The sequence below is a fragment of the Mustela nivalis genome, assembly GCF_964662115.1.
Source record: "Mustela nivalis genome assembly, chromosome: 6".
Classification (NCBI taxonomy): Eukaryota; Metazoa; Chordata; class Mammalia; order Carnivora; family Mustelidae; genus Mustela; species Mustela nivalis.
The window spans coordinates 39,308,500-39,583,803 of record NC_139025.1 but is presented as its reverse complement, the minus strand read 5'-3'; the positions used below and the strand labels follow the sequence as shown (position 1 = coordinate 39,583,803).

General features: G+C 36.9%; 2 protein-coding genes across 4 annotated transcripts; one reads left to right on the top strand and one right to left on the bottom strand.

Moving 5' to 3' along the window:
* Nucleotides 1-44,175: 44,175 nt before the first annotated feature.
* LOC309866889 (homeobox protein SIX4) lies at nucleotides 44,176-57,265 on the bottom strand. Of its 2 annotated transcripts, XM_082734939.1 has the most exons (4): nucleotides 57,159-57,265; nucleotides 56,109-56,950; nucleotides 52,694-53,382; nucleotides 44,176-48,563 (listed from the first exon to the last, which is right to left on the bottom strand). In XM_082734939.1, the coding sequence occupies exons 1-4, from the start codon at nucleotides 57,159-57,161 to the stop codon at nucleotides 47,767-47,769; spliced, it is 2,331 nt and encodes a 776-aa protein (XP_082591065.1). In that variant the 5' UTR covers nucleotides 57,162-57,265; the 3' UTR covers nucleotides 44,176-47,766. The 2 variants fall into 2 exon arrangements, with proteins under 2 accessions (XP_082591065.1, XP_082591064.1); XM_082734938.1 differs by having other exon boundaries at nucleotides 56,109-57,252.
* Nucleotides 56,069-270,262, top strand: MNAT1 (MNAT1 component of CDK activating kinase). Of its 2 annotated transcripts, none has more exons than XM_082734953.1 (8): nucleotides 56,069-56,177; nucleotides 121,910-122,062; nucleotides 124,301-124,374; nucleotides 137,032-137,135; nucleotides 144,062-144,202; nucleotides 149,466-149,591; nucleotides 195,381-195,502; nucleotides 269,802-270,262. In XM_082734953.1, the coding sequence occupies exons 2-8, from the start codon at nucleotides 121,938-121,940 to the stop codon at nucleotides 269,920-269,922; spliced, it is 813 nt and encodes a 270-aa protein (XP_082591079.1). In that variant the 5' UTR covers nucleotides 56,069-56,177; nucleotides 121,910-121,937; the 3' UTR covers nucleotides 269,923-270,262. The 2 variants fall into 2 exon arrangements, with proteins under 2 accessions (XP_082591079.1, XP_082591078.1); XM_082734952.1 differs by lacking the exon at nucleotides 56,069-56,177 and adding an exon at nucleotides 64,831-65,053.
* Nucleotides 270,263-275,304: the final 5,042 nt, after the last annotated feature.

Sequence of the window (275,304 nt, the reverse complement as noted above, 5' to 3'; positions counted from 1 at the left end):
AGTATTAGTTTTGCTTTGTTTCTAGTTGGAGTCTCAAAAAAATCCTTAATTTTGGATTAGCAAAAATTTAGAAGAACAATCCACAAACTAGCAACTGAAGCTATAGCTGAGTAGAATGATTTCACAGTCACGAATGACATCAAGTAAATAATTTATTTCTAATCACTTTCCTACATTAGGGTCTCCTGCTAATAAGCGAGTGGACTTTGTAATACTTCAGCTCATCCAAAGCACTTGAGGCTTTAATGGCCCAAATGGTTTATTAAGTTCAATCAATCTAGTCGATAGAAAGTCAAGATAAAGATGTAAACACTATATAGTCTTAGGGAATGCATATGTATTTGGGATGGTGGTAATGTTGCTTTTTCTGTTTGTTTGGGGGTTTTTTTTTTGTTTTGTTTTGTTTTGTTTTTTTTTTTTTTTAAAGATTTTATTTATTTATTTGACAGACAGAGATCACAAGTAGGCAGAGAGGCAGGCAGAGAGAGAGGAGGAAGCAGCAGGCTCCCTGCCGAGCAGAGAGCCTGACGCGGGGCTCGATCCCAGGACCCTGGGATCATGACCTGAGCCGAAGGCAGAGGCTTTAACCCACTGAGCCACCCAGGCGCCCCTGTTTGGGGGTTTTTTGACTAAACTTTAAAGCTTCTGAAAGCACTCCAGGAAAATTTAAGAGCTGATTATGTCACCCAGTAAGCCTGAAAAACAAGAAGTGAAATATTTCCATAGGCAGGTTCATCACTGACAGGTCAATAGCTCATTAAAGGCTTATAAAAGGAATACTAATAATTTACATTTTTTATGGGATTCCTCGCTCAAGAAACTTTAACATTTTACAAGCCTGATCTCACTCATTTTCTCAGAACTTTAGGAGATGTTATCCTTATTGCAAAGAGTAATTATCCCTATTATAAAAATATGGCAAAGAGGTTGTATAATTTGCCTGCGGAATTATAATTCAGAGGCAGTGTGAGGATAAGAGCTATGTATCTTGGTTCCTTCCCAATTTGCTTTCCCAAAAAGCAAATTTCCAGAAAGAACTCAATGACTAAAGTGGTTTAGATTTAATGAGTTCTTGGAAATTTTTATTTTCCTTAAGATAAACTCTAAAATTCAGATTCCAGACTTGTGAGAAATTTCATAAATGTCTTTAAGTTATCAAGAAAAAGAAAATATTACATGAAGTGGCCTCAGTCCATATAGACCTGGTAGTTCTTTCACCCTGTCTGGAAATAAGCAATAGTCTTAGTTGGTACAAATGTCATGTGGGAGGAGACATACAGTTTACAGAACCATGAGGTAATTACTACAGCTTAACTGTCCCACAGAGAAACTATTAAGTGTTTATAAACAGGGTTACAATAGAATGCGTATTCTATGACGAGATTGGCCTGTACTTTCAATGCTTATCATTTTTTTCTTTGGCTTATTTAAGAGAATATTAGAAATTCCAGAAAATTAAGGATTTAATTCATCTTAAGGGCAGTGTTTCACAAACTTAGTGGGCAAGCAAATTACCTGACGCACTTGTAAAAATTCAGCTTACAGGACCCTACCCCCAGAGTTTTTGATTCCTTAGGTTTTAAGTGAAACCTTGGAATCTGCATTTTAACAAGCACCCTGGGTGATTTTAATGCAACTGATTTATGGGCTTTTCTTCGAGGATAAACATTCAGTCTACCTGAGGTAGGAGTTTTTGGTTTTTTTTTTAAAGGAAGGTTTTATCAGCATGAATAAAGTTTAAACTTCAAATTTTGACCTAGCCAGAATTTACTCTTCTCTGTACAATTTCAAAAAAGGATCTTTAGATTAGGTTTTTGCTGGTGGGAAGGATTTCTGGGTCTCTGGAGAGTTTCGTTGGCATTAAAACGTTTCTGGGTGCCTGGGTGGCTCATTTGGTTAAGCGTCTGCCTTCAGCTCAGGTCATAATCTCAGGATCCTAGGGTTGAGTCCCACCTTGGGTTCCCTGCTCCTTGGGGAGTCTGCTTTTCCCTCTCCCTATGCCTGCTGCTGCCCCTCCCTATGCTCCCTCTCTCTATCTCTCTCTGTCAAATAAGTAAATAAAATCTTTAATACAGAGTGTTTAAAAATAAAAAATAAAATCTAGCTAGTAATTAGATAGAAATTTCTGTTTTGGCTAGTAATTTCTAGCAAGTGATTAGATAGAAATTGTCCTCTTTAAGAGACTGCTTCTGCTGAATGTGTTAGCAGAGAAGTGGCACCAGACCAGAAGAATAAGACAAGGAGGAAAAACTTTGAGGAAAATCTAAGCACCAGTCACAAAAATAAAGCAAATCTCATCAGCCAAAGAACAGTGCCTAGGAGTGTGACAGGAAACAAGGAGCCACTATTGCCTCCTGAATGCCATCTGAAAAACCAAAAGGCTTTTTTAAAACATTTCTCAGTGTGCATGACCCCTTAGAATAGTGTAACCCAAATGGGCCCCAATCCCTTAAGATCTGCAAGAAATGAAGATGCTCTAGAGAGTTGGCACAGTATGATACAAGGAATGGAAAATACAATTTAGGAGGAAATGAAAAATAGTTGTCTATACTTCAGATAGTGGCCATTTGTTGCTTATGAAAGTATGGAAGACTTTTATAATAAATAACACAACCATATAAATTATGGCTTCTTGCTTGTAAGAGGAAGATTCAATACTGGAAAATGTTCACAATAGCAATTTATTATTTTTCTCCTTTGAAGATCATTTGGAAATGAGCTCATAGAAACACAGACACCAGACTCCTCGCCCCTGAAAGGGGCCAAGAGGTCATTAGTTGAACCTGACACTCGAGGAAGCAGAATCCCTCAAAAAATGTTTTTGATGGGACAACCCCAGCGCTGCTTAAACACTTGAGTAATGGAGAACTCACTGCCTTACCTCTCTTTCAGACGTTTCGAGCATTGTCAAAACAAGAAAGATAGGAATGGTGGTAGCAAAGTCCCTTGGAATGCATGGTCCTGTACAAAGTAGATAAAATGTGAGAGAAACATGAAGGGGATCTTCTAATTATTTATTGGCCAAGTAGAAAGAATAAACTGTACTAGCTAAACTGCTTTCTCCAGTTTCCATTTTAGGCATTTATGCTGTTTGCCCACTGCCTAGTAGGCTGCTGGAGTTCACTATAGGAAAAGTAAATATTGTCATTTCAAATAAAGAACTGTTTATTATATAACAGAACAGAAGCTGCCTTCTATTTTTGAGACTCTGCTAAGTTAATTGGGGACAGTAGCCAAAGCAGCTGCCCAGGAGATGGTGTTTTCCAACAGCTACAGTCCTTCAAGCTAAACTGGGTTCACGTGCGTCTACAAAGTGGCAATCACATTGTTCTTGTCGTTGAATGTTCTTTGGCTCCTGGTGGGAATGAGTAAATGGGGGCACCATTTGTACTATTTTACCAGCTCTTTTGATGCCTGCAGGGAGAGCAAACTATTAGGCAAGACAGATCAAAGCTGAACCTGACGGCCTGCTACCAGGAATGGGAGTTAGCCCAAGACTCCTCTTAAGAAACAGGGAAAGGGGGCGCCTGGGTGGTTCAGTGGGTTAGGCCGCTGCCTTCGGTTCAGGTCATGATCTCAGGGTCCTGGGATCGAGTCCCGCATCGGGCTCTCTGCTCAGCGGGGAGCCTGCTTCCTCCTCTCTTTCTGCCTGCCTCTCTGCCTACTTGAGATCTCTCTCTGTCGAATAAATAAATAAAATCTTAAAAAAAAAAAAAAAAAAGAAAGATTGACTTAATGCCTATTTCCATCTAACTCAGTAGTTACAAAATGTTGGTAGATTTGGGTCTGAGCTCAATTTTTTTTATAACTTCTCCACATCCACTTTGATGATTTGTCTGCTGCCCACATTTTGAGAAACATTGGTTTAAGAGCATGATAGGGAAAAGAAATGTGGGTTGAGTGTGATTTAAGATAAACACAAAGTTTTGGTTAATGAAAGAATGTTTTTCAGGAAAAATAGTTTGCAACATTTTTAATGCTTTCTGTTTTTCCAGGGGCTTCTTACATCTGATGCTCACTTGTGAGGTGGACAAGGAAGCACAATATTGCTAACTCTGTTTTACAAATAAAGCAACTCAGATAATGAGTGTATAAGTGATTGGATATGTGATAGAATGGAGGCTAGATGCCTGAGTTTTCCCATTTTTTTTTTACCCACATTGTAGTCTCATTTCTAACAGGTCAAAACATGTAGATATTCCTTAAACGTTTTAATGGATATAAGACATGTCAGGAACTTAAAAAATTTATCTAATTGGGGGCGCCTGGGTGGCTCAGTGGGTTAAAGCCTCTGCCTTTGGTTCAGGTCATATCCCAGGGTCCTGGGATCGAGCCCCACGTCGGGGAGTCTGCTTCCCTTCCTCTCTCTCTGCCTGCCTCTCCGCCTACTTGTGATCTCTCTCTGTCAAATAAATAAAGAAAATCTTTTTTTAAAAAAATTATTTAATTGTTCTCTTATGAACGGACATGTCTTTTTTTCCTCCTACCTTTTTCTTTCATAAGTGACTATCTTCACACATATATCTTTGAGTATTTGTGTGAATATTTCATTAGGGTAAATGGCTAAAAGTGAAATTGCTTAGTTAAAGAGTGTGAGTTTTATTTTATTTATGTATTATTATTTAAAGATTTTATTTATTTATTTATCAGAGAGAGAGCACAAGCAGGGGGAACAGCAGGCAGAGGGAAAAGCAGGCTCCTGGCTGAGCAAGGAGAATGATGTGGAACTTGATTCCAGGACTCCAGGATCAAGACCTGAGCCAAAGGCAGGTACTTAACCAACTGAGCCACTCAGGCATCCCAAAGGTATGAATTTTAAAATTTAGGTGTATATTGCTAAATTGTCTTTCAAAATGTATACCATTTGCACTCCCTTTGACAAGATACAGTAGACTAGGGGCACCTGGGTGGCTCAGTGGGTTAAAGCCTCTGCTTTCAGCTCAGGTCATGATCCCAAGGTCCTGGGATGGAGCCCCGCATCGGGCTCTCTGCTCAGCAGGGAGCCTGCTTCCTCCTCTCTCTGACTGCCTCTCTGCCTGTTTGTAATCTCTGTCTGTCAAATAAATAAGTAAAATCTTTAAAAAAAAAAAGATACAGTAGACTATTTTTCTTTAGATGTCTATCAATACTATTTAATCTTTGCCAATCTGATTGGGAAAATGTGACTAATTTTTAAATTTTCTTCTTGTTATTAAATTATAGCATATTTTAGATTATGTCTACTGTATATATAATTAGATAAGAAAGTATAGAAATCTGAATTATATGGCTCAATAACTTTTTCCATAGGTATACATCGGAGTAACCATTATGCAGATCAAAATACAAAACTTTCCCTTTACCTCAGAAAGTTATTTTTCACCGCTTCACCTACCTATCCCAGGGATAATGACTCTCTGACTTCCATAGACACCAGTTCATTTTCCCTGCCTGTTCTTGAATTGAATATAAATGAAATCAGTTTTATGATGTCTTTCTCTGCTCAGTGTATCTGTGGGATTTATTGTTGTTGTATGTAGCAGTAGTTCATTCTTTTTTGTTATTGTTTTATTTTTGTAATTAAAATTTATGTATTCGAGAGAGGTGTGCATGAACAGTTGAGGGGGGTAGAGAGTGGGAGGTAGAGGGACAAGCAAACACCCTGTTGAGCTCTGAGCCTGGCTTAGAGCTCCATCTCATGACCGGGAGATCATGACCTGAGCTGAAACCAAGAGTCAGACACTCAACTGACTGAGCCACCTAGCCACCCTTTTGTTATTGTTTCATATTCCACTATATGGATATACTGTAGATTAGTGATCCATTCTCCTGTTGATGGACATTTGAGTTGCTTCTAGTTTTTTACTGCAATAAATGAAGCTGCTATGAACATTTTTGAACATGTCCTTCATTAGATATATCTATTCATTTTTCTTAATCATATACCTACAGTAGAATTGCTGAGTCATAGAGTGTAGCTTTAATAGATACTGCTTAATAGTTTTCTAAAGTTACACTCCCACCAGCAATTGTATGAGAATTCTACCTTCCCCATATCTTTCTCAATTTTCAGTGTTTTTATGCTTTTATATCTTAGGATTCCTGATGAATATATAATAGTAACTTGTGTTTTTAATTTGCATTCTTCTGATGAATAATGATGTTGACCATGTTTTCATATGCTTATTGGCTACTTGGATATTCCCTTTTGTGTGGTGTTTGTTCATATCTCTGCCCCCCCTTTTTTGGTCTTTTTTGATTTGTATGAATTCTGTATACATTCTGGATATAACTTTTTTGTCACACAGATGGATAGCTAGCTAGCTAAAGTATTATTTTAGTTTGTGACTTGCTCCTTTATTCTCACACTGATAATTCTAACAAACAAAAGTGCTTAATTTCAATTAAATCCAATTACGTTTTTATTCTTCTTTGTTTATCGTCTTTTGTATCTCATGTAAGAATTTTTGGGTTACCTGCCTGGCTCAGTTAAGAGAGTCTGAAATTCTTGGTCTCATGGTCATGAGTTTGAGCCCCATGTGGAGGATAGAGTTTACTTTAAAAAAAAAATCTTGGGGGGTTGCTGGGTGGCTTAGTTCTTTAACCTTCTGCCTTTGGTTCAGGTCATGATCCTAGAGTCCTGGGATCAAGCCCCACATTGGGCTTCCTGCTCAGTGGGAGCCTGCTTTTCCCTCTCCCTGTCCCTCTGCCCTCCCCCTGCTCATGCTCTCACTCACTCTCATTCTGTCTCTCAAATATATTAAAAAAATCTTTAAAAAAAACTTTTGGCTACCCCAAGGTCAGAAGGATGTTCTTCTATGTTTTCTTGTACAAGTTTGAATATTTTAATTTGACACTTTGGTACTTTTAATTTTGACACTTTTATATTTGTGAGCTGTCTTTAATTTTTGTCTATGGTCTAAGGAAAGAATTAAGTTTGTGAAGTTTTTTTAATCCCCATATGCATATATAATAGTTCTAGCATCACATGTTAAAACAAACAAGCAAACAAATAAAGAAATAATTTTCTTCTGCAGAATTACGTTAGCACCTTAGAGAGAAAATATTTTACTAGTAAATATGTTAGACGTGGTTTTTAAATTTTTTTTTATAGATAGCTTTTGTCAGATTAATAAAATTCACTTCTATTCTTAATTTGCTGAGAAGTTTTGCCGTGAGTGGGTGTTTATTTTATCAATGCATTTTTTTTTATCTATTGAGATAATTATATGGTTTTGTCTTTTCTTCTGTTAAGTGGCGAATTACATTAATTATTTTATTTTATTTTTAAAGATTTTATTTACTTATTTGACAGAGAGATAGAGAACACAAATAGGCAGAGCAGCAGGCAGAGGGAGCAGGAGAAGCAGGTTCTACACCAAGCAAAGAGCCTGATGTGTGGCTCGATCCCAGGACCCTGGGATCATGACCTGAGCCAAAGGCAGCCACTTAACCTACTGAGCCACACAGGTGCCCCCATTAATTATTTTATAATGTTAAACCAATCTTGCATTCCTGGGATGAACATATTTGCTTATTGCATTTTTGTTAAGTCCTGTCTTCACTTTGCTGATGTTTTTATTTAGAATTTTTGCATCCATATGCAGAAAGGATTTTGGTTTTGGCATCAGATTTATGTTAAACTCATAAAGCAAGTAGATAGATTTTCCTTTTTGTCTAAACTCTGCAAGAGTTTGAGAGAGATTATCATTATTTCCTCTTTAATACCAGGCACATTTTATCTTGAAAGGCACCTGGGCCTGGATTATCTTTATGAAATTTTATTTTTATAATTTTTTTAAAAGATTATATTTATTTATTTATTTATTTATTTGACAGAGAGCACAAGCAGGGGGAGCAACAGGCAGAGGGAGAGGGAGAAGCAGACTTGCCACTGAGCAGGATGCCCGATGTGGGCTTGGTCCAAGACCCCGGGATCATGATCTGAGCCAAAGGCAGATGCTTAATGGACTGAACCACTCAGGTGTCCCACCATTTACTTCTTTTTGTATCTGTTTTGTTAAGTTGTAGTTTTCAAAGAATTGTCTACATTGTCAAATTTATTGGCATTAAGTTGTTCACTGTATTCTCTCAGTATCTGTAGAATGTATACTACATCACATTTTGAAACTCCTGATATTGGTCATTTGTATTTTCTCTCTCTCTTACTGATTTTTTTTAAGATTTTATTTTTTCATTTTATTTTATTTTTTTTACAAAGAATTCTTTTTTTCTTAAGATTGTCTTTATTTGACAGAGAGAAACACAGTGAGAGAGGGAACCCAAGCAGAGGGCATGGGACTGAGCCACCCAGGTGCCCCTAAAGACTTTATTTTTAAGTCATCTGTACACCCAGGATCAGGAGTTGCATTTTCCACTGACTGAGCCAGCCAGCTGCCCCAATTTTTGCTTCATATATGTTAGAGCTTTGTTACTATGTCTATACAAATAGGATTACTGGTTTTTATGAAATATTCTTTTTTATCTCTAATAACAATTGCCTTAAAATACATTTGTCTCATAAATACAGTCATACCAGCTTTCTTTGATTAGTATTTTCAAGCTATTTTTTTCCCAACCTTAGATTTTCAGATTTTCTGTGTCTTTATGTTTAAATGTGTTTCTAATGAACAGCGTATAATTTAGTTTTTTTCTGGAAACTGACATCTACTTACTTTTAATGAGGTTATTGATACAATGGGGTTTAAGTCTCCCATCTTCTATTTGTTTTCCATTGGTTTTATTGTCTTTATCCTTCTTTCCTGTTTCCTTTTATATTGTCTCTATTTTTTAAAGATTTTATTTATTTACTTAAGAGAGAGAGAGTAAGGAGAGAGAGAGAGAGAAGGAGAAGGGGTAGGGGTAGAGGGAGAGAGAGAAGCAGACTCCCCGCTGAGCAGGGAGCCCATTGTGGGGCTCAATCCCAGGATCCTGGGATTATGACTCTAGCCAAAGGCAGCTGCTTCACTGAGAGAGCTACCCAGGCGCCCCATATTTCTGTTGTTTTAAACCATCCAGTTTGTGGTGATTTATTATAGCCCCCCCAGGAAATGAATACAAAGCTTTTCAAGAAAATTAAAGAGTTTATTAAGATAAATATTGTCATATTCTTAATACATCTATTCCTAAATTATTGGATTCTATATTTATTTATATTAAACATTTTTTACATTATTTATAAAATTTTTCAATTTTATGTTTTAAAATATTTATATATTTTTATATAAAAATGTTTTTAAGATGTTATTTACTTATTTAAGAGAGATAGCACAAGTGTGCAGAGGGGCAGAGGAGAGCAGGCTCCCTGAGCAGAGAGCCTGACAAGGGGCTCCATCCCAAGACCCTGGGATCATGACCTGAGCCAAAAGTGGATGCTTAACTGAGCACCCAGGTGCCATAAAAATATTTTTAAGTAATCCCTACACCCAACTCAAACTCACAACCCTGACATCAAGAGTCACATGCTCCTTATTGGTGGGAGTGCAAACTAGAGCAGTCACTTTGGAGAACAGTTTGGAAGTTCCTCAAAAAGTTAAAAATAGAACTACCCTATGATCCAGCAATTGCACTACTGGGTATTTACCCAAAGGATACAAAAATACAGATTCAAAGAAATCCATGTCCCCTGATGTTCATAGCAGCATTATCAACAATAGCCAAACGATGAGAAGAGCCCAAATGTCCATTGACTGATGAATGGATAAGGAAGACATGGTATGTGTGTATGTATTTATGTGTGTGTACACACACACACACACACACAATGGAGTATTATACAGCCATCAGAAAAGAAGGAGATCTTGTCATTTGCGATAGTGTAGATAAAGCTAGAGAGTATTATGCTAAGTGAAATAAATCAGTCAGAGAAAGACAAATCCCATATGATCTCACTCTATGTGGAATTTAAGAAAAAAAAAGCATGAACACATGGAAAGGGGGAAAAAGAAAAAAAAAAGAGAGAGGGAAACAAGCCATAAGTGGCCTTTTTTTTTCTTTTTTAACGATTTTATCATTTATTTATTTGCCAGAAAGTGAGAGAGCACAAGCAGGGGGAGCAGCAGAGGGAGGGGGGGAGCAGCAGAGGGAGAGGGAGAAGCAGGCTCCCCCTGAGCACAGAGCCCAAGACTGGTTTCCGTCCTAGGACCTAGGACTAGGACTTGAGCTGAAGGCAGACACTTAACCGACTGAGCCACTCAGGTGCCCTTGTAGATTGCTTTTTAAAACTTTCTTTATAATAGTTTTTAAAATGTGCTACCAGATTTACTTCATAACCTTTTATTGTTACAGAAGTAGTGCATACTCATGTAGGAAAATTAGAAAATAAACAAAAGCAAGTATAAGAATTTGTTATATTTCTACTATCCAGAGATCACTAGTGTTAACATAAGTAGATTTCTTTGTGTTGACCAGCTCAAATTCCTGTGTAAAACCTCCTAGGTCATGATGTAATGGTTTTTAATACATTACTAGATTCATTTCATTAACAATTTATTTACAATGCATTTATTCTCATTGGTGAAATTACTTGATTGTCATGGTTCTTTTTGTAGGTCATGGACATGTTTGAAAATCTGATGAAAGCCTTGTACCTGGGGCGCCTGGGTGGCTCAGGCTGAAACCTCTGCCTTCAGCTCAGGTCATGATCTCAGGGTCCTGTGATAGAGCTCCACATCCGGCTCTCTGCTCAGCGGGGAGCCTGCTTCCTCCTCTCTCTGCCTGCCTCTCTGCCTCATTGTGGTCTCTCTGTCTCTCTCTCTCTGTTAAATAAATAAATAAAATATTAAAAAAAAAAAAAAAGCCTTGTACCTTTCTTCAGAACAATATATATGTGTATGCTTGTGTGTTTGTGTGACATCTACACCCAATTTTCCATTTGGCTTCAGGGATTTATGGACCTTCTTGAAGTTCTCTCATGAATATTCCAGTGTCTAGAGACTCCAGGTTAAGAACTGTGGTCTGATTTTCTTTTTCAGTGCCCGCTTTGCCAGGTTCTGGTGTAAGAATTGTGCTCAAATTGGAAGCTCTTCTTTCTTTCTTTCTTTCTTTCTTTCTTTCTTTCTTTCTTTCTTTCTTTCTTTTCTTTCTTCTTTTCTTTTTCTCCTTTGCCTTTCTTTTCTTTCATTTACTACTTTTAATTTTTTTTTACTTTTTAAAATATTTTTATTTATGTAGTTATTTGAGAGAGATCAGAGAGGGAGAGAAAGCACGGAAGGAAAGAAAGGAGAAGCAGATTCCACACAAAGCGAAGAGTCCAACGAGGTAGATCCCAGTACTTGGAGATCATGACCTGAGCTGAACGCAGAAGTTTAACCGACTGGGCCACCCTTTTCTCTCATTTCCTGGAAGATCTGAAAGGAGTTGTGTGTCTAAAGTCCTCTGGGTCTTTGACAATCTTTTATTATTTAATTGTTATTACACTAGGCAGGCTCTTTCTTTTTAAATCGATTTTAGTCATTTGTTTTCCTAGAAAATGTCTATTTTACCTAGAATATTAACTTTTATTTCTTCTGCCTATATATGAGAAAAATTTCCTTTTGGAATAAGTCATTAAATCAATGTACTTTATTATCTTTTTAAATCAATGCACTTTGTAATGAGACTTTTAACTAATTAATTAATTTAAAAGATTTATTTATTTACTTTAGAGGTGGAAGGAGGGACAGAGGGAAAGGGAGAGAGAAACTCAAGCAGACTTTGTGCTGAGCACGGAGCCCGAGGCAGGGTTTGGCTGTGGCTCAGTCGCAGGACACTGAGATCAAGACCTTAGCCAGAACCAAGAGCTGGATGCTTTAACCAACTGTGCCATCCAGTGCCCCTATGCTGAGACTTTTTAAAAGTAATCTCACTGTCTCCTAAATGAGTTTGAAGTCTATAGATCATAGAAAAACAGTTGACTAAGTAAACTTGGTTATAATGCAGCACTTTTGATTTAGGTGAAGACTTAGGCTGAAATGGGGTTGCCTGGGTGGCTCAGTTGTTAGGTGTCTGCCTTCGGATCCCAAGGGTCCTGGGATCAAGCCCCACATCGGGCTCCCTGCTCAGCGAGAAGCCTGCTTCTCCCTTTCTTACTCCCCCTGCTTGTGTTTCCTCCCTCGCTGAGTCTCTCTCAATAAATAATAAAATTAAATATTTAAATAAATAAATAAATAAAATCCTTAAAAACAAATAAAATAATTAATAAATAAATCTTATAAATAAATAAATAGATCTATAAATAAATAAATAAATAAGTCTTTAAAATAAATTGATTAATTAAATTTTTAAAAAAAGACTTAGGCTGAAATGGACCCCTAGGTGGCTCAGTCAGTTAAGTGTCTGCCTTCAGCTCAGGTCATGATCCCAGGGTCCTGGATGGAGCCCAGAGCCCTGCATTCAGCATCCTGCTTAGTGGGGGTCTGCTTCTCCCTTTGCCCATCCTCCACCTCTCATGTACATGTGAGCAAGAGCTCTCCCTCTCTCGAAAAAAAATAAAGCCTTTAAAATAAAAAGACTTAGGGCGCCTGGGTGGCTCAGTGGGTTAAGCCGCTGCCTTCGGCTCAGGTCATGATCTCAGAGTCCTGGGATCGAGTCCCGCATCAGGCTCTCTGCTCGGCAGAGAGCCTGCTTCCCTCTCTCTCTCTGCCTGCCTCTCCATCTACTTGTGATTTCTCTCTGTCAAATAAATAAATAAAATCTAAAAAAAATAAATAAATAAAATAAAAAGACTTAGGCTGAAATAAAGCAATACTTGACTTTTTATCTATCTATCTTATCCGTCCATTCATCTATTGTGGTTTCTTGGGCCTGTGTAGCCTGAATGGACCTGAATGTCTGGATGACCAATAGAGAATGTTTAATGACTGTCTTTCCTGGGCAGTTTGAGGCAACAGGACCCAGAGTTCCCATGGCATTTCAACTGTGAAAGAATAATTTCTGTTGAAATGGATGAGGGCAGACTCATTATCCTCAGGAATTTCTGCTCAACTAGTGCCCAACTTCTTTCTCTCTGATGGACTCCAAATCCTGAGTGAAATGGGGGAGAAACTGAGACTTCTAACTGGTCTTTAGCTAAGGATCTTCCTCTTTTCCAACATAATGGAGGAAGATACGAAATAGCATTAAAGATTGGTTTTATTTTATTCATAGTCATAATGGTGTATGAAGTCTCCCATATTCATAAGGGTAGAAAATGTACATTTCTTTTACCTTTGAAACTAGAAAAGTTGTCTTTGATCCAAGTCACAAATATCTCTCTTAATGTCTTAAAATGTCTCTGTCTTGAAAAACCAGCTATTGCTTTATCATCTTATTTATTTAACATTCCTATTGTTACTCTGGGTTTTCTCCCTTATTAGTGTTTACTCTCATCTTTATTAATTCTGCCTAATTTCTCTGGACTTGTTTTCTTTTTCTTTTTCTGGCTTCTTAAGTTGGAATCTTGGCCACCTGTTATCAGTCTTTCTTATGTAATAATTATATAATTATTGTCATGGATTTTCCTCTGAAATTTTATCTTATAGGTTTTCCTACGTAGAATTCTTTGTGTTTATGTATTAAAAAACCAAAAGCAAATCAAAACAAAATACCTCAACCTTCAGATTGAGCAGTGTGTAAATTGACAAATCTAAGTCTCTCTTGCTCTTTTCCTTACAGCCTACAACCATTCGTTCTCTGCCTTGGAGTTAACCACTTTGGAACATTTCTGGGTTTCATCCTTCTTATGTATCTACCTAGAAGTCTAAAGAATGTGCTTTGTCGCTATTATTTGGCTTATCAACTGTCAGGAGTACTCTTGACTCCTTTCAATGAAATGGTCAGAGTGCAAGGGTGCCTTGGTGGCTCAGTCTGCTAAGCATCTGACTCTTGATCTTGGTTGGGGTCTTGACGTCAGGGTCGTGAATTCCAGCCCCACCCTGGTCCACATGGCCTTGCTTGGGCTCTGGATCCTACTTAAAAAAGAGAGGAGGGGCACCTGGGTCACTCAGTTGGGTGCCTAACTCTTGGTTTCTGCTCAGGTCGAGCTCTCAGGGATTAAGACAATCTCGTGGGAATGAGCCCCGCATAAGGCTGTGTGCTGCGTGGGGAGCCTGTTTAGGATTCTCTCCCTGTCTCTACCTCTCCCCCACTCATGCCCATGCTCTCTTTCTCTCTCTCTCAAAATTAATAAATAAAGGGGTGCCTGGGTGGCTCAGTTGGTTAAGCAACCAACTCTTGATACCGGCTGTGTTCAGCATGTAGTCTGGTTTTTCTTCTCTCACTCCTTCTCTCCCATTCATGCTCTCTCTCTTTCTCTCATTCTCGTTCTCTCTAAGACAGATAGATAGATTAATTAATTAATTAAAATCTTTTAAAAAACCCAAATAAATACATAAATCTGAAATGCCAAAAAAAGATAGAGAGAGAAACACAAAGTGTAGACCACTTAACACCCCTCAGTTCCCCACCCTTTCATACAACTTTGATCATTTTATAAATTACTATAGAACTTACAAAAATATAACTAAACCTCTTTTTTCTTTATCTATCAACTACTTAGTAAAACGAAATCAACTAAGATTAAGAAAAGTTTTTAATTTACCTTCACTTATTCCTTCTCAAATGCTCTTCTTTTCTTTACACAGATCTACATTTCTGACTTAAATCCTTTCCTTCCCACTGAAGAACTTCCTTTAACATTTTTTATAAAACACGTCTCCCGGTAGGTAGCAAATTCTCTCAAGTTTTGTTTGTCTGAGAATATATATTTTTTTAAGTTTTATTTATTTAAGTAATCTCTACATCAGTGTGGGGCCTAAACTCACCACCTGGAGATCAAGAGTCATACACTCTTTTGACTGAGCCAGCCAGGTGCTCCTGTCTGAGTATTTGTTTCTCTTTCACTTGAAGGATAGTTTCTCAGGATACAGATTTCTAGCTTGGTGGGTTTTTTTCTCCTAACACTTGAAATATTTCATTTCACCCTCTTGTCTGCATGGCTTCTGAAGAAGAATCAGATGTAATTCTTTTTTTTTTTTTTTTTTTAAGATTTTATTTATTTATTTGACAGACTGAGATCATAAGTAGGCAGAGAGGCAGGCAGAGACAGAGAGAGGGAGAAGCAGGCTCCCTGCTGAGCCGAGACCCTGATGCTGGGCTTGATTCCAGGACCCTGCGATCATGACCAGAGCTGGAGGCAGAGGCTTTAACCCACTGAGCCATTCAGGTGCCCCTCAGACATAATTCTTATCTTTGCTCCCTATAGGTATTTTTCCCACTCTAGCCTCTTTCAAACTTTTTTCTTAATCTTTGATTTTTCTACAGTTTGAATACTATATTCCTATGTGTAATTTTGGGAGCATTTATCCAGCTTATTGTTCTTTGAGCTTCCTGGATCTGTGGTTTTGTATGTTACATTAATTTCAGGAAATTCTCCTTCTGGTATTCCCATTATGCCTATGCTATACCCTTTGTTGGCCCATGGATCTTGAGTATTCTTTTTCTTTTTTTCAGTCTTTTTTTGTCTTTTCCTTCAGTTTTGGAGGTTTTTATTGACATATTCTCAGGCTGCTTTCCTCAGCCACATCCAGTCTACTAATTGCCCCTCAAAACCCATCAGAAATCATCAAACTTTTCATTTCTGTTACAGTACTTTTTTTTTTTAAAGATTTTATTTATTTATCAGAGAGAGAGAGGGGGAGAGAGCGAGCACAGGCAGACAGAATGGCAGGCAGAGGCAGAGGAAGAAGCAGGCTCCCTGCTAAGCAAGGAGCCCGATGTGGGACTCGATCCCAGGATGCTGGGATCATGACCTGAGCCGAAGGCAGCTGCTTAACCAACTGAGCCACCCAGGCGTCCCCTGTTACAGTATTTTTAATAAATAGTTATCTTTTTTTTTTTTTTAAAGATTTATTTATTTAACAGAGAGAAATCACAAGTAGACAGAGAGGCAGCCAGAGAGAGAGAGAGAGGGAAGCAGGCTCCCTGCTGAGCAGAGAGCCCGATGCGGGACTCGATCCCAGGACCCTGAGATCATGACCTGAGCCGAAGGCAGTAGCTTAATCCACTGAGCCACCCAGGCGCCCTAAATAGTTATCTTTTTTATTGTTTTTTTTTTTTAATTTCCATCTCTCTTCTTATCTATCTATCCTTTCATGCTCTCTGTTTTACCCATTACAGTTCTTAGCATATTAATCATAGCTATTTAAAATACTCAGCTTCATGTGATGTGATGAACACCAGGTGTTATATACAACTGAAGAATTATTGAACACTACCTCTGAAACTTATGATGTACTACTATATGTTGGCTAATTGAATTTAAATTACAAAATAAATAAAATAGTCAGCTTGATAACTCCAACATCCCTACCATGTCTGAGAAAAGTCTTCATTTCATTTTCATGATTGATAGTATGGCTGTGTATAGAATTCTATATTCAAAATATTTTTTCTCTAGCCATTTGAAAACATTACTCCATTGCTTGCTTGTTTGCTTTTCGGTGTTTTTTGTTGTTGTTGTTTATTTTTTTCCCCCCATGGATAATATCTTTGTTATATTGTCTGGTTTTCCCTGGAATCTACTATCTCCATGTTCCAGGACTGCTTTAACCACCTCTTGGTGTCTCAGCTAAGAATGCCGGTTTCAATTCCATCTAGAAATCCATCTCAGGTACTTTTGGCTGCTAGATTGCTTTGGGTACAACCAACACTCTCTGTGGTTCAGTGCGGCTGTCCTTCAATGTGCCACTTGGACTGTCACATCTGGCGGGTGCTGGTCTGTAGTCTGTCTTGAAAGAAAGTGGCCCTGGCCTGGCCGCCATAACACAACCACTCCTCAACCCAGAATGTCGGGCAACCCCCATGACTGCTCCATGAGACCCCAACTCTCATGGTGGTAGGCTCCCTGAAATCATTATTGTTTTCTAACAACCTGTTTCCTCAACCATGCCCCATACACTTTTCATGTGTCTCTTTATTCATGATGTTGTGAAATTTTAGAATGTGTTCAAGCATGAATCTTTTTTTCTTTTTTTACCTATTGTGTACCTAATAAGCCCTTTCACTCTGAGGTTTTATGTCTCATATCAACCCTGGGGGATATTCTTCTATTATTTTTACAATTTTTCGTTTGTTCTCTATCCCGGAACCCCTATTAGATATTGTTTCTCTTGGTTACACTATCTCTCTTCACCATTTTTTCCCTTGTGTGATCTGTGTTTGGTCTTTTCGCTCTATGTTTCTTGACTTTTTCTTGCATTCCTTAGATTTATTTTTTACTTTGGTGCTTGTATTTTGAATCTCCATGAACTCTTCATTGTTTTCCAATTGCTTCTTTTTCATAGTAGTCTCTTCTGGTTTAAATGACTACAGTATTCGTGAGAGTATTTTACTGAGTGAAATAAGTCAGAGAAAGACAAATACTGTATGATTTCACTCATATGTGGAATTTGAGAAAGAGAACAAATGAACAAAATAAAAAAAGAGACCAAAAAAAACAAAAACCAAACCAAAACAAAAAAAAACCCCAAAACCCCTAGACTCTTGAATACAGAGAACATACCTGTGGTTACCAGAGAGAAGGTGGCCAGGTGAAATAGGTGAAGAGGATTAAGAGTACATTTATTGTGGTGAGCACTGAGAAACGTATAGAATTGTTAAATCATTACATTGTATACCTGAAACTAGTATAACACTACATGTTAATTGTAGTTGATAAAAATGAATGAATGAATGAATGAGTGAACAAAATATCTTCTTTTTTGGGACACTGATTGGAATTTCTTGTAGCTTATTATGTTTTATGAATTATCTATACTTCCACCATCTGGGTCAGGTCTTTTGTTGTTTGTTTTGGTTAGTCTCACTTGAGCTACAGAATTTTCTAACCATCCATGATTTTTTACTTAACTTATCGTGAATCAAGAACAAGTTTGATTGATACAGGTGGCTTGGGATGGGTTTTTCCTGTGTCCTGCCCCTGAATTAGAGCTAGGTTTTGTTTTTGTGAGTAGGAATGTGAATGATGATTCACTTTAGGGTGCTGAGGACATGTGATCAGGCTGGCCCTCTCCCCAAAGGCCAAAGAAAAGCAAGTCCTTTCTGGTGCTCCAACCACTACTCCGAGTTGCTAGTGCACAAATAACCTTACATACACTAACTTTCTTCAGAGACCTTGTTTCCAACATGGCGTAGGGACAGAAGCCACTGGCACATAGAAAGATAAGAGAAGGGGCACCTGGGAGGCTCAGTGGGTTAAGCCTCTGCCTTCAGCTCAGGTCATGATCTCAGGGTCCTGGGATGGAGCCCTGTATCCGGGTCTCTGCTCAGCGGGGAGTCTGATTCCCCCTCTCTCTCTACCTGCCTCTCTGCCTACCTGTGATCGCTTTCTCTCTCTGTCAAATAATAAATAAAATCTTTAAAAAAGAAAGAAAGAAAGAAGAATGGGACCAAAGACCCAGGGCAGCAGGATTCCATGCTCTGGCTCCGTCAGTCCTGGTATCTTTAGAGGTGGAGATGAGGCCACCAGGACTCATAACACTATGGATTGAGTAGAGAAGTTGCATTCCTCAGAGGAGACTCAAATGCTTTTATCTGAAGATTAGGACAAAAGCAATAACTGCCCACTGTAATAGATAAGTGTGATTCACTTGCCCATTTTATGAGTGCATGTGGTGAATAAATTTGGAGGTTAGGAATGAGGAACAGCATGATGCAGTAAATGAACCTAATATAATCAACACCATCGCTGATCATGGTGCTGGTCACTGAGGGGAAAGCTAGAGATTATGGTTAAGTATTTCCATCCACTTAATGGCCCAGACCAGTTGGGAGTGGAAAGGAAGAGACACTGGAGAGGAAGAGGCTCTGTAAATCATTAACATCACAGCAAAGATGCTGCAGGCTTCACTTGAGACCATCTTCCAGTTTCTGATACACAGATACACTGAACGATACACTGAAAATGAGCCTAGAGTAATCACGGGAGGTGAATGTGGCTGTGAAAAAGACATTTGGAATCTTACAGTTCCAAATGCCTTGTTCAGTCCATTTGAATTCTCCCTTCATTTGTATAGTTCCTATGCTTTTCAAAGGCTATTCTCAGGGCTGACAGGGAAGAGGTTCTGCCAAAATGGAAGGTTTTAAATGGATCAAGATTTTCAGCATATTCTGAATGTGGGTAGATTTGATGCAGATAAATCTCAGCTATATCATAATGTTGATGGTATTGTTCATTTCCTTTCTTCTTAGCAGAGAAACTGTCATTCCCAAACAGAGACAGGCATTTAGCCCTCACAAATGGTAAACAAAATAGAGAGTCATCAGCTTATCTCATTTCCCATCTGCCCTTCAGCTGTGATGTTTAATTATCATTTCCTCCTTTCCACTGACATCCTAACCCAGCCAGGGAGGTCTCATAGCCCTTTCCAGGGGATGTTGTTACTTCCTCATTCTTACATAAGAGCCGGAATTCCATTTGGAAAGAGAAATTACACTGGGCATAATCAATAACCTCAAAGAATTAAGAGAAAAAAATTACCTGTTATTTGACTTTAATATGTATTTGATGGCCATGATTTGTGCTCTTGTGTTAATTGTAGGATCCTAGAATTAGATGAACTATTATTAACATGTAAAATTGATTTAAATGCAAAGGGAATCAATATATAAGCTAAATGTTTAAATATCATGATGCTAAGTAGAGACTGAGTCTTCCTAATTCAATAATTCTTTGTTTTCTGCATTTTTTTTTTAAAGTAGGCTCCACACCCAGAGTGGGGCCCCATGCAAGGCTTGAACTTACAACTCTAAGATCAAGACCTAAGCTGAGATCGAAAGTGTGATGCTTAACTGATTGAGCCACCTAGGCGCCCCACCTGCATTTTGGAACACTGAACCTTTGGAAGAGAGATGAAAATTACTGACTGTTGTAAAGGACAATGTAAATAACTTGCTGTGGTCTTAGAAATGAAGGTGGTGGTGCAGGTGTTATAGCTGGGGCACAGGGTGTGAAGCACCTGGATCCCAGGACCAGGATCCCAAATAGACTGGGTTTGTCACTCGTTCCTGACAAAAGGCAGAGAAATGAGTGGTGGTGAAATGAGAAGGGGATTTATTTCAGTGAAGCCAACACCGGGGAAGACAATGGACTAGCATCTCAAAGACTGTCTCCAAAGTGCTGCACATACTTCCAGTTTTATATAAGGAAAATGTGGGGCAAAGGTGGGTGAGTACCTGCAGGTACACAGTGAAGGTCCAATTGATAGTTGTCTTGGAGTCAATCACAGACAGGGTCTTACTGGCTCAGCGCAGTTCGTAGGGCTCCAGCGGGTAGTTTCTGTTACGGACAAGAGGTGCTTTGCCCTCAGGATCTTTTGCCTGAACCAAGACACAAGCTGGAAAGAAGAGCCCAGCTAGAAAGTCCAAGGTCAAAATGGAGGCAGACCAGTCCCATTTCAGTGGGAGGAATAAGGACTAAGTATAAAAAAGAAAAAATGTTAGCATTAAATTTGGCAAAAGAGGGGCGCCTCGGTGGCTCAGTGGATTAAGCCGCTGCCTTCGGCTCAGGTCATGATCTCAGGGTCCTGGGATCGAGTCCCGCATCGGGCTCTCTGCTCAGCAGGGAGCTTGCTTCCCTCTCTCTCTCTCTCTGGCTGCCTCTCTGTCTACTTGTGATTTCTCTCTGTCAAATAAATAAATCTTTAAAAAAAAAAAATTTGGCAAAAGATTATAGTAATTACAACTGCTGATATTTTTAGGAACTTACTGGAAACTCAACACTGTTATTTTTCTTTCTTTCTTTCTTTTTTTTTTTTTTAAGATTTTATTTATTTGAGAGAGAGAGAGAGAGAGGGAGGGAGAGAGCATGAATGCAGGAGAGGGGTAGAGGGAGAGGGAGAGGGAGAATCAGACTTCCCGGTGAGCATAGAGCTGGATGTGCCTGAGCTGAAGTCAGACACAACCGACTGAGCCACCCAAGTGCCCCACTGTTATTTTTCTTCTTCTCATTTAATTTTTGCAATGACCTTACACAACATGTGCCAAGAAGATCTGGAAAGATGTGCCTCCACCAAGTCACAGATTGGGTTCATTAAAAATAATAAAAGAAGACAATTTAGGTAACACAAACAAACTTTATTTAACCCTTTGTGAAGCTGCAGTCTCCATGAACAAGAGTCTAGAGAACTGCAAAATGGGGTGGCAGGCCACAAGCTTTTATTAGGATAAAGAACAAGAAAGGGAAAGATGAAAAACAAACAAGAAACAAGGCTGCAAGTATACAGCCCTGAGCTGGTATGGTGCTCGAGGATTGGCTGTGGGGATACACTTCGTTTTGGTCAAGTGGAGCATTTACAAGGACACAAGAGTTATCCAAGTTTTTGTTTCCCCATGTGATGGACCAGAGTGACTCCATCTTGGGCCTAGAAATTTATTACAATAGGGTTGAAGATCAGGTTGGTTGAAGGCAGATTCAAATCCCTTAACCTGCATGCTTGTCTTAGCAATTGTAATTCTAGATATTTTAAACAAAGGGAATTTTTTTATTTTCTTAAAGATTTTATTTATTTATTTGACAGACAGAGATCACAAGTAGGCAGAGAGAAGGAAGCAGGCTCCCTGCAGAGCAGAGAGTCAGATGCAGGGCTCAATCGTAGGACCCTGAGATCATGACCTGAACTGAAGGCAGAGGTTTTAACCCACTGAGCCACCCAGGTGCCCCTAAACAAAGGGAATCTTGATGAAGCTTTAAAGTGTGGAAAATCCAAAAGAATGATGTATTCAGAAAGATATGGGAAATTTACCAATGACTTGCTCTTTTGAAACTCTCTTGTTAAATTTGATACCCCCCATAACCCTGAATTTTGTTTGTTGAAACCAATTCTACAATTAAAATAGTGACATTCACAAAATTTGTTAACATGTTCTAATCTTTACACTCTTGAAAGTTCTCTGAGAACCATTAGAATGTATCTGCAGTCATAGGCCATAGAAATATTTATGGATCTGAGTCGGGAGAACTAAACCTAGCTTAGTATGTGTGCTTGTGTGTGTGTGTGTGTGTGTGTGTGTGTGTGTGTGTAAACACGCACATGTGAAACTGACAGTGTGAGGTTGCCACGTTAAATGGAACTTTGGCCAAATAAATTGCATTTAAACAGTGTCTGTGTTTGAATACAGCCAGACCCTTTGGTGCAGATTCTCTTTGTTCTTTTTTTATTCTAAAGTATCACTTGTAAAGTCAAACATAGTTATGCAAATGTGTGTCAAGTAGGCCCCCTGGGTCCCGGGGGAAAGTGTATAACAGGATCTTTTGTTGCTTGACAAAAGCTACTCCTACCCAGGAGCCTGTGCATTTGTAGAGTTGGATCCTGGAGAGTGAAGATGGAGTTGAAATGAGAATGTTTTCGGAAATTCCCAAAAGCTAACATCTTCTTTTTGTCTTCTTTTATTAGAACATCTCTGTATGGTGGAGATAATCTCCTTCAACAGCCCTCAACTCTAAGTTATCCCAGGCAAGAAAGTCTCATCTGGCAGCTTGGTTCAGCAGCCACACTCAGCCTGGGTGGTCTTGGTACAGTGTGCTGGTGAGGTTGGATGGTCCTCTTGACATTGCCCCTCGACACAGAGGATGTGTCTAGTAGCAAATGACTGAGCACGTGAGGGCAAAACAAAACGATTGGAACCCTAAACCTATAATGTTCTGGGCAGAACACAGCATTGGAAGGAGTGGTTCACCCTTTCCTCATCCAATGATTTCAAAACTAGATTTGTACCCCAAGCTATTGGAGCGTAAATAGCAGCTAAATTTTAACACGCACTCCAACTTTCCCAAACTAATATTCGACTTCAGATATTCATGCTTTGACTACATTGACAATTATATTTGGAGTAAAATTTTCATGTTTAGTGAATGTATGCTTTATTTGGAAGTATCTTAATAGTCTTAACATTTCTTTAAAAGATTTTATTTATTTATTTGAGAGAGAGACAACACACAAGAGGCAGGGAGAGGCAGAAGAAGAGGGAGGAGCAGAGAGCCAGATATGGGGTTCGATCCCAGGACCCCCGGATCATGACCTGGGCTAAAGGCAAACGCCTAACCTACTGAGTCACACAGGCGCCCCTTGAAATTTATTTCTTTTGAACTTGATTTGCTTTGCCAAAGATTATTTCAATTTTGGAATAATTCCCACCATTTTGTCAAAAATATTTGTGTTGGATCTATTCAGAACCTCAAAAACCCCTGCCCCTGCCTATCTTTTTCTCTTTCCTGCCATGGAAAGGTCCTTCTTTTTTTTTTTTTTTTTTAAAGATTTTATTTATTTATTTGACAGAGAGAGATCACAAGTAGGCAGAGAGGCAGGCAGAGAGAGAGAGGAGGAAGCAGGCTCCCCGCTGAGCAGAGAGTCTGATGCGGGACTCGATCCCAGGACACTGAGATCATGACCTGAGCCGAAGGCAGCGGCTTAACCCACTGAGCCACCCAGGTGCCCCTGGAAAGGTCCTTCTGCAGAAGCATTTTTGCAGAAGTGTTTGGGTTGTTAAGAATCACCGAAATTGCACGGAGACAAGCGAGACAGGGATCACTCTTCTCATTTTCTGGCTGAGGAAAGTGGAATGACTTGTGAGTTGAAGAACTCACAGCTGGACAGAAGTGGCATGGGAATGGCTCTTCCTGACTTTTAAAGAGGCAGGTCCTTCCTATCCATTGTTATGTGCCAGTGGTCTTTATAAATAGCTTTCTTTTTTTTTTTTTTTGTTTTAAGATTTTATTTATTTATTTGACAGACAGAGATCACAGGTAGGCAGAGAGGCAGTCAGAGAAAGAGAGAGAAGCAGGCTCCCTGCTGAGCAGAGAGTCTGATGCGGGGCTCGATCCCAGAACCCTGACATCATGACCCGAGCCGAAGGCAGAGGCCTCAACCCACTGAGCCACCCAGGCGCCCCTATAAATAGCTTTCTAGACTGAAACACACTCTTCAAAGTGAAGACAGATCTGGGTTCAAATCTTGAAGTTTCCACTTCTCATCTTCATTTGTGCAAAGTACCTAACTTCCATGAACCTTAGTGTCCTCATGTGTAGAATGGGGGGAAAATGATATTATAAATTTTGCATGGCTATGAGGATTACTGAGCTGTAAGTTTCAAGTGCCTGGTACTGTACTATCAGTATAAGAAACACCATGTGGTCTCTTTTGATGGTCTCTAACCTTTGCAAGTGAGAAAATATTTTGCCACTAACTTTTTGTGTGTATACAAAGGATTTCAGCAATTTTTAGGTTAGCAGGGAGTGATAAAAAAAATTCCAATCAATAGACTAGTTCTAAGTCCCGTCTACCTCTAATAAAAACAAGGGCTTAACTTGCACGCATTCATTGAACAAATATTTATTGAACAAATATTTATTGAACATCTATTATATGCCAGGTATTATATATTTAGAGCACTAAGCCCTGGGGAAATAGCAATAAAGGAAAAAAGGCAAAATTCTGTCCTTAGAGAGCTTACATTCTAGTGGCACTTATTACATACGAAGCATTGTTCCAGTGATCAATTGTTGTGTAATTTAATATTAAAATTAATTTTGTAAAGGGGCACCTGGGTGGCTCAGTGGGTTGAGCCTCTGCCTTCAGCTTGGGTCATGATCTCAGGGTCCTGGGATCGGGCTCTCTGCTTAGCGGGAGCCTGCTTCCCTCTCTCTCTCTCTCTGCCTGCCTCTCTGCCTACTTGTGATCTCCGTCTGTCAAATAAATAAATAAAATCTTTTAAAAAATTTTAAAAAACCATACATTTTCTACCTCATACCCATTAGGATGGACACTACCAAAAACCAAAAAATCAAGTATTGGTGATGATGTGGAGAAATTAGAACACTTGTGCACCACTGGTAGGAATATAAAATGGTGCAGCCTCTGTGTAAAACAGTATAGTGATTCCTCAAAAAGTTAAATATAGGGGCACCTGGGTGGCTCAGTGGGTTAAAGCCTCTGCCTTTGGCTCAGGTCATGATCCCAGGGTTTTGGGATTGAGTCCCACATTGGGCTCTCTGCTCAGCAGGGAGCCTGCTTCCCCCCACCCTCTCTGCCTGCCTCTCTGCCTACTTGTGATCTCTGTCTGTCAAATAAATAAATAAAATCTTTTTTTTTTTTTAAGTTAAATACAGAATTACTATGGGGCGCCTAGCTGGCTTAGTCAGTTTAATACGATATACTTGATCTCAGGGTTGTGAGTTCAAGCCCCACACTGGGTATGGAGCCTACTTTGAAACAAGAAAGTAATTATTATATAAACAGCACTCCACTTCTGGGTATAAACCCCAAAGAATTTAAAGCAGAGTCTTTTTTTTTTTTTAAAGATTTTATTTATTTACTTGACAAAGATCACAAGTAGGCAGAGAGGCAGAGAAAGCGAGAGATAGAGAGAGGGAAGCAGGCTCACCGCCGAGCAGAGAGCCCGATGCGAGGCTTGATCCCAGGACCCTGAGATCATGACCTGAGCCGAAGGCAGAGGCTTAACCCACTGAGCCACCCAGGCGCCCCTAAAGCAGAGTCTTAAAGAGCTATTTATTTGTATACCCATTCTCCTAGCAGTATTGTTTACAATAGCCAAAAGATGGAAGCAACCCTAGTTTCATTGTTCAATGAGTGGATGAGGAAAATGTGGCATATACATACAATGGAATAATACTCAGTTTAGAGAGGAGTGAAATTCTGACACATGCTATAACACAGATGAAACTTGAGGACATTATGCTGAGTGAAATCAGTCAGACACAAAGGGCTTATTAACAGTGTATGATTCTACTAGTATGAAGTACATAGAGTAGTCAAATTCATAGTCAGAAAATAAAAGGGTAATTACCAGGAGCTATGGAACGGAAAGTTATTGTTTAATGTGTACAGAGCTTTGGTTTAGCGAGATGAAAAAAATTCTGGAAATGGTCCCACGACAATGTGAATGTTCTCAACACTACTGAACAGGACACTTAAACATGGTTACAACAGTAGATTTTATATTATGTGTCTTTTGCCACAATTAAAAATAAAAGTTTCGGGGCACCTGGGTGGCTCAGTGGGTTAAGCCGCTGCCTTCGGCTCAGGTCATGATCTCGGGGTCCTGGGATCGAGTCCCGCATCGGGCTCTCTGCTCAGCAGGGAGCCTGCTTCCCTCTCTCTCTCTGCCTGCCTCTCCATCTACTTGTGATTTCTCTCTGTCAAATAAATAAATAAAATCTTTAAATAAATAAATAAATAAATAAAAATTTAAAAAATAAAAGTTTCATCTTCAACTTTTTATAATTCTAGGTAATTTTTATCCTATATCTAATATATATATATATATATATATATATATATCTTAATATGTCTAATATGTATCTTTTTAAAAAAGATTTATTTATTTGTTTGACAGATAGATCACAAGTAGGCAGAGAGGCAGGCAGAGAGACAAGGGGAAGCAGGCTCCCCACTGAGCAGAGAGCCCGATGCGGGTCTCGATGCCACGACCCTGAGATCATGACCTGAGCTGAAGGCAGAGGCTTAACCCACTGAGCCACCCAGGCTCCCCTCTAATATGTAATTTTTTAAAAAAGATTTTATTGATTTATTTGAGAGAGAGAGGGAGAGAGAGAGAGAGAGAGAGAGAGAGCACAGGCATCAGGGAAGGACAGAGGGAGAAGCAGGCTCCTCAATGAGCAGGGAGCCAGACATGGGACTTGCTCCCAGGACATGACATGAGTGGAAGGCAGCCACCCAACTGACCACCCAGGTGGTCCTCAAATATATATCTTATATCTAATATAATAGTAGCTGCTTCTGCTAGAGTTAGAAATAAATTTGTAACAAATACTCCAACTATGGGTTGGCATAGTCTCATAATTTTCCAGAAAGAAGTAAATCAATTCATAAGAAAGTAAAGTACATTTTATAATCTCCTTTTTTCCTAAACATTGAAATAATGAGTCATTAAGAAAGGTGCCTAGTGATGTATACAGAAAGTGACTAAATCATACAATAGAATTAGCAAATCAAACAAGATTTTGGACTCCTTACTCATCCATACAGGCCAAAGCAAACAAGGGTGTTTTGTATTGTGCTTTAAAGGTCAATAAATTCAGACTTGGCCAATTCAGGAGAGGCAGAGAGATGAAGAAACCAGGGCCTTTAGAACTGAGCCGCACCCCAAAATTCAAACCACAGAATAGGACTCAGATGTAATTTGTGTTTCTGCTGACTCGAAGGTGTCTTGGGGAAAGAACAAAACAAAACTCCCAACCAGGTGCTGGGTTTCAGAAAACTATTTTACCAGGCCTTTTCAGGGAGAGCAAGTTTGATTTCAAGTTGTAATCGGAAGACAGAGATCATTGTTTTTTGAAAATGACCAGAAAGCCTGTAAGGAAGTATTCTAGAGGCACCAGTAAACCTCTGGGCAAGAGGGAAGGAGGGAAAAAAAGGAAATGCTGGGTTTTTTTTTTTTCTTTTCTTTTCTTTTTAATTTAATGTTATTTATTGGACAAAGAGAGAGAGAGCAAGGAGGAGAGCACAAATTGGGAAAGCAGCAGGCAGAGGGAGAGGGAAAAGCAGGCTCCCTGCTGAGCAAGGAGCTGGAGGCAGAGCTCCACCCCAGAATCCAGGGACGATGACCTGAGCGGGAGGAAGGCAGATGCTTAACTCACTGAGCCACCCAGGTACCCCTCCTTCTTTCTTTCACTTAAAAAATGTTTTTCCTGATTATCCAAGTAAAACATGCTCATTGACTACACAGCTCAATGGACAGTTCTTATTTTGATGATCCAACAGCTTTGCTCTTTTCTGGGTGCATCATACTAACCATCTGGCCCTGGTGGGTACTGATGTCTTAAAAAAAAAAGAAAGAAAGAAAGAAAGAAAGAAAGAAAGAAAGAAAGGAAGAAAGAAAGGAAGGAAGAAAGGATTCTGCTACAGCATGTGTATATAGGTTTACTTGCCCCAAATTCAAGCAGACAGCCTCTGTCATCTCCCCTTGGAGCTGTCTTCTTTCATAAGCCTGCCTCCCTTTCCACAGTGATTGGTTTAAAAATAGGGACGCCTGGGTGGCTCAGTTGGTTAAGCAGCTGCCTTCGGTTCAGGTCATGATCCCAGCGTCCTGGGATCGAGTCCCACATCGGGCTCCTTGCTCAGCAGGGAGTCTGCTTCTCCCTCTGCCTCTGCCTGCCATTCTGTCTGCCTGTGTTCACGCTCTCTCTCTCTCTCTCTCTCTGACAAATAAATAAAAAAAAATAAAAAAAAAAACCTCTTAAAAATAGATAGCGTACCCAAGTTGGTCAGTTCTCTGGTTACACACATCCTGGCCACTGTGATTGGGCCTACTTGTGATCTCTGTCAAATAAATAAATAAAATCTTTAAAAAAAAATAAAAAATGAATAAAATCGTCAATGAGAATTTTTCACTGGGATTGCTTTTGCTGAATCTGTCCCCTCCCAGTGTACACTCCCCACCCCTTGCCATCTCCCAGCACACACACACACACACACACACACACACACACACATCCAAAAACTGGGGGGAACATTTTCTAATAGCAAAACTAGAAAATGTGAACCCAGGAACTATTGGCAGTAGAGTCATAAGGCTTATGGAAAAGGCAGATATTTGACCCCAATGTGCAGAGATGAGCAGACAGACAGCAGAGATGAAGAGGAGTCCCTTATTCCACTCATCTTGCAACTGGCTCAATGAGATGGTAAGTTTTCTTTTAATTAAGCTGGTTGGATTAGGGTTTCTGTCACTTACAATCAGAAGAGCCCTGACTTATACCAAGCAAAAAAGTAGAAAGAAGTAGAGTGATACAGATCTATAATAGGCAATAATTGATAATGTTCTATCAAATGTACTTTTTTTTCCCTCCCTTTTGAGCTTTTCTTTATGTCATTTCCAGCATCATTGAAAATTTTAATGAGTAGTTGTAGTTTCCGCAACTGTTCCCATAATATTCGACTTTTAGGTTATTTCCAAGTTTTTGATGCATTGTGGGCATACATTTTTGTTTGTGTCTCAAATTATTTCTTTGGGATATATTGCTACAAAGAGAATTACAGAATCAGAGTATGAATAGTGACTTTTGAAGTGTTTTTTTTTTTTACTTTTGCTGAAAAAGTGATATATGATAAAAATTAAACAAGTTAAGATATTATAAAAGCAAACAAGTTTCTGTCATATGTGAAACTATTTGCCTTACTGCATTTTTGTCAGCATTAAGCATCATCACTATTTTATTTATTTATGTCTTAAATATTTTATTTATTTTTTTAAGAATTTATTTATTTGAGCGGGGGACAGAGGGGGATAGAGAGAGAGTCTCAAGCAGACTTCCCACGGACCACGGAGCCTGACATGGGGCTCAATCTCACAACCCTGAGATGGTGACCTGAGCTAAAACTGAGTTAGATACCCAACCTACTGAGCCACCCAGTCCCCCCAAGATTTTATTTTTAAGTAATCTTTACACTCACCATGGGGTTTGAACTCATGACCTCAAGATCTAGAGTCACTTGCTCCACCAACTGAGCCAGGAAGGCATGCCAACATTATCATTATTTTAAATCTTTACTAATTTAAGGGCACCTGGGTGGCTCAGTTGGTTACACATCCGACTCCTGATTTTGGCTCAGGTCATGATCTCAGGGTTGTGAGACTGAGCCAGCATTGGGCTCCATGCTGGGTGTAGAGCCTGCTTGGGATTCTCTCTCTCTCCCTCTGCCCCTCTACCCACTCTTAAATAAAAAATAAATAAATAAATCTTCACTAATTTAATAGGAGGTAATAGTATCTCCTATTAAAAGCTTGCATCTTATCCATTCATGCAATCATTTGTTATCCAAGCACTCACAGTGTGCAGACAGTCTTCTGATCTTCTGACAACAGCAGTAAGTCACTTTCTTTGTCCTCACAGAGCTTTCATTTCTTTGATTACTAGTGAATCGAAACACTAAAACAGGAGCAGGTTCAAGTTATATTTTAGAGGAGGAATTGTGCATTGTCTCAAACTGTATTTATTTATTTACTAAGTAGGCTCCACCAGGAAGGTGGGGCTTGAACTCATGACCCTGAGATGAAGAGTCTCATGCTTTACTGACTGAGCCAGCCAGAGGTCCCTTATTTATTTATCTATTTGTTTATTTAGCTTTGTCTCCAACTTTTTAAGGAGACAGGAGACAATGGTAATTTAGAGATGATGTTGGGGCACCAGGGTGACCCAGTCTATTACCCATCTAACTCAAGTCATGATGTCAGGGTTGTGAGATTGAGCCCCAGGTTGGGCTCTACACTGGGCTTAGAGCTTGCTTAACATTCTCTCTCCTTCAGGGTGCCTGAGTGGCTCAGTGGTTAAAGCCTCTGCCTTTGGCTTGGGTCATGATCCCAGGATCCTGGGATCGAGCCTCACATAGGGCTCTCTGCTCAGCAGGGAGCCTGCCTCCTCCTCCTCTCTCTCTCTGCCTGCCTCTCTGCCTATTTGTGAACTGTCTGTCAAATAAATAAAAATCTTTAAAAAAAAAAAAAAAAAGATTCCTTCTCCCTCAGTCCCTCCTCCCTTTTCCCTCTTGAAATAAGTAATTAAGTAAGTAAGCAAATAAATAAATAAATAAATATGATGTTTCTTGGGGCTCCTGGATGCCTCAGTCAGTTAAGCATCTGACTCCTGATCTGGGCTCAGGTCTTGATCTCTGCTCAGGTTTTGATCTTGGGGTGGTGAGTTCAAGCTGCCTGTTGGGAGCCTACTTAAAAAAAAAAAAAAAAAAAAAAAAAACGGAAATGATGTTTATCGTTCATTTCTCTCTCTCTCTCTCTTTTTCAAGTAGGCTCTGCACTCCATGTGGGGCTTGAACTCACTACCCTGAGATCAAGAGCTGCCTGCTCTGCTGACTGAGCCAGCCAGGTACCTGGATGATGGTTATCATTCTAATTGGAAGTGGGATCTGTGGATCTGGAATGGAAAAGTGGCATTTCCTGACTCATTTTTATGACTACTTCCATTCTATTATCTAGGAAGGAAAGTCCATAGGCTTTAAGAAAGTGGACTAAATATAGAGGCAAGTACCACTAACTGACTGCCAGTGTCTTTTGTCACCTTTAAGGAATTTTTTCCTAGGACATATGGCCACTCACCTAGAGACTATGTTTCCCTTGGAGAAAGGTACTAGGCTTGTGACTAGCTTTGGGCCTGTTACAGGTAAGAAGTGATATAAGCCATATCTTGATTGTTTCTTAGGAGGAAGCTCCTACTCCAGACTTCTTTTTTTCCTATGAGTGGGAAATGACAGAGATTGGAAATCAATGTTGAGGGTCACAGAGACCACCTGCCGGCTGGGGATCCTGGATGACCTGAGGACGTAGAAGTGCCTTGTCAACCTCGACTGGTCATCTCTGGATTGTTACCTGAAATAACTTATTGAAGTGACTGTAATTTTGGGTCTCTGGACCAGCAGACTGGCCTGTACACTAATCGGTATACTTAGATAATGGAATATAGTATAAGTGCTACAGAGGCCTGAAACATCTGTTCTAGGTGGCCTGTACAGTGCCTGAAATTTGCTCGTTAAAGAACCCTCTTTCTGAGTTAAGTTTTCACAAAATAGCTTCTCAGATAATAAGAGATGTTGGGATAGTGCTAAAATTAAAGGGTTAGTGTCAAACTAGGATTGGGACAGGGAAGGTGCTATCACATTTCTTTACCACAAGCTTTCTCTAAGAATCTTCTATGCTTGTGTGCATTATGAAAATTCAAGAGTGGCATAAAATAATTCTTTGGAAAATACATTTCCAGAAAAAGCACTTCCAAAATTTAAGTGGTCATAATAAGTGACAAAAATTTAATCAATTTTTGTGGATTTTGTGAGAATTTCAAAGGACTGATATTCTTTGAAACACATCTTAGGAAAAGCAATTATCATACGATATTCCAAGAACCCTTTTTAAGGGTTCTAAAGGTGTGGTTTAAAAAGTAAGAGTTCCTGGGCATGAACATTTTTCTCTTCCTTCCTTCCTCTCTTTCTTTCCCTTTCTTTCTGTCTTTCTCTCTCTCTCTCTTTCTTTCTTTCTCAAGATTTTATTTATTTATTTGACAGAGAGAGAGTGAGTGAGCGTAATCACAGGGAGTGACAGGGAGAGGGAGAAGCAGGCTCCCCACTGAGCAGGGAACCTGATGCAGGGCTCTATCCCAGAACCCTGGGATCATGACCTGAGCTGAAGGCAGAGGCTTAACTGACTGAGACATCCAGGTGCTGAGCATGAACATTTTTTGTAATAGATTTAGGAAGTTTTTAAATTTGACAGTAATATTAAAAATGGAACGAGCTTATAAATGGATTTGATAGTTTGGAGGAAGGATGGTAACAGGCTTGGTACTTTGGGGTTTCTGTAAACTGATTAGGTTACTGGAATATGTCCAATAAATCTAAATGTCTCATTTCCTTGGGTACCGTTCAGTTATAGTTACAATAATGTTGCATAACAAATAAACCATAATATCTTAATGACTTATAAAACACATATTTTTCTGATGCCCAGATCTGGGGGATGGCTAGGGTAGCTCTGCTTCGGATTGTGAGTTGGGTTCAGATCTGAACCACATGTTTTTCATTCCAACAGGTACCAAGGGCATGTTATTGTCATGACAAAAGTATAAGAGGGTGGAATCTCCAAGGGAACAAGTCAAACCATAATAGGCACATTTAAAGTTTTGGTTGATTGTTATATCCAGTCACATTCCATATCCGCCAAAACAAGTTACACAGTCAAACCCAGTATCAGTGAAGCAGAAAGAAATACAATCACCTCAAGGACAAGATGTTCAAAGTCGAAGAGCAAAGGATGTGGGTATATATGTATTGAAAGATTTGGTTATCTGCTTACCTAAGTGATTTCAGTTATAAGGATTAATTTTATTTTTATTTTTGTTTTTTAAAAAAAAGTTTATTTTTTTTTAGTCATCTCTACACCCAAAGTGAGGCTTGAACCCACAATCCTGAGATCAAGCGTTGCATGTTCTTCTGACTGAACCAGGAGAGCACTCCATGATTAATTAATTATTTATTTAAGCAATACGGATACACCCAAAGGTGTATGTCATGGATATACCTACAAAGATATTCTTGAAAGCATTTCTCATATTAAAAAAAAACAAAAAACACAAAACTTGAAACAAGTAAAATTTAATAGTAGAGAATCAGTTCAATAAATTTTAACACACTCAAACAATGGAATCCTATGCAGTAAGTTAAAAGATTATTAGTAATAAGTCGCAATTATTATGTGCTTTGCCTACATCATATCGTATAATCCTTGTAAAAAAAAGGTCTATGAGGCAGGTTGTATAATTATTCTGTTTATGGTTGAGGAAACAGATGAGAGGGAATTGGAAGTAATCTGCCCAGGGTCACTCAAATCCTAAGTGGCACTGTGTGAGGATGTTTTTTTGTTTTTGTTGATTGTTTGTTTGTTTTAAGTAGGCTCTTTGCTCAGGGTGGAGCTTGAACTCATGGCCCTGAAATCAAGAGAGTGTCATCCAGGTGCCCCTGTGATGGTTAATTTTAGATGTCAAGTCGACTGGGTCATGTGATGTCCAGGTGAAACATCATTCTGTGTGTGCCTGTGAGATAGTTCTGGATGAGATTAATATTTAAATCAGTACACTAAAAAAAGAGGATTGCCCTCCATAATGTGTGTGGGCTTCATCCAATCAGTTGAGAGCCAAAAACAATAAAAAGTCTGACTTTTTCCTCTCAGTAAGAGAGAACTCCTGCCTGGGGCACCTGGGTGGCTCAGTCCATTAAAGATCTGACTCTTGATTTTGGTCAGATCATGTTCTAAAGGTCATGATCTCCGGGTCATAATCTTATGGTCATGAGATCAAGCCCCATGACAGTCTGGTCTCCAAGCTCAGCATGGAGTCTGCCTGGGATTGTCTCTCCTCCCTCTGCCCTTCCCCCCACTCTTTCTCTCTCAAATAAATAAATAAATCTTTTAAAAAAGAGAGAGAACTTTTGCCTGATGGTCTTTGAACTACGACATTGGCTTTTTTTTTTTTTTTAAGATTTTATTTATTTGGCAGAGACAATCAGACTCCTCACTGAGCAGGAAGCCTTATGTGAGGCTCAATGTGGGGCTCGATCCCAGGACCCTGCGATCATGACCTGAGCCAAAGGCAGGTGCTTAACCACTGAGCCACCCAGGCACCCATTTTCTACTATTTCTATACTTAAACTGAAATATTGGCCCTTCCTGGGACCCAAATCTGCTGGCCTCCAGACTGAAACCATACCATCAACTCTTTTGGTTCTCAGGTCTTCAGACGTGGCTCCCCTGGCTCTCAGCTTGCCGAGTCCCCTAACCATATTGGGACTCACTGATCCTATAATCAAGTGAGCCTATATATATATATATATATATATATATATATATATATATATGGTGATGCATTATAAGGAATTGGCTCACTTGATTATATATTATATATTATAATACTTGATTACTGGCTCACTGTGTGTGTGTGTGTGTGTGTGTATATATATATATATATATATATATATATATATAGTGATTGAGCAAAAGCTTTTGTGTGTGTGTGTGTATATATATATATATATATGGAAAACTTTGCTCAGTGGAGAAAGGGCAGTCTCTTCATCATAGAGGGCTGAGAAAACTGGATTTCCCCTTCCAAAAAACAAAAACAAAAACAAAAACAAAAACAAAAAAACAACAAAATGTTGGACTCTTATACTCTTATACAAAAAACAGTGCAATATACTGAAGACCTACATATAAGACCCCAAACTATAAAATTCCTAAAAGAAAGCAGAAGAAAAACTTCACAATATTGCATGTGGCAATGATTTCTTGGATATGATGACAAAAACACAGGTGACAAAGGCAAAAATAGACAGATGTGACTACAGCAAACTTAAAAACTTTTGTTCATCCCAAAGGCAAAACAGAGGGAATGTAGTTAATGATATGTATAGTGTTGTATGGTGACATGTGGGAGCTGTGCTTGTGATGAGCGTATCATAGTGTCTGGAATTGCTGAATCACTATGTTTACACCAGAAACTAATGTGACATAGTGTGGCAACTCTAATAAAAAGAAGGAAAGAACACTTAGTTCATCAAGGGACATAATCAACAGAATGAAAAAGCAGTCTATAGAATGGGAGAAAATGTTTGCATGTCATATATGTGAAAAGAGATTAATATCCAAAATATATAAAGAATTCCTACAATTCAAGGGGTGCCTGACTGCCTCAGTCAGTAGAGCATTCAATTCTTGATTTCAGGGTTGTGAGTTCAAGCCCCACATTGTGTGTAGAGATTACTTTAAAATTTAAAAAAATGAAAAGAATTTCTACAATTCAATAATAAACAACCAGATTAAAAAAGGGGCAAAAGACTTGAATAAACATTTCTCCAACGATGATACACCAATGGCCAACAAGAATATGAAAAGATATTCATTATCACTAGTCATCAGAGAAATGCAAATCAAAACCACAGTGAGGGGTACCTGGGTGGCTCAGTGGGTTAAGCCTCTGCCTTCAGCTCAGGTCATGATCTTGGGGTCCTGGGATCAAGCCCCACATCAGGCTCCCTGCTCAGCGGGGAGACTGCATTCCTCTCTCTGCCTGCCTCTCTGCCTACTTGTGACCTCTGTCTGTCAAATAAATAAATAAAATCTTAAAAAAAAAACAAAAAAATCTGCAGTGAGATAACACCTTACATCCAGTGAGATGGCTGCTACCAAAAGAGCAGAAAATAAGTTTGGCAGGGACACAGAAAAATTAGAACCCATGTGCACTGTTGATGGGATGGTACAATGGTGCAGCCACTGTGAAAAATATGACCTTTCCTCAAAAAATTGAAGTTGGTAAGTTTTATGTATTTTTTTACCCCAATTAAAAACTTTAAAAAGAAATTAATAATTTTTTTAATTAGACAAAAGGAGGGTCATGCTTTGGAGCCAGCTCAGCTACTTACTTGCTATGAACATTTAGGACAATTACTTGTGTCCTCTGTGCTTCAGTATCCTGCAAAACTGGGATTGTAATTATACCTACTTCACAGGGTTGTTTTAATGAATAAAGGAAGCAACACATGTAAGGGCACTTGGAAGCGTACTTAGCAAATAGTAAATATATATTTAATGTTAGCTGTTATTATCTCCAGGTGATGGGATTATGTATAAGATTTTTGTGTCCTGTGTTTTCTAAAGGAAGTAATCTTTCTTGCAATAATAAAAAGAGAAGTTTTTTTTAATAATGCTTTTCATGATGACCCATTGCCTTTGAAGTTTAAAATCCTTCTTAGAAAAGCTGTATCTCCCATCTAGAACATTCTTTCTCTCTGCCCTGCCAGACTACTCTAATTTTCATTTTTTATCTATTTACTAAAAATTTTATTTATTTATTTGACACAGAGAGAGCACATGTAGGCAGAGTGGCAGGCAGAGAGAGTGGGAGAAGCAGGCTCCCTGCTGAGCAGGGAGACGGTATCTCAAGACTCGATCCCAGGACCTTGAGATCATGACCTGAGCTGAAGACAGATGCTTTACTGACTGAGCCACCCAGGTGCCCCTTAAAATACATTTTTAAAATATAAAATATCTCTGAATTTTGGGTCTTGTACAGTGCTTCTGGATATGTTCTACATACTTCTTTTGTAGTTCTTTAGCTGGGATAATTTGTATGTCCCTATTAATTCACTTAACTTAGTTCTTAGCTTTTAGAGGGTGGCCTCTCCATCTTTGAGTCTCCGGTAACGAGCCTAGCACTTGACCTGTGAATGCTGAGGTTTGGTTTAAATTCAGTAAACTGGGGGCACCTAGGTGGCTTAGTCAGTTAAGCATCTGCCTGGATTTCAGTTCAGGTGATGATCTCAGCGTCCTGGGATTGAACCTCACGTTGGGTTCTGCACTCAGTAGGGAGTCTGCTTGAGAATTCTTTCTCTCCCTCTCTCTCTGCTTGTGTGCTCTCTCTCTCAAATATATAAACAAGTCTTTAAAAAAGTTATATAAACTAATTCAAGCAGAGCTTTGGGAGCTTTTCAGGGTTCCTGATGTTTCCAGAGGCTGAAAGTGGTCCTTCAGCACAACTTTGGCCTTTGGTACAGGAACTTGGGCCCAAACCACAAGCTTGGTCTTATGTTTATATACAAGTGCATTGTCATTGCCAAGATTTGTACTTCATCAAATTGGCACCCAGAAGCACAAATCTCTGCTGAATGTTGCCATATTCTTCACAGCGGTGAAAACCAACAGTGGGGATCTATGATTTCTGTTCCCCCAGACCTCTGGGGGGAGGGAGTATGCATGTAAGGTAACACAATTGTTAGGCATATAAAGTAGTATTTAGGGTATTATATCAAAGGTTGCACTTAACTGTTTCCTTTTCTTTAAAATTACCTTGGTTTACAGACAAATATAGCAGTTTTCATGGAGAAACCTAACTAACAAAGACTGAAAAGAGGTCTGTTAGTGTGAATTAATGAAAAATTTGGAGTACAGGAAAAAAAATTTAAAAGGCAGCTTTATTTATAGCCCTTATAATAGCTTAGAAAATATTTTCTTGTAGGAGCCATACGGGGATCTGTTGTGATAAACAGAAATGCTTTGTATTTAACATTTCAATAGCTCATGTATTTTAGAGTGCTTCTTAGGAATTTAAAGTGTTTGATAGTCTTTCACCTTCTTTCACCTTCGATACTTTACCTAGAGACCCAGTCTTGTTCATTCATTTAATTTACATTGTTAATATGCACCATTAAAATAAAATAAAGGCAAATTCTAACCTGATTTATTCCTCCTTGGAAAAACACAAATCCTATATTAACACAGCTTCACTCATACTAGGAGCTCAGTGTTACAACACTATCAACTTGCTACTGATGTGAAAATCTGTGCTTGTCCTTGGGAAGAGAGATGCATGTTTGTTAAGACAGTAGAATATGACTGTATAGTGAGACTAGAAGTAAGGGACTCTTAGAGACTGTATGTATTCTGATAACTGTTATGTGTCTATTGGAGAGATTTTGGAAAATCGATCTGGGATGATTGAGATAGGATCCTTCATCACTTTAGAATTAAGAGCACTAATGGTTATTCATGCAGGGGCAAGATTTCAATCATCTTTTTTCCCCCATTAAATGCTAACAAAATAAATTTGCCAAGGAATGAGTAATACATTTATAGTAAGATAGTCAAGGCCATCCATCTTTTAAAGAGCACAGTAAGAATGTATTTATTAAATAAATAAAAATGAACACAAACCTGTATTAAATTCCCTAATTTCAACCAAATGTATATTTTGGGTTTTCTTTGGCACATCTCCTATATAGCTCACATCTTTTTTTTTTTTTTTTTTAAGCTTTCTTTATTTTAGAGAGAGAGAGAGAGTGAGTCTGCTGGGGAAGGGGCAGAGGGAGAGAGAATCCTGAAGCAGACTCCCCAAAGAGCACGGAGTCAGTTGTGGGGCTTCAACCCAAGACCCTGAGATCATGACCTGAGCCAAAACCAGGAGTCAATCACCCAACTGACTGAGCCACGTAGGTGCCCTCCTCTTATATTCCCAAAGCTTGCTCTTTATTTATTTATTTATTTATGAGAGAGCAAGCAGGGTGGGGCGAGTGGTGTTGAGAGAGAAGGGACAGTGGGAGAGGGGGAGAGAGAGAGAATCTTAAACACGTTCCACACTGAGTCTGGAACTGAATTCTGGACTTGATTAAGACCCTGAGGCCATGACCTGAGCTGGAATCAAGAGTTGGATGCTTAACTGACCGAGCCCCCCCAAGGACCCCTATAGCTCACATCTTAAAAAGCAAAGCAAAACAGGAAAAACCCAGAACAACCTTTGTTTTTCTATAGCTAATTTTTATGGTTTCACTACAGCTAATGACTTTTCAATGCAGGAATTCTCTTGAAGGAAGTATCTCAAGCTCTGGATAAGATGGGTGTGGGGAAAAACTACACTGTTAATTGTTGTCAGAGGATCCAACAGCTCAAATTCCACTCTCTAGTCCTAGATATCCAGTAGGGAAGTAAAGCACACAAAGAAGAGAAATGGAGATATTCTCTCTTTTCCTCTGCTCATTTATCCTTCTCTTCCTATTCCCAACTTCACACACACACACACACACACACACACACACACACACATCTACTGCTCTTAGAAAAAGGGAACACCTTGCTCAGTTTTATTAATCTGAGATTTATCATTTATGATAAATATGATGATATCATTTATGATAATATGATAAATAACTTGGCTCTTTTGTGTCTTTAAAAGCCTTCGTGGGCACCTGGGTGGCTCAGTTAGTTGAGTGAATGCCTTTAGCTCAGGTCATGATCCGCGAGTCCCAGCATCGAGTTCCACATTGGGTTCCCAGCTCCATGGGGAGTCTGCTTCTTCCTCTGACCTTCTCCCCTCTCATGCTATCTCTTACTCTCGCTCTCTCTCAAATAAATAAATAAAATCTAATAAATAAATAAATAAATAAATAATAAATAAAAGCCTTCCGTAAAATGCAAATTCCCAGGAAGAGGGGAGAAGTTTAAAAAAAAAAAAAGCAAAATCATGGGGGTCGGGGGGTTGGGTTCATTTTATCTTACACTGTTAATCACCTACACCAGGGTTATCACTTAAGGTGTTTGGGGAGGTAGGGCAGTCTGTGAGAGAAGGGCAGAACACTTAGGGGGCAGAGAAGGTACAGGTTAAGAATGTGGAAGTGTATAGAGCCAGACCTGCCTCCTCTCTAGACCTCTAAATAATCCTGGAGGGTCGCAGGTCATTGACTTAGTAGTCATTATTTTATCTTACAATTGTAGTCCTCTGCAGGTGACAGTGTATTTTTATTCCGTAATTGAGTTGATCTTCTTAACATGTGCAGTGCATTTTATTAACCTTTTTCTTTTCTTAAAGTGACATGGATCTCAAATATAAGGATACCTAACATACCCATTTCAATGGAAAAAAATAGGTTCCATAGTGGTGAATTGATGTTTCCCAAATCTAAAAACTAATCAGAATCCAGATTTCCTGATGTCTAAAACTCTATGTTCCATTTACTATTCCTCATAGACTTTTTAGACATCTACTCAGTTCACATACAAGTAATAGGAATACATCCACAGAGAGAATATTTTTAGAAGGTATATCTATACATAAGTATAAATAGCTTTTCTGTACATCATGGCTATTTTGAAACATTGATCTAAAAAGGCTTAGTGACTGTATTTTGTGCTAATGGCCCACTTGTCTGTCAAACTTTAGCCAACCTCTATCTTCTGGAACCCAGCCTCCGTTTGGAAGTAAGTGGAAAAAAACCTTGGAGCAGTAAGGAAAATAAGGACCATAAAGACCATCCACTAATGCTAGAAGGTTCAAAGAACCACTTTTGGGCCCGACCCTCCAACATATTGATTTATTTTTATTTTTATTTTTTTTGTGTGCTCTAAATAGGGATAATGCTTTAACTAGTTTAGCAATGAAGTTTCTTTTTTTAAAAAAGATTTTATCATTTTCTAAGTAATCTCTACATCCAATGCGGGGCTTGAACTCACACCCCCAAGATCAGGAGTCACATGCTCTACTGACTGAACCACTCAGGGGCCCTAGCAATGCAGTTCCTTGTTCCAGAGGAAGTGAAATGATTTAAAGGAAAGGATAACAGAGTCACTGTTGATTCAACAAATATTTTTTAAATGCCTACTCTTCTCCATTATACTGAATGCCAGAGAAACAGAGACAAAAGTACAGAGAAGCAAATTCATAATAATGTGATAGGTGCTACACTAAGGAAGACATAAATCCTCGTCAAATCACAGAATGGGCCACACAACATTCTGGTTATGGGGGTGAGATGGATTTTGCTGGAGCACTAGCTCTGCTAGTGATGTCTAGTGAGTCTTGGAGATTGGGTAGAAAGGACCTTGTCCCTTTGGGCGACAGATGTGACTAGACAGAGAGGTAGGGCCTGGATCTTGGGGGCTTTGTATCTAAAGGGGTTTGGTTTTTTACTTTTTGGAAGATTTATTTATGTATTTTAGAGAGTGAGCGAGAACAAGAAAAATCCCAAGCAGACTCCGCCCTGAGCGTGGAGACTGACACGCACCTCGATCTCATGATCCTGAGATCCCCACCTGAGCCAAAACCAAGAATCAGATGCATAACAGACTGGGCCACCCAGGCGCCTCTGTTAAGGGGTTTAAACGGTACTTCAGGGCTGCCTGGGTGGCTCAGTCGTTAAGCATCTACCTTTGGCTCAGCTCATGATCCCAGGGGCTTCATGATTGAGTCCCGCATGGGGCTCCCTGCTCAGCACCCCTGAGCTCTCCCACTCCCTTTCCCTCTGCCTGCTGTTCCCCAGCTCATGCGCTCTCTCTCTCTGTCAAATAAATAAATAAAATCTTTTAAAAAAATAAATGTTATTTCATAGACAGTGGAGACCATTGAAGGTTCTAAAGTGGAAAGCAAGGCTGATAGGTCTTGAATTCTGAAAGTTGCAACTGAATGTAATTGTAATGTAGCCTGGAATGAGGACCAGACACTGAGATACCAGGTAGGAGCCAGTTGTAATAATTCAGTCAAGAAAAGGTAAATGGCAGCACGCCTGGCTGGCTCAGTCAGTGAGTGGAGCATGAGACTCTTGATCTCGGGATTGTGAGTTCAAGCCCCATGTTGGGTGTAGCGATTACTTAAAAATAAAACCTTTAAAAAACAAACAACAACAACAAAAGCGGTATGTGCCTAAACTATGGCAGTAACTCTAGAAATGTAGGAGAAGGAATTGATTCAAGAGACAGTAAAAGAGCAGCCATGGAGAGATGTAGTGATCTGGTGGAGGGGTGGGAATAAAGGGAGAGAAGACTCCAGGGTGAGTCCCAGATTTTTGACTTGGCCGGTGGGTAAATAAGTGCTGCTATAGAATGAGGAGCATCGAGTGAGAAACAGGCTTAAAGCAAAGATAATAGTTTAAATTTTTCACATGTAGAGTCATAGATGACTGGGACATTCTGAAAATATCCATTAGGGAACTGGATCTACCAGAATGGAGTTCAGGGCACAGGTTCAGACTGGGACAATCCTAGCAGGAAGCTGGCAGCTTTGGCTAACAGCGAGAGGCAGAACAGACAAAAGGCTTCAAGAGCACAAAATTCTGGAGACATTTAGGAAAAAAACTGCCATACATGCTTCAACAGCTCCTGAAGTATTTCCTGTCCAAGAGCTTAGGACAACATGACATAATTTCCTAATTCCTTCCCTCACAAGAATGGCTTCGGAGAACACTGTCCTCCGAAAAAAAGGCAGAATGACATTTTAAAGTGTAAATCAAGTTATAGCAATCCTTGGTTCTCTGACTCAAATCCAAACTATTTAGCACAGACCAATAAAGTTCTACTTGAGATCTGGCACCTACTTGCTTATCTCTCTGACTGGATCTCCTTCTAAATGACCCCTAGGGTTCACACTGTGATCCAGCCACTCTGCTCCTCCCTCAGGGCCTTTGTACCTGCTGTTCCCTGCGTCTGGAATGCGATTTTTTTTTCTAAGTCTTGTGGGCTGGTTCCCTCTCATCATTCATACCTCTTTCTTGAAAGTTTATTTCCTTGAGACTTTCCTTGACCCGATGAATGTAATGTGTGTCTCCGCTTCCACCATTCCCCGTGCTCAATCTCATTACCCTGTTACGGACTTTGTAGTACTGGCCATTATCTGAATCTATATTTATTTACTATCTACTTTCTGAAAATGTGATGGTGTAAAGATAAATTTCCACATTTATTATTTTTTTCTAAGTAAGCTCTACACCCTAGGTGGGACTTGAATTCATGACCCCAAGATCAAGACTCACATATTCTACTGACTAAGCCAGCCGGGCACTCCACATTTATTTCTTTAGGGAAGCAGGAAGAGGGGGATGAAAGTCTTGAATTCCCCTTGAGGGTTTTTATTTAGTTTGCTAGATTCTGCAGAGTCACCAATGTTTGAAGTAGGTCAGTGACCTGTCAAATGTTTTAAAATATGTTTGGTTAAGATGTTATAAAATGTAACCACTCCACAATACTCTGACCCTAGACTCACTGAGACACTATCCACTTCAACTGGTTCAGCTACATAGAAAATCACTAAAAAAGTGAAGCGAATGACAAGAATATAAAAAGAGTTGAGACATACCTGAAATTAATTCGATGCCTTTAACTGGTTTTGTAACACGATTGTACAGTTGGTATCAATCTCCCTTATCCAAACCCCTCTAATTTAGTGTGGGAGGCACACCTCTTCAGATTATGTAATTTTATTTTTTTTATTTTTTTTTAAAGATTTATTTATTTGACAGAGAGAAATCACAAGTAGACAGAGAGGCAGCCAGAGAGAGAGAGAGAGGGAAGCAAGCTCCCTGCTGAGCAGAGAGCTCGATGCGGGACCCGATCCCAGGACCCTGAGATCATGACCTGAGCCGAAGGCAGCGGCTTAATCCACTGAGCCACCCAGGCGCCCCCAGATTATGTAATTTTAAAGGTGAAATCAAACTGTAGCAGGACTGAGTCTTCAGTGGTGCAGCCGAGTCCGTAACTTCAGGTCAGTGCACTGGTGGACCCAAGGGCAGTGTGACCAGACTTCGGCTGATAGGAATGTTTGAAAGATGCATTATATCGAGCTCATCCAGTAAGGGTAGGAATAGAAAGGCCTTTGGATCATGGAATTTAATTCCACTACACCTTATGGAGTATGAGAGTCAGATTGTGGAATATCCAGATGAATAGGCAACATTTTTTTACATTAAGGAGGATGAAATCTAATCATTTAGCTCGGGGTAAGCAATACCATTAAGCAAATTGCATAATTTTGCACAAAAACCAACAGAGACTGTTCTAAAATGACTCCCGTTGTCCTTGGGCCTGCTAGTCTATGAAATGTTTGTGTGGGTTTTGTTTTTCTTTTTCCCTTCTTTTCTCTCCTCCCTACCCCCCACCCACAGGGATAAATAACTTTTATTTATTTTTTTAAGATTTTATTTATTTATTTGACAGAGAGAGATCACAAGTAGGCAGAGGCAGGCAGAGAGAGAGGGGGAAGCAGGCTCCCTGCTGAGCAGAGAGCCCTATATGGGGCTCGATCCCAGGACCCTGAGATCATGACCTGAGCCGAAGGCAGAGGCTTAACCCACTGAGCCACCCAGATGCCCCAGGGATAAAGAACTTTTAAACACAATGTATGTATAAATATAAAGTTTATTTAGCATAGTGTTTAGAAAAATAAGTTCACATCATTTCAGAAAACAAATAAAACACTTAATTGTCCAGGCATAAACCCCTATTACAGTACAACATACATACTTTAGATCTCTTTGGTTGGGTAATTAAGCACAGAAATGTTCTGGGACATGCTCTGTGTGCCATCACCTAACAGTGCAGTAGAGACTCTGTTACCCCACCCCGTGATATACATTCTGAATAGATTTTCTCTTTGTGTAAGGCACAGTAAAACCATATTGAGTATATAACCGGTCTCCTCTAAACATACAGTACATGCAACAAAAGAACAAAAATTGAGAACCCTGAAAGCCAAAAGAGTCACATGCTACATAATTTTGATTAATAAAATGTATGGTTGTAATATTAAATTAACATGAAATGTATCAACTAGATACAAAATAACTCTTAGGCTCTATCATCTAAGTTCTAGGAAGACTTTGAAACATCTTTCATAAAATGTAATTCTTTCCCCACAAATGTCCTGAATTATTTATATTTTTATGATGAGATGATCTGTCAAAAACATTGTAAAAGAATGAATAACTTCTATGTACTAATGCACACTTGCCTAACATGTAGCAGGCAGGCTGCAACACATGCCCAATAATCCAACTTTTGACATGCAAGATGCACGGGCATATACAGGGAGATTTAAGGTCAGTGTGCAATTTAACTACACATTTTTACCTATGGCTATAACGTCTACTTGCCTTTCATAACACAAGAAAGGCACTGAAACATGTGTACGAGTCAGTCTTTTCATTACTATAAATATACACGAGCTAGGAAACACTACAACACAGGTGTTCTTGCTTGCTTGAGGAACAAATGCACCGCCTCTTTAAATGATAAAACTGTTCTTTACTAGCTGTAACTAAGAGCTAAATGCCACATTCTGGCATCGAGTGCATCGAGAGCCTCACACCAAAGATCCTACAGCCAGCAGCAGGGGTTGGGGTTTGCAGGGAGAGTTTTTACCCCATTCTGATTCCTCTTTGGGGATCATTTGAGGGTCATTTGCAGCATCTTCAAGCATTGGTTTATGTAAGAGAAATTCTGCCACATGAACTCCAAGGGTTGAGTCTGGCCCTTGGTATTGCAAAAAAACATTTGCAATTCTGTGCAAGGAGATCATGGGGTTTATCTTATTTCATTCACATATGTATGGGCTATAAACCAACTGGCCCTTATTTTACTGAAAGAATAGAAAAGAACAGTAAGTTCTTTATAATGTGCATTGATTCTTACCTGGTATATTGTGTAGCTACCTGGAGTCATTGTAGGGGTATAATTACATCATGTTAGGAGTATGAATGGATTTCCTAGGTAAGTCTTAAGCTTTGTGCTATCTTTCCTTTTTCTTAAGGGAAAAAAAGAGGAAGAATTGTGAATAAAAGAGAGGCTTATTATATTTTTGGAAGACATATGAAACTTTTCCAGTTATTTATATGCTATATATAACTTTTTAGATCTTCCTGTTTCCCTTATTAGATCAGTATTGTAAAATAATGAACCAAAACTCTCGATATCTGCAGCCATCAAGTGAAAAAACATCATCTTCATGTAAACTACACTACAGAGCCATATAATTAATCTCAGTAACATGATCAGCACACACCTACAAAAAAAAAACAACAAAAAACAAGCTGAGTAAGGAGTGATGGAGTGGAAGAGAACTCTAAAACACCTGACTTAAAAAAAAAAAAAAGACGAAAAAACTGTAGTTTCAGCAGTTTAAGAACATTCACTAATTCCATAAAAAAAGGGGGGGGGGATCTAAGTTCTTTAACGAAACGATGGGAAGAAGTCTTGATAGGGCTCTTCATCTACGTCTGTGATTTCCATTTGGAATAACAAGAAAAGTGAAGTCCTCTATGGCCCTTATTCAACATGCTTAGCGGATGGGCCTGTTGGGATCAAGAGTATACTCTTTGTTCTGATCTTGAAGAGATCAAGACTGGTAACAGCTTTATGTTCGATGACTTTAAGTCATCTTCGAAGACATCATTTTCTCCCATTTCTTGCTTTGCAGTCACCAAAAGACTTCACTCCCTACCTAAATGTATTTGCATTATTCCATTTTGAGTTCGGTCCTGATAGATAGAAACTATAACTACAGCTCACAACATTATCAAGCAAGCTTCTCAAAGAAACCCCAAAAGATTTACTTTTAAACAAGACATGATAATATAGTGCAAGTAACAGTTGTATGTCATCATGTAACAACTGATTCAAAACACCTAGAACTAAGTTTCATCAGGGCAGAGTTTTGCTCCAGAGAATTTACATAATTCTTTCTGTAGTTTAAAAAGGCTGTTTTCATAGTCTACAGAATTCATTTTACATGGTAATCTATGATTGTTATTTTCGTCGTAATGAAAAGCATCAACAATGTATCAGTTGATCATCCATTTACATCATAAATGTACGTAATTACATAAGTGAAACTTAATTCTGCAGATTTAAAGCAATTTTGTGGTGAAAATAACCCTGTTAGATAGAAAAGAGCCATCAGTGCTTTTGTTGACACTTCTGTACCTTAAGAATAATTAAAAGGCCACAAGGTAAAAAGGCACATAGAATTCTATAGAAAACATATTTAAATGAATCAGAGAGTTGCTAAATAAAGAACAAGGATGTGAAAAAAAGTACCAAAATTCCAATATTGGGAGTTAGATTGCCTGTTTCAGTGTTATTAATATTGACCATAATAGACTCCTGATAAAAATCATCACTTTTAAAATCCTACAAAAAGTAAAACTTTGTTGGAAATAACTATGTTCACTTCCTGTTCAAGCAATAAAAATAAATTAAACAGTAAGAAAACATTTTTCTTTTCAGTTCATAGTGTCTGAAGTATAAGAGAAACATATACAGCATAAATAAAATTCACTGTAATTCCTCAAATCCTGGCTTAGAGGACTAATATATTTACACTCATACTGAAGTTTGTTTCAGCGTTTTTAGTGGAGTTGCAAACTTTCTCAGCCCCACTGGACTATTAGCAAGCACATTTGGAAATGTGTAGAGACAAACCAAGACTTTCACAAAAAAGGCTGAAAAACAGAAATGCATATATTCAAAAATAAACCCTTACAATAGTGCGGAGTACCATTTATGCTTCTTAACCTCATCAATGCCCATGGAGTAAAAGTAAACAAAAAATAACTGTATTGTTTCTAAAGCCAATGTCAGGTGTATACAGTTTAAATTTAAAGAACTATAGAGCTCCATTTGACCTTAGAATCATATTAAGTCAACCAAATGATACACTTTGACTTGGTATATTTCATCTTGTTCCTTTGTCTCCATCTATTTAAGAGAGAACATTCGTGAAAGAAGAAGCTGCGGCAACGCAGTTCTACTCTTGTAATATTTAACTGTGATCTTCATGCAGATCAATCCAGTCCCTCAAATGCATTTACTCACAAAACCAGTGTTTCCCTGTAAATGGGAAAATGCTTTATGTCCTCAGGGCTTCATGAAAAGATCTGCCTGCTGATGCCAGAAAAAAAGGGCGGGGGTGGTGGGGTGGGCGGGAACTCAAGTTTATAAGTCTTGCATATCTTCATCCAACTGGACAGTTTGGAGCTTGGCAAGCTCTTTTTTGTCTGTTTCCAGCTCTTCACAGACAGTCTCGACCATGCCCTCTAGGACATACTTGGATTTTGAGTCCAGCATCATTAAGTTGCTTGTGGCTTTGCCCTCAGAATTTGTTAAGAAATTCTCTTTTATGTTAGCTACTGATTGCAGAACCAAGTGATGTTCTCTGACAAAATCCTGGTGTACTGCTGGGGAAGGGTGACCCACCTGGTCTTCAGCCGTAGGAACAATTTCCCCAAGGGCAGCCTGGGTCATGGGGACTGACAACAGATCTTGACCAGCAATGAGGGAACAGTTCTGAAGAGTTGCATAGTTAGTGTTGCTGACAGATGTCACAGTAGACTTGCTTGCCACAGGTGCAGACATTGGCTGGCTCTCAGCAATGTCAGGGTTTAGCTCAGTGGGATTTAGCAAGGTAGGGGGAGTCAGGGAAAAATTATGAGTTGGGGATACGTTAACTAATGAGGAGGCCAATGGATGGAGGCCACTCCCCGAGATATTTTCAGAAGACAGGTTTGCATTTATTTGTGGATTCTGATTGACAGGCATCAACTGAGAAAATACCAGGCTCCTCTCCAAGCCCTCCTGTTTAACAGATCCTATAGTCTGGCCTGAATTAGGAACAGTGTATACCACTGCACTGGGAGCAAGAGAGCTCAAGAAAACCTTTCCTTGCTGGACTGTGGTAGACTCACTTGTAAATGTGTTCCCATCTGAAGTGCTTGAATTTACTGAAATATTACCTAAAAAAAATAAAGTACAGATTATCATTGATGAAATTGGTAAGGAAAGGGAAAAAAGGATACTTTTTACACACACAATTTTTCTCAGGTTCAGCAGAATCACCTTGAGCACTTAAAAGCACAGATTCCCAGGCTCTACTCCTGAAAATCTGACTCAGTAAGTCCTAGGACAGGTGTATTTTAAACTCCCAAGTCTGATGACACAGTGGGAGTGAGAACTACTGGTTTAGAAACCAAGTGTGATCCCCTCCTTTTTTCCAAGTTCTAGTTTCAGTCAAGTTTCTGAATCATTATTACCAACTTGATTTCTCTCAATCAGTTGACAGTTGTACCTAGCTCTGCCAGTAAGAACTAGAAAACACAAATGCAAAATAAAATGCCTTTGTTCAAGACAAGCTCAGGGGACGCTTGGTTGGGCAGCTGCCTTCGGCTCGGGTCATGATCCCGGCATCCTGGGATCGAGTCCCACATCGGGCTCCTTGCTCGGCAGGGAGCCTGCTTCTCCCTCTGCCTCTGCCTGCCATTCTTTTTTTTTTTTTTAAAGATTTTATTTATTTATCAGAGGGGGGGGAGAGCGAGCACAGGCAGACAGAATGGCAGGCAGAGGTAGAGGGAGAAGCAGGCTCCCTGCTCAGCAGGGAGCCCAATGTGGGACTCGATCCCAGGACGCTGGGATCATGACCTGAGCAGAAGGCAGCTGCTTAACCAACTGAGCCACCCAGGTGTCCCTCTGCCTGCCATTCTGTCTGCCTGTGCTCGCTCTCTCCCCCCCTCTCTCTCTGATAAATAAATAAAATCTTAAAAAAAAAAAAAAAAAGACAAGCTCAGTAACCGACATAAATAGAAATGTAGAAAATCCCTGTAAAATGAGTTGCCCTGGGGCTTGAAGTTAACCATATAAGCCTGTACAGACAAGTTTCAAACTTTCACCAAACTAACCATAAAGTAATGTCAACAAAATATTCAATAGTTTTTTCTTTTGTTGTGCCAGTTCTGGATTTTCAGGATTGTGGTGATAGGAAAAATTAACGATAAAGTGTACTTCTAAAATTACAGATTAATGTAAATAACTAGAGTTAATGCTTCTCTAAAAGGTTCGTATTTTTGGCTCTCACTATAGTGGTCTACAGAGAGCAGAAGCAGAAAAAGAAACATAAATGGAAAGCTGAGAAGATGTTCAAAAATGAGGTAACTCAGACCATGGAGATGAATTAGACCCTTCCACTCACTACTCCTGCTATGAAATAAAACACTTTTCTTTTTGAGTCTTTACATAGACACAGTAAAATGATGGCAACAATCCTGCTGCTATAAGAAAGGTGGACCTGAGGGAATTTTGTGACAGAATAATTCGGATGGGTTGTTTACTCTGATCTCAAATTAAATGTTCAGTAAACTATTATTTTGAGAAAACTGCTCAATATTAAAGGTAATTCACCTGAGACATATCCCTTCTTGATTAGAATAACTGTTACCAAATAATTAGAACAATTTTTAATAATATATTACCACCTATATTGATAAATAAATGTCACAGGGCTGTTTATACGTCTTCCAAACACTTTTTAATCACCTTAAATTCAAAGAAATGTCTTTAAATGATAAAAAAAGAAGAAGAAGAAGAAAAGATTGCATTTAAGCTTTAAAAAAGATTTAACCACTAGAAAGTACTCTTCGTGGAAATATTGATGTTAATAAAAACATTTCTATGTACGTCTGGGCTCTTCCCTAACATAAATGTTTGTTCCAGGCCAAACAAATGAAAAGGCTTTTATTTGACTTCAACTTAAGTATGCTTTAAAATTCCTGCTGGCTGCTAAACTGTAGCAAAATCATCTGAAATATTTATTTTGTTATGTGTTACGCATTATGAAAGTATTTGCCTATGTATATGTGAACAAAATGATTAGTTATTTTTTGAGAACCATAAATAATATGACAGGACATTTTCCCCAACAGCTACTGAAATATATAAATAAAATAATTTTGAACATGTAGACATTAGAGCATATATGAATGAAGGAAGAAAAGCAGATGTGATCTAAAACTTGATATTTAAGTGTAACTGTACCTGAATTATAACCTGGACAATAATTTCAAAATCAGTTAAAAAAATCCAAATGAAAAAGGACATAGGTGAAAAGCTTAACTTTGTAATGATGGTAAGGAAAACACCCCTTATTTTCTGAGATTATGAAGTGAGTAAAAGATGTAGATATTCTGGATTTCCATATAAATACTAATTATTGAAGGATAATCTCCGTTGTCTGCACATTTTAAAGCAAGCCTTAGTATCCATTTTTGAGAAAGCCTGAATCCCTAAATGCTTTATTGAGACCTGCAGTCCATAATTACTCTAAAGGAACGTTACTTCCTGGACCCATGTGGTTAAACTTAGGCCTTTAATGCACACAGACAGTCTAAGGATTGACAGCTCTGTCATTTGATCTTAGATTTTTTAACTGAAAATGCTATTCTTATTCACATTAAATGTCCCATTTTATTTTTTTTTATTTTTTAAGATTTTATTTATTTATTCGACAGAGAGAGATCACAAGTAGGCAGAGAGGCAGGCAGAGAGAGAGAGGAGGAAGCAGGCTCCCCGCTGAGCAGAGAGCCCGATGCGGGACTCGATCCCAGGACCCCGAGATCATGACCCTAGCCGAAGGCAGCGGCTCAACCCACTGAGCCACCCAGGTGCCCCTAAATGTCCCATTTTAAAAATTAGCTGTTAGTTTGCAATGATTTTCTATGGTAGCATATTTCTAGATTACGTATGAAAACTATTTTTGCTTTTTTCTTCTTCCCCAATGTACATCTCATACTTTTTGCTCAAATTTGTTGTCTTTAAAATGTTACCTACTGTTTTGGAAATTTCCTGAAAAGACAAAAAGGGGTTAGATCCACATTAAATTACTATAAAATGAAGCACTTTGACTTTCCTTGTGGTTTCCATATTTTTGCCTTAGGTCAGATAGTGACTTGACTTAATCCTTTCCAGAACTTGGAACAATGAATAAATACATGTTGTGCTTCAGGAGTTTTGTGTTTTTACTGCCCTTCTACCTGATAATTGATTCTACAGAATGAAATGTGTTCAACAACATTTTTTCCATTAATGCCTCCTATAAACTGAAGCAGATCATAGTTGTGAAAACAAAAAAAGTTGTGCATAAACGGATATTTTTTTGGATAAAGCCATTTTATAGGAAGCTGATCTTTAAGGCAAACAACTACTTATTTTGGTTTCATAAAAGTCTGGACATTCAGATTCGCTTACAGGAAGGCAAACCTGCATTGACATCACCTACTCCTAAGTTTAAGGGCCTCTGCCACCTCCACTGAGATTCTAACCATTCCTGTTTCTATACACAAAAAATGACACAGAGTCATCAGACTTGCTTAAAGTCAGTGAAGAAGTGGCCTATCGGCTTCAGGCTTCCTGAATTTCAGATCAGTGTTTTCTTTAGAATACTGCCCTTGGTCAAGTCACAAACATATATATAATAAGGCTTATAGTTGCCTTCCTAAATAAACCCACATATTTAGGGGGGTGGGCATACACGCAGAGCAACAGACTCCCAGTCACACATTCCTCTGGTTTTCCTTTAGTTAGTTTTTCAGTTAGTTTTAATTATAGGAGGAACATGATTCAAACACAATTGATTCAGTCTTTTCAGCTTGCTCTTCTAAAACACTTTTTGGTCAAACAGAAAATGCTTAGGTAAAGTGTACACATTTCGTACCAATTGCTTAGACTAATTTTGTGTTCTTAGCAATATCATTAATTTTTAATCTTAAAATGTCAAGCAATGGGTTATTCTGTAAGCACCAATTGACTTATCATATTTCTATAATTGTAGAACTGGCAAGATTTGCTCTGAACTGTATTTTTCCATTCAGTTGTTAGGAAAACAAAAGCCCATCTCCATGATGCCAGAGAGCCAAACAAGCAGGATATTACACTGCTGTGGCAAAGGAGGAGAGACAGACCGAGGCTCTCTGCAGCTGTGGCGGCCAGTAAGGTACCTGAAGAGTAACATCAATCTATAGCTCTCACCAAACGCGTCATTTACAGCAGCTGGCTAAAACAGTTACTGGTGCATTATGGTACCAAATGAGACTTTTACCTTGTGAAGCGGCTACAGAAACAGAAGGCAGCTGCAGTGGAGAGAATCCAATGCTCCCATTAAGGAACTGGCTGTTCGTTCCGGAATTGGGGATCTGGACAATGCCATACTGGTTAATTTGCACGGGTGTAGTAAAAGTCACCACAGAGCCTCCATCCTGGGAAGCCACTGTTTGAACACCTTCTCTTTTTACCTCAGTGCTGGGGATGAGCCCTGGGAATGACACAGGGGCACTGGAGCTGTAAGACGTGGTGGCTGCTGAGTTAGCTGAAGAACTCTGGAGGACTTTGAATTCCTTCACATCCTGGGAGGTAGACCCAAGTATGTCACTCATGGATATACCATTGCTCACAATGTTTGAGGCCATTTTTGGTGGGTTCAATGACACAGTCTGTGTATTCCCCACATTTAGTCCATTAAGGATGACTCCATTGGGTCCCTGAATGAAAGAATTACCATTAAGAAAGACAGGTGAAGTACTAGCGGGCACCAAGCTTCCGTTCAACAAAACTCCAGAAGAGCTTAATGAGATCTTAGCATTTCCAATTTGTTGCATGTATACTGGCTCCATGTGACTGGGAAGGCTGAGGTTGGCAACACTATCAGAGGAACCGGAGAGTGGATGAGGAGACAAGTCCTCATGGCCCTTGCTGGATTCATCTTCAGTGCTGGGATTGCCATCTGACTCACTGCAGAGAGAGGGAAAACCAAGACATTCCAGAGGTGAGAGGGATGACGTTCTACATAGTGCCATTTGTTTAGAAATCCAGCCTCTAACCCCATTAAAGTCAGTATTTAAGGAAAGCAGAGCAGGAAGCCTTTGGTTCTGTTTAAGCTATGAGACCTTCCAGCAGATTCGGACCATCCAGAGAATGTGGGAAGATAAACTCTCCTGTGCCGACCATTTTTACCAATAATAAATTCAGGCAAAGTCCAGAGATCTGGAAGATGTAAATTCAGCTAACAGGATTTACTATGAGAATTGTATATACATTTTTATAGCACTGAAGTTATTCCTTCCTGTTAAATTCGCTGCTACCTACACCACAGAAAAAACTCCCTAGATGAGGTAGGTGGTCAGTGGTCAGTCTTTCCTGTTTAGGAACTCCTTCCCCTCCCCTCAAAACCAATTCAGATTAGTGTGATCTTGGAGGGAAATGAAACTGCCAAAGGAGCAGGAGGTGGGAAGTGTTTTGTTTGTCAGTTAGTTAACAAGAGATCATTTTCTCACCTGCTCCCAAACTTCTACTCCAACAGACTGACAACTCTCTCATTCAACAAAGTGGCTGTCCTTGATGTAGGAAAGGCACTTTCAACCCAAGAACTGTTATGTGCAGTCTCCTTTGAATCCAAAAGAAGCCATAGGGGCCTATTTAACATACACCATCCAGTGCCCTGGTGAGGTGGGAGGGAAAGGGTGTGGGTCACTCAGCAGCCTTGTAACCCCTTCCCCAGCACCCTCATTCCTTCTGCTCCAGGCTGGACTGTGTTCCTCACTCCTTCACTTAAGGGGAAACACCAAATCCGGGAAGGGGTAGTGGTGGGAGTTCCCATTTGGTCTGAAGCTGGGAGGGGGTGAAAGGGTCAGTTAGTGGGCAGCTGGGAAGCGTGGTGCGACTTGGCCTCCTAGAAGATCCACGTCCCTCGCAGTGCCCGGCGGTCGGTTCGCTTTCAAGGGGAGGGAAGGGGATTACCCGGGCTTTGGGCTGCGGGGCCAGGAGCGCAGAAAGCGCTTTGATTTACGAGCTGAGGCTGAGCCGCCGTCGCCGTCTGCGAGGGTGACTCACCGGGGGTGCGGGTGGGAGGTAGATCCGGAGAGGGGCCCAAACCAGGCAACTGGGCCGGGGGCGGGGGTTGTGGCGTTGGGGCGGGGGGACGTACAGAGCCGGCAGAGTGTGGCTAGGGAGACGGGGAACGAGCTCAGCCGGGGAGTGGGGGCCGCAGGGCAGCTGGCCTGCGTGCCACGCCCGCTCCCCACCCCCTGCCTCTGGCCCTGAGGATTCCGACGGAGCTCCGAGCGACAGGATCCGCTGCCACAAGCTGGCGCGGGGTGACCAACAGGCCTCCTCTGGGTCTCCCCTAAAGTCTGCGGAAGGATGCATGCAAGTCACAGTGCGCGTTTTGTTTTGGTTACCGCGAGGCCCGGCTCGGACACAGCGCCTCCCTCCCTGCCTCAGGCGACGAGCGCCGGAGCCGGCCGGCCCCGGGAGGGGCGCAGGGGCAGGAGCGGCAAGGGCGGACAGCGGGCGGACGCTGGAATGCGCGGGGTGATCACCTTCGCTCGGCCCGGACGCGCTCCGCGGCTCCCAAATTCCTAACCTGCGCAGAACCTCGAGCTGTAGGGTTCTTTCTGTTCTATGCCCGCGTGGCTTGAGACACCATCTCTTTAGGCGATCTTCTCCATAGTTCGCTCAACAATAAACAAAATATACCCTCCAGGTGTCTGACTCGAAAGGACGCACAAAAGAGGTGGAAACCCTATTTTCTACCAGCTGGGATCCAAAACTCTGCCAGCCCAAAAGTTCAAACCCGCCAGGGTGGGCATTCTAGGAGGTGTGGAGCTGATAGCGCCCCCACCCCCAATCGCTGTCCCAGGAGGGAGCCACGCAGGGTTCGGGGACCGAGGAAGCAAGCCCTCCAGCCCCACTGCCCCGGCGGCGCTGAAATCCGATCCGAAGGAGTTCAGAATCAGGTTTCAAAACACGGCAGAGCCCAGCCCGCACCATCACCCCACGTTGCCGCGGCCGCGAAGGGAACCACAGCGGGCCGGGTGAATGATTAACTCTGTCACATAAAACCTCGACGTCCCCAGCCCCCCTTCTGAAACGCAAGCCCCCACCAACACCCTCATTCTTCTAGAGCTGCCAAGGCGACCTCTAACGCAGGTTGCGGCGGCGGGGCGGGGTGGGGGGCGGCAGCCGAACCCGGGGCGCGGGGTGAAGGAGCTCGTGCACACGCCCGGCCGGTGTAACCCGCTGGAGGTGCAGACCCGGGCCCGCGCTGGCAACCTCCGTGGGCCTCTGGCGGCAACCAGAGCTGCCTTTCCGGCGCCTACACACGCTCCTGCGCCCCGCCAGAACCCGGGAGAGAGTGGCAACTTCAAAGCCAGCGGGATGGGGGTGGGAAACTGGGCGGCAGTGACCAGCCGTGGTGGGGGCGGGGACTGAGACCTAAGCGGGCGACGAGAAACTTCTGGGGGGAGGAGGGGGAGGGTAAGGAGGGAGGTTCCCCCGCCTCTCGCCACCGCCGCCCCCCCATCCCCCGGTCCGAAAGAGGTGGGGGGCGGGGAGAGGTGGGCAGCCGGACCAGGCTGGTGGGGAAGGTAAGCGCCATGTTTGCGAGCACTTGGAGGAAAAGAAAGCTGGGAAGGGGGTGGGGGAGAGAAAAGGGGAGGCGGAGGAAAGTTGGCGCTCACCTTTTGGACTGGGTCTCTGAGGGGTTCCGATCGCGCTGCCGGCGGTTCTTGAACCAGTTGCTGACCTGGGTGAGGGAGAGGCCGGTGATCTTGGCCAGGTGCCGCTTCTCGGCGGGCGAAGGGTAGCGATTCTGCTTGTAGAGCTCCTTGAGCGCGTTGCGCGACTTCTCCTTGAAACAATACACCGTCTCCTCGCCGTCCCAGATGGTGCGGGGCAGGGGGAATTTCCTGCGCAGCCGGTACTTGTCCACGGCGCCCAGTGGCCGGCCGCGGGCTCGCTCGGCCTCGGTGTAGCGCGCCTTGTACCAGAGCTGCTGCAGCAGCGGGTGGTTGGCCGACTCGAAGCTGTGGCTCTCGAGGATGCTGTAGAGCTCGGGGTAGATGCCCTGGTGGAAGGCCACCAGCGCCCGCGCCTTCAGCAGGCTCTCGTTGCCACGTAGCAGGTCGCTCTGGGGCAGGGACCACAGGAACCGGGCCAGGCGGTCCAGGTTGCCCCCCTGCTGCAGCGCCTCGCACACGCAGGCGACATGGTCGGGCGAGAAGGCCAGTGGGGTCTGCGCGGCGGCGGCGGCGGCGGCGACGGCGGCCGCGGCGTGGTGGTGCCTGCCCAGAAGTTCCGAGTGGAGTTGTACCTGATCCGCCGCCGCTGCCGCCACTGCCCCTTCCTCTCCGCTCACCCTTGCGGCGGCGGCCGAGGCGTCCCCCGGCTCCAGGGGGAAAGGGGCTGGAGCCGGGGGACTCAGCCCCGCCGCCGCGCCCCCCGCCACTTCTCGGGGCGCCTCCTGCCCTTCCGAGGCGCTTTCCATCCCATTCTCCTGCTTGATGTCCGCCGCACTTGCAATCTGCCCGGTGGGGGAGGAAGAGGACATTTTTTGTTGTTTATTTTCCTCCCTCCCTCACTCCCTCGCACTCTTTTCCTCTTTCTTTCCCCCTCTCTTACTCCTCCTTCTTCTTCTCCCTCCCTCCTCCCCCCCTCCGGAAAGCCCACTCCCTCCCTCCCGGTTTCGGCTGGATCTGGCCGATCAGGTTTCCCCCCGGCCACGCAGTCACCATTAAGATAGCTGCTAGAGCAAAGTAGTGTAAAAGGATAGCTGCTTTCTGCTGTTCCCCCAACGTGACTCCTCGGGTTGCTGCATACTATATGGCACTGGCGGCCGGGCCGGCCCGGCCGCGCTACCTCATTGGCTATTTCACATTCAGAGGGAGGAGGAGACACGGTTTCTATCCCTGTCGATCACCCGCCTCCCACTCCACCCCTTGCCTTTCCCTCTCCCCCTGACCCCCAGGCACCTATACCTGAAGGGAAACACCGACATTCTTTTAAGGCCATGCTCCTGGGCGGGAAATTACCTAATGTGGCCTGAAAACTGGACAACAAGCTTTTTCAAAGAGAGTCCCTAGGATTCCAGCGGGAATATTAATTGTGTGGCCTTGAGGTCCAGATGCTGAACTCTTAACAAAGAGACCACCGTCAAGCATCCAGATGACAAAATTTCAAAGGAGACGATTGAGAAGCTTTTATATGTTCCTGTTTCCCCTTTACCTCCCTTTCCAAGATGACTTTATCAAGGATTTTGTATTCAAAAGGGTCCAGAATAGAATGTCACTAGGGAAAGTTCCAAGGGGAAAAGGTTTATGCTAAACTAAAAAGGGGGAGATATTTGAATATCTTAGAATAATAGATGTATAAAGAGCCCACTGAAAGGACAAAAACAAGAAACCTTCAAAAGGGATTTAACATTCACTCACCTGGAGGTCTGGCAACACAACAAAGTTGAACAGGGTGCAACTAAAGATATAGACTGTTTAATCAATGTGTTTATCTCAGGGAATAGAGTGGAAGAGATCTAAGCTTTACATTATAATAAAGTATGGAAATTTAAGTCTTCAGTATGGACATTTTTCATGTAAATGTATGAATAGTTCTCTGGTGGTGATATTCTTGGTGGAAGCACCAGTTCTAAGTGCAGGTGTCTTCCAGGAGATCAATGCAGGATCAGCAGCCCTTTCAGCAGCACAGACAGATGGAAGACTGCCCTCTGGTTTGAGGTGAAATGCCTGGGGGTGAAGTCTGCTGCTGTTTGCAGTCATGTCTCTTTTATGGTTTGCATGAGGTCTTAACACAGAAAATGATGAACCCATCTCTGCTTCTGTGATTTCTTTGGGTTAGTTAGGTCCATCTGCTGGTATTCTTTCTCAAAATCCAACATTTTAATGACATCGTCTTAACATCATCTTTCAAGGTGGCTTTGTGCTGTTTCTGCTTCCCAGTTACCCGTAACTGCCTATTTCAGCACATTATAAAGAAGCTGTTAAGGTTACCTGCTGTCATGATCAGCTTGGTGAGATTTTGTTTTTGGTGGACAGGTTTGTTTCATTGCTGTCCAACCAAGATGTCATTCGATTTTGGACTTGCTTTTGTACTGTCCTAATGAAGACAGCACTGAAATTTCTGGCAGATTTAAAAATTCATAGTTATAGAAAAGACCATGGGTCTGTACCCCATGGAAATATGCAGTTAGGTATCCAGCTTTAGGACAATATCTGAGATTCACAACTTCCTTGAATTAAAAAATTTTTTTTAGAATAATTTTGACTTACAGAAAAGTCACAAAAAGAGTTGGAGAGTTCCCACCTACTCTTTACTTAGTTTTCCCTAATTTTGACATTTTACATTACAATGATACATTTGTCCAAACAAATTAACATTGCTGCAATACTATTAACCAAACTGTAGACTTTATTTGGATTCACCAGTTTTTCCATTGATGTCTTTCTTCTATTTCACAATCCAATCCAAAATATGACACTGCATTTTATTCATTGAATTTTTAAAGCATATTTATCAGAGCAGAGTAGACAGGAGGTAGGATGGTTTAGTGGAAAAAATGTGGACTTGGGGATCAGCTGGCTAGATGTAGGTTTGGTTTTTAAAAAATATTTTATTTATTTATTTGACAGAGATCACAAGTAGGCAGAGAGGCAGGCAGAGAGAGGGGAAGCAGGCTCCCCGCTAAGCAAAGAGCCTGATGTGGGGCTCCATCCCAGAACGCTGAAATCATGACCAAACCTGAAGGCAGAGGCTTAACCCACTGAGCCACCCAGGAGCCCCTAGACGTAGTTTTAATCCTAGTTCTGCCTTTTATTAGCTACTTGATATAAAAAGTGGACAGGTTTGTTGTGATGATTAAATGAGATAAGGTGTGCCAAAAAGCACCTGGCACATGATTAATCTTTGTTAAATGTTTGTTTGTTAATGTTTGTTACCTTCCTCCTGATAGTGCAAAGTAGGAAACTTTTTTCAGTTGCATATATCCAATGAAAACTCATTTGGCTATATTATAGGATGACCCAAGTTCAGTTCATAGGACTCTTCTTCAGGCTGTTATCCATTAAATATAGTGCGTTTATTTGGAAAACCACTTACTGGGTTTCTGCATGTCTTCTGAGCATATCTTTTGCCTCCAGAGCACCAAGTTCAACAGATCATATAGAAGTAACAGTGACCTTTTGTGAATTTGCAGCCTGTAGCGACAGTGGTATTGTATAGCTCCAGGAGGAGATTCCTGTAGAACCAGAAGTGAAATGCAACCCCCAGCTCTGGATTCCTTTAGCAGGCTGAGCCTCAGGCTCATTCTGGCAGCAATTCGAAGTGGGACCGGAGGTCTTCCACTTCAACAGGGTCAGCTCCTTGGGAATGGAACACCAGACTTGGCGTCAATCTCCCAGCACTGGTTTACAACTGATTTGTGAAATCGTTGACTGCTTCTATTCCCCACGTCTGCCATGCTGTAAACACTTGAGTCTGCTGTATTGATATGCTGTCTAAAGGGGTGTTATGACTTGGGAAAACAGAGTTGAGGCTGGGATTGTGTGAGGGTGAAAACCAACCTGCTTGCTTCTGGATCTTTTCCTTCCAGCCTGAGGATAGCAATGAGCGAATATGGAGAGCTTTTGCTATTTTAGTGTATTGAAGAAAATCTGGCTTGGCCCAAATTTTTACTCTTTGCTTGAGTATATTTAATGGTGTTGCCGAGAGTAGAGATGTCCTTTCTCAAGGCTGACTTTGGCTGCCTTGGTAGAGGGATAGATTGAGGGAAGGCCTATATAACTGTATCGTGTTGGGCTCTTTCCATTTCTGAAGCTCATGTACTGGTACTATTAAGAAGTTAGGTTGGAAAGTAATCTCCCAGGTAGAGGGGGCGATCTAGTGTTATTTAGTGACCAATAGTTGGTGATACGCAGTCAGCATTTCTGAAGGATCATTCATTTGCCAAATATTTATTTGGTCCTGATTAAGTGCAATTTATTAGGTACCATATGATAGCAAGATGAATATTTTGGGGTCTCAGAAGGGCTTAAAATCTGGTGGGAGAGATAAAATACATCCATTAGGAAATACAGTAGAGGGGATGGGAGTAGTGAGGATAAAGAGGTTAATTTGGGGAGGATGAGGGCAATAGGGAGTGGATTTTTTTTTTTTCAAGATTTTATTTATTTATTTATTTGACAGAGAAAGAGAGAGAGAGAGAGAGTGAGAGAGGGAACACGAACAGGGAGAGTGGGAGAGGGAGAAGCAGGCTTCCCGCGGAGCAGGAGGCCTGATGGGGGGCTTGATCCCAGGATCCTGGGATCATAACCTGAGCCAAAGGCAGATGCATAATGACTTAGCCACCCAGGCATCCCTGGGGAGTGGATTTTTTTGCTAGGTCTTTAGAGACAAGAATTTTGAGAGGACAAGGTTAGAGATCGATAGAGGAAGAGGGAAGAAAATGAGTAGAGCACGGAGCCATCAAAGTATGTGTATATTTCTGAAAATATTGAGTAATTCAGTCTGTCTGGGTTGTGGGGTTTGTATAGTTGTGTGGTGGGAGATTAGCTTAAAGGGCATCTTGGGGACAGATTTTGAAGGCCTTTGAATGGAATGCTCAGTTTGCTGAGGCATGAAGCACCCAGTGGTCCAAGTCCACAGCAGTCTGTGTGTAATGTCATAGCCATGACACATAGCCAAAGTGTCCAGGGATGTACACTTTCCACAAACCAAAGCATTCAGAATCCTTTTTCTGGGGTTTTTCACATTTTAATGAAGAAAAAAAGTTAAGACTGGTAGAGGGAGCCTTGGATGTAATGCTTGGAGTTCTTAGTAACCAAGCTATCTACCTGTGTAGAACATGGATGAGCAGTAGGTAGGAGGGAAGGTGACCTAGTGAGTCTCATGGGTGATAATGGAGGGAGAAGATCCCTGAGTCTCATGGGTGATAGTGGAGGGAGAAGATCCTGGCAGAGACTGAGTGAGTGCCCGGTTCTAGTCTTCTCCCAGGTGTAGCAGCATTCTTGCCTTTTTTGTGGTGCTGCAGATTTCTCTAGGAGCCAGAAACCCCTCCTTGAGCTAGACTCGACAAAAAGATGAATTTATTGGAATCTGATACCAAACAAGGTGAAAACCTGGAATGCAACTGGTTGAACTTAAAAGACTTGTTGTCCCATGTCACTTGCCCGTTCTCTTTTGTCATCAGTTTTAGCCTTTCAAAGGGTTTTACCCAGAAGTTGGGAACCAGGGCTCCCAGGATTTTTCAACTCACATTTTCTGTCTTCTTACAGGGGTTCTCCTGCTTTTCTTTTAATGCCAATTTGAAAAATTCTAGGGAAGATCTCTGATTGGCCCAGTAAGGGTTGTATATCAACCCGTAGGCCAGAGGGCCAGGACTATGATTGGCAAGCCCATTAGAAACACAGAAGCCTGTTGGGGAGGAGTTGTTTTGCATTAGAAGTTGTTTTGCTATCTTTAGTCAAGGGACAAAACAATAAATAAATGTCACCTGAAGATGAAGTAAGCCCAGTCTGGATCCATAGCCTGGGGGCTAGGAAAGGAGGGTCTGCATTAGAGAAACATTGCAGCAGGAAGACAAGATCTGTAGACATGGTAATGCTAGAAGATGAGCAGATATGGGAAGAGAAATAGTGGGCCAGTTGGTTCACTGTTGGGCTGCTGCTGTCTTAATATCTGTAGGAAACCTGATAGTTTAGTAGTTTTTACAAAGGCTGAGAAGTTCCATTTGAATCAGAAGTCAGGTGCTGTGAGGGCTTTCCTCTTCAAAGCTTTCTGATCATTCTTAGTGAACCTTACAAGTAATTATGGTATACATTTCAGAGTTTCTATTATGTACAAAGCATTGCAGTAGGGCCACATGTTATGTAATTTGATAATTGTAGCAACCTCATGAAGTGTATTACCTGGAGGAAAGTAGCTGAGGTAAGGGAGGGTAAGAAATTTGGCTCAAAAACAGGTCTGGGTCATTTAAGAGGAGTCTAAGTTCTCATTACCTCTACTTTATCTACTTTAGATACTACTACTTTTATAGTACTGTTAATAAAGGCTAACAGTTATTGAGCTCTTACTCTGTGCTAAGCACTTTAAATGAAATAACTCATTTAATCTTTACAAATACTGTCCTTGATTTATAGTTAGGAAAACTGAGGCCTGAAGCCCTGCAACTAGAAAGAGATGAAGACAACACTTGAATCCAGGTCTCTTGGAGGCAGAGGCCAGATCTCTAAGCACAACTTTCTACTGTCTCCAGCTGCATGAACGATGCTTGTCCAGTAAGAGTTCCAAGTCAGCCGTTGCTACCATTCTTCTCTGATAAGTAGTTCACAGCGTGGGAAAAGGATAAAGCTGGTGGCAGTGTTTCCTCCCACAGTCTTCAGTGCTTTCTTTGCGTTGGTGTCAAGATTTGCGCTAAAGGCAAAACAATTCAGCTAAAGGCAAAACAATTCACAAAGTGATTAGGGTCTCCTTTTCAAGGACATGATTAAAGAATAAACAAGAATGCCAACTTAATGGATGATGTCTCAGTGTAGTATTGGCTAAAAAAAAAAAAAAAGAAAAGAAAAGAAAAAATTTAAGAGAAGCGTAGAGGGCAAAGGAAGAGGGAAAGAATCTTAAGCAAGCTCCATGCCCCATGCAGAGCCTGATATGGGCATCAATCTCACAGCCCTGAGATCATGCCCTGAGCTGAAATGAAGAGTCAGGCACTTAACTGACTAAGCCATCCAGGCACCTCTTGGCTAAAAATTTTATTTGCTCACTGACCACATTTCCTCTTTAACCAGAAGTTTCTTATTCTATTAAAATATAAAGATTAAAAAGCTGTCTTTATTTTTATTTTATTTATTTATTTTTTAAGATTTTATTTATATATTTGACAGAGAGAGAGAGAAATCACAAGTAGGCAGAGAGGCAGGCAGAGAGCCCAATGCAAGGCTCGATGCAGGACTTGATCCCAGGACCCTGAGATCATAACCTGAGCCAAAGGCAGAGGCCTAATCCACTGAGCCACCGAGGCACCCAAAGTTGTCTTTATTTTTAGAGAGCTTCACTCTGAGTCATGTATCTGGTTTGGATGTGGTCTTTTTCAATAAGACAATAGTCGCACAATAAGCCTCCAGGTCAGCCTAGCATTTGCATTGCCTATTTTAGTAAACTTACATTTGGTTAGCTCCTGTTAGTGAACAATACTATGATCAAGCAGATGACATGATTTGTTTATTAGGCGAATCCCTGATGTCTACATTTTAATATAAGCGCTGTGCTGCTGTAGCTTGCTTTGGTCCACTGGTTCCTAGATGTGGTATCCAGCTGTTCGTCAGGTTCCCCCTCTGTAACCCATGGAAACCCCAACTGTATTACCACACCATGGGTTTTCTACTGAGTTTACCGTTTAAAAAAGTGGGAGTTGGAATGTTCCTTTTTATGTTTTTATTGAAAAGAGCAAAAGTGCTATGAAAAGGTAAAATGACTGTGTGTGTATATAGCTAATATTCTTTGTATGGGTTAATTCGAAAAACTTTGCATGCCTACTTCTGATGGAATTTGGGTCAGATTAAAAGATAATGCTTGGCTTAAAATTTTTTTCACAGTAAACTAGTATTTGATGCTCATTCATTCTTCACTGTACTTATTCAATAAAATATCAACAAATCCTTATTATGTGGTTGAACATGTGTCCCTTATGGAGGGAGAAGTTTATTCACTAGAGCTCTATATAGACTTTGTTTTGCATTCTTGATAACTGCATTGAATGTGGCTTACAATTGCCAGAGACATTCAGGCTCTCAGATCCTACAATTGCTGAAATAAAGTGTATATTCCTGGAGGTGTTGGGAGGGGGGTGTAAGAACCAGGTGACGTGGTTAAGTATGCTTGACAGTCTTGAAGCAAGTGGCTATCTGCAGAGCAGATGCTAGATACAATGTATAGAAGTATCTGACATTTAGTGAGAATCTGTAATATTTAGGGTCAGTGTAGGGGCTTTTGTTCTAGATCATTTTCCCAAACTTCTACCTGCCAATACATAGTATTTTCTGTGTTTGCATGAGTGTGCAAGTATAAAGGAGATTATAGATAGCACAGGCTATCGAATTGTTCAAAAGAAAATGCCAGTCTAAATTATTGATTATGTACACAGGGCATAAATTTTTGAAAACACGATAATGTTTCCAGACAGTACAAGATGGAATCTATGTCTTAGATTTCCTTAAAAAAATGCTGCTGGATGCATGGAGATGGAGCTTTGCGTACAATTTACCATTTTAATAACCCCAGCCGGAGATCTAAGGTAGTGTACTGGCCTACGGAAGCTAAGACAGAGCACCCGGTGCAGGACCGGAAAACTTGCTGCCGGAACCTTTGTGCTGCAGTGTCTCGCCTCCGGCCGGTGCTCATTCTCAAAGGGACCGTCTCAGCCGAGTGCCTGTTGGTAGGAACCCGCTTGGCGTCGGGTCTGTGGAGGTTTGGGGGTGCTCTGGCTGTAACTGAAGCAGGCGTCGGAGAGAGTCCATCGGAGAGAAGGCGCCATGGACGATCAGGGCTGCCCCCGGTGTAAGACCACTAAATACCGCAACCCCTCCTTGAAGCTGATGGTGAATGTGTGCGGACACACGCTGTGAGTCGGGAGACCGTGGGTTCCGTGGGGGGCGGGGGGTGAGACGCGCAGGGTGGGAGGAGGGAGCAGGGAGAGGCTTGGCCTCGGCTCAGGGGAGGAGAGAGGGCGTCGTTCGTTTCGACACTGAGGAGGGACGCGGGACGAGGAGCGTGGTTTCTGGGAACGCACTCCAGCCGCCAGCCCCTGAGCCGCGCCGGCCTGCCGTGGACTGCTGGTGCCCAGATGTCGTAGCCAGCGGTTTGCCAGGCTCCCCGCCTCCACAGCCCATGCGCTTCCACACCGCGCTGACAGCTGGGGTCCAGCCGTGTCGCGGGCGAAGGGGCGGCGGATCCGAGTGTTTTCCTTTCACGCGCAGTATTTTTATTGACAAGGGCGAAAGGGCTATGAAAACAAAATTCCTGGGAGTTTCTGCTTGTGTTCATTATGGGGGTTGACTTGAAAACCCCCGTCTGTAAACCCGTTTGCCTTGACGGAGTTGGGTCAGATACTTCTCCTCGCTGAAAGGGAGAAAGTCTAGATTCTCGGCAGTTAATTTTGGAGAGAGAATGATGGCTGGCATTTAACGAGGCCACCTTGTGTGCCAGGCACTGTCCTAAGCTTTTGCCATGAGTTGTCTCCCTTCATTCCCTCCACAGCCCCATGAGGTGAGTACCCGTCTTATTCCCATTTCACAGAGAAGGAGGCCGAGACTGCTCCAGGTCCCTTATTCAGTGGGCCCTGCTAGAATTGGAACACACCATGTTTGACGGTGGAACGCGCATTTTGGGGAAGGGACAGGAAAGAGGGAGGTTGAGTTTGCGTATTTTGAAGAACAAGTGCAGGAATTGGTCAATATATTTCTTGTCACATTTTTTTTTTAAAAAGATTTTATTTATTTATTTGACAGACAGAGATCACAAGTAGGCAGAGAGGCAGGCAGAGAGAGAGAGAGAGAGAGAGAGAGGGAAGCAGGCTCCCTGCTGAGCAGAGAGCCCGATGCGGGACTCGATCCCAGGACCCGGGGATCATGACCTGAGCCGAAGGCAGAGGCCTTTACCCACTGAGCCACCCAGGTGCCCCTCTTGTCACATTTTTAAAAAATATATTTTATTTATTTATTAGAGAGGGAGTGCCCGCATGATGGGGGGTCGGTAGGGGCAGAAGTTATGGCCAGTGTAGGGGGAGCAGACTCCTTGCTGAGCAAGGAGCCCCATGTGGGACTCATTCCCTTGACTGCTGGATCCTGATCTGAGCCTAAAGCGAAGACTTCACCGACTGAGGCGCTCAGGCGCCCCTTCTCACCACGTCTTTATGGTCACATGTAGTATAGTAAAGGTGGTTTTATAAAGCACTTTGGGATTAAAGGTGATATATTATGGTGAGCATATATATATACAAGTAATGTCTCTGAGGTTTCTTAGAAATAAAAAATGACATATAAGCTGCAGAGTGATAGACTAAGTCTTTGAGTAAGCAAAACTTGCATGATCAGTTGTAGTTATTATAATAAGGTTTATTAACTTGCTTAATTGGTACTTTTTCTTTTATTTTTTTCAAATATTTTATTTATTTATTTGATAGACAGAGATCACAAGCAGGCAGAGAGGCAGGCAGAGAGATTGGAGGAAGTAGGCTCCCTGCTGAGTAGAGAGCCCGATTCAGGCCTCAATCCCAGGATGATCCCAGGACCCTGGGACCATGACCTGAGCCGAAAGCAGAGGCTTTAATTCACTGAGCCCCCCAGGCGCCCTGGTACTTTTTCCTTATTTTCATTTTCTTTTGCTCTATCCAGTAAAGGGAATGCAATAGAACTGTGATTGAATGGTTTAAGATTAGAAATAAGGTAAAAGTAATAGAATGCATGGTAAAGGGGAAGTGAGATAAACAGTGTATAAAGACTAATAGGTTTTTAGGGAGATTTCGTTCAAGTTCTCTTCATTTGCCTGTAGCAGGTGTGTTGGTGCTTAAAGAAAGTGAATTTGCTTTTTTGAAGGATACTAAATGTAATTTTCTGCCAGATGTTTCCCTGCTGAGCAGAGAGCCCCATTTGGGGCTGGATCCCAGGACCTCGGGATCATGACCTGAGCCGAAGGCAGAGGCTTAACCCACTGAGCCACCCAGGCGCCCCTGAAATAATTTTTTAATTAGAGATTGTTTTTGTTGTTTCCTTAGTCCTTCTTGTTTTCTCATAAGAGTTAAGAATTATCTAAGTTATTGGGGCCTGGCTGGCTCACTTGGTAGAGCATGTGACTCTTGATCTTGGGGTTGTGAGTTTGAGCCCCACGTTGGGTGTAGAGATTACTTAAAAAATAAAATCATTAAAAAAATTGTCAAAGTTATTCTTGTGTTTCATTTATTTTGGTTTAGTTACTAACTTGTTAGATATAGCCCACATTTTATAGTTCTTTTTTGACTTGATATATGAACAAAATGAATAAGAGTATATAGAGTATTGGCTAAGAGAATAAACTTATGATTTTGAATTCTTTGCACGGTCCCTATATAGGGCTTTGGCTTTGGGCAAATTACTTCTTGTACTCATTTTTCTTATCTGTACGATAGAGGTAGCAGCACTACCTATATTACAGTGTTTGAGGATTAAATACTATATGTAAAATATTTGGAGGTGTTTTATAGAGTTTCTGTCTCTACTGTCAAATACAGTATATGTTTAATATTATCTATGGTATTTGTTTGACGCTATCATATTCTTACTTGTGGGTAGTATGTGTGCTAAGCAGAAATGAAATTGAAACAGGAGTCATTTGGGCTACTATGAAGGACTTGCACAATAATGATTATATTTAAATGAATTCAAGAGACTAATAATATGCTAAAATATAGGTTTAATTATAGTGACCCTATTGTGATAGAGTGAGTAGGAATAGTGATTCATGAAAGATATGAAGTGTAGGATTATGGAAAGATTAATTAGGGTGTATGGTTTATGGGAGAAAATACAGGAGCAAAAAGGAGAAAGGAGGTGAAACATTCCGAAAATACTCCTCCCTTACCTGCTAGTAGTTGAGGAAGCATATTCAGTTCAATCCAGCAAATACCCAAATGAATTGATTACATGTACATGAAAGAAGTTTGGATTCCATGTTCGTTTGTTTTTCAATTCAAGGATGAGCTTTGTTTTAATTACAGAAAAGTGTGATTTTTTTTCTTTTTCTTTTTCAGGACCACTTGTTTTAAGAAACAGGCCTTTCGTAGAAATCTTTCATAGAATTCTGGAGCCATACTGATTTAGATCGAGTTATAACTAATTCTCATTTAACCAGGTCTTTAACAATAATTTAATTTTAATCCCAGCCATTCTTGACAAAACTCATCTCTGGAAACTTTAGATGTATTTGATTTTACTAAATCCACTTTTTTCCATTTTAAACATGCATAAGACATAGAGTAGTAGAATAAACAAATATGTCCTGATATATAAAAGTCAGCATTTGGCCATATTTACTTAAGACCTTTTTCTCTTCCCTTTTCTATTCCTGCTTCTTACCTACTGATGAGTTTCTGAGAGTTACTACTATGAATTTTACTGATTGCATCTCTGGTATTAATATGTTCCTCTGTATTTTCTCTAAATTATTAGTTTTATTTATTTATTTAAAAGATTTTATTTATTTATTTGACAGAGAAAGAAATCACTAGTAGGCAGAGAGGCAGGCAAAGAGAGAGGGAAGCAGACTCCTTCCTGAGCAGAGAGCCTGATGCGGGCCTCGATCCCAGGACCCTGAGATTATGACCTGAGCCAAAGGCAGAGGCTTAACCCACTGAGCCACCCAGGTGCCGTTTTAGTTGTAATTAGAAGCTATATCAGGTTAAAGCTCAACTTATTTATTGTTGGAAAGAATGACTCATAAGTGGCATTAATTTCTTTGTTCTGATACTCTGGATTAACCCTTATGCAAATTAGGAAACAGTGTCTCCTTTGGGCAGGAAAAGTAGGAAAAGGGACTCATTCTTGGTAAAAGAATTTGAAAAAGGGAACTTTGTAGATATATTATTGTTAATTTCTAATTTTCTGTTGTGGTAGGAGAAGATTATTAAATTTCAGTCTTTTGAAATTTTCTGAAAACTTATTTATGGTCCAGAAAATGGTCTATTTCGGTGAGCAGTCAGTGTATATTTGAAAAAAATGGGGGGACCTGGGTGGCTCAGTAGATTAAAGCCTCTGCCTTCAGCTCGGGTCATCATCCCAGGGTCCTGGGATTGAGCCCTGCATCAGGCTCTCTGCTCAACATGGAGCCTGCTTCCCTTCCTCTCTCTCTGCCTGCCTCTCTGCCTACTTGTGATCCCTGTCTGTCAAATAAATAAATAAAATATTAAAAAAAAAAAAAGAAAAGAATGTTCTGTGACTGCTGGTGTATTATAAATGTCGATTAGGTCAACTTGGTTGGTGGCTTTACTCAGATCATCTATATTTTACAAATTTAATTTGTCTACTCATTTTATCAATTACTCCAACTAGATTGTGGATCTGTCAGTTTCTCCTTTTAGTTCTGTTATATTTCATGTATTTTGAAGTTCTCTTATTAGGTACATAGATATTTAGGATTGCTGTGTTGTCCTGACGACAATCTCCTTTTGTCATCATGAAATGTCTCTTTTTGTCTCTTGAAGTATTCTTTATCCTGCAGTTTTTGTCTGAATTAAATAGTCATGTCAGTTTTCTTATGCTTACTGTTTGATGGTATATCTTTTTCCATCCTTTTACCTTCAACCAGTTTATATTACTAGTTAGTTAACATCTTGTTCTTTTATCTGGCCTTCAAATTTCTGCCTTTTAGTTGGTGTATTTGTCCTTTTATATTTAATGTGATTATTGATCTCATTGAGTTTAGGTCTACTTGTTTTCCATTTGTTCGTTTTGGTTTTTGTTCTTGTTCCTTTCTTGCCTTATTTTGATTAATTGCATATTTTAAAGTATTGGCCATTAGCAAGCTCTTTGTTATTATTTTAATATTGTAAATAGTTTTTGAGTGGTTTCTCTACATATAACAATGTATATCTTTATCAAAGTGTATTTAGAGTCACTATCTGACACTCTCCATTTTTCACTTCCCATTTAGCAACTTCTCAAACATGAACAATGTAATTCTGTTTACTCACCCATTTCATCTTTTAGGCTGATCATGTATCTTTTACTTCTATAAGTGATTCAGTATTGTTATTTTTGCTTTAAACAGTTGTCTTTAAGGAAAAGTAGAAAATGAAAAAATAGTCTTTTTAAAAACATTTTTTGAGATGTAATTCACATACCACAAAATTCATCCATTTTAAGTGTAGAGTTTGTGGCTTTAAGTATATTCTCCGAGATTGCTTCCATTACCACAGTCAACTTTAGAACATTTTTGTCACTTCGTAAAGAAACCCCTCGGTCACTTAGCCATCACCCTCCAAATAGTCCCTCTCAGCCATTGCCCCCCTCTAGCCTGAGGGAACCATTAATCATTCTTTCTCTATGGATTGCCTGTTTGATGTAATTCACATAAGTTGGATCATTCAATATGTGGTCTTCTGTGATTGGCTTTTTCATTTCATTTCATTTTTAAAAAGATTTTATTTATTTATTTGACATAAAGAGAGAGAGAGAGAGCACAGGCAGGGGGAGTGGCAGGCAGAGAGAGGGAGAAACAGGCTCCCTGAAGAGCAGGGGAGCCTGATGTGGGACTTGATCCCAGGACCCCAGGTTCATGACCTGAGACGAAGGCACTTGCTTAACCAACTGAGAACCCAGCCCTCTCTGTGATTGGCTTTTACTTAGAATTAATATTTTTATGGTTCATCTATGTTGTAGCCTGTATCAGCACTTTATTTCTTTCTGTTACTGAGTAGTATATCATTGTATAGATATATCACTTTTTATTTATCCCTTCATTAGTTGATGGACATTTGGGTTGTTTTCACTTTTTGGCTCTTGTGATAATGCTGTTAGGAACATTCATGTACAAATTTTTATATGCACAAATGATTTTATTTCTCTTGTACTTAGGAATATGTATATGTATTAAAGATTTTATTTATTTGACAGAGAGAGAGAGCTCACAAGTAGACAGAGAGGCAGGCAGAGGGAGGGAGGGAAGCAGGCTCCCTGCTGAGCAGAGAGCCCGATGTGGGGCTCAATGTGAGACTCGATCCCAGGACCCTGAGACCATGACCTAAGCCGGAGGCAGAGGCTTTAATCCACTGAGCCACCCAGGCACTCCAGGAGTATAATTTTTGGTTCATATGATAACTAAGTTTTACTATTTCAGGAAGTGTAAGACTGTTTTTCAAAGTGGCTGCAGCATTTTACATTCCTGCTAGCAGTGTATGAAGGTTCAGTTTCTCTACATCTTTTGCCAGCACCTGTTATTTAACTTTTTTTGGGTTATAGCCATCCTACTGGGTATAAAGTGGTGAAAAGTAGTCTTTTATATTCACCTACTTATTTGCTGTCTTTGGTGTCCTCCTTCCCTTTGCCTGAAGAATTTTCCTTAGCATTTCTTGTAGGTCTGTTGGTGAATAATTTTCCTAGATTTTGTTTATCTGAAAGTGATATTATTTTGCTCTACTGTGTGAAGGATTATTTTTGCTGAATATGAAATTAGAGGTTGGCATTTCACCACAAGAAAGATACTGTTTTCTGATCTCCATTGTTTGTGATAGGAAGTTGGCTGTTACTCAGGTCTTTGGTTCCATTTACATAAAAACCTTTTGGGGCCGCTTTTAAGATTTTTTTTCTTTAATTTTTGTTTCTGGCAGTTTGAGTATGTTCTAGTTGTATTTTTGTTTGTTTGTATTCATCCTAGTTGAGGTTTGCTGAGCTTAGTAAGTCAGTATTTTTTATTCTATTGGAAAATTTTAGTGATTTTGAACTATTTACACTTTCTTCTTATTTTGGAACTCGCATTACATGTATGTTGGACTCTGACATTCTCAAAGTCCCAGTGGTATGATTTATTTTTCTTCAGTCTTTTTTCTCTCTCTTCTTTAGTTACTTTCTATTGATCTATCTTCAAGTTCACTGACTCCCATATGCCATTTCTAATCTTCTTTTAAGCTCGTTCAGCATAATTGTTACTGTACTTTTTGCTCTAGGGTTTTCATTTTATTCTTTTTTGTAATTTTCCTTGCTTTAATTGGATGTCTTGCTCATACATTCATTAAGACCGTATTTTCTTTTAGTTCTTTGGATATATTTTCCTTTAATTCTTTGAACATATTTTGTGTTAATACTCTTAAAATATTTATAATAGCTGATTTTAAAGTTTCTATTTGCTAGATCCAACATCTTGGCTATTGCAGGGTTGGTTTCTATTGACTGTTCTTTTTGACCTTGGGTCACGTTTTTCTTTTTCCTTTTATGAATGTTCAGTACTTTTTTCAAATGTAAACTGGATCATGAGGCTGCTACATTTTAGAGATACTGGATTTTAACTTTCTCTCTGTGTGTTTTAATTTTGTAGGTAGATCACTTACTGGCTGATCACCTTGAACTTTGTAAGCTTGGTTTTAATCTTTGCTAAGACAGATCTGCGGAGATTCCAGTGTGTTTCCTTACTTTAGTGCGACTCAATGTCCTAACTTTTAATTCCTTGCAAAATTTGTTGTGTCCTGATTTTAAGCTTTGTTAGGGGAGTCTGAAATAAGTCTTTTTCTAGGTTTTGGCCCTTACTCTTATTTGGTACCTTTTTGGTATTTCGGCTGGATGTCTAAAATGTTAAGGTGTAATGCGGTATCTCTACTCTGACTGGATAGAAACTTCACAGAATATCCACCACTCCCTTTATAAATTTTTAATTTAATTTATTTATTTATTTGAGAGAGGGAGGGAGAGAGAGAGAATGAGCTGGAGGAGGGGGAAGGAGACAAGGATAAGTAGACTTCTTGCTGAGCAGGGAGACTGATGCAGGTCGTGATACCAGGACCATGAGATCATGACCTGAGCCAAAGTCAAGGGTCCGATGCTTAACTGACCCAGCCACCCAGGGGCACCTCATATATCCACCACTCTTAACTACCTTTTATTCCTCTCTCATCCTCTGTTCTTTAAGCCTTGATTGATTTTTCCCTGCAAGGACTTATGGGGGGTTTCCTATATATAGACTTCTGGACCTACTGCTTTGCGGTTTTCAGCCATATCAACTGCACTGAACTCTGACCTCTGACTCTTCAGTTTACCATAACCACTGTGCCCTTCTTAAACTCTTACTTGCTGATCCGGGTCATGGAAATTGTGCCAGGTAGAAAACCGAGGCAATTGTAGGGCTTGCTTTGTTAGTTTCCCATCTCTGAGGGATTATAGTGTTTGTGTTGCCTATTGTCCAATGCCTGTAAACCTGTGTCTCATACATTTGTTTGTTTTATGGTTGCTTATGGTGAGAATACTAGTCTGACATCAGTTAACTCCATCATGTTTTTAAGGAAAAGCTGGCCTTAACTATTGTTGAGTCATTTGCTTCCTTAGTCTTAGTTCTATATGTACATGTTCATTTTCGTACCTCAAAATTGGCAGTTGCTTGTACCTATTTAACATTTCTTTTGTAGTTTCTAATTTTTTCACTACTTTAATTTTTTCCCCAGTACTTTTCTAAGCATTCCTTTTTTCTTTTTAGTGGAGTGAATATTTTCAATTGATTAGAATATAATATTGCAGAACAGCTTCAGAAAATTAATGTCTCATATCTTTTGTATGACAATTGCAATAAACATCTCAAGATTATTTTTGTAGGGGTGATGGTTTTTGTTTTCAGTATGAGTTGATGTCCTATATTTTTCATAATCCAAATCTATTGAGTAGCGGAAAGAACACTGAGTCACAAGTTAGAAAATCTAGGTTCTTGGTGCACCTGGGTGGCAAAGTCTTTTAAAGGTCTGACTCTTGGTTTTAGCTCAGGTCATGATCTTAGGGTCATGAAATTGAGTCCCACCTAGGGGCTTCTTGCTCATTGTGGAGTCAGCTGGAAATTCTCTTTCCTTCTCCTTTGCTCCTCCCACTTGTGTGTGCACTCTCTCTCAAATAAATAAAAAATTTTTAAATTTTAAAAATTTATTTGATAGAGAGAGAGACACAGTGAGAGAGAGAATACAAGCTGGGGAGTGGGAGAGGGAGAAGCAGGCTTCCCGCTGAGCAGGGAGCCCAATGTGGGGCTCTATCCCAGGACCCTGGGATCATGACTTGAGCTGAAGGCATGATCGCTTAACCAGCAGAGCCACCCAGGTGCCCCACAAATAACTGTCTTAAAAAAAAAAAAAGAAAAAGTATATCTGTGTTCTTGGTTTGCCATAACCAGCCAGTTTTATGCCAGCCATTTAACTTTGAATTGTTTGTTTGGAATAGATAATTTTTTTCCGCCTTTAATCTCTTAAAATTTAGATAGTTTAGTCAATAGTTAATTAGACGATTATTGTGGTCAGTAGTTTTGGTCTCTGAATTCACATCATTAATAAAACTCAAGATACAAAAGATTTAGTTAGTAATTTTTGTTAGTTGTGATTATTCTTTTCCAATATGGAGGAGAGTGCTGATCATTCTGTTTACAGAATATGATTACTTCAGTATGGATTGATTTTGTTTTATGGGTGTGATACATATTTTTTGGTTTGATGAGAAGTGATTATTAGTGTACTTTAGTCTTTAAGATGCAGTGTGTGCTAATATATGTAGTTCCTTTTCTTATCTAGTGTAACCTAATGTTATAGTTCTTTAAAACTACAGTTACTAATATTTAGTAATTATGTTATTTGTAATGTGTCTCTTTGTATCTTATCTCCATGCTGCTTCTCTTCTTACCTTATCTCTGTTCTGTTCTTTTCTAATCCTTTTCTTCTTACTGGCAGTCCTTTTTAAAGATTCATTTTACCTGGTCTGTGGCTTTTATATATATGTCTCTCTCTCTCTTTCTCTCTCTCTCTCTCTCTCTCTCTATATATATATATATATATATATATACATATTTTTTCCCCCCTCCTGTTTTGGAGGAAAACTTTTGTGAAATTTTGCCTGTAGGTATCAGAAAATTGCATAGGAACCTTGGCTTCATGAATGGACATTCTTTAGGATTTCTTTCTTTAGAAGTTGTATTATCAAATTTGTGTTGTAAGATTCAAACAGGTAATATGAAGCTGTTTTTGAGATGTTCACACTCATTTGTTAAAATACAAGTTATTTTTTTCTGCAGGAACCTGAAATAGTAGCATATTACTTTCCTTTAGGAATATAAGTATAAACAGAGATGGAATTATTTTCTTTTTTTTGAAAGTAGTTCTTTTTTAAAATTTTATTTTATTTAGTTATTTGACAGAGAGAGCATGAGTAGAGGGAGTGACAGGCAGAGGGAGAGAAAGAAGCAGGCTCCCTGCTGAGCAAGAAGCCCAATGATGCCAGGCTTTATCCCAGGACCCTGGGATTGTGACCTGAGCTGAAGGCAGATGCTTTACTGACTGAACCACCCAGGCACCCCCAATTTATTTTCTCATTGCTTTTTTTCTGCTTTGGGCATAAACTATTAAATCTAGTTTATGGTTAGTGATTTCTGCCTGAGTTTGAATCCTAGGTTTGCTACTTATTAGCTGTGTGATTGAGGGAAAAGTAGTCATATTCTTTAAGCACTTGATTTCTCACCTGTACAATGAGTTTACCAGTAGCCTGTACCTCACAAGATTACTGTGAGGATTAGATTACACACAGTTCAACTAAGTTTAAGAATTCAGGTAAATTTGGGACGCCTGGGTGGCTCAGTTGGTTAAGCAGCTGCCTTCGGCTCAGGTCATGATCCCAGCATCCTGGGATCGAGTCCCACATCGGGCTCCTTGCTCAGCCGGGAGCCTGCTTCTCCGTCTGACTCTGCCTTCCACTCTGTCTGCCTGACTCTGCCTTCCACTCTGTCTGCCTGTGCTCGCTCTCGCTCGCTCTGACAAATAAATAAAATCTTAAAAAAAAAAAAAAAAAAAAAGAATTCAGGTAAATTTAAGAGTAAACTTAATTTGTAATCAACTATAAGGAGTTGTTTTTAGTATTATGAATGTACATAACACAGTTTTTAGGTTAAGTACCAATCTTTTTGGCAGTTTACTTCCTGTTTACCTAGTAGCTGGTCGCTGAGATAGTAAATAGAATGAGAATAATTGAAAATTTAATCTGCAATTTTAATGGTTTCATTCACATTTCAAACGTGTGAAGTCTGTTTTCAAAGAGAAAGAAGACTCAGTAGTAATTTATTAGTTATTGTTTACTATTAAATATAAGTTTGTAGTCTTTCTTGTGTATACTCAGTAGAATTTCCAGATGACTGATACCCAAACTTGCCTTATCCTAAGAATCATCTTGGTTGCCTAATTAAATTACAAATTTTTGGGCTCCACATAGATCTTTGGGGGAGAGACCTTGTATTTTATGCATCTATCTAGGAGAGTCTTGTGTTCAAGCAGTGTTGGAAAACAAGGTGTGTGTGTACAACAGTGAGTGTGGCAGACATGGTTCCTGCCTCAATTAGTTTTATAGTGTTTGAGCTAAAGGAAATTAGTTTTTTTATCTTTGCAAGAAAGACAAGGGAAGTTTAGAGTTATAAAAATATATTTTATAATTAAGGTGTGAAAGTGAGCTTTAACAACTATGCCCCATATTTGTTAAACTATTTGTGGAAAAAGTACTATTACAGAAACAGAAACCAGGGGCACTAGGTGGTGCAGTCTGTTAAGCATGGTACTCCTGGGTTTAGCTCAGGTTGTGATCTCAGGGTTGTGAGATGGAGCTCTGCTCTGATCTGTGTGGAGTTTGCCTGAGATTGTCTCTCCTTCTCTTTCAGCCCCTCCTGCTTGTGCTTTCTCTCTCTCGCAAATAAATACATAAGATCCTTTTTTTTTTTAAAAGATTTTATTTATTTATTTGACAGAGAGACTGTGAGAGAGGGAATACAAGCAGTGTTGTCAGAGAGGGAGAAGCAGGCTTCCCGCTGAGCAGGGAGCCTGATACAGGGCTCAGACCCAGGACCCCAGGATCATGAAGGCAGAGGCTTAACAGCTGAGCCACTCAGGTACCCCAATAAATAAAACCTTAAAAAAACAAAACCAAAACCAAAAAGCAGAAACCTGAAATCCTGGAACCTGATTGTCACCATTCTGCTGATTTTTAGGGGAAGCACATATTTTTTGTGGATATATCCTAAAGTTTAAGAATTTTTCAAGAGGGGCTCATGGGTGGCTCAGTGGGTTAAAGCCTCTTCCTTTGGCTCAGGTCATGATCCCAGGGTCCTGGGATCCAGCTCCACATCAGGCTTTCTGCTCGGCAGGGAGCCTGCTTCCTCCTCCCTCTCTCTGCCTGCCTCTCTGCCTACTTGTGATCTCTCTCTGTCAAATAAATTAATAAAATCTTTAAAATAAAAGAATTTTTCAAGAATTTTTCAAGAACAAAAATGTTCAGGTGGTTTTAAAATGCATAAATGTTTTTGTGAAGTAACCACTGAAGAGGAAAGATCTAAATATTAGCCCCATTAGGAAGGTGGAATGTGATGTCTGATTTGGCTGTCATGCTGAACATGGAAGCCTGTGTAAAAGTACATCCCTCAAAGTGCTATTTGTTTTGTCAAAAGGATTGATAGGAAGTGGGCAAAGTCAGTTAATTTAAAATTGGGAGTAGTCTAGTAATCATCTTTTTAGTTCTTTTATACCTCTCTCCTGTCTTGTTTTATTTTAACAGATGGGAAAAACAAAGCCTGTTTAAGGTTAAATGGTTGCATTGCCCACCTGGTCAGCTCTACTTTTTTCTTTCTGTGTAAATCCTAGTTAAGAATCATTCAATTAAATTTTAATCACATTTGCTAAATAAAATTCTTTTTTTTTTTTTTAAAGAAGTTTATTTATTTGACAGACAGAAATCCTAAGGATACAGAGAGGCAGGCAGAGAGAGGAGGAAGCAGGCTCCCCGCCGAGCAGAGAGCCCAATGCAGGACTCGATTCCAGGACCCTGGGATCATGACCTTAGCCGAAGGCAGAGGCTTTAACCCTCTGAGCCACCCAGGCGTCCTGCTAAATAAAATTCTTATTGATGTATTGCAACTAGATTGCATGTCAAACCCTTTTATTTATTTTTACTTTTTAAAAAGATTTTTATTTATTTATTTATTAGAGAGAGAGAACGCACAAGCACACAAGCAAGGAGAGGGCCAGAAGGAGAGGGAGAAGCAGACTCCTCCCTGAGCAGGGAGTCTGGCACTGGGCTCCATCCCAGAACCCTCGGATCATGACCTGAACTGAAGGCAGATGCTTAACTGACTGAGCCACCCAGGTGCCCCTCAAACCCTTTTAAAAAATGAAAATATAACAATATTATCAAAATCAGTTGGACACACTTAGAACAATTTTCTTTTTATATTTTAGTTTCCAGGATGTTAACATAAAAAAAAAACTTTAAATGTTCAATAATGATTTTTCTGCCAATCCTATATTTTGCTATATCATTTTATTTGAATGATAATATATAAACTCATAGTGACTCAAAGTCATAGTGTTTGGCTTTTGAGATATGAATTTGCAAATTGGGAAGCCTAAATGTGGTGTTTGTACAATGAAATTATTTATTTATTTATTTATTTATATTAAAAAAAAAGATTTTATTTCTTTATTTGACAGACAGAGGTCACAAGTAGGCAGAGAGGCAGGCAGAGAGAGAAAGAGGAGGAAGCAGGCTCTCCGCTGAGCAGAGAGCCCAACTCAGGACTCCATCCCAGAACCCTGAGATCATGACCTGAGCCTGAAGGCAAAGGCTTACCTCTGAGGCGCCCCACAATGAGATGATTTAGAGGGTAACTAATTTTATAGTATTTTTACTTTGCATATTTCATTTTTGATTTGTATCCTAGATACATGCTTGTATAAACAAGTGTATTCTCCACAAAAAGAGAAGAAAATGTAATATTCATGGACTTTGTTAGAACTGTTTGGAAGTATTAGGTTTTCTTACATTCACTGTTAGAATATATAGAAAAACAGAATTTTGAGATGAAGAAAAATGGTTGTATACCTCATTCTGCTTTCTTTAGAACATAAATATGATAGTGGCTATATCATTGAAAATTAATGAAGTCTCCATCAATATGGTGCAGTGCCTCTGCATCACTGATACATATATATTTAATGAGTCTGCTATTGTAATTTCAGGTAACCGAAGCAAACTGCATCTAACTCTGATTTACTTAAAAACAATTCATTCCAGGGGCCCCTGGTGGCTCAGTGGGTTAATAAGCCTCTGCCTTTGGCTCAGGTCATGATCTCAGGATCCTGGGATTGAGCCCTGCATCAAACTCTCTGCTCAGCAGGGAGCCTGCTTCCTCCTCTCTCTTTCTGCCTGCCTTTCTGCCTACTTGTGATCTCTCTCTGTCAAATAAATAAATAAAATCTTAAAAAAAAAAGTTCATTCCATTAAAATATAAATGTCTTAAAATCTTCTAATATTAAGTATAATTTCTTCATAAATAATTCTACAGTGTTTACTTTTAGGCTATAATTAAGTTGTTTCTAAAGAGAGCATCACTTTTTAGGACTGTTTCAGATAATGTAACCAAAACGTGTCATTTGATCTTACTTCTTGTTACTGATCTGTGGACTTGGAATAGAGAATATGGGGGAAACGTTTTTAAAAAGTTATAGGATTGTGGTGTGACATGGAAGATGTTATATTTTTGAGATCTGTTGGAGGATACATGAGGAACATTTTAAGGGTATATTTCTATATTTGATGTTAGGGATATAACTATATATTCAGTCATATCTTAAAATGCTTTTATTTTAAAATGTGTATTGCATTAGTTTATTGAAAAGATAATATTAAAAACATTTCTAAAAATTAAAACATCTGTGACAACAGAAAAATAGTTGTAAATATAATACTTCTACAGAGAATTTATTTTAATTTTTACCTTCTGATTCTTGTGAGTGATTCTACTTAGAAATCAGTTTTATATAAAGTGTGGTTTTCATAGAACTGGAACTTGCTGAACTACATATTACTTTATTTTTTAGAAATGTTCATATTGCCAGTCAAATGAATACATAATTGATATCTTACAATTTAATAAAATACTGTGTTAGCAGATGAAGATTCTTTATCCATGTTTTTTTAATGCCTAATCAGATCATAATAAAAGGAGCGAGTTACTTTAGAAAGTTGAGGCCAATAAGCAAAGTTTTAAAGACAAACAGTTCTTACTTTTAAGGTAGTTTAAATATATTTCTAGGATCTAAACTATAGTATGTTACAATAGATCTCTGCATTATTTGGATTATGAATGTCTTATTTCTCATAATTGTATTTGGGATATTCATTAATATTTAATTCCTTATGGAGGTTAATTGCAAAAAGCAATCTATGTAATGTGTTGCAACTAAATACAAAAACATACAGTTTAAAGTAGGAATGGTGTCAATAATAATAAATTGCTACAGCTAGTATAAGTTTAGTGCTTGTAATTTCCCCTTGGGAAATACATTATTTGTGCCTCCTGTTTGCTTTATGTATTTTGGGTTTATATTATTTGGAATTAGCATAGAAGCTAACATGTTATATGTAGAAGTTAGAATGTAGCAAGCTAGAAATTACTGAACTCATATAGGCCAAGTGGATTGATTACTAAAATTCCTCACAGAGGATAATTAGTTACTTACGTAAATACTACCAGGATGTTTTGTTTTGTTTTTTTTGTCAAAAGGAAGAGCCAGAAATAAACTAGTGCTTTTTGGCTATTCTTTTTACTAGCACTATTCCCAATTATTGTGTTCATTTATGGGTTTTTGTTTTCTAGATTTTGCTTATAGAGACATTTTGGTACAGTGGTTAAAAGCATCAACTTTGAAATCAAAGAAACTTGAGTTAAATCCTTGTGCTACCACTTACTAGAGACCTGTAGCAAAGGCTTTTTTGACCCCTTGATTCCTAAATCTTAAAAATGGTGCTAAAAATAATGCTACCTGATTTACAGGCTTGTTGTGGAGATTAAGTAAAGGACAACTTGTACAGCATTTGCTTGGCATTATTATTGCCTGGCATATAGCAGCTAATATTTATTGAGCACTTACTGTTGTTGTTATTAAGAGCAGTAATGTCAGTCTTAACTGTTATGTAATGTTTCTTTCTGAAAAATTACAAAATAGTTGTAATAATAGAGAATCTTCAGTGTGCTGAGGGTACTGGTCAACCAGATGTAATCATAGTTTCTGTGCATATGTATTTGTTTTTTTGAAAATTAAATACAAATTGGATTGTGTTACATGAATTTCTGTGCAACTTAGTTCATTCATTTATCAATATATTTTGAATAACTTACGTTTGAGTATATAAATAGGTCCTTTTTCATGGTTGTATCTTTTGAAAATGCATCGATCACTGTAGCCAGTCCGATAGTTTTTTTTTTTTTTAAAGATTTTATTTATTTATTTGACAGAGAGAGATCACAAGTAGGCAGAGAGGCAGGCAGAGAGAGAGGAGGAAGCAGGCTCCCTGCTGAGCAGAGAGCCCGATGCGGGACTCGATCCCAGGACCCTGAGATCATGACCTGAGCCGAAGGCAGCGGCTTAACCCACTGAGCCACCCAGACGCCCGCCAGTCCGATATTAATGGAAGCTTTGGTTGTTTCCAGATATTCAGTATTCCAGTTTTTCAGTACACATCCTTATCTTTGTGCGTAAGCAAGTGTATCTGTGGAGTAAATTTCTAACAGCAAAATGTGTATTTAAAATTTTGTTAGACATTACTAATATTTTATTTATTTGTTTTACTAACTTTCCTGAGATGGAATTGACATTCATTAAAATGCATATATTTAAAGTGTATAATTTAATCGGTTTTGACATATTAATAGACCCATGAAGTGATCACTGCAATTAAGATAACAAATATTTCTGTCATTCCCCAGATTTGCTTATGCCTTTTTGTAATCTGTTCTTCCCTCTGCTCCTATCCCCAGGTAGCAACTGATTTGCTTTTTCTTAGAGTAGTTGGCATTTGCTGTATTTTACATAAAATTAGAGAGTCTGTTTTGTTTTCCTTTTTTTGGCTTGGCTTCTTTGACTCCATTATTCTGAGATTCATCTCTTTTATTGTATCAGTGGTTCATTCCTCTTTATTACTAAATAGCATTCTTGTGTAGATACATAGCTTGTTCATCCACTTACTGAAGGGCTCATTTCTGGTTACTTGTATTACAAAAGAGCTGCTATGAACTTTCATGTAAAAGTTTTTGTATGAACATGTGCTTTTGTTTCTCTTGGGTAAATATGGCAGTATTTACCATGTCTGGCTTGCATGGTAGGTATATGTTTAACTTTTTAAGTTTTATAGTTTTAGATTTTACATTTAGACTGTGATCCATTTGAAGTTAACTTTTGTGAATGGTGTGAGGTAAGAGTTTTGGTTGGTTGGTTGGTTGGTTGGTTGTTTTTCCTATGAGGATATCTAGGGTATCTAGCATTATTTGTTGAAATGCTTCTCCTTTTTCGTCGGATTGCCTTAGTGTTTTTGTCAAGAAGCAATTGACTAAATAAGTTTCTGAGCCCTCTATTCTGCTCTATTGATTTATACCTATCTTTGCTAGTACAACTGAACTGTTTTAATTACTGCAGCTTCATGGTGAGTCTTGAGACTTGGAAGTGTAAGTCTTCCCACTATGTTTTTTATTTTAAAAATTGCTTGATTATTCTAGGTCATTTACATCTCTGTATAAATTTTAGGATCAGTTTGTCAACTTTCGGTAAAAATGCCTGCTAGAATATTGATTGGGATTGTTTTAAATTAGGGGAGAATTGCCATCTTGACAATATTCAGATCAAAATTTGATACATCTATTCATCTATACAAGTCCTTAATTTCACTCAGCAGTGTGTTAAAGTTTTCAATTAGAGGTTTTAGACAAGTTTTATTATATTTATTTCTAGGTAATTTTATTTCTTGTTTCTACTATATGTGTCATTTTTTAAAAAACCTCACTTCTTAATCATTTGCTATTAGTATGTGAGAATACAGTAGATTTTTGTATATTAACTTTATATCCTGCAATCTTGCTAAATTCTTTTATTCTAATAATTGATTTGTAGGTTCTCCGAAATCTTATTTATTTATTAATTATAATTTCTACACCCAATGTGGGGCTTGAACTCACACCCCCAAGGTCAAGAGTTGAATGCTCCTCCAAGTGAACTGGTCATGCCCCTCCCCGCTAATTTTCTGTGTAAACGATCATGTCTGGAAAGGAAGGGCTGTTTTACTTCCTTCATGCCAACTTTATTTATTTATTTCTTTACTCACTTACTTGGCTGTGAGGCAATGCCAGAACTTCTCCGATAATGCCAAATAGAAGTGCTGAAAATGGCATTCTTGTCTTGGTCTTGGGAGGATGAAGTTCAGTCTTTCACCATTAGATACAATATTTTATAGATTTTCCAAATATTTCCTTTATTAGTTTTAGGAAGTTCTTTATTATTCCTAGTTTGTGGAGAATTTCCCTCTTTTCCTTTTTCAATCATGAATTGGTTTTGAATTCTGCCAGCGCCTTTTATGAATCTGTTTAAATGACCATGTGATTTTTTTTCTCCTTTATTCTGATAATATGGTGAATTACATTGATTCATTCTTGAATGTTAATTCAATATTGTATTCCTGGCTTTAGCATTAACATATCATGGTGTATTACTATTATTATTTAGCATTAACATATCATGGTTATTATTATTATTTATAAGTATTAGATATGGCTTGCTAGTATTTTGATAATCATCTTTGCTTGGATATCTTAAAAATTTTTTTTGTAATGATCTTTGTTAGGTTTTAGTATTAGAATTACTGTGGCCTGGGCACATGGGTGGCTCAGTCATTAAGCAGCTGCCTTTGGCTCAGGTCATGATCCCAGGGTCCTGGGATCAAGGCCCATATCGGGCTCCCTACTCAGCGGGAAGCCTGCTTCTCCCTTTCCTGCTCCCCCTGCTTGTGTTCCCTCTCTCTCTGTGTCTCTCTCTGTCAAATAAATAAATAAAATCTTAAAAAAAAATTATTATGGCCTCATAAAACCAGTTGTATTGTATATTAGCTATTTCTTTGTAACAAATTATTTCAAAATTTAGTAAGTGAAAACACAAATGATTTCTCACAATTTCTGTGAGTTAGGAGTTCTTTAGTGGCTTAGCTGTGAGATTCTGGCTCAGGATCTCTTACAAGGCAATGATTAAGGTATGGACTGGGTGCTGTAATCATCTGTAGACTACTGGAGAAAGATCAGCTTCCAAACTTCTGGCATGAGCTGTAGTCTTCTGAAGGCGCGAATGAAGCTGTGGAGGATACAGTTCTAAGCCTACTTTTGAGACTTTTATGAGAAGTCCTGATTTCTTTAGTTTGTTGGTTAGAGGTCTCAGTTCTTTTTGTCCTAAGGATTTTAGTATCCTCCCGACATAGTAGCTTTCAAGAGAAAGAGGCAGAAGCCACAATATCATAAGCTAGCTTTGGATGTCTGACCCTGTCATTTCTATCACATTCTTTTTGTTAGAGTCCTAAGTATAGTTCATATTTAGGGTGGAGGGGAATTAGGCTTCACCTTTAGGTAAGAGAAGCATCAAAGAATTTGTGGATATTTGTACGACCACACCAACTATATATCTGTATGTTCATCATTGTTAGAGCGTAATAAATCCAAGAGAGCTCCTGAGGATTCTTGCCTCCTGATTTTTATGCCCTTGTGGAATTTCTTCCCAACTCTTCAGAGTTGCTTGGGTCGCCAATTGAATACTGTAGAAGTGATGGTTTGTCATGTCCAAGGGCAGGTCTTAAAAAGACTCTGCAGCTTTCTCATGGATCATTTGTTCTTGGGAAGGACAATTTCTCTGTTGTAAGCAGCCATATGGAAAGGCTTATTTGGTGAAGAACTGAGGCCTTCTGTCAACTGCCATGGTAGTAAGCGGTCTTAGATTTTCTGGCTTCAGTCATGTCTTCAGATGTCTGCAGCCTTGGCTGATGTCTTGACAAATAACCTGCTGTTGGATTCTTGACATTCAGAAACTGTATGAGATAATAAATGTTTATTATTTTAAGCTTGTAGGTTTGAGGGTATTTTGTTACATAGTAACAGATAGCCAGTACAGTTATTTCACCTTTATTGAAACAAATGACACATTACCAAAACTTGTATACTATTAGGGATTCTTTTTATGATAGTGGGGATAGATTTCCAGAGTCCTGTGTCAAACAAGCCGTTTTTCATTAGGTAGAGAAGTATTTCTTATTCAAGGACATACAAACAACTTTGATTTAGATGTAATCTAGGGAGAAACCAATGATACTGTTTATTGTAATTAAATTGTAAAGGTAAAAAATTTATTATCTTTAACTTTTTAATAGTAAGTCAGTGTTTTTAGTGATAACTTTGTAAACTTCCCATCATTGTCTAAGGTCTTGAATAAACTTTATTAAAATCCACAAAATAGGGACGCCTGGGTGGCTCAGTTGGTTAAGCAGCTGCCTTCGGCTCAGGTCATGATCCCGGCGTCCTGGGATCGAGTCCCACATCAGGCTCCTTGCTCCGCAGGGAGCCTGCTTCTCCCTCTGACTCTGCCTTCCACTCTGTCTGCCTGTGCTCGCTCTCGCTCGCTCTCTCTCTGACAAATAAATAAATAAAATCTTTAAAAAAAAAAAATCCACAAAATAGCAATTTGAGGAGTTAATTCTATGTGAAAATAGTCCAGTTAGTTAGTTAGTTAGTTAATTAATTAATTTATTGTATATTCCATGCCCAGTGTGGAGCCCAACACCAGCCTTGAACTCACAACCCTGAGATTAAGGCCTGAGCCAAAATTGAGTTGGATGATTAAATGACTGAGCCACCCAGGCACCCATATAGGTTTATTTTTATAAGCGATAAATACAGTAGTGTTGAATCTTTTTTTTTTTTTAAAGATTTTATTTATTTATTTGACAGAGATTAGAAGTAGGCAGAGAGAGAGAGAGGAGGAAGCAGGCTCTCCGCAGAGCGGACAGCCCGATGCGGGGCTCGATCCCAGTACCCTGGGATCATGACCTGAGCCGAAGGCAGAGGCTTTAACCCACTGAGCCACCCAGGCGCCCCCAGTAGTGTTGAATCTTGTATGAAATTTTTATTCTCAAGTTGTGTAAGTTAGAAATTATATATAGCAAAAGAAATACCTTTGGTAAAACCAGAAATTGTCAGTATGGATAAACTGTTTTTCACTAAGCTGAGCACAGCCAGTTTTTCTTTCAGCATAGGAATGAATCACTGTTTTTGCTGAACATCAGATAAAATATTTGACTCTTCTTTGGCATTGTATTGAAAAGACTTATCTTTCTTTTCTTTTCTTTTTTGAATATTTTATTTATTTATTTGACAGAGAGAGACGGTGCAAGCAAGGGAAATGGCAGGGAGAGGGAAAAGCAAGCTCCTGCTGAGCAGAGAGACCAACGTGGGGCTCAATCCCAGGAACCTGGGATCATGACCTGATCTGAAGGCAGCTGCTTCACCAACTAAGCCACCCAGGCACCCCAAGACTTATCTTTCAATGCAGTCAGATACAGTCTTATTAAAATAGAGGTATTTGGAAGTGAGTGCAAGTGAAGGAACAACTGAGTGGACATCTCTCATTTTATGCTCACTCTGGAGTGTAGACATAATTGAGAGGAAAGGCTGGTGATACAGGCTTCTTTTTTTTTTTTTTTTAAGATTTTATTTATTTATTTGACAGACAGAGATCACAAGTAGGCTGGGAGGCAGGCAGAGAGAGAGGAGGAAGCAGGCTCCCCGCTGAGCAGAGAGCCGGATGCGGGGCTTGATCCCAGGACCCTGGGATCATGACATGAGCCGAAGGCAGAGGCTTTAACTCACTGAGCCACCCAGGTGCCCCTACACTTTTCTTTTTTAGGAAAGCATACACTATTAATTGTGATCTTTATTTGATAGACTGTATAGTGGGATATGACACAAAAGGTTAATTTTTGTTGATTTCTGTATAGACAATATGGAAACCTCTGTTTATAATGAGGAGTCTTTGTCACTGAGAAGAGTTTCAGTTGTACTCAGCCAGTACACAACCAACACACACATTTGTTGAAGACATGTATTATAGAAAGAGTAACATAAAAAAGTTTAAAATAGAACTTCTATAATTTGGAGTGTGCTACAGTTGTCTGGAAAATTTACTGTCAGATTATTTGTCATTACTTTTGGAATATGCCTTATTATACATGAAATTCTGAACTTTTATAGCATATCAATTAAGAAGTGATTTTTCCCATTGCTAAAGAGGCTGAATATTCAGAAATGACCACCAAGGAATTTCTTTAAATACTACATTCTTATATTTTACAATGTCTTATGGATTGCTCATCATTTAACAGTTAAGCTAAAGGATGGAAAGATCTGGATGCCAGTAGTAGGAGCTTCTTCTAATTAGAAATCAATTAAAGTAAAATTAAAGGAAGTGCAAATTTTTGGTATTACTGGGAGGATATAATTTAACTCACTAAGGGGACATTCATGTTCTCTTTCAGGCTGTACACCTGTGACCTAAAGCTGTAGTCTTGTGGGGGCTTTAGTTATTAATACAAAAATGTGTTTTATAAAATACAGATATGTTTACTTTAATACCATATAATTCCCTTTTAAAATGTGTAAATGCCTTTGCAAATTTTGGATGAAATCTCTTGTACTCTTTTGTATTTGGAGGTAGACAGTTTAAAAAGTATTATATGGGTTCTCTTCAATTTAGTTTTGTCTTATTTAAAGCATTAGTATAACTGTTTCCAAGAGGTGCTTAGTTGGAATTGCATGCCACTCTTGATCTTGGGATTGTGATTTTGAGCCTCATAACTGGTAAAGAGTTTACTGAAAAAATTTTAAAAAAATAAAGGATTAGTATAACTGTTTGACCTGGGCTGGAACTTGATTTTAAGTTGTCATCAGCTATGAATTCCCCAGTGATTTGCTCTCAGATTTCACTAAGAGATCAGGCTATGTTACCTGTCAGTTTTAAGAAATCATGTGTAGCTTTCTGCTAATGTAGAAAATTTAAAAAATCATGTGAAGCTTTCTGCTAATGCAGAAATTTTAAGAAATGATGTGCAGCTTTCTGCTAATGCAGAAATAATTCTAACATTGAGCTTCAAGAACATGAAAATTTCCTGTTTGAAACTATGGTTTAGAAGGTAGTTTCTTTTATTATCTATGGAAGAATTAATATTTGAAAGTGAAAATTCACACTGATCAGTTAATTTCTTACTCTCATTTAGCTCTTTCCTCATTTTTTGATTATAATTCCAATTTATATCAATTTATAGACTGTATTCAAGTGAATAGGAAAATTTTATCCAAATGAAGTTCCAAATTTTGCAGTATTTTTGTGCATTTTTTTTCTTTACTATCTACACACACATGCACACTCTAGACTGACATTTTCTAGTGGTCAGTTGAGATACGACATTGAAAGGCATTGTACTGGGGAGGGGAGCTCCTGTGATCTCAGGGTCATGAGTTTGAGCCCCACATTGGGCTTTATGCTGGGCTTAAGCATCTGACCCAAACAACAGCCATGAGTTTGGGGTTTTAGGGCAAGATTTTATTTCCTAGAATATCACCTTTGTTATTCCTAAATTATGTCAGAAAAATATAGGAGATAAACTGCAGTTTGATTTTATTTCATACTTGTTCATACCCTTGTTATCTTAGGAATTTTGGTTATGAGTCATGGAGCTTCTCTTTCTATCCTTAATCCCAGAATATATTGAGAAAAAAGTTAGGAACAGAGAATATGAAATAGGAGAAGCTGTTGATGCATTCACTGGATTTTTGTTTTGTTTTGTTTTGTTTTCTCCCTCTTCCAGGTAGTGCTCTAAGTTTGGTGCTTATTTCAAACTTTCTGTTCTTTTAGCATTTACTCCTAGTAGAGGTAATCTTTACCTAGAGGTCTCATAGCTATATATGGAAGGTAGACAAATAAAACAAAATGTTACAATACAGTTCAGTAATTGTTATGATAAATGTTGGAGTCATCTGAGCAGCATAATTCAGATGGTAGGGCGTGAGGAGTATAGTGACACTGAGTATACCAGAGGGTCTAAGTCAGAAATATGGAAGTTATCTAGTTTGTCCTCATGGCTTATATCCAAGCATCATAAAGTCTTGCCCATACTGTCCCTAAATAACTTTCAGATCACAGGTTTTATAATCATTCTATGATTTTAAAAGATTTTTTTTTTGTTTACTTAGAAGAACAATTTCTACTTATTTAGATATTTTGTTTTGTTAAGGGAATATACTCTCATGTGGTTTTAAGTCCTCTAGTTAGATTTAATTTAAATAATAGAAAATTGGAACCAGTTGGGATAGGGAGAAGATAAATGAAACTAAAATGTGAAAGATTAAAGTTGCATACAACTTTCGTGCAGTTAGATAATGTATGTATTCCAAGTAGGTAATAGAGATTTATACCTTAATGAAATCATATGGTCATATTAATTTGAAATTTGCACAAGGGCCATCATAGTATGCTTTAACCTTGCTTTCTTCAATTAGTGGTAGGTCTTGAGTATTAGCGAATACTACTTAACCTCCTTTTTAGCACTTAATTCTTTGCATGGATGTTTTGCCTATTGATGAGTATTTAGAAATAAGAAATTTTTATAGCTTTCTAAATTTTTTTTTAAATAAAGCGTACTCTTATACTGCAATAGTATATAAAGGTGCCTGTCTCCTCCCGCCACCCCCCACCCCCACTCCTGTCCCCCCAACCCCCCACCCCCACAGAGGATTTCGTGAAGGCTAAATTAGTTTTTTTTTTTTTAAGATTTTATTTATTTCTTTGAAGAGAGAGAGAGATCACAGGTAGGCAGAGAGGCAGGCAGAGAGAGGGGGGAAGCAGGCTCCCTGCTGAGCAGAGAGCCTGATGCGGGGCTCCATGCGGGGCTCAATGCGGGGCTCGATCCCAGGACCCTGAGATCATGACCTGAGCCAAGGCAGAGGCTTAACCCACTGAGCCACCCAGGCGCCCCTAAATTAGTTTTAATATACTGTAGTTACACTTAAACCTATTGCATTTCATATCTGTATTGAGTAGCAGGTCTCCAATATGATTGTAAGAATATAGAAATAAAGTATTTTTTTCTTGATGTTTGTGCTTAAATTAAAGCAAATGCACTGCGTCAAGTTATAGTTTAAAATTGTTTGACTTAATGAGTAATAAAAATCTGAAAGAATATTTAGAAATATGGTTGTATGAAATATCTATTGTTTGTAAGCACTTTATCTACCTCTTATTTTTATAAAAGTGTCATATTACAGTTAGTATAGGATCTATTCTTTGGGCAGCTGGAACGCAGGACAAAGAAAAATCATTCTTCTCTTGTCCAGTAGAAAGTACATTGTGCACTCTGGTACCAGACCTGGGTTTTTTCAGAGGATAATGGATTCCACACAGGTGAGTCAGTCTTTTGTGTTCTTACCAGGTGCCTTAATTGGTTTTCATGATGGCAGTCTAGGTGTTCTCATTCAGCAGCAGTTTCAGCCAATTCACCAAAAGCGGACAAAAAACAGAGATTCTCTCATATTGAGTGCAAGAAGTGAATTTCCTGAACTTTTGGCTATTGTACTTTTTCTTGCTAGGTGTTTATGAGCTGTGACTCCTTTGAAAAATATATGCAATATATATAGTTTGTCCTTCCTTCCTAACTTCCTCTCTTTCTTTCTCTCTCTTTCTTTCTTCATGGACCCTGTGTCGTGATCTGTTTATGTAATTTAGAACATGAAGCCAAGTATGTTGACTTAGAAGTTCTTTTCTTGCCCATAAACTTAGTTAAGTAGAATGGGAAGGATCCCCTGTTACCAAAGGTTATCCATGTCCCCGCTTCTAGGAATAGGCAAGTTTAGATAGTCATTTAAGGTTACCAATCATTTGATATTAACTTGGTCTTCTCATAACAATACTAAAATACATTTTGGATTTTAGCTAAGGAAAACATTTCAGAGTAATCTTAATTAAGAATTCTTTGAAAAGATTTCTTTTTTTTTTTTTTTTAAAAGATTTTATTTATTTATTTATTTGACAGAGAGAAATCACAATTAGACGGAGAGGCAGGCAGAGAGAGAGAGAGAGGGAAGCAGGCTCCCTGCCGAGCAGAGAGCCCGATGCGGGACTCGATCCCAGGACCCTGAGATCATGACCTGAGCCGAAGGCAGCGGCTTAACCACTGAGCCACCCAGGCGCCCTGAAAAGATTTCTAAGTGAAAACTGTAATCTACCTAAGAATCCATAATAATTGAGCAAAAGAAAGTACTTGCTACTTTAAAGTTTGGGGTTATCCTTTTTTCAGGTTTGCGAGTTGTTTGTTTTTCACCAATTTTAGCACTAAGGTATGAGCTTAAACTATCTAGTACCGAAGAGCTTATTTTATGTCCATGTTTAGTAAATATTTCAAACAGTTGCAGTGAAATGTTATTTAGGTTGTCTTTCTTTTTTGGGGGTACATTTCTTTTTAGGGTTATATTTTCCTTTAAAAGTTTCATTGCTTTCATTAAAAAAATACTGAGTATGTGGCAAGCATACTCATGGTTACAGAATGATACTGTCTTTTGTCCTGGTCATTAAATTTTTTCAGTTATTGAATATAACTGTAAAGGTTTTATGGGTTGCTTTTCCTTTTTTACATCTTACTTTTTGTAAGTAATAGCTTAGTTAAAAGTGTTATTTAACCTTTAGTTGTATTTTTAGTATATGTAAATAAATGGCCCAATGGCTAATTTTGGGATCAAACCATCTAGATCTGTGAGTTGATAAATACCAATTCTGGTACTTTATATTTCGTAGCATTTTTTCAAACATTCGTATATTCCTTTTTTCCCCTATGTTTTCTTCAGTTTTTCCCTTTATGTAAATCATCTTCTTGCTTCTTGCTTCTCACATAGCAAATTGCTGCTTCAATTTGAGTCAGTGACTTGAAGTTTGTAGTGCATCAACTGAAGACTATAATCTCTTTCTTTTGGAAATCTCATGCTTAATTCTCAGGAGAAATAATCCTGTAAAATTATTTGGTGTGATTACTGTACTTTCTGGGTAAATCTCACCTTTATGAGAAAATTTTTAGTTCTTTACTCCAATACTTTGTAATGGATTATAGTTGGTTTCAAATAGATTATCAAGAAAGTGAATGTAGAAGGTATTTTAGTACATTCTCTGGTAAAATAGTTCTATGTTATATTTCTTTAAGTGGTTTTTCTATGAGTTTTTAATATGTTTCACTGAAAAATGTGGCTATCATTTGGCTAGAAATTTATATTGAGCACTGGCATTATATTATATATTTCTTATACATTATTAGAAAATGAAACATGTTTCTTCTAGCCCACTTTGTAGTTTGGTTTATCAACTGTTGTATAGAGATAGCTTATTCTCATGTATAGACTTCTTAAAGCCAAAAATAACTTGTAAATCGTCTAGTATAATTTCTTGCTTTTATTGGATGAGAGAGCAGATTTTTCTTTTAAAGCTTTTCTGGCACTGAAATTTTCAGATTGGCTTCTTTCTCAATTAAATTTATAAGTTAGTGATGTTAAAATAATATCTAAAGAGTTGATTTATACAGTTCTCATTAGTGCTAATGAAATTTCTTTCTTTCTTTCTTTCTTTTTTAAAGAGAGGCTATCTTTGTTTTAAAGTTTTTATTTATTTATTTGACAGACAGAGATCCCAAGTAGGCAGAGAGAGAGAGGAGGAAGCAGGCTTCCTGCAGAGCAAAGAGCCTGATGCTGGGCTCCATCCCAGGACCTTGAGATCATGACCTGAGCCTAAGGCAGAGGCTTTAAATTTAACCCCACTGAGCCACCCAGGTGCCCCTGCCCATATCATTTTATTTATTTATTTTTATTTTTTTTTATTTTTAAAGATTTTATTTATTTATTTGAGAGAGAGACAGTGAGAGAGAACATGAGAGGCGAGAAGGTCAGAGGGAGAAGCAGACTCCCCATGGAGCTGGGAGCCCAATGCGGGACTCGATCCCGGGACTCCAGGACAGTGACCTGAGCCGAAGGCAGTTGCTCAACCAACTGAGCCACCCAGGCGCCCCGCCCATATCATTTTAAATGAATAAATAAAGAGGAATGGCTTATACTTTCCTAGAATGTGCATATATTTTAATTTCTTAGAATCATACTGTTATGTTGGAAGAGATCTTAGAGAGTATCTAGTTTATGTTCCTGTCTTATAGATTAATAAACTAAGGTACAAAGTGGTGGAATGGTTTGTCTAATCTTCCATGACCATAAAGAATTTTGTATGCTTTCCTCCACTGTGTTTTAATAAAGTTAGTGACTTTAATGCTAACTGACTTCAACTTTCATTTGGTTAAATTCCAGTTTATAAATGTGTTATATCATCTACTTTCTTATTTAGTGTCAGTTATCAAGCAGTGAAAACTCAGAATTCATGGTGAGTAGTAATTGAGCAGAATCATTTCTGTAAACCTATCATTATCTGTAATTTAGAATTACAATGACCAGGAAGCAGTGTTAGTGTAAGCATAGTTTAATATATCCGTATTAATCCACCTGGCAGAATATAACATTTTAACATACCTTTTAGATCCACAGTGATGGAAAAAATGATTAAATTGCTTATTGTCAAAACAAAGAACTGTTTTAGATATGGTCATTTAATAAGCTGTTTGGCTTCATGTAAACTAGTTTTGCTTAAGCTTCAGAGATATAGTCATATGGATTTATCTTTCAATGACAGTTGTTTACTGTCTGGGTTTATGTTTAATGCAGGTGCTGGTGACAATTTGAGATTCTTGACTCATTGCCCAGCATGGAAAATGATTGGTTTTGTTGGCTATACAAAGTACTGTCTTTTAATGTTCACTTTTTAATGCAGTTAAATCTGACTGAATTATTCTGTCTTTATAGTGTTATTAAAGTGTTATGGTAGTGTTGTGATCTACCTGTTCAACTACTGTATGTACGTAAAGTGAAAAGTTTATACGTATGTGGTGTTTATTGCAGTAATGTGAAGTTTGAAAATAGAAAATAAACATATCAGATTTATAGCTTTATACACTTAAATTGTACAGTACCATTATACCACTCTTTTTCTGGAAGGTCTCTTTGTGTCAGTACATTTTTCCCTTTTTCTTTTCATTTCTTTTTTTTTTTTTTTTAAAGATTATATTTATTTGACATACAGAGATCACAGGTAGCCAGAGAGGCAGGCAGAGAGAGAGGAGGAAGCAGGCTCCCTGCTGAGCAGAGAGCCTGATGCGGGGCTCGATCCCAGGACCCCAGGATCATATCCTGAGCAGAAGGCAGAGGCTTTAATCCACTGAGCCACCCAGGTGTCCCTGCCCCCTTTTTCTTGTTTATGATTTTATGTCTGCAGTAACAGTGACCAATTGCTAAGGAAGCCTCTCTTTTTTATTTATTAGATAGTGAAGCTCATTGTCTTTTTTTTTTTTTTTTAAGATTTTATTTATTTATTTGACAGACGGAGATCACAAATAGGCAGAGAAGCAAGCAGAGAGAGGAGGAAGCAGGCCCCTGCCGAGCAGAGAGCCTGATGCGGGGCTTAGTCCCAGGACCCCAGGATTGTGACTTGAGCTGAAGGCAGAGGCTTTAACCCACTGAGCCACCTAGGCGCCCCTCATTCTCTTTTGATATTGTACTGCTTACTAACTGTCAGAGTCTCATAAATAGATAAAGCTTACTATAAACAGTTACAAGTTAATTGGTTATTTGGTTTTAGAACCTATACTTTAGCCTTTCTTCTTTTATGTTGAATTAATGAATGGGAAGAGTACCTTAACTAAGGCATTAGAGTTGAATTGAAAGTAGGGAAGATTTGAGGGGCGCCTGGGTGGCTCAGTGGTTGAGTGCCTGCTTTCCGGTCAGGTCATGATCCCAGAGTCCTGGGATTGAGCCCTACATCTGGCTCCTTGCTCTTCAGGGAGCTTGCTTCTTCCTTTTCCACTCCCCCTGCTTGTGTTCCCTCTCTTGCTGTCTCTCTCTCTCTGCCAAATAAATAAAGTCTTAAAAAAAAAAAGTAGGTAAGATTTAAGACAGATTTAGGAGGTAGATTGAAAGATTTGGTGATCTGTTGGCTATGAGGGTAGGAAGGAGTAGTCTAGGGGTGCCTGGGTGGCTCAGTTGGTTAAGCATCTGCCTTGGGCTCAGGCCATGATCCTGGGTCCGGGGATTGAGCCAGGAGTAGGGACTCAGTGGGAAGCCTGATTCTTTCTCTCCCTCTGCTACTCCTGCTGCTTGTGTTCTCTTGTTCTCTCTTGTTCTCTTGCTCTCTCTCAAATAAATAAATAAAATCTTAAAAAAAAAAGGAGTAGTCTAGGATAATTCTCACATTTAGGATATTGATGATTAGGTGAAGAATGGAATTTTGAAGATTCAGTGCATTTCTTTCTGGAACAAGTCAGGGAAATAGATCAGTAAATAGGCAATAAATTAACAAGTGGTAATAGCTGAAATAGTGGGTTTGGGAAGCTAGGTTGGTTATGAAATATAGTCTAACCAGGAGTTAGCTGATGTTAGGAGAAAAAGGAAGTATCGAAGTATTGGAGGTCTGGGTGAGATCAAGGAGAGCAGTGTAGGTAATGAGGGATTGAGAACTGATAATTCAGCTTATGGCCAGAGTTTATAATATTTTAAATCAATTAATTAATTAATTAAAATTTTATTTATTAATTTGACACAGAGAGAGAGTACGTGCATAAAAGTGGGGAGCAGTAGGCAGAGGGAGAGGAAGAAGCAGGCTTCCTGCTGAGTAGGGAGCCCTACTCCTGGTTCGATTCTAGGACCCCAGGATCATGACCTGAGCTGAAGACAGATGCTTAATGGACTGAGCCGCCCAGAGTTTAGAATATAACTAACCAGGCAGATATTGCTGGAAAACTAGAGACAAGAAAGCCAAACACTAGACAAAAAAAGTTTGAGAGTAAAAAAATTGAGCTTCTTAAAATTACGGTAACTTTGGAAACCGGGGACATAGCCAGAGTAGTTTATTGCTGAAGGATGGTATTTACAGTTAAACTGAACATGAAAATCTTGCCTCCTGTCCCACCTAAGACATACTGGGCTGTTAAAAAAATTTTAAACTTCATCATATGACTGGTTTTGGCAGAGGTTGGATCTAATTTTCTTTTAAGTATGTAAATACTTTTCTGCATCTATACAACTTAAACCTGCAATCTTAGAAATAATATATATTTTATGATCCATCCATATTTTATATATATATTTATATATATATATAAACTTGACATACAAAAGAAAAAAATTTTTTAAATGAGGGCCTTAATTTTCCAGTATTTATTTTTAGTGATGTTCTAAGATGAAGATTCAGTTAATGTAAAGGAATTCCATGTGTTAAATAATACAGACTTCTCCCCCTCCCCTTTCTGGGTACCCATCTTGCTTTTCAAAATCTTTTTGAAAAACTTTCAGGTACAGGACAAAGAAATTTACTGAGTACTTAATACCACTCATTAAATGACTATTTGGATTTTATTTCTGAGAGGTTTATTAACCTAGTTTAATAATTTAATTTTTTTTTGAAAAATATTTTATTTATTTATTTGACAGAGAGTGATCACAAGTAGACAGAGAGGCAGGCAGAGAGAGAGAGGGAAGCAGGCTCCCTGCTGAGCAGAGAGCCCGATGCGGGACTCGATCCCAGGACCCCGAGATCATGACCTGAGCCGAAGGCAGTGGTCTAACCCACTGAGCCACCCAGGCGCCCTAATAATTTAATTATTAAAAACAAATGTATTGGGTAGATTCTTGTGAGAACTTAAAATATATTACAGTTGACATTTGAAACAAAAAAGAATAAGCAGTTTTTAAGAAATAGGAAATGTTTTGAGATAATATGGAGAGAGTGTAGGGAATTACAGTTCAGTAATGAAAACTAATGTTTGTAGGTAAATCGTGTTTGAGAGTTTCTGTTTTAAGTTTAAGTTTAAGTTGTTAAGGTTTGGGTTCAGAGATCTGTTTCTCTTATAGTAAACATTTTTAATATAGGAACAGGTCAGGGAAATGGTTTCCATATGCTTTTTGAGGTGTTAACAATGCACTTTTGGATTGGGAATGCAATATAAACCTAAACTACATTCTGGAAGGTGAGTGGAGGAACATTTCAATGGTAATATGTACAAGAAACCCTTGTGCTTTGTGGATTTGTGACTTAAGGTTTTGTGAGTTTCTGGTACATGAAAATTACTCCCCCAGAAAACTGGAGTCTAATACACCTTAACTCTGTCTGGCCAGCTTACAGACTTAGTCTGGCCCAGTATTTGTTTTTATTACAGTTCATCCCTTTGGAATCTTTCTTGGATACACTTTCTTGGATACACTTACTTTTGAGAAAATTGAGGCCAGTTTTGGGGCATAATCTCAGGGGCATAAGATATATAAAACAATGAAGATGGCTAGGGGAAGCAAAAAAAAAAAAAAAAATCCAAGGGTTAATTCATTTCTCAGACTCTTCTGGCATTTCTAATGATCTTGGAGACAAGAACAGTTAAGTTTTTGAATTATGACTGACTTTATCCTGCTTAAGGTTGAGTATATAAGTATTATTACCTGTTTATTAAGAGCTCTAAAATATATCCACTTAAAAATAGAATGATTGTCCTTAATGGTATTTGTAATTTTGAAGAGTTGCATGTTTAATAATTTTCTTCTTGGTTGGCTTTTAAAAGTCTTGGTTAACTTAAAAAAAAAAAAAGTCTTTTTTTTTTTTTTAAATCTTTGTAAGTGATGTGATCCATAAAAACACAAGAAAAATTTTAGTGGGCTTTAGAGTTATATCTCTTAACAGGATTTTTCTAATCTTTCTTTCAGGATAACAACAAAGTCTTTCAAATGAAGGTAGGACAAGAGAAGGATTAGAATAAGCTAGGAAGTTTTTAAAAATTACTGTCACTCCTACAGAAATGCTTACTGTGTCCTGGGCATAGTACTGAATGCTCTTTATTCATTATCTCATTTAATCTTTGTAATAAGTCTAATTGGTAGGTACTGTTAATATCCTCTTTTTATAGATGTGGGAATTAAGGCTTAGAAACTTTAAGTAACTTGCCTAAGGTAACAAAACTAGTAAATGGCTCAGCCTGGATTCATCTAGGTCTAATTGGTGACAAATCTGCTTCTAAATCACCGTGCTATAATTTACTTCCCACAAACCCCATTTGTCTTTCTCTTCTCTATCAGAATGGGGGTCAATGGTAATGCCATACATTTTCAAAAAGTTATCCTAGTACCCAAGGCTCTAATGTTGAGTTTACATTAAAAAACCTTTTTTGCATACAAAAATATGTGTATAACATGTTTAGCTTAATAAATAGTAACACCTGGGTACTTACCACCTAGATTAAGAAATAGGGTATTATAAAAAAAAAGAAGTAGGATATTGTTGATAACTTTGAAGACTTTATCCTTTTAAAAATTATTTTATTTTTAAAAGATTTTTAATATTTAGTCTTAAAAATTAAAAAAATAATTTTAGGGCGCCTGGGTGGCTCAGTGGATTAAGCCTGTGCCTTCGGCTCAGGTCATGATCCCAGGGTCCTGGGATCGAGTCCCGCATCGGGCTCTCTGCTCAGTGGAGAGCCTGCTTCCTTCTCTCTCTGCCTGCTTGTGATCTCTCTCTGTCAAATAAATAAATAAAATCTTTTAAAAAAATAATTTTAATTAAGTATTTAATTTTTTATTATTTTATTATTATTATTATTTTCTAAGATTTTATTTATTTATTTGACACAGAGAGAGAGAGATCACAAGTAGGCAGAGCAGCAGCCAGAGACAGAGGGAAAGCAGGCTCCCTGCTGAGCAGAGAGCCTGATGCCGGGCTCTCTCCCAGGAAGGGAGAGGCTTTAACCCACTGAGCCACCCAGGTGCCCCATTTTATTATTTTTTTCTAAGTGAGCCTTATTCCTCATATGGAGGTTGAACTCAAGATTCTGAGTTTAAGAGTTGAACGCTCTATGAAATGAGCCAGCCAGGAGTGCTAAGTTTTTATTTTTAACACATACAGTGTTATGTTAGTTTCCAGTGTACAGTATTATGATTCAGCAATTCTGTACATTACTCAGTGTTCATCATGAGTGTACTCTTTAATCGCAGTCACCTATTTTATCCATCTCCCCTATTATCTCCCCTCTGTTAACCGTGTCCTTTCTTTGTCATATTTCCTCCTTCTCCCCTAGAGATGTTTGCTACCCTGAATTTTGTGTTAATCATTCTTCCTTTTTTCTTTTCTTTATAGATTTGCTGCATATTGCTGGATTTCTAAGCAGTATATTATTTAGTTTTGAATTTTATGGACCTTTAAGCAGTATATTATTTAGTTTTGAATTTTATGTAAGTGTATGTATTACATATATTTGATTTTTTTTAAAGTTTTTTTTTGTGGTAAAAAATAACATTAAGTTTGCCACCTTTTCATTGTTAAGTGTTTAGCTTAGTGGTGTTAAGTATGTTCACCTTGGAGTACCGGAGATTTCCAGAGTTTTTTCATCTTCCAAAACTGGAACTCTTAATTGACACGCATTCTTAATTCACCCACCCCCCAGCTGTTATAGACACTTTCCTATTTTCTGTCTTTCTGATTTTGACTACTTTTGATACTTTATATAAGTGGAGTCATATAGAATCTGTCATATTGTGACAATCTTATTTCACTTAACATAATGTCCTCAAGGCTCACCTGTTTTTAAGGCTGAGTTCCCTTATATATACTACATTTTGTTTATCTATTCAATCATTGGTAGACATTAGGTTGTTTCTGTATTTGGTTATTGTGACTCATACTACAATGAATGTGCCAGTCTGGTTATCTCTTTGAGATTTGGATTTCAGTTCTTTTGGATATATATATCCAGAAGTGGGATTGCTGGATCATCTGTTAATTTTTAATTTTTTGAGGAATCCCCATACTGCTTTCCATAGTGACTATACATTTTTATGTCCCTACTATTAATGTACAGGGTTGCAGTTTATCTATGTGTTCTTTTTCAAGTTTGTTTATTTAGCATTGTTTTTGAGTTCTAATTTTGAGATTCGTCCATGTTGATATATATTGTTGTAATTTGCTCATTTCCAGTGCTGTATAGTGTTCCACTGCATGAGTATGCTATATAGCATTTTATTTATTCCATTCTGTTAATGGAAATATGGGTTGTTTCCAAATTTATTTTTGCTATAGGAAATATATTTCCATAACATTTTTGTACATGTCTGCTGTGTGCACATAGTTAGGATTTCTCTAGGATATACCTTGATTAGAATTATTAGGTCATAAGGCATGTGCTTGTTTTATTTTACTAGGAAGTGCCAAACAGTTCTCTGTAGAAGTTGTATGGTCTGCCCTCTTATCAGTAGTTTGAAAATCTGGTTTTTATATCTTTGCCAGGTTTTGGAGGTAATGTGTCTGTAAAGAGACATATCTGATAGATAAGGTCAGGATAAGATCTTTTTAAGATAGAGAGATCAGTTTCTAACAAGAATTTTGGCTATTTTATGGCACAAGTAGAGGACTTATCCTTAGTTAGGAATAGGGACAGTTTTTCAATAAGAGCCTTTCTGAATAGATGACTTTTGGTTTGAGACTTGAGTAATGAGAGGAGATAACCATAGGAAGATTGGGAAGAAGAGAGTTTTTGATAGAGAACACAAGTGCAGTTGTCCTAAAACTTGAATGATTGTGGCATGTTGGAAGGGCAGGAAGAAGAAAGACAAAAGTAGATTGATAGGACTTGAAGCTGAAGAGTTAGGTAGGGGTCATGTTATGTAGGGTCAAGCCTCTTGTAACTGAATTTTATGCTATTTAACATGAGGTGCCATTGGATCATGAACAGGGAATGAATGAAATGAGCCAATTTCTAATTTAAAGAGAATATTCTGGCTGTTCTGTAGAGAATAAATTTTGGGAAAGAGGCCAGTGAGAGTTGGGTTGATTCAGGAGAGGAAGAAAGTCATAATGAGGGAGAAAAGAGAAAGTTGCAGAACTGAAGTATTTGAGTAGAGATTAAAAAGTGAGATGCAGAGCACAAGTGGAGGGGAGAGGTTGGCTCTAGATAAGAGCAGGGATGCTTTTTTCATTTTAATATAAAGGAATACAGTTAATATGGTTAAAGAAGCAGATTGATGGAATTGGTGTTCGGAAATGAGATGAGTTTTGTCTGATTACATCCCATATTAATATAGTATGAGGCTAGGTCACCAGCTATGATTGAGGTGAGAATAAGAAATGTTGGAAGTCTGAAGAGAGAAGAGAGTATGAAATCATTTTCTCAGAGATTGGGAAAATGAATATATTTGGAAAGTGTGGAAAGAATGTCTGGTGATGTTGAATGCTCATTTGAGATCTGTGGTGACTCACAAGTAGGCAGAAAGGCAGGCAGAGAGAGAGGGGGAAGCAGGCTCCCCGCTGAGCAGAGAGCCTGATGCAGGGCTTGATCCCCAGACCCTGAGATCATGATCTGAGCCGAAGGCAGAGGCTTTAACCCACTGAGCCACCCAAGTGCCCGATGATGATAATTTTTAAAGTGAATTCAGTCTGTAGGTTATGAGATGTTTTCTCCAGCAAAATTCAAAAGCTCAGCTAGAGGCATGGACTAGTGGATAGTTGGGTTCAATCACAGAGAGTGGAGAGAATGACACGTGAGTTCAGTGTATTTGCAAAGGATTGGTTATAATACTAGATCCTAGAATGTAAACTTATGTAGGTTTGAACCTTGAAGGGGTGATGAATGGAAGAGTAGTAGGGCCAGTGGATGGGAAGTCTTGGGGTCAAAGGATAGAGTGATGGTACTTAATACAAGTCATCCGAAAGGAGTGGAAGAAGTGTTGGGAGAGTGGATGCTAGAAATAAAGAATTCAGAGATATGTCTATTGATAATAACAAGATTGAGGATTGAAGGTATGAGGTTGGGTGACATAAGTGGGATGGACCAAGAGGTCATTGAGGTTAAAGAAGTCAAGGAATTAGGTGCCTAGAATAATGGCTGGCTCATTTATGAGGATGTTCAAGTTGCCAAAAATGATGATAGGAATGGTGGTTAACAGGAAGATCATAAGCCAGATATAGAAAACTATATTTGGGAGAAAGAAGAGTTGATACTGTTAGGGGAGTCCATAAGTGAGGGTCAAGATGGTGGGATTCACAACTAGTATGGCACTGGTTGAAGTGTGTGGACAATATGAATACATATTGGGATTACTGTGGATCTTATTCACCATTCTGTGGAGGACATGAGAATAGAGTGAGTGTGATCATGACAGGAAAAAAAGGTATACTGCATTTGAGATAGTTTAAGGGATTGCGTAGTGTTTAAAAAAAATTAATTTGGGTAATTGAGTAAGTGTGTGTGCACTTATTTAGCTTTGGGAATTAGCTTTTTAGGTAAGATATGTGTTCATTCTCTATATAATCCCATTCTGACACTAATGCATACAAGATTATGTTTTTGGTGATAGGTATGCCAGTTGGTTAGAGATACTTTTTGTTTATGTGCTTTTTTTTGGTGGAGTCCAGATGGTCCAAATGAAAATATTTGATTTAATGTAATGTGTTTTCTGTATACTTTTATTATTTATTTATTTATTTTTAAATGATTTTATTTGAGAAAGTGAGCACAAGTAGGGGGAGTGGCAGAAGGAAGGGGAGAAGCAGATTCCTTGCTGAGCAGGGAGCCAGGTGCAGGGCTCGATCTCAGGACCCCAGGATCATGACCTGAGATGAAGGCAGACACCTAACTGAGCCACCCAGGTTCCCTTTCTCCATACAAATGGTTAGATGGTTGTGCCTAGTCTGCTGAGTTTAGTGGGCTTGGTGTGGGACTATACCAAAGAAATCTGAGAGTTCATTTTTTGGCAGTAGTCCAAGGATCGCACACAGGCCTCAAGGTCTTTTCTGAACGTAAACTGTTGGTACTGGGTCTGTTTTGATGTGTTTATAAGGTCCTTATTTATTTTTCAGCCCATTTTCTGCTTTATTCTCATTCTGCCGAGACACTTTCAGTGATTTATATTTGGCTGCAAATCTTTTTTTTTTTTTTAAAGATGTATTTATTTGAGAGAGAGAGAGAGCACATGTGTGAACCAGCACATAGAGGGGGAAGGGCAGAGGAAGAGGGAGAGAGAGAAAATCTTAAGTAGACTCCCCTGAGTGTGGAGTCGAGAGAGAAAATCTTAAGTAGACTCCCCTGAGTGTGGAGTCTGACATTGGGCTTGATCTCACAACCTTGAGATCTTAATCTGAGCCCAAGGCAACCGCTTAACTGAGCCACCCAAGTGCCCCTCCATTAGTCTTTATACCATACCTGTTGTCTGGTTATTTTGGATCCTTGGGTTCAGAGGACAACAGGGAAGAAAAGGAGTATCATTCTGGCAAGAGTAATTGATTCTGATCGTCATCATAATGAGGGTAGGGTAGAATATGTATGGCATTCAAGGGATTCACTAGGGTGTCTCCGGTGTTCCCAATTCCATTATTATAGTTAATGTGTAAGCACAGCAGACACAGCTTAAACAGAGAATAGTAAATAGGGGTTCAGATCCTTTAAGAGTAAGGGTCTGGGTCATCTTGATCAGCAGAGGTGCTGTTGTTCAGGAAAGGGAAATCAGAGTGGGATGATGAAGATCAGTTTTGGCCAGGAAATCAATGGCAGCATTGGAGCTGCAATTTGTCCCTTTCTCTAGAAAGTTTCTCATGGAAATAAAATAAATAGAATCCTAAAGAGCAGTTTCCAGCTAGGGAACTTATCTGAGAAGAAAGTGCATTTGTATGGTATAATTTGCCTGTTTATATAATCCATCCATTTTCCTGTAGCATTTTTTGTGTTATTGATTTATGGAACCTCTTCATATAGTCTGAATATTATCTTTAATGTGTGATGAAAAAAGTAACTTCCTCAGATTTGGTGAGTCTTTTAGTAGTATTTTGGTTTTCAATTTTGATAAAATGAAATTTATTGGTCTCCTTTGTATGTTAAAGTTTTTTAGTCACTTTTAGGGAATTCTGCTCTGATGTCATAATATTCTCTTGAAAGTGAATTTTCACTTTCATGTTTAGATTATTTATTCATACAGAATTTCTTTCTGTGTACAGTGTAAGAGAGAGGGATCTAGTCCCCCACCCCTTTCATCTAGCAAGTCAGTGGTGTCCCAACAATTTATTGAGTCCTCATTCCTTTCTACATTGATTTGTAATACTATTCTTTCCTATGCAGATTCCTTGGTATACATGGAATTTTTTGGGGGGAGGGGGGACGGCATCCTCTCTTCTCTGTTTCTTTAACCAAAGTATATTTGATTCTTGAAGTGTGTTGGTATATTGTTGGCACATGAATCTATAGACATCTTTTTGGGAAATCAATTTTACCTAAAGAATATGAAAAAATTTTTGAGTAATTGAATTACTAGTAATCATTTAAGTTTTTTTTTTTCAATGAAAATAAATAGGATTATATTATGGAGACAAATTGAACATTTCTAAATTCTTAAGATAAAATATGTAATTTGAAGAAATGTTGACTTAGTGGGAGACCATTTGAGACTCTTGTCTCCAGTCTTCCGGGATATACATTTTTCTCTGCCATTTGAGAGTACTTTGGTGGGAAAGGGTAAGAGCCTGCCTTGCATGCTTACATGAACTCTCTTTTTTGTCCCCTTAAAGTGTTCTCTTTATTGATCTGTGTTTAATTTGTGAGTATTGATACTTTTGTTTTTGCTGTGGTTTCTGCCTGGAATGTCATCCTTCTTTTGTACTTAAAAGTCATCAGATTTTTCAATTCCCGTGTCTTTTCAGCCTGTTTCCTGAGTCCTTTCCCCTTGGTAAACTGTGATACTGGCTTTTGGTCCTTATAGGTCATTCCTTGCATTAAATACTATTTTAATAGCTAATATATATTGAGAGTGTACTATGCCTGGTATAGTTCTAACATTTTTATCTGCATTAATGGGTATAAATCGTACTAGCTCTGTGAGTCTGGATCATCCATCCCCCTCCCCATCAATCCCAGTCCCTGGAAGGTATTATTTTTCTTTTTCACAAGGAAATTGAGGCACAGTGAGGGTTAATAATTTGTCTAGGGTTGCAGGCCTAGCAAATGACTAAAGAAAAGGAGGCAGAATAGCTCCTGGAATCTGTGTACTTAACCGTGCCTTCCTTCTCAGTTGCACAATAATTAATTGTTCAAGGAGTGAATCTATTATTTTTACACTTAGACACAAATTTGTACGATTGTATTATGGGCGTGTCCTCTTGCCTTACTACTTAATATATACCTGAAGATAGTGATCAAATCTTATACTTCTTTATATTGTGACTTTATGTTTTAGGTAGAACCACTGTGTATAGTAACTGCCCAGTACATGTTTTTAGATAAGGGTCTGGTAGTGAATTCAGTTTGACCCTTAGACTTGGCATAGAGTAACATAAACCTTGTAATTCATTGTCAAATTGATCTAAGAGTTTTCATGTTAAGTAGTATCTGATGGTTTGTATATTCTAGTGCCACTGATAGCATTGTGAGATATCCTGGTTTGGGCGTGGTGGGGCTTAGCTAGATCTGGAGCATTTCATTGGTAGAAAGATAAGCTTAGGAATTAGGTGAGACATATTTCTGGCCTGCTCTTAAATTATGACCTTTTGAAAAAAGATCTATTTATTTATTTGGGAGAGAGAGTGAGAGAGGTTCATGAGCCACTGAGTGAGTGAGAGGGCTGAAGGGTAGAGGGAGAGGGAAAGAATCCTCAAGTGCACTGCACTGACTGAGGAGCCTGACACAGGGCTGGATCCCAAGACACTGAGATCATGACCTGAGTCAAACTCAAGGGGCACCCAGGTGCCTAAAATTATAACCTTTGACAAGTCATTTGTTTACCATCTATAGAAATGGGAAAATCTAGTTTAGCCTTTATTTTTGAATCATGGTCTTTGTATAGACTTTTAAGCTTTCTGGAAGAAAAGTTGTATGCAATTCAAAGTAGTATCATATTCTTATACTTTGTTTTAATAAGTTACATATTGTTATGTTGGTACAAATGGAAAAGAATGTATTATAAGCATAGCTATGCTTCTATTTTTAGTATGAGAAATTTAAGACTAAGAAACATAGTTTTTTTTTTTTTTTTTAAAGATTTTATTTATTTATTTGATAGGGAGAGAGGGAGGCAGGAGTATGAAAGGGACAATCAGGCTTCCCGCTGAGCAGGGAGCCTGACACGGACTCTGTCTAGGACCTGGGATCCTGACCTGAGCTGAGGGCAGACGCTTAATTACTGAGCCACCCAGGCACCCCAAAAAACAAAGTTCTTAAAAAAAAAAAGTTCTTAACGAAATATCTTTTTCCTCTATCACAGAACCTTATATATCACATCCCTATAATACAATATCGTAGGTTATACTTGATGGAATTAAAATTTTAAGGAAAAGTCTGTACCATATATAAAGTTTGTAATTATAGGTGGTAGGGAAAAGTTACCCATAATCATCAGTTACACTGAAAGAAAATGTATGTATTCCTATTTGGAAAAAGAAAAATTAACAACCTTTGTAACAACTCAAGGTATCTAGAATTATCGAACTTGGAAGAAACCTTTAATATTTTATAAATGCATATTTGACTTTCTCAAAATTCCCTGTATAAGAGACAGAGCTGGAATGGCAACCTAGGTTTTCTGATTGCCAGTGCAGATCTAATTATATCGTTGTGTCTTTGATAAGTGACTTTTATGTGGCTAGTCATAGCTTTACCTTTTTAAAGAAATAGATTCTAGAGTAAAGGAATTACCTTTTTAAGAAAACTAACTTTTATGTGGTAAATGCTGGATATATCATTTAAGGAAATGCATTCTAGAATAAGAAAACGTAAGTGACTTGATCTTAGGGCATGTAGGTAGTTTTCACAGTGCTTTCACATATGTCTCTCATTTGAATAACATTTTTGGGAGAGAGTTAATTTAGAGATTATTGCTTTTGTGGGTAAGGTAATTGAAGACAGTTTGTTTTTGAAATGTCATTTAGGTAGTATATAATTTTAGATGCTTTTGTTTGTAAATAATAGGAAACTCACTCAGACTATCTTAAAAATTTATTGACCTATTACTGAAAAGTACAGCTGTAGATAAGGCGTGATCCAGCTCAATAATGTAACTATTATTTTGTCTTCATTCTATATCTTGGCTTCTGTTTTCTCTTCACAGTGCCGTCTTTCTAAGTTTGCATCTAGATAAACAAAATAGTTGCTTTTTATTATAGGTTTAGAGGGAATGGCAGGATCCCAAAGAATAAGAAAGTACTAATTTCAAAGGATACACGCAGGGCACCTGGGTGGCTCAGTGGGTTAAAGCCTCTGCCTTCGGCTTAGGTCATGATCTCAGGGTCTTGGGATCGAGCCCTGCATCGGGCTCTCTGCTCTACAGGGAGCCTGCTTCCCCCCCTCTCTCTGCCTGCCTCTCTGCCTACTTGTGATCTGTCTCTGTCAAAGAAATAAATCAAAAAATCTTAAAAAAAAAAAAAAAAAAGGATACATGCACCCCTGTGTTTATTACAGTATTATTTACAATAGCCAATTTGTGGAAGCAGCCCAAGTGCCCATGGATAGATGAATGGATAAAGAAGAAGCCGCCAGCACACGCACACATGAATGTTACTCAGACATAAAACGGAATGAATCTTGGCATTTGCAACAACATGGATAGGGCAGGAGAGTATAATGCTAAGCAAAGTTAGTCAGAGAAAGACAAATACTATATGATTTCAGTTATATGAGGAATTTAAGAACCAAAACAAATGAACAAAGGAAAGAGAGAGAAACAAAAAAGCAGACTCTTAATTATAGAGAACAAACAGATGGTTACCAGAGAGGAGGTGGATAGGCGAAGGTGAAGTAAGTGAAGGGGATTAAGTGTACACTTACCTTCAAGCGGAGAAAGACAACTATCATATGATCTCCCTAATATGAGGAAGTGAAGATGCAACATGGGGGGTTAAGGGGGTAGGAGAAGAATAAATGAAACAAGATGGGATTGGGAGGGAGGCAAACCGTAAGTGACTGGGGGGAGGGGGTTTTGGGAGAAATGGTGGTGGGGTTATGGACATTGGGGAGGGTATGTGCTATGGTGAGTGCTGTGAAGTGTGTAAACCTGGCGATTCACAGACCTGTACCCCTGGGGATAAAAATATATGTTTATTAAAAAAAAAGTATACTTACCTTGATGAGCACTGGGTAATATATAGAATTGTTTAATCACTATATTGTACCCCTGAAACTAATATAACATTATATATTAACTTTACTGGAATTAAAATTAAAAAGAAAAAAGGAATGATGGGGAAGTTTTTTTCCCTGCTTTTTTTCTGTCGTCATATCTCATAGGGGCATATTGGGTTGCTTGCTTATCTTCAATCAACCATGCTGTTAAAGAGGAGCCCATTCACTGCTTGGATTAAGCCAGTCAGTGATCACCTCTTGATTTAGGAGTGAGGTCAAACTCATTCACATTGTGTGACTGGGAAATTCATAATTTTATTAGTTTATAATAGGAGAAGATGTGCCTTGTTAACTGGAGAGGCAAACAAAAGATACCCTTCTCCCCCCATTCCTGCAGCAAGCTAATGTTAGTGTAAGAGTCCAGGTTTTTCATTCTTTGTTGAAAATGATAAATGAATACATAAACTTGACCTTATACTAAGAATATATAACTTTAATTTCTAAGTTTTTTTAATTGATGTGAAATTCATATTGTGTAACATTAAACATTCTAAAGTGAGCAGTTCAGTGGCATTTTGTACATTTAAAAAGTTGTGCAACCACCACCTCTGTCTACTTCTGAAACGTTTTCATCACTGTAAAAGAAAACCCTGTACCCATAAAGCAATTACTCCCCATTTTCCCCTCATTCCCAGTATCTGGTAACCAATAATCTGTTTTTTGTCTCTATGGACTTACCTATTCTGGATACTTTATGTAAATGGGATCATATAATAGGCAACCTTTTGTGTCTGCCTCTTTTCATGTGGCACAATGGTTTCAAGGTTCATCCAAGTTGTAGCATTTATCAGTACTTCATTCTTTTTTATGGTTGGATAGTTCCATTGTATGTGTATACCACAATTTGTTTCTCTGTTCATATGTTGATGGACATCTGGCTTCTGTCCTCCTTTGTCAGTAGTGCTGCCACAAACATATTTCTGTATGCATTTGTTTGAGTACTTATTTTTAGTCCTTCTGAATATATACCTAGGAGTGGAATTGCTAGGACATATGGTAATTCTATATTAAACTTTTTGAGGAACCATCAAAATGTTTTCCATGGCATCTGAACAATTTTTCGTTCCTACCAGCCATTTATGAGGGTTCCAGTTTCTCCATGTCCTCAGCAATGCTTGTTATTGTTATTGTTATTTTCTTTTTTTTTTCTTCCTTTCTCTCTTATTTTTGAATAGCCATCCTAGTGGATATGAAGTGACATTGCACTGTCATTTTAATTTGCATTTCCCTGATGTCTGATGATGTTCAGCATTTTTTCATGTTTTTGTTGGGCATTCGTTGTATATATCTGTTTTGGAGAAATATTGTTCACATCTTTGTCCATTTTTTAATTGTGTTGTTGAGCTGTAATAGTTCTTTATATGTTCTGAATATTAGACACTTAGCAACTATATGATAAGCAGATATTTTTCCCATTCTGTAGGTTGCCTTTTCACTTTTTTGATAATTTCTTTGATGCACTAAATTTTAAAAAATTTTTAAAGAGATTAAAAAAAATATATTTATTTGACAGACAGATCACAAGTATGCAGAGAGGCAGGTAGAGAGAGAGGAGGAAGCAGGCTCTTCACTGAGCAGAGAGCCCGACGCAGGGCTGGATCCCATGACCCTGAGATCATGACCTGAGCTGAAGGCAGAGGCTTTAACCTACTGAGCTACCCAGCCTCCCCTAAATTTTTAAATTTTAATGAAGTCTAGTATATCTTATTTTTTCCTTTTGTTGTTCGTGCATTGGGTGTCGTATCTAAGAATCTATTGCCAAATCCACAGTCAGGAAGACTTTTTTCTAGATTTTCTTCTTAGAATTTTTCTTCCAAGAGTTTGTTATATTTAGGTCATTGGTCCTTTTTATTTTTATTTATTTAAAAGATTTTATTTATTTATTTGACAGAGAGGATTACAAGTAGGCAGAGAGGCAGGCAGAGAGAGAGAGGAGGAAGCAGGCTCCCTGCTGAGCAGAGAGCCCGATGCAGGACTCGATCCCAGGACCCTGAGATCATGACCTGAGCCGAAGGCAGCGGCTTAACCCACTGAGCCACCCAGGCGCCCCTCATTGGTCCTTTTTAGTTAATTTTTCTAGATAATGTGAGGTAGCAGTCCAATTTCATTCTTTTGCATTTGGATATAACTTTGATTTTTAAAATAATGAAATAATATTTTTAAGGTTGTAAATTTTTTACAAATATTTCAGTTACATACTTTGTAAATGTACCATTACAATTTGTAAAATTTATAATTTTTTTATCTGTATAATTAGTTGTAATAGGTTAAGAATATTGCATAAGATAGCATATTACTCACTGGTGTTTTATGTAGAATGAGTAGTGAATTTTGCTTCACCTTAAGAACGTTTCAGAAAGCTATTTTGTATTTTGTTATAAAAATAATACTTCATATTTGAAGATAAAAGGGGCATTGTTAACATATAGATTATCTTTGGAATTAATTTCAAAACAGCAATGAGCAAGTGTGAAGAAATAGGTGGTTTTTTTTTTTTTAAAGATTTTATTTATTTATTTGACAGAGATCACAAGTAGGCAGAGAGGCAGGCAGAGAGAGAGAGAGGAGGAAGCAGGCTTTCTGCGGAGCAGACAACCCGATGCGGGGCTCAATCCCAGGACACTGGGATTTTGACCCGACCCGAAGGCAGAGGCTTTAACCCACTGAGCCACCCAGGTGCCCCGAAATAGGTGGTTTTATCTTAAATTCTTGAAAATAAACAGTGGGTTTTTTTGTTTGTTTTGTTTTGTTTTTTGCCTAGCTGTGGTATCTTTGAAAGAAACAAATCTTCAAAGTTTTGATAATGTAAACACAGGCATTCGCTATAACCTTACTGAGGTTTTCTTCTTCATACTGAGTTCTAACTACTTAGATATTTCCATCCTTAGTTTAGGCCCTTTATGAAAACAAAAAAAAGTCTTAAATTCTGTTGACTACATATATTTGAATAATTGGACAAATCACTAAGGTAGCTTTTATTAATGGAGTTAGATAACTTACCCTCTCCTAAAAACTCAAGAATACTTGTTAAAAGTAATGCTTATTTGTATTCAATATTAAAAATTTTTTTTTCAGACAAACCATAAGAGACTCTTTTTTTTTTTTTAAAGATTTTATTTATTTATTTGACAGAGATCACAAGTAGGCAGAGAGGCAGGCAGAGAGAGAGGAGGAAGCAGGCTCCCTGCTGAGCAGAGAGCCCAATGTGGGACTCCATCCTAGGACCTTGAGATCATGACCTGAGCCGAAGGCAGTGGCTTAACCCACTGAGCCACCCACTGAGCCACCCAGGCGCCCCCATAAGAGACTCTTAATCTCACAAAACAAACTGAGGGTTGCTGGGGGTAAGGAGGTTGGGAGAGGGGGGTGGAGTTATAGACATTGGGGAGGGTATGTGCTATGGTGAATGCTGTGAAGTGCGTAAACCTGGCGATTCACAGACCTGTACCCCTGGGGCTAATAATACATTATATGTTAATAAAAAAATTAAAAAATTAATAAAAAAGAAAAAATTTAAAGAAAAGAAAAAAATTTATTTTAGAGGTAATTGTTTTAATTTTACTTTTAACGGTTTTTGAGAAATACTTTCCCCATAAATCCTTGTCATAGAATATGCTCTTGGTGTCAGTGAAAATGGAAGAAATATGTACCAATTTTATAAAAATATGAGAATTCAGGATGTTGAAAATTGCTGGAAATTTAAATGATAAGTTGAGGGGTGCCTGGGTTGGTTAAGTGACTCTTGATTTCAGCTCAGGTCATGATCTCAGGGTTGTGAGATTGAGACTTTCATTGGGCTCTGTGCTGGGCATAGAGCCTGCTGAGATTCTTTCTCCCGCTCTCTCTGTGCCTGCCTCTCCACTGCTAACATGCACATGTGCATGCACTTTCTCTGTCTCCATCAAAAAAAAGGTAAGTGGAAAATATTATTGTGTCTGCACAGTTTAGGAATTATTTGGTCAGATGGAAAGGACTTGATAAATGTAGAGATACAGCTAACAATTGAGTATTTACTATGTGCCAGACACTGGTTTAAGTTCTTTTATATATAATAACTCATTTCATTAAGTTGATTATTGGGTGGCCATTTGGTTTTTAAAGGCTTAAGTTTTCTCTTTATTAGTGAAATTAAAAATAACTGTCTCTACTATCCAAAAAGTAAAAATCTCTTAGAAATTTAAAATATGATATGGGTTTCAAAGCAATCTGAGGAATAGGTCTCAAGTTTGTCTGTTATTTTATTAATTGAGTTTCTTTAGTGTTTATTGGATATTTAAAATGATTACTTGAAAATGTTAGTAAATGTTGAACAAACATTGGTGTACTTTGCTTTTCAGAAACAAAAATGTTAACATTATCATTGCTTTATAGACTTAATTTTTTAGAGCAGTTTTACATTTACAACAAGAATTGAGAAGGCAGTACAGAGATTTCTCATATACCCATTATCAACATCATTTATCAGAAATTTTACCTTTTTTTTTTTTAACCAAGGATGCACCTACATTGATACGTCATTATCATCCAGAGTCCATAGTTTACTTTAGGATTCACTCTTTTTTTTTTTTAAATATGGATTGCTTCAAGAATTTGTGTGTCATTGTTGCATAGGGGCCATGCTAATCTTCTCTCTATCTTTCCAGTTTTAGTAGATGTGCTGCTGAATTGAGCACTAGGATTCACTCTTACTGTTGTACATTCTTTGGGTTTGGACAAAAGTATAATGACATATATCCATCACTATAATACCATATAGAGTATTTTTACTGCTGTAAAAATCTTCTGTTCCCCTTTCTCCTCGCTGCCAGCCACAATCCCTGATCTTATTGTCTTGAATTTTGCTTATTTTAGAATGTCATACAGGTGGAATCATATACTGGGTAGGCTTTTCAGATTGACTTTTTTCAGTTAGTAACATGCATTTAAGTCTTTTCATGGTTTGATAGCTCTTTTCTTTCTAGTACTGAATAATATTTTATCATCTGGATATACTACAGTTTATGTATCCATTCAGCTACTGAAGGACATCTGGGTAGCTTCCAGGTTTTGGCAATTATGAATAAAGCTGGTAATAACACCATGTGCAATTTTTTGTGTAGACATAAGTTTCTACCTCCTTTGGGGGTAAGTACCAAGGAGCATGAAAGTAGTGAGTGTTGGCCCACTTGTTCCTGTAGGTGGTTGTGTGTTTATGCTTAGGGGCAGCGGAGGGAAAAGGTGCTTGATAGCTCCTTTGTTCCTGGCTGGGGTCTTCCTGTGATCCCTACCTCTCCAGGATACCTCTGAGATGAGTAAATAGCTCTCCCTCCTGTATGCCACCCATTTTTTTTTTTTTAAGATTTTATTTATTTGACAGAGATCACAAGTAGTCAGAGAGGCAGGCAGACAGAGAGGGGGAAGCAGGCTCCCCGATGAGCAGAGAGCCCGATGCGGGGCTCGATCCCAGGACCCTGAGATCATGACCTGAGTCGAAGGCAGAGGCTTAACCCACTGAGCCACCCAGGCACCCCCATGCCACCCATTTTTCAAACTGCTGATTCTACACCGTATCTCCATGAGCTCTTTGTTGTGCTGTCTTTTTCAGGGTGGCAACTCAATTTGCTGTTCCCTCTGGTCTGTCCCAGAACCAAGCTTGCTGATTTTTGAAATTTCAGGTTTTAGGTCCCTGTGGTTTTAAGAACTCAGTTGGGGCACCTGGCTGGCTCAGTTGGAAGAACTGAGACTCCTGATCTTGGGGTCTTGAGTTTGAGGCCCATGTTGGGTATACAGACTACTAAAAGAAATAAATAAAAATAGAAAAGGACATATGAAAGCTGGCTCCTGTTGTTTTCAAAACCAAATATTATGGGACTTTGTCTTCCTGGTGCAGGTTCCCTGATGTGACAGTCTGTTTCTCACTTTTCTTTCTGTGGGCAGCGCCTTCCAACCCCAGATGTCAGCAGTCATTTTGGCTCCCCATCTTGTCTCTGTCCTTCCTATCCTCTTTGCGGTGGCCTCTTCTCTACCTTTAGTTGTGGAGTTTGTTCTGCCAGTCTTAGGGTTGTTTTCTGGATTATTTATGTTGATATGAGTGTAACTTAGTTGTATTCATGGGAAGAGGTGACCTTAGGGTCCTCTTACTCCACCATCTTCCCAGCCTCTGCCTATTGTGGTTCTGAATGAGTATTTTATGTGATTCCATTTTCTCTTCCTTAGCATATCCGTTTTACTTTCTTTTTTTTAAACTTTTGATAGTAGCTGCCCTAGAGTTTGCAATAATACATTTATAGCTAATCCAAATCTGCTTTCACATAACACTATACTACTGGACAGTAGTGTGAGAGTCTTGTAATAACAAAATAATACCATTTTCTTTAGATTATTGCTATTGTTCATTACACTTATATATAATCATACATTGACACATATATATGTGTATGCACATAATGTATATATGTAAGCTTACATAATTAAATACGTTGCTGCTGTTTTTGTTTTGAACTAAATATTATTTGTTAGATTAAGAATAATGAAGTTACTATTTTACCTTGATTTATTTCTTTTTGAGTGTTCTTCTTTTACTTATATAGATCTGAGTTTCTGGCCCATTATTTTTCTTTCTCTAAAGAAAGAAGATTTTAAGATTTTATTTATTTGGCAGACAGAGATCACAAGTAAGCAGAGAGGCAGGCAAAGAGAGAGAGGAGGAAGCAAGCTCCCTGCTGAGCAGAGAGCTTGGTGCAGGGTTCGATCCCAGGACCCTGGGATCATGACCTGAGCCGAAGGCAGAGCCTTTAACTCATGGAGCCACCCAGGCGCCCAAGTTGAATGTAATTCTTATCTTTGTTCTTTTATAAGTGAGGTGTTTTCCCCTCCTCTTTCATCATTTTTTTCTTTATCTCTAATTTTCTGTAATTTGGTAATGATCTGCCTAGAGTTTTTTTGTTTTGGTTTTTTTGTTTGTTTGTTTGTTTGTTTTTTGGTATTTGTCTTCTTTGGTGTTCTCTGAGCTTTTTGGATCTATGGTTTGGTGTCTGTTGTTAATACAGTGGAAATTTTCAGTTGTTTCAAATATTTCTTTGCCTTTCTTCTCCTTGTGGTATACCAGTTGCACATATCTTACACTTTTTGTAGTTCTGTAGTCCTTGGATATTCTCTTCGTTCAGTCTTTTTCTCTGGTTTTCAGTTTTCGAGGATTCTGTTTGTATATTTTTTTTGCTCAAGGATTATTTCCTCATCTGTGTCCAGTCTGCTAATAAGGCCATCAAAGTCATTCTGCATCCCTGTTTACATTGCTCACCTGTTCTTGCATCTTGTCTACTTCATTTGTTAGAACCCTTAACATATTAGTTATAGTTCCTTTATGTTTCTAGTTTGATAATTCTAACATCCCTGTCATGTCTGTTCTGAATTTGCTGTGTCTTCCAATTGTGTTTTTTCGCCTTTTGGTATGGCTTTTAAGTTTTTCTTGATAGCTAGATGTGATGTATAGTGTAAAAGGAATTTTTCTAAGTAGGCTTTTAGTAATGTTATGGTGAGGTATTGTGGGGAGGGCAGTGGTCTATATTCTTGTGATTGGATTTCAGGATTTTAGTGAGCCTATCCTTCTGGACTGTGCAGTTCACAAGTGTCTGAAAGTGGTTTTTTCTTCCTCCTAGTTAGGTGTACTGGATGGCTAGAATTGGCTACCTTCTCACAGTTTAGTTAGGGATAGCATTTTTTACATTTTTGCAAATTCCTTTGTTTAAGGTTAAGAGAAAACAGCTAGATTGTGATATTTGCTTCTGCAGTGATCTATATTGTTACATGTTATTTCTGTTGAAATACATGGAGGTGATACGGCCTCCCATAGAAATATAGTTGGAAAATGGAGGAACCTGTTGATAGCTTTTCAGATAATATTCTTTGGCCTACTTAGGTAAATTTTTATTTAGTTTCTTTGAATCATTGTGAAAGTAAAGGGGATATCTTACTTAGTGTAGGACCTGCTTTTCTGGATATTCGTAGTACTAACCGAATTTGCCCTTAGCTTTCCCAAGGTAGACTTATAGTCATGGTCCCTATAAAGATACTTCCTGGCTTGGTATACTAGCAGTTTGTTTTCTTTAAATTCTTGAAAACTCTGAATGTTCCTGGTGGTCATGTTGTGTTCCTTTACTATTCATATAATTGTTTATCAGGTTTCCCAGTGTACAGTTTTATTTCTGAGGCCCTTCATAAAGTTAGCTAGAGGACTTTCCTTTTAATTTCTAACTGACCTTCACTCTGTTTCGTCAACAGATTTGAAGGGGCATTGAGTCTCTGCAAAACTTGGATCTCAGCATCCAACACTATAACCTCCACACACTTTTTGGCTATTCTAGGTCAAAACTGTTCATCAGTGGCAACAAGAATGGGTTCAAAAGAGTAAAGTCCACATATTTTAGGAAATATACTCCACTCAGGATAGTGCATTTGGAACATTCATTGGCTTGGAGCATTTGGAGTGTGATGTGTTAATGCTTGCTGACCGAGAGTATGCAGTATAATTTGTTGAGCTATTGCTTATTGGCTGAGAGCTTATGATAGTATTCAGAGTATATCTTTATTATAGAGTTTTATTTTTTCTTTCTATTTTGATCACTATATTATGAACCCTTATGCACAAAGTTTGTGTTATTTTCTTTGTATCCTTAATAGTGTGGAAGATACTGGTTTTGGATATATTGAGTTCGAGGTAACTTTTTTCTAAATAAAAAAATGTACCCGTGGGATATCAAAGAGGAATTGTGCAGTAGGCAGTGTCTAATAGAAACTCAGGAGAGATATTTGGGCTGGAGGTAGACACTGGGGATTGTTACTTAGGTTATTGTAAAAGTTTTGAGTAAGGATAAGATTGAAAGAGAGAATGTGGAATGTGAAGCAGACCATGGTCACTTCTTGCTAGTTAAATGATTGTAAGTCAGTTATTTGACTTTGTAGTGCTCAGTGACCTCACCTGTAGGATAAGGAAAATCATAAAGATCCCTAATACATGTTATCTTTCTAACTTCCTTCATACATTTCCATCCTTTTTCTAGAAAATACATACAGTGTTGTTCAAGAAAGCATTTAAATTTGGGTTAGGAGTTTACGGACACGAGGGCCAAAAGGGAAATTAGATGTATTCCATGGTCCTTGCTGTCTGTGAGGAGGATACAAATCCACTTTTTGCTGTGGGGGTGGGTGCTCATGTTTTCTTGGCACAGCTATACTAAATTACTAGCTCTTTCCTTTTTCCCTGTATATAGCTCTATTTTTCTGGCTCAATATGGGCTTAAACATAATATTGGAATTTATGCATTGTATTATTTGCTTTTGAGTTGTAGATTGGCATGCTAAATGGTAATATCCAACAGAAGATCGAATAGTTATTAATTTTGAGTTCTAAGACAGTGGGAAAAAATGGGTTTACATAATTTCTTTCTTTTTAATTTTGAGAGTAAATTTTATTCCCCAAAGTCTATGAGGGGAAATTTATAATGTTTTATAATGTTCTAACACTTGCAGTTCCAGTCCATCCCTTCTATTTTTATGGATGAATTCTTTGTTTGGTATCTTGAAACACTATGTTGCAGTAGTTTTTGTCCTTAAGCTTTGGAGTAGATGGATTATGAATTCCCTTTTACGTATAAAGTGATATATACCAATTTAACCTTAGATTACAAAAAAGTTATTTACCGGTCTTAGAAAATTTAGGTAGCATATTTTGAGAGAAAAAATTACCTTAATTAATATGTAGCTCCTACCCTATAGAGTTCAGTACACATGAGTTTATGGAATAATTTATTACAGGGAAAATTTTTTCTTTAACAGAAGTTATTACTTGTTTATCTTTCAAGACCATAAACTTCTTTTAATTTAATTCAATTTAATTTAATTTATTTTTTGAGAGAGAGTGCATGCACATGAGGAGGTGGGACTAGGGGGGCTGGCAGAGGGAGAAGGCAAGGAGCCCCATGTGGGGCTCTATCCTAGGACTCTGGGATCATGACCTGAACTGAAGGCAGACTCTAAACTAAGTACCCCAAGACACAGACTTCTATTCTGAGTTGTTTCAGGAAGCCAGTGAGTGAAAGAAGAATGGAAAGTCCTGATAAAACTACATGACTTCAGAGACAGTCTCTAAATACAAAATGTATAATTACTTACCTTTTTAAAGTCAGCTAATCTATTTTAATAGCTATTGAAATTGTGCATAAAATAATAATTCGTTTTGAGAAAGAAAAGCAAGTAAGTCAGTTAAATATCTTGACAAAGGAATATAAGCAGTTAAATTTTCATATAAGAAAACAAAATCTAAAAATACATTGTTTAGAATGAGAAGAAGGTGGGCACCATTCTGGTTTTTTAAAAACAAGAGAAAACCATAATGATATCTTTGAGAGTGGGTAATGACTAAGGATTTTGACTTTTCCAGCAAATTTTCCTGTGCTCTGGAAAATATCAGATTTTGTATGAAAAACTTTCTTGCACTCTTGGAGGCCAGAGATTTTCCATATGCTGCTGTTTTGGTTGCTCTGTTGCCAGATGCAGTGAATTAGCAATTATTAACTTTTTCTTTTGTAAGTACTTTATAAATATATATTTTATAAATACGTAGAAAAATTGGTCATATAAACTCTAAAAGTAGTATGTTAGTTGTGGTAAGTGAGATAGAGAATGGAATGAAGTAGAGCTTTAAGTTTTTTTCTCTGTGTGCTTGTATATTTGAGCTCAAGAAAACAGTTATTTGTTCTTATAGCAGTTAAATCAGAAAGGGAGAAAGTTGTATAGGAAAATAAATTATTTTAAAAATTCTTAAATACTGTTGAAATCCTTATGATTTAAAGTAGATTTAAAAAAAAGTAAAGATATAGAACTGATTGTGGAAACAAATATATCTAATATAGAGTATAACTTTTAGAAATATTTTAGTGTTCTGTATAACCTTGTTTTTAAAATTTTTTTTTAAAAGATTTTATTTATTTATTTGAGAAAGAGAGAGAGAGAATGAGTGGTGGGGAGAGCAGGGAGAGAGAAGAGAGAAGCAGACTCCTTGCTGAGGGGGAAGCTTGATCCCAGGACCCGGAGGTCATGACCTCAGCATAACTGACTGAGCCACCCAGGTGCCCCTGTATTGTCTTGTTAAATGAATTATCAACTGAGTCTACTCTCCAAGACCTTGAAATATAGAATACTATTTGTGGTTTGATATTTTTGAGTATTTTTGGTGGCTCCCTGCTTATAAATATCTTTAATCAGTGTAGTTTTATTTATTTTTAAAAAGATTTATTTATTTATTTTGAAGAGACAGCAGGAGTGGAAGGAACAGAGGGAGAGGAGAGAGAGAATCCCAAGCTGACTCTGGCTCAGTGCACAGCCCAGCCTGGGGCTCAATCCCGTGACCTTGAGATCATGACCTGACTTGAAACAGTCAGAGGTCCATGCAGGCATTTCTAGTCAGTGTAGTTTTAAAGTATGCTCATTTTCAACTTCTATAGTTAGATTTCACTTTCTCTAACAACAAAGATTAGGGGAAATGCACCATTCCCAATCTTCTGAATCCTGAAGTGAATTTTCTGGGGTTTTGTTGATCTTGATAATGACAACTGTGATCTGTGTTCTCTTAGGATTTTTTTTTTTCCCTTTCTAATATTTGGTGGCACTGTTAAGATAGAAACATGCAAAGGTAAATGTTATTATTTTACTAATAGCCAACCTTAAAAATTCTTATTTCCTTGTGTCCCCTTACTCATTAGATTTTCTCTTTTCACCTCTTACATTCATTTTTAAAGTATGTATAGTTTTTTCAGTACTTATTATCTGTCAGGCACTGGGGATAGAGAACAGATAGGCCAGATTCCTGCTCTCATGCAGTGTAAATACATCCTCCATCTTCATAAAGGTTACAGAAAATCAGCACATAAATAAATAATTTTAGGCACCTGGGTGGCTCAGTTGGTTAAGCATCTGTCTTTGGCTCAGGTCATGATCCTGGCTGGGGTCCTGGGATCAAGTCCCCTGTTGGGCTCACTACTCTGTGGAAAGCCTGCTTCTCCCTCAGTGCCTCTCTCTGTTTCTCATGAACGAATGAATGAATGAATGAGTGAGTGAATAAATAGAATCTTAACAAAAAATTCAAACAATGCTAAGAAAACAGTGATTAGGACTCTTGTAGCCCTCTTGTGTGGAATTGGGCAAGATTACAACTAGAGGACTGTATATCAAAATGTTTAAATATTAGTTAAGAATTAAGCTACACCCTTGGCATAGTCTTGAGTTCCCATGCTGTCCACTTAACTTCCTAGGGCTGCAACCTCAAGACCCAGAGGCTGAAGGAACTGTTATTTTCTTTTAGCCAGGCTTTCTACTTTTTAGTCTGATTAGTAGCATGGATATCTTGGGACAGGGCAAGGATGGTTGAGTGGTGCGGACCCATCAAAAACAGTGTGAACTGGGGCACCTGGGTGGCTCAATGGGTTAAGCCTCTGCCTTCAGCTCAGGTCGTGATCCCGGGTCCTGGGATTGAGCCCCGCATTGGGCTCTCTGCTCAGTAGGGAGCCTGCTTCCCTTTCTCTCTCTCTCTGCCTGCCTCTTTGCCTACTTGGGATCTATCTCTCTGTCAAATAAATAAATAAAATCTTTAAAAAAAAAAAAAAACAGTGTGAACTGATCCTGTCAGATCCCTAGGAATCCAATATAAGAAGCTAGCCTCTCTAGGTCCTTGTTTTTCCAACTTAAGACTTCAGGAAATTCTATACTCTTTGCCAAATTGTACTTCCCAAGAAGAAAGGAGGGAATGCAGTTCTTCTGGTGGATTTGGGGCAGCCAACTCTTACTGATTAAAACTTTCATAAGGGACCATTCCTTCTAGGATTTCTCAGAGCAGAGCAGTGGTGATTTTTTCCCTTTATCCATAGATACTGGGGTACCATCAGTTTCTTCTCTTTGGCCTGGGGCGGAGCAGGGGTAGAGAAGCCCTCTTTCAGCTAGCACTTCTCCCTTGCAATTCCTCTTTGTTCAGTTGCTTACTGTACTTTCCCAAAAAAACCCCAAAAAACCTCAAGACAAAAAAACAACTTCCTTATAAGGCTGAAAGAGAAAAAAAAGTCTTTGTTTTAGTGATTGTAGTCTTCCGAGGGCTTTAAAGTGTAACCTTTCTTTGGTGGAGGCCTTTGGTAGAGGCCTTTCTTGCCTAGATCTAAGAGTGTTGCTGGACTGAGAATGGAGGTGACCACAGACCATTCTTTTACATGCCTCTTTGACTTTTCCCTATCCTGCTATCTCTGAATCTGCCTAGCCCCCAACTCAGTTGTTTTAATTCGCAAATTTGTTTAATTTGTAAAATGGAACTGGCATCATTTGGATACCTGGATTTAAAAACTAAGCTCCAAATGTAAATAAATACTATCTAAAAGTTCCTTTTTGTGTGAGAGTTTTATGTAGCAATGATTAATTTTCCTGTCTCTGCTCCCCTGCTAGAAAAACACACCCAAACAAAAAACCACCAAAACAACAAAAATGGTAAAGTATATACAAAATTGTTCTGGATTTGAGTATTGGCTTAAAGGTTACCTTGTATTTTCTCCTTACAGATGTGAAAGTTGTGTGGATTTACTGTTTATGAGAGGAGCTGGAAACTGTCCTGAATGTGGCACTCCACTTAGAAAGAGCAACTTCAGGGTACAACTCTTTGAAGATCCTACTGTGGACAAGGAGGTTGAGATTCGGAAAAAAGTCCTAAAAATGTAATTGTTATTGTTTGACTGATTCAATATACAAAGAGGACTTTAAGAATTATTTCAATAATTGCTGTAATTATTTACTGATAGAAATATGGAAATATGGACAGTTAGGCAAGTGAATAATTTATAAGTTCATCTATGCATTTGTTCAACAGAAATTTATTAAGTACTTAGATAATATCTAGCCTTGGTTAGAGAAGAGTAGATCATTTTGATTGATAGCTTTACAATTTGTTTACTTACTGTTTGTTTTTTAATTTAGTTAAATACATATTGTGTACTTTCTGTGTGCAAACGCTGTGTTATGCATATTAGTCACTAGGTACAAAATGAGTAAAATAGCTATGAACCTTGCCCTCGTAAGGCTTTCAGTATAGTAGTATAGGATTGCACGGAGATAGATAATAAAGCAGGCAAACTAAACAACTGTGTGTTTATAAATTGAGAAGAATATTATAAAGTTAGTGACTGAGTGTTGGTTGGGTCACTGATACCAGGTAGGGCCTCTGGAGGTATTTAAGTTGAGATTTGAAGTCTGTTAGAGAAAATAATGTTACTGGGGTGCCTGGGTGGCTCAGTGGGTTAAGCCTCTGCCTTTGGCTCAGGTCATGATCTGCTTGTCAGGGAGCCTGCTTCCTCCTCTCTCTCTGCCTGCCTCTCTGCCTACTTGTGATCTCTCTGTCAAATAAGTGAATAAAATCTTAAAAAAAAAAGAAAATAATATTACCTATAATTTGTTTTCATATGTATCTCTGTATATGTACATAATATATTTACCTATAATTTGTTTTCATATATGTGTGTTTCATATATGTGTGTATGTACATAATATATTCTTTATAGTATCTTTTTCATTTATAATTTAGTTTTTACTCTTTTTTAAAGATTTTGTTTGTTTATTTGAGAGAGAATAAGAGAGCGTACAAGCAGGGAGAGGGGCAGGGGGAAAGGGAGAGGGACAGACTCCCCACTGAGCAGGGAGCCAGATGCAGGGCTTTATCCCAAGATCGCAGGATCACAACCTGATTTGCTTAACTGACTGAGCCATGCAGATGCCCCTAGTTTTTACTCTTTGTGAATAGTTTTGGGTTTTATTTGATCTGTCCTTTTATTGAAAGTCACCTTATTGTTTTTGAAGTTTAATGAATTAATATATAAATTTAATGTATTATTATATTTTTGGTGGTATATGTCTCAACTTAGGTCACCAATGTTTTAAAGATTTGTTTATTTATTTTGGAGAGAAAGAGTGAAAGAGTGCTAGCAGAAGTGGGAGGGACAGAGGGAGAGAGAGAATCTCATGTAGACTCTGTGCTCAGCGAGAAGTTTGATGTGGGGCTTGATCTCACAACCCTGAGATTGTGATCTGAACCAAAAGCAAGAATTGGACCCCCAACCAACTACACCACCCATGTGCCCTGTAGGTCGCCAGTGTTTTAGCAGCATCTTTCTAGGTATTTAACATGTGTTACTTTATCGATGTTCCAGGCTGCTCTTTTATTATATGTATTGCTTCTGGGAAATAGTCTCTTTTGTTTTTTATTTCTTTCTTAAAGATTTTATTTATTTATTTGAGAGAGAGTGAGAGCATGAGAGAGAGCTAAGCGAGAGAAAGAGAAAGCACAAGCAGGAGGTAGGGTAGAGGGAGAAACAGACTCCCCGCCCAGCAAGGAGCCCGATGTGGGACTCCTTTGCAGGTCCTGGGATCATGACCTGAGCTGAAGGCAGGTGCTTAATCAACTGAGCAACCCAGGTGCCCTAGATAGTCTCTTTTATATTTATTTATTTTTATTGAGCCCTTGTCATTTTCTTATTCTTCACAAGGATATTACAGTATTTACAGAATTTCCTGATCTGGTATTCTTCAGACCATTATTGTCATGAAAAATAGGAAGGTATTTTTTTGAATTAATTTTTAGGTTTCTGAAAATTAGCAAATCTATTTATAAGAAGCAAATTGGGCCCCTAATTTCTTTTTCTTTCTTTTCCCTAAGTTTTAGAAGGATTTAACATATTTTATCATCCTTTCTTGATTCTGTTCCTTCTCTATAATCGTAAGAATTTAAGAACAACATTCTTGGTCTGGTTACAAACATGGTGTCAGGAAAACAGTGTTTTACACAGTAAGCAATAAACTATTCTTTTCTATATGTCATGAATAAAATATGTGAAAAGAAACCAATTAGATAATATTGAAAGCAAGAGATATGTAATATGTTGAATTTTTTTCTTCTATTGAAGATACAATAAAAGAGAAGAAGACTTTCCTAGTCTAAGAGAATATAATGATTTCCTGGAAGAAGTGGAAGAAATTGGTATGTTTTTTTATGCTTGTGTTTTTGATATGATACCCTGTGTGCTTTTATCTTTTACATGCCTAAAAGATAAACATCTCACACAAAATCTCTAATAAGTTTTGTTTTGATAGCTGATGTTTTACCTCTTTACTTTCTGTTGTACTTAATCATGTTTGTTAAATTGAAGCCATACTTTAGTAATAAATGTTTTGTCTCAGGAAAAATAGTATCACTTTTTTATTCCCCCGAGATTTTATTTATTTATTTGAGAGAGACAGAACAAGTGGGGGAGTGGGAGAGAGAGAGGGAGAGGCAGGTTCCCTGCTGAGCAGAGAGCCTGACTTGGGGCTCGATCCCAGGACCCCGGGATCATGACCTGAACCAAAGGAAGACACTTAACCAACTGAGCCACCCAGGTGCTGCAATAGTATCAGCTTATAGATGAGAAGAAAGGCTGTATTTGTATATATCATCTATATGTTCAGGAGGTATTAGAGTAAACACAAAGAAAAAGTACACAGATTTTTTAAAAATAGGATTTCTGTTAACTGTGTATGATGACTAAAGCCACATGGTTTTTTTTTTCATTTATGTCTCTGTGCATACAGTAGTTTGAAAATAGTTAGAAGCAGTTGACTATTGAGTGGCATTTTTAAATTAGTATTGTTCTAGAATCAGAGGCTAGAGTAATCTTAGCGCCTTTTCTTTCTGTTTCATTTCCATACCTGTATTAAGTAATAATAATTATGGCAGCTATAAAAAAATTAATTTTTTTATTAATTTTGATGCATTCATCAAAAGAAAGAATTATTTTTGCTTTTTTTTTTTTCTTTAAAGATTTTATTCATTTATTTGACAGAGAGAGACTCAGTGAAAGAGGGAGCACAACAGGGGGAGTGGGTGGGGGAGAAGCAGGCTTCCCGCAGAGCAGGGAGCCTAATGCTGGGCTTGATCTCAGGACCCCGGGATCATGACCTGAGCTGAAGGTAGATGCTTAACAACTGAGCCACCCAGGTGCCCCTATTTTCACTTTCTTATTTAAGATTTCACAGATGTTAAAAAGCCTGGAAGTTGTTATACATCAATTAAAAAAATTAATTTTTTTATAGCTGCCATAATTATTATTACTTAATACAGGTATGGAAATGAAACAGAAATTACAGATTGTGGAAATAAGAATGAGACTTAGAGAATTAAACAAATCATCTTTTTTCTTCTTCTCTCAACCTGGTAACCAAGCTGTATTTATGTTGTTTCATATTTAAGATATGAGTATAACAGATTGATTGTTCATTAGAAGATTTATATAGAGAAATGGAGTATTCTGATGCCTTTAACTTCTTTACTAACAGAAAAATCCAGAGAATATTTTATTTCAACTGTTATGGAAACTTTTCTAAAATATCTAAGTTCATTTGTTATGTCATAGCAAATAGCATGTACAGAATATAACTTAACCTTTTTGTGGAATCTTTTAGTGCCTTGGAGCCATTGTTTTTTCATTCTAATTGTATTGATTGCACTTCATTTGTAATCTTACCAATCCAACCATCAGTGGCTTGGATTTTAGTTGAAAAAGAGGTAGAATGGTAGAGTTGGGAGTGCTAAGGCAAAGTAGAAAAGTTATGATCTCAACTGAGAAGATAAATTGAAAGAATTCTGTGAGAACTGGGCAAGTGTAGAATTCTGGCTGTATATAGATATTAAGTATAGGACAGGCACCTGGATAGTAGCAGGAAGAAATCCAGCTCGCATTTATTATAAAGGCAATGTGATTCGTTAAGAGTCTGGTCAAGCAACAAAGAGAAAGGAGATTATAGATGTCACAGAGCAAGGTGTACTACATGGATACAAGTCCAAGCAGGCAGGTAGGATGGTTACTCTAAAGAAATCAATGGACAAAGAAGGTGGGGAAGGGAGGCGGGGATCTTGATTCTAGAGTAAGGTTCTGGTTGAGCCATTATTTTTAAACATACATATTTTTCTATGGGTTGAATTAGTTCGAAGGTATGAACAACTGGGGACCCATAGGTAAGACCATGTTTATGTCCAGAAGCAGGAGCCAGGATTGACAGGTAAGAGAAAGACTGGCTATTACAGCTGTACCATATGTAATTCTTCCCTTAGCAGAGGAGAAAATTGTCTCGGAGCATTTAATTTGAATGTGATTCTGCTATCACGTATATTCATGAAGGACTGTCTTCAGTTGCAGTTATGTCGAAGCTTTCTTAACCTGCCTCCACTGAATTGACGTATTGGGGTAACTGACATTTCCCAGTCCTTCCATAAAATACACTGATTGAAGCCCAAAACATAAGAATACACGATGAACCTCGTTCATTATTAGATGTCTTCAATTCATCTCTGTACTTCTCTTCAGTTCATTTGAATACTGAAAGTTGTTTGTGTTGGTAACCAGGCCTTATTTATTTATACTTGTAATTAGGTAATTTAATTAAGTAGTTTATATGGTTGGTGGAGAAAAGTACACAAGTGAAGGTTCCTGCTTTAGAAAATGGAAAATGAACAATATAGATGACAAGTATGGTTTATATAAGAAAGATGCAGTTAAAGATACTAACTAGACATTGGCTGTATGTCATTAAGTTAGAGAGGGACTGTATACTTACTATATATGTTAAGTTAAAGTATTTAAGGAGTGTGTATGTGTGTTGCCCTCCCTTAACAGACTTTTGTAAGTAATCAGCTACTAATTTTTTTTTAAAGATTTTATTTATTTATTTATTTGACAGGGAGAGAGAGACAGTGAGAGAGGGAACACAAGCAAGGGAAGCAGGAGATGGAGAAGCAGGCTTCCCACCAAGCAAGAAGCCTGATGTAGGGCCTGATCCCAGGACCCTGGGATCATTACCTGAGCCGAAGGCAGACATTTAACAATTGAGCCACCCAGGTGTCCCAGCTACTAATCTAGATTCTGCTGGATAAAGAGCCATTCTGATTGTATTTGAAGATATTGATGAAGTTTGGGGTCTAGCCTCTTGGACTTAGACTTTATTTTCTGAACTTCAGCAAATATTGTTCTATGTGAACTACTTTACTTGCAGGGCAGACTCTAAAGAGGAAAAATAATTATGTAAACTAATAACTATAATATAATGTGAAAGTAGTATAGGCATTTATAAAGTGTTATGGGAATACTGATAACATTTCAACATTGGGAAATAGAAGTATAGTTTGATCAGAGAAGAGGTCGTATTTGAATTTGGCCTTAAAAGATGGAATAGGAGTTTACCAGGTGGGAAGAGGATGGAAGAACATTTTTAGCAAAAGACAAAATTACAGAGATAGAGGGTATTGAATATATTAGAGAATGAGCAAGTAATGTTATAAGTCACTAGAACATGGGGAATGACTAGAAATGAGGCTTGAGAAACAGACTAGATCTGAGTTAATGAGAGCTTTGCAAGCTGAGCTGTCAGGGTAAGATTTTATTCTATGGTCAATAGTGAGTCAGCAGGATAGTGTGGTAGTGATGTGGATTATTGACAGGTGAGCTTTGAGTTTGGGAAACATTTTTAAGGGACCATTACAGCAATTTGGATAAATAATGAGAGCTAACTTTAGTCACAGGGATATAATGAGAGTAGGGTGTAGAGGGGTAGAGTAGATAAAGGGGATGTTTTAGAATATTCAAGGACTAATTTGATATAGGTGGTGAGGTAGAGCAGGCAGGGATGAGTTAAAATTGATGATCTTACACAGTAGTATAGTATTAATCAAGAAGATAAAAGCTGGAGAACAGGCAGTATTTTTTATTGTTTTGTTGGGTGGAGAGTAAAGCAATGATGGAAAGACTAGTTTTAGCACTTTTAAGTTTTGTTAGGGTGTGGCCGCACCACTGCGTTGTGTGTATTTGTTTTTAATTGTTATGGTATAAATAAAACTTCCTTTTAAAATCTTGTTTCAGTAGCTGTCTGCTTTGTGTTTTATTCATGATTTCAAAGATGATTATTTCAATGTCCATTATATCTGTATTGGCTATCTCTGTTAATCAGAAGTATAAAATGTTAATTTAATGGGCACCTGCTAAGTGCCAGACTATGCTGTATTCATATTTTTTTTTTAAAAGCTTTTTTTTTTTTAAAGATTTTATTTATTTATCTGACAGAGAGAGATCACAGTAGACAGAGAGGCAGGCAGAGAGAGAGAGAGAGGGAAGCAGGCTCCCTGCTGAGCAGAGAGCCCGATGCGGGACTCGATCCCAGGACCCTGAGATCATGACCTGAGCCGAAGGCAGCGGCTTAACCACTGAGCCACCCAGGCACCCTGCTGTATTTATTATCTCGCATAATTTTCACAACACTGAGAGGGGCACTTTTATTCCTTATTTTGCATATGGAGAAGAGATAAAGGGAGCTTAGATTACATTGCTAGTAAATAATGGAGCCAAATTTTGAACATAGGTTTTTCTGACTCTCAGAGCCTATGAAGGTGCTTGCTAGTCTCAGAGTAGTTACTAGTCCATGTCTAAAACATGGGATGGTAATTGGGGAAGCAGTAGGAGATGAAAGAAGAAGAAGTAGATTGGGGCCATATTTTGAAGGACCTTAAAGAAGATTGAACTCAATTATAAAGGTCGAAGGGTTCTATTGAAGATGCCTAGGCCTAGAATGAGAGGAATAGAGTTGATAGAGAGGCTAAGGAGTCAGTGTTTGAGGATTTAGAAGTTGGGGATTGGTCATTTGGTTAAATAAATTTCATTTTGAATCTTTATAATGTCACAAATATAAAAATTTTAAGATATTGTAATTTTGAATAATGGCATAAAAATTATAATAGAAGGGGCACACATGAAGATTAACTTTCTTACAGCATTAACAATAAGCTCCTTTCTATGGTTATGACAATCTAAACATAAAAATTCTTGTTTCCTTTTGGCCCCAGGGCTTATCTCAAAGGTTTGTTCTTAGTTTCATAATAAATAGATTATTCTTTTGGTTCAGGGTATGCTTATTTTGAAAGGGTGAGAAAGTCCTAAGGGCTCTAATTATAAATTCTGATGTCAAAAAGACTTCAGAATTGTACTTAAATAACATTAAATCTTTCAGAAAGTACAATAGGTTTTTTGTTGCCTTTTAATACTTGAGTAAGGCAGGTCAACATCTGAGTTATACCAGCAGCCAGATAAAGGGGCAGATGATTGTTACAGAAATTATCTTGTATTCTTTTTTCTTCAAGACTATTATACCAACCTGAACCATTATGGCATGAATGAAGCTTGCTTCATCTGAAAAGTTTTTAAGATAGTACTTTTACTTTAAAAAAAATTTTTTTTCTTCTTATTAAGGGAAGTGATTTGTATTATTTATGATTATAAATTTTATTGTTATTACCTTGGCTTTCCAAATGAAAAAAATGAAATGAATTGATTATTTCAGTTTTATTGAGATTGATTATAAAGTTTTTAATAAGCATGAGAGAAAATTGTATACAGATGAATTTCACTTAGGTTTCAACTTTACCTATTTCTGGGTTCTACTTAATAGAAAACTTTGATCAGTAGTACTCTGTCCAGCTTGCTGATAAACTTTGTGTTTTCTTTAACTGGTCTAAATATTCTTTTTTTTTTTTTTTTTTTTTTTTAAATTTTTATTTATTTGACAGAACACAAGTAGGCAGAGAGGCAGGCAGAGAGAGAGGAGGAAGCAGGCTCCCTGCTGAGCAGAGAGCCCGATGCGGGACTCGATCCCAGGACCCTGAGATCATGACCTGAGCCGAAGGCAGCGGCTTAACCCACTGAGCCACCCAGGCGCCCGGTCTAAATATTCTATTAAAGTTCAATATAGGATATCAGTTTGATTATCTTTGCTTCTCAGATTTATAACCAAAAGAAAGATAATTTTTTTTCTTGTATTTTGTATCCATTTGCTTTGCCATTCTATGGAATTCAATTCTGTAATTATATTCAATTCTGTAATTATAAAGTTCATTTTAATCTGTAATTATAAAGGTAATTATAAACATTAGCATTAGTTTATTTATTTTTTCCTCTTGTGGTAATTCCACAAGTATTTCTTAAGCCCTTACTAGAGCTTTTTTAAAAAGACTTTATTTTTTAGAGCAGTTTTAGGGTCATAGCAAAATTAAGTGGAAAGTACAGAGTTCCATATACCCTCTACCACACACATGCACAGACTTCCCTGCTATCAGCATCCCCCCACCAGAGTGGTAAATTTGTTACAGTTGAAGAGCCTGTATTGACATATCATTATTGCTCAAAGACCATAGTTGATGTGAGAGTTGTACGTGTTGTACATTTTATGGGTTTGAACAAATATATAATGACACGTATCTACCCTTATGGTATTGTACAGAATAGTTTTACTGCCCTAAAATTACTCTGTGCTCTGCTTTTTTGTCTCTTCTTCCTCCCCTAACTTCTGGCAACCATTGATTTTTTTCTGCTTTTGTAGATTTACCTTTTTTTAGACTGTCATGTAGTTGGAATCATACAGTATGTAGCCTTCTCAGATCAGCTTCTTTGACTTAGCAGAAATAACACATTTATGGTTCCTCCTTGTCTTTTCATGATTTGATAGCTCATTTCATTTTAGTGCTGTATAATATTTCATTGTCTGGATGTACCACAGTTTATCCATTAACCTGTTGAAGGACATGTTGGTTGCTTCCATGCTTTGGCAATTGTGAATAAAGTTGCTGTAAACATTTGTATATGGGTTTTGTGTGGACAGTTTTTTAGTTCCTTTGGATTAATACCAAGGAGTGTGATTGTTGGATAAAATGGTAAGAGTATGTTTAATTTTGTAAGTAAGATACTGTCTTCCAAAGTGTTCTGTCATTTTGCATTCCTGTTGGAATGAGCAAGCGTTGTTTTTTCTTCACATCCATGTCAGCATTTGTTGTTGTCAGTGTACTGGATTTTGGTTATTTTAATGGGTATGTACTGGAAATTTTTTATTGAAGTGTTGGGAGTGATAAAGATCAATCAGACCTAGAATCTGCCCTCAGTTGATACTCTGTTAGGTCAAATAGATACGTACATTGAAAGTAATTTTATAGGGTAGAAAATGGGTAAGTGCCACCAGTGTGATATTAAACAATATATTGTGGGCATTCAGGGATGGAGAGATTGTACCTGCAAAGTGAGTTATAAAGAAGAGTTGGTGCTTCTTTATAGAATGCTGAGGCAGATACGGATATCCATAGTTCTGGGTTGAGGTTGGTACTAAGATATGGGTACTCTGGGAGCAATATGATCACAGTTTGGAAGTAGGTAAGTGTGGAGCCTGTGCTGGTGCAGAAGAAGAGCTGAACTGTGCTAGCAGTGTTTTTCTGGCATTGAGAGGAACAATACAATTAGTATTGTAGGAAGAAGTTCAGGCTTTGGAATCAGATAGTCTGTGTTAAAATCCTGGTTACAACATTTACTGGCTGCATAACTTGGGTGTAGGTATTTAATGTCTTTAAACCTTATCTGTAAAGTGTGAATAATAGAAGTACCTATCTCATAAGGTTATTGGGAGGATTAAGTGATGTATTAATTAAGGCCAGATGCTGGACATAGTGCCTGTCATATATACTTCATAGATACTTGGTACACAGTGTAGAGTGTATTCTTCAAGCAAAATTTTGAAGAGATCACTTGAAGCAAACAAATGAAGCAAAGCCTCTCTGGATAGAATTGCTTAGTCTTCCCGTTGGTTCTTGAAGAGACTCTGAGGAATCTGCAGAACTCAGAGTAGGAAGGGAAAAGCATTAGATTTTCCTTTTTCAAGGCATTGTGGAGGCAGAAGCAGTGAGTGAACTGAGTGACTAAATGACATAATCAGTACTTTGTTTTAGTAGGGTTAATTGGTTAAAAGGAAGGACAGTTTCTTTAATAAATATTTCTTCAGCAGCTAGCACAGTGCTAGATATTATTTAATGCATGAAGCAGGGTAATTTTAGTTCTCCCCTGTTGTCACTTGATCATATAGTGTCCTACATTATTACTTAAGTTTATGTGTTTTGGGGTGATCTCCCTAATGAGAGATCTTTAGTTTTTGAAAATAGGAAATTCTTTGTATGCTCGCAGCACCTGTGTTGGGATCTGAATAGATAATCATTGAGTTCTTGTTTCCTTTCCTCACTTTTTTCCTTATGTCTGGATAATACAGAGATTGTATAAAATATGGTCTTTGAGTGCAAGATAAAGTGTAAGTAAAGAATGCTGTCGGGATGCCTGGGTGGCTCAGTGGGTTGGGCCTCTGCCTTTGGCTCGGGTCGTGGTCTCGGGGTCCTGGGATCGAGCCCCACATCAGGGGGAAGCCTGCTTCCCCCTCTCTCTCTGCCTGCCTCTCTGTCTGCTTGTGATTTCTCTCTCTGTCAAATAAATAAATAAATAAAATCTTAAAAAAAACGAACACTGTGTATGTGTATGCATATTATATGTAGTAGAAAAAGATTTTTTATAAGCTGTAAATAATGTTTTCAGCATTTATAAGAGAAGGAAGTTCTTTCTAGTTAGGGAAGTTGGGGAGAATTTTATAGAAAAGGTAGTTTTTGAGTAGACATTTAAAGATTGGGTATAATTTCAGTAGTAAGAATGGGATCAGGCATGCCGACAGAATGGTGTGATCAAAGGAACTAGAATAGGAAATGTAGGGGACATTTGGGAAATGCAGACTGTCCGCTTTCAAGAGAGGTCTTTATTTAGGAGAGAGAAAAATAGTTAAAGCCAGATTGTGAGGGGTTCTGAATTCTAAAAGTGGTTTTTTTTTTTTTTTTTTTCCTAGTAAAAGGGGGAAAGGCAGAAGGGAGGAGAGGACTATAGGATGGTAAAGGTGCAAGGTGATTAGAGGTGTGCTTCAGAAATATTAGTGTGACAGCATTGTATGTTATGAATTGGGTTAGAGTGTAGGATCAGATGCAGAGATTCTGGAGATAGGAAATTAAGTCAGAGATTATTAGAAATGATCTGGGAGAAATACCATCTGGCTTGTTATATTGTGAGGGCACTTTGAGAATAAGGACAGCTTTAAAGAGATTTTGGTGGTAGCATCTGCTGTTTGTAGAATGCAAAGGAGAGGGGTCAGATGAAGATGCTAAATCTTGGTGTCTTAGTATGATAATCATTATCATACTAATGGAGGAACAAATTTGGAGGAACAAATATAACAAGGAGGAACAAATTTGGAGATAATTATGTGTTTGGCTTTCTGAAATGCACTTTGAAATAGTGTCAGCATTTTCTGGCATTTATTTGGTTGAAACTATGGAAAGTGATGAGATTGCCCAAGGAATAGAGAGGGAAGGAAAGAGGGCAAAAGCCAGAATCATACAGGTTATGTAGAGACTAAGAAGAACCAGAGACGGAAACAGGAAGGAATAGTTGGAGTAGTGGGAGACAGATCAGGAGAATGTATTAAATTAGTCAAGAGAAGAAAGTGCCTAAGGAAAAATAAGTTATTGATATTGTTAAGTGGTCATAGATACTGAGGATGATAGAAGTTATAAAAGATGATTGGCGGAGAAAGATAACTATCATATGATCTCCCTGATACGAGGAAGTGGAGATGTAACGTGAGGGGTTTTGGGGGTAGGAAAAGAATAAATGAAACAAGATGGGATCAGGAAGGAGACAAACCATAAGTGACTCTTAATCTCACAAAACAAACTGAGGGTTGCGGTGGGGTGGGGGCTAGGGAGAGGGTGGTGGGGTTATGGACATTGGGGAGGGTATGTGATATGGTGAGTGCTGTGAAGTGTGTAAACCTGGCAATTCACAGACCTGTACCCCTGGGGATAAAAATACATTATATGTTTATAAAAATAAATTTAATAAAGTAAAAAAAAAGAGATGATTGGATTTGGTGGCTGAATAGATGACCTGTTAAATACAAGAAGTCAATTTTGAGTGATTGGCAAAGATAGCAGAATCACCCTGCATTTACAAGTGGGTCACAGTTGACTTTCTAAGGGCAGTTGGTAGTTTTGAGCCTCCTTCTTAGTTTTTTCTAGGGGCCAGAGTGGGATTTATGCAGAGTGCCTTAGTTGCATATTAACCAGATTCCCTGGTTTACCACAATTACTATTTTCTTTTCTACTTTGTGGTAAAAAAGCTGGAGAGGTAGCTAGAGGGCTGTTGTTTCTCAGTTTCCCTCATTTTTTTCAGAGTTTTCAAATTACATATAATAGAATTGATGATTGGTTTTGTTTTTTTCTACACATGTAGGTGAGCCTGGGTTTTTAACAGTGATTATGATAAGTTGATGTTCTGAAGTCCTTTGGCCTTTTGAGGATCAGATTGGTCTTTAGAGTATGTTTGATGCCTTACTCAACAAAAAAAGGTAACCCTGTGTTGGGTTCCCAATGTTACTTTTCAGATCTGTAAGCCTCTGTAAATCCAAAAGTCTAGGAACTATTTGACTTTCTCTGTCTGGCTTATTTTACTTAGTGTAATACCTTCCAGGTCCATCCATGTTGTTGTAAATGACAAGATCTCATCTTCTTTTTATGGCTAATATTTCATTGTCTGTATATGCTATATCTTCTGTATCCATTCCTTTATTGATGGACATTTGAGTTGCTTCCATATCTTGGCTGTTGCAAATGATGCTGCAATAAACATAGGGGTGCATATATCTTTTTGGATTAGTGTTTTTGTTTTCTTTGGTAAATACCCAGTAGTGGAATTACTGGATCATGTGGTATTTCTGCTTTACTTTTGTTAAGAACCTTCATATTGTCTTCCATAATTACTATATTAATTTACATTCCCATCAACAGTGGATGAGGGTTCCTATTTCAATGTATCTTTGCCAACATTTATTATCTCTCTTTTGATTTTTTAGCCTTTCTTACAGGTGTAAGGTGATATCTCATTGTGGTATTGATTTGCATTTTCCTGATGATTGGTGATACTGAGGAACTTTTCATGTATCTGTTGGTCATTTGTATGTCTTCCTTGGAAAACAAGGAAGACATACAGTTCCTCTGCTTTTTAATCAGATTATTTGTGTTTTTGGTGTTGAGTTGTATCAATTCTTTATAAATTACTTGTATTACTCCTTATCAGATACATCATTTGCAGATATCTTCTTTCATTCAGCAGGTTGCCCTTTTGTTCTGTTGATGGTTTTCTTCACTGTCCAAAAAGGTTTTTGTTTTGATATAGTCCCAATGCTGTATTTTGGCTTTTGTTTCACTTGCCTTAAGAGACTTACCATATGATTTCAATTGTATGTGGAATCTAAAAAAACAAATAAATGAATAAACAAAGTGGAATCAGACCTATAAATATAGAGAACAAACTGATTATTGCCAGAGGGGATTCACAACATGGGTGAAGGGGAGTAGGAGATTCAGTCTTTGAGTTATGGAATGAATAAGTCACAGGGATATAAGGTACAGCATAGGGAATGATACGGATTTTTCTTTAGACAGATTGATGTAAACACTGTAAAGGATAGGGTAATGGGTTAGTACTTTTATAATATGATTTGTATATACCAATAGAGGTGCTTTTGGTTGTTATTCAGAGTATCATAGTGACTAATTTATATATGTAAACTTAGAAGGGAATAAGGCATTATTTTGAGTCAGAATTATATAAAAAATACAAAATTATTACAAAATTAAAAATTATAAAAAATTCTATCTCATTGAAAGCCTATCACTGTTTTGAACATACCTCAGTGGCTTTTCTTACAAAATTATTTCAGTCTTTTTAAAAAGATTTTTATTTATTTATTTGATAGACAGAGAGAGATCACAAGTAGGCAGAGAGGCAGGCAGAGAGAGAAGGGGAAGCAGGCTCCCCGCCGAGCAGAGAGCCCGATGTGGGGCTCGATCCCAGGACCCTGAGATCATGACCTGAGCTGAAGGCAGAGGCTTAAACACTGAGCCACCCAGGCGCCCCCAAAATTATTTCAGTCTTAAGTTTGGGTGCCAGATTATTCTTTACTAGTTAAGCTATACTAGTTAAGCTATACTCTATTCTAGAATATGTGGGAAATAATTCAGGCTTGCGTCCAGCCATGTTGGAGACCACTGGAATGTGAATAAAACTTGTTTTTCTGGGGGTACCTGGGGTGGCTCAGTTGGTTAAGTGTGTGCCTTTGGCTCAGATTGTGATCCCAGGATCCTGGGATTGAGCATTGGTCAGTGGGGAGTCTCCTCCCTCTGCACCTACCCCTTCTTGTGTTCTCTCTCTCTCTCAAATAAATAAATAAAACCTTAAAAGAAACTTGATTTTTTGCTGTAAACTATACCAATGTATAATATTTTTTATTCTTTTGGATAATTTTTCTGTTTGTGGAGCACAGATTCTTTTCAGTATGGATTCTGACCAGTGTAGTAGATTACAGACTTACTCTTTTTACTTAAATTTAAGTAATCTTTTATATGCTTTTAAAGTTAGACTGGATCCTTTAAAAATCAAATCTAATATGATTATGGCAAGCATATATCTTAGGTTTTCTGGGGGGTAATTTAAAGGTTTAGATATTCTGTGTGGTAGTCTGACAGTCTTATAGTTGGCTTTGAAAACATAGTTGCAGAACTAGAATAAGTCTCTAAAATAGCCAGTAGGTAAAAGAACATAAAAAGAGCTGTAAGTAGTAATCTGAAGAATTAAGTCACTCTGAGGAATTTTTTTAATCTACTCAGGATTTGTATTAAAACTATATTTTATGTCATTGTTTCCTATTTCAGTTTTCAACTTGACCAACAATGTGGATTTGGACAACACCAAAAAGAAAATGGAGATGTACCAGAAGGAAAATAAAGATGTCATTCAGAAAAATAAGTTAAAGCTGGTTGGTTGCTAAGTATTTTCTTCTTTTGTATTAGAAATGAATGCTTCCATATGATCCCTGAAAAGCTATCTTCCTCTAAAATAAATTAAATTTACAAAGAATTTAGCTGAAATCCAGATCAGAAATACTGTATATGTATATGTACATATACTGTATATGTATACATATACTGTATATGTATATGTAGGCACATAGATAGGAGGCACACTGTAGGCATACCAATTTTGATGGCATTATTAAAATATATTCTCTAAAGGAAGAACTGTGTGTATGCAGAGATTTGTCTTAACTTAAACAATTTAGCTGTTATTTCTTTAATACTTGCCTTTCTAGTTTTGGAGGAAAGCAGAAGTACTTATTTTTGAGGTACTTTATCAGGAATTTGTGATTGTTAATCAAAATGATAAAGTCGTATCTGGATCACATAGCTTGTGTTTTCATTTTGTGTTTAGAAGTACTTTCTCCTTATAGTCTTACAAGTGTTATCATTTAGATACTTCTTTCCTGCCTTCAAGCTCTCAAGGAATTGACACTACATTCTCCTTCCATTTATATCCAGTGACTTTCTTAGAAAGTTGTCTCATTTCTGAGAGGATCAATGTGCCATAAAATGACTTTCTTTGCCCAGTAGCCTTCTGTGGGTACATTAGAAAATACGTTCAAAGTAGATAATAGGTAACTTGTTGCACTAGCCCCACTTAACTCATTAATAGAAGGATATTCCTTTCACGTGAATACTTTTTTCATTTAGCATTTTAAGCTTGGAAATACTAAGAATTGCTGTGAAAGAATAATCTAATTTCAGGTAGCTATTTATTTTAAGGCAGAAATTTCTAATTATCTGAAAACTATAGGTTATTGAATAAAACAAATACTGTATTTCAGTGGGAATATTTGAGCTGCTTTTATTCATTTTATTCTATTAATTATAATACCTAGCTATGTTTTAACTAAGTAATTTGGTTAGTAACTCATTAACATTTATTAACTGATCATTCTATGCAGAATGTTATACCTACTAGTGATACTGACCCAGGTATTTGGTATTGGCACAGACATACAGACATAGGACCACATTTTTTAAGACAGTGCTAGTTGACCTATATCAGTAACTGTGGTATTATTGAATAGAGCTTAGCTCTCTTGTGGCCCATGAAGCATGGACTAACTTATATGGCTGGTGTCTAAGATAAGATAGCAACTTGCTTTTCATGTCTCTGTGAATGTTGAAGTCTCACTGTTCTAAAAACATCAAAGTTGTATCAAAGAAGAAAAAAAAATCTTTTGCATGATTAGTCATATAAAGCAATTTTTTTTTTAAAAGATTTTATTTATTTATTTGTCAGAGAGAGAGAGAGAGAGGAAGAGCGAGCACAGGCAGAGTGGCAGGCAGAGTCAGAGGGAGAAGCAGGCTCCCTGCGGAGCAAGGAGCCCGATGTGGGACTCGATCCCAGGACGCTGTGATCACAACCCGAGTAAAAACTATACTGACATTTCTGCTAAGGAGATCTTACTTGTTTCATGGAGGCAGTACCTATCATCAGTCATTGTGAGCATGGAGAAACTGAATGTGATCTAATCTTGAAATAGAGTCTTAGTGAAGATTACCTTAATATTTAGTCTGTTCTCCTTATTTATTAATTGAACTACAGTTGACACAAATTGTTACCATAGTTTCCAGTATACAATATAACGATTCAACAAGCATATACTATATGCTATTCTCATAACAAGTGTAGCTATAGTCTGTCACCATACAACACTATTATAATACCATAGACTGTATTCTCTATGCTGTACCTTTTATCTCTTAGTTTATTCATTCCATAACTGGAAGCTTGTATCTTCTACTCCCCTTCACCCATTTTGCCTGTCACCCCACCCCTTGCCCCACTGGCAGCCACCAGTTTGTTCTCTGTGTTTATGGATCTGTTTCTGCTTTTTGTTTGTTTGTTTATTAATTTGTATTGTTTTTTAGATTTCATATATAGGTGAAATCATGATATTTGTCTTTCTTTGACTTCTGACTTATTTCACTTAGTATAATACCCTCTAGGTCCATCTGTGTTGTTGCAAATCACAAGATCTTATCCTTTCTTTGTGGCTGGGTAATATCCCTCTATGTGTGTATGTGTGTGTGGGGGTGTGTGTGTAGGTAAACTACATCTTTTTTATCCATTCAACCTTAAGTGGACACTTGGGTTGCCTATTTAGAGTAGCCATATCTGGGCTGCAATAAATGCTGCAAATTCTAATGCTGCAATAAATATAGGGGTGCATATATCTTTTTGAATTATTGTTTCATGTTATTTGGGTAAATATCCAGCAGTGGAATTACTGGACCATACGGTATTTCTATTTTTAATTTTTTGAGAAACTTCCATATCATTTTCCACAGTGGCTATTCCAGTTTACATTTCCACCAGTAGTGCACAAGAGTTTCTTTTTCTCCACATTCTGGAAAACACTTGTTACTTAAAATTATCTTAATTTTTATTTTCAGTTTTCTAGATTCTCATGAGCAGTAGAGATTGCTGTGTAGAATGTCTGTCAGTTTAGCAAAATAAAATAAAAAAAAATCAGTTCAATAAATTTGTTGAACATTTGCTAAGCATATTATACAGAAAGATGAATAAGAAGCCAGGTAATTTCAATACAGTGTCATAAGCATGTGGAAAGTGCTGTGCTTGTTATAATAGGAGTATAAGGAGGAATACCTAATCCATTCTGAGAGTATTGGGAAAGGCATTCCAAGTGAGATGATGCCTAAATGGGAGCCTTAAAGGACAAGTAGAACTTGACAAAGTGGAGAAGATGGGACAAGGGTGGAAATATGGATGCTGCACAAGGACATTGCAGGCAGAAAGAAATCATAAGCAAAGGCAAAAAGGCATGGGTAATCAGAGTTCTGAGAGGTTTTAGTAGCTTTATATTGCTGAAGTTCAGTAGAGAGAGAGTTGAAGTTGGAGAAGTAGAAAGGGCATAGGTCACATAAGGAAATTTATCATGAAAAGTAATTATGGCTTACATAGTTAGACCAGTTAGTGTGTGTGTGTGTGTGTGTGTGTGTGTGTGTGTGTGTGTGTGTGTGTGTGTGTGTGTAGAGGGAAAGAGTAAAGTGGCAGGAGGGACAGAGGAAGAGGGAGAGGGAGAATTCTAAGCACACTCCACCATGGGGCTTGATCCGGAAACCCTGAGATCATGACTGAAATCAAGAGTTAGACATTTAACTGACTGAGTTACCCAGGTGTCCCACTTGTTTTTATGTTTTAATAGGTGAAGCTTTTCTTTAAATGAAAGCTTGCTTGGAATACTTTTGTTAAAGTGATAGTGGGAAGAGAGAAGCCGAATTTCTATCTGTTCAATCTCTTCTGTATTGTACCTTAGGCATCTTATCAGGGAGTTCCAAGATTCCTTGGAGTAATGTTTTAAAATGTGTCTGTGGATGATTGTCACTGAAGGGTTTTAAACCAAGTGGTTATAAGGTATTGTCTGTGTTAGTATAAATGTAGTGGTTTGGTGGAGGCTGAATTTGAGAGAATCAAGCTGGAGTTTGGGAAACCAGTGGGAAATTATTGCAGTCATGTTGGTGAATTTAGAGGTGACTTAGACAAGAAATGGAGAGGTGAGGATGAATTGGAGAGATAGTTTGAGTTTAAAATAGCAAGTCCTACTGATGGAGTAGGAGTGGGAGGTGAAAGCAAGGGAGGTTGGTTGGGTAAGGTAGTATCAGGAAGAACACACAAAGATCTTTAGTTTTCAACATGCTTCTGTTCTCTCAGTCCAGTACATTCTTCATTGTCCCCACAGTGTTTGATTTTTACTGATGGCTCTTCTTCCAGTTATTCATTCAGCTAGCTAGATAGCTAATCAATATTTATTGAGGCCTACTATGTCTACGATGCTCACATATTCTATTTCAGTGAGAAAATTGAGGCTACCAGTGTCTCATTGTTAGAAATGGTAGACTGTTGGTCTGAATCTCATTTGGCCTGTTGGCAGTGCTTGGTGTAGTCTTCTCCTTTGATACAGAAACCCTGTACCTTAACTTCCATGGGACCACTTGATTTCCTCATCCTGCTGCTGTCACCTTCCCCTTTCATCTTCTTAAAGAGGCTTAGCTTTCCTTCCTGACTCTAAAACATAGTTCCTTTCAGGGCTTCTCTTTATGAATTACCCCTTTAAACTAATTACTCTCAAATGTTTCTGTAGCACATTGTTTTTCTCTTGAAAAACATATATTTCTCTTGAAAAACATTATACTATGCAATATACTATACAATGCAATATAGACATATATGTATAAATAGTTAATAGATATTTATTTCTTGATGTATTATAGGCACTTTTAATTCAGCATTCCAGAGCTGAATTTTTAAGTCTTTACCTCTTGTTTTTACTATTATGTTCTTCATCCAAGTATTCAAGCCATATATGGTCTATCTTCTTATACTGTTGATGGTCTTTCCTCATCACTTTTCAATTCTGGTTCCCCTTGCATTTCTATTATTATTACCTTATTTAGGGCTCTCATCATTTCTTGTCTAGGTTATTGAAATGTTTTTCTAACTGGTTTTCCTGTCTTCAGTCATGACCCGATTGATTTGTATACTTTACTGCATCTAGTTGTCTTTCTAAAGTTATCCCTCAAATTTCCTTAATGTCGTCCTGATTATCTTAGTACGGCTCTAGTTGCCTTAGTATGGCATTAGGACCCTCCATGATCTGCCCTCTGCTTGTCTTTTCAGTTTTACCTAGAACTTTTCCCCACCCCCATACTTCATGACTTGGCCATACATTGCATTCTGGCTTTATTCATGTCTTTGCACCTTTGTTTTCTCTTCCTGAATAGCTGTCCACTCTCCAATAGGGGCAAATACCTACTGTTTGAAGTCTTAGCTCAACCTCTTAGGTTTCCTAGGGCTGCTGTAACAAATTACTAAAAACTGGATGACTTATAACAGTAGGAATTTATTATTGTTCTAGTCTACAAGTCTGAAATTAAGGTGTCATCAACGTCATTCTTTCTGTAAATGCTCTAGGGAAGACTCCTTCCTTGCCTCTTCTAGTGCCTGGTGGTTGTCAGCAATCTTCAGTGCCTCTCTGATTTGTTCCATTGTCTTCACATGAACTTCTCCTTTGTGTCTCTTTCCACGTTTCTAGTATGATCCCCTTTTAACTTGATTACAACTGCAAAGACCCTATTTCCAAATAAGGGCACATTTATATGTACGAGGGGTTAAGACTTCAACATGTATTTTGGGGGGATACATTTAACCCACAATACTGTGTATGAAATCTTATCTTTCTCTGTGTGTCCTTTATCACTGCAAGGAGAGTTTACCCTCTATCAATTCTGTTTTCACCGTTCTGTTTTACTATAAGACTTAACTTTTTCTGCTCATATGTCTCCAGTCAAGTAGTTTACTTTTCCAACTTTCATATCTCAGCCCCTAACCTATTACATTTATTCCTACTAATTATTCTGTATCAAGTTTGAATTCTCTTTTCTACTGAGTTAGAGTAGCAATCTTGCCAATATAATGGCAAGTTTGCTATGGAATGGAAAAGTTTGTAAAATTATAGGGAGAGATGCTAATAGGATGTAGCAACTGATTTAAGGGGAATGGGGATGGGGAGCAGAGAGGGAGTAAACAGAGATGAATTTATGGTTTTAAATGGAGTTGACTAAGATGTAGGTGTGTACTTAGTGGACATAAGGAATATAGGAGTATGATCAGCTTTGGGAGACCAGATGCTAAACTGAATTTTGGATCTAGTAGTGAGTTTTAATTGTAGGTAAAACATCTTTTTGTTTGAGAACTTTGTTTATCTAATATATGAATTGAAAAAAAATCTAATAGAGGGTTTTATATATTATTTATATAAAAATATATTTTTCTTTGGGGTCTTTGTTATTCATATATTCATGATGCTCAAACCTATTATGTTGTCTTCCTCCATTTTGTATTTTCTTGAGGTGCCATAATTTCTGTGTTCTGTCAAATTAAAAAAAAGAGCTTTAAAATAAAGCCATTTAGATTTTACTGTATTTTTCATTCATAAGAATTAAAGAGCAAAGACTAGGTATATTATTGCTTTGAAGTATGACTTAGAGTTGGAATAAATTTCAGAGCGTGGAATTATTTAATATTCTGAGGAATTCCATAAAAGGAGAATAAGTAGAACTGTGGTTCATTCATATTAGCTTTGAATTTTGACTTTTTCAGTGCACAAATTTATATGCTTATCTTAAAAAATAACTTCATTTTCTTACAACTTCCCTTAAATGCTATTTGAAATTCTAACCTCATGAAGACTTACATTTCAGCTTAGGAAAAAGAAATTCAGTACAGTGATAAGTTTTCATTATCTGGAATGTTTTGGAAATTGTTGCTTATTAAATAAGCCAATCTTTTTGATGGAGTGTTTCCATTAGTAGCTCTGTATATAGATTGTCTCTTTGTTGTATTCTTGGGTTTTTGGTTTTGTTTTTCTTGTTAAATCTTCTAAAATGAATGACTTGAGGGTGCCTGGGTGGATCAGTGGGTTAAGCCTCTGCCTTCAGCTCAGGTCATGATCCCAGGGTCCTGAGATTGAGCCCCACATCGGGCTCCCTGCTTAGCAGGAAGCCTGTTTCTCCCTCTCCCTCTCTTTTACTTGTGTTCCCTTTCTCTCTGTGTCTCTCTCTGTCAAACAAATAAGTAAAAATCTTTAAAAAAAATAATGGTGTCATTCTCTTTGACAGTACAATGTCCACATTAAATAAAATGAACTCTAGTTCCCTCAGAGTAGAGATACTGCTCTGTTAAACTGTAAGTGACTAGATGTTTTATGCTTCTAAAAAGGATAGTGTCAGAGTGTAGTTAGGATTGATTTTGGTTACTAAATTTATTCCATGTTGTATATAAATATTTCTGTTTTAGACTCGGGAACAGGAGGAATTGGAAGAAGCTTTAGAGGTAGAAAGACAGGAAAATGAACAAAGAAGACTGTTTATACAAAAAGAAGAACAACGGCAGCAGATTCTAAAAAGGAAGAATAAGCAGGCTTTTTTAGATGAACTGGTATGTATTAATGCTAAGTGCATTCAGAGTTTATCTTTCCTATTTATTATGCTGGATAATGGCATTTAAGTGGCACTTCTACTGGTATATTCAAGGCCGATATATTCAGCTTCTGTTCCTTCATTAAAAAAAACATTTTGTCAATATCTGTTTTATTTTCAGATGAAAGAGCAATATAACTGATGTAAGACAGTATGCTATTAATAGGTTATTTATGTGCTTTTAAGGTTACTAACTGAAACTCATTGTTTTCAGAGCAATTTTCTCCTGATTAATACTGGCTTTCTTATAACTAGCTCATTTTCAAGTGTTTTGGCTTCATGGTGAAATTTGTAGTGATTCTAGTTACTCTGTGAGAACTGTGTTTCATATTTTTGCATGAACAAATGAAAATGCCATTTTCAAAGAAATGGCAGTGTTTTGTTAGTTGTGTTTCCCAATAGTTAGCTCCCGAAGTATTCACCATTGTTAGATAACAGCAGTAATAATAACTAAGGTTTATGAAGTGTGTCACAGATTCGACAATATATTACTTGATGCTTATAAGCTGGGGTGATACTGTTAAAATCACAGTAGAGGGGGACGCCTGGGTGGCTCAGTTGTTTGAGCGGCCGCCTTCGGTTCACGTCATGATCTCAGCATCCTGGGATGGAGTCCCGCATCCGGCTCCTTGCTCAGCAGGGAGTCTGCTTCTGCCTGCCACTCTGTCTGCCTGTGCTCACTGATTCTGACAAATAAATAAATGAAATCTTCAAAAAAAAAAAAATCAGAGTAGAAATGGTCCTCTCCAGAAAAGTCTATTTGCATTCTTCCCTTTCCTTGTCTGTCCATATAATTAATTTCTATGTTGTGTTAACATACAACTTTAATTCTTTGGTCTAGTTAATATGGTGTTTCTCTATGATGTACATGGGTAAATGTTTTATGTGTATATTTTTCCATTCTTCTTTTGGCCAGAAGTTAGCTAACCAGGTATAAAAAGAGAAAGCAAGAATTAAATTAGAAGTAGGTGAGAAAGTAATGGAAAAGTAAGAGGGCATTAATGAGGCTTAGGTAGAAAATGCTTATCATAAACCCTATCTACTTTGTATAAATGCAGTATAAATTGTTTTCTAAGAAGATAGTAGCATATAAAATAGAATGCGGTATTTTCCTTAGCAATTTCCATTAATTTTTCTTGAAACTATTAAGTGTCAATTGTGGCTTTTAACAGTTGAAATGACACATGTTTCACATTTTTTGTTGACATTATCTTGTGAGAAATTAAAAACTTTAAAGAATGAATTAGTAAATATTGATGTTAAAATTATTTTATTGATATGTTTTTTCCCCATCATTTTATACAAAGAGGAACACACTTTCCTTGGTAACCCTTCTCCTTTGATCAATTAATTGAATTAATTGTAAATATAGAACTTAGATATAAAATGAAAATACAGTTTAGCATTAAAAAATATTGCATCTAATACAGTCTTTAGATTTAATTTTGAGGTTAGCTAGCTTTGCATAGCAATTGCTCTTGCATATTTTTTTTAGTCCTCAAAGTACTAAGTTTTGCTGCCTCATTGAGCTGCTATTGGCACGAAGTTCCCCTTTAATTCAGTGGAGCATGAAGCAAGATGTGAAACTGCCAATGTTGTATGTACATTGTGTATAATCTGGAGTTAATATTGGTTTTTGTGAGACCTCCCTCCCCCCCAACTACTTCCTGTTTTCTTCACCTGCAAGTCATTACTGCACATACTTTCTTCACTATTTAGATCATGTAACATGGTGGTTAAATAATCCTTAGCAATTTACTGTATTCATTAGAACAATTAATTATAACAGATTGCTCTAGAATATCAGCATGTTTTGAATTTCTGGTTTCCTGATTTTAAAAATTCTGTTACTTTAATTTTTTATAATTAAATTTCTTTGTTAAAATATGACTATACGTTTTAGTCCTTATTGACTAATTAAAAGTATTTATTAAGTTTCTTCTTATCTTCCTAAATCCCTAATAAGTGAAAAAGCACATTCTATTTCTTTTTCTATGTTTGTTCATCTTTTAGATTCTATAAAAAAGATAATATTGGCATTTGTAAATATGTCTAGAACGCTTAAATCCTAAAATTATTCTCTGGATCTAATTTAAGCAAAAGTATTACTTAATAGAACTTTTTCTCCTGTTTTGGGATTTGGTTTTTGTGCCTATGGTCACTTTTTAACCTTTGAAAAGCATTACATTATACTGTATGTGACAGGATTTTAATGTTATGGTCTTAATGTTTATGGCTTAGCATTTACCATAATGTTGCCTAAAAGTCCATTTATTTAATCCTAACTGTAAATTCAATTTTTTTTTACAGTTTGGAAAAAGATTTTTAAACAGGTCCTGACTTATTAAATCTTTTTATATTCCTATTTGAAAATTCTCTTCAGTTAGGTCTTAAATTTTGTTAAGGGCTAATATTGTTGTCAAATGTAGTAGCTGATTTTTATTAGAAATATTGTTTGCCAGATGGCTTGCTTAAAGTCAGTTAAAATAATCTTTAAAAACTGGTCATTATAAAGCTTTTAATGAGTATTACAGGCAGTCTTATTAAAATTTCTTTAAATATTAAACAGTATACCTTCAGGCAATTAATGTAAGTTAGAGAACCTTTCAAGATAGACTGGTAAGCTAAGAAAAATTAAATAGCTTGCAAAGCTGAATCTGCATGTTATGTATTCCTGAGAGCATGTATGTTCCCATAATTTATTTTACTCTGCAGATTTTGTTGTTGTTAGCGCTCCTGCTTAATTCTTATTTAGCATTCTCAAAGATTTTCAGACTTTGGCGTTTTGAATGCTAAAATGGAATAAAGCAGATTGAAGTAAATTGTATGCCTTAATGTCAAAATTTGTTTTAGATTCCTAGAACGTTTATTTTTTATTAAATTTCATTTGTATTACTAAGACATTTTAATATTCAGGCCCTTTTCTATATGAAAGCAAAAGCAGGATTAAAACAGGCCGAAGTATTGATTAGCAACCTTTTTGAAGTGAACGCATCATCTTGCTTTTACACAAGGACATTCACTTACTAGAGGAAATACCAGGTATGGAAGAGCATTTGAATCCACTTTTACACTAAATTGAGAAGGAATGCCAAAGAAATTTATTTTTCTTCTGTTAGGTTTTACATATGAAAAGATAGTAATGGCTTTAATTAAATTAATTAATTAATTAGACAGAGATCACAAGTAGGCAGAGAGGCAGGCAGAGAGAGAGGAAGGGAAGCAGGCTTCCCCCTTAGTAGAGAGCCTGATGCAGGGCTGGATCCCAGGACCCTGGGATCATGACCTGAGCTGAAGGCAGAGGCTTTAACCCACTGAGCCACCCAGGTACCCTAGTAATGGCTTTTAAAAAGTACTTTGGGCCATAGCCATTTAAAATCTCTTAATTTTACATTTTATTTAAGATTCTTGGGGGGAGGAGCAGAGGGAAAGGGACAAGCAGACTTCTCACTGAGCACAGAGCCCAGTGTGGGGCTCACTGTCATGACCCTTAGATCCTGACCTGGTCTGAAATCAGGTGTTGGACACCTGACCAACTGAGCTACCCCGGCGCCCCTTTTTAATACCCCTCCCATTTATTTATTTATTTATTTATTTGACTCACACACACACAGACACAGACAGAAATCACAAATAGGCAGAGAGGCAGGTAGAGAGAGAGGGGGAAGCAGGCTCCTTGCTGAGCAGAGAGCCCAATGCAGGACTCGATTCCCTGAGATTCATGACCTGAGCCGAAGGCAGAGGCTTAACCCACTGAGCCACCCAAGTGCCCTAAAATTCTTAATGGAAATCTAGAATAGCTGCAGAAATTCACAGTATTATACTGTTACTAAAGAAGAACTAATGCTTTATTGTAGAATATGAAAGATATTCAAGTATATTTTCATAGTATCTTTCATTCATTCTCCTTTATTATTGCTAAAGGCCCTAAGGCTCTATTTTATAAATACAATTTGTGTTCTTCTGTTTTTTCAAGTTTAATCTTTGTAAATTTCTCTTGCAAAGCACTTCTTTTACCAAATCTTTAGGTACAAATGCATTCTAGGACAATTCTGTTGAAATAAATTGCTCGTTACTCAAATTACTTCTGTACTGTAGCCTTAAAACAGTTTCTTTAACTATGTTAATTAAGTACATTTGTGCCTTAAAAATATTCTTAAGTTGTAAGATTTGGAAAGAAACTTAGATTCTGCTATATTTTTTACTTTCATACTATGAAATGTTTAACAGTATAGTTTTCTTTAAGGATTAAAGTCTAGGTATTTATTATTTTAAAAATCTGTAGGCCATTTGAAGAATATGTGTTTTTTGTAGGTAGCCTTGGTATAGGAGATAGAAATGTGTTTGTAACCTTCATTTTTGTTTACACATATAAAGTATTGTGTTTGTATATATTATCTCCTTCCTTCTTGGCTTTCTTCTGCATGTGTTTCTGAGTTTTTATTTAACTGAAAACTCAAAAAGGAAGGGGTCTGCATACATTTAGTTTAGACCTTAGTGCTACAGCACTTTAAGCATGTAGGGGAACTTCATGTTAAACAGGATAAGTAAGCCTGTGTATAAAAATTTTTTAGTAATTTGCTTGTTATTAATATGTATGTGTGCAGATTTGTGTAAATAGTAGCTCTGATTTCGTATCAGTATAAGATATTAGAAATATTTACTATCATTTTGTTAATTGAGAAAATCTAGAGTTAATTTCTAAAAATAAGTCCATAAAGGAGAAAATAAATATGTTTTTGCTTGTAGTTAACAATTATTCCATTGTGCAAAACAGAACAAGGATCATTTCCAAACAGCCTCAGGTGAAATATAATAGGAAACAATTGCAGACTGGTCTGAATTCACTGGTAGAAGAATGTGTCTTAGATAAACATCTGATCTAAGTTATAGTACTTTGTATTACTCTTTTTGTGATTAGCTCTTAATTTTTTTTAGTTTAATAAATATGGTTGGCTTTGCTAGATGAAATAAGGCCCTGTTATATTGTCTTTAATGTGGATTTTATAAAAATACTTTTTTGCAGGTTATTTTGATTTATGAATCTCAAACAGCCTTTTCTTATTATGGAATGTTAAAATTTTTTGTGAAGTGTTCTCCATAAAGTGAATATTTAGGTTGACATCAAATGCTTATGAAAAGGCATAATTTAAAATAAAAGACTTGTTGCTCATTAGTTTTTCCTTTTTAACTTTCATATTGCACTTTTACTTTTCTTACAGGAGAGTTCTGATCTCCCTGTTGCTCTGCTTTTGGCTCAGCATAAAGATAGATCTACCCAGTTGGAAATGCAACTTGAGAAACCAAAACCTATAAAACCAGTGACATTTTCCACAGGCATCAAAATGGTAAGCTCTATTTTAATTACTTGTTTGAAGAATGTATTTTAAGGATTGCACTTTATAACTTTATATTGATTTCTACAGTTAAATTGGAAGGTTCAGATGTTTAAGAACATTATCTCATCTAGGCTAGACATGTAGAAATGTGAAAACATGCAGTGTAAAGGGAAAAAGGAAAGAAATTGTTTTCAAAGTACACAACACAATTTGTTGTACATGATATTGGGTTTGTGAGTTTTTTTCTTATTCTACATAAACTTTTAAGCTGGTAGTGTAGAAAAACATTTTTTTTAAAAGATTTTATTTATTTATTTGACACAGAGATAGAGAGAGTGAACAAGCACAAGCAGGGAAAGCAGTAGGTAGAGGGAGAAGCAGGGTCCCTGCTGAAGGAGCCTGATGTGGGGCTCAATTCCAGAACCCTGGGATCATGACCTGAGCTGAAGGCAGCTGCTTAACCAACTACGCCACCCAGGCACCCTGTAGAAAAACATTCTTAAAAGAAAATGCAGACTTCTGGTTCCCGGTATGGCATGTAAGAAGCTTGGATATTGCCATCCCATTCTAACAATGAGTAAAAAGCTGAACATACTGGGCGCCTGGGTGGCTCAGTGGGTTAAGCCCCTGCCTTCGGCTCAGGTCATGATCTCAGGGTCCTGGGATCGAGTCCCGCATCAGGCTCTCTGCTCAGCAGGGAGCTTGCTTCCTCCTCTCTCTCTCTCTGCCTGCCTCTCTGCCTACTTGTGATCTCTCTCTGTCAAATAAATAAATAAAATCTTTAAAAAAAAAAAAAAGCTGAACATACTGAAAAATCCAACAACTTTTCTTAGATCCGTGATTGAAGAGAGGTCACAAGGCAAACCACTGCCCTTAAAATTGGAGAGATCGGTAGAGAATACAGTGAATTACAACTTAACTAGAGTAGCAACCTCATGGGGAACTAGTGCTGGTATAGGTAAATCTATTGTAATTGTAACTGACAAATTGCTGGAGGCTCAGTGTGGACAGCCCTAAGAGTTCAGACCTCTGCTGGGGAACCACTTATTGAGGGCCCCTGTACTTGTGTGAGTTTTTACCTCTTGCATCTCGATCACATTCTCTCAGTGAATATTAGAGAAAAATCCCCTCTTGCTTTTAGCAGAGAAAAGGAAAAAGGAACAATTTTGAAATATACCAGAGCATTTTGTTCTTATTAAGGCCTACCCGCAGGAGAAACTATTTTGTCAGAGCCTAAACTACTGGAGTTTATGATAACCTGCCTGATGTAGGGGAAAGGAAATACTCTATTCCAGTTGCTCAAGCCTTCTGTATGGGAGAAGGGAAACAACACAACTTCAGCCTACTTTAACCATCCTGCCCTGACTAAGGGGAGGTGGGATGGGTTGAGAAGCACTTGTGAAGTTCACAGTCTTAGAAGCACAGGCTCTCCAAAGGACTGAGACCTGATCATAGAACAATAAAATGCTCTGTCACCCTCACACCTCACCACCACATTGCTAAAGGCCTGTTTTATAGTGGTGCCTCTTGCCTAGCCCATTATGCTTTGGCTGTCAAGAAAAAAAATTACAAAACATACCAAAAGGCAGAAGACACAGTTGGAAGAGACAGAGCAAGCATCAAAATCAGGCTTAGATATGACAGGGGTGTTGGAATAATCAGACTGGGAATATAAAACAATTGTTATTAATATGCCAAAGGTGCTAATAGATAAAGTAGACAACATATAAGAAAAGTGGGCAATGGTAAGGAGAAGGATGGAAATTCTGAGAAAGAGCCAGAAAGAAATGCTAGAGAAAAGAACTCTAACAGAAATGAGGATTAGCTTTGATGGGCTCATTAGTACACTAGACACCCTGATGAAAGAATCTTTGAGCAAGAGGATACATCAACACACTTCTTGAAAACTGAAAATCAAAGAGAAAAAGACAAAACCAGAAAAAGACAAAACCAGGAAAAAACAAAACCAGAACAGAATATCCAAGGACTGTGGGACAACTATAAAAGGTGTAACACATGCATAATAGGAATACCAGAAAGAGAAGAATGAGAGAAAGGCACAGAATATTTGAAACAATAATGACCGAGAATTTATCAGATACTAAACCAAAGATACAGAAAGCTCAGAGGACACTAAGTAGGATAAATGCCAAAAGAACTACACCTAGGTGTATCATTTTCAAAAATCAGAAAACTGAAGATGAAGAAAAAAGCCACTTGTCTATAGAAGAGCAAAAAATACCTTGGGGAAAAAAATACCTTGTCTATAGAAGAGCAAAGATAATAATTTTATCTAGCTTCTCCTCAGAAACCACACAAACAAGAAGAGAGTAGAATGAAATATTTAAGGTGATGAGAGAAAAAAAATCACCAACTTAGAATAATGTACCATACAAAATTATCTTTTAAAAGTGAAGGAGAGGGACACTTGTGTGGCTTGGTTGGTTAAGCGGCTGCCTTCTGCTCAGGTCATGATCCCAGGTTTCTGGGATCGAGTCCCACATCAAGCTCCTTGCTCAGCGGGGGAACCTTCTTCTCCCTCTGTCTGCTTCTCCTCATGCTTGTGCATTCTCTCTTTGACAAATAAATACAAATCTTAAAAAAAAGAAAAAAAGTGAAGGAGAAATTGGTGTGCCTGGGTGGCTTAGTTGGTAAAGCATCCAAGTGTTGGTCTTGGCTTGGGTCATTGTCTTAGGGTCATAGGCATGAGCCCCACCTTGGGCTCCTATGCTCACGGGGGAGTCGCCTCTGCTCAAGGATTCTCTCTCCCTCTGCCTCCCCTCTGCTCATGCATGCATGATCTCTCTTTCTAAAATTAAAAAGTGAAGGAGAAATAAAGATTATCAGACAAACAAGGAGTCTTTTGCCAATAGGCCTTCCTTGCAAGAAATGTGAAAAAAAGTTCTTTTAGAGCTAAGGAAAATGATACAGGCAGAAACTTAGATCTAAATAAAGGAAGAACATCAGAGCAGAAAAGAGTGAAGGTAAAATAAAAACTGGTTTGTTCTTAATCTAACAGCAGTTTGTTTAATAACAATACTGTATTTGAATATGTTTGCTTATGTGTATGTGTATACACAAACACACACACACTTGCTTATATATAAGTAGTGAATGATGATGATGCAAGATACAGGAGGAAGCAGTTAGAACTATCTTATTATAAGGTAGTCACACACCCATTTTTTTTCTTCCTAACTGCCCATTCAGGTACCCTGTTTTTTTTTTTTAAGCTTTTGTTTATTTTTGCGAGAGAGAGAAAGGGAGAGAGAGAAAGCATTCGTGAGGCCAAGAACAGAGAGGAGGGGCAGAGGGAGAAGCAGACTTGATCCCAGGACCCTAGGATCATGACCTGAGCCGAAAGCATATGCTTAACCGACTTAGCTACCCACTCACTAAGCTACTGTTTTTTGATTTTTAAAATTGCCTATCTTTTTTGTCATATGTGTGCCGCCTATTAGATTATAACATCTTGAGGGCAGAAGCTGCATATTTAAACTTTGTTTTATATGATTATGAGTATGTGAGTACCTGAATAATACAAAATATCCCTGATCAATTTTAAATTTAGAAATTTAGGAAGTATTAATACATTTTTATATAATATGAAGAAAAAAATTACTCATTAAGGAATTATGAAAGCTTTTGAATTAAGAGACAGTACAGAGAAAAGAAAATAGACATGGAAAGACTCAGGAACAAGGGCATTACACTTCAGCTTTACCACTTACTAGGTGTCTGTGCATGGGTAAGATATTCCTTTGTTCTTTCTGAGTTTGTTTCCTCATTGGTGAAGTTGAGGTAATTTTTACTTTCTATGATTATTTGGAGGATTAAAAATATATATACAAAATATTAACCAAATGTATCTTTAATGTTATCCTTTTTTTTTTTTAAAAAAAGAGAGGGAGAATTGGGGGAAGATTGAGAGGGAGGTAGAGGGTCAGAGGGAGAGAAAGAATCCTAAGCGGGCTCCATGCCCAGTGCAGAGACTGATGCCGAGCTTGATCTCATGACTCTTGAGATCATGACCTGAGCCAAAACCAAGAGTCAGCTGCTTAACCAACTGTAACACCCAGGTGCCCCATCAGTAATGTTTATTGTTATTATTATAGTTAAATATCTAAGTGAATTACATAATTTTTTTTTTTTACTTTGTATAATTAGGCAATAACAGATTTCTAAGATTCCTGAATTTGAGGGAATTTTATGATGAATTTGTTATTTTGATTCTTCTATAAATCCGTGGTAGTTCTGTGACCATAATGTTTTAAAGTTTTTTAAAATTTATTTTTATTTTTATTTTTATTTTTTTAAAGATTTTATTTATTTATTTGACAGACAGAGATCACAAGTAGGCAGAGAGGCAGGCAGAGAGAGAGAAAGAGAGGGAAGCAGGCTTCCTGCGGAGCAGAGAGCCCGATGTGGGGCTCGATCCCAGGACCCTGAGATCATGACCCGAGCTGAAGGCAGCAGCCCAAACCACTGAGCCACCCAGGTGCCCCTTAAAATTTATTTTTAATTAATATTTATTAAAGGTCATTCTTTGTGATATTCAGGGACTTCACAAATATACAGTTGTATATCTACCACCATAGTCATAATATAGAGTAGTTCCATCCTTCCTCAAAATTCCTTTGTTCAAAATTCCTTTGTTTCATTTCAAGTACAGTCAGCTGTACTTCTAGCCCCTTAGCAACCAGTGGTTTGTTCTGTGTCTCTACTGTTTTGTGTTTTCTAGAATGTTATGTAAATGGAATCATACATACAGGCCTTTTAGGTCAAGCTTTGTTAACTTAGCAACATGTATTTGAGATCATTGCATGTTGTTGTTGTTCCTTTTTGTTGAGTAACCAGTTTCTTTCTTTATCAGTTGAAGGATATTTGGATTTGTGTTTTGTTTTTTAATGATTATGAGTGAAGCTGCTGTAAACATTTGCATGCAGTTTTGTGTGTATGTAAGTTTTTGTGTCTATTGGCTAAATATTAAGAATGAAATTGGAGAATTATATCAAAGTGGCTGTACCAGTTTGCATTCTCATCCACCTTTTATGAGTGTTCCAGTTGCTCTGTTTCCTTGCCAATGCACAGTATTTTGTGTTCTAAAAGTATTGTATGCGGGGTGCCTGGGTGGCTCAGTGGGTTAAGCCTCTGCCTTCCACTCAGGTCATGATCCCAGGGTCCTGGGATCGAGCCCTGCATCGGGCTCTCTGCTCAGTGGGGAGCCTGCTTCTTCCTCTCTCTCTCTCTCTGCCTGCCTATCTGCCTACTTCTGATCTCTGCCTGTCAAATAAATAAATAAATCTTTAAAAAAATATTTTATGCATTCTAAACAGGTGTGTAATATTATTTCCATTATGGTTTTAGTTTGGATGTCCCCGATGACTAGTGAAGTTGAGCATCTTTTCATGTGCTTATTTGCTATCAGTTTTTCATTTGCTCTTAGCATTTACTTTTTTTTTGCCCTGTTATTTTTAATTAATTATTTTTATTAACATATAATCTATTATTTACCCCAGGGCTACAGGTCTGTGAATCGTCAGGCTTACACATTTCACAGCACCCACCATAGCACATACCTTCGCCAGTGTCCATAACCCAACCACCCTTAGCATTTACTTTAATACTTCAGGTATCATTTTAGAAAAGGTTGTGACCTTATTGTTTATTCTTTTTTCTTCTTCCCTCTCTTACAACTTTTTTGTTTTGTGTAATGTAGTGTATGTACACAGAAGTACACAGACCAAAATATATAGCTCAGTGAATTAAGATGTAACTATCACAGAGGTAAAAGAAAAAAGTATTGTCAATGCACTAGAAGTCTGCCGTACGACTCCTTAGACTTGGTTAGTACCTGTTTTTTTCCTCGAAGTTGTCACTCTTCTTCTTTTTCTTCTTCTTTTTTAAGATTTTTAAAATTTTCTTTTGAGAGAGAGAGAGCGTGAATGAGGGGAAGAACAGAGAGAGGGAGAAGCAGACTTCTTACTGAGCAGGGAACCTGATGTGGGACTTGATCCCAGGATCCTGGGATCCTAACCTGAGCCAAAGGCAGACGTTTACCTGACTGAGCCACCCAGGTGCCCCAAAGTAGTCATTCTTCTTTTATGGCTTCTTCTTGCTCTTACAAATAGCTTTAACATCTAAGTATATATGTCTTAATCTGATTAATGTTGGGCCTGTATATTTGTGAGACTCATCCATGTTTTTTGCATATAGCTCTTTTTTTCCTCTTTTCATTATTGGATAATATTGGAGGAATATACTACTATTTATCTGTTCTACTGTTGCTGGATGATTGGATACCTTTGACTTTTTGGTATTATGAATTATGCTAATATGTTAATATATGTTTCTTGGTGCACATTTACACACATTGTTTTGGTGGCTATTTACCTAAGAATAGAGATACCAGGTCATAGTGAATATGTTTGTTCATTTCAGGCAATGTTGCCAGATCATTTTCCAAAGTGGTTTTTGCCAGTTGTACTTCTATCAGTAATGTTCTTGTTGTTCCACATTTTTGTCAACACTTAATGATTTTCTGTCTTTTCCAGCTTTACTATACTGGTGGGTATTTAGTAGTGTTTGAATTGTGATTCTAATCTGCATTTTATTTTGCTGATCACTGAACATTTGCTATCCTATTTTCTGAAATGTCTGATCAAGACTTGCTAATGTGTAGAAGTTTTTTATGTGTTTTGAATCTAAGCCTTTTATTAATTATATGTGTTGTTGGAATTTAAATTATTTGCTGGGTCATCTGGTTGGCTCAGTCAGTGAAACATATGACTCTTGATCTTGGGGTTGTGAGTTCAAGCCTCATTATTTGGTGTAGAGATTACCTCAAAATAAAATCTTTAAAAAAATTATTTGCTGTCTCTCAAGGGATAAGGATTCTTGGTTGTGTGATTTCAGTAGTGGCATTTGTAATCTTTTGTTTTTTTTTTAAAGATTTTATTTATTTATTTGACAGACAGAGATCACAAGTAAGCAGAGAGGCAGGCAGAGAGTGAGAGGGGGAAGCAGGCTCACCGCCGAGCAGGGAGCCCGATGTGGGGCTCGATCCCAGGACCCTGGGATCATGACCCGAGCCGAAGGCAGAGGCTTTAATCCACTGAGCCACCCAGGTGCCCCGGCATTTGTAATCTTTTGCACAACTTCATACTTCTATTCCAATTTGTTCTGAGAAATGAAAGTGTTTTTTTTTTTACCTGCCTCCCCGCCCTCCAAAACCCACAAGCGACTTATTTCTTTTCACTTTCTTGAGGGTATTTTTTTTTTTTTTTTTTTATTGAGAGAGAGGTAGTGAGAGAGAGCATGAGCGAGGAGAAATCAGAGGGAAAAGCAGACTCCCCATGGAGCTGGGAGCCCGATGCGGGACTCGATCCCAGGACTCCGGGATCATGACCTGAGCCGCAGGCAGTCGTCTAACCAACTGAGCCACCCAGGCGTCCCACTTGAGGGTATTTTTGATGCCTTTATTGTTTTACTTTTTTATTATCTACCTGGAATTTTTTTTTTTTAATATGGTGTATGGTAGGTGATCTAATTACTTTAATGCTTGTTGAGATTCATGTAACCTAAGTGTATGATAGAGTACCTATTATTATTGTTTGCTGTAACAACTCAGCTTTTGGTTCAATGGCAGGTGAAAATTTTAAATGTTGCAGTTTTTATGTGAATTTATTAAGATTATTGAATGGGGAGACTGAAGAAAATGTAGATGAGAGTCCAATGTTTATGTAGTTGAATGTTTTTATATTCTTTGGAAAAGCAATCCTAAAATACAGAATGAAAGTAACATTTATTGAGCACCTATATTCCAGGGGTTGATTTCATTGAGCAAGTGTTGGTAAGGATGCCAACATTGCTTAGGACTTTGTGACTTTTGATAGTTCTTTTCAATATAAGTTGTCATCTTTTGTTTTTATATCTCCATGAAATGGTATTCTTATTTTTGCAGATGTGAAAACTGAGTCTCAAAGAAGTTAGATCACATTTAAAAGATGACACTAAGACTCATTCTCTTTCTGTTATACCTCTTTATTTAATTAATGAGAATATTAAGAAACAATTTATAAATTCTACTTCAGGTGTCTTTGTGATTTAAAGAGAGCTAGGATTTGAGTTATTGCTTCTAATAGTGGGCTAATTGTGTGGACTGGGTAATGTAAGGGACAGGAGCCAGCACAATGACTTTTTCTTTTCCTGATCTGCTCTACTTAAAGAATATTCAACACAACAAATGAACTCAGATATACTGAACTTGGAGAAGGTCCAAGGAAGACATACAAATGTGATAAAGGGTTTTAGAAATAGATCCTTTGAGATGTGACCGAGAAGACTAAATTTATTTATTAAACCCAGAGGAAGATAAAGGGCTAAAAATTGGTGTAATATAATGAGTAAGAAATTAGGATTTAATTATTATGTATTGAGATATGTAGAGTTGAGACAAGGAAAGATTTTGGTTAGGGATGTTTACATATATTGTACATGATGAATCCTTTGAATTATATTTCCTAGGAATTAAACTCTCAGTGGGAGGGGACATATTAGGGGTAGAATCTTAGAGAATTATTTGTAAATTTGTGACTTGACTTTCTTAGAGATTTCCACTTAATCACGGTCTTATGCATGAATAGGAGAGACTTCATTTTTTTTTTTTTAAGATTTTATTTATTCATTTGAGAGGGAGAGAGAGAGAGTGACAAGAGAGTACCAAGAGGTGGAGGGAGAGGGAGAAGCGGACTTTCTACTGAGTTGGGAGCCCAATGTGGGGCTTGATCCCAGGACCTCGACGTCATGACCTGAACTGAACCATCTGAGCCACCCAGGTGCCCCAGGGGAAACTTCATTTTATATATATTTTATCTTTTCTGCGGTGATAGTTTTGAGTCTTTTTTTTTTTTAAGATTTTATTTTTTTTAACTTTTTCTTTTAAGATTTTATTTTTTTTAACTAATCTCTATACCCAGTGTGGGGGCTCAAACTTAGAACCCTGTGATCAAGCTTTAAATGCTTTACCAACTGAGACAGCCAGGCACCCCTGAACTCTTAAAATAGGAGTCCAGTGTTGTTTCCCAGTCAAGCATTAGCTATTTTAATTTCATTGTTTTAAATCCCAGCAATATAATTTTAGGGTCTTCTATTTCTTCTTCATTTCATGAGTAATTCTTGTTTTTTTCCCAAAAGAATAGATCTGGCTACTATTCCTGATTATATCATTCTCAGGTGAATTTATGAATAGACTTCAAAAAACCAGGGTTTTACCCCCATTTGTTGCTAATTTGTGTAGTTAAATCATTAAATATCCATACAGAAAATCAAGTAACTAAGTCTTAGACTTGTCTTTTTTTGGGGGGCGGGTAGGGGTAGAGGGAGAGAGAGAGAATCTTAAGCAGGCTCTGTGCCCAGCATGGAGCCAGTCACAGGGCTGTGTTTCACTACCTTGAGATCATGACCTGAGTTAAAATCAAGGGTTGGACGCTTAACCGGCTGAGCCACCCAGGCACCCCATCAATCTTTGGGAGGGAAAAAAGCCGCATTGGTTGGGTCATAAAATTAGGAGCCAGAATCTAAGGCTGGGAATATGGTGCTTTTTCAGATAAGATGGTGTTCTAAACATCACTGTGCTTTTGTATGCAAACTGGAAACAAACTAAGTCACAAAGGTAACCTAAGAATTACTTCTAAGTATAGCTTTTGGTCCTTTGTGGGTGATTACTGGGGAGTAGTTTAGGAGAATCTGCTATTCATTGCTAAAGGGGAAAGTTGTTTGAGTATTTTAACCCTGATGTTTAAAAAATTTTATATAATCTATGGGTAAGTGAAAACAGAGCTCATTTGTGGTATACATTGACTTTTCTGATCGCAACAAATACTATTTAGCTATTTATGTCAAGCATTGTGTATTCCTCTGATCGCATTTGAGATTAAACTCTTTGTTAAAATGTTACAAAAAATTAATGTCTAGTTGTATCTGAAATAAAATATTGTATTGAATAGTCACTTTTGTTCTATAAAGCTATAAATTTGAACCAAATAGCTTAAGACTATTATGCCTAAAAAATGAAAAAATACTTGACCAAATGTTATTAATCCTGTTTTTTTAAAAAAGATTCATTTATTTAGTTTAGAGATAGAGATAGAGATAGAGAGCTCACAAGTGGAGGGACAAGGAGAGGGAGCTAAATCCTCAAGTAGACTTTTTTGCTGAGCATGGAGCTCAATACAAGGGCTCCATCCCAGAACCTTGATATCATGATGTGAGCTGAGAATAAGAGTCAGATACCTAACCCACTGAGCCATCCATGGGCTTCATTATTCTTTTATTTATTTTTTTATTTGACTGAGAGAGATCACAAGTAGGCAGAGAGGCAGGCAGAGAGAGCCGGGAAGCAGGCTCCCCGCTGAGCGGAGAGCCTGATGCAGGGCTTGATCCCAGGACCCCGAGACCATAACCTGAGCTGAAGGCAGAGGCCCAACCCACTGAGCCACCCAGGCGCCCCTGTTTTTTTTTTTTTTTTTTTTAAGATTTTATTTATTTCAGAGGGGTATAGGGAGAGGAGGAGGCAAGCAGACTCTCAGCCAAGCAGGGAGCCCTTATGTGGTCCCAATCCCAGGACTCTGAGATGATGATCTGAGCTAAAAGCAGATGCTTAACTGATTGAGCCACTCAGGCACCCCTAATTCTGTTTTTAATAGACAGTTTGCACTTAGGTAGCAAATCAAAGTGTGGGAACCAAAGAAGTCATGTGTCCTTTATCAAGTCTTGTGAAAATGCAAGTAGTATTTGAATTCTTTTTGTTTTTATCTTTAAATGTGTTTTCAAATATTAGTAAAATTAGCATTAAAATAGCCTTATCAGTTGTTATGCATTATGAAATCCATCCATACATAAGTGATTGAGCTATTTATTACTTTCTCTCTTATTTTTTTAAATTTTATTATTTTTTTAAGATTTTATTTATTTATTTATTTGACAGACAGAGAGCCACTGAGCCTTTATTACTTTCTCTTAACAAATGTCTCTAACTGGGACACTTGGGTGGCTCAGTGGGTTACAGCCTCTGCCTTTAGCTCAGGTCATGATCTCAGCAGGGTCCTGGGATCAAGCCCCGCATCAGACTCTCTGCTCAGCGGGGAGCCAGTTTCCTTCTCACTCTCTGTTTGCCTCTCTGCCTACTTGTGATCTCTGTCTGTCAAATAAGTAAATAAACTCTTAAAAAAAAAAATGTCTCTAGCTAAAATAAATAAATAAATAAATATCTCTAGCTATTTTGTTATTTTGACAAAATTGTAGTTTATTCTAATTTTCGCCATAAATATCTTCAAAGAGTTTATAGGTAAGTATATAGAAGTTTTGTTAGTTCAGACATATTTTGAAGGAAATGAAGATTCTTTTTTTTTAAATTTTTAATTATTATTTTATAAACATATAATGTATTTTTATCCCTAGGGGTACATGTCTGTGAATCGCCAGGTTTACACACTTCATAGCACTCACCATAGCATATATCCTTCCCAGTGTCCATAACCCCACCCTCTCCTGAGCCCCCTCCCCCCAGCAACCCTCAGTTTGTTTTGTGACATAAGAGTCACTTATGGTTTGTCTCCCTCCTGATCCCATCTTGTTTCATTTATTCTTCTCCTACTCCTCAAACCCCCCATGTTGCACCTCTACTTCCTCATATCAGGGAGATCATGTGATAGTTGTCTTTCTCTGATTGACTTATTTCGATAAGCATGATACCCTCTAGTTCCATCCACGTTGTCGCAAATGGCAAGATTTCCTTTCTTTTGATGGCTGCATAGTATTCCATTGTGTATATATACCACATCTTCTCGATCCATTCATCTGTTGATGGACATCTAGGTTCTTTCCATAGTTTGGCTATTGTAAACATTGCTGCTATAAACATTCGGGTGCAAGTGCCCCTTCGGATCACTACGTTTGTATCTTTAGGGTAAATATCCAGTAGTGCAATTGCTGGGTCATAGGGTAGTTCTATTTTCAACATTTTGAGGAACCTCCATGCTGTTTTCCAGAGTGGTTGCACCAGCTTGCATTCCCACAAACAGTGTAGGAGGGTTCCCCTTTCTCTGCTTCCTCACCAGCATCTGTCATTTCCTGACTTGTTAATTTTAGCCATTCTGACTGGTATGAGGTGATAGCTCATTGTGGCTTTGATTTATAGGAAATGAAGATTCTTATAAATTTGGATAATCCTATGCTTGAGTACTTTAATAAGTAAACCTTTTATAAAATGAATAGTTGCTCATGATTAAAATTATAAATTTGAATTTTATTATTTTAAAATTATTTAAAATGGGTTGTCCATATGTTATTATTATAAGGGGTTCACATTGTGGCTCCTCTACTATATACATTCTAGCTTTATGACCTTGGAAAAAACAGTTAACCTGATAAAGCCTTAAGTTACTCAGTTCTTTTTTTTTTTAATTAAAAATATAAAAACAAGTTTTAAATAAAATCCCAGTTAACATACAGTGTAGTATTAGTTTCATTTATACAGTGTAGTGATTCAGCTCTTCCATACAACGCCCAAGGCTCATCTCAGCAAGTGTATGCCTTAATCCCCATCACCTATTTTACACCTGCCATCTACCTTCCCTCTGGTAAATGTTAGTTTGTTCTCCATAGTTAAGAGTCTGTTTCTTGATTTGCCTCTCTCTTTTTCCCATTTATTTGTTTTGTTTCTTAAATTCCACATATACGTAGAAATCATATAGTATTTGTTTTTCTCTGACACACTTAGTTGGCTTAGCAGAAAATCTCTAGCTTTGTCCATGTCTTTGCAAATGGCAAGATTTCATCTTTTTTTTTTATGGCTGAGTAATACTGCATTATATGTATGTAAACATACATGTATTTTTATATATGTATGTATGTATATACATTCTATATCTTTTTTATTCATTTATCAGTTGATGGACACTTGGGCTGTTTCCATAATTTGCCTGTTAAAAATAACGCTACTATAAACATTGGGGTACATGTATCTCTTTGAGTTAGTATAGGGTTGTTGAGTATTCTTTTGAAATAATTATGTAAAACTCAAAATTTCTAGCCCATTGTAAGTATAAATGGGTATAGATATAGGTAAAATCTATAATAGACCAGTGAATTTTATTGTAAATAGGGTTTGTGACTTTTTAAATTTATACCATATATTTTTTACTGAATATTTTACTTAAAGTCCCCCAAATGCCTTTAGAAACCTTTTTTTATACTCCACATTTCTAGATAACATTTCAGTTGTACTATGGACATATAAGAAACTGAAATATTTGTGACTATAGTTGGTGAGACATAGAAATAACTAATTATATACTGTGAGCTTTATATTCTTTCCCATGCCTTACCATGGTGAAGGGAAAAAAGCAGTTAATGCTCAAACTATTGACTATAGAATTTATTGCAGTGGCTGAATTTATTCCAGGAAACTTGTCTTATGGCCTGGACATGAGCATAGGCAGAAATAATGAATCAGGGAGCTATGAGTTATATCAGTTATTTTGATTATAATAGGAACAAGTTAAAATCAGTAAGATATGAATAGAAACTTTGATCCTTTAATCGTGATATGAAGTACTTTCTAGATATGTGAAAATGTGGAAATACTCTTAGTCTGGAATGCAGAAATAATGGTTTCCTGATTGAATTAATATAATAAAGAAGCATTTTTCCAAAGTGTTTTATACACTTTATTTTGTATTGCTTAAGGTAATGAGACAAATTTTTCAGTCTTACAGATGCTTTTATCAGGTACCAGTCAGCCTATCACAATGGGGTTTTATCAAATACCTATTACCTTTTCAGGGCAATGTTAGCTGCTGGTGTTGAAGATAGGATAATTTTAAAAGTGGGGGGAAAAGAAGGAAGATGTGATTAAAGCAGTCCCTGAATATTATTTCATTTAATCCTCACAAATATCCTGCAAGATTGATAGTGATATCACTGTTTATGAGGAAACATGATGACTCAGAAAAATCAAGTCTCCCATACTCATAATTCTGCTGAGTGGGAGAACTAGGAAAGGCTTTGGCAAGTCTGACAGATTTCAAGTGTTTCCTCCTACTTTACCTTAGTGGTCTTTGTCATCCATAAGTTGATTTTCTAAGTGGGACGTAAAAACTAATATGTATAAATTAACTGAATGGTATTGTTTCTAAATACAGTGAAGTTTTCTACCAAGGGACCCAAATTAAATAAGTCCTTGTGGAATATGGCAAACTAGAATTAAGCCTCGAGACATGTAAACTTTAAGAAAGATGGAAGAAGAAAGGCATTTCATATTTAAAATGGATATATAGGAATATTCTGAGCAAAGGAATGGAGGGAGTGAATTTAGCTTAGTTCATTCCATGGTTCCTAGCCAAGAGTTTTCTTCTGATGAACCTGCACAGTAATTTCAAAATGCATATCCTTTCTTTGGTTGCTGAGGTTATGCTATGAAATTCAAATACCTAGAATTATTTTCACATGTCAATAAGAGCTTTTTAGTAGTAATCAGTAGTAATAAGTTAAAGGTTACTAAAATTTTGATACTTGGAAATGCTGAAGTAAATTAATTTTTTTGTGTTTGCTTAGGACTATGATATATACAGTATTTTCCTGAGAAGTCTGGCTGCCACAAATGTTTGGCAGTCTTACAAGACTACATCTGTACATGTATGTGCATGACCAAATAATTTCTGCTGTGCTTGTCAGTGTGATACACTAAATTTAGTTAAGCAAATTTATTTTTTCTTTGTAGTTTTATCAGTGCACGAACAGTATTGTCTTGAGCTAATTTAGTATTCTTGTTACAGTTCATCTAATAATATTTGTAGGAACATTACTATTTGGACTATAGTGGGAAAAGTACTCTTAGGTTTTTCTTTTGTTGATCATTTTATTGTAAGTTCCTATATAATTTTACTTGTTATTTTGTTCATCTCTAATTTATTTCTATTACAGACTCCTTTATGTTAGAATATAATTTACCACACCTTCTGGGGCTGTGGCTAAGTTTGAAAACTAGAGATTATATTCAGTTATTTTTGGAAACTCTCTTTTAACTTTCTTAACATACGCAGTTGATGGAAAACTTAAAATACACTCTCATTCTTTCAGTGCCCTTTCTCCTCACATTTTTTTTTTTTTAAGATTTTATTTATTTATTTGACAGAGAGATTACAAGTAGGCAGAGAGGCAGGCAGAGAGAGAGAGGAGGAAGCAGGCTCGCTGCTGAGCAGAGAGCCCGATGCGGGACTCGATCCCAGGACCCTGAGATCATGACCTGAGCCAAGGCAGCAGCTTAACCCACTGAGCCACCCAGGCGCCCCTCTCCTCACATTTTTTGCACTAGAATCTTCTCTCTCTATTTTTTTTTTTTTTTTTTTTTGCTGAGGATGCTTCTGGCACCTCCTCACAGCCTTCACTGGGGAATGGAAAGTAGAGTTAAGAACATATTGCTGCTGTCTTGTCTTCGTCTTCGTCAGAGCTTTTCCCTGGTGCCATGGCAGTCTTGAAATCTCCACCCAGCCCCTACATTGGTCTCAGGGTGGTATAGGATTCATAACTCCTAGAAGCTTGAGCTTAGAGGAGTTAACTAATTTTAAGGAAAACAAAGGCTTTCAGCTATATCATAATTTAAATAAGATTCTCTGGGTTAGCAAAGCATCATAGCATGGCTGGTGGACTTATTAGCGAACATATGAAAGATGTTATTTATAAGTTGAGAAGTTCCTGTAGGATTTCTAGTACTATTCCCTTTTTCATTCCTGATACTGGTAATTTATATCTTCTCACTTATTTTCTCTAGTCATTTTGAGTGGAGGTTTATCAATTTTCTTGGTCTGGTCAGAGAACCAGTTGTTTATGTTATTATTTATTTTCCAGTTGCTCTTCTATTTTCCATTCCAGTGATATTTACTCTTCATTATTTCTTTCATTCTCCTTAATTGGGATATAATTTGCTCTACCTTTCTATTTTCTAAATGTATAAGCTTAGATGATTGGTTTGAGACTTTCTGATTTTTTTTTATTACCAACACTTAATGGTATAAATGTTCTTTTAGCCATTTCTTTAGTTGCATCTCACACATTTGACATTTTATTTTGACAGTTTTAGTCCTCTGAGAGGCAGTTACAAGATAGATTTCAATGTGCAAGAAATGTGTTAGGGAAAATGCCTGTGACAGAAAATGAGGCAGCTGTAGGAGACTGAGAAAATCATTAAATGGTGATGTGGGTTTGATCCCAAGTGAAGAAAGAAAAAAGGTTAGGTAGGGGCACCTGGATGGCTCAGTCGGTTAAGCTTCTGCCTTTGGCTCAGGTCATGATCCCGGGTTCCTGCGATTGAGCCCTGTTTTGGGCTCCCTGCTCAGTGGGAGTCTGCTTCTTCCTCTCTTCCCTGCTTGTACTCTCTCTCAATATCTCTGTCTTTCTCAAATAAATAATAAATAAATAAAATCTTTTTTTAAAAAAATATTTTATTTATTTATTTGAGAGAGAGACAGTGAGAGAGAGCATGAGCGAGGAGAAGGTCAGAGAGAGAAGCAGACTCCCCATGGAGCTGGGAGCCTGATGCGGGACTCAATCCAAGGAATCCAGGATCATGACCTGAGCCGAAGGCAGTCGTCCAACCAACTGAGCCACCCAGGCGTCCCAAAATAAATAAAATCTTAAAAAACATTCTTACGAGGGAAGGCAACATTAAAAAAAGAGTTTGGGTTGAAGTATCTCAGACTGCAGTATATTTTCCTCTTTTCTTTTTTTCGCTCTCTTGTTTTGTTACACTATAGTATATTACTAAGGAAAGTTTGGCAAGGCAGCTGGGGAGTTCTTGTGACAGAGATTTTGGCACAGGTGTGTGGTATTCCTGCCTCACTCAGTCATTGGCTAGAAGATGGCCTTAGTGCAAATGTGGAGCTGAATTTCAGAGTGTAGCAGCTGGGACCCTTAGCCCATTACGCTCCTGCACTTGGAAGATGAGAGGTGCATTCATGTAGCCATCATAGTTGTGTTTTCATTTTCATTTAGTTCAAATAATTGAGTAATTTTTGTTTTGATTTCTTGCTTGACCAGGGGGTTATTTAGAAATGTGCTGTTTAATTTCCAAATATTTCCAGATTTTCTAAATACCTTTTCGCTATTGATTTGTAGTTTCATTCCCTTGTAGTGAGAGAATGTTCTTTGTATGATTTTAGACATCTTTGATATATTGAGACTTGTTCTCTAGCCCAGAGTATGGTTTATCTTGGTGAAGTTCTTTGTGAATTTGCAATGATTGTGTTATAGTCTTGGGCAGAGAGTACTCTGTAAATCTGAAGTTGATTGGCATTGTTAAGTCTTGTTTCCTCGTTGATTTTTTTTTCTTTTCTAATTGAGAGAGCAGTGTTGAAGTATTCTAGCATGATTGTAGATTTTAAAAAAAATCAACTTTGCATTATATATTTTCAAGCTCTGTTTTTAGTAGCCTAGACATGTAGGATAGTTACATCCTTTTCATAATTTCACATCTTTATTATAAAATATCCCTCTTTATTCCTGATAATATTCTTTGTTCTAGTACTACTTTTTTTTTTTTTTTAAGATTTTATTTATTTGAGAGAGAGAAAGGGAGAGAGATTGAGCACAAGCAGGGAGAATGGCAGAGGGAAAAGCAGACTCCCTGCTGGGCAGGAAACCTGAGGTGGGGCTTGATCCCAGGACCCTGAAATCATGATTGGAGCCACCCAGGTGCTCCTAACTACTTTTTTTTTATGTTAATATAGTCATTCTACCTTTTTGGTTGGCGTTTTCACGTATGAGTTGCTTTCTTAATGTGTACAGTTGGATCTTGTTTTCTATTCTCCCACACTGAATTCAATTACACATAAGTTATGGAGCTTGATCTTGTTATAAAGTTCATTAGTGCTTTGCTGATTATTTTTCTAGTCTTCTTTTTTAATTTTTTTTAAAGATATCATTTATTTGACAGAGAAAAATCACAAGCAGGCAGAGAGGCAGAGGGGAGGAAGCAGGCTCCCTGTGGAGCAGAGAGCCAGATGCGGGGCTCGATCCCAGGACCCTGAGATCATGACCTGAGCCGAAGGCAGTGGCTTAACCCACTGAGCCACCCAGGCGCCCAAGGTCACTGATTTTTACCTGGCTTAGTTATCCTTCTTGTTATTGTTTTTCTTTCTTTCTTTCTTCTTCTTCTTTTTTTTTTAAAGATTTTATTTGTTTATTTGAAAGAAAGAGAGATCACAAGTAGAAAGAGAGGCAGGCAGCGAGAGGGAGAAGCAGGCTCCCCACTGAGCAGAGAGCCTGATGCGGAGCTCGATCCCAGGACCCTGGGATCATGACTTGAGCTGAAGGTAGAGGCTTAACTGTCCAGGCGCCCCTTGTTATATTTTTCATTTTGGGTAGTGCGTGTTTTAAATCTCTGTATATTCCTTTTGAACCTTTCTTTTTTTTTTTTTTTTGAAGATTTTATTTATTTGAGAGAGAGAGAGAGAGCATGAAAGGGGCGAGGGGCAGAGGGAGAAGCTGGCTCCCAGATGAGCAGAGGGCTTGATGTGGGACTTGATCCTGGGACTCCAGGATCATGACCTGAGCCAAAGGCAGTTGCTTAACCAACTGAACCAGGTGCCCCTGAATCTTTTTTTCTCCCCCAAAATTTTATTTATTCATTTGAGAGAGAGAGAGAAAGTGAGAAAGTGCGTGCACGAGTAGGGGGGAGAGGCAGAGGGAAAGGGACAAGCAGACTTCCCACAGGGATCCTGATGTTGGGCTCTGGGGCTCGATCCAGGACCCTGAGATGATGACCTGAGCCAAAGGCAGATGCTTAACTGACTGAGCCACTCAGACGCCCATGAACTTTTTTTTTTTTAAACAAAAGATTTATTTATTCGTTTTAGAAAACATGCCTGTGCTTGGGGAGGGGAGGATTAGGGGAAGAGGGAGTCAGAGTCCTAAGCCGACTACCTGCTGGGTGCAAGCCCCAGGAGGAACTCAGTCCCATGATGCTGAAATCATGGACTGAACCAAAACCAAGAGCCAGGAGTTGGACGCTTAATTGACTGGGCCACTCAGGTGCCCCTGAGAGTCTTTTTTTTAAATCGCCATTTCTCTCATCATGTTCATGTTTTTCCTCTACCTTCTTAAGCATGTAGAGCATATTTATAATAACTCTTTTAGTGTCCTTTACTGCTAATTTAATCAGTTTTTATTTCTGTGTCTTCTGTTGACTGATTTTTTTTTTCCTAGTATGGGTCATATATTTTTGCATTGTTTTTGAATACTCAGGTAGTTTTTGGTATTCCAATAAATATTTCCAAGCTCTGTTTGGGATTGTAGTTAAGTCACTTATAATCTGTTAGATCCTTGCAAGGATTGTTTTTAAGCATCATTATAAAGGAGAAGATTGGTAGGCTAATTTAGCTCCATTTTCAAGGTGATGCATTTAGAGGACTCTGCCTGATGCCCCATGTATTGAGACCTTTTACCTTGTTCTTTGAGAATATGAACTATTCTGATAACTGTGTGAACTTTGGAAATTGTGTGACCCGTTGGGTCCAAGGTTATTTTCTTGGCCTTTTAAAGTTTACACTTTGTCATGTCATATCAATATCCGAGCATAAATTAAGGACTTACTTTGTAGATTTCTAGAGCAGAATGGGCAAATTATAGCACCCAGGCCAATCCCCCCTACCACCTGTTGCTCTAACAAAAGTTTTATTGGAATATAGCCATACTCATTCATTTGTATATTGTCTTTATTTGCTTTTATGTTTTAATGAGTTGAGTAGCTATGACAGAGATTGTATGGCCTACAAAACTTAAAATATGTGCCCTTTACAGAAAACATTTACTGACTCCTGCTTTAGAGTTTTCTTTCTGTGCAGCATTTTCCTCTCTAGTAATCTACCCTGGAAATTATTGCCACCCTGACAGCCGTGACATCTGATCTCAGTCTTTTGACTCCCTGGCTTTTTTTGGGTTCCTCACATATCATGGCCTGGAAATTGCCTTCATGTAGTAAGCTGGGGCAGAATAGGACTCACTTCATTTGCTTCCCTTCCCTTGGAGATCATAGTCCTGTACTGGCTGATAGTCATTTTCTAAAACCACTGGTGTGTGTGTGTGTGTGTGTGTGTGTGTTTGTACACACACACTGGGAAATGGGCCATTCAGTCCTTATTATTGTAAAATGGCCATATGCAAGAAAAGCAGAATAATATTTTGAGATTCATGTTGTTTTGTTTATTAGGAATTACTTTTCATTGCTATGTGGTATTTTGTTTGAATATATAGTTTAGTGATTCTCTTATTGATGAATATCTGAGCTGTTTTGTTTTGTTTTTATCTTAACAAAGCTGCTATGAACTTTCTTGGATAAACTCACCTAAGATTTTGTGAATCTGTCTTTTAATTTCTCTTGGGTGAAATACAAGTGAAATTGCTTATTTGTAGGGTAGTTATTTGTTAATTTTAGAAGCACATATCAGTCTTTTTCCCATTAGTCGTTACATAGTTTTATACTGTAACCCATAATATGAGAGTTTTGATTGTTCAACTTTTTGTCATCATTTAGTGCTGTGTGTTTTTAGCTATTTTGGTGGGTGTTTAACAGTATCTTACTGTAATTTTAATTTGCATTTCCTTTTGAATTAATGGTTTTGAGGACTTTTTCATTTGTTTGCCTTTTTAAAATCTCCCTTTGTGATGTCTCTTCATATCTTTTGTCTATTTAAGTAATTGGAATGGTGTCCTTTTATTATTTATAAAAGATTTAAAAATATGTCATATAGGAGTTTTTTGGTCAGATACTGTTTAATGAATTTCTCCTAGTCTATAGTTCGCTTTTTTGGTTTTTTAATCATTATCTTTTGATGAGCTGAAGGTTTTAATTTTAAGGAAATCTAATTTATGGTACTTTTTTCTTTTAAGGTTCGTTCTTTTTGTATCTTCTGTAAGGAATCTTTATAGCCTTAAAGTCATAAAGATACCCTTTTGTTTAAAAGCTTTAGCGTTTTTGCTTTTACAGATAGGTCCCTGGTCCATCTTGGATTAATTTTTGTGTATGGTGTGTAGTACTTGTTGAGGTTCTTTTTTTGCGTATGGACATCATCCATTTATTCTAACACTATTTGCTTACAAGACTTTCTTTGCTCCATTGGATTGTTTACATACATTTGGTACCTTTGTTTATAACCAATTGTCTGTATGTAAATGTGGGTCTCTTTCTGTTCTCTCTATTCAGTTCTTATAACTCCCTATCTTGGTTACTGTAGCTTACTAGTAATTCTTGAAGTCAGGTAGTATAAGTCTCTGAACTTTGTTTTTTTTTCAAGATTGCTTTCCACAGATTCAGAATTTTATTTTATCTTTTTCTGTAGATTCAAAATTTGAGAGTCAATTTGCTAATTTTTACAAAAAGGGATTTTGTTGGATCTATAGATCAATTTGGGGTGAATTGAGATCTTAATAATATTAAGCCTTGAAGTCTATGAGCTTTAATTTTTAAAGTAGATATCAGCTATTTGGATTTTCTATATTTTTTTGTACATTGCATTTTTCAAGGAATTGGAGTGTATCACGATTTATCATATATACTGACATAAAGTTGTTTATAATATTCCCTCAAAATTCTTTTAATGCCTGTATGTTATAGTGATGATCATTTAAAAATTCCTCATATTCTCGCCTGGGTGGCTCAGTCAGTTAAGTGTCTGCGTTCGCTCAGATAATGATCCCAGGATCCTGAGACTGAGTCCTGTATTGAGCTCCTTGCTCAGTGGGGAGCCTGCTTCTCTCTCTGCCTTCCACTCCCCCTGTTTGTGCACGTGCTCTCTCTCTCTCTCTCTGAAAAATAAATTAATAAAATCTTAAAGAAAAAGAAATTCCAGGGTACCTGGGTGGCTTAGTGGATTAACCCTCTGCCTTTGGCTCAGGTTATGGTCTCAGGGTTCTGGGATGGAGCTCCGCATGGGGTTCTCTGCTCAGCAGGAGCCTGCTCCCCCCCCCCCCCCCCCCCCCGTCTGCCTCTCTGCCTACTTGTGATCACTCTCTCTCTGTCAAATAAATAAATAAAATCTTGGAAAAATTCCTGATATTCTCGCTTTTATTTTGATCAGTCTAGCTAGAGGTTGTTGATGTAGTCAATAAGCCAGTTTTTTCTTTCTTTCTTTCTTTCTTTCTTTTTTTTTTTTTAAGATTTTATTTATTTATTTGACAGAGATCACAAATAGGCAGAGAGGCAGGCAGAGAGAGAGAGGAGGAAGCAGGCTCCCTGCCGAGCAGAGAGCCTGATGTGGAGCTCAATCCCAGGACCCTGGGATCATGACCTGAGCCAAAGGCAGAGGCTTTAACCCACTGAGCTACCCAGGCGCCCCAAGCCAGTTTTTTTTCCTTAAACAGTATTATTGAAGTATAATTTACACACAGTAAAATTCACCTGTATTTAATGTACATTTTAATGACTTTTAGGGATATTAAAGATACGTGCAGCCACAATCTAGGTTTAGAGTATTTAATCACTCCAGAAATATTTCCCTGACAGTTTGCACTTAATTCTTGTTTACACTCCCAGCCCCAGGAAACCACTCATCTGCTTTCTGTCTCTATAATAAAGTTGTCTTCTTTATACATTTCTGTAAACGGAATTATGCATTATGTAGTCTAACTTCCTTAATTTAGCATAATATTTTAATGCTTAATCCATATTACAGTATGACTTTGTCTGGCTTTAGTGTCATGGCAATGTTGACCTCATATAATGAGTTGGAAAATATTCTCCTCTGTTTTCTGGAAGATCTTGTAAAGGATTGGTGATATATCTTTGTTAAATATTTGGTGGATTTCCCAGTGAAACCATCTGACTTCAGCTTTTCTTAATGGGAGGATTTCTAAGTACTGTTTTAACTTCTTTACTTGGTATAGGTCTATTCAGACATTTTCTTTTCTTTTTTCTTTCTCTCTCTCCCTTCCTTTCTCTATCTTTCCCTCCCTTCCTCGCTCTCCCCCTCGCATCTTTTAGTAATGTCAGTTTTCCTATGAATTGGTTAATTTCATCTAAGTAGAATTTTTATAGGGTCAGAAGAGATCTCCCCTTTTCATTTCTTCTTGTGGTAGTTTGTCTCTTTTTTTCCTTTGGTCAGTCAAGCTATCAGTGTGGCAATTTTGTTGATTTTTTTCAAAGAACAAACTTTGGTTTTATTGATTTTTTTTTTTTTTTTTCCTCATTGCTTTCCTTATGTCTGTTTTACTGATTTCCATTTCAGTATTCTATCCTTGTTCTACTTTGGGTTTACTTTGCTTTTTTCCCCCCCTAGTTTCTTAAGGTAGGAACTTGGGTTGTTTATTTGAGATCTTTCTTTCCTAATATGGACATTTAAAGATACAAATCTCTCTATATACTGCTAATATGTTGCCCTAATATATTGTGTTTTCATTTTTATACAGTTGAAAATATTTTTGTCTCTTGTAAGTTTTTGTCTTTAAAACTGTTTTGTTATTAGGGTAACCCTTTTGGCTCTCTCATGGTTATTGTTTCTGTAGTTTATCTTGTTATATACTTTCTCTTTCAATTTGTTTTATGTCTTTGATTCCAAGATGTGTTTCCTGTTGGGAGTGTATAGTTGGATCTCATTTTTTCCAGTTTTCCATTCTGATTGGCATGCTTAATCCATTTACACTTAATGTAATTATCAGTATGGTTTGATTTACATAACCATTTTGATATTTGTTCTCTGTATATCTTGTAGTCCTTTTTGGTCCCCTCTTCCTTGTTCATTGCTTCCTTTTGTGTTAAGTAGTAGACATTTTTCTGTTGCACCTGGTAATTTTTTTACTACGCATATTTTTTGTTATGTTTTAGTGGTTACAATATGTATCTTACTGCTTCCTATTATTTAATGCATTACCAGCAATATAGAATCTTTGATCCAGATTAGTTGTTTCTTTTTCATCTTCTGTATGGTTATTGTCGTATATGGTATGTTTTGTTATAAGCCAACGATATAATCTTACATTTTTTGCAGCCATTTTTCAAATCAGTTAAGAGAAGAAAAGAGGAATAAATGTTTTCATTGAGTCTTTTATATTTACCTGTGTAATTCCCAAGGAAGTGTTCCTTATTTCTTTGTGAGAATTTAAGTTATTGCCTGCTGTTGTTTCTTTGTAGCCTGAAGGATTTCTTTATGTTTTGGGGCTTTTTTTTCTTTTCTTCTTCTTTTTCCTAAATGCAAGGGTACTAGCAACAGTTTTTGTTTACCTGGAAATATCTTTTATTTTGCCTCTGTATTTTTGGATAGTTTAATTGGAAAAACAAGTCTTGGTTGACAGTATTTTTCTTTTAGCACTTTGAATATATTCATTCCACTATATTCTGATTTCAGGGTTTCTGATGAGAAGTCAGTTGGTAATCTTTTTGGGGTTTCCTTTTATGTAAGAAGCCATTTTCCTTTTGCTACTTTCAAGATTTTCTCTTTGTTTTTCTGTATTTATAGGCTCCCCAGGGCTTCAACTTCTCTACTTTGTCACCCTTTATTGACTTTAGAGTTAAGCTTTAAAAGAAAAATTCCATGGATTTTCGTTGTGTTTTAAAAATACTTATAACCTAAACTTATTTTTTGTATGTTTGCTTTTTCCTCAAGTCTTCATAGTTTTGAAATTCAGTTACACTTGTTTGTGGAGGGGCTACTTAAGCATCTTTGCTAGTGAGAAATGGTAGAATCCTTGTTTTCTTGTTTTATTTCATTTTGTGGCATTATATATTGTTGCTTTCAGATTTTTCTCCTGCCTTATGAGATTTTGTACACATAGATCCATGTATACATATTTTCCATATATTTGACAGATAAAAATCCATATATAGAAATAAGGCTTATAAGAATAGAAGGTATTGATTTTTCTTAAGGAATATATGATCTTAATATATTTTCCTTTTCATGAATATTAAATGATAATCTTTAAGACTGCATAAAAGATACCACAGCATATTTAGTATTTGTATTGAGGCATGTGTTAGTGTCTCTTTAGGTGTTTATGTCCATAAATAGTTAGTCTGGACTGCGTCATTGTCAAGTAACATCTAGGACTAGAATTCCCAGCTGGGTACCTTAATTTCACTGCTTTATTCTTTTAGAAGTGTTACTATGAACTATAGGTAGGCAACAAAAGGAAAGAAGGGGAGTGGGACAAAGGAAAAAATAAAAGACAAACAGATGTCAGGGAAATAAAAATTATAAAAAATTTCTTAAGTTTTGTTTGTTTTGGATACTTTTTTTATTTAGCACATGGAAATACTTTGCACGTTTGAGAATTACTGACTTCCTATATGCTATTTTTGAGAAACAGCAAATCATTCATGTAATATAAACACAATTATTATTTTGCTGGAATTTTTCATTTCTGGGCTTTATTTTTTCAAAAAATAAGTAACAGTGACTTCTTTCAAATCATGTTATGACAATATATTTGGAGGATCATAAATATAAATTTAAATTGAATGGTGCTAATGCAAGTAAATGGTAGACATTCATTCCGAACTTTCTGGGTCCAGCCTGGTTGAGTTATAATTCTGCTCTACAAATGAAAGTTATTAGTGGGAATGGACTTTTTAGGGTACATCTTAAGTTAGTATAGTGAATTTTGAAATGCCTTTGGTTTTAGATTTCTATATTTGTAATCATATTAAAAGATCTTGTGATTGAAGAATATTTTATATCATTTAATATACTTGCATGTAAATATGCAGCATAAATGTTACTACTTCTAACTTCCCCTTTTTTAGCTGATATGTTCTCTCAGACCAAAAGGAAACTAAGAGTCAGAGTGAGAGTATAAGCTTCTAAGATTCTAAGTTCAATTCCTTTTGTTTTCATGGTGTCTCTTGAGTTAGAATGAAAAGTAGGAGAGATGGAAAAAGGCAGAAATGAAAATAGTAAGAGAATTTGTTATAAGAAGTAATATTGGATCTGAATCAACCATATAATCAGTGGTAGGCACTCTTACATTGCCCTTGTGTATGCTTAGGTTCTTGAATGAGGATTATTGATAATGATAGGGCTCTGTGAAATAGTCTTTTTATTTCTGTATTACTGATTTTAGTTTTAGAAGTTAAAGCCATAAATGTAATTACGTATTTCTGGGGCAGGGCCTCTTATCTTTGAAATGGTAAAAGAATGTTGCATACTCTTCTATTGCTGTCACCAGTTCTAGCAAAGTTCCATTATGTTTTATCAAAGACTATCAGACTTTCCCCTGTTTTCTTTATAGTGGCAACTTAAATCTTCTAGTAGGAGCATTTGAGTTGAGAAACTAATGGGGAGTAATTGCAGGCTCCTTTCACTCTGTTCAATGTTACAGAATGTGCCTTTTATTTCTCTGTTTTTTTTTTTTTAACCTTTTTACAGAAGATAGGTAGGATAGCAATGTGATTAGGAATAGATAAGGATTTTAATGTTAGTGGGTTAAAATTCTGGCTGTGTGAGTTAATGCTTATAGGACATAGATAAATAACTTCATTCATCTGGAATAATATAAACCTTATTCACTGGAATGTACCTTGCAATGTGGCAGGTTTTTTATTTTATTTTATTTTTTTATTTTTTAAGTCTTTATTTGATAGAGAGAAGGAGCATGGGGAAGGGCAGAGGGAGAGGGAGTAGGAGATTCCCAGCTGAGCAGGGAGCTAGACGTGGGGCTCCATCTCTGGATCCTGGGACCATGACCTGAGCCGAAGGCAGACCCTTAACTGAGCCACCTAGGAATCCCTCAGAGAAGTTTTTTTGAATGATTTTCTTAGATACTATCAATTATAAAGACAAACTCTTTTCCGGATGTAACATATTTGTTTTTTCCTATATCTATAAATATGAATAGCACAGTAGTTTAATTATTTTTTTAAAAGAAACTGACAGGGGCGCCTGGGTGGCTCAGTGGTTTAGGCCTCTGCCTTCGGCTCAGGTCATGATCTCAGGTTCCTGGGATCGAGCCCCACATCGGGCTCTCTGCTCAGCAGGGAGCCTGCTTCCCCCTCTCTCTCTGCTGCCTCTCTGACTACTTGTGATCTCTCTGTCTCTGTCAAGTAAATAAATAAAATCTTTTAAAAAAAATAAAAGAAACTGACAATAACAAAGTAAAAGGGGAAGAGTGATTAAGTGATTAATTCCAAATATAAGATAAGCCTTAGAACTGGATATAGAATTGCCCAAAATTTTAAGTGGTCTAAAGACAAAGGGAGAATCATCTATTCTAAGTTACAAATACTAAAAAGTATTAATAACTCTTTAAAATCATTGAAGGATGACATAAGGAAAATTTCATTTTGCAGATAGTGGGAACCCTAAAAGTAACTCCATTCTTTTTTTTTTTTTTTTTTAAAGATTTTATTTATTTATTTGACAGAGAGAAATCACAAGTAGATGGAGAGGCAGGCAGAGAGAGAGGAAGGGAAGCAGGCTCCCTGCTGAGCAGAGAGCCCGATGCGGGACTCGATCCCAGGACCCTGAGATCATGACCTGAGCTGAAGGCAGCGGCTTAACCCACTGAGCCACCCAGGAGCCCCAAAAGTAACTCCATTCTTTATCAGGTTCACATTTTATAATAATTTCTATTGAGCAGATATTGTCTGCTTAATATATACATTAAAAAACCTTCGATCTTGCCATCGGTTGGAATTATTGGTGTCAGAAATCAAGAATTCAGAGTCAATGAAAGCCTTAAATCAACTCATAGTTAAGAAACAATCAGGTGCTTCCTTTACTAAAATAGCTTTAGATTAAGAAGCTTCCTAAATGTGACTTTGTATTTTGTATTACTATGGTGATAATATGTCAATGCATTTTTCTCAGTTAGAACATACTTTTCTTCAGTAAGAATCATATATCTAGAAAGTGTTATGAGACAAAGAAACTAAAGAGAAGTTCTGATATGGTTTGTGTATATTAACAATATACATAATATTGTATAATAATAGAGTTGTATCTGTGTTCTCTACATTTCATCTTCATTTAGTTAGGTGTGTATGTTTATGCATTTGTTTGGGTACAGAGGCATATTTAAAGACTGTTTTGGTGCTTTGGCCTATCTTGGTAAACATGAGGTGTTTAGCTAGAGACAGGGATATTGAAGGAGGGGTTAAAAATTCCAGTGGCTGCTAAGACTGGAGGTGGTCTTTAACATCCTGTCTACTTCTGAGATTGTCTGAATTTCATTTATAGACACTTAGATTTTAATCAGGGCTTCTACCTTTCCAATCTTTATCATGGTACTTCAGTTGAGTCTTTGTGAAAAATGTTAATGCTTTTTGAGAGTCTTTTTTTATATAGGGAAATATGAAGATGAAAAAAATGGCCTAGATAATTTGTTGACACTTGCTAAGAATCCAAACACATTAAGCAAGATAGAAAATGATCAGTGAATATTTCTTAGCGCATGACTTTAAAAGGTAACTGCTGGTTTGTATTTTGTCTGGAGAAAAAAGTTACAAATGTTCTTTTTGAAAGCAATAATAATCTAATAAAAACCAGATGTCCACTAAGCAAAATCATGCAATGCAATTTCTTTCTTCCTAACACCTTAGAGATATCAGGAAGTTTTGATTGCAGTGAGATGCAGGTTGGTGACTTAAGATCACGGAAACACATTAGGAGTCAAGTCAGCAAGTTTGAGTGGAGTGTTTCCAATTAGGAGCATAGTATTACAATGTTGTGGGCACATATAATGCCTGGGAAAGGCACTGGGTGCTGGGTAGGAATGCAAAAGGCAAAATGGGAGAAGTTAAAATTTTGGAAATTGGGAATTTTTGCCTGAGGTCAGGGTTGCTCCCAGGAAAGATGAAGTAAACTTCTTTGTTTTCTCTCCTGTATTACTCCCAAGGCTCAAGACTAAATTTAAGAAAATTAATTTGCTTTATGTATTGTTGGCCTAGGATTGTACCATCATTTACAACTTTGTTTCTGTAGAAAGATGCTTTGAGTGAGTTCTAACTTATAAGCAGACTTTTGATGGGTGGTAACCCATTCACATGTTGATTGCCTGTGGTGATTTTATCTGGTGATGGTGACTAAGAAGAGATGGTCTGTGAAGATGGTGTAATATATTCCTTATCTTCATGAAGGTGATGATACAGCAGTAGTAGTAATAATATCGGTAGCATTTTTGTAGACACTTGACTCTCTATGTCCTTTAAATATATTTTATTTGATCCTTGTAAAATAATTTTTTACAAGTGAAACTGAGGCTTGCTAAAGATAGTTGCTTAAGGTAGAGCTGCGCTTTGACTCTTTTTAGGCTCCAAAGCCTGTGTATTTTGCATGGTTTTTTATAAGGTGACACACAAAACGGGGAATTTAAAAGAATAGGATATTATAGGCAGGTAATGTATATGTTTGCATTCTTGATGGAAAGATGGGCTATAGATGGGAAAGCTGTTGTAGTGTGAAGAACCACAATAAATGGAGACTGGAATTGTTCTTAAAGCTGCTTTAAGTTATTTGGAGGTTAATCTGGGTTAACCTTCTTGACGTTGCCACTTAGGGTTCTCTGGATGTTGTTTTTAATTATAGTTATGACTTAATCAAGAGTAGTTTTGGATATTTTGGAAATCATGAAGTATATACATTTCAAAATGAGTTAGAGAGCTTAGGCATTTTAAAAATACCACCAGTGTTGAGATAGTATTGGAACATAGTGTAAAATCAGGTCTTGAGACTTTTTTACATATTTGATTCATACTCTGTAGTTATTCTCATCGATTTTAATATTGCCTCATGTGGTATAGATTAATATAATGAATGAAACTGGTTAGTAATTTTCTTGCATGCTAATTATGTCTAAAGATGTAATGCCTGCAAAAACACTTAACATTTAATATAATTCAGTTTTTTCTGAAAGATCATATATTCTGAGAAAAAATGTTTTGTTTCAGCAATGAATGAAAAAAATGTCCAAATTCATAAACTTGTACTTGTATGCTCTAGACAGAGGAAGAAAATATTAGGGATATAAACTGTTTAAAATCTCCTTTCTTTGAAGTGAAAAAACATGGGGCGCCTGGGTGGCTCAGTGGGTTAAAGCCCCTGCCTTCAGCTTGAGTTATGGTCCCAGGGTCCTGGGATTGAGCCCCGCATCAGGCTCTCTGCTCAGCGGGGAGCCTGCTTCCTCCTATCTGCCTACCTCTCTGCCTGCTTGTGATCTCTGTCTGTCAAATAAATAAATAAAATCTTAAAAAAAAAAAGAATTGAAACAACATGAATATGTTGCTTAAAATGTTAAACTTTAATGAAAGAAATTTCTTATTTAACTCTTCAGTTATTTTGTCTTTATGAAATATATTTGGTGCCATCTCTGAACATGTTTGTTTCTCTCAACTGTTGAACCCCTAATTCCTACAAATGTATCAGATTTTTTCACCGTTAAAAAATCAGTTCAATAGTCAATTTTTAAAAATAATTCTTCTTTAAAGACTTTATTTATTTGGTATATAGAGAGAGATTACAAGTAGGTAAGAAAGGTAGGCAGAGAGAGAGGGGGGAAGCAGGCTCCCTGCTGAGCAGAGAGCCCCATGCGGGGCTCGATCCCAAGACCCTGAGATCATGACCTGAGCCAAAGGCAGAGGTTTAACCCACTGAGCCACCCAGGCACCCCCAAAATAATTTTTTAATTATAATTTTTTTATTCCAGTAAAATACACATAACATAAAACTTACCATTTTAACCATTTTTAAATGTACAGCTCAGTGGAATTAAATACATTAATATTGTGCAACAATCACTACCATCAATGTCCATAACTCTTCCTCTTGTAAAAATTTATGCCTGTTAAACAGTACTCCCACCCCCTCCATAGCTCTACAGACATTTTTTTCAATTGTATGTATAGTTACTAATAATGAAAAATGGAAAAGAATTTAGAGCAAGGAAATAGTCACCTGAATCAACATATCTTAGTTTCCTTTAATGAGCAATTAGCTGATAAGCTAGTTTGTACCTGACTTCCAGGATAGAATATTTTTGAGATTATATTAGTTTCTTTGTTTTCAGTAAGCCAAATCTTGATAATATATCAATTAGCAAATTCTGAAGAATTGATGTAAATGGTGTGGTAATTCCTGTTATAAGAGATACTTCTTAGAACTCCTGAACTCCTCTTTCCCCCAGGGTATCAAATCTGCTGTTGAATCGAGGAAGTTGCCTCGATACCAAGACTGGCAGCAGTCTTGTGTATCTGAGCTAAGTTCAGAATTGTCTAGAATGGGAAGTGTTTCTAAAACACTATGGGAAGGCTAATTAAAATTGAACTTTGGAAAAAAGAAAATAGAAAACAGTGTAGAAGTAAAGGTCAGTGTTTTCTGTCAAATGTTTTTGAAAGATTTATGTAAGAGTACTCTATTTTCAACCTGTTAAAATATGGATCCTTGAAGACGTATTTATTAATTGCATTGACCTTGCTAAAGACAGCAAGGCAGGTAATTATTTAGGTCGGAGTATTAGAAGTATTATTATTTTTGAATAAATATTAAGAAACTAAACTTAACATCTTGGTACATATGCTCTGTGTGTTGTTAGCTTTTTCCTAATGTAAAATGAATCTCAATATGCCATATGATTGGTGACAAATAAGAAAGTCTTTGTGCAATTAAGAGAAGATCTGTTTACTTAAGAGCTCTCAAAGGTTGTAAAAGATTATACTTGGCTATATGTGAAGGATAAATGTTGTGCAATAATGCCCCTTAGTTCCCCTTTTATAATAAATCTCAGCTGTGTGTTCAGCACAAGGGCTCAGTGCCAAAAAGAACAGGTTCAGCTTGTCTGTGAGGATTTGCACCACAGTAAAGTGCACAACTGCTTTTGTAAAGGTCATTGTAGAGGTCACAGGCATGTATAGTTGAATAAAAGCAACTTTAAAAACATGGTAGAACAGATAGTGTTATTTAAGATTTGAGAATCAATGTTACTTAAACCATTAAAAGGATAGAAAAATCAAAAAGAACCCTCACATATTCACTTTCTGTTTCTGTTTTCAAAGGGATTTAAAACAATTTGTCAACTTGGGCCAGCATATTTTAAAATAACTTCATAATTGCTTTTTTCCCAAAGATTGATTTATTTTAGAGTGACAGCTGGGGGGCAGGACAGAGAGGGAGAGAAGCAGACTCTCCGCTGAATGCAGAGCCTGCTGTGTGAGGCTTTTGATCCCATGGTACTGAGATCATGACCTAAGTTGAAACCAGGAGTTGGATGCTCAACTGACTGAGCCACCCAGGTGCCCCCATAATCACTTTCATAATAACTGTCCAGACTTGGAAACATTGACTAATGTTTGTTAAATTCTGAGGAGTGTTCTGAACAGAGTTCGTATAATAAAGGTAGGACATGACCATGGTAAAATGAAGTGTGTGTGTGTGTCTGTGTGTGTGTTGTGGGGTGGGCCCAAAGGAGCATGGATGAATTCTAATGAAAATGCAGATGTGATCTAAAGGAGAATGTCTCCAGGGGTCATATTTCTTCTGAGGTTATTATTGAGTTAAAATTAACAACAAAGAAAATGCTGTCTTATATTTCTATGAATCTTTTCCTCTTGATATGTCACCAATTCTATATACATTTGTGGTAAGTGGAAATAACTCAGAAATAGCAGGTGGAGAGACTATAAGACCATGATTCCAGGCAATGCAAGTTTTGAGTTTAGTGTAATGAATACCAGAAAATGATAGAACTAAGTAATTGAGTAGCTACAAAGCTTACCTAGAGTTGTGTTTTACATGGAGTTGTATCTGGTCATAGAGTGACTGTTTCTTTTTCTTTTTTCTTTTTAATGGTGATGAAAATGGCAGGCAGCCATTGTTTTCAGTATAGAGATTAATTAGTAATCTGTTAGAATATGCTTCAGCAAATGCAGCTGATTGGCAGTAGCACCTGTCTCAGCAACTGGTAGAATGTTAGTGCTTTCATCAAGCATGTAATTTCCAGAAGGGCTTCAAAGCTGTGTTCATTAAAGTCTCCCATACTAATTACTTTCTTTGTCCTCTGGGGCACTGTTTTACTAAATGTGTACCTCTCTATTTTTATTTATTCATGTTGGTATTTATGTACATATGAAGATTATAAAATAATTTTTTTAATTTTAAAAAATAAATTATGTGGTAGTCTGTCTACTATTGTATTTGTGGAACCACCATTTATGCTTACTGAACACATAATGCTCCCACCTGAAAATTTTACCAGTATTGTGATTTCTATGCATTGCTTTTGTAATTCATATCATATATATAACATATATCTGTAAATTTTGAAAAATGATCTGTTAAAGTATAGTAAAATGTGATTTAAAGGATGGGATATTATAATCAACTGTAGGTAGTTTATTTCTGCATTGTTAGGAAGTCTTTTTTCTAGTTGAAATAGTCTTTCTGGGCCATATTTCAAATTATATTCAATTTACATGGATTTATAGATAAGGCACCAGTGTATTATTGTTTGAGGAAGGTAGTATTTTTGCTTGTTATGAAAAGAAGCCTGAACTACTAAGAGAGTATTTAAAAGAGATGAAGAAAAAAATAAGGATGAAGCATATATCTTGGTATAGGTGAAATTTGCATCATTCTCAGTGTATTATGGAAGAATTGAATGTGAATATTTTTTGAAGGTAAAATTATATGTTGTAATGAATGAGGATAATTTTCATTTAAAAACTAATGATATACTAATATATTTTTAAAAGATTTTATTTATTTGAGACAGACTTTTTTATGTTTCATAAATATAAAGATAAGTTATGAAATACTTAACATAGAATCAGTTCTGGTGGTGTATCCTTTCTGTTATACCTTCACAGTGCCTATCATCCACTAAATGTTTGGATAAATAGCTGAATTTTCATATTCCAGACCTGTACCAGCAAAGTGCTTGGTGGATTTTGGCAGTATAAGCTTTAAAATCTGGGTAGGTTACTTGGCTTTGGGAAACATCAATTTCTTTTCCTGTAAAATAGGCAAAATAATAATTATTTCAAATGTATGTGTAGTGCCTAGTACAGTGCACAGCATATAGTAGATGTTTGGTAAACATTTTTGTGTCCTTTGCATGGAACCCCACTATTAATAATCATATTCTGTATATGCATGACTTTAGTAAAAGACAGTTTAGGCAAAACTGCAAGTGAAAAGGGAATCAGAGAATTCTAAACATTCTATTCTATTATGTATTTAGAATGTAGAGTTTGGGGTGCCTGGCTGGCTCAGTTTGTGGAACATGTGACTCTTGATCTCAGGGTTGTAGGTTTGAGACCCACGTTGGTGTGATGATTGCATAAAAATATAAGATCTTAGGGAAAAAAGGATGTAGCTCTAATTGCATGGTGGTTTTTGTGAAGGTGGTGGCAGTGCTGATGAGGGTGGTGTGGTTGTGTGTGGTTGAAGAGAGCAGTTTGGGATGGTTACAGTATTCATACCATTTGTTTCCTTTTAGGACAGAAGAAGGATAAACTCAGTTCCAGCTTGGCTTAGGTCTTTTTTTTTTTTTTTTTTTTAAAGATTTTATTTATTTGACAGACAGAGATCACAAGTAGGCAGAGAGGCAGGCAGATGGAGAGTGAGAGAAGGAAGCAGGCTCCTGCTGAGCAGAGAGCCCAATGTGGGACTCAATCCCAGGACCCTGAGATCATGACCTGAGCCAAAGGCAGCGGCTCAACCCACTGAGCCACACCCAGGCGCCCTTGGCTTAGGTTTTTACTTATTTTCTATAATGGAAATGACACGGGAACTGCTCGTTTTGTAGTTAAATGATCTCAAATAGAATTAAGTTTGTTATATAGTTTTGGGGGATGATATCTTTGGAGTAGGGGATTGGAGTAAGTGGGATACTGTGGGTCATTACAAAACACTTGTTCATTCATGATGCAAACATTCCTAATATGTACCAAGCAGTGTACTAGGCACAGGAAGTTTAGTTCTGAATAAAGTGAGATTTTTTTAATTATTCAAGCTTTCTGCTACCTTTTCACTAAAAAGTATTTCTCCTCCAGAAGACTAATAATCTTCCTTTATGGTATTTTTTGTTTTGCTAATATAATAGTAGTATTTGTAGGGAACTATATAAAGCAATTTTCTTACTTTATTACATTCAGAAATGTAGACTTATGTATAAATTGCCATTATGATTGGTAACTAAAATTTCACCTAAAGTGGCAAGATAAGAATTCTTTCTGGGAACTGTTTTTGTAATTACTAAAAGCAAATTAACTAAAATGCTGTATGTCTGAAAAGTTTTAAAAATTTCCAGCAAATTCTGTTTTTCTTAAAATTAATGTGGACTCTTTTAAGGAGGCAAGTTTTGTCTCACCGAATAGTCTTCTTGATGTTTTTCTTTTCTGATCTTTTTATAGAAACAGATACGATTTGCTGGACACTCTGTCCTCTTGGCAACAAATGGTAGTTCAGTAGCAAGACAAGCATCAGAGAAAGAATGTAAAAATAATGCTTTCAACACTACCTCATTTATCAGTACTTAAGGAAAAATAAAACCTAGAACCGCAAAAATAAAAGAAAATAAAATATCTTCCCGGGACCCTATTTTTTCTTTAAGCTACTGCTGTATCTATTTTCATTTTATCTTATAATTTAATAAAAGTAATAATCACGTTTGCTCAGCGTTTCTACTTTCTCAATTCTCATTCTGTCTTCTATCATTTATATTCTTGCTCCTACTTTCACTACTGTACTGAAGCTGCCCTTAGAATTGAATTCCCTTCACTAGAAATTATCTTTCTTCCCTTCCATTTCAGCCCCATTCAGCCTTCATAGTCCATCTCAAATGTCATTTTTTCCCTAAGGATTCAGTTGAATGAACATTTAAATACCTGTCATAAGTAACCAAGTTGTATCATACGTACATTTAACTTATTTGAATTCAACTAAAGTTGAAAACACAAAACTAGGGAGAAAAGTATGGTTGGCAAAAAGAAGCCAACTGCTTTATCTATCTGCTTTTGCACAGAACACACGGTCATCTATTCCAGTGCTGGAGGAAAAACTAGTTTATTTATATAAAGCAATTACAGTATGTATAGAGCAATGTATAGTTTACTTTATGGGCTATTTCAGGGATTTTTTTGAGAGGTTATTTTGACCACTTTTTGCCTTTTTGCCTTCCTCTGACCTTAGAACCTTTAAGATGTGACTTCACTGTTGCAGCTTTGTTGAATTTAAGTCAGTCACATTACTTAGAGTCCTTCTATATAACATTTGGAGTTCTCTGATTTTTTAGGTGTAGAGCTATCTGAGGCAGAGATAACTAGCTTGTTAGTTTCTTTCCTGTCTTATCTTTGCATTTTTTAAGAGATAAATTTGTATAAATGCAATTTTAGTCAAAACAGGTAGAAGCATGGGGGGCAATGCTATTTCTTTGTATTTCATGTTCATCTCTGTAGTTTGAGACCCTTGGCTTTCTGAAAACTAATGGCATATGTCCACAAACATATTGTTGAATTTAGTTTCTCTATGAGCCATAGTAGTTCTACACCAACACAAAGGAATTTATAGAAATGCTTTTTAAAAAATATGTAGAGCTTGGTTATGATGATATTTGAGATATTTTATTAATATTAATCTTTTTAAAAGATATTGTTTCCTAATTTCCCCCCATTTTAAGTATCTACATATGCTAAATTTTAAAGTTTTTTCTCAAGGAATAATTTATGTTTGTGTAACAGTAAGAAACAAAATATAATAACAATACACACAAATATATTTGTATAACAATAATAATTTTAAAGCAATTATCATTAAAGGATGTTTTTCTCTGTGATTTTGAACACTAAATGTTGTATGTTGTAGTGAGGGAATTACAAATGACTTTAGTTAACAAAGCCTTAAAATAATTCTACTATAGTAACTAGATTGTGATGAGGTTTCCAGGGCCAATGTGATAGAAATTGTTTTTGGAGACTTGGCTTAGGCAAGCAAGGGTATAACTCTTTTAGGACCATTTGCTTTCTAATGATGAACAAGAAGCTCAAGCCCAGCTAGATATAGAAATTCTTCTTTAATGTTTTAAAGCATAGATTACATATTTGAATGGAACTGATCATCACTAAAGAACTAGGAAAATATGGTGCTATTCCTAATGTATTCAGGATGAGGCATTTTTCATACTCTGAAAAAACCTGCCTTTTTTTGAGAAGGAAAATTCTGGAGAAAAATTGGTCCTGTAACTATTAGGCACCGAATTTTAAAAGATAGGGAATACTCATAAAGGCTGATTTGTGAGAATCAGCATTAGAAAGCTGAAAAGAGGGGCGCCTGGGTGGCTCAGTGGGTTAAGCCGCTGCCTTCGGCTCAGGGCTCAGGTCATGATCTCAGGGTCCTGGGATCGAGTCCCACATCGGGCTCTCTGCTCAGCAGGGAGCCTGCTTCCTCCTCTCTCTCTCTGCCTACTTGTGATCTCTCTCTCTGTCGAATAAATAAATAAAATCTTTAAAAAAAAAAAAAAGAAAGCTGAAAAGAGCAAACCGTATAAATTTTATTTTTATATTTTTTAATTTTTAGAAAAAGGTATATTCTCTTCTTTACAAAACATGCATTCAGAAAGAGAATGTAGTCTCATGATTCTAGTAGAGACTTGAGAATCTGGGGATTCATGCTTTTTTCCTCACTGGCTGTTTCTCTGGTCATATTTAGAATAAAATTATTCTACATTAAATTTGGGGAAAATTATTTTTATTTTTATGACATATTCTGAGGTAGTAGCTTTTTTCTACTTAGTGGTCATGAAGTCATAGCAGGTTAGATCTGGAAGAACATCTAGACCAACCCCAAGTTCACTTCCTACATCCCCATTTTAGATTATGAAAATGAAACAGAATTTTATCACCTCGTTCATTTTATTTTATTTTTTAAAAATAAGATTTTATTTTTAAGTAATCTCTATATCTATATATCCTGTGTGGGGCTCAGACTTACAACCCTGAGACCAGGAATCACATGCTCCACCAACTAAACCAGCCAGGCGCCCCTCCCTCAGTTCATTTTAGTTTAGAGGCAGTGCCAACATAAATATAGAGTTACCTCTTACCGTGCAGGGTCTTATCCCTCATTGACCTTAATACTGTTTACTATAACTTTTTGAAAGAAATTAGAGAAAGCCATTTGTATGGGGGGAAAAATGAATTGTACTTACCATAAAATTCTGCACGACCAGGAAGTTATTACTATGCAGCTGTTGCAGCGATGACAAGCTGATATCACCCTAGAATGACCAGAACAGCATAGTATAAAAATTGCTCTGCTTGCTACCCCAAAAATTTAAGAACAACTGAATTACCAAGAAAATATTACTTAGAGTGAGCAGATAGAAGGCAGTGCCAGGTATATAATTCACTATGCTGTTGCAAAATTGTGTGAGAATCCATACACACACCACACAATTAAAAAAATCTATCTATATCCATATACAGATGTGTACATATATATGCACAAATGAAAAACACATGTATGTATGTGCACATACATATTTAAATTATTAGGACACTAACCAACATAGAAATAGTATTTCAGAAAAAACAGTTGATGTTCTAAAATGCACCCAAAGATACTTTCTTTGGAAATAATAACCAGGATTGTAGTGGTTTAATGCTTCAAGAACACTGAAATATTCAGGTTTTTAATTCCCTTTGGCAGTATGACACACCCTGTAGGATTTGATAAATTTAAGATGTGAAAGGACTTAGTTTATGAAGACAACTACCACTATCACTGTTTTCTTTCTTCTTCTTCTTCTTTTTGGTTTGTTTTTTGTTTTTGTTTTGCATTTAGATAATTCAGAGACTTAAAAGTAGAAAGCACAATCTCATCAGAAAGTTATTGGAATATAAGCTCCCTGAGTGCAGGGCTTGTATCTGTTTTGATCACTGCTGGAGTTTTTACTTTTGGACATAGAGTTAGTATTCAGTATTTGTTATGTGAATGGGTGATGATAGCCACGGGATACCACAGTATCATCTGAAATTTTTTAAAAATGAATTCTTAAGTGGCTAAAGACACCTTTCCAGCCTAGGGATAAAAAGCATTCACGGGCTTTCTGTAGTGGGTAAGTGAAAGAAAACAATATTAAAGTGTGGAGAAGGTGGAGTTGTATTCCTTATGTGCCTTTATAGTACATGTGATTAACAAAATATCAATTGTTTATGCTTAGTAAGAGCATTCTTAAATTTATAGAATATGGAAACCTGACTCTTAACAGTTTTCCTAGTGTTCATATTGGTATACCTTTTGGCCATTCATATGCCCTTTTATATTATTCAGGGTTTGAACAAAGCATCAAGTAGTTCTTTCTTGCCAGGCACTGTGCTGTACACATTGCAGCGAACATAGGGCTTTATAGTCTAATGGGAGAGATAGATGTTAAACAGATAACTCTATACAGTTTAACAAGCTTATAGGGCTTATTAGCAAATATACTAAAGATGAGACTAGCCTGGCAAGTAAGTCATTTAAGCAAGACAGAAAAATGAAGAGTTTTTAAAATTGTGTTGAAGGATTTTCAGAATCATTCAGTCTATCACCCTTAATTACTAATACTTTATAAATTACAGCCTCTTCTATGGTACTTAGCAAAAAATTATATACTGATTTTATGAAAGGATGTTTTCATTTTTAGTATTTTTCAAGTTTCTATTTATTTTTTTTCAAAAGATTTAATTTATTTATTTGACAGACAGATATCACAAGTAGGCAAAGAGGCAGGTAGAGAGAGAGAGAGAGAGGAGGAAGCAGGCTCCCCGCTGAGCAGAGAGCCCGATGTAGGGCTCGATCCCAGAACCCTGGGATCATAACCTGAGCGGAAGGTAGAGGCCTTAACCCACTGAGCCACCCAGGCACCCCTCAAGTTTCTATTTTAATTTCAATTAACATACAGTATTATATTACTTTTAGGTGTACAATATAGTGATTCAACAATTCCATGTATCACCTCGTGCTCATCACAACAAGTTCATTCCTTCATTTTTAGTATTTTTATTATTGCGTATTTCAACAGCCTTATACTAATGATTACTATCATTAATATAGATATTGCTATTGCTTTATTTTTATTAGAAAATAATATATTTTCTTTAGTAATGTTATTGTAAATGGTTGCTACATTCCAAAAGTGTGTGTGTGTATTTCTTTTACTTTCCTCAGTAATCACATCCTCAGTAAAACTTTTTTTTGTTTGTCTTTTTGATTATAATCAATCTAGTGGGTGAAGTGGTATTTCGTTGTGGTTGTAATTTGCATTTTTCTCAAATGTTGAGCATCTTTTCATGTACTTATTTGCCATTTGTGTATCATCTTTGGTGAAATGTCCATTAATTCAGCTCTGATAGATCACTAGTGCATCATGTAGTTTGATTTTCTTAATCTGATAATTTGGATAATATAATACTGTCTTGGTGGAAATAGCACATTCAGTTACTAATTTGCATCCAGATTTGAGATACTCTTTTGCCTCCAGTCACTTAAAACTGCCAACACTGGGGCACCTGGGTGGCTCAGTTGGTTGGGCATCTGCCTTCAGCTCGGGTCATGATCCCAGGGTCCTGGGATTGAGCCCCACGTTGGGCTTCCTGCTCAGTGGCGAGTCTGCTTTTCCCTTTCCTTCTGCTTCTCCCTCTGCATATGTGCGCATGCTCTCTCTTTCCCAAATAAATAAATCTTACTCAAAAACAAAAACAACCCCCCAACACTTTCCTCATAGGACTTGCATGACATTTTGTCTATTGCTGACTTAATTTTAATTTTAATTATGTCAATGATTGCCCGTAAGTTCTTTCCCAGCTTTAGATTTGAGAAATTCGGCATCTCTCTCCACACCCAAGTTTTTTTGGGGAAAGATTGATTGACTGTTACAAAGCTAAGTTGTGCATCATTTATGAACTTTGTTTTTATCATTCTCATGGTAAACAGAATTACCACTGAGTGATGTTTACTGTTCTCTAAATGCCATAATTAAAAAAAAATCCTTTTTGAGCCTGCGTTGTTTTGACCAAATCTAAGTTATTAGAATTTGTATAAAAATTTATCTTGAGGGGCGCCTGGGTGGCTCAGTGGGTTAAAGCCTCTGCCTTCGGCTCAGGTCATGATCCCAGGGTCCTGGTATCGAGCCCCGCATCGGGCTGTCCGCTCCGCGGATAGCCTGCTTCCTCCTCTCTCTCTTTCTACCTGCCTCTCTGCCTACTTGTGATCTCTGTCTGTCAAATAAATAAATAAATAAAATCTTTAAAAAAAAAAATTTATCTTGATCTAGGGTTTACTTACTAAGATCAAACTTTTTTTTTTTTTTTAAGATTTTATTTATTTATTTGACAGACAGAGATCACAAGTAGGCAGAGAGGCAGGCAGAGAGAGAGAGAGAAAGGGAAGCAGGCTCCCTGTGGAGCAGAGAGCCCGATGCGGGGCTCGATCCCAGGACGCTGAGATTATGACCTGAGCCGAAGGCAGCGGCCCAACCCACTGAGCCACCCAGGCACTCCAGATCAAACTTTTAAATTGAGCAACCATCACTATATTATCTAAAAATAAGATATTAAAAATTATATGGTAGAACCCATACTGACAGGAATTAGGAGATTTGACTCTTACTACATGACTTTTGGAAAATTTATATTTTAAATGGTTCTTTTTTCATAAAATAAGGAAGTTAGGGGAGAAGAACACACTTTAGAATCTAACAGAACTGGCTTCTAATTCTCAACCTGCCATTAATACAGAGTGACCTTGCCAAGTCACATATATAAACCCCTGTTCCTTATCTGTAAGGTAGGAGTAATAGTATTTATCTCATAAAACTGTTATGAATACTAATGAAATAATGCATAAAAAGTCCTTAGACCAGTTCTGGGCACTGAGTAGATAATGTTAACTGTTATTATATTAGGTGATCTTTTATGTGCCCACAAACTTGCAGAAAAGATTTTCCATTATCTGATTTCATAACTTTAGTAACTTGGGCTTTATTGTTGGTATTTAGTGAATGATCACTTTTAGTATGTTTCCACTGTAATGGCTTAAGAGAGTCTATCTTTTTGAATATTATTTTCTTTGGAAAGTGTTCTAGCTCTTGAAAATACCCATTGCGTATCATCTTTTCTGGGCCTTGCATGATTTACAAAATACAAATGGAGTCATTCAGTAGGACTCTAAATTTTCTTCCTTTAATTTTTGTAATCCCCCCCCCCCCCTGCCTAACAATGTGAATTTTTTTATCATAATATTCTGGGATTTTTATATCATATGGCAGGAGAATTTAGTACTTCGCAGCTTATGAAGAAGACACTTTGAAACAGGAATGTCAAAATGTCACTCAAAATAACTGGCTTAGGCAGTCCTTTTCTTAACCTGTGTAACCCCCTGTGCTCAGTTTCATTGTTCACAGATTGGATTTCTGTGAGATAGTGTAAGATTTAGTTTGACAGTCTGATGTTTATTTAGAAAAGCTGTGAAACATATGGAGGTTAAGGGTTAAAATAATGTTAACAGACTTTTCTAGGTATTTCACTTCTTTTTTTCCTGTGTATTACTCTCGCCAGGTAAATGAGTAAATAGAATATCTAAAACCCATTTTTTAAAAATTGTGATAAAATATGTATAACATAAATTTTACCATTTTAACTCTTTTTAAGGATATATTTTTTTTTAAGATTTATTTATTTGAGAGAGAATGAGCAAGAAGGGAAGACTGAGTGAGAATCTCAAGCAGACTCCATGCTTAGCTGGAGCCCACCAACATGGGGCTCTATCTCAGGACCATGAGATTATAACCTGAGCTGAAACCAATAGTCAAATGATTGACTGACTCCACCATCTAGGGCCCCCAAGTATATGGTTCTTGATATCAAATACATTCATATTGTAGCGTATCCATCTCCAGACTTTCTCAGACTTCTCCAACTACAACTCTATACCTATTAAATACTAACACCCCATCCCCTTCTTGCCTCACCCTAGCTTCTGGCAACCACTATTCTACTTTCTGTTTCTATGAGTTTGACTACTCTAGTAACCTCAGGTAATTGGGATCATATAATGTTTGTCTTTTTGTAAGTGGCTTTTTTCACTTAGCGTATTTTTAAGATTCATCTATGTTTTAACGTGTCAAAATTTCTTCCTTTTTAAGGCTAAATAATATTCCATTGTGTGTATATGCCACATTTGGTCTATTCATTCATCCATCCATGGACACCTGGATTGCTCCTGTGGCTACTGTGAATTATGATGCTGTGAACATGAGTGTGCAAATATTTGTTCTATTCTTGCTTTTACTACTTTTGTGTATGTACCCAAGAATGGAATTTTTGGCTCGAATGGTAATTCTGTAGTTAATATTTTGAGGAATCATGATCCTGTTTTCTATAGTGGCTGTGCCATTTTACATTTTACCAATGCACATTGGTTCCAATTTTTATACATCCTTGCCAAAACTTGTTATTTTCTGTGATTTTTTTTAAAGATTTTATTTATTTATTTGACAGACAGAGATCACAAGTAAGCAGAGAGGCAGGCAGAGAGAGAGGAGTAAGCAGTCCCCCCCCCCACCCCCCCGCTGAGCAGAGAGCCCGATGCGGGGCTCCATCCCAGGACCCTGGGATCATGACCTGAGCTGAAGGCAGAGGCTTTAACCCACTGAGCCACCCAGGCACCCCTATTTTTTGTGGTTTTATTTGTTTGTTTGTTTTGGATAATAGCCATCCTAAATAGTCATGGGTGTTAAGTGGCATATCATTGTGGTTTTGATTTGCATTTTCTTAATGACCAGTGTCATTAAGCATCTTTTCATGTGCTTAATGGCAGTTTGTATATCTTTGGGGGAAGTGTCTGTTCAAGTCCTTTGTCAATGTTTGATGAAGGACTTTTGAGGTCACCTCGTCAGGGAAGCTATTAATACATGATAGTGAACTAGCTAGGGTGATGCTAAATGGGATTAAAACTTGTTGAAGAGAAAAACCGCAAGTCAGATGCAAACACTGTCATGTTCCTCACTGAGTCAGTTGCACTTTAACACTTTTTTTTTTTTTTTTAAAGATTTTATTTATTTATTTGACAGACAGAGATCACAAGCAGGCACACAGGCAGGCAGAGAGAGAGGAGGAAGCAGGCTCGGTGCTGAGCAGTGAGCCCGATGCGGGACTCGATCCCAGGACCCTGAGATCATGACCTGAGCCGAAGGCAGCGGCTTAACCCACTGAGCCACCCAGGCAACCCGCACTTTAACACTTTTAAGTCATGGTTTTTATTTGTTAATTTATGTAAATAAAAGAGAAAAATGTACTGTATTAGTAATTTAGGGAAAAAGGAAACTAAGGGAGGTAACAACAGAAATCAACTAGAAAATGGTGGAACAAATAACTAGAGGAGCTAGTTTTTCTTAAAAAGTTAGGAAATAAAGAACTTGATGAACACTATACAAAGATAAAGAACAGAACTAGACTTAGAATCTGAAAACATGAACAATATAAAAAATAGGGATTTTTGAAAAATAGAATCCATGCTCAGCAAAAAAAAAAAAAAAAATCTACGCTCACATGTATGATAAACCTCAGTTTAATGATGTTATATGGCTGAATGGCATTTTATTTTGTATCTGTGTAATCAAATACAGTGCTTTTCATTTGGTTATTCAGTAATTATTTGTTTTCAGAAAAATTCTAGATGTTTTATTCAATTTAGTTTATAGCACAAAATCCCCTGTGTGTGTATGTAAGTAGATATCATATACACATTTTTGGTAAGTGACCTTGATTTCATTGTGAAGACTTAAGAGAGTGGATGTTTATGTAGCAAAATTTTGTGGAGGATAATTTCATTAGTGTTTTTCCCTAATTAGGGCTTTCAAGAAAACACTGATTTTACCAAAATTCTCAGAGCTGTGTAATTAAGTAGGAAATGTGAGGAGGGACTGAGCTTTTATATTTGCTGAATTCTACCATTTATGTTGAATAGCTATATTCTTTAAGGCTGAATTTGAATTTAATGATGGATTTGACTTGCTGCTTTTATTTTTATTTATTTATTTTCAAGATTTATTTTTTTATTTGAGAGAGTGAGTGAGTGAGAGAGAGAGAGAACACACAAGCCTGAAGAGAGGCAGTAGGAGAGGGAGAAGCATAATCCCCACTGAGCAGGGAGCCCGATGTGGGGCTCCATTCCTGAGATCATGACCTGAGCTGAAGGCAGCTGCTTAACCAACTGAGCCACCCAAGTCCCCCAGTTTTCTTTCAAATTATATGTAAATTACTATATAAAACTAGTTTAGGTTTATAAAAGTATGAAATGTGGATTTCAGTAATATAATGAATTGTACCCATGAATTGGCAGACTTCATGGATAATATTTTTAAATTTTATTTCCTTTTAAAATTACTCTACACCCTGTATGGGGCTCAAACTCAGGACCCTGAGATCAACACTTGTATGCTCCACTGGCTGAGCCAGCAAGACCTCCCAATGGATATTTTTATTTTTTATTTAAAAATTTTTTTTAAAGAATTATTTATTTATTTTAGAGTAGGGGAAGGTCAGAGGGAGAGGGAGAGAGTTCTAAGCAGACTCCATGCTGAGCAGGGAGCTGACTCAGGGCTCAGTTCTAGGATCCTGAGATCACAATGTGAGTGGAAACCAAGAGTCCAATGCTTAACTGACTGTGCCACCTAGGTGTCCCAGGATAATATTTTTAAAGTGAGGAAGGAGTTTTGTCTGAAAAGATGTAGTAATATGGAAGTATTATTAACAGGTATTGCTTTCCTTCATTTTTCTAACAGGGTCAGCATATTTCATTAGCACCTATTCAAAAGCTTGAAGAAGCTCTATATGAATACCAACCACTGCAGATAGAGACATGTGGACCGCAAGTTCCTGAGCTTGAGATGTTAGGAAGACTTGGGTAAGTGTCTAGGGACTTCTTTTTGATGGACTAATGTTTGGCTTATCTGTTAATATTTAAGTTTATTTAAGTTTAAGTTACACTTTTAAAAAAATTCTTAGATTTTGAAGTTTAAAACTTTACTCTTTTGTGAAAAATGAATGTCTAATAGTAAGTGTACACATTTTTTGTATGTTTCATTAAGTCTTTTAAGATTAAGATTGGTTTGTATTTTCTTTTTTAATGATGTTGTTGGCAGCTATATCGAAGTAACTGTTCATTTGCAGCTTACTCTGTAATTTTTTAAAAATAGGAGCTTAATTTAGTCATTAGTAAGCCAGTAAAAATATGAGAGTTGACTTTGCCATGAAAAAGAGTAGATTTATGCATTGTCTGCTATTTACAGTATAACTATATTTATGAGAAATGAGCCACAAAATATTTTAGTCAAAGGTATAATGTATGGCTGGCCCAGTGGCTCAAAAGCCATATTATATGCATCTGTTTTGGAAATGAACCTGGGATGGTGACAGTTTTGAGCGATGGAGATGATCACAGTCTGTCTCAGGGAAGCAGGTGGTGTCTATAGTATACTTGAAAAGTGTAAACCAGACTTCATTGGGGAACAATTCATGTCTGAGTCTGGTATCTCAAGTTAAAGTTTTGAATGAAAAGAAATCTAGAAACCTTTGCTTCTTAGCAAAGTAAAATAATGTAAAGAATATAATGTGAACAGAAATAATGGGTACAGTGAAACAAGTGATTAAAAAGTAATTTAATCAGCAAAAGTTTTAGCAGCAAAAACAAGATAAATAATAAAACAAACCCCCAAAACCAAAACAACAAAAAAACCCTGTATGCGTCTTCAATACCAAAATTTTGAACGTGACTCTTAGTATTATACATATGCAACTGGAGCCTCCAAGTTCATGACTATTAAAATGATAGATAATTCGCTAATCTGCTATTTAGTAGATCTTATTATTTCTTTAGTTCTATATTTTCTTAAGGTCCTACATCTTCCAAACATGAAGCTAAGGAGATGTGAAACAAAACCTTAAAACCCGTTTGAGTCTGAGATAACAGATTTTCTAAATAATTTGTGTTAAGTGCTAAAATTGAAGCTCGAGATAGACAATATAGGGTTTCATGATGTAAAAAGTTAATAGTGTTAAAGACGTTGGTTTCTTCTCTCTTATTGGGTTAACAAGAGCCAGAATTCTAGATCTTTAAAATAAGTTTTCTTAAAAACTTTACTTTTATTTTAGTGAAGACAAAGTATTTAAAACAGTATTCCTTTGTTACAGGGTTTTTTCATTTTCTAATAGTTTTGTCATCAAAATTACATTTGAAAGATTATGGAAATGGGCATAATAAATGGGCATAATAACAATGCACAAGTAAAATGTGTGACAACAGTTAGTGCCATAATAAACAGTTAATGCCCATAACAGTTAATGCCCATAATAAATGGGCATAATAACAATGCACAAGTAAAATGTGTGACAACAGTTAGTGCCAAGGATAGAAGAGGAAATAACTTGTTGTAATGTTCTTACAGTGTACCGGAAGTGGCATAGTTGTATCTGGAAATAGATTGTAGTAAGTTAAAAATGTTTAATGTTAACTCTCTAGCAACTGCAAAAAATGTGGGGGGGGGGGAAGAGGGATGGTCAATTAGTTTGTAGCAGAGAAAAATTATGAAATCATAAAAAATATTAATGAAAAGGAGAACAGGAAGAGAGGGTGACAAAAATAAAGAAATGAAGCAATTAAGAAATAACATGGTAGTAGATTTAGTCTTAACTCTGTAATTACCTTGCATAGAAATGTTCTAAATCAGCACTAACCAATACAACTTTCTGAAATGATAGAAATACTTTAGGTTTATGCTGTCATGTATAGTAGCCCTCAGTTTCATGTTTCTGCTGAGCACTTGAATATGTCTAGTGCAGTTGAAGAACTGAATTTTATATTTTATTCAGTTTAGTTTAAATAACCATGTATGATGAGTGGCTCCCATATTGGATAGCACAGATCTGAATATTCTAAGTAATAAGCAGAGATTGCCAAATTATACCAAAAATAAGATTTATTTTATGTTTTCTATAAGGAACTGGCATTATATTTAAAAATATAGTTTCTCTGAACTTTCCAAGTTTCTCTGTACTTGGATCTATAATTTGTTGTTTTTATTTTGTAAATATCTCAACCATTATTTCTTCACAGATTTTTTTTTCATCAAAGGAATTCTTTTGGATCTTGCTATTTTTATATCTAGCATTTCCATATCATTCCTTTTTATAATTTTCATCTCTTTTCTGAAATTCCCTGTTTATACATGTTCTCTATCTTTCCCCCCCTAAGTCTTTTAACTTTAAAGTGCCGCTTTGATATCCAACATTTCTTGGTCTGGTTCTGTTGATGAGTTTATGTCATGATGATAGATTTATTTTTCCTGTTTTCTTGTATTTATTATAATTATTGTTTGAGTATTGGATATTCTGTGTGACAGAACAGCAGAAACTGAGATTTATACCCTGAAATATTTATGTCCTTTTTTTCTGTCAGGGCATTAGGATAGAGAATTGAGTATTAAGTAGATAGTTTGATTTTAGTTTGGGTTTTGTTGTTCAGTTGTTGCTCATAGGCTTCAACTTCTTCCAGATAGTCTCTTGCCACTTTGAGTCTAGTATGAGGGTTGGAGTGCTGGAGGGATTTTTCAGTCTTGCTCCAGTCTGTTTTCAGCAACAGGCTCTGACCACCTAAGCCACATAAGGGTTCTCTCTTGGTGCTCCTCCCCAGCCACAGACTGCTTTTTCCTCTTGGAGTAAGATTTGTGATGGGAACAAGGGGATTTCTTAGTTCTCCTGTTCCAGCTTTTAGCCTTAGGAGGTCTTGGATACCAGAACGTGAGGGTAGGGCTTTCTTGGTGTATCTGTCTCTTTCCTAGAGGTGAACAACTTTTGTTTCTTATTTTGGAGAGCAGGCAGGTTTGCTTTTCCTCTCCCAGCCCCACAACTGAACTCTCTTATGTTGGTAGGCATGGGAAGTGTTGGCTGTAAGACAGTTTTTTGTACCCCTCCCTCCCTGCCCACTTTGCGTCATTGTGTTAGCACAGGTAAGAATTGGTTTCTTCCCTTTCCTCAGTAGCTGTAAGGCTTTTGTCTGTGTCAGTATAGAGTTGAGGAGGGCGACAGAAGGTTTTCTACTTTTCCCCCAGTGGCAGCCAACCTTTGCCTTTCCCAGCAGTTGAGTCCTGGCTGTTTGTTTGTTTTTAAGTTCATTTTCTCTTGTATTGAGTGTTCTGTTATTGCCAAATTTTATTGGGTCTTTTCAATGGACTATCCCCCCTTATCTTCCTCTTTTAATCTGCTACGGTGGTGCTGTTGCTATATATATGTGTGTGTATTTAACTAACTCTTAGAAATTTGTATGAAATAGATGTAGCTTGCTTTTTTCCCAATAATTTTGAGTAAATTGTTAAATTTAATAAACATTGGCAACTCTTCTGATTGTTTGGATCCCTTTTTGGTTTCCTTTTGCCTTTACCATTATGATTTAGATTTTAAAATGTAGGGTAAGTGTCCATTAGATAAGATATAACCATAGCATTTGTACTTTTCCCAAATTTTTTGTACATGAAATCTTATTTGAACCTAAATAAAGGAGGCTGGATCGTGTGTGTGTGTGTGTGTGTGTGTGTGTGTGTGTGTGTGTGACTTTCATTAACCATTGAGTATTTAGAATACAGTTAGTTCCAGATTTTTTTTTCTTTTTTTAAGATTTTATTTATTTATTTGAGAGAGAGAACACATGTGCATATGCACTGGGGTTGGAAGGGGGCTCCCTGGCAGAGGGAGAGGGAGAGGCAGACTCCCCACCAAGTGGCAGGACTCCATCCCAGGACGTGGAGATCAGGACCTGAGTCAAAGACACACTTAACTGAGTGAGCCATGTAGGTGCCCCCAGAATTTCTTGAAGTAGACTTTTGCTTTTCTCAGCAGAGACTATACATATATTCTGTCCCACAATAGTTACAAGGCAGATTGTTGTGATTTCAAATAAGCATGTATGTTTAAGTTAATAAACCTTGATGGTAATCGTTTCTTTTAGCCATTGGTGGCTAAGTAGTGTAGGAATTTCTAGATCATCAACATTGATATCAGAATTGCTAAAGAAACAGTGACTTTTTCCTGATTTAGAACTATTTATCTATCAGGAAAGAATTCATCCCACATCTCTTTAGCCTTCTACCTTGAGAAAGAGATTGTATTCAATACAGACAGCTTTAGTGTTTGGAGCTTGGATCAGCTCAGGCAGTCTTTTTGGTAATGTTCTGACCTCATACTGAAACACCTGCTAAAATAAATTCTAAATTGATTTCTTATACTATTAGTTCATTTTCTCTTCTGGAAATATTATTTGAAGCTATGTGCTATCTTATTTTTTCTTATTAAACTTTATAAATCTAAGGATATATCTTTACCTAATACAACTTTCAGAAACATTTAGAGAGAAACTGAAGAATTTGTTCTGTGAAGTGACTTTTAAAAAAATGATTTATATCCTCAAAGGTGCTGCTTTTAGGGTAGAAGGAATATAAATTTAAATTGACTAAAGTAATAATAATTATACATCTGTCCTAAAAGTTGTCCATGTCTTGCATTTAAATAAGCCCCATTTATCCCTTTATGGCGAGATCTCCCCCTTTCCCCAGTCCTCTAGTTTTTCTTCCTCTCTCTTTTCCTATTACAACAAAATTTTCCATTTTATATTATGTTATCCTACAGAGGGAACAAGATCAATTTTTCTAGAGGCAAACAGAATTAATTACTTATTTTATTTTCTTTTATCTGCTTTGAAATCTGTGTGACTTGGTGAAGTTAAGAAGGCTACACTTAGTAGCTAGTGCAGAAGTACAGGTGCAAGCACTTTCAGAATAATTTTAATTATATATTTTGGGGAGCAGGTGATTTAAGATTTTGGGTAGCATCGTGTCTCCAAAGAACTACATTTTTTTCCACAATATATAACTTTGAGAAAGGGTGAAATCAAAAGTACATTGTCATGAAATTTTTGGAGTTTTTTTTTCTTACTAAGATCTTCTTTACAGTTAGTTAAACTTGAGAAGCAAGTTTAAATGAAAATTTTTCATTCAGGAGGGTATTATGAAGGTATAATTATAGTTCACATTGGACTGGTAGTACTCTTCTGGTTTACTTAAGGCAATATGTAAACAAGTTTATTAATTCTCTGCCAGTGGGAGAATGCTTTGGGAAAACTTAACTGCTAATTGAAATTCCCTAGACAATGGCTTTCGTGGTTAGTCTAGTATTCTCATTGATTGGCACTCTGAGACTGTCTTTTTAATAATCAACTGGATTTCTAGTTAATATTTTACTACCCTCCATCCAAAGATGAGTTATTTCCTTAACTGATATAAATTATGAGTGCTTACCAATTTTGTTCATCAGTTTCACATTATTTAATCAGATACCTCTACTGTTTTAGGAAGATGGAAGTGATTTATTCAATATGAGCTTTTCACTTGTGAGCTTATTACAAAAATGAGGAAAAACTTATTTTATAAGATGAAATAGGATCTTTATGATCTCTTCTATTAATACAACTGATACAAGTGTGTGCTATCAGTTATGATAGCTTTATTTTTAAATAAATCTTAAATCTTTTCAAAGATTTAAAAAAAATTATTTTATTAAAAGATTTTATTTATTTGAGAGGGATAGAGGGAGAGGGAGAGAGAGAATCCCAAGAAGACTTCATGCTGAGTGTGGAGCCCCATGTGTGGCTCAATCTCACTAATCATGAGATCATGACCTGAGCTGAAATCAAGAGCTAGATGTTTAACTGAGCCACCCAGGAGCACCTTAAGATTTTTATTTTTTTATTATTTTTAAAGATTTTATTTATTTATTTGACAGAGAGAGAGAGAGAGATCATAAGTAGGCAGAGAGGCAGGCAGAGAGAGGGGGAAGCAGACTCCGTTGAGCGGAAAGCTGGATAGGGGGCTCAATCCCAAGATCCTGAGACCATGACCTGAGCCGAAGGCAGAGGCTTAACCCACCGAGCCACCCAGGTGCCCCAAGATTTTTATTTCTAAGTAATCTCTACATCCAATGTGGGCTCGAATTTACAACCCCAAGGTCAAGGGTTGCATGCTATACTGACTGAGCCAGCCAGGTGCCCCAAGTTGTGAGAGCTTTAAAAAACAGATTTGAAGTCTGATGGTTTAAGATCTTGAGAGCTTCCTTACCAGATGCTAAGATTAGTTAGCTATTACTGCATAATCAATAGTGAAAAAATGTGTGACAGTAATAGTTGTATTTAATTGACTTAGTTAACTAGAAACTAATGATAATTAGAAGATAGTTTTTTGTTTGATTTCTATCAGCACCTATTAATTTTGTTTTCTTGTGTAGCCATAGAACGCCTTACTAAAACCAACCAACCAAAAGTAGCTAACCTATTAACAGATCCATTACTATTGGCAAAGCATTTAGAAGTGTTCATTCATGAGGAAATAGGATAGGGTATAGTCCTCAGAATAGAAGATCTACCTTCACAGTTACCTTGGAGATGCTTTCATGACTTTTCTTTTGTCTTAAGAACTGTATTTTTTTTTTCCAATTGATAAATTAGAACTTTAAATATTGAGAATTTGAGATAAGACATTGAACCTGTTCTATCAAATTTTTTGTTATAATACTGTCTCTCTTCTTAAGGACTTCCCCACTGTTGCCATGGAAGACTAATATATCAATCTGGTTATGTCTCTTTGGTTTTAATGTATCAGTCTGGTCATGTCTGTTTGTTATTAATATCTTTCAGTAGCTCATCATTACCTGCACAATCTGAACCCTGACTTTAAATTCCTATACCCTACCTCCTTATACTTGGTGTTTCTTAAGAACCTTATGGTGTCTCACATATTTTTGTGTTGTTAAACATGCTGTTTCCTTTCCTTAGAATTTTCATATTGTCTTTATATTTGTGGCATAGTCCATCCAGTAATTTCTTTTCCTCTTACCTCCTATGTGTGAGAATTTCTTTTCCTCTTTCTTCCTATGTGTGAGTTGTCTGTTTATTCCCCATTGTCTCCTTTTTTTATTGGGATAATATTGTTTTCCTTTATTTATTTATATGAGTCAGCTGTGTAATAAGGCTATTAACTCTTTGAATCTTAAATTCTATTTTATTTAGGGTGCCTGGGTGGCTCAGTGGGGTAAGCCTCTGCCTTCTGCTCAGCGGGGAGCCTGCTTCCTCCTCTCTCTCTGCCTGTTGCCTCTGCCTGCTTGTCATCTCTGTCAAATAAATAAATAAAATCTTTAAAAAAAACTATTAAAAATTCTATTTTATTCTTTTTTAAAAGATTTATTTATTTATTTTGGGATGGGGGGTGCAGGGAGAGACAGAATGAGAGAGAGAGAGAGAGAGAATCCCAAGCCAATTGTGCACTGAGCACAGAGCCCAACGCAGGGCTCTATCCTATAAACCTATGATTATGACCTGAGCCAAAGCCAAGAGTCAGATGCTAATTGATTGTGCCACCCAGGCACACCTCATTTTTTAAAATTCTTTTTTTTTTTTTTTTAAAGATTTTATTTATTTATTTGACAGAGAGAGATCATAGTACACAGAGAGGCAGGCAGAGAGAGAGAGAGGGAAGCAGGCTCCCTGCTGAACAGAGAGCCCGATGCGGGACTCGATCCCAGGACCCCGGGATCATGACCTGAGCCGAAGGCAGCGGCCCAACCCACTGAGCCACCCAGGCGTCCCTTAAAATTCTTTTAAAAAAAGATTTATTTAATTATGAGAAAGAGCGAGTGCATGAGTGGGAGGGGCAGAGGGAGAGGGAGAGAGAATCTCAGACTCTGCACTGAGCATGGAGCCTGATGCAGGGCATTATCTCACCACCCCAAAACCACTAAAACTAAAACCAAGAGTTGGGTGCTTAACTGAATGCACCACCCAGGCACCCCTTAGTTTTTTATTCTTACATTGTTTATGATATGCAGTAGTTTTAATTCTGAGCAATGGTTGTATTGATGATGTCCTATTGACTTTCCATTGTTCTTCCACTAAGGAACTCCTAAACCAACATGAACTTTATGTATATTTATATTCTAATTTTTGCGTGGCTTCAGTTTTTTATCTCATCACTAAATCCATATGGAATTTATTTTGTTTATAAGGAACTATAAACGAATCTTTTTTTTTTCAACATGGTAAACCAATTGGCACAGACCAGTATGTCTAATAATACTTTTTTTCTATTCATGTGTTTTACTAATATAGTAAGAGTTTTTCTCCACTGCCCTTTCTTTTGCATTAATCTGTTTCAGTTTTTTTTAACAGTATCATATAATTACTAATTTTAAATTCATGATATGTTTTAATATTAAGTGATGCATTTATTTTTCTTTTGTGTATCAAATTACCACAAATTTAAGTGGCTTAAAACAACATCCATTTTTATCTCATTCCTTTTCAGTGTTTGTAAGTCAGCAGTCAGTGTATGGGTTACCCAGATCCTTGTAACTCAAGTGTCGCATGGTTGTAGTAAAAATGTCAGCAGGTGCTGTGGTTCCATGTAAGCGAGGCTTGGTGGGTGGGAGTTGTCTTCCAAGCTTTTATACTATTGGCAGAATTAAGTTTTTCACAGATGTCAAACTCACGGTAGCTTTCATCTTCAGTGCCAGCAAGAGAAAAATCACTTTGAATCTCTTCCTTTTAAAGGTTACTTACCTGATTAAGTTTGGCTCACCTAGATAATTTCCCTTTTTATTAACTCATAGTCAACTGATTTGAGATCTTAACTATATCTTCAAAATCCCTTTTGCCATATAATCTCAGGAGTGAAATCCATCATATCAACCCATGGGGAAAGGATTTTTGCAAGGCTGCACATAAGGAAACCTCAGAATTCTGCCTACCATGGTGGGACAAGTCTTCCTTTGCTATTTATCTTTTTCACAGTAGTCTTAGCATTATTATGCATTTATTATCCCAAGTAAACTTTGTTGGCCAAAGCAGCAAATTACTGTACAATTCTTTCAAGTTTTCTATACATTTGGAAAATTTAATAATAAAGTGTTGTGAAACAGGTAAACAAACCAAAGCCCGCCAACTACTTAACTAAGAATAGCCATTCTTCTCACTACTTAGATAATAACCAAGCACAGCTCCTTTTGGAATTTTATTTGGAATTGCTTTAAACTTATAAACTGATTAGAAAAGAACGGGTATTTAAAATTCATTGAGTTTTCATATATCTCACTTAAAAATTAATTTTTTATTATAGTTTTGATACTGTTAGAAAATTATTTTCATTGTGCTTTTTGATTCTTAAATATATTTTCATTTTGTGTGTGGCTGCTTTACTGAACTCTTAATTATTTTCTTCTCTTAGGTGAATGTCTGGGTTTTATTTGGAAGTGAATCATCTGAAAAAATGAATTTTTTCTTTTAAATGCTCTGTGTCTGACTTCAGTTTTGTATTTTGTTGAATTTGGCTAGAACTTCTTGACCTGGTGTTATCTGGTTCTGATAGCTGCAGTTTCTTGTTTCTGATGCTTCCAAGTGTTTCATCAGTGATTTTTCTTACCACTTTGGAGAAGCATTTTTTTAAGTCACATTGAAGAAATTGCTGGGTTTTGGTCAAGGTTATGGGTTATCTAAAAATGAAAAAAGGTGTTTGTTTTATCTTTGTTTGTGATGCTGTCCACCTAAGTTTATGTTAGTTTTATAAAAAGTGTTAAGGATATTGAAAAACCAAAGAATATGGAAAAATTAAAAAGTCACAAAAAAGACTGCAGTATGTATGTGTATATAATATATGATATATGTCATATTTTGTAATTATGAATATAATTACAAAATTAACTTTTTTTCACTGGCTGTGACAGGAAAATGTCTTTAGTATCTGTTTTTCTTGGCATCTGAATTAGAAATCAACTCACACATCTAACATGAACCTTTATGCTTAAAGTTCTAGTCTGGCTCTAGTCTGGTAAGTTTTAAATCTTTTTTATGCATTCATGGAAAAAATATGTTTCTGGTTGAAGCAGTTGTCAAACAAGCTTCTTTCATCGGCAGTCAGACACAGGGCAGCTGAATGAGGCTGTTTAGTCTAGAGTAAATGCTCACGAGATTATAAGGTCACTGAGGAAATGTAATTATGCAGTTGTTTCCAGAATAGTTTTTTGTAGTAAGGACTTTAAGACTATTAAATCATAATATTAATTAAAATACATATATTTAAAAATTAATCTTAGAAAACAACACTAAATAAACCAAATTATTTAGTTTAAATAATAAAATCATAACAAATTATTCTAGTGAAATATAGTTTTAATTCCGATTTTTGCAGTTTACTATTGGAATTTGGTCAGTTCTTCCCAAATCATTATAAAATTCAGTAGAACACACACACACACACACACACACACACACACAAATATAGTTGTTTCCATTGGAAAATGAAATCTTACAATATTTAGCTCATGCTAATTGAGAAAACAGTTGATTATTTAACAATTCCTTTACTTTTGTTTTTCATTCAGTTATGGAGTGCCTTCTGTGTAGCAATTACTCTTCTAGGTACTAAGAAAATAGCAGTGAGCAAAACAGAGAGAACATCTACTGTCATTCTGCTGGGGTGAAGCCAACAACTAAAATATACTAATGAATCTTTAGATGGTAATTAATGCTTCAAAGACAAATACAGAAGGCTAAAGGGATATGTAGTGATTGGAAGAGAGTGCTATTTTTGCGTAGGTACTGATAGAATCTTTTGTAGGAAGATATTTGAACAGACATGAATTAAGCAAAGAAGCCAATCATGTGATATCATGGGGAGAGTCAGAATGAAGTGTAACTGCAAAGATCCTGAGGTGGGAGTGTGTATGAGGAGGAGAAAGCAGGCCAGTATCTGGAGCAGAGTGAATTGGGGAATGGTAGGTGATGAGATCAGAGTGGTAGTGGGTTTTTTAGGTAAGGAGGCAGGCTGTGCTCAGTTAGATCACATAGAGTTTTTAAGGTAATGGCCAAGACTTGGGCTTTTACTTTGAAGGAGATGGGAAGTCATAAGAGAATTTTGAACAGTGTGTCATGGAACTTACGTTTAGAAAGGGTAATTATAGGAGAATTAATAGGATGAAAACAAGAAAACTTGCAGCAGTCCTGGTTAAGATGGTAGTGACTTATATACTAAGATGGTAGCAGTGTAGTTGCTGAGAAAACGGTCAGAGTATGGATATAGTTTTGATACAGAGACCAGAGAATTTTTGATGGATTAGATATAGGGAGATAGAAAAAAGTTTTCCCCAAAGTTTTTTAATCTGAGTAACAGAGCTGCCATTTACTGTGATAATGGAGACTAGGGGGAGGGGTTCTTTGAGGCAGCGTAATTGTGCCAATTGCTTTAAGTTACTTATCAAATATCATTATTAAAAACTATTTTGAAAAAATGTTTTTAAAGAGACTGTAAGAGTTGGAGAAAAACCCTAGAGATAATCTGTAGGAAAGTGAACTGTCTTGAGGCCACTATAGACAAGTGAGGCCAGAGAAGAAAACTCTTCCCTTAGTCACATCACTGGTTCATGCAAAGCTAGGACTAGCTTTTTACTTTGAAGGAGATGGGAAGTCATAAGAGAATTTTGAACAGTGTGTCATAGAACTTACGTTTAGAAAGGGTAATTATAGGCTACTTTTATAGGGTAATTTTAGGCTACTTTTTCTCTGTTGCACTGCATACCTTTGCCATGTACAGAGCTTTCAAAATCTGAATGAGCTTTTTAAAATTTTGCTTTTAGATTATTATAATTTCAGATAGTATATTAAGGGCAATGAGTTCAAGTTATGTAGCACCTTTATATTCTCAAAAGATTATTCTTTTCTAAGCATAAGGCAAGTTCTCAGTTTTCATTCAGCATTTTTTTGTGTATGTGCATGTGAGCAAAATAGGATTGAGTTGGGCAAAGTGACTCACAAGCTTTTGGGGTGGAGCATAGGTAAAGGTGAGCTGATACTGGAAGTTACAAGGGTGAGGCATTAGGAATAGTCTGTCGCAGGTGCAAGCAATAAGGACTTGAATATTCTGTCAAGAAATTTAAAAAATAATAAAACCAGTTGAAAGTTGGTGTTTTCTGTCACCATGTACTAGCAGTTCTAAGCAATGTCTGTTTTCAAATACTCCTTCCTTAAAAAAATCTTTTGTTGGTCCAAGTTCTAAACAGTTGCTGTTGTTACTTTTGAATTTAACAGTATATATGTAAATTTTCAGTTAGTACATCTTTATTTTTTGTTTTTTAATAACACTGTATTGCACACAGAAGTTAATTCAGAGAACTCCCAGTTTTATATGGTCAGCCCTACACTCCACATCTCACCATCTCCAATACCTATGCACTCAGCTATATTAAGCCTCATTCAAGAGTGAGTTTGTGAGGTTTTAGAATCCTTTCAGATTCATTCTGGCAAAATTTTTATTTCCAACTCCCCTATTCTACTATAATTTCCAGAGTTTAAGTATTAGATTTGGAGTAAATGTCAAATAGATCGATATAGCTCAGTGATTGTAAATATGAAAAAATAAAACTTAAGTTCTTTGAGTATTTATTTGTGTTTAAAAGCTTTTCAACAGGGGTACATCTGGAAGGTGTTACTAGAATCAGTCCTAAAAAAACAAAGACATGAATAGTACTGCAGTTTTTGTAATTTATTGTGAAATAGATATTTTATGAAACTATCAAAGTCATCCTTATCATTAAGATATTTCCTAGCTATTTGGATATCTGTTGCTTCAGGAAAGAAACTGGAAATTAAAATTAACTGAACATATTCTTCCTTGTTTATGAGCAAGATAAACTTTTTAATTGAAATATAATTAACATTTGGTATTGTACTAGTTTCAGGTATACATCATAGTGATTCAGTATTTTTATACATGACACAATAATCCCCATGCTAAGTCTAGTTAACCATCTCTTTCCCTGCAAAGTTATTACAATATTACTGACTATATGACCTATGTTCTGCATTATATCCCCATGACTTACTTATTTTTTAACTGGAATAAGCAAAGATAAATTGACAAATCTGGTCTTACTGTATACTGAACACAAATATGTAGAGATCAATTTTATTTTTATTTTTTAAATTTTTTTCTTTTCAAATTTTTATTTAAATTCTATTTAGTTAACGTATAGTGTAATAATTGTTTCAGGAGTAGAATTTAGTGATTCATCACTTACCTGTAGCACCCAGTACTTATCACAAGTGCCTTACTTAATACCCATCACCCATTTAGCCCATCCCTCATCCCTGTTCTCCATTACCCTCAGTTCTCTGTCATTGAGAGTCTTTTATGGGGGGTACATGGGTGGTTCAGTCAGTTAAAGCACCCAACTTTTGATCTCAGTTCAGGTCTTGATCTCAAGGTCATGAGTTCTGTGTTGGGCCTTATGCTGGATGTGGAGCCTACTTTGTAAAAAAAAGTCTCTTACGGTTTGCTTCCTTCTCTCTCTCTTTTTTTCCTTCCCATACGCTCATCTGTTTTTGTTTTTCACAACTCCGTATATGAGTGAAACCATATGATATTTGTCTTTCTCTGACTGACTTACTTGGCTTAGCATAATACACTCTAGCGCCATCCACATTGTTTGGCAAGATTTCATTCTTTTTGATGGCTGAGTAATATTCATTATATATATATATGTGTGTGTGTGCACACACCCACACCCACACACCCCTTATCTTCTTTATCCATTCATTAGTTGATGGATATTTGGGACATTTTGGGCTCTCTCCATAGTTTGGCTATTGTTGATAATGCTGCTGTAAGCATCAGGGTGCACATACCCCTTTGAATCTGTTTTTTTTTTTTTTTTTTTTTTTTTTTGTATCCTTTGGGTAAATAGCTAGTATTGCTGTTGTTGGATTGTAGGGTAGTTGTATTTTTAACTTCTTCAGGAACCTCCATACTGTTCTCCAGGGTGGCTGCACCAGTTTGCATTCCCACCAACAGTGTTAAGAGCATTCCCTTTCTCTGTTTCCTTGCTAACACCTGTTGTTTCCTGTGTTGTTAATTTTAGCCATTCTGACAGGTGTGAAGTGTTATGTCATCGTGGTTTTGATTTGTATTTCCCTGATGATGAGTGATGCTGAGCATCCTTTCATGTGTCTGTTAGCCATCTGGATTTCTTCTTTGGAAAAATGTCTATTCATGTCTTCTGCCCATTTCTTAACTGGATTATATTTCTTAACTGGATTATTTCTTAACTGGATTATTTGTGTGTTGGTGTTGAGTTTGATAAGTTCTTTATATATTTTGGATACTAACCCTTTAGCAGGTATGTCATTTTTAAATACCTTCTTCCATTCCTTAGGCTGCCTTTTAGTTTTGTTGATTGGTTCCTTTGCTGTGGAGGAGCTTTTTATCTTGATGAAGTCCCAATAGTTTGTTTGTGTAGGTCAGTTTTAATGAACTCTTCAACAAATTTGCAGAGGTCAGAGCTCAAGCAAAGTATTTTGAGTCCATTATGTACTTAGAAATATTTTCATGTTTTTGAAAATTAATATATTTAATGAGTATTTTCTTTTCTTTTTTTCTTTTTTTAAAGATTTTATTTACTTATTTGATAGACAGAGATCACAAGTAGGAAGAGAAGAGAGGCAGGCAGAGAGAGAGGGGGAAGCAGGCTCCCCGCTGAGCCGAGAGCCCGATGCAGGGCTGGATCCCAGGACACTGGGATCATCACCTGAGCTGAAGGCAGAGGCCTTATTAACCCACTGAACCACCCAGGCACCCCTAGTGGGTATTTTCTTTCATCTGTTAGTTTTTACCCTCTTTTGTGATATAAATTGTATTTTTATTTTATATTAGAAATTTTTTACTGGCATAATTACATGTACAAAGTCTAATAAAAGAAAACTCTCTGTGTATTTTCTGCATTGTTACTCTCCTTTTATGATTATTACAGAAAATGGTTTTGTTGTGTATAGAAGTAGGCATGGTAAAATATGGATCTGCTCTAGTTATCCAATATTCTAGGTATATAACTGATTGGTAAGAGTTTGTCCTGAGGACAGGATCCTGTGTCACATGTTTCTAGGACCAAAGCGTCTTGTCAATTTAGGCTTAAAAATGAATTTTTCATATTTGGTCTTATTACTTTGAGGAAAATGTGATGACTTAGATTTTGCTTTATTTGAGGCATATTATACTCAGAGACTGAGATTGTATTTGCCAATAATTTATTTTTTAAATAAAGGTTTATTTTGGAAATTATAATTTATAATAATATTCACAAGTCAGTGGTATATAGGATAATGCCTCTTAATAAGCCAATAAAGAAATATTCGAGGGGTGCCTGGGTGGCTCAGTGGGTTAAGAAATATTCAAAATCAGTGATAAATTAATGACAGTATTGTTTCAGGCAGAGAAGAAGTGAAAGAAATAAGATTCATATTTAGTTGAGGTTTACCTTTCTATGAGTTGGTTCTCAGAAGAGTCAGTCAGTCTTTCTAACTAAGATCTAGGTATCACCTGCTGGCTTAGGTCCCTTGCTGCTGTAGCATGTAGTGAATGGCATTGGTGTTGGCATGCAGGGTGGGCTGTTCTGAAAGTTATTATTCTAGGGACTATTTACACAGTTTACACCACTGCCTATGATGAGTCGCCTTGCCAAGGCAGGAACAGATGTCCCTTCCCTTCCTGGGAGTGCTGCATGGTTTAACACCATTGCCAACCAAGAGGAGCCTGGTTATGGCAGGAGCAAGTATCTCAAGTATCTTCAATCTTTGAAGAGTTCTTTAGATCAACAAAGAATAGCTTTGTCCAGACTGATCACTCCTCAGTAAGACCTCACAAACTCTTGGTATTTAAAGTTTAAATGTTCATTACATTATAGCTACTCTTCCATATGTTACTATCAGTAAGTCTCCAGCAGTGCCTGTCAACAGTTGAGCTATTGAGTACTTAACCACCACAACAGGTGTCAGTGACAACATCCCAACACTGCTTCTTCAGTGTAAACAAATTTGCTCTTAGATCAAAACAACTTAAGTCATAAACAAGTGGATTTGAAATCATAACAAACCAATATACAACAGTTTAAAAAAAAAAAAAGTAATGGTCAGGAATTAGATCTTACTTAGGTCAAAAACTTGTGGTTGTTGAATCTGGAAAACAAATGGATATGCTTTTGGGGAGCAGAATAAACATGGCTGATTAATCATCTTTTAGCTTATGAAAGGAAAATTGACAATAAGATGGTACAAATGTGGATCAGATGACCAGGCAGGATTAGACTCTCTTCATGCTGAAATGTTTTGGTGTGGGGAAAAAAATGCTGATTGGTTCTCTGAAGCTTTGATTATTTATTTACTGAGAACAAGGTACTATTTCAGGTAATTTTTCAAAGCCAATGAATTGTTTTTCTTAGATACTGTATACCTCAGTATAACTTTTTTTTTTTACTCTGCCCAGCTTCTAAATCTTAGCTTTTTTTGGTTATATTTATCTGTATATTTCTGAATAACACAGTTCTGCAGCAGTTTCTTGATTACTAATTTTAGACTTGTCTCTTCACATCGCAATGTGAGAGGTAAAGATTTAGCCCTCTAAAACTCCTTCCTGGGGTGCCTGGGTGGCTCAGTGAGTTAAACCTCTGCCTTCAGCTCAGGTCATGGTTTCAGGGTCCTGCGTTGGGCTCTCTGCTCAGCAGGGAGAAACCCAACTCCTTCCCTGGCTTTATTTTAGTCCCCCCATTTTGTCTCGATAGAGTTAGTCATGCTTTTTAAATTGAATCAGTATTCACTATTTCCATGGTGAATATGTAAATACTATTTTCAGTTGAGCCACATATAAAAACAGTGATTTAGTTTCTTTAGCTTTCTCATAATAATGTTGCCTGTCCTCATTTTTTTCCCCCCTTTGGACTTAATCAGCATCTTGCCTACATCATCAAACCCTAAAATCATCTTGACTTTTCTGAGACTAATGGATATGAAAACAAAACAGAATATCACCGTTTGTCAGCGTCTTTCCTACCTTAGCAAGCCCTAAAGCTATCTTACCCTTTCTGTGGCTAAAAAATATGGAAACAATAGAATAACCATTTGTCACTTCTTTTAACCTTCTTACTCAGTGTAGATGGCACTTCGGTGCTGTTTTTGTTAACAACTTAGTCTTTCCTGCCCTCATGTTTGCCAGTGTTGTAGGCATGCAATCTATCTGCTTTGCTAATTTATGATGGGTAACATCTGGGCTTATGGGATAGCTGCTTTCTAAGTCTTTAAAAAATGTTCTGCCAAGGAGTGATGAGCTGTCTTCACTTGATCTTAGCCAAAAGGCCGAGAAGCGATATGAGCTGTCTTCAGATTTAGAGAATATTTGGTCAACCTTTTGGTTCAGTTCAATTAATTGTTTATTTTTACATCATCTCCTTTCTTCCAAATACCTTAGGATATACACTAAAACTATAGCAAGTTAATTATGGTACACAAACATCAAAGATAAAGAAATGTTGACACACATTCTTTCAGCAAAATGACAGAGTTTTTGTTCCATGTTATATATTGTGGAATGAAATCCATCCCATTTAAAGAAACTAAATGAATGAGGGTATAATATTTCCTGGAGTGCCTGGGTGGCACATTTAGCATCTGACTTTTGGTTTTGGCTCAGGTCGTGATCTCAGGGTTGTGAGATCCAGCCCCGCTTTGGGCTCCGCACTTTGTGCAGAGCCTACTTGAGATTTTCCCTCTGCCCCTCCTGTTCATATGCTCTCTCTTTACAATAAATGAATATATCTTTTGTTTTTAAAAAGAGAAAGAATATAATATTTCCTTTTTGTCCTTAAAAATATACCCTTTGGTGACTCCAGCTGGGCATCAGGAATCTGTTTTGGGGTAATGAAAATGTTCTAAACTGGATTGTGTTGATGGCTTTCCAATTCTGTAATTTACTAAAAATGATTGAATTGAAATTGAAATTTAGTAAATGATTAAGACTACATTGATAACTCACTGATTTTGGGGTTTGAGAAAATTACCTAGGGTATTTTCATAATTCTCTTAAGAAATGATGCCAAGGGTGCCTCAGTCGTTAAGCGTCTGCCTTTGGCTCAGGTCATGATCTCAGGGTCCTGCGATCAAGCTCCATCCACATCAGGCTCTCTGCTCAGCAGGGAGCCTGCTTCCCTTCCTCTCTCTCTGACTGCCTCTTTTCCTACTTGTAATCTCTGTCTGTTAAATAAATAAATAAAATCTTAAAAAAAAAAAGAAATAATGCCGGAAAAAGATGTAATAATTTGAACAATGTAGTATAAAAACTGAAGATTGATATGATAATTGTGATTTATTTAACTATTCTTCGGTTGGTTCCATCATCTTTTGTTCGTTGTTTTAGGTGTTTTTTTTTTTTTCTTTTTTTAAGCGTTGTAGGGAATAATTGAAATAATTCCTAGGGTTGTAAAGCTATAATGTACTTCTATATATAGTAAAAATAAGGTCAGTAAGATCCCATGATATATCTTACATTAATAAAATGGTTTAGTGAGCTTACATGGTAATTTCATTATGACAATTTAAAATTAAATTTACTCTATGTTTAAGCAGTTTACTGAGGTATAGATGACATACAGTAGACAACATATATTTAAAATACACAGTTTGATGAGCTTTGACATGTGTACCATCAAGATATCTGTCATTCTCAAAAGACTGCTGGTGTCAATTTGTAATTTCTCCTTCACACCTCTCAGGCAACCACCAAGGAAATTGTCGTATACTTTATTGAGCTGTATGAGTTCGTTATATATTTTGAATATCCACTCTTTATAGGATGTATGATTTACAGATGTCTTCTATTTAATAGAAGACAATATAACAATTATTAATTATTAATAAATGATTATTATAAATAATAATTATTAATAAATAACAACAAATATAAAATAAAATTTAATATTTTGTTTTGTTGATGATGTCGTTTTCTGTGGAGATGCTTTTCAGTTTGACACAGTCCCATTTGTTATTTTTGCTTTTGTTGCCATTGCTTCAGAAGCTTACCACCCATGTCCTCTTGTAGGAATGTTATGGTTTCTGGTCTTACATTCAAGTCTTTAATCTGTTTTGAGTTAATTTTGGGGTATGGTGTAAGATAGTAGTTCAGTTTTCATTCTTTTGCGTTTGCTGTCGATTTTTCCATTTCTTTATTAGATTTGTTTTCCTACTGAGTTTTGACATTTTGTATATATGCTATATTCAGATTTTTATATATTCTGTTTATCAGATACATGATTTGCAAATTTTCCTCATCCATGGCTTTTTTTTTTAATCTCTTAAGTGTCTTTAAAACAGAAGCTTTCTTTGATCAAGTGTAGTTTATCAATTTTTTTTTCTTATATGGATTGCATTTCTGATGTTACATCTAAGAAATTTTTGTTTAATACTAGTTCAAAATAAAATTTCCTGCCTTTTCTTCCATAAGTTTTGTATTTTAGGGGTTAATATTATTTAGCTGTGTGATCTACTTATAGTTCATTTTTGTATATGGTAAGTATGATTTGAAGGATTTGTTTTTTGCATATGAATATTGAATTGTTTCCACACTGTTGAAAGGACTATTATTTCTCCATTGAATTGACTTTTCACCTTTGTCAAAAATCTGTTGTCCATAAATGTGTAGATCTATTTTTCAACTTCATTTTGTTCCAGTGGTTTGTTGATCCTGATGCCAAAACTATGTTGTCTTGATTGCTATAGCTTTTATAGTAAGTCTGAACATCAGTTCTCCAGTTTATTTATTTATTTTTTTACAAAGTTGTTTTGACTGTTCTGGGTTCTTTGCATTTCCATGTAAATTTTAGATTTAGTTTGTCCATTCCTATAAAAATAGGCTGCTAGTTTTTTTTTAAATAAGCATTTTATTTTATTTTATTTTATTTTATTTTATTTTATTTTAAAGATTTTATTTATTTATTTGACAGAGATCACAAGTAGGCAGAGAGGCAGGCAGAAAGAAAGGAGGGGGGAAGCAGGCTCCCCACCGAGCAGAGAGCCCGACGCTGGGCTCGATCCCAGAATCCTGAGATCATGACCCGAGGCTTTTAACCCACTGAGTCACCCAGGTGCCCCAACTTTTTATTTTAGAACAGCTTTGTATTTATAGAAATATTGCAAAGATAATACAGAAAATTTATACCCCATATAATTTTCCTATTATTAAATACGGTTAATAGTAACATGACATATTTGTTATAATTAATGAACCAGTATTGATACAGATTTAGTAATTAATGTCTGTACTTCATTATTATTTTCTTTGTTTTTACCTACTGTCATTTCTGTGTTCTAGAATTTCATCTAGGATACCACATTACATTTAGTAGTTATGTCTCTTTAGGCTCCCCTTAGTTATGACAGTTTCTCAGACCTTCCTGTTGCTGAGGACCTTAATAGTTTTAAGTAGTGGTCAGGTATTTTGTAGAATGTCCTATTATATGTTTAATGTTTTTCTCATAATTAGACTAGGGTTATATGCTCTTTCGAGGAAGACTGTAGAGATAAAATGCCATTTTCATGACTTCATATCAAGGGTACATGCTGTCAGTACATCTTATTAGTGTTGGTGTTAACATGATCATGTAGTGTTTGTCAGCTTTTTCCACTGTAAAGTCACTCTTAATCTCTTTTCTTTCTTGCACTCTTTGGAAAAAAGTCATTATGCACTGTCCATATTTAAAGTGTGGGGAGTTCTGCTCGATTTTCTTGAGGGTGTTGAATCTACATAAATTATTTGGAATTCTTCTGCATTGGAGATTTGACACTTTTCCCCCATCTATTTATTCAGTCTTTTCTTTTTTTTTCCCCACCACTAAGGACTCGTGAATGAACATTTTACACTTTGGATTATAGTCAGGTTTTGGCCACTTGAGGGGTTTTAGTTAGCTCTAGTGCCTAGTTGTCATTCCCACATCATTGTGTTCTTTTTTTTTTTTTAAAGTACTTCTTTACTTTCTGGCACTAAAAGATGCCTCAGGCTCATCATATACATTTCTTGACCCAGTTCTAGAATCAAACATTCTCCAAGAAGCCTTGGTCTCTTTTATTAGAGAAATAGTATTAGAAACTAATGTCTGTGCTGTATGTATACTTGTGTTACTGGGGATCATTGCTTCTAAATTCTATCAGAAGTTTGACTGGGATTGTATTCAATCAGTAGATCAATTTGGAGTGAATTGGCTCTATTTTAATAATAGAGTCTTCTGATACAGGCAAAAGACATAATTTCCCATTTATTTAGTCTTTAATTTCTCCCACCAGTTTTAATGTACATATTTTTTGTATATTTTTGTCAGATTTATCTCTATCTTATATATTTTTTAAAGTTTTTGTTTAAATTCCAGTTAGTTACCATATAGTGTAATACTAGTTTTAGGTTTACAGTATAGAGATCCAGCACTTACAAAGAACCCCAAGTGCTCATCACAATAAGTGTACTCCTGAATCCCCATCCCCTGTTTAACCCATCCATCAACTGTTGAGTGGATAAAGGAGATGTGATACATATATTTTAATGTTATTGTAAATGACATTTAAAAATTTTTTTCAATTTATAATTGCTTTCTTCTGGAATGAAGGAATAATTACATTTTCTGTGTTAATCTTACAGCTTGCAACCTTGCAGAACTCACTTAGTTCTAGTAGTTTCTTGCAGAGTCCACTGAGTTTTTTGTGTGTTTTACATGTCCTTTGCAAATTTGCTTTCATTAGGAACATAAACATTTAGGATTCTTATAACCTCTTCATTTATTGGCCTCTTTATTATCATGGAATTATTCTCTTTATTTCTGGTAATATTCTTTGCTATGAAATCTAATTAATTTGATAATAAAATAGCCACTACAGCTTCCTTTTGACTAGTATTACATGGTGTGTTATCTTAACATGTAATAAGCTTTAATTGTTATTTTAAAATGAATTAATATTTTCTGATTTTTTAGTTTCAACTTTTCTATAAGATTTATTTATTTATTTGAGATAGGAGAGGGGAAGGCAGAGAGAGGAGGGGGAGCGTCCCAACCGTGCTGTGCACTGAGCTTAAAACCTGACATGGGGCTTAGTTTCACGACCTTGAGATTATGACCTGAGCTGAAATCCAGAGTCAGACGTTTTTAACCAGCGGCACCATCCAAGTGCTCCATTTTAATTTTGAATGTAGAAAATACAGGTATGTATAACCTGCCTAAACAGAACCTCTTTAAGAGTCCTCGGTAATTTTTAAGAGTGTAAAGAGGTCCTAAGGTGAAAAAGTTTGAAAATTACTGATCTTTTATTTTTTTTCATTAGATAATGCAACTTTTGTTGTAATCATCTGTTCATTCGTTTGTTCATCAGATGTTCATTAAACCCAGTTTATTTTTAGGAAATAAAAACAAGCATATAAGACATGGTTTTGTTCATGGTTTTGTTCATCAAAGAACTCTTGATATAGAAGAATTGAGGGATATGATGATGGTATGTGAATGAATAGGATACAATGCATTATGTGAGATATATGCTCTCATAGTGTCACTGTGCCTAGCACAGGGTTAAGCAGCATAGATTTAGTGTTAAATATACCTGACTTCAAATCTAAGCTCTGTAGCTTAGCTATGAGAATCTATCTCTCAGGATTGTTTTGATTTATAGCTTAATTTATAGTATTTAAGGCATAGTACTTTCAGTACTTAGAAAACATTCCATAATTTCTAACTGTTGTTGTTGTTTTGATAGTAAAGGTTTTATGGAGCAAGGAAGGAGAGGTATAGGTCACATCTGGCTTTAAAGGCAAGGGAAAGGTTCATGGAGGTGGACACTTGTTGAATTGAGTCTAATTTTGGTTTACCAAGATTGTGGGCTAGTTAACATAGGCAAAAGGAATGCCCCATAGTAGTTGGAATGATAAATTACTAGTAGGAATAATGTCATCTCTTCCTCTGTTAATTTATCAAATATAGGTATAGTAATTTATCAAATATAGAGGTAGTAATTAAACCAATCTATTTAAAGTTTATTATCACATTAACCTTTTAATGTAGAAATTAAAAGAACATACTTTAGAGCTACATTGGTTGGGTTTAGTCAATACTGGATTTTTCATTGATTAGTTCCCTTGGCAGTTTGCTAATCTCTCTGTGCTTTGTTTCCCCATTTTCAAAATGAAGATAATATTAGTGCCCATGTCAGAGAGTTGGGAGGATTTAATGAGTTAGTAAATGATAAATTCTTACAATAATACCTGACACGTGGTAAGTACTATAGAAATACTAGATATTTGAATGATAAATGCTACCATTGGAATTAACATTTGTTGCTGGGAATACTGATGTAGTGAGCTCTGTTAATATTGAACTGAAACTCATTTTTTAAAGTTTAAGTTCAGCTTAACTTTGTTGATGGATTTTATTTTTCTTTCTCATTTGATTGTCAAATTGCATTTTCAGGCCAAAGATGCTTTAATATAAAGACGCTTGTTAAATTATGTAGACTAGGTCATTTAATTGATCTGCATGATCTGTATCAATTTTTTTTCAAAGTGAAGTTTTGTTTTTAATCTCAGTACTATTTCAGTTTCTACAATCTTCTACTATTTGTTAAGTATAATGATTTTTAAAGACCTATAAAGAATAATTATACCCTAGAGTTTGTTTTTTCTAAGTTTATAGGTAAATGTTAAAATATATAATTTTAACATACCTATGAGAAATATTTTCTAGTCAATGGTATGTGACAGATAGTAATCAGGGAATGCTTGTTAAAGACTTAAACAGATAAGTAGTAAATGAGATGACTGTGCTAGGAGGTCTTTGTCATTTATTTTGTGCTTGTTATTTGTTGTAAAGAACACTTAATGAAAATTGTTAAGTGTTTTTAATTTTTTATTTTTTTATTAACATAAAATGTATTATTGCCCCAGGGTACAGGTCTGTGAATTGCCAGGTTTACATACTTCACAGCACTCACCATAGCACATACCTTCCCTAATGTCCATAACCCTGTCCCTATGCCCCTCCCCCTGGCAACCCTCAGTTTGTTTTGTGAGATTAAGAGTCTCTAATGGTTTGTCTCCCTCCTGATCCCATCTTGTTTTATTTATTTCCTTCCTACCCCCCCAAGCCTCCCATGTTGCCTCTCAACTTCCTCATATCAGGGAGATCATATGATAATTGTCTTTCTCTGATTGACTTATTTCGCTAAGCATAATACCCTCTATTTCCATACATGTCATCGCAAATAGCAAGATTTCATTTCTTTTGATGGCTGCATAGTATTCCATTGTATATATATACCACATCTTCTTTATCCATTCATCTGTTGATGGACATCCAAACTTTCCATAGTTTGGCTATTGTGGACATTGCTGTTATTAACATTTGGGTGCACGTGCCCCTTCGGATCACTATGTTTGTATCTTTAGGGTAATAAACCCAGTAGTGCGATTGCTGGGTCGAAGGGTAGCTCTATTTTCAACTTTTTGAGGAACCTCCATGCTGTTTTCCAGAGTGGTTGCACCAGCTTGCATTCCCACCAACAGTGTAGGAAGGTTCCCCTTTCTCCACATACTCGCCTGCATCTGTCATTTCCTGACTTGTTAATTTTAGCCATTCTGACTGCTGTGAGGTGGTACCTCATTGTGGTTTTGATTTGTATTTCCCTGATGCCAAGTGATGTGGAGCACTTTTTCACATGTCTGTTGGCCATCTGGATGTCTTCTTTGCAGAAATGTCTGTTCATGTCCTCTGCCCATTTCTTGACTGGACTGTTTGTTCTTTGGGTGTTGAGTTTGAAAAGTTCTTTAGAGATTTTGGAAACTAGCCCTTTATCTGGTATGTCATTTGCAAATATCTTCTCCCATTCTGTCAGTTGTCTTTTGGTTTTGTTAACTGTTTCCTTTGCTATGCAAAAGCTTTTGATCTTGATGAAGTCCCAATAGTTCATTTTTGCCTTTGCTTCCATTGCCTTTGGCGATGTTCCTAGGAAGAAGTTGCTGCGGCTGAGGTTGAAAAGGATACTGCCTGTGTTCTCCTCAAGGATTTTTTGGATTCCTTTCTCACATTGAGGTCCTTCATCCATTTTGAGTCTTATTTTCACGTGTAGTGTAAGGAAATGGTCCAGTTTCATTTTTCTGCGTGTGGGTGTCCAATTTTCCCAACATCATTTGTTGAAGAGACTTTTTTCCATTGTACATTCTTTCCTGCTTTGTCGAAGATGAGTTGACCATGAAATATGTTAAGTGTTTTTAAAGGCAGCTTTGAGTTTTGTAAATAATGACTTCAGTAATACAATGTAGAGTTTAAATTAATCACTTAAATATTTATATTCACATTGGGGGTAATATTTCTGTGCCTATATTGAAGTGTGGGTCTTTAAAAAATCAGCAAGAAAAGTCACTCTTTTAATTATATGTTGGCTAGACCATTAATTGAAGGTACTGTAAAGTGTGTGATCACTTACTAATTCTTCATTTTTTTGGTGGGAACTCAGGATCACAGGCTAGGATTCAGGTTAACCATTTTGAGATGTGCCCTGAAAGATTCATATTTTCTTAAAAAACACTTCCAAGTAGAGATTATTTAATTTTCTTTAGATATATAGAAATTGTATTTCCTTAGAAAAAGGAAAAATAATCTGGAGATTGAATTGTTAGGAAATTATTAGACATGTGTAGCTTGGTGACTCTTTTAACCTTGTTGGTTCTTGGGTTAAAGAACCCTCTATTTATAGTTAACATGTTCTATGATTGTCACCTAGGTCTGTTTTCTTTTTCTTTTTATTAAGTAAGGTATAATTCATGCTTTAGTTTTTCTAAATCCTTCTGCCATGAATCTTCTAACTAAATTAAGCATCAAGCATAAGAAACATTGGATTTTATAGAAGCTTCAGAAATGGTCATTTATTTCAAAAAGAATAGAGATTATAAACATTTAAATTTGAAAGAAAATGTGTACAATATAATATGCTAAGACAAGTAAACTTTTTATGTTCTAAGAATCTTCTCCAGTCATTTTGGAGTCACGTGTAATTTTCTTAAGAGGTCGTATTAAAGTAAATAAGTTCATTAAGTTTTTTCCATTATAAAGGTAATATGTGGGGGTGCCTCGGTGGCTCAGTGGGTTAAAGCCTCTGCCTTCGGCTCAGGTCATGATCTCAGGGTTCTGGGACTGAGGCCCACATTGGGCTCTCTGCTCTGCGGGAAGCCTGCTTCCTCCTCTCTCTCTGCCTGCCTTTCTGCCTCTCTGTCAAAAAAATAAATAAAATCTTAAAAAAAAAAAATAAAGGTAATATGTGTCCTTTATAGAAAAACTTAAAAAATATAAGTAAACAGAAGAAAAATTGCCAGTGTTTCTACCACTGAGTGTTTTTTCTTTTCAGTATGCATATCATAATTTGTCCGTAGTTTCTATCCTTGGGAAAAAATTACTGAAATCTCCTATGCTGTTTTCTTATCATTTTATCATCTAAATGTTGATTCCCTTCCCCCTGGTTTGGAAGAAGCCCATGTCACCACTCTTCAAACAAATATTCAACAAGTGAAAACTAGATAGTTGGTTTTGCTGGTATAGACTCACAGTATATTCAAGCTTTGCCTCTATTAAAGTTCAGTTATTTTTAACATGGTAAGAATGAAGTAGTCATTATTCCGATTTGAAGGTAATGTTGCCATGTTTGTCGTCGTTGTTGTTTCTTTGGATAACTGGTTCTCAATGTAAAAACATAAATCCTAACAAGTGGGAGTGGAAAAACAGGGATGGTTTTCATTTGCTACAATTTCCTGTGAGACATGGCTCTAAACAAGGCCCATATTTACACAAGACAGTATAGTTTTACATACAGTGGTGTATTCAGCACATTTTGAAATTCTTTAACCAGTCACCTGTATTTAATACTTTCATAGTAAATGTGTTTAATAATGCTAGGTGAAATTTGAAATAATTTTTAAATAATTTTACAGTAGAAACACCAGTTAAATCAACCTTTTGGTAGTAAATGTCGGAAAAAAAATTAATTATTTTTGCTGCCTCTGCAAAATCAATTGTGTAACTGTTCTTTTTAAACTGACTTACATTACTAAATTCTAAACACTACACTCCTGTAACTTGTCAGAAGCAAGTTTGAGTTAATAGATATTTTCAGTGATGTAATGGGAACTTTTGGCAGTGGGTCAGAATATAATGGACTGTGATTAATGTTTTAATAAGTACTTTTCTATTGCACATGATGTAGAGGAGAAATAGTTTCCTGCTTGGATTGATAGGAGAATAGCAGGTGTGCATATAGTGGTTTTTTTTTTTTTTATTAAAAAAAAACAAAACAAAGAGAGAGAGTTGGATTATTTTTCTTAGAATAACATTCTTTTTTTTTTTTTTAATGGTTAAACTTTATTATCGTAGGAGATGCACATGTTTCCACAGAAACCTGCAGTTGATTTTGAAGAATACAATTAGGAGATGATTACAGACTAACTAATTAAATCTTCTAATTTGTAGCCTTTGTTTTCTTAAGAAGCTGTACTCGGAAGTTTGTGTAGTTTGATGTTACTTCTTATTATAAGTTAAAGGAAATCAGGGATCTACTTAAATCAGAGGACATGGGAGTTCTATGCTTCTTTGTTTTTAAAACATTCACATTGTCAGAAATAAGAAAAAAAAAGATTCAACTTTGAACATTTTTCTCTTAAGGCCAGGAAGTTCAGATTGATAGTCAAATGGAATAGTGATCATGTGAGAATTCTTTATTGCAAAGGGCACAAGTTCAACCTATAAACTCAGTAAAGTTCAGAAGTTTGGAAAGTTAAACCCAGGAGATTTTGTGTCAGCCTTGGAATTTGAGTAAGTGAAGACAAACCAGAAGAAATACTGGTGTGCCAGACTTGAGGATTTGGTTTGCAGTTTTCTGGTTCTTTCATTTTTCTTAGTTTAATTTTGGCAACTTATATGCAGTTATGTATGGGTTTTTGTTGTAGATAGAGCCCTAGAGCTCAGTAGATACACTCCATTGAGGATAATATTGTACCACTGAAAATACCCTTTGCTGTTTGTCTGTGAAATACACATAAAATTGAGCATTCCAAATGTGCATTACTCTGGGAGAACATTCGTAGTTGTCATCAGAGTCTCAAAGGGATCCTGATCCCAATAAGGGATCTGGAATAATGGTTCTCAAACTTCGGTATTCATCAGAATCAGTCGGAGGATTTACTGGAGAGGAAAAAAAAAAAAAAAACCACTGACCACAATCCAGTGTTAGAACTTTTCCATCACCCCAAAAAGATTCATCATGTCAGTTTACTGAAACAGATTGATGAGTCCTGCCTCCACGGTATCTAATTTAATAGGACTGGAATGAAGACCCAGAATTGTCATGTCTTTTTTTTTTTTTTTAAAGGTTTATTTGTTTATTTTAGAGAGAGAGAGCGCACGTGCATATGTGCAAGAGCAGGGGGAAGGGCAGAGGAAGAGAATCTCTAGCATACACACAACATGGAGCCAGATGTGGGCTGGATCTCATGACCATGAGATTCCTGACATGAGCCCCTGAGATCATGACCTGAGCTGAAATCAAGAGTCAAATGCTTAGTCAACTGAGCCATCCACGTGCCCCCAGAATTTCATATCTAACAAGTTCCAAGTGATGCTGATGCTGTTGATTGGGGAACCATACTTCAAGGATCACCGGTTTAGCGTTGGTAAATAGCTTCGTAGACCTTTTCCTGTATTCATGTATAGCGTATTATTTTATAAAAACACATATATTTGCTATGTTAGTTTGTTACCTCTTTTAACTTAATTATGTTTTGACTATCTTTCCATATTTATCCATAGCATCATTTAAAGTTTTCCATATCGTAATTTAAGCAGTTCTATATTAGATAGAGATAAATCTCACTATGGTGATTTAGGTCATTTTTCACCTTTTATTTTATAAATAGATTGTTGCAAAATTTTTGTGTAATCTTCCTATTATTTCATTAGTAAAAATCCCTGGACTGAAGGATAGAAGTGCTTCTGAGGCCCATCTCAGGTTAAAGGACTTTTAACATCTGGCATGTGAACATTAATAAATATATGACTACTGCTATAAAAAAGAAGAAATGTTAAAAGTAAAGTAAAAAAGCTTGTTTCAGGAAATATGTGTTTACGTTTTGTTGACCCAATCGTTTGCATCTTTTTTTTTTCTTTTTCCTTTAAGGTTTTATTTATTTATTTGTAAGAGAGAGAGAGCACAAGCAAGGGGAATGGCAGGCAGAGGGAGTATTTGATCCCAGGACCCCAGGATTATGACCTGAGCCGAAGGCAGATGCTTGACTGAGCCACTCAGGCATCCCAATAGTTTTGCATCCTTTTTTTTTTTTTTTTTAAGATTATTTATTTATTTATTTGACAGAGAGAGAGAGAGATCACAAGTAGGCAGAGAGGCAGGCAGAGAGAGAGAGAGGAGGAAGCAGGCTCCCCCGATGCGGGACTCGATCCCAGGACCCTGAGATCATGACCTGAGCTGAAGGCAGCGGCTTAACCCACTGAGCCACCCAGGCGCCCTAGTTTGCATCTTTTTAATGATGAAAACTTGTTTGACCAGTAGATTTTTCTAAGTTATTAGCATTTATGTCAATATTTGTAACCATAATTTCTAAGAGTAATAATAGTTATTTTTTTTTAATTTGGAGAGACATAACCTTATTACATACGTAAGTTCACATATACATAGAACTTACAAATTGCACAAAAAATTATATTATGAAGGTTCTGCCAGCATTACAGAGCTGTTCAAATTCAGTGCCTGATTTTTAAAAAAATTATGTTCTGTGCCTGAAAATAGCAAAACTGTGGTATAGATTATGGTGGGAAAGTACTTTTTTCTGCTTAGTGTTATAGTTAGAAAAATTAACGCATTGTTTTTCAGTGTGAGAACTAAATGAAGTACAGTAGCAACACCCCCCTCTCCCCAGTCCATTCTTGCTTTCCGTGGTTTCAGTTACCCATGGTCAACCAAAGCTTGCATGCAGCTGGTCTTCCTTCTGACTTATTATCAGAGGGTCAATAGTAGGCTAATACTGTGGCACAATTCCTGTCATCTACCTCACTTCATCTCATCATGTAATTAGAAGAATAAGAGTGAGTATAGTATAGTAAGGTATTTCTAGAGAGAGATCACATTGGTATAACTTTTATTATATTACATTTGTTCTAATTTATTATTGTTGTTGTTAATCTCTTACTGTGCCTAATTTATAAATTAACCTTTATCATATGTGCGTGTATATATAGGAAAACCACAGTACATACAGGGTTTTATCTGTGGTTCTAAGCATCCCCTGGGGGACTGGGGCAGGGAACAGTACTGTATTCATTCATCTAATTTAAAAAGAATGAAGAAATAAGGATATATATTAAATCTCTTTGCTGTATTGTTAAGCCATCCTGATAGACACCATCCCCACCCCCTACTCTGAAAACAAAATGCTAAGTGCATAGAGAGAAAAATTATCTGAAAGGTGTTCCACAGATGTGATCACTGTATCTAGCACTGTGGATCTTGGGTAAAGCAAACTAGGGAATAGATAAGGGAAAGTAAACAAATTGGAGAAAAGTTGAAGCAGGTAGTAGATCAAATGCAGTTTGTCCTGTTTAATCACCTGTTTCTAGAACACAGACATATCTTTAACACAAATTAACTCATATGTGAATGTTATTAGAGGAATGATAGCTATAAAATATGAGAGTCATTTTGGTTCACACATGATTTTCTCCAGTAGATAATGAGTTATATTATCTAGTAATAGCAGCTGAACTCAGATATACAGATACATTAACACAGATGAATGCAAGCAGCAAGCCACAGAAAAATGAATAACGTACTGTACAGGATGCCCATTCTCACCATGTTCTTCCTTTTGGCTTAGCTTTGTCATGTACTGTCTCTTAGAAGTGCTGTTTTTGGAGTTCTCCCCAATTTTTATGCATTTGCTCTTGTTTTCATGAGTTGACACCCTTACCCCTTTCTTACAACTCTTTCCCATCAAATTACATTTACCTTTTTCTTTATCCTAAAAGGTATATTTACTATATTACCCATTTATTTGGAACTTAATCCACCTTTTACTTAAAAAAAAAAAAAAGAAAAAAAAAAGATTTTATTTATTTATTTGACAGACAGAGATCACAAGTAGGCAGAGGGGCAGGAAGAGAGAGAGGAAGGGAAGCCGGCTCCCCACTGAGCAGATAGCCCGATGCAGGCCTTGATCCCAGGACCCTGGAATCATGACCTGAGCTGAAGGCAGAGGCTTTAACCTACTGAGCCACCCAGGTGCCCTTAATCCACCTTTTAAAATAAACTATGCTAGTACTTTTGGGAGGATTATTAATGTTTTTGTTAGTACTGTGATTATGAATTTTGCATAGGTTTTGTGTGAACTGCCTCAGTCCTGTTTTACCCATAATTTGGGGTATGTATTTTGGCAGAATGTGAGGTCTTTCAAGAGCACTTAAGTTATCACAACTCCAGCATAGAGATATAGGCCTGTGGTTCATTGAGTCAGAGTAGGTTCAGGCAGAAATAATTAAGCATTTGGAATTGTCAGTGTAAGAGATCTTTTGATAGAGATTACCTCTTTTTAAAAGATTTTATTTATTTTAGAGAGTATGTGTGAGCAAGTGAGTGACGGGAGGGGTTCAGGGAGGGGCAAGCGGGCTCCATGCTGATCGCCTGGCCTGTTTCGGGGCTCAATCTAAAGAACCTGAGATCATGACCTGAGCCAGACCAAGAGTCTGAGAAACCATGAGTTGGTTGTTCAACCTACTGAGCCGCCCAGGCGCCCTGATGGAGATTCAGTCTTGATTGTAGAGTTTGAGCACAGTGCTCTTCATTTGGCCTTATGCTCCCTTTAGAAACCTCTAGCATCTAAGAGGTCTTCTCCAGTCATGAGATAAACTCATTACCTCAGAAGTCACCTCTGTTCTGTCGACAGAGTAGTCAGTTTGCATATTCAAAAAGAGAACTTTATCTTCCGACCTGACGGGAGCTTTCTGAGATACAATTTATTTTTCGTAGGGTATCCTTTCCTGGCTCTGGTAAAGGTCCTTAGGCTGATTTACTCACTTAGGCCCAGACATCAAGTACTCTCTTATGATGATGCTTTACTCCTTTGGTAAATTTGAGTATGCTGCCACCAAAGACTTAAAGTCACTAAAAAATCCCACAAAAACCCACAATGCTTTGTTGCCATATAATTTGCATGCTATAGATTTCACTCATTTTAAGTGTATGATTCAGTTAATTTTGGTAAATTTACCAAGTTGTGCAGCCATCACCACAATTAAGTCCTGATTCATGTATATATGACTAGTGCAGTCCCATGCTCAGAAAGGGGCCCTGTACTTGGAGTTCAGTGCTCTTTAGTCATCATCTTGAAATTCTTTTTTTTTTTTTTTTAAGATTTTATTTATATATTTGTCATAGAGAGAGAAGCGAGAGCAAGCACAGGCAGACAGAGTGGCAGGCAGAGGCAGAGGGAGAAGCTGGCTCCCCATCAAGCAAGGAGCCTGATGTGGGACTTGATCCCAGGATGCTGGGATCATGACCTGAGCCGAAGACAGCTGCTTAACCAACTGAGCCACCCAGGCGTCCCATCATCTTGAAATTCTTAATAATTTTATCTTTGAATTCGTGTTTTATCAGTGAAGTCTGATGGAACGGTGGAGCATACCTTAGTGGGCTTGGAGCCACATACACTTGCCTGCCTCACTGCAACATGTTCTAGGCCATTTTACTCCCTGCCCCTGCTCAGTTCCTACTGCTATTGCCACCACCAGCAGGGCTGTGGACACAGGGAATGTCAGGACTGGATGTATGTGCCCTACATGCCTGGGAGGGTCTTCACTCAGTGAGTATCATCATGCTCGAAGGAGCCCAGTTTTAAGTAGCAAATAGAAAGTACTATGACAGGTCTAGAGAAATCACTGAAGAAAGAGAAAAAAAAAATCTTTTTGAGCATTTTTATTTTGTCCTGGGCCTGACCACAATCCAGTGTTAGAACTTTTCCATCACTCCAGAAAGATTCATCATGTCGGTTTACAATTATTCTCCATTTCCCATCCCTAGACATGGGCAACCATTTTCACCTCCTTTTTGTCTCTATAGATTTGCCTATCTAGACATCTCATGTAAATGTAATCGTATAATATGAAGTCTTTTGTGTCTGGCTTCTTTCATGGTTTTGAGTTCATATTGTAGCATATTTCATTTCTTTTTGTTGCTGAATAATATTCCATTGATGGATATACAACCCTTTATCTATTATCTGTCTTATCCATTCATAAATTGATGGACTTCTGGGTTGTTTCTACATTTTGGGCATTATGAATAATATTACTATGAATATTCATATAGAAGTCCTTGTATGGACTTATGTTTTCATTTCTCTTGGGCATATACCTAGCAGTAGGTATAGGAACTACTGTCCAAGGCAGCTGTAACATGTTTTAACATTGCCCCTAGTGTGAGGGTTCCTGTTTTTCCATATCCTTAGCAGTGTGTGTGTGTGCACGTGCACAGGGTGAGGGTAGGAGTCAGGAAGAGATGAGTGGGCTTCTGTTTAGCTTTTGAAAAGGTGCAGAATATTTCCAATCCCCAAAATAGAATAAGTTTCTAAGAAATTATTACCCTTTTGTCCTGGTATGAGCATGGTCCAAAGGTATTATTACTTGTCATTTTAAAAGATTTTATTTATTTGTTTGTTTGTCTGTTTGTCTATCTGTTTAACAGAGAGAGCACAAATGGGAGGGATGGGAGGGAGAGGAAGACAGAGAGGCAGGCTCCCTGCTGAGCAGGAAGCCTGATGTGGGGCTTAATCCCAGGACCCTGGGATCGTGACCTGAGCCGAAGACAGATGCTTAACCAACTCAGCCACCCACATGCCCCAGGATTTTATTTATTTGAGAGAGAGAGTGCATGCATCTGTGTTCACAAGCAAGGGGAGGGGCAGAGGGAGAGGAAGAGAGTGAACCTCAAGCAGACTCCCCACTGAGGACGAAGCCTTACTCAGGGCTGGATCTCAGGACCCTGAGATTATGACCTGAGCCAAAATCAAGGGTCCATTGCTTAACTGACTGAGCCACACAGGCACCCAGTAATACCTGTCATTTTGATTGTAACTGTTTTAGTGGGTAAAATGTAGTATCCCAATGCATATTTAGTTTACGTTTTCCTGTTGACTAATGGTGTTAAACATCTTTTTATATCCTTATGAACCGTTCAGATACCTTTTTTGTTGAGATACCTGTTCAGATCTATTGTCCATTTTAAAATTTGTCTTACTAAGTTGTAAGAGTTATTTATATATTCTGATATCAATTCTTTTTTAGCATCATAACTTGTCAGTATTTTTCCCAGAGTGTGGTTTATTTTTTCACGTGTTGTTTCTTTTGAAACATAAATGTAGTTTAATTTTTATCAAATCCAGCTTACCAGTTTTTTTCTTTCATGGATCATGCTTTTGGTGTCTTATCTAAGATGACTTTGCCTACCTGAAGGCCTTGGAAATTTCCTCCTATGTTTTCCTCTAAACGTTTTTATAGTTTTAGTCTTTAAATTTAGGTCTCTGATTTATGCCAAGTTAATGTTTTTGTGATGGTGTGAGATACAGGTCCAAGTTCATTTTTTTACATAGTTACCCAATTGTCCCAATACCATTTGTTGAAAAATTATCTTTTCCTCATTGAATTTCCTTTAAAGCCACATGTTTTGCATATCATCCTCAGTAATTCTTATTGTAAGCAAAGCTATGTGACTGTAGAGTCTTGAACTTTTTCTTGACCTTAGGAATATTGTTTTGTCTTTGAATTATATTTTTAGCTTTGGACCTCTCTGAAATAGTAATAGTGAGTATTAGACGAGGTGTATATTAAGCTCGAGGAATGTTTAATTTTAAATGTGAAAACTGTAAGGAAACATTTCACATCTTTGCTGTCAATTTATAATTAAGTCCTGAAGTAAATATTTATTATTACTCTTTTAGATCCAAGAGGGTCTCTGATTCCTAAGTCAGGAAACATTTTGACAGGAACCAGCTTCTTTCAACCTCAGACACCTAACCTTCTAATGCCAAATGTCTCAGTCTTCAAACTCAAAATATTTGTATTCACAGGTCAGAAAAATATAATATGCTTTGGTAAAGCAAAATTGGCTCCCTTAGTTGCTTTGCCAGGTTGAAAGTTAGAGGTCATTGAGGCAGTGTTTAGTTTTGGCTGTGTTACAGATACTATCATCAGTTAATTCCAGAGTATTTACTTAAGACAGCTTCCTTCAAAATCCTTATTATTAGAGATTCATCTTCCTCTTTAATCTTTTTTTTGTCAGTTTTTTCCCTGTAGATAGTAAGTTCCTCAAAGTCTGGGAATATCTCTTACTCATTTTTGTGTTTTCATTTCCTTGCACCCCACTTCACCTCATCCCACAGTGCCTCTTCAAGGCAGGTGATTCTGAAATGGCTTTATTTTTAAATTTTTAAATTTTACTTATTTTTTTAATTGCTTCTTTAATATAACACTAGACTTAAATTAGTAGTGTTTTCTTGAAGATCTTCAGATCTTTAATCCTAAACACAGTTGCCGTATGGTATTTTGAAGATTTTAAAGTCAATCTTTTGCTGCTTCATAAACTGTTTTCTGTGTTCTGAAACCATCTCCATAGCATAAGAATGTTCTTGACATAACTTTCCTGTAAAATCATCTGAATCATCTTTCCCTGAAATGACTTTTTTAGACTGAAGAGAATTTGAGAGCTATAACAGAGAGGCACGATAGTGCCAAGATTATTCTTCTTTGGAAGTGTATTAAGTATAATTGTGCTGTGAGCTTAAATTATGAATACCAACCATCCATGGTTCCTTCCTCAAGAGCTAATTTGTGGAGATGGAGACTGTCATGTGAACAAGTATATCATTATTTGGGAAAGGGTCAAGGAAGGCTTCAAGAGATGGTAGAATTTCAGCTCTATTTTAAAGATTAAATTTGAGTCTGCCAGTAGCATGCTTATACCATTCTGTTGGAGGAGAAAGAGTGAGATTTAAAAGAACATGGTGCTTTTGACAGAAATATAAGTAGTTCAGTCTGACTAGAGCACAGGGTTTTTAACAAGGAGTGACAAGAAACTGGTTAGGATTCCAGAGCGTCAGGAGTCTTATTTACCATAGTAAGTATTTTAGGTAATACACATTTTCCCTACTTACTTCCCATTTAACTCTTAAATTACTGTCTTAAATCAAGGTTGAAAGACCACTGTGTTTTTCTGTCCCCTCTATATGGGTTTTGAAATATAAATATAAATATAAATATATATATATGTGTATATATATATATATATATATATATATATTCAATTTTTCCCCCCACGGTTTTCTTTTTAAGCCATCTCTATACCCATTGTGGGACTTGAACTTATACCCCCAAGATCAAGAATTGCATGCTGTACTGACTGAGTCAGCCAGGCACCCCTGGACCATACACTTTTAGTAATTGGGAGCAGTTGAAGAACTTTTAATAGGTGACATACTCAGATTTATATTTTAGAAAAATACTTCTCAGAGCAGCAGTGTGTATGATGTATTAGAATAGGCTAAAATAAAAAAAGAGCCCAAAATAGAGGGGTCTGAATAGTGAGGATGGAGTTAAGAGAATGAATCCAAGAGAGATTTAGGGATAGAATTAATAGGATTTGGCAACTGACTTCATGTGGAGAGTCTACGAAATTGCCAAAGTTTTTGGCTTGGATGCCTGCCCAACTCTGTGATGACTTTCACAGAGAGAAGGACTCCTTTGGAGTTTTACATGGCCTGCAGAATATGACACTTGGACGTTAAGTCTTTATGGGTGAGAGCTACAAACATCAGAATGTTAAGGCAGCTGCTTCAGGCTTTATTTCTCACTGCTTGCTCTTGTTGCCTACTGTGTTGAGGGAGGTCCAAGGTAAGAAGTCAGAGAGGGACAGAGATTCCATTACTCTGTTGCTCCAGAATACTTGCAGCTGCCACTTCCTTCTGATTCACCACTACCACTTGCCACAGCTGCTGGGCTGGATAAAAGTAGGTAGACTATAAAAACTTCTGCCTTAACACAGACTGTTGTTAACGTTGGATGGAACTTAAAATTTTGTGTTCAAGTAGTTCTCCAATTTTTGTTTTAGTGTCCTTAATTTTAAAAAAATCTGTGTGTGGTTATTTTAGACCTAAATTTTTTATTTAATAATGCTGAGACTGTTAGTATTTATGATTTAGTCAGTGTGGGTGAGTACTGCTACCTATGTTAAAATTCATATATATGTATAGATACATAAATATATATATTATGAATATGTAATTTAAAGCATATATTACAGCTGTGGAGTTCTGTTAGCATCTGAGAGGAATTATTTACTTGTCAAGGTAACAAATTTTTTATATATTCTGAAAGTTTTAAAAAATACTGGTGAGTTAATTATGTACTCCTTTAGGTACACACCTAACTTTAAATTTACACAACTATTTAAATCTTTCATTTGGTGATTTTGGGAATAAGCATGCTATTTGTCCATAAGATAGCTTGTACTTTAATGTTTGCCTTTTTAGAGTGTTCAAACTTCTTCCTATTACTTATTTTTCTCAAGTCCAAACTTCATATTCCAGGGATAATACTTTTAATTTTCTTTCTTTCTTTCTTTCTTTCTTTCTTTCTTTCTTTCTTTCTTTCTTTCTTTCTTTTTCTTAAGATTTTATTTATTTGATGGAGAGAGACACAGCGAGAGAGGGAATACAAGCAGGGAGAGTGGAAGAGAGGGAGAAGTAGGATTCTGGCTGAGCAGGGAGCCTGATGCAGGGCTTGATCCCAGGACCCTGGGATCATAACCCAAGCTGAAAGTAGCCACCCAATGGACTGAGCTCACCCAGGAGCCCTTTTAATCCACTTTTTACTTAATTACCAAGTTTTTTCTGCTTGTAGTATGTGTCTTTAACTTTGCTTTGTACAGGCGCCTTGCGCTTTCCTGTCTAGAAAGGTAAAATCTCTTTTTTTAATTTAATTTTTTTTTTCTTTCTCTTTTGCTCTTCCTCTTTATTCTGCAGTTGGTAATCTGTCTCAGGAACAAAAGCTCTTTCAAAGACTGTCTTTGGGTTTATTATTCTACTTGGTTATGTTTGTTTGTAATCTAAGATACAGTTATGTCATCTTTGTAAACTCTGTAGTCAGTGGCACAAAATATTTTATTGTATCATGTTAATGTTCTTAACCTGCCCTCTACCCTTACATTTCTGCTTTCTTAAAATGTGGAGAACAGTATCATCTTCGTTGGGTGACTGGAGCCAGTCCCCATCATGTTTATATGCTACATGGTCTCTTTTAGTTGTTTGATGGATTTCTACATGTGTAAGTTTACATTAGTGTTTAAAAAATCACAGCTTTATTATTATTATTTTTTAAGATTTTATTTATTTGTCAGAGATTGAGAGAGAGAGAGAGCAAGCACACAGGCAGACAGAGGGGAAGAGGGAGAAGCAGGCTTCCTGCGGAGCAAGGAACCTGATGTGGGACTCATGACCTGAACCGAAGGCAGCCGCTTAACCAACTGAGCCACCCAGGCGTCCCCAATCACAGCTTCATTTAAAACAAGTTGCTCCTCTCAGTATAGTTACCATTATGCTAATGTTATTTTTCTAATGATCAGCAGATTGATTATTTGCCATTCATTTTTAAAACTTTTTTTTTTAATTGAGGTATAGTTGATACAAAATGTTACATTAGTTTCAGGTATTCAACATGGTGATTGGGTGGTTCTATAGGTTATGCTGTGCTCACCACAAGTGTAGCTACCATTCATCATGATACAGTGCTGTTGCAGTATCATTGACTATATTACCTATGCTGTACCTTTCGTCCCTGTGAGTTATTCATTCCATAACTGGAAGTCTGTACCTCTACTCCCTTCATCCATATGGCCCATCCCCCCTACTTCCTCCTGGCAACCATTAGTTTGTTCTCTGTATTTATATCTGTTTCTTGCCTTTGAATTTTTTTTTGTTTTGTTTTGTTTTTTAGAATCTACATGTAAGTGCAATCATATTTGTCTTTTTCCTTCTGACTTATTCCACTTAGTTAATAACCTCTGGGTCCATCCATGTTGTTGCAAATGAAATTGCCATTCATTTTTAATTACAGTTTTATTTTCCATAACTTATTTGATAGATGATACCAAACAAAAAAAGATGATAGAGAATCCTTTTCATTTTATGTACTCAACTATATTATTCATTTTGCTTCCTTCTTTTTTAGCCTTATGAAAGACAGATACTTTCAAATTGGAATGATATTGGTTCCAGTTGCACATGGGAAAAATGAGGTTTTCTTACCAAAGCATGCAGACGCTTTCTTTTAGTACTCATACTTTGCCACCCAGTGACATCAGGAATGTATTATTACTTAACAGGAAATGACTTCTCTCAAACAAGTGTTATTAAAGTCCTATTACTTTTTTTCTTATATGAAGTGCAGTCTAAAATTAGACTGACAAATTAGTTTCTTATTCATTCATATTTCTTAAAATGTTTCTTTTTTTTGTATAAAACACTTTTTAAGAGAATAATATTTAGTTTTTCTTTTTCCTTGCAAAGCTACAACAACTTTAAATTATGCCATAAGTATTCAGTTTTGGTTCATCATAAATTGGTTTGCATCCCAGAAATGTAATTCCACTTAGTATAATATTTCATTTCACTTTAGGAAGAAGTTGCCATTTTAAGAAAATTTGAAGGGTTTTTTTTTTCCCCTTAAGGCTTTTGAGGTTGAATGATTAAATATGGTTCAAAATGTCATAGAAAGAGTGTGCAAGTATTTCAGCTATTTGTTTTTTGCTTTTCATGCTTCTTTAAGTGCTAGCTGCATTTTAGTTTACCCCTTTAGAACATTAGTTGTAAGGGGTTTACAGTTATATGCATATAATACTTACATTTAATGTCACTTATTTAAGAATCTTAGTCTACACTATTGACATTAATTCCCAAGACAGTTAAACACACTCTACAGTTGTTATTTTACTATTTCTTATCCTGTGCTCTAGCACTTACCATTTTTAAAGCCACGTTCAGAGGTTGTGCTTATCTCTGAGTAATTAAATAGTCATGATTTTGTCTCACAATTTCAAATAGCATGTTTTCTATTTCCTGAAAATTGGATATAATAAATATAATAGTAATCTTAAAAATAAATCTTTGAAGGTACACAGATCACTTTGCAAATAATAATAAGATGCAGTGTAGTGCAGAAGTTGTGAGAAGGATTTTTGGAGTTATATTGCCTGGTTTTAAATCTTGACTGTGTTTTTGCTGATTTATTACTCTGGACAAGTTGCTTAATCATTCAGTGTCTTTGTTTCCTCCTTTATGAAATGGATATAATAATAGCACATAGCTTGTTCTGACTAGTTGAGACAATGTATCTAAGACCCTAGAATACTAACTGGTAGGATATGAATATACAGTATGGAAAAGTCTAGTCTCTTGGAATCTGTTTGTATTAGGTGTGCTCTTTTTAGAGCTACTGAGTTTTCCTACTTTCTTTTTTCTGCCACCTAATTTGATCAATTAAGTGTATCAACTCAATGATAAATGGTTGTGTTGCCATTCTTCCTTATAGTTTTGGGGTTTAGTTAAATGTTAGCCTTTGTTTTCTAATTACTGAAATATGTAGTTTATTTTTGAGGAAGACTGCTATGGGTTTTTAATGTTTTAAAGTAGACAAAGTAGCAGCAACCAATCATAGATAAGAATTACCACTTGATCCAGTAATTCCACTACTGGGTATTTACACAAAGAAAACAAAGACACTAATTTGGAAAGATACATGCACCCCTCTGTGTATTTCAGCATCATTTACATTTACAATAGCCAAGATATGGAAGCAACCCAAGTTGCTGTGATATCCACAGACAAATGGGACAAGAAGATGTATTATATGTGTGTGTGTACGCACACACACACACACAGAGACACAGACACAGAGGCAATGGAGTATTATTCAGCCATAAAGAAGAATGAAATCCTGCCATTTGAAACAACATGAATGAACCTAGAGAGTATAATGCTAAGTGAAATAAGTTGCTTAGAGAAAGACAAATAGCGTATGATTTCACTCATGTGGAATTTAAGAAACAAATCCAATGAGCAAACAAATTAAAAAAAGTGATAAACAATCAGACTCTTAAATACAGACAATAAATGTAGTTGCCAAGGGGTGGGTAGGAGGGCTGAAATAGATAAGAGAGGATCAAGAGCATACTTAACCTTGAATAGCATTGAGTAATGAATAGAATTGTTGAATCACTATATTGTATACCTGAAACTAATATAACACTGTATGTTAATAATACTTCAATTTTAAGAAAAGAAATTCAAATGAAAAAAAAGTAATCATGATAATCCTGGAAAAAAAAAAAAGAATTTTAAGGAACAGTGTGAAGAAAAAAAGGTAGGGAGCATTATTGACAATTCCCCACTTATTTATTTAGTGACAGTTTTTGTTCTCAAAGGAGGAAATGATACACGTTCCTTTGTCATTTAAATAAAAAGCATAATCACATCTGAAACATGTATCTCAACAATTCAATAGCTATTGACAGTCTACAGCCATCCACATAAATTTGTCTTTCCCTTGTTTCCCTCCCTGTCTAGTTCTTTGCTAAGATAATCCTTTTTTTTTTTTTTTAAGATTTTATTTATTTATTTGAGAGAGAGTGAGAGATATCATGAGCAGGGGTGATTGGTAGAGGGAAAGGCAAACTCCCTGCTGAACAGGGAGCCCGATGTGGGTCTTGATCCCAGGACCCCAGGATCCTGACCTGAGCCAAAAAAGGCAGACGCTTAACTGACTGAGCCACCCATGCACCCCCGAGACATTCCATTAAGAAGCTCTGTCCTACCCTGTGATAGCTTGGATATAGAAGTTTATGGCTTCTATGAATTTCCCCCCAAAATCTCCTCATATTTTCTTAAGGGTTACAAAAGGAGGGATAGTATCACCTACCTGCAGCTATAATCTCAAGTCATTTTTTTTGGATTTGCTTCTTCTCTTTTGTTTTCTTTTTCTGTTACTTACAGAAATTCCTTCCCATACTTTATGGAAGGCTCTTTTCTTCTACATTTCAGTGCTCATGGGAGGAGCTCAGTGTTTCATCTTTTTCTCAAGTTTATTTAAGAGTTTCTTTTTAAGCAAATAAAGAGTACAAACAAATACAGATAGTGTTTTCCATGAAAGTAATTCTGGTAAAGTAGAATTTTTTGTACCTTAGTACATTTTTATTTGTGTTGTTTATTAGTTATTTTTTTCCTTTTTGTATTTTAAATGGTAAGAAAATTCAAGCATAGGTTTGGGGGAGGCAGTGGAGTTGCCCTGATTAGTGGGTTCTAAACCTTACTGCATCACGTATTATGTTGTAAATGTTCTATAACATTTTATAAGTGGCTTAACCTCTCTAAGTCTCAATTGCCTCTCATCTAAAATGAGAACTATAATATCTTCTTTGTAGGGCTGTTGTGTGGAACAAATGAGATAAGAGTATTAAGGGGCTTAGTAAAATACCGTGCATATAGTAAGCCCTTAATAAATGATAACTGCTCTTGCTGTTGTCACTACCACCACCACTGCTGTCCAGTGCTACTGCTGTACCCATTGCAATTAAGATAGTTGTCATCTTTAAAAACTAAAATGTCTGGTTAAATGCTTTAAGCATCTACTTATTGATATCAGCAAAAAAAATATGTGTGCCAGATTATCTTAGATTATGATATAATGGGACTATATAGTTCTGATTTGGAAAAACCAAATTATATACTGTTTTTTGTTGTGTTGTGTTTTGGGTTTTTTTTTTTTTAAGAGAGAGTGTTTTGAGAGAATAAGAGTGGAAGTAGGAGTAGGAGTGGAAGAACCTGTAGCAGAGGGGAGGGAGAGAATCTTAAGCAGGCTCCACACTTAGAGCAAGCCTGATGCAGGGCTTGATGCAGGCTCACAACCCTGAGATCATGATGTGAGCTGAAATCAAGAGTGGGATGGTTAACTGACTGAGTCACCTAGGCACCACTGTTTTTCTGTTTTCACTTAGATGTTTATTAAAGGCTTATAGTTTATCATTGATATTGCAGGAATTATATATATTTTTATGTATAAATATGAATTTTATTTATTTATATATTATAATATTGAATATATATTTTTATATATGTGAATTTTATTCATTCATTCATTCATTTATTTATTTATTTTTAAAAGACTTTATTTATTTGAGAGAGCGAGAGAGAGAGAGCATGAGAGGGGAAGAAGACCAGAGGGAGAAGCAGACTTCCTGCCGAGAAAGGGGCCTGATGTGGGACTTGATCCCAGAACCCTGGGATCGTAACCCAAGCCAAAGGCAGTCACCCAACCAACTGAGCCACCCAGGTGCCTGAAAATTTAAGTGAATTTTAAATGAATCTCAGAAATCACCTAGGTGAATGTTTTCCTCCACCATGCCCTCCTTTTTTTAGCCATGTAGGACAACTATTTCTAGAAAAAAAATTCTCCTGAAGAGGATGAATTACATGGTTACATAGTTAATGGCCACTTTCTAGGCAGGTACATTTTCTTTTTAATATTGCAATTAATATTAAAACCTTTATGGTAAAGTACAAAAATATATTTACATGCGGCATTGATGAAAAGTTGGCATTTGGTTCTTACTGATGCTCATTTTGCATTAGTTGAAGGAAATGAAAAGTATTTTGTATTAACTTTCAGATATGTTGCTGTTATTCCCTTTAATCATAAAGTAGTATCCTCTTCTATGTTCCTGTATTTTTAATCCATTTAATAAATATTGTGAGTACATTCATGGGTACATGATGTGTTTGACACTGAAAAACTCCAAGATGTATTAGACCTGGTTTCTGCTCTCAGAGCCTACAGACTAGTCATATAAGTAACTCTAAGAAAAAATAGGCCTGAATGTTTATAGCAGCAGTGTCCACAATCGCCAAACTATGGAAAGAACCTAGATGTCCATCAACAGATGAATGGATAAAGAAGATGTGGTATATATATACAATGCAATACTATGCAGCCATCAAAAGAAATGAAATCTTTCCATCTGCGACGACATGGATGGAACTAGAGGGTATTATGCTTAGCGAAATAAGTCAGTCAGAGAAAGACAACTATTATATGATCTCCCTGATATGAGGAAGTGGAGATGCAACGTAGGGGGTTTGGGGGGTAGGAAAAGGATAAATGAAACAAGATGGGATCGGGAGGGAGACAAACCATAAGAGACTCTTACTGTCACAAAACAAACTGAGGGTGCCCGGGGGTGGGGGTGGGTAGGGAGAAGGTGGTGGGGTTATGGACATTGGGGAAGGTATGTGATATGGTGAGTGCTGTGAAGTGTGTAAACCTGGCGATTCACAGACCTGTACCCCTGGGGCTAATAATACATTATATGTTTATAAAAAAATAAAAAAAATTTTTTTTTAAAGTATTAAGTGAGGAGAGCCATAAAAAACTAAATAAAGAGTACTCTTGGGGTCCAGAGGAAGGAATAAAACTAATTTTAAGCATATGTAGTCCTAATTCCTAACATGGAATACTGAATACACCTGCTGTTTGCTAGATACTATATTAAGCATTGGTATTACATTAATTTCACAGCAACCCTATAATGAAGTGTCATCATTGTTTTATAGATAAGGAGACAGGGTTTAAAGAGGCTAAATAACTTGTCAAAGTCCTAAAGCTTTGGAAATAAGATTTAAACCTAGAACTGACTCCAAAGTGTATATTCTTCCTGTTCTTTGGAAGAAATCCAGGTACGCTTAAGTTTTTTTCAGGAATTCCAGTTGGAAATAGGTAGGATTTTGGCATGTAAAACTGAGGAAGTTAAGAGATAGCAATGCATCAGTCAGTAATGAAGCTTGGGTGCAGAATTGGTTGCAGGAAAAGGAATAGTGGAGGGTGAGGGTAGAAAAAGGTGGGAATTAGATTGTGTCAGGTTGAGGAATTTGAACTTTCTTTACTCTCAGACTTTACTAGAATCTTATGATTAGTACTGTTGTAATTTGGAGGTGAGTCATCTTTGTATTTCATACTGCTTAGTAGAAGATTTAGAGAGTGGGAGAGGCAAAGAATGAATCAGAGTTTTATAGAGAAAAGGGACTTCAGACTTCATTTCTCTCAAAATTATTATTTTAGACACAAAGAAATTGAAGTCTCAAGGGATTAAGATATGTTGAAGTCATATAGTGCAGTGAATTAGATTTGTATCCAACAGTAGGAACAAAAATATGAAGAAAAAGTTAAAATTCTTTGATTAAGGTAAAAGAGTCTTAAAAACAACTGAGAGAGACCAAGAAAATTGCATCGTCTCAAGAAAGTGGTTAATCGAAGCAGGCATGCCATCGTCTGCTTTACTGGCTAATCTGAAAAGTAAAATATACTTTGATACGAGGTTTCATTTGTTATTTTCAGGAAGGACTCTAGGAAGAAGACATAAATTTGTTTACTTCAGTCTTATATTTTCACCACTAGTTCTACAATTCACATATTCCTTCTCTATACATATGTTATAGCATAGAGAAAGGGAAGCAAAACAAAAGTAAAACAAAGCAAAAAAATAAAACCCTAAATGCTATTTTTATGTTGTTTGCAACTCTGTCCATTTTGATTACTTTTTTTCTCTTTTTAACTCAACAAATACATTAGGTGGTCAAAAAATAGGTATCAAAACAGAATAGGATGAAAAGAGACAATGACAAAGGTTGATGAAATGCCAGGAGTAAGTACAAATCGGGGGAGAAGAAGAAATGAAAAAGCAGTATATTTTGTATAATAGATTTTGGCCCTCACAGATGCTGCTGTTTTCAAATTGTAGGATTCAGTATTAGATTTCAAAGTCACTGCAAAGGAGAAAGTTTACCATCAGGCTTTCTTAGTTATTTATATGAATTCAGTGAGTAGATAGCCTGATGAAAGGAAGCCCAAGGAATCCCTTACATTTAATTCTTCCTTATTCTTTCTCATGTCTCTTCAACATTACAAAATGTGAAAAAGGGTCAAATTTAGAATAGATTGTCTGAGAAGCTCAAGTTTAAAAAAAAAATTTAATGTGAATTTTGGACTTGTAATTTATTTCTTCTATTAAATAATTTAAACTGTATGTATTATTAAGAACATAATATAGCCTTCTGCCACCTAGTGCTAATATTTGAATTATTTCTTTGAAACTTTCTAGGAAATCCTTGTTAAGTACTGGTAATTTTATAGTATTCCAGTTAGTTTCATAATACATAGAATGTTTGTTTTATTTCCAGATTTTATAGTGTGTAGTTCTTGGTGTGGCTGTTTTATGTGATTTTTAAATAATAAACAATGATGAATTTAACTAGTCAAAATTTTGTTCAGTTGTACAACTACTTTATATCTCATCTAAAAATACTTCTGGTTCCTTTTCCCTTGGTCTCTTAGTCCATAATTTGGGAAACTGTATTAGTGAATGGACAATGCAATTGACAGGATACTCTAAATAAAGTAGTTTAAAATGTAGAATTACTTTTTTGTAGCTAGACTGATGAAACAAAACATTGCTTCTTGTGAAGATTTCTGTTGTTAAAAAATAGATTCTGATAAAATAGAAGCATTATGTATATTATTTAATTTCTCACTTAGTTAAGTTTGAAGAAAAGTGTAGTGTTATTGAAAGTCAATAAAATGAAAGCTGCTTCTATATTCAGAGGTGGGGAGTGGTTGTAGAAATCTTTTTTCCACATGCCACTAAAATGTTTTTTTTTTTTTTTTTTTAAAGATTTTATTTATTTATTTGACAGAGAGAGAAATCACAAGTAGGCGGAGAGTCAGGCAGAGAGAGAGAGAAGCAGGCTCCCGATGAGCAAAGAGCCCGATGCGGGGCTCGATCCCAGGACACTGAGATCATGACCTGAGCCGAAGGCAGCGGCTTAATCCACTGAGCCACCCAGGCGCCCCAACCACTAAAATGTTTTTAAGCTGACACTTTTAGGGGAACAGACTCAGAAGTAGAGTGGTTTCTATGATTGAAATGATTTTTATTAAGTTGTCTTTCTTAAAGACTTTAGCCACAGTTGCTTCTTATTCTTAATCCACTAATAATAGTTTAGGGAAACCTGTTATTCTGGACATTTTATATCTTATTCTCAAGCAGTGTCCAGAAGCAAAATCCTGTAACTTGTTGAGGATATTTAAGCTTGTTCATCAGTACCAAAATCGGATGTTGGCCTCATCATTTGTAGAGTCTTGGGGAGCGGGGCCCTGGTGTAATTCCTTGTCTTTTTTTTTTTCCCCCCAACCTCGACTTAAAGTCTTATTTAAAATAGTGCCAGTCAAACAGTAGTCCTGCAGTACTGGCATTTGTTTTTCTACCACAGCAGTGTAAGACAATCTGTGACAACTATCAAAATAGTAAGATTTTTTTTTTTTTTTGCTTGATTTTTGGATGCTTAAGAGTCTCTTTAATTTTGTTGTATTGATACTTACATCAAATGGAATTTTTTAAAAATCAGCTCATTTTTATGAATGAAATGGTAGGTAGAAATTTGCATATCATAAGTGACCATTTTATGCCCATTACAATTTATTTTAGAAATTAAGGGGTGCCTGGGGGCACCTGGATGGCTTGGTGAGGTAAAGCCTCTGCTTTCAGCTCAGGTCATGATCTTAGGGTCCTGGGATCGAGCCCCACATCGGGCTCTCTGCTCAACTGGGTGCCTGTTTCCCACCCTATTCTCTGCCTGCCTCTCTGCCTACTTGTGATCTCTCTGTCTGTCAAATAAATAAATAAAATCTTAAAAAAAAAAAAGAAAAAGAAATTAAGGGGTGCCTGGCTAGCCCAGTCGGAAGAGCATGTGACTCTAAATCTTGAGGTCATGTGTTTGAGTATTACATTAGGAGTAGAGATTACTTAAATAAATAAAACTCTAAAAAAAAAATTAAATGTAAAACATACTTTAAAAAACATATGTAATACCAAGGGGAAAATATATCAAAGTCAATTGAAATGAGTGTTTTGAGGCAGATAAAATTCACTCTTCAGAACATCATAAAACATAAGTATATGCTATCCTTCATTATCCTTAAATAGCAAAATAAACCAAATAATTATCATCTGTTTATTCTTCTATGTTAATATTGGAAAGTTTTTGTCATATTATTAAAGGAACACACAGGAGAGAACCTTAGTTCTTTTCATGAAGCCTGTGATCAAGGAACTAATGAGTAGATTTTCTGCAGACAGGGACTGTGACAGCAGCAAGACATCTCTTTACCTTCTTGACTAGCAAATCTTCCCATATTTGTAGAAGTCAGGGACATGAGTAAAAATTTGTGCTTTAACCTGCAAAATAATTCCAACTAAAATTCTGTCATGACTCTTTCAGAACTCTGAGTATTCATTAGTTTTTCATAATCCCAAATAGTCCAGTTTTCACTTGTTCCTGAAATTTATAATCCTGATTATCAGTATTCAACATTTCTCTTTCTGCAAGTTATTTATATTAAAGATAATTAAATTTGCAAGATTTTAATACCAGGCATAGAATATGGTTAAGAATGCCAGGAATGAGTTTTTGTTAGTAATTTTAAACTACAAATGTAATAGCCTGATTACTCCAAGATGCATTAGGTAAGAAGCCTATGATTTCAAAAAATCATAAATTCCAAGGACTGTGCTTGTTGGCTCTTGATGCCTACTATTCCAAATGGTAAGTTTGATACTTTAAAACAATGAACTTAATATACTCTTTTCCTCACCCTGTGTTGAATATTATAAAGGATCAAAATAAAAATTTGGTAAGATTGGGAGATGCTTTCTCCAAACGTACTTTTAAAAGATGTTTTATGTAGATTCCAGTTAGTTAACATAGAGTGCAATATTAGTTTTAGGTGTTCAATGTAGTGATTCCATACATCACCCAGTGCTTATACGACAAGTGGACAAGTGTACTCTTTAATCCCCATCAGCTATTTAATGCATTGCCCCACCCACCTCCCCTCTAATACCATTAGTTTGTTCTCTATAGTTAAGAATCTGTTTCTTGGTTTGGTTCCCTCGCTCTTTTTTTCCTTCCTTTGTTCATTTGTTTGTTTGTTTCTTTTTTTTTTTTTTAAAGATTTTATTTATTTATTTGACAGAGAGAGAGCATAAGCAGGGGGAACAGCAGAGGGAGAGGGAGAAACAGGCTCCCTGAGGAGTAGGGAGCCCGATGGTGGGACTCGATTGCAGGACCCTGGTATCATGACCTGAGCTGAAGGCAGACACTTAACTGACTGAGCCACCTAGGCATCCCATTTGTTTCGTTTCTTAAATTCCACATGTGAATGAAATAATATGATATTTGTCTTGCTTTGCATAATATTCTCTAGCTCTGTCTATATCATTGCAAATGTCAGGATTTCATTTTTTAATGGCTGAGTAATATTCGTGTGTGTGTGTGTACATGTCTTCTTTACCTATTCATGAATTAATAAACATTTGGGTTCTTTCCATAATTTGGCTATTGTTGCTAATGCTGCTATAAACATAGGGGTGCATATATCCCATCAAAGTAGCATTTTTGTGTTCTTTGGGTAAATACCTAGTAGTGCAATTGCTGGATCATAGGGCTGTTCTATTCTTAACTTTTTGAGGAAATTCCATATTGTTTTGCATAGTGGTTGTGTACCAGTTTGCATTCCCACCAATAGTGCCAGAGGTTTCCCCTTTCTCCCCATCTTCATCAGTACCTGTTGTGTCTCGTGTTGTTGATTGTAGTCATCCAGATGTACTATTTAAGTACTATCTGCAAAAAAATCAAATATTTTATTTTAATAGTACGTTTTTACACTTTTGTAGAGCTACTAATAAAAATTCATTTTCTGGAAAGATAAAAAATGGCAACAGAAACACTAAACAGCAAGTACATAGTGTATGTTTTAAATTGAAATTATAATTCAGAAGGGTGTATTACTGTTTTATTTTTTACTATATAAAAATATATCAGAAGTTTTTAAAAAATAATTATTATTTGATATCTGTGCTAGCCAGAGGTCAATTTATAAACACTCTCTTTGAACACATAGGAATTCCTTTCCCCTGTCTCCTTTGAAGTGGGCTACATGGGTTGCTTCCACCAATAGAATCTGAGCTTTTCAGAGCAAAAGCTTTCATGACTGTGTTTAAGATTCTCCATATTCTGGGGCGCCTGGGTGGCTCAGTGGGTTAAGCCGCTGCCTTCGGCTCAGGTCATGATCTCAGGGTCCTGGGATCGAGTCCCGCATCGGGCTCCCTGCTTCCCTCTCTCTCTCTCTGCCTGCCTCTCCATCTACTTGTGATTTCTCTTTGTCAAATAAATAAACAAAATCTTTAAAAAAAAAAAAAAAAGATTCTCCATATTTCCATATTCTCTTCCTCCTGACTTAGTAATCATGGAAGCAATTGAGGTGGGGTCTCCCATCAGACTGGGTCCCTAAATGACTATGATGAGTGGTACTTCCCATCCTAACCTACATTAGACAGTGTTGGGAAGCAATAAGCCTCTGTTAGATTAAATCACTGAAATTTAGGTATTATTCATTACTACTGCAGAACTGAGCCTATCCTGATTGATACGATGCTTTTTTTCAATAGAATTAAGTTGTTAGACATTTTATTACAGTGAATATTACAAAATATTAAATTATTTATTTATTTTCAGATGTGTTTTTAACCTGCTGGTAGTTTCTTATTTTGTCATTTGACTTTCCATAAATATTTTAAAATTTTATTATTTTTTAAATGTTTACATTTTTAAAAAAAGATTTTTAATTTTTTTTTTGAACCATAGAGAGAGAGAGAGAGAGATATCATGAGGGGTCAGAGGGAGAGGGGGAATGAGAAGCAGGCTTGGAGCAGGGAGCCTGATGTGGGCTCAGTCCCAGCACCTTGGGATCATGGCCTGACCTAAATGTAGACACTTAACCAGCTGAGCCACCCAGGCACTCTAGTTTAAGATTTTAAAGTGATCTACACCCAGTGCAGGGCCTGAACTCATAAAACCAAGGTCAAGAGTTGCATACTCTACGGACTGAGCCAGTCATGCGCCCGTTTTTGACTTTCCATAAATTTATTTAATTGAATAAAAACCATGTGTGTTTGTAAATCAACATGTGTGATTCTTCTGATGAATGTTGAACATATAATTCATCTTTCAAGTTTAACTGCTATAGATCTGTGAGACACTTTATAAATTGCTATTGAAAATGATTGAAAATTAACTGAGTAAATGTGCCTTCATTAATACTAGCACTGTGATATAATTTTAGAGCACTTCACAATTTCAAACACATCATCTCATTTGATTCATAACTACAATCCTGGGAGATAATCAGGGCAAGTTTAATTACCATCATCACATCCATTTTACAGGTGGGGAAGTTGCTGCAAAGCCATTTGCTTTAGGCCATATGGCTTGTAGGCAGCAGAATTAGGATGTCACCTTCTGGCTGATCTTTCATCTGTTTGTTTTTGTTTTTCTTATCCTCTCATTAGGATCAATTATATGTCCAGCATTTGGGTAGTAGGAGGTGGGGAGGAGGAAAAGGAATTTTCATTTACTTTATCATTTTACTCCCAAACATTTCTGTCAGAGATAAAAATCCAAATCAGATAAATGCATCACATTCACAATTTTTGTGTTTCTAGGACTTGTTCATATCATTTAGGTGATACAGTTTGTTGTCCTATAATTGTTCATAGTTTTTAGTTAATTGCATCTTTTTTTTTTTTTTTTTTGTCAGTCTGGCTAAAGGTTTGTCAGAGTTGCTAAGTTTTTCAAAGGACAGTTTGTTTTTATTGATTCTCTTTTTGTTGTTGTTCTCTCTTTTATTTATGTTCAGTCTAGTCTGTGGTTAGATGGGAGGGCTGGCGGCAGTGGGGGTTTGGTGAAAGAATTTACCAAGACAGACCAAAAAAGATGAAAGTTGATTGGATACACTGCAAGGGAGCAATAGGAGGGAGAGCCTCTGTGAGGAGATGGTGGTGAGGGAGTGAGGGTGTATGGGGATGTATGCAATTTTCCCTTTTGATAGTCTTGGGAACTGTTCTTGGTTGTAATTGGTCAGTTAGGGCCTATGGCTATTTTGAAGTGGGTTGCTTTATGAACTTGTTTGCATTTAGTTCTGTGGTGGTCACTGTTGGCCTTTTTTTTGCCTTGCTCAAGTTTACATTGCTCAAGCCTGTTTAAAAGCAGCCTCTACATTCTCTGTATCCTGTAAGTTTTGGGTGTTGTATTTTCATTTTCATTCATCACTAAGTATTTTCTAATTTCCCTTTGGATATCTTTTTTGACCCATTGTTTAAGTTTATATTGTTTAATTTCCACTTTCCTTCTTTTATTGATTTCTAACTTCATTCCATTGTGGTCAGAGAGGATGCTTTGTATGATTCCAGTCTTTGTAAAATTTATTGAGACTAACATATGCTATGGCCTAGCATATGCACTATTCTTGAGAGTGTTCCATATGCATTTAAAAAATATGTATATTCTCTCCTTAACTTTTCTTCCCCGGCTGTAGGTGGTCTATTGTATGTCTGAACTATAATTTTTTCCTTTAGGTAGAGATGAGTGCCTTGTCTCAGTCCTTTAGGTAGCCCTCAGACAGGATAGAGCAGACAAACACAATAATTTGCTTATAATGTCTGCTCTGCTCCCTCTGGAACCAGGAACCATGTCTCCACACAGGAAAGGTAGGGTGCTGAGCTGGGGAGGGTGTGGGGCAAGGGCAAGTAAACAGGCCACACAGCTTTCCTGTTTTTAAGTTGCCTTTTTCTTGATTAAACATTCCCTTGGTTGCTGTAACCTTTAGCTATTTTCCAGAGTTCTGACAAAGTTGAATTGGCAGTTTTAGCTTGTTTTCAGTGTTTCTGTAGAGGGATGGAAGCTTGGAACTGCCTTTCCACCATTTTGCTCATGTTCTGGCTTCTCACTGACTTTTATAATTCATTTATATATCTTTGACTACCATTATGCAATCACTTTCTAGATAGTCTTAGATTTAATCATGTTTTTGTTTACCCCCTTTGGATAGGGCAGTATCTATTATCTTAAGCGAATTGAAACTTCTCTGAGCCTTAACTTTTTTTTTTTTTTAATTGAGGATAGTCTCCTTTCCTCCCCTCTTTCCTCCCTCATTGGGTTCTTACGAAGAGCAAAGAAGAAATTGAACATGAAAGTATCTTTGTAAAATTAACCTAAATTGTATAATCTGTTGATGTGGAACCATATCAATGGCTTGTTTTCTTTTGTCATTGAAATATGAATCATCAAAAACCATCAAGTAGAAATAAATTACACAGGGAGCTCTGTGAATCTATTCTCTGTTCAACATTTTTTGTCAGCAAATTATGGTTACTGCAGAACATGCATATTTTTTGGATCACTGCAGACTAAAATGCTTGTCCTTGAGCAGAGAAAGAACAGGAAGCAAACTAAGGGAAAATTCACATCACTAAACTTCTTCCAGTTTTCTGTGATCAAATCTGAGTTTAAACATTGCCAGTATTAAAGCATAAATTGATTAAAATGCTGTGTAGTTTTCTGCATCTTAGACATCATTCTTAGTCTTCTGTTTTCTTTATACTCGTGTAAATTTCCATTTTCTTTCTTTCTTTTTTTTAAGATTTTATTTGTTTATTTGATAGTGAGAAAGGGAACACAAGCAGGGGAAGTGGGTTAGGGAGAAGCAGGTTTTCTGCTGAGCAGGGAGCCCATGCAGGCTTGATCCCAGGACCCTGGGATCATGACCTGAGCCAAAGGCAGACACTTAACCACTGAGCCACCAGGCCACCCCTAAATTTCCATTTTCTTGACATAAGACCCTAAGATACTCTGCCAATCACTAGAAAGTATTATCCTCTTAGAGGAAAACACAGTAGGATTGAGAAGATGGACTGTAGACATATTTGTACTGTCTGATTATAGTGTTATTGCTGCCTTTTTTATTAAAAGACTCCTTATATGCAAATTAAGAGCATGATGAACCTTCTGGAAAAAAGCTTGTCCTTGTATTTTCTACTTGGTGTACTGTTTATTAAAATGCAGCAGTGTTAAACATCTTTATTATATAACTACAATGGTATTTTAATGTTTGACACTTCATGGTCTTGATTGTTTTATATAATGTTACTTTATGTAGAAATACAGAATTATTCCATAGACATAGTTTACTGTATTCCGTCCCTGAATATTTCTAATTTTTGTTCAGTGATTTGCCATCCTCTTGAAGAATTCTCCTCCTGCATTCATATATTACAGCTAATTAAGTGTTTGAGTTTTATATATATACCACTATAACACACTGACAGATATTTCAGTAGACTCCATTATATGGGAGTCCATTATATGGGAGTCCATTATACTGATTTGAGCATACTGAGGTATTTTAAAAATACTAAATGTGAGTGCTAAAGCTAAACTGAAGTTTCTTGTTTGGGTAGTATCTAAAGTGTTTGCCCCAATTAGCCAACATGTAACCATTTTTTAAGTTTGTAGGATATATTCATTTATACCAGCATAAAAGCTGATTTCTTCCTGGTTCCTAGAATTAAAAAATTCTAGGGGTGCCTGGGTGGCTCAATGGGTTAAAGACTCTGCATTGAGCTCAGGTCTTCGTCCTGGGCTTCTGGGATTGAGCCTCGAATTGGGCTCTCTGTTCAGCGGGGAGCCTGCTTCCTCCTCTCTCTCTACCTGCCTCTCTGCCTGCCTCTTATGATCTGTCTGTCAGATAAATAAATAAAATCTTAAAAAAAAAAAAAAAAGAATTACAAAGCTACAAATTGTCCAAGTTCTGGTAAGCCAGGCACTTCAGTTTTGGTTTTTAGAACTAATAGTTTTCTGTGAGAAATCATCTCTGATTTTCTGGCTAGTACTGGGAACCATTTTATTGTCTTAACTATTTATAGAAAAATAAATAAGGAAGACTCCTGAGTGTTCACGTAAAACATAGCTATTAAGGAGTATTAAGTCTTTGTTCACTCTGAGGGAATAAATGTTTAGAAAATTCTTACTGTAAACATGATTATAACAGTTTCCCAAAGGGTAAAATAAGTATTTGGTCAGCTAATGAAAAATTCAGTCAGCGCAATTAAGCAGCTAATATGAAGACATGGATCAGAGTTTCAAAGCTACTTAGTACCACTTACTATCATCATGTCTCAGCAGTACTTTTCTTGCTCAAGGTAAACTTCATTAGGAGTAAGGATATTTCTAAAACTATAGCCTCCTCCTGTGTTCAGAAATGTTTTTTTGAAACACAGGTAGCACTTTCAATTTTATAAATGTTTTTTTGAAACACAGGTAGCACTTTCAACTTTATAAATCCATCTTTTGAGATGTAACAATCTGTTACAGAAACCTTAATATGTAAGATAGTAGTCAGATACTTTGGCCTCTGCCTAGAGCTCTTTGCCAAGAATAAGATAGTGGATCTTTAGGTGAAGGAATCCTATCAAATAAGTATATTCCTTATTTTTGTTTGGAGTGAATTTGAATATGAAATGGATTTAGTCTAAGGAACACTTTATAATATGGGCCGAGACCCAAGGTTAAATGAATTTTTGGTCATTCTTCTCTGTAACCACAAGACAAGATCGGCATAGGTCGTTGAGGCACTTTCTAATATTCTTTTATAAGCATGTCCATTATCCTTAATAAATGAAGATCACATGAGTATTTTTAGTGTTTTAATTATATTGTGACAGTTTATGACGTTAAATACACAGAACAATTGGAAATTTAAAAAAATACATGAGTTGTTAAATTTTCTCTGAGTACAGTTGAAGAAAATCTTACAACTGAGCAGATTGGAGTCACTGAGCAATCATTTTTACGTATTGCTGGCTTCTCTCTTTTCCCAGTGGCTGTCCCAGATTACCAATCTTTTACATCTCACTCCCACTTGCCCTCTTTCACATTTAGCAGCTAACCTTTCCATGTACATAGAGAAAATAATCTCTCTCAAAAGCCACACCCTAACTATAAACTTATCTTTGTTTGCAGCCACTGTTAAGTCCTGTCCCTCCTTAGAGGCAAGGGGCCTATCCTGCATTTGAGGCTAACCCTGCTGTCTGTGTTCATGGCTCCTTTGCCCTTCAGCTCTGGGACATCACGCCATCAATCAAGTTGGTCTTTCTCTTCTGCACTGAAACTTTAATTGACCACATGAATATATTCAGATTTCTGTCTTGAAACTTAAATTCATCACTTTGTCAATCCTGAATGTTCCTCTAAGTACTGTTCCTTGTACCATATTCAACAACAAACTACTGAACAAAGTTTTATGCTTGCTATCTCCATCTCCACTTTCTTATTTCTGATTAATTCCCTAAACTTAATACAACTTGACTTTTTTTTTTAATTTTTTTTTTATTTATTTATCAGAGAGAGGGGGCGGAGAGAGTGAGCACAGGCAGACAGAATGGCAGGCAGAGGCAGAGGGAGAAGCAGGCTCCCTGCTGAGCAAGGAGCCCGATGTGGGACTCGATCCCAGGACGCTGGGATCATGACCTGAGCCGAAGGCAGCTGCTTAACCAACTGAGCCACCCAGGCGTCCCTACAACTTGACTTTTATTTAGAATCCAGTTTTGCTCATTTACCATTGACTTCCCAATTAGAAAATTTAGTGGAGTTCTTGCATTCTTTGCTTTGTGACATAACTGCCTTTTTGTTTTCTTTCATTCTCTCTGAATTCTCCTTTTAAATCTTTTTTGTCTAACTCTTCTTCCTCTCTTAAAGTTGTTACTATGCAAGGTTCTTCATTGATCTTTTAGTCTCATTCAGTATTGAGTACTTACTGTGTGCTAGGCTTTGCCATAGGCACTTCTTTTACATTGTTCCTTATAATTTGTAACAACTCATAACTTTCCAGAGTCCACTACTAAGGGGTAGTCTGATTTAATACCAAATCTGTTTGGTTCTAAAGCTATATAATAGTAGTTTTCAAACTTTTTTAAAAAATTAACATATAATGTATTATTTGTTTCAGGGGTAACGATCATTAGTCTTACACAATATCCATACCCACCACAACACATACCCTCCCCAGAGTCCATCACTCAGCCACCTCCCCCACCTCCTGCAACCCTCAGTTTTCATCCTTCTTAAAGAAACAGAATGGTTTTAAAAAATCTTACTTAGGACCTCAAAATATAAACAGATGAAAGGAGAACTACTCTGTTACAGTGGAGGTGACAGATCCAGCTTGGCTCTCCTCCCCATCCTGCCCTCGATGATGCCTAAAGGCACTTAATCAGAATCCAACGACTCTGGGAAGTTCTCTTAAAAAGTACAGTGAGGGCACCTGGGTGGCTCAGTGGGTTAAGCCGCTGCCTTCGGCTCAGGTCATGATCTCAGGGTCCTGGGATCGAGTCCCGCATCGGGCTCTCTGCTCAGCAGGGAGCCTGCTTCCTCCTCTCTCTCTGCCTGCCTCTCTGCAGTGATTTATATGAAGTCCCAAGCCTGTGTTAACTTTCCTTGTTTTAAAACTCAGGTATCCAACTTGACCCTGGACATTTTTATCTTTCTACCTGCGTGTCTGACAAGTGCCTATTTTATTTTTTTTGAATCTCCAGTGGAACTTGGCTTCTTTGTGAAACCTCTTCTAACTGTTGTATGTCCTGGTGTAGTGAAACTTCCTAGCCTAGCCAAACTTGGGAGTTCTTAAAGATTCCTCTTGAGTCAGTCTCACATATAACTGGATCATTAAGGTCCTTAAAGGACATAGCCCCTAGAGGTGCTCATAGTCATTTACTTTGCTTCCTTTTCACCCTCTTTTTCTTCCAGTCTGTTTTTCATATGAACATTTCTTTCTTTCTTTTTTGTTTTTAAGATTTTTTTTTATGTTGTTTATTTGTCAGAGGAGAGAGAGTATGAGCAAGGGGAGGGGCAGAGGCCGAGGGAGAGAAGCAGGATCCCTGCTGAGCAAGGAGCCTGATGTGAGACTTGATCCCAGGACTCTGGGATCATGACCTGACCCAGAGTTAGATACTTAACTGACTTAGCCACCTAGGTGTCCCTTATATGAAGATTTCTAAAATTTAGGTCAGATGTCATTACTCACCTACTAACACTTTCATAGGTGCCCATTATCTATTTTAAAAAATATTCAGGGCATATAAAGTCGCTTCATATTTGACACTCAGAATATACCCTGTTCTCTCAGGCCTCAAGCCATTATATACTCTTGTCCTTTCTGGAATACCTTCTTTGCCTCTTGATGGCAAATTATCATTCTTCCTTCAAATATCAACTTATATCTTCTGCAAACACTCCTTTCTTGAGGCTTCTGGTTCTTCTGCATTTAAAAATTGCTCGTTTTCATGTCTTTCTTCATACTAGACTTTGAGCTACTTAGGAACAAAGACTGTTTTCTCATTTAACACCTAGTGTAATACTGATACATAGTAAGTTGTCAAGATTTATTAATATTCATTGAATAAGTGAATTCTTTTTTTATTGTTATGTTAGTCACCATAAAATACATCATTAGTTTTTGATGCAGTGTTCCAAGATTAACTGTTAATTTACAACACCCAGTACTCTGTGCAAGATGTGCCCTCCTTAGAATAAGTTAATTCTTTCCAAGAAGGTAAAAATGTTTAACCATGATCTAGTATCAACTGCTTTATCTGCTTTATCTGTTAATGAGACAGTGGGATAAAATGGTTTTAAATGTTCCCTTCCAGTTTTAGGCTTCTGCATTATTAACCTTACTGTACTACTTGTATTATCTTTACTCGGTATTCTCATTTTTTAAAAAGATTTTATTTATTTATTTGACAGAGAGAGATCACAAGTAGGCAGAGAGGCAGGCAGAGAGAGAGAAGGAAGCAGGTTCCCCACTGAGCAGAGAGCCCGATGTGGGGCTCAATCCCAGGACCCCGGGATCATGACCTGAGCTGAAGGCAGAGTCTTAACCCACTGAGCCACCCGGGCACCCCACTATTCTCATTTTTTAAATAAAACATTTAAAATTTATTTTCTGTAACCACATATAGGATTGAATAATCTTAAGTGCATCTTAAAATGATGGGATTTTATCCCCTTGGTATTTATATAATTTCAATTAAAATTTTTTTCTATCTTTAGTTCGTTTAATACCTTAGCTTTTACAATTGGAGGCCAGTTAGGGACAAAATATATCAGGAATAATCTTGGTTTGGATTTTACTTCCTTTTTACTTTTATTTTGATACATACCCAAAGCATAATCTAGGGATGAGAAAACTATGTCTTACTAACTTTGAAATGACAGGTGGAAATTCATTTTTTTCCCCAAAAGTAGAATTCAAGAAAACAGTAGGGTTCTTTTCTTCCTCTTAACCTTTTAAGGTAATAAAATAAGAAATCTAGGTTTACTGTAAATAATTTTTATAATATTGAAGCATATTCTGCACATTTAAACTGTTAAAGCTTCTGATTTTCAGAATAAGTCATATGTAACTGATTAGAATGTGTTTTTACTTAAAATATTATACCAGCATGTGCAGAGTTATAACACATTGCCAAAAAATGTAGTCTGGAAGCAAAACAGAAAACTCCAAATAATGCTATAATTTTTTAAGTAAGAGGAAAATATTTTCTTTACACATGAAGATTTTGGGCCAAATGGTATTTAACCAACTAACTTACTAGACTGTTACAGCACTCTATTGTAGAAAAGCTTCAGTTTTGGTAAATCTGATTGCATTAGCATATTACTTATGATAATGGACATGGATTACTTTTTTCCCAAAGCGATGCTGTGATTTAGCTTTTGAAAGAAAGCTCAAGTTTTCTGTGGGCTTAAGTATTAAAAGTGCTTCTTAACAACTTCAAATTGTTGTGCATTAAGCCAGGATTCTTGGCGTTTTTTCAGATTTTACTACTCATAGTCACTTCTGCCTTGAGTAGATATTTTATGAACCTGTTTTTACTTGCTAGAAAATAGAATTTTCCATAATTAAGAGAAAACATCAGTTATTTTATCCACTTGACTTTGTCTTTGCTTGTTATTGTTTGCTTTAGAGATTTATCTAAGTTATTGACATGATTTGGATTCCAGTGTATGAAATAGAGCTTTTGAGAAGGTGCTTTGAATGGAAAAATAAATATCTTACAAAAGATCTTGCTTAGGGTGTGTTTAGTTCGGTTTGAATTTCTTGTTTTTCTTTGCATTCATAGCTATATTCCATTTTATTATGTAGCTTTAAGTAAAATAGTGGTTAACACTGAAAGTTTAGGTTATGAGATAGAGGATGTTAATCTCAAACCATTTTCAAATATACCTATTTCAGAAAATGCTCATTTATGCTTTAAATAAAGTCATTTTACACTACACATTATATCCCATCTTTCTGTTATTACAGGCATCTTCTGATTTCCAGGAAACCTTATCTTCCGTAGGGACTGATGTGCAGTCTGTCTTCCATTCAATCCTGTGCTGTTTTTCCTCTGCAGCTTCATAATATGTGGTGATAACTCTTTTTCATATCCTTTGTATTTTTAATTGCCTTTTGTTATCATGGCCATTCTTCTTCTTTTTTTTTTAAAGATTTTATTTATTTATTTGACAGAGATCACAAGTAGGCAGAGAGGCAGGCAGAGAGAGAGGAAGGGAAGCAGGCCCCCTGCTGAGCAGAGAGCCTGATGCGGGACTCGATCCCAGGACCCTGAAATCATGACTTGAGCCGAAGGCAGCGCCTTAACCCGCTGAGCCACCCAGGTACCCTATCATGGCCATTCTGTAGGTCTGTATCTTAACTAGGAAAACCAGAATTTTTATTTAATTAAAAAAAACTATATACTCTGCTTACAGGTTTGGATGCGTTTTTAAAAAGTGATGACTCGGGACACCTGGCTGGCTCAGTTAGTTAAGTCACTGCCTTTGGCTCAGGTCGTGATCCCAGGGTCCTGGGATTGAGTCCTGCATCAGGCTCCTTGCTCGGCAGGGAGCCTACTTCTCTCTCTGCCTCTGCCTGCCACTCTGCCTGCTTGTGTGCTCTCTCTGTCTCTCTCTCTCTCTCTGACAACTAAATAAATAAATAAATAAAATCATAAAAAAAAAAGTGATGACTCTTTAGTGAGTAGATATTTATTTTGTTATCAAGAAACTTATCTGACAGGGGCACCTGGGTGGCTCAGATGGTTAAGCCTCTGCCTTCAGATGAGGTCATGATCCAGGATCCTGGGATCGAGTCCAGCATTGGGCTCCCTGCTCAGTGGGGAGCCTGCTTCTCCCTCACTCTTTTCCTGTCACTCTGCCTACTTGTGCTCTCTCTCTGTCAAATAAATAAATAAAATCTTTAGGAAAAAAAAATTTACCTGACAGGGAACTTGTAACTATAATAGCCAAAGTACTTACTTAGAGATAAAGTGCTATGCAAATTAGGAGGGGCAAAGAAGTAATTCTCTTGGGCAATCCAGAGGAGGTAGAATCTAAGAAAACTCTTAAATATTTCAAACATAGAGAAGTATAGAGAGTAATATTATTGTTATATATGTAATATATATTAAATATATAGTTCTGTCACCCAGAATTAACAAATGTTATTTTCAGAAGTTCTAAAGGTTAAAATTTCTCCTTTCCTTCAACAAAACAAAGGATTTAGAATGCTTAACCTTAGACTTCCCCTTCTACTTTCCTTGTTATTGTTAGCAGTTTGTGGCAATAGTAGTGGTAGTGGTGGTATTTTTGTCTCATCGTCTTTGTTTCTTATATCCTGCTCTTCCCATTGGGGTTTAATTTTCTTCTTGTTGAAATATCCTTTGGTTCTTTTAGCTCTAAATTCTTCATGTTTTCCTCTCATAGTCTTCTACTCACTAATTTTTTTCTTCATCTATCAATAACCAACTGCTTAATCTGTCCATTGAGACTTTTATTCTAAGAATTGCCAAGAAAATGCTTGTTCTTTTCATTTTGTTGATTTTTTGTCTTACGGCATCTATTTCTTTATTCATCTTTTCTAATGAAATATATTTCTTTCAGTTTTTCCTAACTGGGTGTGGTAGTCCTGCCATTGATTGTGTCTTCTAACTCTTATAAATGAGACGTATTTCTTTTTTCTTTTTTTTTTTTTTTAAACTGTGCATTTCTTTTTAGTAGGTGTTGTAGTCTTGTGAACCTTGGATTGAGATTAATTGCTTTGACCAAACTCCTGTTAGCTTCACGGGATCTTGACATACCGTTATTCTTAATTTCTTGGAAATGGAACAGACTTGGGTATTGTGAATTTTTTTTTTAAATGTTTAATTCTTTTCAGTCCATGCCCCTAGACTTTGTTGTGACTATCCCAGGCCAGTGAGCAGAATATTCCCACAAGTTAGCTTATAGATGTGATGACATTTTGTAGATCCAAGTTATATGCAGGGAGCCAACCCCAGTTCTAGCTTCCTACATCTGAGAGGATTGAAGTCTGTTTCCTGTCACTGTGTGGGTATTGAATGACTGGTACCCAGCACCTTCCTGAACTTATGCTCTGATTTTAAGTTTTTGTATAATTTCTAGCACCTGAGAGTTTCTTTTCTTGCTTTTAAGCTTAGTTTATTTTATTGTTTTTTGTTTTGTTATTCCATATATAACATTTCTTCGTGACGTAGTTAAAGCTTTTCATGTCTTTGTTCAGAATTGAGGCATTGACATTTGAACCATGGCTTTGGAAGACAGGCAATGGTGAGGGCATTCCAAGATAATGAAATAGCTTGAACAAACGTATGAAACAAGTAGTTATGATGCTTTCATAGAGAATAACTGAAAACCTCATGGTTGATTTTGGCTTACATTCAGGGTACATGGAGACGATTAATGGGAGATACATTTGGAAATGTGGGGATTGGAATCATGTACAGTAGGCCTTGAGTGGTAGGCTAAGGAACTTGGACTTTATTCTCCATACAGCAGAGAGCCAATGAATGTTTATTTGTATGAGAGTGATGCATAGCTTTGCCCTAGGAAAATTAGTATGATAACCAGGAATGGATTGGAATGGAGAGAACACCCTGGAAATAGGGAGACCGGTTAAGAGAGTATTAACTGTAGGACATGGAAGAGGCAAAAAAGAGCTAAAATTAGGTAACAGTAGCAGCTTTGAAGATGACGTGAGACGTAAATAGATGTTTGTAGAGAGATACTCTATATAGATTTCTCATTGGTGTGCAATGGGAAGAGGGTTCCAAGATGACCCTAGGAGTATGTTGGAACTATTAAGAGAAATTAAGAAACACAGACAAAGGGCTAGGTTTGTAAAGGAAGATGAGTTCAATTATGAAAATACTGAATTTGTGGTGCCAGTGGGACACCCAAGTATGAAAGGCCACCTAAGCAGATAAAAATGCTGGACTATAACAAAAAAGGGTAGAAGACCAAAAGATAAGATTTGTAGGTTTAGTAGAACAGAAGTAATAAATGAAGCTATACATTTCAGAGATAGTCAAGAATAAAGATGAGAAATGCCAAGAAGAAAACTAGTAATTAGGAAGCAAGTGGCAGAAGAGAAATTTGAGGAATCCTGTGTGAAAGTGGTAAGAGTGTGACCCAAATTATAGGCATTGTTATAGAAATCACAGGCTAAGAGTGTTTTACAGCTGGAAGCTATCTCCAGATTTAGAGGTAGAAGAAGATGTTGAGGAGGATGAGGACAGAACAATGGTCACTTAATGATGAGAGTCAAAATACAGGATGTGAGAGAGGAAATAATGTAGCAATTTAACTTTTGAAATAAAACTTACTAAGCTGAACTAGTATTTGTGAAACGCAGATCTGTACATATGTCTATGTATATATAAATGTATATGTATATATGTAAATTTTTCCCATTGCCTTTTAATATAAAAGTATTAGCATCCTTGGATTATTATTCTTTTACTCTGTGATAAAAGATTAACAAGCAGGACTACTCCTTACCTTTTGTCTAATTTAAAAAATGTAAACAAAACTTCCACTTGATTCTTTATACTTAGGCTACAGCAAAATGGGGAGGAAAGAAGGCAACACTATTATTGTTGACATAGATGTGGGAATGGACAGTACGGTCACAGAGTTGGGAAAGGAGAGGTATATATTAGTTAGCTGAAGGTAACACACTTTGAAAATTTATTCCTTGTGAGAGTATATACTTTGTATTAATAGTATCAAAGAAAATATGTAGGGTGGTCAGGCATATATACTTTATTGAATATCCGTTCTTCACCAGATGTATTACATACATTTTCTTGTAATGTTAGTCTGCATTTCTTCTAAATTACTATGAGCTATTATTGTCTCCCTTTTGCAGATGAGGAAATGATGATGGAAAAACTAAAGCACTTTGCAAATCATAATGTTAGTAATTGTACAAGGAGGCATTCAAACCCAAATGTATCTGTTTCTAAAATCTTTGTCCTTTCTACCAAAACCATCATGTCCTTATGTACTTACGTGGGGTACAGGGAAGAAAAGGGAATGGTAGAGGGGAGAAGTCTGAGGTTGTTTATTTTTAACTTAGAGAGTTTGCACTCAGAAAAAAAAAAAAACCCACACCAATAGGGAGAGTCCTTCTGCAAACTTAGGAGGGTGTTTAACTACCATTGGACAGACAGAGGAATTGGATTTGGTTTATACATCTAACTGTTACCTTAATATTAGTCACAGAAAGCACTGTATGTTTCCTTTTGGTAAAGAAATAGAAATCTGCAGCATTATCATGGGGGAAAACTTCAGAGTATCAGGGCTTTGCATGAGGTCTCCTTGACCCCCTAACTGATTTCATCTGCCACTTAATTTTTGCGGCTTTAGTAGATGACTTTTTAACTACTGATCAATACTTAGACTTGCTATTTAGATGTATATTCTTCAAAGGTTTCCCTACAAATAAATCTGATTTTACTAACTTCTCCCATCTTAAATTAATGTATTGATCTTGCTTATAAACCAGTACAGAGAACGATATGAATGTAACATATTGAAGTTTGTTTTGTTTTGTTTTAAAGAAAGCTTGTGCCCATGGGGATTGTGGCAGGGAAAGAAAGAGAAACTCTTAAGCAGGCTCCATACCTTTGGTGGGGCTTGATCTCATAATCTTCAGATCATGACCTGAGCTGAAATAAAAGTCTGATGCTTAACTGGCTGAGCCGCCCAGGCAGCCCACAACATATTGCAGTATTAAACATATTTTAAGATGAATAATTGTGGTTAACATGAATTATTACAAATGAAATAAAAATAGTAACATTTTATGAAATCAAGACCAACTAAGAATGGTTTGGTGTTTGCATGCAGATTATTTACTAGATTAGTGGCAGTTAAAGCTGTGACTATGCTCTTTTGCACTACCTTTTTTTTTTTTTTTTTGGTATTTCATACATAGAAAAAATATATAATACATATTTTACAAAGACTAATAATAAAACAGTTGCTGAATTGTTCCATTCTCATTGTTTCTCCCTCCTCTACTCCTTCATTTTGAATGAATTCCACTCATTAACTTAAGAGATAGAGCATAACCATTGCTGTAGAAGCCCTCTCTGTGCATTTTTCTTCTCTTCATTGTGGTCCCACCTCACCTCACATCAGAGATTCAGTCACCCCGAATGGGCTGTTTATCATTTGCTTGCTTTCCCCCCACCCCCACTCTTTGGTCATATCTATATATTCCATGTATAGTTTGCATTTCCGAATTTTATGTAAATGGACCATGCTGTACATATTTTCTGTAACTTACTATTTGTTGTTGTTTTTACTCAGCGTTGTATGTGAGAGTAAACAGTGTTGATACATGCATGAAGCTGTATGTCCTTTGTTTTCAGTGCTGTACAGTATTTATTTGCCTGTTTTCCTCTCTGTGGACATTTGGATTGTTTCTTTTGTTCTTTTGTTATAAGAAACACTACTGCTATAAATGCCATGAAAAGAGCCTCTGGAGCCTTCCTAGATGGAGAAATTTAATAGGTTTCCCATCTCTGTGTCTGCTATTATTATCTCTTCAAAATTACAAGAAGCAGTCAGGTACAAGTAGCAGGTTCTTACTCCTTTCCAAGCAGTTTACACCTTCCTTCTACCTCCTTTGCAAGTCTATAAAAAGAGAGCACATGAGGTATTGGTAGGGAATGGCAGTATTTGCATTTACCACACCTTGAACACATACCCTTCACTTCAAAATATCTTGCCTTCTGTATTAGTTGTCTAGAGAAACAGAACCAGTATGGGAGATAGATGGATGATGGATGGTAGATAGATAGAGAGAGAAAGAGAGAGAGAGAGAGATTTATTATTAGGTACTGGCTCATGTAATTATGGAGGGTGAGAAGGCCCATGATCTGCTGTCTGCAGGCTGGAGACCCAGGAAACCCAGTGGTGTAGTGCAAAGGCCTGAGAGTGAATGGTGTAGATGTCAATTTAAGTCTAGATGCCAGTCTGGAGCACCAAAGGGCAGGAGAAAATCGATGTTCCACCTCAGTCAGGCAAACTGAATTCAACCTTTCTCCGTCTTTTTGTTATTCTCTGGTCCTCAATAGACTGGATAATACCCACTCACGTTGGGGAGGGTCATCTGCTTTCCTCAGTTCACCAATGCTAATTTCTTCCAGAAACACCCTTACTGACTCACACAGAAATGATTTACCAGATAATCTGGGCATTCTTTGGCTCACTCAGTGTAATTTTATGTTTACACATAATATTAACCACCATGGTTTCTTTTGTCATATCACTGTATATTTCGTTCTCTAGGCCTTTGCCTTAGGCCCTTCTCTCTCTTCTCATTCTGTCCTCTCTCTCCCTAAATACTAGCATTTACATGATGGTTTCAAATACCATCTAACTACTAATAACTCCCAAACAGTTAATAACATCATCCCATAATTTTCTTCTTAGCACTTGGCCCATATACCCAGCTGCCACTCTGTATCTCTCTTCTATAATCACTTCAGACTTAAGTCCAAAATTAAACTCATGATCTTTCCGTTCTCTTCTCCTCCACCCCAGTTTGTTTCTCCTGCAGTTTTCTGTCTCTGTGAAGGTATTTTCCCTGTTCTATTTGACTAGATAGCCCGGAGTTGCTTTTGCCTTTACTTTCTTCTCCCCTTCTCTTGCCCCCATACCTACTAGTTGTTTGGGTATTTTTTGTTGTTTTTGTTTTTGTTTTTTAAGATTATTTATTTATTTATTTGACAGAGAGAGAGAGAGAACAAGCAGGGGGAATGACAGGGAGGGGGAGAGGGAGAAGCAGGCTCCCCACTGAGCATAGAGCCCATCTGCAGGGCTCCATCCCAAGACCCCGGGATCATGGCCCATGCAGCCGCTTAACCAACTGAGCCACCCAGGTGCCCCTACTCAGTTGGTTTTTAATTGTCTCGTGAAGCAGTATTTCTTTATTTCCTCTGCTGCCACCCTAATCCAGTTACCATGATCTTAAGCCTAGAATAGAGAAACTCTAAAGGGTCTTTAAATAATCAACTCCCGCTTTTCTCTCATCCACTGTGTAGCCAAAGTAGCTTACATTATCAGGTTCCTAACAGTAACTTTCCAGTGGCTTCCCATTGCCCTTTCAATAAAATTCATAATTCTCAAAATTTCTTTTGAATACTTTCTGCCAACATCTCTAGCCTCATCCTGAGCCACCTTTCCTGCATATTTCCAGTATGTGCTCCGGCTCCTTGCTGCTACGTTCTTTTCTTCACTGGGTTGCTAAGTAACTCTTCCTCATTCTTTGGGTCTAAGCCATCCTTTGGGACTGTCATTTCCTTAGGGAGACCTTTTCTGAACTTGTTCATGTTGGCTTCCTTTTAATCTACACTGACTTTCTCATTCATAATATTCGTTATTTAACATCTTTCTTTCTCTGCTGAATTACAAGGTCCATTAGAACATGGAGTTTGCTCTTTGTTTTATTCTCAGAGTTGCTTCAATACCTGGCACATAGGAGACACTCAGTAATTTTTTTTTTTTTTTGAAAAAGAAGGTATGAACTGCATACATACAAATTTCTATATTTGCCTTTCCCACCCTTGGGGAAAAATTACCATACTCTCTTTATAAAGATGTGATGAAACTTCTGGCATGCAGCTGTTACTAACATGGAATTTATAGTAAAAAATTACATTAGACAAGCCAGAATGAGACACTAGAATTTTTAGGAACTTAGAAACTAGGATATTTATTTTTATGATCTCTATTGTATTTCTACCACAGAAGTGATAGCTCTTTTCCCTCCCTGGGATATACAGAATCTGTGTATGATTTGTTGTTTTTATGACTCTGATATGATTTGTTTATTTTTAGATTTTTTTTTTTTTTTTTAAAGATTTTATTTATTTATTTGACAGAGAGAGATTACAAGTAGGCAGAGAGGCAGGCAGAGATAGAGAGGAGGAAGCAGGCTCCCTGCTGAGCAGAGAGCCCGATGCGGGACTCGATCCCAGGACCCTGAGATCATGACCCGAGCCGAAGGCAGCGGCTTAACCCACTGAGCCACCCAGGCGCCCCTATTTTTAGATTTTTCATGAAATTTTGCTTTCTTTCCTCTGGTTATCTTGATTAAATTCATGAGTATCATAATGTTTTAAGAATCAATAAGTAAAAGCATTATTTATACCATTTTTCTGCTTAATCTCACTTAAGCATATAAGAATAATACTGAAATTAGTCAAACATATTATAACTGAGATAAACATCTAACTTTGAAGAATATATTTAAGACTTATTGCTACCGTGCATTATCTGTTTTCGTGGATCTTTTCAAGTTTATCTGATCACACCTGATTCCTGAGATACTCTTGTATTTATCTGTATTATACAGATGGAGTGTGTCCTTAGGGGTCTGTCAGTTGGATACCCAGAACTACCAACAATATTGTTCATAGAGTATGTTACACTTAAATAGCTATATCTTTTATGCATTCAGTCATTTTTCCTTTCACTATGTAACTTTGGTAACAGCTACCCTGCTCTCAAAATGCCTAGTGTATTATTTGGTAGCAATAAATTGCACACTTCAGTTATAATTCAGAAAGGCTTATCTGAGCAATCTGTATTCAGCTGTACACTTGGGCACTGCATGTGGCTTTTAATTTCCAAATCTGAGCTTTGGTGTTCAGATGGTGTAAATGTCTGGAATAAATTGGTTACTAGATTCCCAAGTATATTAGTATAGATCTGAAATAGCTTTAATAATTAGCTTATTCAAGTTGTGTTCTCATTTGCAGGTTAGATAATGAAGTGAAGAGTAATCCCATGACTGTGGTTTGTGATATTTTGGTTTGAGTTCATGAAGCCTTGGTTGGTATTTTATAACCAAACTGCCCATAGAATTATGGACAGTAGTTCTGACTTGAAGTCCTTTCCTGATCATTTATATTGGAGTATATGATTATCTGTTTCCCTGTGTAGACAGTTTGTCTGTTATTCTGTCATCATGATTAGGTTAGGACACCTGAGCACTAACCTCTGTTTTCAGAATATTTCTGCTTTTTAGTGATAATTGAGCATACTGTTGTCTTTAAAGCTGTTGAGATACACTTCACGTTATTAATGTAAATCTTTTATAGCCTTAGCTGAATACAGTAGCTCTTGGTCTTAACATCTGAAATCAGCTGGTTCATGTCTCTTAATGGCACTTAGATTTGAATTTTGTAGGCTGGGAGGCAGAACTACTTGGAACTGGTCAGTTTAATGCATGGTGGCTTTAAATTCAGGCTTAAAAATGAGCCCACTTATAAAAAGAAGGTCTTAATCTCTGTAGAGTTCTCTCTAGAGCAACACTATGAAGTTAAAAACTGTTGGACTCTTTTTTTTTTAACCGTCCATTGGTCCTGGTAATTTGAGGTGAAGGAAACAAATACGAACTTAACATTTTCATTTCAGTTTGAATTCCAAGATTCTTTGATTCTCTAGAGTCAAAGTGTTTCAAGGGTTTTCATGAGGAAGTTATGACTGGAGGGGAAGAGTGCTGCCTCTCAGTCTTGAGTGACAGCCCCTGCCCTCTGCCCCTAGCTGAGAACTCAAAGCATTGTTGAATAGCACTAAAATGAGCTGAGTCCAAGACTTTAGCCAGATGGTCGATATAGGGCTTTTAAAGGAAGGGAAATAGTAAAAGAGTAATCTCAGAGGAACTCTCTTATGTTAAAGAACTGAGAAAATGAAGTCTTTCTGAAGCTAAGTGTAAATTATACCACCTTCTTTGAGAGCAAAAGCTGCTAAATGTAACAGAAGAAAATGACAGTGCAGAAAATCAAAGTTCAGGAACAAACTTTCAAGTGTGGTTTTTGAATGCTTAATCCTCTCTTACTCCTCTCTCAGGATCCATTGCCTCCTTTTCCTCCCCCTCCTCAAGTCTGTTTGAAAGGGATTTTGATGGGTAATGGCAAAGGAAGGCAACTTTAGACAGAGTATAAATTAGGGCACAAGATACCTTTGTAGAGGAATTATCTTAGACATGCTTTTGAAAACATACTTTTTTTAAGTCATTAAGAAAATAATCAAAGGTACGATTTGTAAAGCTTTGAGTTTAGTCTGCTTTCAGTAAAAATAAGGTATAGATACCAAAATAAGCAAACCCTTTTTTTCTTTCCTCGTTTCTGCTTATAAGATTTACAGGTATTTAAAATAAACCCATGAAAACAGAAATACTGTCCAGGGATTGGCTAAGTAGTCAGAGCAGTTACCTCTAGGCTCCGAAGTCCAACTGAGCTTGACTTTTGGAAGTAAATTTGGCTAAGACTTCTTCCTCATTCTGTTCTTTAAAGGTGTACTTGAAATGATACTGACCTTTGCCAGAAACCCCAGGAATCCTATTCAGTGATGTACTTGTAATGGTCATGAAAGAATTAAAACAATACAGATGTGGATTAATGGGAGAAAGTAGGCAAAAATGCTAAATTCTCATTGTGTGGTTTCAATGTGGCAGATCCTTTAAAATACTTCAGTGTACCACAATAATTAAAGGGTTTAAGGACATTAAAATACCTAGAAAATAAAAGCCAACAGTTGAGTAACGAGAATGAACTGTGTTTTACTTTTTTAAATTGGAATTAATGTAGGTTGCCATGGTGAAAATAGATTGAAATATTTAACAGTAACCGTTTTGTGCAGCCCTAGAGATCAAAAACAGTAATGTAAATAAGTAGGTCTTTAAAGAATATACTCACAGGCATGCTTAATGTAAATGATTGCTAGAAGAGAAATGCATTTTCTTCAGTGCTACACAAAGAAATTTTAATTTACTTGATTTTGGCAGCAAGAATCTACAACTTAGCATTAGCAACTAAAATTTTAAAATATTTGCTCATTGCTCTGGATTATGACTGTTTAAGAATTGCTATTTTCAAACACTAATTAATCATTTTAAATAAACTTTTTTAATACATTTATGGCATCAATGAGTATGACTGTTTATTACATTTTACCTATAAAAAGTTGAACTGTTTTATATACTCTTTATGGAAGCAGTGCACAGTCATAAATTAAAAGATGCAACTGTTTTGGATATTTTACTGGTGGTCCTGTGTTTTCCTGCCAGCACTGCAGCTGTTTCAGGTTTCTCAGGATAACATATAAAAAGCTGTATGTACACTGCAAGTTTATGCTTGAATTGCCAAGCCAGAGATGGTATGACTCAACTTTCCCAGAAGCAAGTTGTACCAAAATGTGATGAATCAAAACAACCAGTTGCACAGTGGTTTGTATTACAGCTATGAAAAACAATTCTGTTTATGATAGTTGGCTTCTTAAGGTTAACAGACATTCTCCTGTGGTACCCGAGCTTTACCATGAGTGAACAGCCATTGGAGCTAAGGCTGTGCTTTTGAGGGTCTGAGAAAAGGAAAAAGGGTAATATGGCGGTATCTGGTGTATGGGTAAAATTAACCTGGAAACTCATACTAGGAATGGAATGTTTCATTTCTAAGATACCTGTAAAAATATTACTAAATATTACTTATTTGTATGATAGTTATTGAATTCTCAGTGAACAGAAATTGATTTTATCCTGTTCCAGGTTTATTTTTAGATGTCTGAGATAACTTATTTAACTTACATAATTTCTCGTGCATCATAATCTTAACAGTGGACATTTTATTGTGTCCTGGGATGTAATAAGCAGATACTTTCTTTGTGGTAGATTTGGTGAATCCCTGTTTATGTTCAGTGGGACCTAAGTTTCTATCAAGAGTTTGACAATGAAATTGGGATGCATCCCACCAAGGTTTATAAGATGGGATATAGAGAGAAAATACTAGAACTTTTGTTGAAATATTTTTATCTCCTCCTTTAAATATTTATATTTTATAATATACTTCTTTATATTATATGTAATTATATACTATATAACTGTTAATACAATAGGTATATGGTTTATAAATAAGTACACAAATTTTGGAGTAGCACGCTCAAATATTTTTACTGCTATAAGTATACTATCAAAAGTTGGCGGGGGGCGCCAGTGGGTTGAAGCCACTCAGGTCATGATCTCAGGGTCCTGGGATGGAGCCCCACATCGGGCTCTCTGCCCAGCAGGGAGCCTGCTTCCCTTCTTCTCTCTCTGCATGCCTCTCTGCCTACTTGTGATCTCTGTCTGTCCAAAAAAAAAAAAAAAAGTTTGTGGGGAAGCCAGGGTGGCTTAGTCAGTTAAGCATCTGACTTGATCTCAGGGTCATGAGTTTGAGCCCTTTACTAGGCTCCACACTGGGCATGCAGCCTACTTAAAAAAAAAAAAAAAAAAAAGTTTGTAGATCATTGCTCAGTAAATATTAATTTCCTTTCTCCTTCACTTTTCCCTTTCACCCTTGGCAGAGAAGCAAAGAATTGAGTTAACACCTTGATTTGTGGTAGTGTGAATAAATTATAGCCAATTCTGGGAGCTTATCCTGTGTCTTACTTTGACCACTTTTTCTATTTGGCCTCTTACATTGCCATATATTTTTTAATCACACAGCCTTATTAAACATGGATACAAATGAAAAACAGACTTGTTATTATGTTAGAAATAAGAAGTTGCTCATGCATCAAGACTTTGACACACAGGAAGTTTGAATGAATGAGTAGAAAAGTTTCCAAGTTATTAAAATGTTCTGGTACCTGATTTATTCATTTGCCATAACCGTAATTCTAAGGCGGATGAAGCTCCTTTACTTCCTGAGGCCTGAAGAAACAATGTGGTTTCTTAAACTAGGCATTGAAGCAGAGCTGGAAATATTTGTTTTCCAACAGTGCTGTTAGTCATGCTAATAAGTTGACCTTCTTTGGCTAAGATTGTCCCATATTTTAGGTCTCTTTACCTTTATCAATGTAGAAAGGTTTAATTGCTAAATAATATATATATATATATATATATGATTGAAGAAAAATGGTATACTGTCTTTTGAGATCAGTTCAGAAGACTTTTGTATTTACTAATTGGGACTGTTGAACTCAGGCTGTCAGAGATTTCTTGAGCATGTAATTTTCTAAGGGTTCACTTCCTGTGTAGAAGGAGACAATACATTTTTGTAATGCTGAAGTATATTTGAAGTAACTAGTATATTCTCTTCTCCCTCCTCCTCCTTTGAAGTATTTATTTTAGAATATATTTATGTAAAGTATTCAATATGTAAAAATATTAATACAATAGTATTATGATACCAGGTATTTATACCAGGTATGATACCACCCCAGGAGGTGGGGCACCTGGGTGGCTTCAAGCTTCTGTCTTTGGCCCAGGTCATGATGCCAAGGTCCTGGGATCAAGCCCTGCATTGCGCTGTCTGCTCAGCGGGGAGCCTGCTTCCTCCTTTCTCTCTCTATCTGCCTCTCTGCCTGCCTCTTGTGATCTCTGTCAAATAAATAACTAAAATCTTAAAAAAGAAAAGAAAAGAAAAGAAAAAGTATGCAAGGAGGACAGTAGCAGTTAGGTACCCAAACAACAACCAATAAACTAAGTTCTGAAAATTGGGAACAGTGAACATTTTAATAGCAAGTATTATTTTTGAAACCTCCTTAAGAGCTGTTTTTAGATCTTAATGTAATTTGCTTTATAATTTTGTTTAACAAACTGGTTTAGGCACTTTCTATATATAGTCAATGTGTTTCTTTTTAAAAGGTAATAATGCATTTAAGAAGTCTGAACATTTCAGTCTCAGAATTCTGCTTTAAAATGTGAATCAGTTTTATTATTATTTTTAAAAATGTTACCAATTTATATGTGCTTTCTGTGTCACTGTTACACTTTTTGTTTTGTTTTAGGTATTTAAACCATGTCAGAGCTGCCTCTCCACAGGACCTTGCTGGAGGCTATACTTCTTCTCTTGCTTGTCACAGAGCACTACAGGATGCATTCAGCGGGCTTTTCTGGCAGCCCAGTTAACCTTTATTTCTCCTTTATAAGATTTGGACCTAGGAGCCGAACCAGGGAGCTAGCAAAAGAAAAGCAGACGTGTAAAAATATAGCCATGTGCAGCTGCCCAGCAGCAGTACACCAACTAGCAGCTGTGTTAAAGTATTTATAAGAGAAAATTTCAGAACTAAGTTGAGCAATACGGTGGATAAATATATGTGAAAAAGATTTATTTTTTACTTATATTTTTCTGAGAGGGATTGAAGCTGTAAACTTTATCTGATGGAAGACATGAATAATTTACCTATGTATGCTTGAGGTTGACAGACTTGTAAAATCTTTTTAAAAATAAAGCTAGACTTTATATGAAGTTCTGTGGTTTTTCTCTTATTACAGTGTTTTACTTGAACACATTTTAAAATGCCATTTTGAATACGACATTTAGTGTTAATATCCAAGTCTATTATTTTCTCTCATAAAATGTTCTCTCTTTTTCCCCTATGTTCTTTAATACTAGTCCAGACAAGTGAATATATTTCCTTCTGCCAGCAGGTTGTGGCAAGTAAAACTTGACTTGTGATAATGCCACTCTCTTGATATTAAGGACTCAGTGCCTGTTTTGAACAGTGGAAGGTGAGACAGACCTTGATCAAGGTATTATAGTTCCCAGCTGTGAGCCACACTTAGGATAAACCAGATGAGAATATTAACCTACTTTTAATGACAAATTCAAAGAAGTAAGTTAATAAAATTTAATACTTAAATGGCACCTTTCACTTCAAATGTGAGCTCATTTTATGATGAAACCTTGGAGACTGGAATGGATACATTTTAAACAAAATTTCTCTGAGTAAATTGCAGACTCTGATTCAGTTTCTATTAAAACTTCAAGGGCTTTTAGTAAACCTAGGATTTTGCTTAGAGTTGGCAGTAGAGAGGATGGATATTTGTAGCATCTCAATCTTATACGAGGCTGTTACATAGACCACTGGGCCTGGGACATAGTTTCTCAAGGAAATTAAGGGATTTCCTATCAAATGTTCCTTATAACAGATGTTAATTTTATGGGAGGAAAATTATGTGAAATAAAATTTGTGGTTACATTAGGGTGGAATATCCATATTTAACAACTGCAGCTTATTTGCCTAGGCAGGTATTAATTTCAGGGATACATCTTTATCTTTTACAATATGGTTGACCCTTGAACAATGCAAGTTTAAACTGTATGGATTCACTTGTACGTGGATTTTTTTTGTATGGTACCTTATTATTTTAACATTTTCTTTTTTCTAGCTTATTGTAAGTATATAGTGTATAACATACAAAAACATGTATACTTGACTATTATGTTTGTGTTAAGGCTTCTGGTGAACAGTAGGCTATTAGCACTTACATTTTGGGAGTGTGGGAGTCAGAAGTTACATGTCGATTTTCTAGTGTGTGTGTGTTGGGGTGGGGGGGTTAGTGTCCCTCATCCCTGTGTTAGTTAGCTGTACAGCTGACCTTTGAACAGTCTTTGATAACTAAGAAAACCAAGGCATCAAATAATTGAGTAGGCCCAGATCATATACACATTAGAAAAAAGCCAGAATTAAAACTGTTTGTTTTTTATTTTTAAGTCTAGTTATGTCTGTACTTTACAGGCTGCATCCTATTTTTCATTTCTATTAGCATTCCCCAACTGAGGATTAGGATTTTAAGTATAGTCTATACATCTGTTCAAAGAAGTGAGAACATTGACTTAAAGTTAAGACTTTGCTGTACAGTATCCAGTCTTTACAAAAGAAATACTATTATTTGTTCTCAGTACCTTGTATAATGTATTTAAGTGAATGAACTTAATTAATAGAACACTTAAAAGGCTTTTAAAACATTTTTTGAGCCTACCTCATTATTGTGGAAATTGCCTGCATCTGATTTGGCAAATAAATTGAATTCGAAAACCTTTATACATTTGTAAATATTTTGCTCTTATTATTGCTGTACTTTGTTCGATAGACCAAATAAGTTGTTAATTGACCTATTAGATGAAAGACAATGGTGGAAGGTAAGTAACTTAATGACAGTACACTAAATCACAGAAATACTCTAAATTGATGAGGTTATCCCCTATCCCCCAGTGATTTTTCCTCTCCGAGTCAAAAGGCTGTACAAGTCTATCATATACATCAATTAAGTCTTTTAACCTTGTACAACACTAGCCCAGAAGCAATAGCTAACAACTGCTGAGCATTATGTATGCGCCAAGCACTGTGCTTCATTTATTGTGTATTCTTACTTAATCTTTACAATGCTAGTATTTTTTTCCCCCATTTTAACAGATGGAGAAGCTGAGGCATAGGGAGGTTAACTAACTTCCAGAAGGTTAATCGAACTTAAAAGTAGCAGAGTGGATTTGAACCAAAGTGGTGAGAGTCCATGCTTCAGAGATGAGTATCAAACTGGCAAGCTTATAAACAATAGCTCTGTAGAACCAAGTCTGAGTAATCAAACTTCCTAAGATTTCCAGGAAGTTTTATGGATCAGGTGTCTAGTTATTTTATGGCATATAAATGACAGCAACTTAATAACCTTATTTATATCCTTGAGAGAAGTTCTGAGAAATTCATTATGTAGAACCTTATTTATCCATTAACTACCTTCCTTTTAAACATATATTAATGGTATTGAATACATTTACATCATAGTTGGGATGCACTATTAGTGTTCCTTAATTTCATTCAATAAATATTTGACCTAAGCTTCTCTTAGAAATTATCCTTAGACTGTTAACTGGTGGTAATTATTTCAAAATCCAATTAAGGTGGCAGGAAACTTGTCAAAAAGCTAAGAAAATTTAAAAAAAAATTGTATCTGGTAAGCTCTCCAGCTGTCATTTTTTAGTGGACATCAAGAGTTCACATACCAGGTATCATGTTAAAAACTTTAGGGTGGGCCTAGATTTAAATAATGAAATAATCATACATGCACTTAGCCACTCTGAAGGAAAAGGGGGAGGAGTTAAAGTGTTAATAGAGAGACTGGATATTTGACCAAATAGAGGCAAGAATCTTATCACTTTCCATGTATGAATAAAAACATCATTTGTACCCATATTTAATATTTATAACCTAGCATATCACTGTATAATACTGGGAAAAAATTCTTACTCCTACCTGAAAATTAAAATTCTCTTCACCTAGATCAGGCCAACTGTGGACCCTTGGCCAAATCCAGCTGCTGTCTTTTTCTGTATGCTTCATGAGCTAAGATTGATGTCTACATTTTTTAAGGTTGAAGAAAGCCAAAATCATATACTTTTTAACAAGTGGAAAGCATATGATTTTCAAATTTCAGTATCCATAAATAAAGTTGTTTTGGCATATAGTGTTTATGTATTGTTTATGGCTCTTCTGGGGGGCTACTGCAACAGAGTTGAACAGCAAAAGAGACCTTATGGCTAAAATACTATCTGGTCCTTTACCGAAAGCTTTCTGACCCTTCACCTACATACTCCTCACTTGAAGGGAAGGGAGGAGAGGAAAATTAGAAGTCCCAAACTGGTAATCCCTGGCTGAATTAGCCTCCTAGGTCTTGCAGAGGAGAGGTTTGGTTGAGTTTCAAAAACCATTTTTAAGTGCCTTTAGAGAAGGGATGAGAGCTCCAAATCATTACTTTCCTACACTTCTTACCATTTATTGCCTTCACTGATTTATATTACCTGCCTCACTTCTGAAGGCATTTGAGTTTGTAATGAATGATTTAATGAGTGGTCCTCAAACATTTTTTGTAGGACCAGGCAGGAAGTATTTTAGGCTTTATGATAAAATAATTGGTACAATGTTTTTAATGAACAAAATTCAAAATATAATTGGGTATATGTAATTACATTGTTTGTAACTCCTTTTGTGGGGGAATAACACTTGTTCCTTTAATTGGGGTTCCAAGTGTTTCCTATCATCAAAATCAGTTGTAAATGAACACCTGTTAATGGTTATCTGTAATAAGATTTTACACATTTTATCTCTAAAAATGTATTTTCACACAAATAGATACTGCCAAATACTGGCATCAGTCCAGAAGCATAAGATTTTAACTGGGCATATTCATCACTTGGAAGGCATTTGTAAAACCTGTTAGATTCTTCCCTTGATATTTGCTTTATTGTCATTACATAGTACATTAATCACTTCCAATTTAAGGTAGAAGCTCAATTATAGGTGAATGGATTTTGAAATATGTAAATTTCCTTTCTTTGCATTTTCACCAAGGTCCCAAAAATGCTGAACACAGAAAATGTATCCACTGCTAATTTGAGGGAAATCTTTAACTTTTAATAGCATGAGAAATGTGTAACACAAGATACTGTGATTCAAATGTCAGTTGTTGAAATGACCAGTTTCACAGTAAATTATAATTTTAACCTTATAATTATAGGTTAAAATCTTTAAGAAATACTAGTATGCCATTAGCAAAAGCTAATTTCCAGAGCCTTTCAGCGTTCTAGAATGTTTAAGAGTGGTTCTTCTTTGTTTTTTTTTTTTAAGATTTTATTTCTTTATCAGATAGAGATCACAAGTAGGCAGAGAGACAGGCAGAGGGGGGAAGTAGGCTCCCTGCTGAGCAGAGAGCCCAATGCAGGGCTGGATCCCAGGACGCTGGGATCATGACCTGAGCCCAAGGCAGAGGCTCTTAAGAAAAATTTCAGTCTTGACCCTGAGCTCAAAAAACTTCAAACTTCACAATTGCTAAGAAAATCAAACAGGTTGAGCAGTTTCTGACAGAATTCAATCATGGTTAGAATCCATGAAAGCAAATGAAATTCACCATTGACACATGACAGTTCAAATGTCTTCTGCAGGGTACTTGCTGGTGAATAATAGAATGAATAACCACAGGTTTTATATATGCTACATTTTCACAAGCTTTATATATTTTTCCAACCAAGTCTTTTTCTACTCTGCAGATTTTAACCACTGGGTTGTAACACATCATAGCAGATGCCACTTTTGGTTGTACAGAATTGTTTTCTCACCTTCTTTAAAAATACTCCCCCTAGTTGTTCCATGCAGAGTATTCATAGAAGCTCATTCTTAAGTAACTTCAGACTAAGCACTGATGTCTCAAATGAGACCTGAGCAGTATTAGTAACATCTGTCAACTCAGCAAGAGTCAAGCTCATTTACTTTTAATTGACTTGACTTTGCTCACAAAATCCTAAACTCTTTGAGCAACTGTTCTTGCCCAAAGGCCAACAGTCCTAAACAAATTTTCTCTGGATACATTTCTTTGGCTGCTGCATTCAAATACAATAAACTTACCATCAGTAAATGGCTCTCCTTGCTTGGCTTATAAAAGTGTCACTTGGAGACTTACTTTCAAGTTGCGCCCTCATTTTCAGTTTTTATTTTATGAAGAAATTCTATGTTCGGA

What these genes read in the sequence shown, in the direction of transcription:
- LOC309866889 (XM_082734938.1), bottom strand. Translation starts at nt 56,977, where the DNA reads ATGTCCTCTTCCTCCCCCACCGGGCAGATTGCAAGTGCGGCGGACATC. An exon ending in TCAGAGACCCAGTCCAAAAG is followed by an intron (nt 53,383 to 56,108) that starts GTGAGCGCCAAC and finishes CTCTCTCTGCAG; the next exon opens with TGAGTCAGATGGCAATCCCA. An exon ending in TTCTGTAGCCGCTTCACAAG is followed by an intron (nt 48,564 to 52,693) that starts GTAAAAGTCTCA and finishes TATTTTTTTTAG; the next exon opens with GTAATATTTCAGTAAATTCA.
- MNAT1 (XM_082734952.1), top strand. Translation starts at nt 64,965, where the DNA reads ATGGACGATCAGGGCTGCCCCCGGTGTAAGACCACTAAATACCGCAAC. An exon ending in AATGTGTGCGGACACACGCT is followed by an intron (nt 65,054 to 121,909) that starts GTGAGTCGGGAG and finishes TTCTCCTTACAG; the next exon opens with ATGTGAAAGTTGTGTGGATT. An exon ending in GGAAGAAGTGGAAGAAATTG is followed by an intron (nt 124,375 to 137,031) that starts GTATGTTTTTTT and finishes TTCCTATTTCAG; the next exon opens with TTTTCAACTTGACCAACAAT.